Source organism: Lynx rufus, unplaced genomic scaffold, assembly GCF_022079265.1.
Source record: "Lynx rufus isolate CCGP_SWC_20201006 ecotype Redwood Valley unplaced genomic scaffold, mLynRuf1.p SCAF_3, whole genome shotgun sequence".
NCBI classification, from domain to species: Eukaryota; Metazoa; Chordata; class Mammalia; order Carnivora; family Felidae; genus Lynx; species Lynx rufus.
In genome coordinates this window covers 68,315,481-68,603,838 of record NW_025814845.1, presented here as the reverse complement: position 1 = coordinate 68,603,838, position 288,358 = coordinate 68,315,481, and the positions used below count along the sequence as shown (strand labels likewise).

The following is a 288,358-nucleotide window of genomic DNA, read 5'->3' as shown; positions in this document are numbered from 1 at the left end:
GCCTTTCCTTTTACTCAGTCACTTTCTGTGACAGCACCCTGTTTTAATTCCTTTATAGCACTCATATCATTATCTGCAATTATTTATTTGCTCACTTGTTTGTCTGTGATATTTCTCTGTGGTGTCTCTATTGTCTGTAATAGTACCTATCCATAGTAGCCACTCTATCAGTATTTGTTTAATGAATGAGTGTATTACCTTAAAAATTGTTGAAAAGGTGCCACTTTTGAAGAGAGTGGTCAGAGGGTTTGATTTTTGCTGTTTTCTCCATATAATATAATTATAATTATAATAATATATATTATATATATAAATAATATATAATAAATATGATTATTAAATAATTAATTTAAATAATCCCTACACTCAACGTGGGGCTTGAACTCACGATCTAAAGATTAAGAGTCGCATGCTCTTCTGACTGAGCCAGCCAGGCACCCCTTCCTATATATGCTTTGACACACATTTTTTTGGGTATATTGGGTATAATTTACTACATCATAAACTGCACGTATTTGAAGTAAGTGTGATGGGTTTTGACACCTGTGGGATGATCATCACAATCGAGATAAAGAACATTTTCATCCCCTCAAGAGTTTTCTTGTGCCCCATGTATTCCATCCCTTTTCAGTGGTCTTCTCTCAACCTCAGCACTGCTCCACCCTCCACTCCCCTGTGCAGTGACTGATCTAGCTGCTTGCTGGCACCATAGGTTAATTTGTGTGTTTTTTTTTAATGTTTATTTATTTTTAAGAGAGAGAGAGAGTGCGTGAGAGTGCACACACACCTGAGCAGGGGAAGGGCAGAGAAAGAGGGGGACAGAGGATCTGAAGCAGGCTCCGCACTGACAGCAGAGAGCCTAAAGTGGGCCTTGAACTCATGAACCATGAGATCATGACCTGAGCCAAAGTTGGATGCTTAACCAACTGAGCCACCCCGGTGCCCTGATTAATTTGTGTTTTTGAGAGTTTTATATAAACGGAGTCATACAATATATACTTTTTTTTTGGTCTGGCTTCTTTTGCTCAGCATAATTATTTGAGATTCATGCATGTTGCTGTGTATGTGTTCCTTTTTATTGCTGAGTAGCATTCTGTTGCACAGATATCCTACGCTTTGTTTATCCATAAACTTGTTGATACGTTTCTAGTTCTTTTTTTTTTTTTCCTGTTTATTTATTTTTGAGAGACAGAGAGAGAGAGACAGAGAGAGAGAGAGAGAGACAGAGCATGAGCAGGGGAGAGGGAGAGAGAGACACAGAATCCGAAGCAGGCTCCGTGTCTGAGCTGTCAGCACAGAGCCTGACGCGGGGCTCAAACCGACGAACTGTGAGATCATGATCTGAGCTGAAGTCAGACGCTTAACCTACTGAGCTACCCAGGTGCCGTGATAAGTTTCTAGTTCTGAGTGCTTACAAATAAAGCTGTTGTGAGCATTGTATGGGCATGTCCTTTCATTTATTTTGAAGTAATAAATCAAGGAGAGGAACAGTTGGTTGCATCGTTGTATGGCAAGTACATGTTTAACTCAGCCCATTTTCGGATCCCTATTTTAGTGTTGAAGGAATTAGGGGGCTAGGTGAAGGATTAGTAACTTCCCCAAGGTGACATAGCTTTAAAGGAGGTGAAACTGAGATGGAATTCTAGATCCATGTGAATTCAAAATCTAAACTTTTCCAGAAGACTATGCTTGGTCCACCTTTGGCCTGGCTGCCTGTGTGGCCTATCGAAAAAGCAAATATTGGAGAATATGGCTCGTATGAGACAAGTAGGTCCTTTACTAAAATTTGGAATGAGGATGAGGTTAGCTCAGAGGATCTCTATGAAGAGTGATTTTTGCCTCTCCTGCCCCTCAGGGCATTTGGCGATGTCTGTAAACGTTTCTGACTATCCTAACTGTAGGGTATCACGAAGGCATCTAATGGGTAAAGTCCAGGGATGCTGCTAAATAGCCTGCAATATACAGGACGTCCCTCACGACAAAGAGATTTCCAGCCCCAAATGTCAAGAGTGTCAAGGCTGAGAGACCCTGATTTAGCTGACTGGTTTAAGTTACTCAGGACACATTGGTAAAACAGAAGGTTGGGTCCAACTGCATGGCTGAGAATCCTGAGGTGGGGTATTTCCCCAAAAGAAATGCAGACCATGACAGGAGGCGAATGAACACAGGGCAGCAATCAACAGATGTCTCCAGTCCTGTGGCTATTTACACTCACTCACACTCTTTTTTTCCATATTATAAAACTCACTAATTTCTCAAAATCATATCCACTTACTGCCATAGCCCCAAGTCCAGGGTTTCAGTTGTCTTTAGTCTGGATCTTGCAACCAGTGGCCAAATAATACACCATTAACCCTAACACAGTCGGTATAGTGTGATAGAAAACAGGGTAATATATATAATGAAAAGGTTTGGTCCTTTAGTCTTGCAGATGGTTTGGGCCAAGACATGAGATTCCTCCTTTGGTATTTGGGGAAGATGGCAGAGGGGTTGCTGAAACTATTCAGACTTCACTGAGCCATCAGCCTGCCGTTATGGACCTTAAGATGAAATTCAATTACAATTTTCTTTTGCTTCATTGAGGAAAAAAAGGGGAAGCAACAAGACAATAGAGGCATTGATAGGGAAGTTTACAGAGGTTTTCACTGTACCTCAGAACTGATACAACCTATAAGAAGAACCTAGTGATCTTGGTGCACTTTAATTGCACTTATGGGTATAATGTATCAGTCTTAATTGATCCCTAGGGTAGAAAAAGTTGCCAATGTACCAGGAGTCTCAGGCTCTATTTTGGAATTTTCTACCTTCCATTCATGTCTCCTTTCAGTTTCAATCCCTCTCCTCTTCAAATCCTTCACCTCCACTCTAAGGACTTGTTTTGCACTTTGCAACCTTCACAGCATTGGAATGTAGGTGTAATCTTTTTCAGGGACATCAATTGCAGGTGTCGGGTTTTTTTCTTGCATCAGATTAACTCTCCGTCAAAGCAACGCCTTTCAAGTTCCAGAAGCAGACTTCCTCTCTCATTGTTTTAGAGATTGCTCACTATGTGACTATTTACTGAGGAATTTAGCCTCCTGCTTTCACCACATATGTAGAACAGGTAAGGTAAGTATAACTGGAACCTAACATACAGACATTTACTGGGTGCACCACCTCCTTCCCCAGGAGCTCTGTTGTGTCAAAACACAAATATTCCCAGGAGAATGAATGTCAGAATTCTAGCATTGCAGTTTAACGATATCGAAATTGCTTTAGGAGCCCCTGGTTGGCTCAGTAGGTTAAGCATCCAACTTTGGCTCAGGTCATGATCTCGTGGTTTGTGAGTTCGAACCCCACGTCAGGCTCTGTGCTGACAGCTCGGAGCCTGGAGCCTGCTTCGGATTCTGTGTCTCCCTCTTTCTCTGCACTCCCCTGCTCATGCTCTGTCTCTCTCTGTCTCTCAAAAATAAATGTGTTAAAAAAAATTGCTTTATGTGAATAGTAGAAAAAGCTGACATAATTTCTTTTGAGATAAAAGGAGGGTTATTTCCTAATAATGATCTTCTTCATCATGAAATCACATGACAAATGTATATATATATATATATATATATATATAAATTATAAAATATATTAATATACATCAATTAAAATTATATAATATATATATAAAATTCTTTTTCTTTTCCCTTCATGGCTTTTTTAGTATTTGAAAGAAATTTCTAAGCTGTAATAACAAAAGATTTTGGAAACTAAATCAGAAAATTGGAAGCAGGAGGAAAGGAGAATTTATTTTTTGATACTGACATTGTTATTTTTCTGGGTTAGATGCAACAGATGTTATTAATAATAATAACCAACACACTAGCTAATATTTATTGAGCACTTAAAATGTTCCAGGCATAGTAGCTAGAAAATGTCAGATCAAAAAGCTGGAAGTTTGGACCAGATGCTTGCAGTTAATCCCTGGTTTTCCTATGAAATGCTTGAGCTCCACAGCACCCTTTATTTTGATTAATTTTGGCTAGAGTACTAGGTGCATGTCCTCTGGCTTAGCGATGGAGGGTGGAGAAAAAACACTTCTGAGCCTTTCAAGCCGTGGCTTTAGGGTTTAACCTCTGTTGAGAGTATATTAAGAAGGGATAAATGGCCATTTTCATCATTACTGAAAAATGTCTGACTTTCCCTGGTCCCACCCTTCTTTTCTGGCAGTGGCTGGTTTATGTGGTCAAGGATCTGTTTTGCTTATGCATTCTTTTTTTTTGGGGGGGGGCACTATAAAGTAGCTTATAACCCACAGGGAATATTAAGAAATATTCTTTGAATATAGGATCATGAATGTTTGAATTGGGTAGCTCCTTCAAAATGAAAGAGTTATTCAGACATGTAAATTAGGATATTACCCTTTTCAGCATGGATATTATTCTTTCATAATATCAGTTAACACATATTTACTGTGCACCTGTTGCAGCATCTGATAAGGCACGTGAGTTAAGGGTTTAGGAAGATGACTAATAGTGACCAGTATGTGCAATATAGTTTGAGTGGGAAGAATAATATTTTATATAAGTGGAACTCATGAACTTCTGAACTTTAATTATTTCATCTATTTTTCATGTATAGTATGGACCCTAGATTCAACTCTCATGATCTGCCTTAGCATTTATTAGCTTAGCCCATGCAGGTTGTTTAACCTCTAAGTTTCTCTCCACTCATAGGTAAATGAGGGTAATAATAGTATCTAAATGACAGGGTTGTTGGGAGGATTAAATGAGATATGTGTAGGGGAGGAAAGACTTTTTTTTTTTCTCTCCTCATGTTGGACTCCCCAGCTGGGGCCCTGTAAATCAGACTGAAAAGACAGATTAACAAGAGAAAAACAAGTTTATTAACATGTGAATTGCAAATACACATGGGAGCACTCAGAAATGAGTATCTCAAAGAGGTATTAGAACTTGGGATTTTATAGCATCTTAAAAGAATAATAGAGAAGTGACAAGACAAAAAAAAAGGATTTTGAGCCTGTAGGGATGGCAAATTGTGGGAAGACAAATACTGGGTAACTAATAGTAGATAAGGGCTAGCTAGTTCTAGCACGGTTTGTGATGTAGATTCTTCTGATGCGGATTTCTCTGGGCTGATGAGGGTCTAGAGTTGTCTCTGGTGTTAACTTCTGTCCTTCCTGGTGGAGAGGGGAAGGGGATACATTTACAAATTTCTGTCCTGTTTTTAGGCATATAGAGGGATGGCAGGGAGCTGTTCTGGTATCTGCTTCTTCTCAGTTGCCTTCTGCTTAAAATAATCCTTATCCAAAGTGGCATATTTTGGAGTGGCACATTCGACTACCCTTTATATATAAGGGATCTATCACAGGACCCGGTACATAGGGAAGACTCAATAAATGGTAGTTGTTTCTACTGTTATTATCATAGAAAATCAGTATCAGTAATTTGTGGTAATGGCTGACAAATCCCATTAATTTTATTTATTACAACTTGTAGATTTTCTTCTCATAATTCTAGGGTTTCAGTCTATGAAAATTTATGGTTATAATCTTAATAACATTTGATCTGATGAGCTGAGGCCAGAAAAGGGTGTTGGGAAAAGGACCACAAATACTATTATAAATAGCATACCACCTGTGCAGGTAAACAGGCCTTTCCAGTTGGTTCCAGGTGCTTCATTTTCCCTTCTGGTTATTTTATTCTGAAGGTGGAGCAGGTGCTGTTTCAGGCTAAACACTTTGTCAGTCCATTTGTCTGTGTCCTGACTTGGCCCATTAATTCTTCTCACGCCCTTACATTCCATTTTATGCAGGTATCTCTTACCTGGAAGCTTTGGTATTTGTAAGCCTCCCTTATAAAAACCTAAGAACAAAGACAATGATTGAATCATCTCAATAGTCTGGCTCCTCGTGGAGTCATCAGACTGTTATCAACTTTTAGGAGCTGCTTGAAATAACCACAACTTCCTCCATCTCTGTTCCTTTTTCTTCAGCTCCTTTTTTCTTGGTTATAAAACAATAACGCACAGCCATTTCAAATATATTACATGATACAAAAAATATAAAGAAGAAAAAAGTCATCCATAATCCTACGTACAGAAGCAATCACTGAAAATTTTGGAGTCAAATTTGTTCTCTTTATGTGTTTATTATTTTAACATGGCTGGGAGCATTATATCTATACCTATTTTTATTTCATTTTGTTTTTTTGCTTAACCTTCTAACATAAATATTTCTCATTGTCAAAATGTTTACACTTTAAGTAATTGCATAATATATCACTGTATAATAATTTACTTAAATTAGTCTCACTTTGGGAATTTAAATCTCCAGTTTTCTGCTTTTATAAATAATAATGGTATTATAAATAAGAATGTGTTTATAAATAACAATTCTATTATAAATAGAAACATCTGCCACCAAGTAATTAGTAAATTTTTTGCCAGTATTGCAGCCTATTTTTTTATCTTTTAAGATAAGCACTTTATTTATTATTTTATTGTTTTTTTAATGTTTATTTATTTATTTTGAGAGAGAGAGAGTGTGTGAGCAGGGGACGGGCAAAGACAGAGGGAGAGAGACAATCCCAAGCAGGTTCCATGCTGCCAGCAAGGCTGGATCCCACGTACTGTGAGATCATGACCTGCAGCTGAAACCAAGAGTTAGATGCCCAATCAACTGAGCCACCCAGGTCTCCTTATTTTTTATTAATTAATTATTTAATCAATTAATTTATTTATTGAGAGTGTGGGGGAAGGGCAGAGAGAGAGGGAGAGAAAGAATACCAAGCAGGCTCCATGCAGTCAGTGCAGAACCCCATGTGGGGCTCGAACTCATTAACCATGAAATCATGACCTGAGCTGAAATCAAGAGTAGGATCCTCAACTGACTGAGCCACCCAGGCACCCCTGTTTATTTTTCATTTTATAGAGAGTGCATGAGGAGGAGAGAGGGGCAGAGAGAGAGAGAGAGAGAGACCAAGAGAGAGAGAGAATCCCAAGCAGGCTCCATGCTCAGCATAGGACCTGACACAGGGCTGGATCCCATGACCCCAGGGATCATGACCTGAGCTGAAATCAAGAGTCAGATGCTCAATGACTGAGCCACCCAGGCACACCACCACTTATTTATTAAGACAGCGTTTTAGACTTACAGAGACAAAGGCTATTTAGTACATAATGCGGGACTTTTTCCTGAAAGATTATATAAATTTTCAATCCTACTTGCAGTATATGAGAATATATTTTCACTCAACTCTTATCAACAAGGACATTCACCTTAAAATTGTTTTCTTAGTGATAGGCAACACATAGTATCTTATTTTAATGTACTTAAAAAAGTTATTTGTGTTATTGATATCTCTGGTTGTTGACTATCGTTTTGTGAATTTTCTGTTCAAATACCCACCTGTTTTTTTTCTGCAGTGTGGTAGCATTTTTTTTTTTAATTTTTTTTTCAACGTTTATTTATTTTTGGGACAGAGAGAGACAGAGCATGAACGGGGGAGGGGCAGAGAGAGAGGGAGACACAGAATCGGAAACAGGCTCCAGGCTCTGAGCCATCAGCCCAGAGCCCGACGCGGGGCTCGAACTCACGGACCGCGAGATCGTGACCTGGCTGAAGTCAGACGCTCAACCGACTGCGCCACCCAGGCGCCCCAATGTGGTAGCATTTTTATTTTTGAGGTTTGGTTTCTAAAAAAAATATATAGAATTAGGTTTTTTACCTTGTGTCATATAACAGTGTATTTTTTTTTGCTGCCAATTTCTTTTTAATTTTGGATTAAATAATTAATTTGGATTAAGTTAGTAATAAATAATTTAGATCAAAAACATAATTTCCTTTTGTTTTGGATATATCACATGAGTTTACCTAAACTCTTGGAACCTATAGGATTTTTCCCCCCTTAAAAAAAAAAAAAAGCTCTAGGGGCACCTGGGTGTCTCAGTCGTTTAAGCATCCGACTTCAGCTCAGGTCATGATCTCATGATCCATGGGTTCAAAACCCATGTCAGACTCTGTGCTGACAGCTCAGAGCCTGGAGCCTGCTTCAGATTTTGTGTCTCCCTCTCTCTCTGCCCTTCCCCCATTCACGTTCTGTCTGTCTCTCTCTCTCTCTAAAGAATAAACATTTAAAAGAAAAAGCTCTATTGCCCCACACGGGGCTTGAACTCACAACCCCAAGATCAAGAGTCACATGCTCTGCCAACTGAGCCAACTAGGTACCCTGGAACCTGTAGGATTTTTTATGTCCTTCAAGCATCTAGAAATTTCTCCTTGTACTAATTTTCAGAGTTCGGTAAACAGTTCCTCAGCCACATTTAATTACCTTTCTTTTTGGCACTTTCCCTTTAGCCTTTACATTCCCAGACAGAAAAGGCTGAGCTTTTCAGATGGTTTTCCTGAAGAATATCTTTCACCTCTAACTCTATTTGCAGAGAACAGAAATGCATGAAATATTTCCTGTGATTTGTACAACTGGATCTCAAAATTAAGATGCATATATTTTGCACATAGTCAGATGCATTTTAAGTTTGTGAGCATATGAAACAAATTTAGAGATTAGGGATTAGTTGGTTTATTTCTCCATCTTTATGCCAAATTGTGGTGTTTTATCCCTGAACTATGTTTAACTGATTGTCAGTCTTTTCAGAATGATCATGCTATCAACTACTTTCATTGCTTCCCATCAATGTGTTCCAGGGAAATGAGGACAAGCTAAGGATTAGACTAGGATTTAAATTCTACTGTTACAATTTACTTGTCTAATAACCTTTGACAAATTATATGACCCTAGTAGGCCTTTGTTTTCTTATCTGTGAAGTGGAAATGATAGTAGTTACCTCTTAATTTTTTTTTTAATGTTTATTCTTGAGACAGAGACGGAGCATGAACAGGGGAGGGGCAGAGAGAGAGGCAGACACAGAATCTGAAACGGGCTCCAAGTTCTGAGCTGTCAGCACAGAGCCTGATGCGGGGCTCCAACCCACGATCTGTGAGGTCATGACCTGAGCCGAAACTGGACGCTTAACCGACTGAGCCACCCAGGCGCCCCCCTTTTTTTTTAATTTTTATTTTTTTAATATAGTAGTTACCTCTTAGAACAGATGTAAAGATTGAATGGGATTTCATGAACTACCTCACTAGCTTAGGGTATAAATTTGGTCATGCCTTTTAAAAATTTCTAGTCACGGGGTGCCTGGGTGGGTCAGTCGGTTAAGCGTCCGACTTCGGCTCAGGTCACGATCTGATGGTCCGTGAGTTCGAGCCCCGCGTCGGGCTCTGGGCTGATGGCCCAGAGCCTGGAGCCTGCTTCTGATTCTGTCTCCCTCTCTCTGCCCCTCCCCCGTTCATGCTCTGTCTCTCTCTGTCTCAAAAATAAATAAACGTTAAAAAAAAATAAAAAAAAAACATTTAAAAATAAAAATTTCTAGTCACTTGAATCCCTACATGCCAATAAATTTAGAATCCCCTATTTAAAAATCTCCTTTTAGATATTGACAAGAACTCCAGGTGCTTACTCTTTCAAAGGAGTCTCCTTCTCCTTTGGGAGACAAATTGGGAAAAGCCTGGCATTCATTGATAGGCCCTGGTTTTAGCTACTGCTGTTTTGTTGGGACCTTTTGAATGAACTGGTTCCACCCAATTCATGGCTCTTACCCATTGCCACCACGCCCCTTTTAGTCCAGATCCTTGCATACAGCATGGTGGTGCTGAACTTGGCCTCTCAAGGTTACTTCTTTTCAGGTTATATCTACATACTCAAACATTGTGTCCTGTGTCATCCTGTGACAGCTGTACCAGGGTGACTTGATCCAGAGGAAATCGTTACCAGTCCAGACACCCCTTGCTTTCATGGTGGGCAGTTGGACTTTAGTATCTTTTCCTAAGAGTGGACCTCAGTTGGAACCATCCTAATTCATTTGAGAGATTCTGATAACACTGCATTTCAAAAAGTAAGTGTCCAAGGTCACCTTCCAATTTAGAAGTTTCCTAACATCCACTATGAAAACATAGCCCCCTTCTCCCCAGCTCTCAGGGCTAAGTACCAACCAAATCACAAAAGTTCCTATCACATTGTCCTTGATGTTGAGTGGCTTATTAAACTCAAATTTGTATAATTAAGAAGGGCCATTTGATTGATTCCAGGAACAAAGAAGATGTACCGAAAGCCCTTTTGACATTACCCAGACAGAAATAATGTGATACCTTCTCTCACTAAAGTAAAAAAGAAAAAAAAAAAAAGTTCTGCTTTACCAGGCGCACACATATGTGTAAAGGACCTAGCATGGCCTGTTACATAGTAGGTGCTCAGAAATGTTTGTTGTCTCCCTCCTCCATTCTTCTTCAGCTTGACCGCATCTCTGCTTTCCAGAGACCTAACCCAATTCCTAAGTGTCCATTTCTCTGCCCAGCTCTGCATCAGTCAGCACAGGTGGTTCTGGGTTGTCTTCCGGCAGGCTTACCAAGCTTGGTGTACATGTAGGCTTCTTCTTGGGCAGGAATCAAGAGTTGGTGGCAGCAGGCCCTCGTGCTGACTTCGGATGGCCTCCAGCAAGGTTTTAACTTCAGAGCTGCTTTTAAGGTATCTTTGCCTGAGCCAGTTTACACTTTCTTCAAAGAGTTAGATTTTATTTTTACATTTGTATTTAACTTGTATTTTTATGTAGTAAACAGGCTCAGAGCATTTTGTCATGGAAAATACTTTGCTAGTCCAAAAATAAACAATGCATAGCTAATACACCTCTTAAGACAGGTAGAGGTGTTTTATAAAGTGTGCCTTGTTGCCAACCTTTGCCACATAAATAAACTTTCTGCTTTCTGTGAGAAAGGGCGTGGCATCTGCTCTTTTGTAGGTTTAGTTTCATGGAACCATATTTTCCTGTCTGGTTTTGCCAATGAAATGTGCATCTGTGTGGTTAAGAAACACAGAAGGGCCCCTGGGCCATTGCGGTCAGAAACTGGCCTCGGACTTTGTCTCCAGCCTTCATGACAAACTCTTAACTACATTCTTTTGCAGAATTCCCAGACCTCACCACGAGGGCCAGGGGTGTGGCATCTGAAAGCCGACTCTGTTCTCCAAAGGAAAGTGACAGCTTCCTTGAATTATTTTGGGTACAGAATTTTTCCACATTTGATGAAACAAATCAGGTGCTTAGTACCATATTATTCTTACAAGTGTTTAATTATTGGCTTTAGAGACAAATTCTAGTAGAAATAGAAAGAAGAGAAACTGAAACTAATTCTGAAGCACTCCTGAAAATATCCTTAGTCCCTCTCGACATTTCCATAACTGATCTTTCGCTTTAATATTTTCGATAGAGTTTTTTTGCTAGTGCTATGGGGAGTGGCTTTTGGCTTAGTGCCTTTGTTTTTTCCAGTTAGATTTCCCCTCTGCAAAACATTGCATCCTGGTTCTTTGAAATCCCATTGAATTTGGAGAAATTATGTCTTGGCATTCAACCTATTTTCCTGGAACATAGCGTGATGCTGACGACACAGCCCAGTCACTCCACTTGACAATAAATTTGCTTGTCTCATTTCGCTTGAATATTCAGTGGTGAGTAAGAACAGAAGTGGAAAGCCTTACTTACCAGTTTATTATATGTTTCATGCCCATGATAATTACTTTTATAATGCCACTCATGAATACATTGATCAGATTAGGATGAATCACCTGGCTGGCCAATAGCTATTGGAATGACTCTCCATGCATGACTTGGTTGTGTTATTACAAAACGTGGAAGAATAGACCTGCCTAGCTGTTGCGGCAGATGTTCATTTGTCATGCTGTCTTAAGGAGATGAAGAGATGAGAGCAAACTGTTCCAGCAGCTCAGCCTGCCCTGCTAACAGTTCGGAGGAGGAGTTGCCCGTGGGACTGGAGGTACATGGGAACCTGGAACTTGTTTTCACAGTGGTGACGGCTGTGATGATGGGCCTGCTCATGTTCTCCTTGGGATGCTCTGTGGAGTTCCGGAAGCTATGGTCGCACATCAGGAGACCCTGGGGCATTGCTGTAGGATTGCTCTGCCAGTTTGGCCTCATGCCTCTTACGGCCTATCTCCTGGCCATCAGCTTCTCTCTGAAGCCAGCCCAAGCCGTTGCTGTTCTCGTCATGGGGTGCTGCCCAGGGGGAACCATCTCAAACATTTTCACCTTCTGGGTCGATGGAGATATGGATCTCAGGTAAGTTACACTAGGGAAACCCAGAAGCCTTCCCCCTGATAGCACTGAAACGTTCATGTTCAAAACCCTACCAATCTTTAGGTAGAGATTATGGAGTTCAGTCCTGCAAGGAGTTTCCTTTCTGAGCTTAAAATGTACTTTGCTGTGATTGTCTTCTGTTTCACTGGCAACTGTCTCTCTGAGTAGTGGGGTTGGTTCATATGTCATAGGAGAAGCAGGTCTCCGCCTCACCCTGTGGCCCTTCCTAGGCATGAACTCATTCTCACCCACACTGGTAGCTTCCACAGTCCTGGCTCACAGTCTCCCAAGACGTAGGCCGAGAATCCCAGGAAGCTAATGATGGGTTTGTTTGGTAGCTGGAGTGGTGGTGGTAGTAGTGGTGGCAGAACCAGAATGAGACCCTCCATGCTTTCATCAGGTGTTACATTTGAGTCTACTTTAAGAAACAAATCTTTAGGGGGACTGGATAAAGGATCTTTAAGGGTATATGATAGACATATCTTGTTTTAAGTGCAGGGGGATGGCCTAATGAGTTGACTTGGAGAGTAACATACAGAGTTTTAGGACTAAGAATGTTATCTTTTTTTTTAATGTTTATTTATTTTGAGAGAGAGAGAGAGAGAGAGCTAGTGTGCATGCCTGAGTGGGGGAGGGGCATAGAGAGAGGGAGAGAGCGAGAATCCCAAGCAGGGTTCATGCTCAGCACAGAGCCTTACGTGAGGCTTGAACCCACTGCTGTGAGATCATGACCTGAGCTGAAATCAAGAGTTGGATGCGTAACTGACTGAGCCACCCAGGTGTCCCTAAAAATGTTCTTTCTTGTTGCTTTGCAGACTAAACATTCATCACTAGAATCTAATTCCTTTCATGTAAGTCAGGGACCTTATTTCCAATTATGGTGTAAATAAATGCCCTTGGGAGACATTAGGCTTTATCATCGATTTACACTTTAATGAGGATGAATTAATCACATATCTTTGGGAGTACATGTTTTGGTGCTGAAAAAGAACATTTGAAGAAAGAGTAGAGAAGTCATAATCAGAAAGATAAAAGCAAAAAAAAAAAACAAACAAACCAAACAAACAAAAAAACAAAAAAAAACCCAGTGGTGTTTCTAGATTCTTTGCTTCCTTATTAACAAACTGTTTCACCTCCTGCCCAGGGGAAGAATGACTTATAAATGTAAATCTTTGTTCAATGTGTGTGCCATTTAGTTGAGATTTATTATGCGATGCACGGAATGAATCAGAGGTGCTGATGGTGCTGGGAGTTCACTTTAGTGAATCAGCTGCAGCTCTGGGTTTCTAGTTCCCTGCATGTGTTGAATGCTTAGCACATGAACATATTTCACCTGTAAATGTTAAGGGGCTCATGCCATGCAGAGAAATTAATCTTCATATGGTAACGTTTTTAGTTACCTACTTACCAGGGACTTGAAAAGAATCACGAATTCAAAACAATGCATTAATTTGCATTGTGGTTTCAAATTCAATAAACTTGATCATTAATGTAATAATTGGAAGATGATAAATATTCTTTCCACAGAGTCTACCTATCAGCGATAAATGCAGGACCTATCTGCTTTTGGAAAGAGAAAGGAAATGTTACTTACTGAATTTGTTGAGGGGCATGAGGTAGATGCTTTCATGTACTCTCTCTTCTTTCTTGGTTCCCATAATAACCTTGTAAGTGACCTTTTATTTTTCTGAATGTTACAGCTGAGAAAATTGTGACTCAGATTGGCTAAGGAGGTTGCCAAGTGCTGCAGCTGAGCATAGAAGAAGGCAGATTTGAAGTCACATCTGTTTCTCATCAGTCTGCCATTTAGGCACATTCTTCCATGAATTTATTAACACAACTCGGTCTTCTGTTCTGAGTAGGAGCATAAATCTTAAACCAGTGTTCTCAAACACTTCTGCTCTGGGAAAGAGAACATTTATTAACTTCATCTTTTCTTAGCCAACATTATAATAAAAGCACCAGTGAGTAGGAAGTCTATAAAAGATAAAACTCATTTTGCTTCCCTTTGCCAACTCTATACCTAATTAGCTTTTCATTTAGTCAAATTATTTAACCTATAAGCCTCATCTCCCCATTTCTAAAATGGGGTTAAAATGACCTATTCCCCACATGACTGTATTTTAAGGAGGAAATATACATGCAGGATGCCAGGTACATGCAGTAATTATTAACTATCCCCCCCACCCCTGCCTTTTAAATTGATTCTGAGTCTCACAAACAAAACAAAAAATAAGCAAAATACAACCTGTAAGAAATGAAATTTTAGAATGGTGACTAAATATTACATTTTCAAAAGCTTATAGATATGAGAATAAAATCTTAACTCTCAATAAAAATTGCAAGTCGGAGAAAATTCAGTATTATTGAGTGAAACGATATCGAAGTTCACTACATTTCTTCCCACTTGATTATCAACAAAAATAACTTCTAGGCCAAAAAAATAAAAATAAAGGAGACAGTGCTTGATTGGAATTCTGTTTTCATGCTGGATAAAATTCATGAAGAATTATAACAATAACTTTATTTCACAAATGAGGAAATTGCGGTTTAGCTCTCTGCAGATCTCACATATTTCTCATGCCTTAATTCTGTGCTTCATTCAATCTACCTGTAGTTCTCATGTGTTTGTTCACCCCAAGCAGGGCATTTCAGAATCAACACGTATGAGCCAGTTTCTGCATTCTGTGTATCTGAAGATAATGCCGATCACTGTCCCAGGCATCTGGGCTCAGCATCTAAGCAGTCCCCTGTGGCTCTTTTCAGTCTTCACCTCATTCACTCAATCCGATGTCTAGACCTGTCGCCCATCCTCTTGCTGGTTATTCACAGCCAGTGCTTCCTGTTTATCTCCAAGGCCATTTCCTCAGGGCAGGCCCTCATACTTTCTTTCTTGGCCAATGGAAGTATCTTCACAGATACTTCTCTACCATGGTTTTGTAGTAAGTGGATGAGGCTGGCTCTGGGGTCAGACCATTTATATTTAAATCCTGACTTGCGACCTCTTTCCTGTAGCTGGAAATCCTAACACTTCCCTATGGTATTGTAAAGAGAAAATGAACATGTTAGGCATTTAAAGGCTTCTCAGCACCTAGTAACTTAGGTAGCAACTAAGCCAGGTCTACCCTACTTCTTTGGGTTTATTTCCCAATAAGCACAATGGTCTATAGTCGAAATGGACTATTCACTATTCTCTGAATATACCCCGCACTTTCCCACCTTTCCTTTGCCCATGTTGTTCCCACAGCCTGAAAAGCCAATTCTGTCCCTTCTAGTCATAACATTATCCTTCATTATAACTGTTCTAGAAAGCTACTGGCTGGTATGTATGGGGAGTCTAAAAAATTATCCTATTCCTTGACTGAGCTCAGCAAACCTTGGCTGGGTTCTTCTACATGTCTGGGGACTAGATAAATGTAGATTGGTCTTGGATGGCCTCATCTGGGACAGCTGGGCTCTCTTCCACATGGTCTCTCATCTCCTGCAGGCTAGCTTAGACCCAATCATATGTCAGAGGCAGGGTTCTGAAAAAGAGGAAGCATATAAGGTCTCTTGATGTCTGGGCTGGAAACCAGTTCATCATTACTTTCCACCACATTCCATTGGCCATTTCCAGATTCAAGGAATGGAGAAGTAGATTCTGCCTCTTGAAGGATGAGCTGCAAAGTCACACTGCAGAGGGCATGGCTAAGAATGGGGTGAAGAATTGGGGACATATTTGCAACCTACTGTCCTAAAGATGGACAGGATTCTTGCCTTTGAGGGTAGGACATGAAAACTAAGATCTAGCATTACAGGGTAGTAGTGAAGTCCACTCTGGAGCCAGGAAGTAGAACTGTCACTTGCTAACTGTCATCTTGGCGGATTATATAAGTTCTTTATGCTTCAGTTTCCTCACTTCTACAATAGGGGGAAGCATAATCTACCTCATGGATTGTTGTGAAGGTTGAATGAATTAATATATATAAAGTACTTAGAATCTCACCAGGCACAAAATACTGCCTGAGTTATTGTATGAGGCAGATAAAAGAGCACTGTGTCAGGGTCTGTGTTTTAGTCTCTGCCCAAGGAGCTGTGTGACTTTGAGCAATTTACCTCTCTGGACCTCAGTTTCCTCTTTTGTAAAGTCAATGGGTTAGACTCTCTGAGGTCCTTTTTAAAGAGTATACAGTACATAAAAATCTACCATTTTCACCATTTTTAAGTGTGCAGTTCAGTGGCCTTAGTACACTGTTGTACAGTCACTAACACCCATCCCCATATCGTTTTCATCTTCCCAAATTGAAACTCTGTACCCACTAAACAATAACTCTCCTTTCCCTTCGGACCTGTCAACCACGATTCTGTCTCTGTGAATTTGACTAAGTATCTCGTACAAGTGAAATCATAAAACTTTTGTCCTTTTGTATCTGGGCTACTTCACTTAGTATAATGTCTTCAGAGTGCATCCATGTTGTATCACATGTCAGAATTTTCTCTCTTTTTTAAGGTTGTATATCATATGCATATAGCGCTTGTAGTCATCCGTTCATCTGTTGATGGACACGTCCGTCATTTCCATCTTTTGGCTGTTGTGAATAATGCTGCTATGTGTGCAATGCGTGGAAATCTGTCAGAGTCCCTGCATTCAATTCTTTTGGATATAAACCAGAAGTGGATCTGAGATCTTTTTAAGTATTTTGTACAACAGGAAAAGATAAGCAAGTTATAAGGTCTCTGTGTCCCCCTCCCTCCACCCCAGTTTTTAATGTTTCTCCTTAAACTATTTGACAGAGATGGCTCCCCAATCTGTCCCCATAGCGTCAAGTATGCAATTCTTATCATCTGTAGGAGGGAGTTTTAATAGCTCATCTCCTAATCCACCTCACCCAATAGGTCTGTAATCTCCTTGAGGGCTTCTTCAGCTTTGCATACTCAGTGCCAGCCTGATGGTGGTAGGCGCTCCAGCAACATTGAGTGAATGACTGAAGGAAAGTTTCTAATTGCCTGTGTGTGTTATAAAAACCCCGCTTGAAATGCAATCAGTTTATTGGTGCAACTCAGGACAGCTGCCACAGTCTTTAGTTTGACAACTTTTGATATACAAGGTCCATACTTACCTGAGGATGTAGTTGTGTCGTGAACTGCAGAGAAAGGATTCTGACCGAGGGTGGTGGTGGAGCCTGAGGGCTTCAGTGGCCAATTTTGACCTTTGACCTTTAAAGTAGCTCTTGGTCCTTTAGCAGACATCTGGCAAATAGAACTTCAGATTCTTCAGGTCAGTCTGACATGGCCTGGTGGAGAGCCAGAGATCATCTTAAGAGACAGAACTTAGATTGAATCCACGTGACTTCATGCAAGTTTTGGTAACTCTCTGTACCTTAGTTTCCTTGCCTATGAAATGGAAACACTATGGGGTGCCTGGGTGGTTCAGTTGGTTAAGCGTCTGACTTCAGCTCAGGTCATGATCTCCTAAGTCGTAGGGGTGAGCCCCACATCAGGCTCTGTGCTGACAGCTTGGAACCTGGAGCCTGCCTCAGATTCTGTGTCTCTTTCTCTCTCTGCCTTCCCCTGCTCATGCTCTGTCTATGTCTGTCTCTCTGTCTCTCTCAAAAATGAGTAAAACATTTAAAAAAATTAAAAAAAAAAAAGAAACACTACCTACATATATGGTTATTGTATAGATGAAAAGATAAAATATATCTAAAAGCATGAGGTATAACACTTAGCAGGTAGTGTTGAATAAATGCTAGTTATTGTTTTTTTAATTTTTTAATGTTTATTTATTTGTGTGTGAAAGAGAGAGAGACGGTGTGAGCGGGGAAGGAGCAGAGAGTGAGAGACACAGAATCGGAAGCAGGCTCCAGGCTCTGAGCTGTTAGCACAGAGCCAGACACAGGGCTCAAACTCACAAACTGCGAGATCATGACCTGAGCTGAAGTCGGACGCCTTACCAACTGAGCCACCCAGGCGCCCCAATAAATGCTAGTTATTGTTATTGAGAAGCAGCAGACAGGAGTAACATTTATATCTGGGAATGGAAAACCTGGCCTTTAACTCTTCCAGGACTGGCTCTGTTCACCTGATATGATAGCATACCCCCTGTCTGTCTGCTTAGCCAGGTGGTTTTTACTTTTTTTTCTAGTGGAGAAGCAAGTGTGTGCTGTCATAGTTTTGAGTGTCAGAGTTCCTAATTTTATTAGTTTGATACTAAAAGATCATTTGAATAATTTAAACCCAATAGCAAAATGGTATACTTACACACATTGCATTTTAATATAATGCATATATAGATAATCTACTTATTTTAAGAGAGGTGCAGGATTTACCTGTTTGTCCAGACTTGCTGAAGCAGTCTCATGATTTTCTGTAATAGCTTGGGGATGGTGATGCCATTCTTCTCAGTGCAAGTGGAATCTTGTTTTATTGCAGTCAGCTTTGGCCAACAATTTTCCTATATGTGAACAGCCAAGAGACCCAGTTAGCTATATCCTCCATTTATGCCACACTGGAATTTCATGGCAATAAAACCAAAGGTGTGACTTTGCACTGCACTCACACACATTCACTGTTTACAGTTCTGCGGGTGTTTCTAACAGCTGGCAGAGCACCATCTGCCAAACACCACGGGCTTGGACAGTCGTGTAAAGGATGAAAGCAGAAACCTATGTAATCGAGGATATAGAATCAGTCTGCTAGAAATCTCACATTTGCGTCCCACAGTCATGAATCTTACCTTTCTGCTGTTCGTGCCAAAGCAACTCAGTGGAAACATGCTGTGCAATTTCTCCAGAAGTTCAAGATCAGAGTGACGTAATGTGGAATTTCTCCCAGGACTTAGTATGAAGAGTCAAGGAATGTAGCATTATTGTAGGCTAAGAGTTTGGAAACGCTTCCCAAACACCTTCTTCGTGGACAGGGGTTTGAGAACTGTGGCAAACTGCTTTTCTTCCTTTACCTGTTCCTCTAGTTAGGAAGAAGTCTTTGCTCAAAGTAAACATTCTTTTTCTTTTTTTTTTAAAGTTGTTTTTGAGAGAGAGAGAGAAGGGGGGGAGGGAGGGAGAAAACCAGTTGGGGAGAGGCAGAGAGAGAGGGGGACAGAGGATCTGAAGCAAGCTCTGTGCTGACAGCAGAGAGCCTGATGTGGGGCTCTAACTCACGACCCATGAGATCATGAGCTGAACCAAAATCAAGAGTCTGACTCTTAACCGACTGAGCCACCCAGGCACCCCAAAGTAAACATTCTTAATAGGACAGATTACTTAAATTAATTTATTTTTTTGAAGATTTTAAACATATTTATTTTAGAGAGAGAGAGAGAGAAAACATGAGCCGGGGAGGGGCAGAGCGGACCGAGGATCTGGAGTGGGCTCTGTGCTGACGGCAGAGGGTCTGATGGGGGCTCGAACTCACACACCATGAGATCATAACCTGAGCCGAAGTCAGAAGCTTAACCGACTGAGCCACCCAGGTGCCCCAGGATAAAATAATTTTAAACTTCATAAAGAATAACATATGTACAAGAACTGCTATGACAAGTTTGAAAAAAACTTATGTGGAAGTATTTGCTCTATCACATGTGAAAACTCACTATGAAAACACCGTGTTTAAAAGTCTAGTATTTGATTAGAGTACATTTTGAGTACATTTTGGCATGTAACACATAATGAAGTTGGGACTTCAATTTAGTGGAAAATTATTTAGTGAATTAGATTAACATACTTGCCCCTCTTTATAGAAGACAATAGATTAGCCTCTGATCTTCTACCATATAAAATATAAATTTTAGATGAGCTAAAAATATAAATACAAAATATCAACCTATAAAGAAGTAAAAAGTGGGGACGACATTCGAATACCCTCAGGAGAGGAGGTCTTTAACAAGACAAGAAACTCAGAAGCCATTAAAAAAAGGGACACACGTGGGGGCGTCTGGGTGGCTCAGTCGTTTGAGCGTCCGACTTCGGCTCAGGTCATGATCTCACAGTCCGTGAGTTCGAGCCCAGCGTCAGGCTCTGCTGACAGCTCAGAGCCTGGAACCCGTTTCAGATTCTGTGTCTCCCTCTCTCTCTGCCCCTCCCCCGCTCATGCTGTCTCTCTCTCTCTCTCTCTCTCTCTCTGTCAAAAATAAAACATTAAAAAAAATGGACACATGAGAATATCTCAGTGTTCATTATTTATTATGGCAAAATCCATCAGTGTCGTCAAAACCATGCAATAAGCTCTCTGAAGCTATTTGATTACGCATGATCATACATACTCTAATTTTAAAGGAGCTCCTACAAGTAAAGAAGAAAAAGTCAGACAAGCAAGGCTGCTTGGGAGAGGACATCCAAAAGGTCAGGGACTATGACAGAAAGCACAAGCACATAGACAGTATAACAAGATATCAGTGAGATGCATTTTTCAATGTTCTCATGAGAATTAAAAGGGATTGATCATATTCAGTGTGGGAAAGATTGTGAAATGTAACAATCTTTTTGTGAAATAATATGGCAGTATCTATTAAAAGTAAAAAACAAACCTTTGATAAAGCAATTCCACTTTGAGGAATCTACAGAAAAAAAGAATTATTTCAAGGGAAATACATACAAGAATGTTTATCATCACTTTGTTTATAATGGAAAAACACTCAAAGCAATTTATTCATCATTAATGAAGTGATTGAAGAAATTATGACATATTTAGATCATGGTGTACTCTTCATTCTTTAAGCGAATGAGTTTAAGCTTCATGTATTGTCCTGAAGGGATACCTATGATTAAGTGGATTAAAAAAAGCAACCAAGCTACAGAGTAAGGTGTATTGTGTGATTGCTTCAAAGAGAAACAAACAAAGAAAAAGCCTCTATTCATTGAATAAGCAGCAATAAAATAGGACTGCATAAAAGAAAATCTTAGAAGACTAAAAAGAAAATAGAAGATTAAAAGAAATAAGAGGAGAAGGGAAATATATAATCACTTGTGAGTTACCTAAGTCTGGATTTCTGAAAAGGACTCCAATCAGCTAAATATTTGCTCCTCAAAATGTTTTTCACATTTGAACTTGGGAAAGCATGGTTTTAGTTATTTTTTAATAGAAAATTTCTGTTCCTGGATTACGGTTGGGATGTTTACCATTGCAATTCAGTGTAAAGGGATCATTTCACTAAGATTTGCAACGTTCACTTGCAGATATGTGACATATGAGGAAGAGCAGAGAGAACATTGTTCTAACACCAGTGTTTTGATACATTGGTTCATTCTTTGATTTATACATTTATTTGGTATTTAATGAGCTCCTCCAAGATGCTATAGCATGAGACTGCCAGATCCTATGGGTGTGGAGGTCAATATAGTCCTTGCCCTTAAGCAACTCAGAGCTGATAAGTGTACCACACATTGATAGGTAAACAAGCACTTATGTAAGGTACAGTATGTGAGATAATGCAAATAAAAATGTCTACAGGGCAATGGGAGCTGTTCCTCAAGGATGAATGTTCTAAGTGCAGAGAGGTACACAGCAGCCCTGAGGAAGGAAAAGAAAGCCCAAGGCCAGCCAGGGTTGGGCAGAAGATGCTTTAGATAACCCCATGCCGGTGTATGCATTATACTAGATTTACAACAAAGCCTCTCAATGTAAAATATGATACAAAAAAATCCTGAATCACCAGATTGATAGCAGTCTCCCACTGCTATCACTGTGGGAGATATACAGTCTCCCACAAAGGTGGAAGGGACATTTGTTTATTTTTTTACTGTGGGAAATGGCAAATATATATAAAAGTGGAAAGAATAGTGAACCCTCTGGTATACTTCACCCAGCTTTAGCAATTATTAACTTATGATCCATCTCATTTCATTTCTATCCCCACTTACCTAATGGATTTTTTTTGAGGCCACGTATTATTTTGACTGCGTATACGTATTTTAATCCACGTATTATTTTGACTGCGAATATTTTAGTATTTGTCTTTGATAGATTGCAAAATATGGCCACAGATTCCTTCCAGTCTTGTATGCACCTTCCTTTGTAATGTGATAAGGTTCGTCCTCCCATCCAGACAGGGGCACCTATTCCCCATCCCTTGAATCTGGGCTGGTCTGGTGACTTATTTTGACTAATACAATGACACAGAAGTGATGCCCTATTGCTTCCAAACTGAAGCTTCAAGGGGCTTTACAGTTTCCACTTCTACTCTCCTGGAACACTATTGCCAGAGATTGCCAGGTAGAAAAGGTATACTGAATACATATATAATAACCTTGGGCACGTGTCTTTTCATAGTTTTGATAGTACATTCTAGGGATAGATTCCCATAACCTATAGCATTGTTGGGCTAAAGGGTAAACCCATGTGTAATTTATCTATATCGTCAAAGTATCTCATTTTGCAAGTTCATCAGCAATGAATGAGAGTGCAGAGGAGTATTTTTAATATCCTTGAAACAGAGCGGTTGGTGCTTTGCCAAGAGTATAAACACTCTGGTAGAAAATGTCAAAATAATCATAGATGGTTTGTAGGCAAGGTAATTAGATGGAAACATTGGTGATCTGTATTTTGAGGAAGAACGATGGTGACTTGAAGGCCTGATGAAGTGCTGGAGGACCCTTGTTATCCCTGCAGAAGACCTTAGCCCTGCAGAGGGTCTCCTTCTCCTTGGTGGGCTGGGAGGTGGTTCACCTCCCCGTCTCTTGGCCATTTGGGCCAGGGACACAGATTGGACATATACCCTGCACAAAGTGGTCTGCTGTGAGAACTCAAACAATGAATATTAAGAAGTTTCCAGACTCTGGACCTGGATTTGAGGTGGATAAACTCTTGTTTTCCCGCGAGTTGTGTTATGCGATGCTCCATTTGCCTCACCTCATTGAATAGAGCAGCGTTAACAGTGTCTAGAAGCAGTTTGTGCATGTTTAGACAGATTGTGTAATTTTCCCCATCAGTTAGAAAATATTTTGTTGGCCTGAAGGATCTCTCATTTCCATTTACCCATTTCCTTTTGATTTATTCTTCCACTGGTTCTGTCATCCAGACAGGGACAAAAGGCAGCTTGGGTTTGGGAGCTGGGGGTGGAGGTGAGTGGAGGAAAGGATGGTTCTGGGGTAGAGGCACAAAACACTGGGGAAGGTTGGATGGTCCTAAGTGGACTTCTTGGGTTTTCATCCTTTTTGATCTACTTTTGGCTTTTAGCCTACATTTGAAGTCTCTCCTTTCTCAGCTTTAATCGAATGTAATCTCCTAGCTCTCCACTCGCTTCTCTGTCTTTCTTTACATGCACGGTGGCCCCTCTCTGGCCCCAGTCCAAAGCAGGAGAGCTCTTTCCACGGCTCTGCTCCCCATGCCCCTGGTCCCATTATGCATGCTTTACCCCTTGCACTGAAGCTATGCATTTTAATGTGTGACTAAGTCCTGTTCTCCAATTAAGAAATGTAGAGACTTGGAAAACAAGTCTTTATTAGTCAGAAAAAATAGAAACAACATATTATAAATTGATGAAGCGATAACATTTGATAGGATGCAATAAAAGTACAGTAGTCAAGATACAGAGTCTTTAAAGGTTCTAAACTGATGGATTTTTACTCTAGATATTATGTATTTGCAAATCTTCCAGACCCGCAGCACTAACTTTGTTATCTTTTTCATTTGGAGATAATCTCAATAATGACAGAGATAAACAAACCCAGTAGTCTATCAGAAATCATCCCAGCTTTGTTCAACAAAGACCAAAACTCTGTTCTGATCATTCACCTTTGTTTTCCTGGTGAAGTTGTGTGGCTTGGTTATTGTCAGGCTGTTTGGATTTGGTTCATTCAGCTCTTGCACCTACATTTCACTTCCCAAGATGGCCGGATTTGTGTGTCTAGTGATGACAGCAGCTGCGGTCCTGAGTTTTCCTTTGCCTACCTGGGATATTTCTGGTGGATGTTCTGTTGTCATCCCTAACTTAACATGTCCTCTCAGATGCTAAGTGACCACTTATTCTGTCAATCACACCACCATTTTGAAGTCTAGAAATCTTACTTTATCACTCTACTTCAATTCCTATCTATAATCATGGGGTTATACAATATTAGAATTCAAAGAGAATTTTTTGAGAGAGAGAGAGAGAGAGAGAGGGAGAGAGGGAGAAGAGAGTGAGCAAGGGAAAGGGGCAGAGGGGGAGAGAGAGAGAGAAAATCCTAAGCAGGCTCTTGGCTCAATGTGGAGCTCGACCCCATGACCCTGGGATGATGACCTGAGCCCAAATCAAGAGTTGGATGCTCAGCTGACTAAGCCATGAAAGTGCCCCAAAGAGAACTTTTAATTTAGTCTAGCATCCCATATCAATTCTTTTTTGCTATGGTTTTGTAACTTCGCTGGCTCTGTCCAGCTTGCTCTGAGGATCTGTGCTGTGGGGGTCCCTTCTCTATCCAATGGGAAACTTAGGGCATGTGGTATTTGGATACCCTCTTCTGACAGATATTTATAGCACTTCACACTGGGCAAACACTTAGCCTTGTGGCAAAATTGCCCTATTCCCATCTCCCAGTAGCAAAATTAGACAAAGACATTACAGGAACATAAAACTACACACTAATATCCCTCATGAATATTTGTGCAAAAATTTTTAACAGAATGCCTTCATATATTGATGGCAGAGCATAAAATGGTGCAGCTGCTTTGAAAATGGCATTTCCTCAAAAAATTAAACTACGATCCAGCAATTCTGCTCCTGGTATACACCTTAGAGAATTGAATTCATATGTCTGCACAAAACATTGTGCACAAATATTCATAGCTGCATTATTCATAATAGCCAAAAAGAGGGAACACCTCAAATGTTTATCAGTTAGTGGATGGGCAGAAATAATGTGGTCTATCCATACAATGGAATATGATTCAGTCATAAAAAGGAAATGGTGTACTGATACATGCTAAAATGTGGATGAAGCTCAAAAACATTATGCTAAGTGAAAGAAGCCAGACACACCAAAAAGACCACATATTCTATGATTGTATTCATATGAAATGTCCAGAATGGGAAATCCTATAAAGACAGAAAGTGGAATACTGGTTGCCAGTGGCTAGGAGAAGAGAATGAGGGTGGGGTTCCTTTTTTGGGATGATGAAAAAAGTATAGAAATATATAATGTTTTTGCACAATCTTGTGAATGTACTGAAAACACTTTAAAAATAATGGATTTTATGGTCTATGAATTATATCTCAATAGAAAAAACTCTATAAAGAAAAAAACCCTTTAGGACCTGGCAGAACATTTAGAACAAGTAGATTCTTAAGTAAATAGGAGTTAATTGATGAACGTCAAATACTGCTGGAAATCTGTTTCTGGGCCACATATGAAGTCATTTGTTGAATAACAAGATAGGAGTGAGCTTCAAGTAATTCACCCCATGTGATCTCTAAGGTATGCTCTGGGAGTTGCTTTTGGTCAGGACTTCATCATTCCAAACTCTTCCTCTTATGCATCCTTTTATTTTCACTTTCAGCATCACTATGACGACCTGTTCCACTGTGGCTGCCCTGGGAATGATGCCGCTCTGCCTGTATCTCTACACCTTGTCCTGGAATCTTGAGCAGAATCTCACCATTCCATATCAGAATATAGGTCTGTACTGGGCTTGTGAAATGGAACAGTAATAGTAATGGTGATGGTAATACTAATAGCCATTGTTTATTATGTGCCTCCTTTATGTGGATTTTAAAATAAACTACTCGGGGGCGCCTGGGTGGCGCAGTCGGTTGAGCGTCCGACTTCAGCCAGGTCACGATCTCGCGGTCCGTGAGTTCGAGCCCCGCGTCGGGCTCTGGGCTGATGGCTCGGAGCCTGGAGCCTGTTTCCGATTCTGTGTCTCCCTCTCTCTCTGCCCCTTGCCCATTCATGCTCTGTCTCTCTCTGTCCCAAAAATAAATAAACGTTGAAAAAAAAAATTAAAAAAAAAAAATAAAATAAACTACTCGGATAGTGAGCCTGGGTGGCTCAGTCAGTTGAGTGTCCAACTCTAAAAAAAATAAAAAAAAAATTTTAGGGATGCCTGGGTTGCTCAGTTGGTTAAGCGGCCGACTTTGGCTCAGGTCATGATTATGTGGTCTGTGAGTTCCAGCCCCGCGTCGCGCTCTGTGCTGACAGCTCAGAGCCTGGAGCCTCTTTCAGATTCTGTGTCTCCCTCTCTCTGACCCTCCCCTGTTCATGCTCTGTCTCTCCATGTCTCAAAAATAAATAAAACGTTAAAAAAATTAAAAAAAAATTTTAAACTTAAATCCAAGTTATATAACATATAGTATAATAATAATTTCAGGAATAAAATTTAGTGATTCATCACTTATGACACCCAGTGCTCATCCCAACAAGTGTCCTCCTTAATGTCCCTCACCCCTTTCGCCCTTCCTCCCACCCAACACTGTCCATCCAACAACCTTCAGTTTGTTCTCTGTATTTAAGAGTCTCTTATGGTTTATCTCTCTCTCTGTTTTTATGTTATTTTTGCTTCCCTTCCTTATGTTCATCTGTTTTGTATCTTAAATTCCACATATGAGTCAAATCATATGATATCTGTCTTTCCTTGACTGACTTATTTCACTTAGCATAACACACTCTAGTTCTATCCACATTGTTGTAAATGGCAAGATTTCATTCTTTTTGATCACCAAGTAATATTCCACTGTATGTATATACCACATCTTCTTTATCCATTCATCAGTTGGTGGACATTTGGGCTCTTTCCATACTTTGGCTATTGTCAATAGTGCTGCTATAAACTTTGGGGTGTATGTACCCCTTCAAAACAGCACTCCTGCATCCTGTGGATAAATACCTAGTGGTGCAATTGCTGGGTCCTAGGGTAGTTTATTTTTAACTTTTTGAGGAACCTCCATACTGTTTTCCAGAGTGGCTGCACCAGTTTGTATTCCTACCAGAAGTGCAAAAGAGATCCTCTTTCTCCACATGCTTGCCAACATCTGTTGTTAATGTTAGCCATTCTGACAGGTGTGAGGTGATATCTCATTGTCATTTTGATTTGTATCTCACTGATGAGGAGTGATGTTGAGCATTTTTTCATGTGTCTTTTAGCCATCTGGATGTCTTTGGAAAAGAAGACATGTCTTTTGCCCATTTCTTCACTGGATTATTTGTGGGGTTTTTTTTGGTGTTGAGTTTGGTAAGTTCTTTATAGATTTTGGATACTAACCCTTTATCTGATATGTCACTTGCAAATATCTTCTCCCTTTCTGTCAGTTGCCTTTTAGTTTTGCGGATTGTTTCCTTTGCTGTGCAGAAGTTTTTATCTTGATGATGTCCCAATAGTTCATTTTTGCTTTTGTTTCCCTTGCCTCTGGAGACATGTCAAGTAAGAAGTTGCTGCAGCTGAGGTCAAAGAGGTTGTTGCCTGTTTTCTCTTCTAGGATTTTGATGGCTTCCTGTCTTACATGTATGTCTTTCATCCATTTTGAGTTTATTTTTGTGTATGGTGTAAGAAAGTGGTCCAGGTTCATTCTTCTGCATGTCGCTGTCCAGTTTGCCCAACACCATTTGCTGAAGAGACTGTCTTTTTTCCATTGGATATTCTTTCCTGCTTTGCCAAAGATTGGTTGGCCATATGATTGTGGATCCAATTCTGGGTTCTCTATCCTGTTCCATTGATTTATGTGTCTGTTCTTGTGCCCGTATCATATTGTCTTGATTACAGCTTGGTAGTATAGCTTGAAGTCTGGCATTGTGATGCCTCCAGCTTTGGTTTTCTTTTTCAGGATTGCTTGGGCTATTTGGGGTATTTTCTGGTTCCATACAAATTTTAGGATTATTTGTTCTAGTTTTGTGAAGAATGCTGGTGTTATTTTGACAGGGATTACATTGAATATGTAGATTGCTTTGGGTAGTATCGACATTTTAACAATATTTGTTCTTCCAAGCCATGAGAATGGATGTTTTTCCATTTTTTTGTGTATCTTCTTCAATTTCTTTCATAAGTTTCTATAGTTTTCAGTGTATAGATTTTTCACCTCTTTGGTTACGCTTATTCCTAGGTATTTTTGGTGCAATTGTAAATGGGATTGATTCCTTGATTTCTCTTTCTGCTGCTTCATTATTGATGTATAGAAATGCAACCAATTTCTGTACATTGATTTTATATCCTGCGATGTTGCTGAATTCATGTATCTGTTCTAGTAATTTTCTGATGGAGTCTTTTGGATTTTCCACATCGAGTATCCTGTCACCTGTGAAGAGTAAAAGTTTGACTTTCTCCTTCTGACTTGGATGCCTTTTATTTCTTTGTGTTGTCTGATTGCTTAGGCTAGGACTTCCAACACTATGTTGAATAACAGAGATGTCCATGAGAGTGGACATCCTTGTCATGTTCCTGAGCATCTAACTCTTGATTTCAGCTCAGGTCATGATCCCAGCATTGTGGGATTGAGCCTTGCACTGGGCTCCGTGCTGAATGTGGAGCCTGCTTAAGATTCTCTCTCTCTCCCTCCGTTCCTCTTCTCCATTCATTTTCTTTCTCTCTCTAAAAAAATAAAAAATAAAAAATAAACAATCTAATTCTTTAAATAACACTTCCACATTGATTCTATTAGTAGTTCCATTTCCTAGATTTGTAGGATGATAGAAGTTAATTAACTTCGCTAAGAATGTGCAGCTGGTCAGCAAAGAACTGAAATTCTGACTTGGGAATATGACTGCAAAGCCAAGCTCTTAACACTGCAAGAGTTCATTTTTGCAAATAAAGAAAGAGAACTTGTTTATTAAAAACAAAAACAAAAACAAAAACACCATATATAATTCACTGTAATGCCATTGGTTAACTGGATCACAGTGGGTCTAATGAGACTTTAGTTCCTACAGTTCCACCTTTCACATGGCCTGTGAATCTTGATATCTTTACCGATCCCGCATGAATGATTCCTATTGATTATTAGAGAGCATATTCACAGGTCACAACTGTATCCATATCTCTTCCATATCTGCTTTCCTCATTGTCATTTCTCATTAAACTCTGCCCTTTCCCTAGAGATCTCAGTTTACTTACTAGGCTTAGAAGGAAACCTTGGTAAAATGATATGGCTATTCTCGTTTGCTCAGAGTTTTTGGAGAATTGGCAGAAATTATGATTCTTAAAAGTCTAAAGTGTTAATCTGGAGTCTCTAGTCATCACTTGGAGGGCTTTACAAACCATGACCCAATAGCTGAAAAACATGTGCTAATGACAGCTGGAGCCCATTAAATTTGTAAAATTTGAGTGAAATCCTAGTTTAGGAAATTGTGATTTTATGCACAACTTATTCTGATCAGTAAATTAACATATTCTGTTTTGATAATATATTCTAAAAGGCACTTGTAAACAATTAAAACCCAACATATTATGAGCAACTCATGTAACTTTGGAGCCAGTATTGCAGGCATTTGGCCAGATTTGGAAAACAGCACTGGAAAAGGTTAGTGTGTGGATCCTGCTGGCAAGTGGGCCTCTGCTCTCCTGAGCCTGCCTTCAATGCCTTTACTCACTTGTGTTAATTAAAAGGCATTTTTTTCCTACCCACCTTTAGGTTACCTGGCCACACTTGCAGAATATGAGAAATTCTTTGGTATGTGTAACAGATGCTGTTTTTTATATCTGCAATAGGTATTCTTTACTTTGCGAAACAAATGGCCCATTGGCTTCACATAGGGAAGTAATAGCTGTGGTCGTAGAGAGGTGACCTCATGCATAGCAACCAAAGAATTTTGCCGAGTCTGCCTGTCTTCTAATGTTTACATTTCTGGTTGTCTCTAAAATTCCATGTGATTATCAGGGGGATTTTGAGAGAGAAATGATGGAACAAGAATGGTGGCATTCAGTGGTAACATATACCCTTCAAAGACTATCTTCCAAAGATTTTTTTCTTTCTTTATATTTGGAGGTGGATGCAGAAATGAAATGCAGCCTAAAATTTTTTTAATGTTTATTTATTTTTGAGAGAGAGAGGGAGAGAGAGATAGAGTGTAAGCAGGAGAGGAACAGAGAGAGAGAGGGAGATACAGAATCCAAAGCAAGCTCCAGACTCCGAGCTGTCAGCACAGAGCCCAGTGTGGGGCCTGAACCCATGAACCATGAGATCATGATCTGAGCCAAAGTGGGATGCTTAACCAACTGAGCCACCCATGCACCCCTAAAATGAAGCTTTAATTAAAGCCTATATCTAATTGAACTAGAAATTGTTGAGGACTGGACAGTCAAGGTAAGAGGAGATATCATCTGATGGATTTTTCTTCTCCCCAGGAATCACCCTTGTGTGCCTGACCATCCCTGTGGCCTTTGGTGTCTATGTGAATTATAGGTGGCCCAAGCAATCCAAAATCATTCTCAAGGTAAGCAGCTCCACATGGCAGTTAATGTATCCTTAGACTTAGACACTGGAAAGACAGATGTAGACAATGACTGTAACAGACTGGCCAGTCAGATACAACCCCACACCCAGCAATTTTTGTTTTTTTGTTTTTTTTGTATTTTTGTTTTTAAACTTAATTTTATTTTAGAGGCAGTCTGGGGGGAGAGGGGCAGAGGGAGAGAGAGAGAGAGAGGGAGAGAGAATCCCAAGCAGGCTCCAGTTCAACGTGGAGCCTGATGCAGGGCTTGATCCCATGACCCTGGGATCATGACCTGAGCTGAAACCAGGAGTAGGATGCTCAACTGACTGAGCCACCCAGGCGCCCCAGTTCTGCTTTTTTTTGATCTAACCTCCATATTTCCTCCACTCTTCTCAGCCATCCTCTGTCATTCCCATAGGCCCATACACTGAGGTTTATGGACACAGTCAAGAATGGGACTTTTGCTTTAGTGACAGGAAAGCCAAGGCCTATGTGTGGCCAGAGAGAACCAGAGCCCATCTATTCACAAGATTCCACATGAGTGCTCTCGAGGTGAAAGCTGCTCAGGTGTGCATGCAATAGAGCCCTGGTGTTGAAGAGTATTGGCTGCTTTCATGAAAAAGTAGGGCTGTTTTTCAGAAGCATTCCTGGGGAAGCTTCAATGTTGTAGTCTCTACACATGAACAACTGCTGTGGCTGCTGACCACATGAAAAGCTGTCAGAATGAAATGCAGAATTCATTGAAGAGTCTGGTCATGGAATGATGGTAACTGGAAACTCCTACCTCCTCTTGACTTTCCAACATTGGCTTTTGTTTGCTGGAGAAACAAGCAAATGTCCTTGTTTTAAAAATATCTCTGAAATGACTTTTAAAAATATCTAAAAATGACTTTTAAATCTCGAGGCATTCTCAACAAAGGTGTCAATATCCTAGGGTGTTTTCAGTGTTTACAATTATGTATCATTTTAGAAGATGTGAGATTCCATTATGTGCCGCTTTATGAAGATTTTTAAAATGCTTTACTTATATTTTACATGTATAAAGAAATAAACATTTGGGGCTAACTGAAGGTTCAACAAATACATCTCAGGTCATATTAGTTTGGGGTTTATGGTTTGGTTCAGTGTAAGTTCCTGCTGTCTGGCTCCCCCTGACGGAGTGCTGCCCCTCCACTTGTCTGCACAAATGGGTGCTGCTTTCTCACTTTGGCACAAGACTGAACAGCTCTCACTGTTCCTCCAGTGAGATCAAGAGCGGGAAGAGGGGTTGACAAACAGACAAATCAATTGAGCACAGAGAACTGGAGGAAGGCTTAAATGTTGTACATTTCGACTGCGTGTCAGTGGGTGACTTTGTTATTTCAGTAGGAGAAAATTTCCAATGTGGCCATGTATGGTTATAATTTTATTTACAAAATAAGAGGACAGAGTATAACAGTGGGAACCTCTTACTTTTCAAATACTCTATTTTTGATGAAGTACTGTCAAGTACTCTATTTTATTAGTACTTTTTAGGTACTGTAATAAAAAACCCTACAATTTTGGTGTTTCCAGATCCTCTATTAGTCCCTCAGTGTCAATGGAGAAATAAGATAAATTTCCTGTAGTCACTTATATTATCTGTAAAGAGCAGATCTAAAACCCCTTTCTTTTGCCTGTTTTATAGGATTTTTGGCAGAAAAAAATTTAATAATAAGCATAAATATTCTAGAGCTCCTTGGTAAAAAACTAGAATAATCTAATCATTATTTTGATATATTTTCATTGTTTGTTCTTGGTCCTCTTTTAATTTTAGATCTGATACATTTTCTGAAAAAATTGCTGTTGGTGAATTTTTAAACTTTGAGATCCTTTTTTGATAGAAAGATGGAGAGGGATTTTGACAACTGTAGGTCTTCTTGTGTGTTCTGGCATCTTCCCATTAAGCAGGGGCCCAGTCTGTCTTTGTATTTGACCAGTAAAAATAAACCCAGAGAACATCTCTGGTGCGTTGGGTTATTTTTATTTTGTTCTGCTCCCCCATGACCACCTTCCTCCACGTCTTGAATCATTTCAAATCCAGACTGAGGCTATAACTAGGTTATAGTTTATGGTCTACATGGAATGGGAGCTTGTCAAAATCCCAATTTTCTCCAAACATTCTACGTCTGGCTTTCTCTCCATCTGATCTAAAACTCAAACTATTGGAAATTCTTTTTTGTTGAACAACAAAAGTAATAACAGTATTCATTTGGGAGAGGGAAGAGGTATGTGTTAGTACCTCTATTCCAGTAATATTAGCCCAGATTATCTAGTAAAGAATGGGTAGATTTTATTTGGAGGAGAGAAGAACAGGGATGAAAGCAGTAGGAATCCATTGGTAGTTGAAGAAGTGATAGGAAGAGAGTGGCAGACGGCCAGGCAGGACAAATCTTAGACAAGAGGGTACCAGTGAGGGATCTAGGAAGTGTGTGTAGGGATGGTGGAGGCTTATTGTTACATTTTGCTTATTTCACAAATTTGTCCTATCCTTGAAAAACTCCACTCCCCAATCCTTCTGGCAAAATCTACTTCCAGGGAAAAAATACTAATCTTAAAATAAGACTTGGAATCGTGTTGAGCCCCATGAATTTCCAGTTTAGCCAAATCAGTTGACCACCTTGGAACTTAGGTTTCTTTTCTATAAAATGACATTGGATTTGGTGGTAAGTCCTGTCTTTGTTCCAAAACTTCTAGGTTCCCAGCTTTTTATTTTTATTTATTTTTTGAAGTTTATTTATTTTTAAGAGAGAAAGAGAGACAGACAGACAGACAGACAGACAGAGCATGAGTGGGGGAGGGGCAGAAAAAGAGGGTAAAACAGAATCCGAAGCAGGCTCCAGGCTCTGAGCTGTCAGCACAGAGCCCAAGGTGACCTGAGCCAATGTTGGATGCTTAACCAACTGATCCACCCAGGCGCCCCAGTTCCCAGCTTTTTAGAAGCAGTGATGGACTTTGCATCATAGAGCTGAGAGAACATGATGTTTACATGTACTTATTTTATTGGTTTGCTTTAGATTGGGGCCATTGTTGGTGGGGTCCTCCTTTTGGTGGTCGCAGTTGCTGGTGTGGTGTTGGCAAAAGGATCTTGGAATTCAGACATCACTCTTCTGACCATCAGTTTCATCTTCCCTTTGATTGGCCATGTCACGGGCTTTCTGCTGGCACTTCTTACCCACCAATCTTGGCAGAGGTACAGTGAAATTATCCGTACACTTTTTTTGAGGAAGTTAAAGTAAACACACTGCCACTGGCAGGCTTTGCTGTCTGGCTATGTCAGGAGACATTAAGAGTCTTGACTTACAAGGTGGATGGAACAGGATGACTCCTCATAAAGAGAGTGAAAAGATCACAGTACTTCTTGCGTAAATGAGAGCAAAGGCTGGAGTGATGGGAAATTGTAATCTGTGAAATTAGGATTGGGGTGTTAACACCACATGTTGAAATCTGGACACATTTCTCTTCTTATCCTAGTAATTAGATAGGGGTGAGATGGTTTCATTAAATATAGAGATCATTCTAGGGCATGAGCAAAATTCGAGATTAAGCATTTATCCATTGTGCCAAATTCTGTAAAAGTGCTAATTATAAGGGGCAAGAGGAGGAAGGGCAAACTGGAGATATAAGATGGGAATGTATCTGATACATTGTCATTACAAGCTGGGGCATATAATTTATAAATATTGTAATATATTAAAAATGATAATACTCCATGTTGTTATGTCTGGAGATGAGTTGTTGGAGGGAATGTAAATTGGTATAAACTCTCTGGAAGGCAGCTTAGTCATATCAATAGCCTTATAAATATTTATAGCTGTTCACTCAGTGATTTTACTTCTAGAAATCTGTCTTGAATCTAGGACTGTCAGATAAGCACACGAAAATTGATGTGCAAGGATGTTAATTGCAGTTTTATTTATAAATATAAAAAATAGAAACAATTTAAATATCTGACAATAGGGAGATATTTAATTCATGAGGTATCTATGTGATGGACTATGATGCATCAATTTTAATGCTTCTGGGAAATACTTAAAAGATAAATTTAAAAGAGAATAGGAAACAGTATGCATTTTGATTCCCACCTTGTAGAAGAAAGCAGAAGAATTTTATGTATGGAAAAATACTGGAAGAAATATACCATATGCTAAGAGTGTTTAATTTTGAGTAGTAGGATTAAGAGTAATTTTTGTTTCTTAATATTTTCTTGGTATATTTCCTGAGTTTTTCAATGAGTATGTACTATCTCTAAAGTCAGAAAAGAATTATTGAAGAAACGTGAGCTATGTAGTTGAACTTCGAAGGTGGAGTTTGGGAAATTAAAATGCTTAAAAGATTGAGCTAAGTCAAAGAGAATAGAAAGTGGTGTGTGTTTTGATGTTTATTTTGTAGAAGAAATCTGTTTCTAGTCTACTTGGGGAGCATTTAGGATTATCCCAGGTACTGAGTGAGGCCCTGCTTATGGTATCTCATTTACTTCTTACTATGAGCCTGAGAAGTAGTTACTATTAGTACCCTCATTCTACAGATGAGCAAATCCTTCAAGACGTTAAGGAACTTGACTAAGTTCGTAGAGGCAGAATGTGGTGGAGTTAGGATTTGACCTGGAGTTTGTTTGCAAAGCCAATAATTAGGAACACAGGCTGTTGAGTGGTTGAAATATAATCAGATCTGGAGAGAAAGTATTCCTATTGCAAAGTGTAGTTAACAATCTTGTTTTCTCCATACTTGATGGCTTGAGAAAGATCAGGATGGAGACACTGCATTTGCCTTGTGAATGGTCCAGATGTGAGGTCCACCTTTGCAGCTTAATGATATCAGGTAATTGACAGGGGTCTGAAAGGAGTGAGAGTGGTCTAAAGAAAGCATAGCAAGCAAGAGAGTAAATAGAAATAAAATAAGAGCGGTAGAGCTTGCTCTGTACCAATGTTTTCATGCCCACATTACCTTCTCCTTGTTACCTCCCTATTCCAAACCCACTTGCATAGAGATGCTGGTTTGTATCCTTTAAAAAAATTTTTTTTAATGTTTATTCATTTTTGAGAGACAGAGAGAGACAGAGCATGAGTGGGGAAGGGACAGAGAGAGGGAGACACAGAATCCGAGGCAGTTTCCAGGCTCTGAACCATCAGCACAGAGCCTGACACGGGGCTCGAACTCACAGACTGCAAGATCATGACCTGAGCTAAAGTCGGTCACTCAACCAACTGAGCCACCCAGGCACCCCATATATTCTGAAACACCTCTTTTCCCTCTTCACTTCCATCTATAGAAACCTGCAGATCCCCTTTATAAATTACAGACAGACAAATCAGTTAACCCAGCCCCTGAGGTCCTGCTTATGTCTTCCTTTTGCTTTCTCCTGGTTTTTATTTTTCAAGTGAGGTTTATTGAATTTTTTTTCCAATTAGGAAACCAATAAAATACAGAAAAATAGAAAGTAGGAAAAGAACGTGTTCCTAAACTCTTTCACCAAAGAGTTTTAGACATTTGGTTTTAGACATTTGGTTTCCACTTAGGGTTTTTGTGTTTACCTTCAAGTGTTGTTGAGCTTATACTTTTTCCTACCTATTTCATCTTTCCATTCTCATCTCCAACTCTGCACTCCACACAGATTGGCTTACAGCATATGCACTGCTTCCTGGTAGGTGCAGGTCATACCTGTCCCTGGATCTTTAATTTCAGTCACTGTCCCATATGAAATGCCTCTCCCACCCTCACCCTTTCATTCCCCTCTGCCTCTGTGAAGCCTTCTCTAACCATATATGCCACTTCTATGAATTTCTATAGCATCTCCCTGACCCTCCATCATATTTTGTCTTGTGTTGTTACTGGGCCTTTCCTGTGTGTATATCATGTCTTTCCACCCTGATTCCTAGGGTGGGGTTCCTGGGATCCTGCTCCAAAGAGTCTCTTGGAGAGAAGACCACCTACAGAATAGGCACATTCAGCACATTATTATGAAACAAGTGGATGTTTTTGGGGGCAGAGAGACAAGGAGAGAGAGAATCCCAAGCAGGCTCTGCACTGTCAGCTCCGAGCCAGAAGAAGGGCTCGAGTTCACGAACTGTAAGATCATGACCTGAGCCCAAATCAAGAGCTGGAGGCTTAACCAACTGAGCCACCCAGGCGCCCTGCGAGTAAACAGTTTTAGTGGCCTAAGCTCATAGCTTACATTTATTGCTATATATATGAGAAAAATTTAAGAAGAGTCCTAATTCTGGTATGTAACTCTTGAAAAATTCTTTCATTGGTAGATGCAGGACGATTTCCTTAGAAACTGGAGCTCAGAATATTCAGATGTGCGTCACCATGCTCCAGTTATCTTTCACTGCCAAGCAGTTGGTCCAGATGCTTAGCTTCCCACTGGCCTATGGACTCTTCCAGCTGTTGGATGGATTTCTCATTGTTGCAGGTGAGTAGAGCCTCCACTGTGTAGATGTGATTGAAAATTGTCAACCCAAGCCACACACTTCTTTTTCAATCTGAACATGCATGTGCAACTCTTGTGATACATTTTTAGCCTGACATTTCTGGAGAAAATAAAGAGCACAAACAAGATCCTTTGCTTTCACAGAAAAACATTAAAAACATGTGATAGTGAGCTTATAATTACAAACAAATATGCTTCATAAAAGACAATGCACTATTAGAACTTAGATTCTAGGACTTGATAAGTCTCCATGAGCAATAATTTATCTTCAAAATGACATTTGTTCTATTTCATCAAGAGTCATGAGGTCTTCCAAATGCCAAGTTATTTCACAATGCTTCTGTGAGCAAGAATTGTTCTGAACGGCTGTGAAATATTTTTCAACTATGAAATATAATACATACACAGACATTGAAATACATATTTGCATACATATACATCATATGTATCTATCCATACAGCCAAATATACATCATTTTAGAGTCCGTAATTAGGTAGGTTCACAGAAAGTAAATTAAAAAAGACATAGATATGTACATACACACACATATTTTAATCTTGGGACATTGAAAATTTTCACTGTTATCAGGGAATAGGTTCTGTGTAAGATTACTGGTATAACTGATTATATACTGATTGCTAATATAACAATCAATGTAAGGAATACTTGGGGTTGAATTTTACCAAAAAATAAGATAAATCTTAGCAGAATAAATCTCCCTGGTCTTAGATCCAAGTTTTAATTCCTTCTCCTTGGTGAGATTGTGAGGGAAGGAACATGTCTGGCTCATTCCCAGGTATCTTCCAGCACCCAGATGAGCATCTGACTCACAGGAAGCATTCCACAGGTGTTGCTAACTGACTGACTGACTGAATGGATGAGGCATCAATGACCTGATGAATATTTCAATCACAAATGGTCCATTCCAGATAAAAATAGCCATTTTGATACATCAAATGATTTTCTTCCATTGTTTCCTCTTTTTTTTAATTGAGGTATTATTGACATACAATATATTAGTTTCAGGTATACAACATGATGATTCAAATTTGTATATATTATGAAATGATCACCACAGTAAGTCCATTTAACATCTGCCCCATACATAGAGTTTTTTTCCCTTGTGATGAGAACTTGTAAGATTTACTCTGTCAGCAACTTTCAGCTACACAATAGCATTATCAACTATAGTCACCTATTGTACATTGCATCTCTATGTCTTATGTATTTTATAACTGGAAGTTTTTACCTTTTGACTCCCTTCACTGATATCCCCCACCCTGCTACCCCCCCACCCCTGCCTCTGGCTCATGCCTATCTCCGTGAGCTTGGTTTTGGCATGCTATATTTCCATTTTTGTTTGTCTTGGGTATTTTATTTCACTTCTGATTTCTTTGTTGACCCACTGGTTGTTCAGTAGCATGTTGTTTAGTGTCCACATATTTGTGAATTTTCCAGTCTTCTTGCAGTTACTTTCTAGTTTCATGCCACTGTGGTCAGAAAAGATATCAGATATGATTTCAATCTTAAATTTATTAAGACTTGTTTTGTGGCCTAACATATGATCTGTCCTGGACTGTTCTATCTACTCTTGAGAAGAATATGTATTCTGTTGCTTTTGGATGGAATGTTCTGTATATGTCTGTTGATATCATCTGGTTTAATGTGTCATTTAAGGCCAATGTTTTCTTATTTGATTTTTTCTCTGGACATTCTAACCATTTATGTGAGTGGGTGTCAAAGTCCCATATTATTATTATATTGCTGATAATTTCTCTCTTTCAGTCTGTTAATATTTGCTTTATATATTTAGGTGCTTCTATGTTGTGTGCATATATATTTATAAATGTTATCTCCTCTTGTTGGATTGACCCCTTCGTCACTATTTAATGTCCTTGTCTGTCTTTACAGTTGTTGTTTTAAAGTTTATTTTATCTGATATGAGTATAGCTACTTCAGCTTTCTTTTGTTTTCTGTTTGCATGAAACATGTTTCTCCATCCCTTCACTTTCACTCTGTGTGTATCGTTACATCTGAAGTGAGTCTCTTGTAGGCAGCATAGAGATGGGTCTTGTTTTTTTTTTTTTATAGTTTTTTTATGTTTTAAATGTTTTAAATATGTTTTTAATGTTTGTTTAAATGTTTGTTTATTTATTTATTTATTTATTTTTAATGTTTATTTATTTTTGAGAGAGACTGAGGAAAGGGCAGAGAGAGAAAGACAGGGATCCAAAGTGGGGTCCATGCTGACAACAGAGAGCCTGATGTGGGGCTTGAACTCATGAACCCGCAAAATCATGACCCGAGCTGAAGTTGGATGCTTAACCAACTGAGCCACCCAGGTGCCCTGGATCTTGTTTTTCAATCCATTCAGCCACTCTGTGTCTTTTTTTGGAGAATTTAGTCCATTTACATTTAAAGTAATTATTAATAGGCATGTACTTACTGACATTGACATTCATTGTTTTCTAGCTGTTTTATATTTCCTCTCTGTTCCTTTCTTCTTTTGTTCTCTTCCTTTGTGGTTTGATGGCTTTTTTCAGTGGTGTACTTAGACTCCTTTCTCATCTTTTGTGTATATGCTAAAGGTTTCTTGTTGGTGGTTACCATGAGGCTTACATTTAACAACTTGTATTTATAATGGTCTAGAGATGCCTGGGTGGCTCAGTTGGTTAACCGTCTGACTTTGGCTCAGATCGTGATCTCGCTGTTCATGAGTTCAACCCCTGTCGGGCTCTGTGTTGACAGCTAGGAGTCTGGAGCCTGCTTCCAATTCTGTGTCTCCCTCTCTCTCTGCCCCTCCCCTGCTTGTGCTCTGTCTCTCTCTCTCAAAAATAAATTTTCAAAAAGAAAAAAGTCTATTTTAAGTTGATAACAACCTAAGTTTGAACACATTCAAAGGCCATACATTTTTATCCCCCTTCATGTTTTATGTTTCTGATGTCACGTTACATTTTTTTAATTTTGTATATTTCTTAACTAATTATTGTGGCTATAATTATATTTACTACTTTTGTCATTTAACCTTCATACTAACTTTATAAGTGATTAATTCACTACCTTTCTATATATTTACCTTTACCAGTGAGATCTATACTTTCATATATATTTTTGTTACTAGTTAGCACCCTATCTTTTCAGCTTAAAAAAGTCCCTTTAACATTAGTTGTAAGTGTTGATGAACTCTTTTTAGCTTTTGCTTGTTTGGAAACTCTTTATTTCACCTCTGCTTCTGAATTATAAGTTTGTTGAGTAGGGTGTTCCCGGTTGGGAGTTTTTTGTTTTTTGTTTTTTTTTTTCTAGCACTTTGAATGTATCATGCCACTCCTTCTGGTCTGCAAAGTTTCTGCTGAAAAATCTGCCAACCCTCAGAGGGGGTTCCTCTATGTGTAACAAGTTGTTTTCTCTTGCCACCTTTATGATTCTTTCCTTGTCTTTAACTTTAGACATTTTAATTATAATGTGTCTTGGTATAGCTCTCTTTGAGTTTGTCTTATTTGAAATTCTCTTTCTGGACCTGGATGTCTGTTTCTCTTCCTGCCTCTCAGTCTGATGCTGTAAAATGAAGAAATGAATCTCTTCCACATAAAGTTCTGGGCACTTTTCAAAGGGCTGCTTCTGGGCTGGGCCCTGGGGCAGGTGAGTCGGCATACAGTTCCTCCATTCAGCACAGCCCTGTGGTTCTCATGGGTACCAGACCTGTTGGTCTTAAAAGCCAGATGTTTTGGGAGCTCATCTCTCAGGTGACTGTCTTAAAAGTTGGGGTACCTGATGTTGGGTATGAGTCCTTTGTTCCTGAGGGAGAAGCTCCATGTGTTGAGTTCCCTCCTGATTTTGGTGGCCCTGTCTGGGGTGGGGCTTCTGGGGGGGGGTGGGTTCTGGGTGGGGTTTCTGACAAGATTATAACTTGGCCTTTCCTACTCATTCCCATGTGGTTTCTCTCTCATTTGTCTGATGCAGTGGGGTTGTTTTGACAGTGTTTGGGCTTTTTCCCAGAGGCATTTAGCATGTCTATGGGAGGAGGTGAGTTCAGAATCTACTTATGTTGCCTCCTTGAACCAGAACCCCGTTTCCATCTCTTTTCCTTTCTTTTTCTCCTTCTTTTTCCTGTGTATTTTCACATATATGGCCCAAAGCAAACACAGCCCCAAAGTATTGACAAGTACACAATATCACTACATTATAGTGTTTGCTAAGTGATGTTTTAGTACTTGTATGTTTTAACACCTAGCATACAAGATGTACAAGAGGAGATTGAAGAATGAACACAGAAAAAAGAACACACGTTGTGAAGAAGGCTGCCATAACAAGAAATCCACTTCTCCCAAAGAGACTGGTGCTTTTTTGGAGGTGAATGAGGAAGTCACCATAACTTCTGGGCCATCAATGCCGATGGATCTCCATGCAACCCTTGAGCCAACTGGCCACATCTCTTCTGGTACTTAGTAAGGGTTGCTGGCCTGACTGGTCTCCGTCTTCCTCAGTGGCCAGTAAAGACAGTGCAGAACTGATGTTTGGATCTCATTGGCAGGGCCTATGGGAATATTGGATATTTATATTTTCATGTGGTTTGTGAACTGTCATAGGATCCATTTTTGAGAATGTATTCTGCCTATTTCCGGGAGTCTTTTGGGGGTTTGCACAATATATTTACTAGCTGCGGCTGTGTGTTCTTGTCTTCCCACGTAGTGAAGAGTAACACTGTTATGCAAAGTCATCCTGGATCTTAATTTTCCTGAGACATAGGACTCTGTGGAGGAGATTTCACTGCCTGCTGTAGGGAAAGAACAGAGTCTGGACCCACTTGATTTTTGGACAGGTTCTTTGGAGAACTGGAGAGGAAGCATACAGTTCCCATAAAAAATGAGGCCATTTCTCAAATAATAATAATTTTTTTTAGGGCTTGGAAATCTTTTTTGGACTGTAGATGCAAAATAAGTTTAGAGGGAATTTAACGACCACTTGTGGTTAAAATGTGAATGCCCCATATTTTCAGTCCCTAATGATAGGCACAATATATAAACACTTTTTGCTTATATATCATTTTAAGAAACATTCCATAGATTGAGATCATTCCATATGTACTATTTCATAAATCAATGATGCATTACGGAGCATCTTTACATGTCAGTCATTGTTGACCTACCTCATTCTTTAGAACCGTGGCTTCATAGAAGTGTTCCATTGCATGGAAGTACTGTAATTTATTTAACCATTCCTTATTTGTGGACATTTAGATAGCTTTCAACCCGCTGGTATTCTAATGCTGCTACGAACACCTGTACTGCTGTGCGAGCGTTTTTGGAGGATTACTTCCTATGACTTGAACAGCCAGGCCAGGTGCATATTAAGATATTGGTCAGGCTGCTCTCTGGTGATGTAAGAAGTGACTGAGTGGGCCTGGCTTTCCCATGGTTGCACCAGTCTAAAGAATGATCAGTTCTGATTTGTGAAAATATCTCATTTACAATTGCGTTTAAAAAATGATAAGCGAATTAGAGTATTTTCCATGATCACTTGCCTATTCAGGTCCTTTGCCTGCCTTACTATTATAATTTTTCCTTTTTGATTGATAACATTGTAGCACATCATGGATAGTGACACCTTGTCCTATTATGTCAACATTTTGCCTACTTTTAATCTTTTAGCTTTTGTTTTTCTATGTCTTTTGCTGTATGGAAGTTTTATATTTTTTTATATATTTAGTTTATTAGTCTATTGAAAAATGTTTTTTTGACCCTGATATCTGTCAAATGTTCTATTTTTGTGTGGATTGTGAATTATGATAGTATTTCTTTTTGAGAATGTATTTAGCCCCTTTGCAAGGTGTTCTATTTGGGGGTTTGTACCTGTATTTACCATCTGCTGTGTGTGCTGTCTGGGAGTAGGTAAAACCCTTCTTCCTCTATTCTGACATTATTAAAAATATTTCCCAAATATTTTTCTATTACTTGTATGAGCTAAACATGTTTATTCCATTTTGAATTTACGTTTTTGTATGGTGTGTTAAGAATCTACATTTTTTTTATGACTAACTGCTCCAACATCATATATTGAACCATTCATCTTTTCTCCACTGATTCGAAATGCCACCTTTCTCACATAATTTCCTATATAATGTGTGTTTGTTGGGGCTGTATTTAGTTCCATTTTTCTCTGTCTATTCTTATTTGTAAGGTTTGAAATGTGTGAGAAAGTGTATCGTCTGAGATTTAGTGCTTGGCAATTTTATTTTGTAAGCATTCCCCAGAGCCTGTAGGTTAATATAATGATAACGATTATTAAGGTATTCTCATGACAATTAAGAACATCTTTAAAAAAATTTTTTTTAAACCTTTATTTATTTTTGAGACAGAAAGAGACAGAGCACAAGTCGGGGAGGGGCAGAGAGAGAGGGAGACACAGAATCTACAGCAGGCTCCAGGCTCTGAGCTGTCAGCACAGAGCCCGATGCGGGGCTCAAACTCACAGACCATGAGACCATGACCTGAGGCCACGTCAGATGCTCAACCGACTGAGCCACCGAGGTGCCCTAAGAACATTTTTGTGGTAGTACAGAAAGAGCCTCAGTAAGTGTCACAGGTATATTTATACGGAAAAGAACTATGCAGACTGTGACATGTTTGTTAATTCTCAACTGCTGCTTTACTACGTGAGGATTTCCATTTATCCACCTGATAAATGTTTAGGTGTTGAGAAGCTAGTCTGGGCTGTGTACAGGCACTTGGGAAATGGGGGCAGTAACGAGGCAGGAAGGTTTCCTGCTGGCATGGTTCACACTTTAGTGGGACTAGATCCCTGCAATGAACACAGTCAGTGGAGTTGGGCATTCACAGAGATTCCCTGTCCTAAAACGAGCATTAACATGAATTTTAAAGAATCCATAGACAATGAATTTGTCAATTGTTTCTCTACCTAGGCACCTAACACAAAGTGGTGAAATCCAATGCTCTGTTCCAAAAGCATTAAGTACGTGGTCAGTATTTACAGTAGTCAGGACTGGTATGGGGATAAGACCACCAAAAGCCATCACTTAAGACAGACATGACACAAATCAACGTAAGAGTCTGAAAGTAGTCCCATCAGAAGACTGCCATCTCCAGAAACGGTTTGTAAACGTGTCACTGAGAACTGGAAACGGTCATGTTGTCCTGGAGGCTAGTTATCTTTAGCATGAAGAATGTAACTAAAAAAAATAAATAAATAAATAAAAATAAAAAAAGTCTCTGAATAAATTGTATTCTAACTGATTTAATTATTTAACTGATTTAAATAATTATGGGTTCATGAAAGCCAGTGCCTATATAAAGCTCAGCAGTGGGGCCAGAGAACTATGCCAAGCAGAATGAGTCCAGCTCTATGTCCTGAAAAGAGCCGCTGGATACTTGAGGCAGCACAGCACAGTGGGAAGCACATGGCTTTGCCAGGGCCACTTGCTTTGTTCCACTTAAAAAGCTAGGACGCCTTGGGAGTAGTGGGATGAAGTCAGTCCAACTTCACATTGAATTCCAGCTCTGTTATTTGGGCAACATCGGGCCTGTGACGGTCCCTCTGAACTTCAGTTTCCTCTCTTGAAAAGGGTGGTAACATTCAACCCTAAACACCTTGAAAATACCTGGTTTAATACATGGGAAGTGCTCAGTGAGTGTTGTGAACCTTTCCCTTCCTTGTGCAGTCATAATTCATCCTGGAGTACAAAGGGTAGTTTGGCCTAACACAGTTCAATGGGTCATATCTTAGCCTCTAGGCAACCTTCTGACCAGCCTTTGTGTGCACTTTGCCCACCTGGAGGAGCCCAACCTGAACGATCACTTATTCTGCTGGATAGAGCTAAGCTAAAAAACTGGCAACATGACTTATCAGCAGGCATCCTGAGATTTGCTTAGCATGATCTCTAGAATATACTGAATTTTGCATGAATGGATAGGTTTCTAAACCCATGAAGCTGGAGACTACTTTAAAAAAAATGTTTATTGGGGCACCTGGGTGGTTCTGTCGGTTAAGCATCCAGCTTCGGCTCAGGTCATGGTCTCACAGTTCATGGGTTCGAGCCCCACATTATGCTGACAACTCAGAGCCTAGAGCCTGCTTCAGATTCTGTGTCTTCCCTCTCTCTCTCTCTGCCGCCCTCTACCCGCACCCCCCCCCCCCCACAGCTAGTACTCTGTCTCTCAAAAATGAATAAATGTTAAAAAAAATAGTATGTCTTTAAAAATGTTTATTTATTGATGGGGGAGGGGCAGAGAGAGAATTGCAAGCAGGCTGCATGTTGTCAGTGCAGAGCTCGATGCAGGGCTCGATCCCACAAACCATGAGAACATGACCAGAGCCAAAATCAAGAGTCGGATGCTTAACCAAGTGAGCCGCCCAGTCCCCCCTGAAGATCACTTTCAAATACTTCTGGTCTGTGAATTTTCAACAGCTATAAATTCAGATACCTCTGGGGTCAGGAAGATCTTAGAAGATGGACACCATGTTAGCTACTAAGGAATGGTGGAAACTGGGAGAACTGGAAAGGCACACACTACTACCATATAGGTATTGTTTCCTTTGTCCTTCTTAACAGAACCAAGATTTTGTTCAGGGAAGCGATATGTAGCTAAAAATAGCTTTCTTGAAGTTGGAGATGGTCATGCGACACAGTTCTTGCTAATAAGATAGGAGTGAAGTCTGCTTGTGATTTCTGGAAAGTTTTGCTTTCTTGCTGTAGGGACGGATGGACTCTTTCTCCTTGTCAATACTATTTTGTTCCTAGAATATGGATAAAATAGCTGGAGCTGAAGCAGCCATTTCCAGACAGCGAAGCAAAGGTCAGGATAACTATGTATCTCTTGGCATTCTTGAACTATAGAATCAATGCCAGCAACTGCCTACTTTTGAATTTTTAAGTTAATTTTTAATGTTTATTTATTTATTTTGAGAGAGACAGAGAGTGAGCAGGGCAGGGGCAGAGAATCCCAAGCAGGCTCTGTGCTGTTAGCACAGAGCCCAATGCGGGGCTTGAACTCACGAACTGTGAGATCGTGACGTGAGCTGAAACCAAGAGTCAGACACTCAATTGAACTACCCAGGAAGCCCTTGAATTTGTTTTCTTAAGGAAAGAAATCTCTGATTTGTAGAAGCTTGTTTGGCTAGCTTTTGACAACTTGCAGTCAAATGTAATTCCAAGTTAATCTGTTACAATTTACATTGACTTTAAAATATTATGCAGGGTGGGGCGCCTGGGTGGTGCAGTCAGTTAAGCGTCCGACTTCAGCCAGGCCACGATCTCGTGGTCCGTGAGTTCGAGCCCCGCGTCGGGCTCTGGGCTGATGGCTCAGAGCCTGGAGCCTGTTTCCGATTCTGTGTCTCCTTCTCTCTCTGCCCCTCCCCTGTTCATGCTCTGTCTCTCTCTGTCCCAAAAATAAATAAATGTTGAAAAAAAATTAAAAAAAGTATTATGCAGGTCAATGCATAATTTGTCACATTTATCTCCACCATAATAAAGTACCTTAAATATTTCTGAATTAATGTAAAATGGAAACACATTCTTTCACTGTCAAGGCATCTATCACCAGAGGATAGCTTTGGTGAACTGTTCTTTTAATTTCTTGAATCTATCAGATTGCACTTAGATAACTAATCACTAAAAAAATTTTTTTTTCATTATTTATTTTTGAGAGACAGAGCACAAGTGGAGGAGGGGCAGAGAGAGGGAGACACAGAATCTGAAGCAGGCTCCAGGCCGTGAGCTGTTATAGCACAGAGCCCAATGCGGGGCTCAAACTCACAAACCATGAGATCATGACCTGAGTCAAAGTCAGATGCTTAACCGACTGAGCCACCCAGACACCCTGATAACTTGTCATTTTAAAAGCAAGAGATCAAGCAGGCTATCTGGAACCATAGATGTGAACACCTGATTTTTTCTCAACAGCCATTTTTCTCCTTTGAATGTAATTGAGAAATACTTTTATTAATGACATTTACCAAAGCTGTGATTTGGGGATAAATGCATTTTTGTTTTCACAAGTTTATTCATTCTGATAGCCCAAGAGGGGGAGGGGCAGAGAGAGAGAAGGAGAGAGAGAATCCCAAGCAGGCTCCACACTGCCAGCAGAGAGCCCGATGTAGGGCTCACACCCACGAAGCTGTGAGATCATGACCTGAGCTGAAACTGAGAGACGGATGCTTAACCCACTGAGCCACCCGAGTGCCCCAGATAAGTGCTGTTTCTAATCTTGCAATGCTTAAGACTATACTTAAGATACGATTCTTTTCACAAAATTTAAAAAAATTTTAGTTTTTCTTATTTTAGAGAGAGAGGGAGAAGGCGTGAACAGGGGAGGGACAAAGGGAGAGAGAGAATCTTAAGCAGGCTCCGTGCTCAGCACAGTCTGATGTAGGGCTTGATCTCAGACCCTGGGATCGCGACAGGAGCTGAAATCGAGAATTGGATGTTTAACCGACTGAGTGACCCAGGTGGCCCAAGATACCATTCTTCTACAACATACTTTAGTTTTATACACAGATTCCATCACAATCTGTGCTTCCCCTTCTGTAGCATAGAGTTATCATGGGGAACAGCTGTTCGGCCAACTCGTTTCCCAGCTTCCTAGTACTCAGGGGCAGTGTTTGGCCAGTTCTGGCTGAGGGAATGAGAGGCAATGTTGTACCTTGCTTCCAGGCTGCCCAGCTCCTAAAATCCCCCACAGGTGGTCCTCTATGCTCTTTCCCCTTTCTGGCTGGGGGAATGGAGACAATTCCCAGGATGACCTTGGAAGTTGTGTGACTGCAGAACCTCTGTCAACCTGGGTTCCTGCACACTGGAGAGAGCCATCTTGCTTAGCTGTTTACCTGCCCAGCACTGTTAAGGAAATGAGAAGCAAGCTTCTATTATGTTTGAGCCATTATGTTCTGGTGTATATTTTATAGTGCTTAGGTACCTAATGTGTGTTAAGAGCCAAGTGGTGTTTATTCATTCGATATTTGAGTGCCTTCATGTGCCACTCTGGCTCTGTGGCATTGCCATGCTTTCTAACCAGAGTGGCCCTAGCAAAGGTCTCCTTCCATTCTATGGCAGTGGGAGCCAGGGCCCAGATGAGAGCAGTAACATGTTTACTATAATGAAGTTTCCATTCAGGGGTTGTAAACTGAAACCACATTTTCTTGCCACAGTTTCCATTTCCTAGCTACATTCTTTCCAGAAAAGGATCCTTCTTCAGCTTTCCGCTCTCCCATCTCTGTTGACTTCAGATGATAGCTAATCATCTCCAGCTGTACTGCCTCCCAGAGCCCTGCTGGCCTGGTTTCCTGTGCTTATGACAGGAAAACAAGGGCTCAGGATTCCAACTCACTCAGAACAGAGGTTTCCAAATATCTTTTAAAGCAATAGAACCCTTTTCTCCCAAATGAGTCTTCAGCTACAATGCAATCTACAAAACCTGTTCTTTTTTTTTTTTAATTTAAATTTTATTATTTATTTTGAGGGAGAAAGACAGGTAGAGAGAAAGTGCACAGAGGAGGCAGAGAGAGAGAGAGAGAGAGAGAGAGAGAGAGAGAGAGAATCCCAAGCAGGCTCCATGTTGTCAGCGCAGAGCCCGATGTGGGGCTCAATCTCACGAACTGTGAGATCATGACCTGAGACAAAACCAAGAGTCCGAAACTCCACTGACTGAGCCACCCAGGTGCCCCTATAAAAACTGCTCTGAGGTAGGAATGGTGGCGTGGATGCTTCTGTTGCCAGATTTGTAACTACTTCCGACCAGGTGGGGAGTCAACTGTATCACTGTGGCCCTCTGTGCAGACCCTGGTGTCTTCTGCCTTCAAACAGCCTCAGATACTCAGGATTAGTTTCCATCCAATCGTTGCACTTGGGTGAGATCAGAAATTCAAGTTGCCTAGTTCAGAACTGGTTAGTCCCATGAGGATGAACTGAGCAGTGTCCCAGGTTTCGAGATGTCATCACTCACAGCTGAATGGAAAACTGCTGACAGAATTAGGACTGAGGGACGCCCAGCGGTCGGTACTGAGAATCAGAAGCAGTCTTTTGAGGCAGATCTCTTTCCCTTCAGGCAGAACCAAATATAACCTCCCAGGAAATGTGATATTGTTTTCCTTGATTACCCCTTGTCAGCTTAGATATTCTGAGTTTTACCACAATTAGAACTTGAAAGTATTCTGATTTATGTATGAGGCACAGTAAGCTGGCACCACTCACGGCGAGGCGGAAGGAAGGGAGACTGAGTGTCTTAGCTACAGTCGGTCAGGACACGGACCCTCACGTCAGACCCTGATGAAGATCCTGCAGGGTTTCTAACACCACTCTTGGTCCCTGGGGCCGGCACGCCTGGGGCCAAGTTGGGGAGATGGGAAGTTGGGGTCCAGAAGTTCTTGTCTCCCCAGTGCCTGGGTGTTAAGAAATAACACACTGAAAATGTTGAATTTGTCCGCACACACTTTGGCTTGCTCATATTTTTAAGATGTATTTTTATTTACAGAGTGAGATGAAGCATAACAGATAATGCAGTTACAAATGTATCTGATAACTCCATTTTCATGAAAAAGTATATAAATATATTATAGGAAATTCTATATAGTAAACATCAGAAACTGATACAGTAAACATTTGCTACGTTTTTCTATTCCAATATTACTGTCATTTAAAGCTTAAATACTGGTTTCAAGTATCTCCTATAAAATAACTCTATTAAAATACTGGAAAAGAATTTTGCTATCAACAAGATTGGTGCATTAAAAATAGACTTGGTGTGTGTGTCTTTGTAACAATGTCAACTATAATCAAAGGCTGCCTTAATCATCGCTAAGATCTGCATTGTTCAGTTAGTGCTAAAAAATTTTAAATTATCATCACAGGTTGAAGTAGCTGTAAAAATACAGCATTTCACCATTGTTGTTGTGAAGAATGCCCCTCTAAGGTAGAGGAGAATAAGCATAATAATGTTGTATGGACTTGCGGCCCTGTGATCATTATTTTAAACAGGGAGCAGGAAAATCTGTTGGAGGTCGGGGGGAGAGATGAAGAAGCATCCAGAAGGCTGATCTTTTCCTGTTATTTCAGAAGCTGTGGCTGTTCTGTTTGCTCTTCTTTAGCCTGAAGACGCGTCAGAACATAAAGGATGACCTGATAGCAGAAAATATACTGATCCTATGGCCAAAAGAGAGAAAAAAAAAAGAGACAGATTCTAGATTTATAATGTGAAATAGATACGTCATGAGTAATTTTGGAAATATGGAGAATTTTGTTACAGTTACTATTAAGACGCAGGACATAGAGTTGTGCAGTATCATAAAAATTATAAGAAGCTGAAACTGGATGGACAAAACGAGGAGGGGAAAAGCCTTGGGGGTGGAAATATCCCAGAGTCCCAACCGAAATTGTCTGTGGTACTCCACTTTTATGTTTTGTGTTTTGGTAATATTTATGATTTGCTTTTATAAGGGAAAAATAAGCTTCCTACAGAATTTCCTGTAGAGTTTATTGAGCTCATCTTGATGTTCTGAAATGTCAAAACCCGAGACACCATACAAAATAATTTTCTTTAAATATCTGGAACAAAAGAATATGGAAATCAAAGAATCAAAGTCTTTCAAAATTAACTTTTTTTTTTTTTTTGGTGAAATTACTCTCTGTTTAGTTGATGGTGCAGTGATCTGAGTTTTCTTGTTATACAAAGAATTAATTCACGATATACTAAATGGAAAGCAATAAAACAACTACAGTTGAAACTCATTCAAAGCAGTCATGCCTGTGCACTTGTTTGGACTAAAGAATGTAAGAACGTTCCCTAAAATGTTGACAATTCTGGAGAGTAGGAATACAAGTAACCCTTTCGTTTCCTTTTTGCTTATCTGTATTTTGACTTTCCCACATTTTGCACAAGTTCATCTTTGACTTTCTCGCACGCCAGAAACAAACCGTTAGCAAACCTACTTCCCATGATGCCCCTTCCCCCTATATCCACCTGTATCCACCACTCCAGTCTGCGCCACACCTGCCACCTAATGGACCTACCTGCTTCTAACCCTGCAGCCTCCTCCCCAAATCCCGTATTGTTTTAGCACAGTAGCCAGAGAGGACCTTTAAAATGTGACTCAGATCAGGTCAGTCCACATCCCTCAGAAGAAAGCCCAGGCTCTGCTCCTGTCACTTCCCTTTTCCACCTCAGCCACACCAGCCATAGCCATGTTTAAACACACAAGACCTGCTCCTGCCTCAGATCTCCACATGGGTGGTTCTGTCTGCCTGAAATGCTCTTACTGTCAGACAGCCAATGACCCGCACTGCCCTTCCTTCAGATCTTGGCTCCAGTGTCACTTTCTCAGTGCTGCCACCCTATTGAAAGTACCTCTCCCAGCCTGCCACCATGCTTCCTCTTTGCCCTGATCTATTTTTTTTCCCCTCTAAAGTACTTATTGCTTTCAAAGATCTTAGATAACTTAGTGTGCCTGATATCTGTCTTCCTCCTCACCACCCCATGAGAAGATCTTTGCTATTCTAGCAGGGATCTTTGTGTCATTCACAGATGTGCTCCAAGTACCTAGAAGCATGCCTGGTCCACAGCAGACACTCAGTAAATAACTGTCTGTTGAATGAATGAATTTCCTGGGTATAAAGAACTTATTCAGATCAGTAGGTTCTCTTTACCTAAAAAATGTGTATCAGCTTAATATTTAGGAGATTTAACTTGAATTAAAAGTGTACATGAATGGAAGGCAGGCAAACTTTAATTTTGAAGATAGTCATAAACTTTTATATTCTTCAGGACGAAGAGAAATGTGAACTTACAGACATATAAAAAGCTTCCATATCCCTCCCCACAATACAAACAATAAGAATAGTGGAACTGCTCAGAACAGACAGATAATCTACATAATGCAGTTCTTGGAAAGATACAAGTCTGTAGGTCAGTGGGTGATATAAGCCATGGTTTGTTATCATGGTTTGAAATGAACATGATCAAAACAGGAGATACAGATCCACACATTCACTCTCCCCCAAGAGTGCCTCATCCAAGCTAAGCAACTCCAGCCTGCCTTCTGGCCTTCTGCTCAGTGCTGCTGAATCCATTCCCTCTCGGGGAATTTCTGTAGCAAGAATGTTACCTTTAACATCTTTAAGTTGGGAACGGGGAAAGAATGCCACTAATTATATGCTATTTGGTACCATCCCCAATTGTTGCCCCAACATGCCCCCCTGTTCTTTGCAGTGCAGATGCACTCATTTTTAAAAAACTAAAAAAAAAAAAAAGTATTTTTATTAAAAATATTTAATGTTTACTTATTTTTAAGAGATGGAGAGAGACAGAACATGAGTGGGGGTGGGGCAGAGAGAGAGGGAGACACAGAATCCGAAGCAGGTTCCAGGCTCTGAGATGTTATCACAGAGCCCGACATGGGGTTTGAACCCACGAGCTGTGAGATCATGACCTGAGCTGAAGTTGGATGCTTAACCAATTGAGCCACCAGGCGCCCCTTTTCTTACTTTTTAGAGACGGGGGGGGGGGGGGGGGGGGGGGGAGGGGGGGCAGATGGGGAGGGAGGGAGGAGAGGGGGAGAGAGTGAGAGCGAGAGCGAGAAGCCCAAGCAGCCTCCATGTTCAGCATGGAACCAGATGCAGGGCTCGATCCCACAACCCTGGGATCTCAACCCAAGAAGAATCAAGAGTTGGATGCTCAACCGACTAAGCCACCCAGGCACTCCCTTTTTCTTCATTTTTTAAAAAAATAAAAGGCAAAATTTAAATATTTTCCTTTTTTTCTGAATTAGTCCTCATGCTTAAAGAAAAAAAAAACAGTCCCTCACTACCACAGATGTTTGGTTTTAAGGAATAATGTGAAGGCCCATTAAGAAGAGAAATGGTTTAACCAGAACTCTGAAAAGATCCGAATCCTCACGAAAATCCTAATTAGAAGACACCAAGACTCACCTCTGTCTGAACCATCCCATGTCTTTGCAGTCTCATGCAGCGCACGAGGTCAGAGATGTCAAACTGCCAAAGGAAACGGCTATCCGTTAGAGAAAGTGTCACCGAATCTGAACCCCAAAGGTTCACAGAGGAAGGACTTCTATAGATTTCTATATCTCATTCTCCTTCCCCTTATAGCAGCTTTGGGAAATTGTTCCAGACAAAATAAGTCAATGGACTAACTCTGCCATCATTTCATAATTTTATTTATGTTCTTTGTAAGAATTAGGGGAAGTTGTTTTATTTGAAAGTCCCAAACAGAAATTGTCTTCCCTCTGGAATTTGACTTATTTCTAATATCACCATTTATTTTATTAAAAAAAATTTTTTTTGAGTTTATTTATTTATTTTTGAGAGAGAGTGAGAGAGAGCACAAATGAGGAAGGGACAGAGAGAGCGAGAGAGGGAGACACAGAATCTGAAGCAGGCTCCAGGCTCTCAGCTGTCAGCACAGAGCCTGATGCGGGGCTTGAATTCACAAACCGTGAGATCATGACCTGAGTCAAAATCCGATGCTTAAACTGACTGAGCCACTCAGGTGCCCCCTCATATCACCCTTAAAAAAACACAAGGCAAGCTATTTTTCCTGCAGTTTGCTTTTCAGAATGAAATTCCTGATCTTTTTATTTTCACTGATGTTAGCAGTTTGAAACAAGGGAGAAATAGACTGTTTTGTTCCACTTAAATCATTAATAGTAGATACAATACTGTGTGAAGAGCAAGACAGAACTGCTTTTAACCAAAATTCTTTAAGACATGATGATTTTAATTGCTTATATACAGTAAGATGTTCTAACATTGTAAGTAAGGTTTATACTAATTTAATTTTAATAAGATTGTAATCAGTAATTTTGTTTACTGAGTAATTTTTTTAAAGTAGAAGTAATTGTTTAGTGACTAGCATCAATTTGTATAGTAACAAAGTATACATTTTCCACCTATAGGTAACAGTAACAAAAAAAGAATATGTCTTTTTTTAAAAAATTGTTTTTTTAATGTTTATTTTTGAGAGAGAGAGAGAGAGAGAGAGAGAGAGAGTAGGGGAGGGGCAGAGAGAGTGGGAGACACAGAATCTGAAGCAGGCTCCAGGCTCTGAGCTGTCAGCACAGACCCTGACGCAGGGCTCAAACTCATGAACCTGAGTCAAAGTTGGATGCTTAACCAACTGAGCCACTCAGGCGCCCCAATATACTTTCTTTTGTGCATATATATATATATACATATATATGTGTGTGTATATATATATATATATATATATATATATATATATAAAGTAAGCTCGAACTCAATGTGAGGCTTGAACTTAGGACCCCAAGATAAAGAGTTGCTTGCTCTACCAACTGAACCAGCCCCAGTGCTTCAATATTTCTATTCCTAAGTGTGATGGTGACACTGGCTTTATCTTATACAAGCCTACAGACTATAAAGAGTAACATGCAATAGTGCATAAGGGACTTTTGAGCACAGTTAAAACCAGTAAAACAAACATAAATTTGGGGCACCTGGGTGGCTCAGTCAGCTGAGCGACCTTCAGCTCAGGTCATGATCTCATGAATCATGAGTTCAAGCCCTGTACCGGGCTCACTGCTGGCAGCCTGTCAGTGCTAGGCCCGCTTCAGATCCTCTGTCCCTCTCTCTCTGCCCCTCCCCTGCTTGCGCTCTCCCAAAAAATAAATAAAAAATAAAAACAACAATAACAACAACAAAACAAAAAATCAAATATAAATTTGAAGTATTATTTCTTCTTGATTATGATCTGGGTAGTTTTGAACAACATTTACTAAATTATAATTTGATGAAGTAAGAAAATTGAGAGATTTATAGAAACTGCTAAATAAAAAATTCCAAGATTATAGCACACTATTAAAAATTAGATTTTACCATTAGTTCTGGTCAAATGCTAGTTCAGCCTATAACTTTTTTTTTTTTTTTCAGAGAGAGACAGAGTGAGCACAAGTGAGGAAAGGGCAGAGGGAGAAAGAGAAAGAGAAAGAGAGAGAGAGAGAGAGAGAGAGAGAGAGAGAGAGAGAATCTTAAGTAGGCTCCACACCCAGTGCAGAGCCTGACGTGGGGCTTGATCTCATGACTCTAAAATCATGACCATGAGACCTGAGCTGAAATCAAGAGTCAGATGCTTAACAAACTGAGCCACTCAGATGGCCCTAAGTTCAGCCTATATCTTGTACTCACGTCAAGATCTTGACTGATTAATCCTAAAACCACATCTATGCATATCAGGGTCCCTGAACGTCCAATGCCAGCACTGCAGTGTGTGATGATTGGGCCCGATTTGTGAATGTGTCTCATGTAAGAGATAAAAGTGAGCAAGTCATCTGGCTGAGAAGGTGTATCGTGGTCTGGCCAGGCAGTGAAATTCAGATGAGAAATATGTCGCATCTCTCCTGTCTGAAATTGTACAACAAAAGAAAATAGATAAAGGCATACAGTTATTGTTCACACGTAAGTTTTAATTCTTAATAATATACTGTTCTTTCAAATTTTGACTTGCCCATTGGATTGGATGAAAGGAAAGGTGAAAGAGACAAAAAGACTCTATCAAACAACACATAGAGGGTCTTTATCAAGGAGGTTGCTAAATCCACATTTTAAATACTGGTAAAAACTACTTTTTGGAAATCCTAAAAGCAAATTACATTTTGATGTGAATAACAACCTTTTCTAAATGACTGCACTTTTAACTCACTCTGCATAAAAGCCAAAGTCATTGCAATGGCTTAATTGCCTTACAAAATTTGGCCCAGCTACTCTCAGACCTAACCTGCTCCTCATGGCCACAGAGACCTCTTTGCGGCTCTTTAAAAACACTAAGGCACAGTTCAAGCCTAGGGCCTCTGCACTTGCTCTTTCTGACTGAAATCTACCCTCCCCCATCCCTATGGCTTGGTCAACTCCTTTAGGGTTTTTTCCACAGCACCATCAACATTAGTATTTCTTCATTAGCAAGTAAACTAAATATGTTGTTTATGGGGGAGTACTTGATACGTAGAGATTTTTAAAAAACTTTTACTCACTCTACTGAGAGGTTTGACCTTAAAAAAAAAAAAAAAAATTTCCAGCACATAGCTTCGAGCCATTCTGTTGTATCACTACGCAAAGGATGATAGATGGTCACCTTAAGAGTCCTGTGTTCTCATTTTCATTCTAATACAGTACATACTGGAGGAAACGGCTTGGTAGAAGTCATGAAGAGGGTCACATTTAAGTTTACATTAGATAAAAAATAATGGGTGACATTAGTGCCACTGAAATGAGAACCCAGAAGTTGCTGGCTTTCATTTAGGAATACACTGATGCTATCAAAGAAAGCATCTAGGCCTACATTCCAAATAGGAGATAAGCCTTGGGAGATGGAAAGATTTAATTTGCTTACCTGAATATCTTCTAGGGCCATTGCCCTGACGACAAAGCCCTTCAGCTGCTGCATTCTCACAAGAGCCAGCCGAAGCCTGTCACTGACCATTGTCGTTTTGCCCAGGATATTAGGCCAATAGCGCTGGCATTTGATTTTTTCCCCTTCTACTTCTTGGGTCATCATGGCTATCACTGTGGATTTTTGTTCCCAAATCATCTGCCAGAAATCTCCAACAGTTGTAGGGAGAGGTCCTTGGCAGGCAATGTAAACAAACTCTTCTTTTCCCACTGGTATCTTAATGAAGCTGGCGTTGATATATCCACCTTCATCTCCAAGAGGCACTCTTGTAGCGTCATCTGTGAATTTTCCACCACAAAACAAAGCCATCTGTATCATGCATTTTTCTTTCTTTTCCTTCCTTCCTTCCTTCCTTCCTTCCTTCCTTCCTTCCTTCCTTCCTCCCTCCCTCCCTCCCTCCCTCCCTTTCTCTCTCTCTCTTTCTTTCTTTCTTTTTCTTTCTTTCAGTTTATTTATTTTGAGAGAGAGAGAGAGCAAGACAGTGACAGAGCACACAAGTGGGGGAGTGTCAGAGAAAAAGAAAGAAGCCCAAGCAGACTTCACACTGTCAACACAGAGCTCAATGCAGAGCTTAAACTCACCAACCATGAGCTCATGACCTGAGCAGTAGTCAAGAGTCAGATGCTTAACTGACTGAGCCACTCTATTTATTTTTTAAAGAATTTGTTCTATTTCTTTTTTTTCAAGGTTTTAAAATTATTTGAAGAGAGATAGACTGTGTATGCTTGCAAGCTCAAGTGGGAGAGGGTCAGAAAGAGAGGAGAGAAAGAATTCCAAGCAGGCTCTATACTGTCAGCTTGGAGCCCAACACGGGCTCGATCTCATGAACCGTAAGATCATGAGTCCGACACTTAACTGACTGAGCCACCCAGGCACCCCTGTATCATGCATTTTTAAACAAGAGCCTTACAAACAGGGTCACTCAAAGATTATGAGAAATTCCTCAGAGTCATAAATGAAATCACAAACACATTTTAATAAAAGCATATTTTCAAATTATAGTGTAGCCAAATCATTTTATATTTACCCATTTCACTCATTACAAGTATATCTAAGATGTCAACTCAATGAGTTTGACAGACAATTAGATATTATTTACATAGATTTGGCTGAAAAACTGAAATTTATAAATTAATACATTTAGAACTTCTTAACAAGTTCCTAGAGAAACAAACTTAACTTTACTATTTCTTATCCATCCTTATCTTAATGATGACAATAAGACTGAATTTAATGAATGACAATGCCAAAAGATTATTTCATAAAACAAATATTAATATTATAGTGAGTTTACTAAAGTACTTATTATAATTGGCATAATTACCTCTTGCTCATCTAATTAAATTATGTTCTTTTAAATCAGCAGCCAACTATAAACACAATAAATCAAAAGGTAGCTCACTTTATTCTCCAGGTATGTAGGCTCTTGTCTTTGTCTGATGGTAATTTCATAGTCAGAATATAAATTTTCAAACCAGTGAAAGTATACGTAAGCCATCTTATCCAAGATAATTAATTTGTATGTACTTACACATCAGAAGCCATTTCTACTTAAAACATTTATAAATTTAACTGGTAATTTCTAGGATTATCAAATTATGACTTTCTTAATAGGTTTCAAAATCCTCCATCAATTTCCCTTCAATTACTTGACTTTTACATCATAACTCATGGCAATAAATCCACTCAGCAGTTTTAGATTCATGGCTTACTCCATTTGATTTTAAGATACTAGTCTGACCATTTCTTTTTCTTTTTGCCTGAAATAATTCCCACCTACTGTATACTGAACCATTACAATTTCATGTTTATTTATTTGTTTATTTAAGTTTATTTTGAGAGAGAGCATGTGTGCACATGAGTGGGGGATATGCAGAAAGAGAGGGAGAGAGAGAATCCCAAGCAGGCTCCACACTGTCAGTGCAGAGCCTGACGTGGGGCTCAATCCCACAAAGAAATAATGCCCAACTGACTGTGCCACTCAGGCACCCCTCAATTTAATTTTTAAGATGTTAAGATTCACTTTTTGCAGGAAGTTTGCCAAAATAAATTTTATGTCTTCTGTCTCGGGTTGAGAAAATTCAGCTATTATTTATTCCATGATTTGTCACTATTGGCTCCGTTACGGGTCTTTGAATTTATGACTTCCTTGAGGATAGGCTCATTGTGTCACACATGGTGGAATCCAATGTGCTAATACATAGATATGTGGCTGATCATTACTATGAGAAGTGGCTAAAGAAAACAAAAAGTTGCTAGACATTGATATTTCGGCTACAAACAGATATAATTTAAAAAATCACATGTTGATTGGTGGAATGGGTAAAATGTGGGTAAAAAGGAACTGCTTTTTTTCCTTCCTGTATCTGAAACAGTTCAAACTATAATGCAACCTGGTAGTACCACCGTTGGTACCACTGCAGCCACATGCACATATATCAGAGACGTTTCTCTACCATAAAGTGAGTGGAACAAATAGATGTTGGCATGACACATGAACTAAGAAACCACTCATCCAGAAGTTGATTTCATATTTTCAAGAAGACTTTAAAATTACTGATTTGGCATCACTGATTAATTTCTAATACTATGCTGTAAAAACTCACAAATGTCTGAAGAAATATTTAAGATTCCTCAGTGTGATTTTTAGTATATCATAGATGATTTGAAAAGGAATTCACATTCTATATCTAAATGTATTTGTTACTTATGTAAATCTCTGAATATGTGCTTGTGTGTGCGCACACACACTTATGTGAGAAATAGGTAAACTAGCATAAAAGTTTTCAATCAGTTCAAATTATATTAGACATACATTTGATTTGAAGCCAAATTGGAACTTACAGGGAAGTATATTTTTATATCGATTCTTTCTTCTGTTTTCCTTAGTTTGCCCAATTAGACACTGATCCAAAGGTTTTAATTCTTGAAGATTCTGCAAGCAAAAATGGAAATAAAGTTAAATTTGTCGAAATAAGCAGGAATTCAGTAATAATTGCAAACACGTTAAATACACAGGGTGCAAGACTGGCTACTGATCAGGGTAGACACTGAATGTTAAGAAATAGATCTGTCCTGGCAAGATAAGCAAGTCTAAAATCCCAATATTAATCTGATATTTGAAATATATTTCTGCAAATATCTTTAGCATGTTGTAGTCACTCAACTAATTTTGTGAGGCTGTACTTTGTATCTTAATTTTACATTTCAGTCTAAAAAGGTCTATAATTATATTTTAGGGAAAAAAACAACTTATAAAAACAACTTGCACTTAAAAAATGAGATGGAGCAGAATTTTTTGACAATACTGTCTGTGGGGTCATAGAATAACCTTTATGGTAGAGTTGTGGTTAGACAGTCCTATGTTTTAAAGTCAACTCTTTGTCACTTTTCATCCACTCATTAATCCATCCATCCATCCATCCATCCATCCATCCATCCATCCATTTGACAAATATATATTGAAAATGCCTACTAGATGCAGGGCACTGTAATAAGTGCTGGGAATACAGTAGTGAGAAGGAAGATATGATTCTGGTTCTCCTAGAGCTTTCAGACCATTGGGCGAAAGAGGCAGTAAAGAAGTAAACATACTGTGATATATGTGTCAAGAACTTAACAAGCTACTGTGTTAGAGAAAAATACAGATTTACTTTATAAAGGGTTGTGATGGCAGGTCTGTGGGATGGTGACATTTAAACCTTAAAGAAAGAAATCATTTCTGCAAAATGGAGGAGAGTATACCTCAACTATTGTGAGCTGGTTTCCAAATCTATTAATGGGAGTTACATTATTGTGAGTATTTAATACAAAGCATCTAGCACATTGCAGAAGCTCTCAGGAGAAGTTAGCTCCTTTCACTTCAGTGGTTATTAAAAGCTCAGGAAGTAGGCAAAGCAAGTATATGGTTTGAGAGAGATGAGCCAGGTAAACCCCAAAACCACAGGGGTGCTACACTCCTCTTTTGTCTCATGGTAAATATGGATGTTGCCAGCAAGATGACATGAGCAAGGGCACTGAACCATTGCCTCTTTGAACTGAGGGGCATATTTCTGGAGCTGTATTAAACTAGAAACTATTGCTAATGAACTACATCAACAGTGTATTAATTATGAAGTTTAGTGGATGGTTGGAATTGACACTTAACTTGAAAAAAAAAAGCCTCTTTATCACTACTATGAGGCAGGAAGGGTAATCTTTTGGGAGATTTATCAAGCTCCAAAGCAGCTAAAGAGACCTCTTTAAACCACTACTATTAGGATCCTAACTGGAAAAATTAATTTCCTGCTAGACAGGACAGGATGGTGTTTGTAGTTGGAAGTAGAGTTGTGAGGTAATGGGCCTTTTCAAAATTTCTCCTAACCTTGCATAAAACTTTGATAAAGAATCACTGGCAGAAGCCACTTACCTCCAGCTCCTTAGAAGGAATCCCTTGATCTAACAAACCTCGCAACATTCGAATGACTGATTTCAACTTGGTACCGGTGTATTTACCGGAGGGGGGCACTTTGACGATGGGGACTGCAGCAAGCTCCTCATTTGTCAGGAACGGATGATCTAACAGGAAGACAGCAGTTGATGTTTTAAAAAAAAATTCCCACATAATTGATTTAGCCAATAAGGGAATGGATTCGTGCCTGTTCTTACCTCCTCTATTTTTACCAGAGGAAGAGTCTTTAGAATTAATAAGGCAATAGAACAGGTAGGCAGATACCTACAATCAACATAGGAAAATCTTGGCCATGGCAAGGCCCTTGGCTCTTGTGTACTTACAGTTTCTAGAAGAGTTTGAATTTTTTTTTTTTTTTTTTGCTTCTCTTGACTCAGATGGCACTATTTTCTTGATGAGAATGTATCTAGTCCTCTTATTGTTTTGCACTTTAATTAGCTTCCAAGCACATGGGGAAAAGATGAAGTGGGATGCTTCAGAAATTCTTCATAATGGGACATTGCATTAGAAACACTGATGTCTCCTCTCTCTACCCTCCCTTGGTACTCAGTGCCAGTATCTCTGGCATTTGACAGTTTTATCAATACAAGTGAAACGTTGGGGTCTTCAGGAGCTTATCAAATAAGTGATATCAGTGCCTTAGAAGAGATATGTATCTAATTTAGTACCTGCACTGTGGAAACTACTCCTTTCAGAAAGCAACTGTTATCCTGGAAAAAAGTAGGAGGGAGTTCTTGCTATAGTCTGCATAAGTGTAACTTTGCAGACATACCTGTAAATTAGTTAACTAAAGCATTCTGATGAGAGTTACTACATAGATAACAATAATGCCAGGCTCTGTAGGGCATAGGAGGCTGTACAATATCTCAAGAAATGGAACATGTGGTGGGGTGAAGGCTAGTTGTAAACACAGAATTCACTCCTCGAAAGTAGTTGTAAACTTTTACAGAACTGAGCGTAAGGGCAATGGGAGCTCAAACACTGGAGATGGGCGTGGGCTACGGGATTTGACAAAAGCACCATCACGGACACTAACAGTCCACATAAATCAAAAAGGTGTTCATTCAACTACTTTAATTTCCTTTAACAACACTTCAAATTACAAAACCATGTCTTTTGTTGCATTAGTGTAACACTGCCTTCTATAAAAAAAAGAGAAATGCAACACTGAATAGAGCTTCATTTCTCTACTGGCTCAGTTATAAAGTCACAGAGGCAGTAACAGGACACAGCAATTGACTCTCGCTTTTAAAAAATGAGGTTGAGATTCAAGGGTAATAATTTTCCCTCTTTGAGCGATTCTACCTGTTTTATTATAAATTAAATGTACTCCTTGACTTCTCGTTCCAGATTGGCAAAACTGTGACTTTGTGTTTCCAGTTAACATATTTACACATTTATTTGTGTGTTTTACTTCAAGCCACTGAGAATTTTAGCCTCCAACTGTGCAAATACCTAGAGAACTAAACGCTGATGTTTGCCTATGTAATTTCATTTAATGTATAGAACGAAATAATGCACACATATAGAGAAATAGCATATCTCTGTATTCTGAAAACTGTGATTTTCAAACACTTATTTTTTTATCCATTGCTTTTGATGAAAAAAATGGCTTATAAAATGCTTGCCTTTATTGGAATCCTCAAGGTTTGTTGTTTCCATTGGCAATTCATCACTTGCCCAGGCCACTTCATTGTCACCATCAGTCTTCCTTTCTTGTGGCTTTTGAATCAAGCTATGACAACAAAACACGTTTGTAATATTTTCTTCAGTTTTGTTCCCCAAATGCATTTAACTATTATATCCCTGAGGGACACCCAAGTGGCTCAGTCGGTTAGGTGTCTGACTCTTGGTTTCAGCTCAGCTCATGATCTCATGGTTCATGGGATTGAGCCCCGCATCAGGCTCTGTGCTGACAGTGTGGAGCCTTCTTGGGATTCTCTCCTTCACTCTCTCTCTCTCTGTCTCTTTCTGCCCCTCTCCCACTCATGTGTGCATGCATGCTCTCTCTCTCTCTCTCAAAAAAGAATATCCTTGAACCCCTTATTTCCTGTACAATTATCAAGATATTTAAAAACAGATCGTCTGGGGGCGCCTGGGTAGCTCAGTCGGTTAAGCATCTGACTTTGGCTCAGGTCATGATCTTGCAGTTTGTGAGTTCGAGCCCCACGTTGGGCTCTGTGTTGAAAGGTCAGAGCCTGAAGCCTGCTTCAGATTCTGTGTCTCCCTCTCTCTCTGCCCCTCCCCTGCTCATGCTCTGTCTCTCTCTGTCTCTCAAAAATAAGTAAATGTTAAGAAAATTAAAAAAACAAAAAACCAGCTGATCTGATTTGAAAAACCCAAGCCTACAAGTCCTAAGATTTATTGGTAGATGTAAATTAAACTGAAGTACAGAATTGTTTAATATAGTCTAAAATTTATTTTCAAACAAATCCTGTCTTTGGACGTTAGATTGAAGGAGTCCCTTGGAGATAGAGAAAGTGGTTTGTTGCCCGCTTCAACACAGATAACCAATTACAACTGTGTCAGTAGAGCTCTCTGTGTCTTTTTAACAGCTACCTACTATTATTGTACCATATGGATGTATCTTAATTTATTTATAGAAGTCTCTGTTGATGCACATCTGTATTTTGCTACAAGTGGAGGCTGGAGGGACATTTCTGCATCAGGACACTCAAGTAATGTAATAAAACACAGTACAAGTTCCCATTATTCTAGGGGTACACAGTAGATGCCATCTTGCTGGTAGGGTGGATGACTAGAAAAGAGAATCCAGGCAGGACAAAAGTTTAGCAATGAGATGAAAAAGCATAATGTAAAAGGCTGAACACATTTTTACATTTTATGATATTCAGGGGGAACAAAACAGAGTACATCTGTCTGACATTAGTATAGACCATTAAAACAAGACATGTACAATGGTCCCACAACGTCAATAACGGGGCAGCAATTATGTTGCTTTTATGGTGAATGTTTTCCTCTGTTCCAGATAATTATGGGTTGCAATTAACATTTAATTTGCAAGTTCTGCATCAATGAGGTTGCTTTTGTCATGTAATAAATATATTTTGTTTGCAAGGGTATAGTTTGGAGATCCTTCCGTCAGGCATTCCCTCCTTTATCATTCCTTTGATTAGCTGCTTTAGTGTTTCATGGGTGCTTGTAGGCGTATACCCTAATTTATTTTGTGTAATTATTTTTTTACAAGTATAAATGATGTTGCAATTACATTTTTGTAGAAATGTCTTTGCACACATGTGGTAGTGGGAGCCATTTTTTAGAAATGAAATTGCTAGATTGAAGGTTATGTACTACAATTCTTTGAATCTTTGACACTCATCATTGTAAGATACACTATTATTTTGTTCACATTAAGGAAGAAATTATATTGATGGTTGTAAGGCCCTTCATTTCAGAAATGTTAAAATCAAAAAGAAAGTGTATCCAAGAATTAGTAACATGTAGATAAAATTTATATGTTAATAGTGTTTCTAACTGCCATTCAAATAAATTAGATATACTAGTTTCCCCGACCTCCTTCCTCCCCTTCCCTTGCCTAACAGGGCAGAGCTTGTATCTTTACAATTATTGGCAGCTGGCCCAGATTTTGCTAGACTTTCCTCATTGTTGGCACTTTCCCTTTTAGACTTTCTTTCATTTTTTCCCCATGGTCAAGGATACTGTTTTTTGGAGGAATGTTATAACAAATACATTGTCACATGCCACCTGAACCCTTATAACAGTATTTTAAAAACATTCTTAATATTCAGCCATAGGTCCATAATTTAGTCAACATTCTCATTTCATTGGAAAAGAATAAATTAACTTCAAAAGCAACATCTAAATGAAAATCTTCAGAACACCTTTTTTTTTTTTTTTAAAGATTTTATTTGTTAAGTAATCTCTACACTCAGGGTGGGGTTTGAACTCATGACCCTGAGATCAATAGTCACATGCTCCACCAACTGAGTCAGCCAGGTACCCCCACCTCAGAGCACTTCTAAAAAGCAATGGAATTTTTATACTTTAATTTTTTTAAATGTTTATTTATTTTTGAGAGGGAGGGAGGGAGGAAGGGAGAGAGAGAGAGAGAGAGAGAGAGAGAGAAGGAGGGGGAACGAACGTGTGGGGGAGGGGCAGAGAGAGAGAGAGGGAGACACAAAATCTGAAGCAGGCTTCAGGCTCTGAGCTGTCAGTACAGAGCCTGACATGGGGCTCGAACTCATGAACTGTGACATCATGACCTGAGCCAAAGTCAGATGCTCAACTGATGGAGCCACCCCGGTGCCCCTGTTATATACTTTAAGGGATTATTTTCTTACCTTTCACTTTTTACTTTTTCTTCATAATATTCTTCACAGCCATTCATTTTGATAGACTACAATAAAGAGAAATAAAAATTACATTAGCCCATTGTAAAAAAAAAATCAAACAATCTCAGTGTTCAATTTGTTTCTGTTACTTATTTCCTATATTTTCTGTCATGTCCATCCTCATATAACAAACACACGTATGACATTCAATTAATGTCAAACTGTGGGTAAGGCATCTTCAGTGGCCCAAGAGTTTTGCTGGTCCCACTTACTGACTGGCTTTTCATTTCTCATAAGGGATATTAATGGTACAGAGGTAAGGAGAAGACAAGATGTATAGCTGAAGTATGATTAGACATGCATATTCAGTATATATTTTTACACTACTTCAATTTTAAAATCTGAAAATGGGCTCTCTAGAAAAATCTTAGTAATTTTCAGTGTGTTAAATTATCTTGCCCTTTTATTATTAAAGTGATGGGTCCTTCTGTGGAGAACATAGACCAATCAGCTCATACTTTACCTGAGTATGGTGTCTCAGAGACCCAAATACTGCAAGTGCAGTTTGCTATAATCAGAAGATGATTTTTTTTTTTCAACGTTTATTCATTTTTGGGACACAGAGAGACAGAGCATGAACGGGGGAGGGGCAGAGAGAGAGGGAGACACAGAATCGGAAACAGGCTCCAGGCTCTGAGCCATCAGCCCAGAGCTCGACGCGGGGCTCGAACTCACGGACCGCGAGATCGTGACCTGGCTGAAGTCGGACGCTTAACCGACTGCACCACCCAGGCGCCCCGACAAGTTTCATTCTTAGATGATTAATAAATCTTACATTCCAATCTTTATTAGGACAAGTTATCTTAACAAATGGGACAGTCCTTTCGTTTCAAGACCCTGAATTATCTGGCCTCTGTTTACCTCCATAATCCATTTGCTTTTATTTGTAGCACTTTTTTTCTTTTTCTCTTATTTTAGAGAGAGAGAGAGAGCATGAGCACGAGTGGGGAGAGAGGCAGAGGGAGAGAGAGAGAAAGAATCCCAAGCAGGCTGCATGCTCAGTATGGAGCCCGATGTGGGGCTCAATCCCATGACCCTGGGATCATGACCTGAGCTGAAATCAAGAGTCGGACGTCAAACCAACTGAGCCACCCAGGCACCACTTCTTTTCTTTTTAAACTTCATAGACCTTATCACAACTTGTAATTTCATGTTTACTTGGGTGTTTATTTGATCATTCTCTTGTCCTCCTCATTAGACTATAAGCTCCACAAGGGCAGGAACCACGTCTGTTTACCACTGTGTGCCTACAAGTGCTTATGCCTGAGCCACAGAAGGTTGTCTCACTTCTTTAATAAAGATATAAAAAAATCTTTCTTTAAAAATGTGTATTCATTTTTGAGAGACAGAGAGAGACAGAACATGAGCAGGGAAGGAGCAGAGAGAGAGGGAGTCACAGAAACCGAAGTAGGCGCCAGGCTCCATGCTGTCAGCACACAGCTTGACATGGGGCTTGAAACCACGAACCGTGAGACCATAACCTGAGCTAAAGTCAGACGCCCAACCGACTGAGCCACCCAGGTGCCCCAAGATATAAATAATCTTTAATATGATCTTTCAGTTATAGACCTTTAGACTTAAGAAGTATTTATAATTAAGTTATTCTGATATGAACTTCAGTTTATTTGAGGAAAATGCAGAATTTCTATGGAGGAAGAAAAAAAATGTAGCTTGTTTTTATCCACGGATAACTAAAAGGAAGCTTCTTAGATGTTACCTGTTTCTGCAAGTTGATGATTTTAGTCTGGGTTGATTTTTTTCCAAGTAAAGTCATTTGGATTTTGTATTTCCCATCAAAAGCCTGGTCTAAGAATCTACCATGAGTGTGATACTTTTGAAAAGTATAAAGCCTTTTATAAGAGTCAAATGTTATTATTATGAAAATGGTGAGATAAAACCCAATTGGAAATAAAATATAGTGATACTACAACAATATCAATTTTCCACTATTCCTGTCAGAATGGCTAAAATGAAAAATACAAGAAACAACAGATGTTGGTGAGGATGTGGAGAAAGGGGAACCCTTTGGCACTGTTGGTGGGAATGTAACTGGTGCAGCCTCTCTGGAAAAGAGTATGGAGGTTCCTCAGAAAGTTAAAAATAGAACTATTCTATGATCCAGCAATTGCACTACTGGGTAATTAAACCCTAAGACATACAAATACTAATTTGATGGGACACATGCACCCCCATGTTTATAGCAGCATTATCTACAATAGCCAAATTATGAAAAGAGCCCAAATGTCCACTGACTGATAAATGGATAAAGAAGATATGTATGTGTACACACACACACACACACACACACACACACACACACACTGGAATATTACTCAGCCATGAAAAGGATGAAATGTTGCCATTTACAAGGATGTGGACAGAGCTACAGAGTATTAGGCCAAGTGAAATAAGTTAAAGACAAATACCATACGATTTTACTCATATGTGGAATTTAAGAAACAAAACAAACAATCATGGGGAAAAAACCAGAGAGGCAAACTAAGAAACAGACTCTTAACTATAGAGAAAAAATTCTGTGGTTTACCACAGAGGGGAGGCGGGTGGAAGAATGGGTTAAATAGGTGATGGGGATTAAGGGGCACATGTGTCATGATGAGCACTGTATGGAAGTGCTCTAAACTATACACCTGAAACTAATGTTACACTGTATGTTAACTAACTGGAATTTAAAAACTTAAAGAAAAATTTCCCACTATTTTGCAAAGTTCACCTGTGTATGGGGGAGGTTTGGGTTAAGGAGATGGCCTTCGGTCTCTCGTCTCATTCTGGATTGTAGGCTCCTTGGAAGAGAAGGCAGCTGCAGCACTGCCTCAAGGAAAAGACTTAGATTTTACCAAGGCCAGCCCATCTGAAGGTTGGTTTGTTATCCTATTGCTCAAAGAATCCAGATCCAGCAACTTGAAGAGTAGAGATATCTCCTGGGTCCAAGACCAAACTGTATCATTTGTGGTGCCCATTGTCAAATGGAAATATGGGATATCTTGTTAAAAAATTGAGAATTTCAAGATGGTGGCACAGCACATGAGGAGCTCTTCTAAGCATAGGGCTGTGTGACTACATCAGTCGAATGCCCATAAAGCCAGGATCCTACAGTCAGTCAAGCATGATTATCTTATAGGTGATGGAAAGCCACTGAAAGTTTCTATTGTTTTCTGATTAATAACCAGGATTAGAAACAACATAGGAAGTGTGCTGATGTATTTCAGCACAATGATGTCATGTCTTAGGAGGCCATGCCTTTCTTCTCTCCATCTTAGATGTTTTGAGCTAATGGGGGACATGTTTCTATCTCTCTCAGGAAAGTTGCCTGTCCAGAGGTGTAGAAAGACCAAATTCCTTGCCATGACATCTAAGTCACTTGCTCAACTCACCCCTCCCTATCTCTTCAGTCTTAGCTTTCAAGATACCACATGACACCCTACTTGCAATGATTTAGTGCCCTGAATGTCCCAGGCTGATCCAGACCTTCATGTCCTTGCTAAGCAGTTCCTCAGTATGGAATGCTCTTTCCTATTGCTTCTCACCTACCAAATACCTTTAAAATGCTAAAACTTTGGCTCAGGTCATGATCTCACGGTCCGTGGGTTCGAGCCCCACATCAGGCTTTGTGCTGACAGCTCAGAGCCTGGAGCCTGTCCCTCTTTCACTTGCGCTCTGTCTCTCTCTCTCTCAATAATAAACATTAAAAAATAAATAAATAAAATGCTAATTCTCTCGGAAGCCTTAATAACCATACACATCTACTCCTGTATAGTCCCTATTATTCCACAATTCTTTGTAACATTCTCTGTATTCCATATAAACATTTATCAGGACATGTTTTTACTATAGTTTTAAAAATTGTACTTACTTATTTACATTGTACAGCTCCCAAATTGACTACTAGACCATACAAGCAAATCGAGGACAGAAACCCTGATATACCTTCTTACCTTGTTATCCCCAGCTTAATCAGGGTCAAATGAGTTCAGCAATAGCTAAGTGAGTAGTTTTGAAACTTTAGATGATGATTTACACTATGTATATGACTGGCATTCATTCCTTCATTCATAAATAAAGCTCAGACATTGGCCTGAAGTACTTCATTAAGAGGTAGTTAAGTGTAGAGTGACAAGTTACAAGACAGTGACAAATGACCGTGTGTGATACTATACTATTTATAATATCATCATAATATCATTTATAATATCAAAAGTAGCTTAACTTTTGACTCATGAGAAAACCTTCAGGGTTAAAACCCTAAAACTTTCAGGGTTATACATACAATCCAAGTAATTTCCCTATTGGGTATTTACACAAAGAAAATGAAAACACAAATTCAATGTTTATTGAAGCATTTTTTTTTTTTTTTGGTAATTTCTGCATTCAATGTGGGGCTTGAACTCATGACCCTGAGATCAAGACTTGCGTGTTCTACCAACTGAGCCAGACAAGCACCCCTATTGCAGCCATTACTTATATCAGCCAAGATATGGAACCATTTAAGTGCCTAACAATAGATAAATAAAGAAGATATGGTATATATACATAATGGAATATCACTCAGCCATAAAAAAGAATGAGATCTTGCCATTTGTGACAACATGGATGGACCTGGAGGATATCATGCTAAGTGAAGTAAGTCAGAGAAAGACAAATACCATATGATTTCATTTAGATGTGGAATCTAAAAAATAAATAGACAAACAAAATACAGAAACAGACTCATAAATACAGAGAACAAACTGGTGGTTGGCGGGGGGGCAGGGCTGAGGGGATAGGTGAAATAAGTGAAGGGGATTAAGAGATACAAACTTTATAAAATAAATGTCATGGGACACCTGACTGGCTCAGTTGGTGGAGCATGTGACTCTTGATCTTGGGGTCATGAATTCAAACCCCATTCTGGGCATGGAGCTACCTAAAATAAATTAATTAATTATAAAAATGTCACCAAATGAAAAGTATAGCACAGGAAAGAGAATCAATAACATTGTAATAACTTTGAAGGATGACACGTGATTAACTACACTTACTGTGGTAAGCATTGCATAATGTATAGAATTGTTAAATCACTATGTTGCATAACTGAAAATAGAGCATTGTATTTCAACTACACTTCAATAATAAAAGTTAAAAAAACAAAACCAAAACAACTTCCAGGGTTGTAGAACACACTATTATGAGCCAGTTCAATAAATAATCTACAATTTGTTTAGGGTGGTCCCAAAGAAGCATACTTATGAAAAACTAAATATTTTCAGAAATTCTAGGTAACTCTTTTTTTTTTTTTTTTTTTAATTTTTTTTTTTCAACGTTTATTTATTTTTGGGACAGAGAGAGACAGAGCATGAACAGGGGAGGGGCAGAGAGAGAGGGAGACACAGAATCGGAAACAGGCTCCAGGCTCTGAGCCATCAGCCCAGAGCCTGACGCGGGGCTCGAACTCACAGAGCGCGAGATCGTGACCTGGCTGAAGTCGGACGCTTAACCGACTGCGCCACCCAGGCGCCCCTCTAGGTAACTCTTAAAACTAGTCAAATGTAGGCAACATTCTAGAAATATAAAATGAAACAGAAAACGTTTCCAGAATACTGGCTTAGTCTTCCTTTCAGCTACGAAGATTAGTCATATTTGTCTTTTTTGAATTTGTCTGCTTATGAATATAATTTCCATAGTGATTTTAACACATTTAGAGTTTGATACAAATATAACTTCTTCATGTTTTTATCTCAGTACTTTGTTTTCTCCTTTCCTGAATTTGTTTTTTCACTTTCTTTGTTTTGTTTACTATTAGTCAAAATCTCTTCTGAAGCAGATGTCCCACATATTCAAGTGTCAATTTATTAAATTTAAAGGATGGACTGTCCCAAAAGGTTTGGTCTTTAACATCTTGAATTCTCAACGTGTATATTTGCGGGATCCATCTACACTTTGGTGGTAGAACAACTTACGTGATATTTACTAATAATTGGTAGGAATATTCTCCCTCCATAAACCTTAATTTTTAGATTTGTCCTGAACAGTTTTACATCCTAATTTCTTCCAAGTGAACTTTAAAATCATTTTACCAAGCTAGTCTGCCTCTCATTAAAAAAAAGTTGAAGGGGCTCCTAGGTGGCTCAGATAGTTGTGTTGGACTCTTGATTTAGGCTCAGCATCAGGATCTCATGGTTCATGGGATTGAGCCCTGCATTGGGCTCTGCACTGACAGAGTGAGACTGCTTGGGATTCTCTCTTTTCCCCCTCTCTCTGCCCCTTACCCATCTTTATCTGCCCCATTACCCATCATTATTAACCTTACCCATTCATACTCCCCTCCTCAAGATAAATAAACATTAAAAAAAAAGTTGAAATATTTTATGGGACCATATTAATTTATGGGTAAATCTAGGGAGAAGTTAAATTTTGGGCTTTTCTATCAAGGAATAAGAAATGTTTCTCTTTAATATTTCTTCTGCTTCTTTGTAGAGTTTTAAAGTTTTCATAATATAGGTTTTGTACATTTGGGTTGAATTTATGCCTATGCTTTTATTTAACTATTGCGAATGAAATTTTATTTAATTATATTTTATAACTTGTTAAAGCATAGATTGTGTTATAGACTGAATTGTGTCCCTCGCAAGATTCACAGGTTGAAGCCCTAACCCCAAAATGACTGCTTGGAGACAGTTTTTATGGAGGTAATTAAGGCTAAATAAGATCATAAGGATGGGGCTCTAATCCAATAGGATTAGTGTCCTTATAAGAAAAGGAAGAGACACCAGGGGTGCATGAACACAGACGAATGGGCATGTGAGGACACAGTGAAAAGGTGGTCATCTGCAAGTGGAGGACAGAGGTCTCACCAGAAACCAACTCTGCTGGCACCTTGGGACTTCCAGCCTCTAGAATTGTGAGAAAATAAATTTCTGTTTCTTAAGTCTTCCAGTTTGTGGTATTTTGTTGTAGCAGCCCTAGCACACTAGGATAGGCTGCAAAGTCAAATGTCTACAGGAACCAGACAAGTAAACATAAACCTGCAAATGCCAGAGTTGGGGCAGGGGATGAGCGGTGTTGGAAAATCGGAAATGGTGGGGTTGGTGGAGGCAGAGATAAGGCCTCAGCAGAGAAAGCAAACTTTATGTAAGAAGATACATAATTCTAACAAGACATAACATCCTATAGTGTTTATCTAGCTCTTATCTTTACCTCTGTAAAGTCTTCGGGTAAAGGTGAACCATCACAGTCTGTATCTTCTGCTCTCCCTTCAGATAACTTCCCATTGGTTTTCAATGAACCTGGGGAAGAAATAAGTGGGCCAAGAGAAATTAAAATGCTTCCTAGAGGCCTCCTTCTTGCACTCCTTAGTGTACCAACTTATTCATTCTGGTTCATCTACCTGGAACACTGACATCTCCTGCTGCATTATTTTGGTTTAAAAGATTCTGGGCTTCCTCATCCACGACATCCAGCAGAGACTGAATAACTTCAGCTTCTTGAGGATCATCATAAATATCATCTTCTTGTACATTAGATTCTTGAAAAACAGTAATTTTACATGAGATTTTACTTTAAAAATATTGATTTGAGAAAGAGACGCTACATCAGGTCTTTCAAATTCCAAGCATCTACTTCGAAAGGCAGCCATGATTGGAAAAGCAGTTAGACTCATGCAAACCAGACATTTCTAGTTCTAGCACTCCTCTGGCTGCTGTGACAGAAGATCACACAAATGTAGCTTAAAAAGAACAAACCAAAATCTATGTCTGTGAATAAATCTTTCCATGAGACATCAAGAATTTAATGCTTATTTTCCTAAATTGATTCCAAATTACTAATTCATGAAAGAAACTCAAGAAGTTAGGTTACAAAAATTAAGGATGTAATAGGGTGGCCCATACATATCCAAGAAAAATTTTCTAATTAGGTTACCTGTGAATTGCTGCTTCCAAGGAATGTAAGAAACACTATCAAACAAAACCAGCCATCTTTTTAATCATCTAAAAATATTTTTAATATTAGGATACAGGCACATTTGTACAGTAATGCAATGAACAATAATTAATTTTACATTGTTCTTTTATTTCTTTGAACAACAATCTTTTCTTGTTACACTATAGAAACATGTAAGCCCAATACCTAATATTTCTTTATTACCTGAACTATTAGGACATTTAGAGTAATTGGATGACTGATTTGGAAAAACTACCTTTGGAGAGAATCAAGTCTGCTGATCCCTTCATCTGATAAGTAGAGCATTTTCCTTCAGGGCACAAAACTTCAATTATTTCTTCCCCATTAACCTAAAGTATGAAACCAGAGCAAATCATTAGTTTACTATTTTTGCTAACTTCCAGGATTAGGGAGGGACTGTAGATTGCCCCATCGTGTCCTTCTCTCCTTCTTTCTTTGTACATAATCCATTTGATATCTCTCCATGATAGATGAATGTTTCTAGGAAACATTAGCACAATGGAATGTACAAAGAGAATGGGACTTTCCATCGCCAAAAACCTCTGGAAACAGCAGATAATACAACATCAAATCAGTATTTCTATTCTAAGAATTCTCACAGTGTTTACTAATATAAATTTTGAGTTGCCAAGAGTCTATTATGTAGTATTTCCTAAGCTTATTTGAGTGCAGAAATCTCTTTTTTGAGGCATATTTTATGAGACTTGTCTTCCTTTAAATCTTTTCTAAAAGTTTTATAGGATTACTAAACTAATAAGTTGGGGGAAAGGGAAAAAAATCTTTTAAGTATTTGTGAAGCTGTGACTTGGACATAAACTCTAGTTTCACATCCTGGTCAACTGTTGGATATAAAGATTTTTAAGTCTAGTCTAAATCTCATCTCAATTTAAAAAGAATAACAATGGATTCATAACTACAAATTACTTATTGAACAGAATTTAACTTTTTTTTAAATTTTTTTTTTTTTTCAACGTTTATTTATTTTTGGGACAGAGAGAGACAGAGCATGAACGGGGGAGGGGCAGAGAGAGAGGGAGACACAGAATCGGAAACAGGCTCCAGGCTCTGAGCCATCAGCCCAGAGCCTGACGCGGGGCTCGAACTCACAGACCGCGAGATCATGACCTGGCTGAAGTCGGACGCTTAACCGACTGCGCCACCCAGGCGCCCCAGAATTTAACTTTTTAACTCAATGGTAAATTGTGAACACTTCATGGTACATGGCCTATTGAAAGAAAAATGATTTGGGTAAAAATGCAAAATTAAATGGTTAGGATAAAATGAAATAATTTTATACAAATAAAAGGTGGTTTTCTCCAAAGATTTTACTCTTTTTATCAAGATAAAAAGTAGAAATGATAGACGCAATAGAATTATTTCTTCATAAATAGTGGTTACACAATGTCCAATTTTACTGGATTGTGAAACTCCAATCTTCATGAGAAATTCGTAGCACAGACATTAGCATCAAGGACAGAGTACTGCTTGAGAGACTTCCTGAAAGACTTTAACTCCAACAAAAAATGTTTGCAACCATGAATAACCAAGGTCCTAGCTTCTGAGTGTTTTATGTTAACTTAAAAAGAAATTCTCCCCTTCTCCCTTTCAACAACATGCTGATATTTAAAAAGAAAATAAGCACCATACAACATGACTAACACTAGAAATACATGAAAATCCAGGTGTTCCAGCTCTGTGTAACTGTAGACCTTATGAATAAACAGGGAATAGTGGGTCTTGCTTTCTCTCAATCCACAAACATACCAAGACCAAGGCATTTTTATTTCTGTGCCCCAATCATTTCTGCCTAATAATTCTTCTATTGCAATATCTTTTAAAGACTTGCTGGACCAGTGAGATGAAAGGCATGGAATTTTGGCCTTCTGGTCACTAAATTTTCCTTCTATGCTAAATCCAGCTTTTGTCCAGATTTTGCTGAGATGACAGGATTTTCAGATTACTAGGAGAGCAATGCCTCAGCTCTGGAGCTTATGTGGAAAGGCATTCAAACAGTGGGGCTCAGACTGTATGGGATGTGTGTGGGATTAAACAATTCCACAAAGTGGATATCCAGCTGGGGTCATTTTAGAATGTTCATTACATGCCAAAAGAAAATCATAAAAAGAAATGTTAGCCAAACGAATGGGCATACACATAGCCTTAAAGAGAAAGCTTGAAGTGGAATTCAGCTATGTATTAAAGTAGCTTTGCTAATTCACCTCCAGATTTTTCTTTGTTAATCTTAAATGATTTAGGTTCTTACATTTTATTATGAGGTAAAGCATTTTCCATGTCCTTCTAAAAGCAAGTATGTCTATTTCTTTTGTCAGTACTGTTTTTCCTTACTAGCAGTAGGGGATTGTCATTTGAGGGTCACTGTTGACCAATATTAACTCAAAGGACCAATTCTACTCTTAATTATGTATGTTCTTCTCTTCTGGGTATCTAACACACAACCAAAAGAACTGTGAACTTTCATAAAAAGATCTAAGTATTGAAGCTATCCATTTAAGAGATTAGCTTATATAAGAGCTGAATATGTGCCAAATGATGTAGGGTTGCTCACGTAGGACCTTTACACTGTGTGCTTTATTCAGCAAGGTCTATTTAGTTCCCTAAAATATATTCCTTACATCAGTACATGTTTCTAAAAAAGGCAAATATTTAAATGCGAAATCAGTTTGGTTCAAGACACAAACAAGTTGGTTATTTAGCTAAGGCAGTATGATAGGAAGAAGGTAGCCTTTTCCTTACCTTGGAGGATGAATTACTAGGAGTGAGGGCAGGCTTGTGGCAAGGCTCCACAGTGTGGTGACCTGAAAGGAACAACACAGAGAGTAAGAGAAGAGCCAGTTGGAACCACAATAGGGACATCAAAACAGTGAAAGAAAACCCACATTTCTGTGCATGTTCTTATTTTCATTAGTGCACTAAAAGAGGTCATATTGCAAAATGATTTAAAACCAGCTACACAAAATCAAATATTATTAGAAAAGGGTTTATCCCAAGGGAAAAGCTAATTTCTTAAAAGAAAATACTATAGTCTGCACAAAAGCTCAGTTCGGTCTGGATGGTTCTAGTATCAGACACTGAATGTAAATTCTCTCAACTGAATGGGAGAGGCATCACAGGTGCTGATCTACACTAACTTCACTATTTAAGGAAAGATAGTGCGCCATTCATATCATTTCATAATGGCTATCAATTTAACACAGTAAAGTAAGTTACGGATACAACTAAACAGAACTTTTAATATATGTCTAAACCAAATGTTACTTTTAACTCTTAGCCACCAGTACAAAGATTCAATACATATTACATTAAAAATGTAATACATATTACAGTTAAAAATCATATTTAAAAATAATTTGATTCATCAAATTATATTTTTAAGAGACTTTGAAACATATAGCAGAGTTTGGAAAAGTTAAAAAAGAAAAGAACAGAAAAGAAAAAAAATGTACCGATCTGTGTACTCAAGGACTTCTATTTGAAAATGACCTAAAAATAATTCCACCTAGAAAGATGAAGGTTGACATGAAATTTTTAGACATGAATTTCTGTAATTATGTGGATGATGTTATTACAAAGAGTCAAGAATGTTTTTTAATATTATTTCCAGGAGGTATAAAACATTATCAACCTTCCAAGAAAAGTACTGAAAAAGCATACCAGTAATAAACTACTAGTTCAAAAAGTCATATTGGAATAGTTCAGAACATCATAGCTTATTATTTGTACTGTCTCCCTCCTGTTCCCCTAATTGCCCTTCACCTTGTCTCTAAGCAACCACTAGTCTACTTTCGGTCACTATGATTTCCATCTTCTTTAATTTTGAATAAATGGAATAATACAGTATAAACTCTTTTCTGTCTGACTTCTTTCACTCAGCTGTCTTATTTGGAGGGGTTATTTTGGTTATTTTGATTAGGTTGCTATGAGTACCAGACCATTTTTATTACTGAATAGTACTGTTGTTTGGATATTTTGCAATTGGTTTCTTCACTCAGCAGTTTTTGGACATTTGAGTGGTTTTTGATTTTGGCTTTCACAAAGGAAGCTGCTAAAACATTAATGTACAGGTTTTTGTGTATGGATATATGCTTTCTTTTCTCTTGGGTAAACAAAAAGGAGTGGAATGGCTGGATCATATGGGAGGCACATGCTGAACTTTTAAAAGAAATTGTCTGTTTTATAAAATGGTTGTACCATTTTATATTCCCATCACTATAAGAGAGTTCCTATTATTGATACTGATTTTCAGAACTCATAAAGGATCAGTTCTAAGGGAGTCAAGTGAGAGAACCCCATAAAGACAGTTCACTAGGCAGTTTCTACAAGGTGGGCAGGGCTTAGCTCTCTTTAGCTCTGAAACTACAAACAGGCAACAAGTAACTACCCGTAAGTCACTAGAAAAATGCTCTCCTGACTGTTCTGTGAGATAGTCCCTCTCTAACGTGAACTGGAACTATTAGAGAGAAGCTGAGATCCCTAAGGCATTCAAGAAAACTGGCGAGGAGGGGAACAAATGTACTTTAGTGTTTTGAAGATAAACTACAACTGTAGTAGTGAGATTCTTTTGGTAGATGTTACTGCCTGATAACCTAAAAGTTTAGTTATGTATGAAGTACTGAATTCACATTTCAAATACATTAATTTCAACCACATTCCCACGTCTATCATTCTTATCATGGGCATCAGAAGCTACGTTTACTGAGCCCGATTATGTGAATGAGAGCATGGAATCAGAAACCCCAGGTTTAAATTCTGGCTCTCCCATTTATTAACTCTGTGAGTTTGGGTAAATTATCAAACTTCTCTGTGTCTCAGTTTCTCCTTCTATAAACGGAGGATAATAGTAACACTATTCTCACAGGGTTGTTTTGAGGACTCATGCACTTAGAAGAATGCTTATTCTGAAGAATAAGCATTAAATTTATGTTAGCAGGGGTCGCGACCACTAATACTACAATTTCTTTTATTATGCTAGAATGTAAGACAGATACTTTGTGTATTCATTACCATGCTCCCAATGCCCAGACCAATGCCTGGCACAGAGAAGAGATTCAATAACTGAATAAATTACTATGTGACAATCATTATGATAAGCATTTCACATATTATTATTGTATTTATGCTTCATTATAACCTTATAAGATAGATAGTACAAACATTTTTATTTTACTAATAGAAAACAGAAGCTTGGATACAGATCAAGTAACTTCCTAAGGGCACACAGAACTGATAAACTCAGGTCTATCTGGCTGTAAATCCCATGGTCCATGCTGCTCAACTATTTCCTATTATGCACTGAATTTTAGAGATGCTTTTATTTAAATGTGATTTTTTGCACTTAGAGAGATCCTGAAAAGCACTCTGGAAGGGTGATAAAAACACTGTAGTGATAGTCTCCAATTTGCTTTTGGGAAAAAAAAAATAGTTATCTCTGCATAACTACTTGTGTCACAAAATGAATGTATCCTTACCGTTGGCTTTGGTTGACTGTGGGGTTGCAAGAGTGTGCCTCTTGGAACTGGGGATCACTGGATGGCCATCTCTGTGTTATAGAAAAAAGAAAAGGCAATTCCAAATTATTTAAGATGTTTGTTTAAATACCCTTCAAACCACCTGGTAACTATTGAGCCACAAGAATTTTATTCTAGATAGGCTTCAGGGGGTCTAGGCACCCGGAAGCTGTAGACAAAATATTTATCAGTTTTCATCTACCTCTTTTCTAGAGGGAGATATTCTTGACCCAAAAAAGATTAAGAATCATTTCTTTACATAATTTTTCTCTGGGTTTAGGATTAACACATTACTGTATTTCCCCTCATTTAAAACACTTGTAATATTCATGATCTAATAACTTAGTTCACTGTCATTCAGGTGATGGTTCAAAGATAACTTAGGAATTATAGATGACTAAGTTTTGTGTATCTGAAACCCTTGATACATGCTTTTAAAAAAGTTATTTAAAGTGAAAATCTAGACAATATATATACAATGTATTATATATACATATACATTATATATACACATATATACATATATACAATATATGCATATATACATATATACAATATACATATACATTATATATATATATATATATATATATATATATATATATTTTAAAGGATTATAAGAAGGATAGTACCACCCAATGTGAAAAACTGTTAAAAAGACATCACCTTGGAAACAGAGGAATGGTATGCAATCTTAACACTGCTAGTACTTGAGAGAAAAGGGAGGTTGCCTAAAGTATATAGTGCTGGGAGAAGCAATTTACCATGGGCCCTACACATCCTACATATTCTTCCTGGGTACCCCAGAAATGAAAGGCCCTGACTGCTTTTTATATAGGCCAGTTCTCAAGGCTATGTTTGTGATGAGCAAGCTTGAGGGATGAGGGAAACTCTTTCTCCAAATAAAAAGCAGGTTTTCTTACAGGCTGCCATGAAGGGGAGGGTTCCTCTTCTTCTCATGGTATTTCTCTCTGGTACTACAACCCACTGCATGTGCAGGAATCCACTAGGCCACATGTGTCATCTTCAGGAGACTTAGAAGATGTGTGGAACTTGTCCCAATACCATGCCATTGTTGCTTGTGGTTACCAAAAAAGTATTTTGTTTCTGACCCAGGAGTTTCATACCTTCTACCAGCATCCAAGAAACAATAACAGGCTGGCTTATTAGCTTGCAAGTTGGGTAAGACCACAGACCCTGTACAGTTCTTGACATACAGACAATTACCACAAATATATACCTCTCTGTTATTGCTGGCTGTGGGCTTCAAAGAGGGTAGATATATATAGTAGTGGAGAGAGCTGGAAGAAGAATGAAGGGGAAAGTAATTGTGACTAGCACCACTATATCTGTTGTGACTAAAGTGAAGAGAAAAGCAGAAGGGCAAAAGAAAGTGATTTTAGAGCTAGCATGAAGGGTACTCTACTAGTTTTGAGGCAAAAAAATTAGCTGGATCTATGGTTCACAGAGATGTTAATTTTCACAAAAATATTTTCCAGATTGAACACTTTCCTCTTCCACTCATTAACATTCAGCTACACCTATGAAAATAAATGTATTCCAATCTAATTTTTAGAAATATATGAGGTAGGGGTGCTTGGATGGCTCAGTAGGTTAAACGTCTGGCTTTTGATTTTGGTTCAGATCATCATCTTGGAGTTTATGGGATTGAGCCCCGTGTCGGGCTCCACACTAACAATGTTAGACTGGAGCCTGCTTGGGATTCTCTCTCTCTCAAAATAAATAAGTAAACTTAAAAAAAAAAAAAAAAAGAAATATATGAGGGAAACAGACTAGGGATTATATTCAAAGAAAAAAGTACACAATCAAATTTAAAGGTTTAGAAGGAACAAATGTTTATGATCAAATGATTTAATTATACATTCTATACTTTTAAAGACATACTATGTAAAACTCACCATGTATCACAGACATAAATGTAACATAAATGTGTAATTTAGAAAGTCTGGCTGTATGTACATTATGGTAGGCAAAATAATGGCCCCACAAAGGTGGCTACATCCTAATCCGCCAAACCTGTGAATATGTTACTTTACTGGGTAAAAGGGATTTTAAAGATGTAAGTTAAGGATCTAAAGATGAGGAGATTATCTTGGGTGGGACCAATGTAATCACAGAAGTCCTTATAAATGAATGAGGAAGGGAGGAGAGTCAGAGAAAGAGATGTGACAACATAAGTAGAGTGTTATGCCTGCTGGCTTTGAGGATGGAAGGGAAGCTCTGGAAGGTGGAAAAGGCAAGGAAATGGATTTTCTCCTGTAACCTCTTAAAGAAGGAATGCAACCCTGATAACGTCTTGATTTTAGCCAACTGAAATCCATTTTGGATTTTGGATCTTTTTTTTTTTTTTTCATTTTGGATTTCTGACCTCCAGAACTATAAATAAACTTATCATTTATGCCACTATATTTGTAGTAATTTGAAATTAATGCATACTTTTTTTCAATTTATTTCTATTATTAAGTGAAGGAAAAGTTGCCATTAGCATTTCTTATAATGTGAAATTGTCATGAGGTATGGTGAAAGTGACAATTCTATGCCTCATTGGCTGTAGACATGACGTTTGGGCAGAACTGACTCTGTTCCAGCTCTGGGAATGGGCCAGGACTGGCTTAGGCCAATTGATATATTCTTATTTCTTTGTCTCAATTCAAGGGATAGCCTTAATTTAGGTCTAAGGCAATCAACAGACAGTCCTTGCTTTACCATGGTTATTGGTGAGAATTGTTAGAAGATTGCTCTGGACGGTGCCATGTGTTAAGTGACAAAGCCACTTAATCATGAAGGAAACACATACACAGAAAAGAGAGTAATTGAAAACAGCAAAAAATGGAGCCATAGCCTGCATCAAATTTCACCTGATGACCACCTCATCTTTGCACTTTTAAATCCTATAAACTAGTAAGTTCCTTTTATTGTTTAAACCACTGTTGAGTTGTATTTTCTTTTACTTGCAATTGAAAACATCCTGACAAATGTGGTAACCACCCTATTATCAACTGCAAATATGTATCCAAACACTAATCCACTTAAAGTGCTCTTGGAATCTCCTATTAAGAAGTCTGTTCTAGCTTTATAAACTGCCAGTTTAGTCTGTGAGTTACTAATTCAGGAATATCTTTTTAAGATAACGTAAGTGTGATCAACAGCCTGAAACATGAGCAAACACAAAACCCACAAGTATTGCAGAGTACCTTGTTGCTTTCAGCACCACTGAAGGAAGGGACATGTCTAATGTTCTCTTAGCTTCTTCCAAGGTCATTCCTTGTGTGCTGACACCGTTCACATAGTGGATGATGTCCAATAGCTGGAGATTACCCTCAACGGCTGCAACTGACCTCGGATTGATATCACTAATATATATCACTTGATGAAGGGTGTCATGACCTCCAGATAAGGAAAAACCTTCAGGGAATAGAAAATATTGGTTTTCCTTAGTCTTAAGAGTACTTACTTTTAACCTAGCCAACAAAATCACACTGCACACAGCCTGAATGTGCATTACCCAACTCCTCTTTGTTGCATGTTAATATAATGTCAGGTAGCAAATGAGGCAGCACTGGCATCGTGGGTAATTCTAGAACTCGTCCTAGGACTAATCTGACTGTCTTGGGTGCAGCTCGGAGCAGATTCACTGCATCTGTGTGAGTCATGTTTGTCACATCTGTGTCATTAACCTACAAAAATGAGAAAGAGGCAAAATAGATTACAGTTTTGGAAAGAGAAGTTGCCATGAAAATACAGCAATCTCCCTAGCTCTACCTTAGCCAGTAAGAGAATGGTCTCTAATTTATTGCTAATTCCCTTTACTGTGGAAATCATAAGTATAATGAGCAAGTAATTACATGTGAAATAATAATGTAAAATGTCTAACAAATGCATCATTATTTTGCTAATATAGGAAATTTATCCTCATGGTAATTTAAGAAACTTTCTGTCCCTAAGACTCAAGACAGCTTATGTAATGCTTTAAGTAAGAGTAGAGGAACTTTCAAATTAAAAAGGGCACTTTCAGCATTCCCTAAACTGTTAACTATACAAAAGCCTTTATTTTTAAGAGGTGGAGAAGGAAAACGTAAACCAAGCAAAGAAATGGAGTGTTATATTAACTCAACCTTCTTGTTCTTCCTTCTCCAGCCCTGACTTGGTCTCTGGTCACATTTGCATAAATCCATTCTTTAATGTCTCACCTTTATGAGCCGGTCCCCAGGTCTTAGCCTTCCATCGCTTTTGGCTGGATCTTGAATGACATCATGAACATAACAACCAATACTCTGATTGCCTTTGGTTACTGTAAAGCCCAGGCTTCCTTTTTCTGATTTAATTAAGGTAATGAGGAGTTCTACTTCCTAGGGAAGAAAACAGCGACTCTTTAGGTTGTCTATTTTTGCCCATTGACAAACAGAGATGACTATTATTTCTACTGAATAGCAGAGGAGGAAATCAAACCTTAAAAGATTACTGATCTTAGCCAAGTGAAGCTAGGTCTATCCAATTCTAGATAGAATGTATCCCCATCTAAGAGTTGGGTTTAGAAACAACACTATGTGTTTGTCTAAAGATGGCTGAGACAAAACTTACTCATGCTTCAATTTTTGTATTTTCAAGGTAAACAAGGACACATGAATGGTTATACTTTGATGATCCTTTGATATATATTTTGAGGGGAAGGTGTAGGAAAATTCTTCATCTATTTCTGAGCAATTAAGATAGATGTCAAGAGCCACAAAAGAAAAGGTTTTCTTGTAAAAACATGAAGCCTTTAGGTGATTAGATATTACAACTTCATTTAGTTGTACAAAAAAATTTTTTTTAAAGATTTTGACTGAGGGGTGCCTGGGTAGCTCAGTCAGTTGAGCATCGATTCTTAATTTCGGCTCAGGTCGTGATCCCAGGGTTGTAGGATCAAGACTTGTGTTGGGCTCCATGCTGACTCTGGAACCTGCTTGAGATTCTCTCTCTCTCTCTCTCTCTCTCTCTCTCTCTGTCCTTCTGCCCCTCTCCCCTGCCTATGCTCTCTCTCTCTCTCTCAAATTAAAAAAAAAAAAGATTTTGAATGAGATATGAAGGTTGCTTATAGTTTACAGGGGTAATGACACACTTGTAAAGGAAATCTTGCAAAGATTTTTTTCTCTTTTTGAAAAGATTATTTTCTATTGCTGAGAATGAAACTGAAGATGTATATGTCTCACACACACACACACACACACACACACACACACACACACACTCTTCTAGGCAAACCAAGTATCTGAAGAGATTAACTCCAAAATGTTTATGATTTTTAGGTGGTGAGATTATCAGTGGTTTCAGTATTTTTTAAATCTGTTTTTTTTTAAATTTTCCAATGATAAATATTTATTACTTGGATAATAAAAACAATATTGAAAAAGGCTGACTTTCAATCAATGTAAAGGATATTATTCTTGGAGATTTGGCTTCCAAACTGAATTTAAAGATTCAGAAGTTATAGGGTTATTTGTACAATGTAAAGGATTCCATTTGGGCATATACAAAAAAGTGTGGAAGAGAAAAACTTACATTCAAATTTGATTAGAAATTAAATAGGCAACTCATCAGGATTCGGGAAATAGTAGATACTGTATTAGGTACTCTACCTATATTTCTTTTAATCCTCATCACAGTCCTAGGAGGTTACTAGCCCCATTTTATAGCCAGAACTACTAAGGCTCAGATGAATGAAGTAATTCCACAGGCATCTGCCCAATTATAGCAAGTCAGTGGTAGCGTCAGGATTTATATCCAGGTCTTTTTGTCTTTTCCCCTGATTCTCGGCAGAGAAACACAGCAGATATGTTATCTACTTACTGGACCTGGATATGAACCTACTCAAAAAGACAGCCTTTTTCCTAAAGGGAAGCTTTGTGTAACTACATCTTAACTGACAAAACATGGAATTTGTTTTTTACGTTTATTTATTTTGAGAGAGAGAGATTGCATGTGTGAAGGTGTGCGTGGAGGAAGAGCAGACAGAATCCCACGCAGGCTCCATACCGTCAGTGCAGAGACTTTCGTGGGGCTTAAACTCATAAACAATGAGATCATGACATGAGATCATGAGTTCATGACATGACATGAGTTCATGACATGAGTTCATGAAATCAACTCTTAACCAACTGAGCCATCCAGGTGCCCCAGAATTTTCTTAATACAGAGGAAACAACTCACCAGCTCAAAGTCTTCAAGGTGGTTTTCTAAGTCATTTTTCAAAGATGTCAAGCTTTCTTGTCTAGTTGGTTCAGAAATGTGATGCATATGATATTTATCCATTGAATTAGTGGAAGCAGATTCTGATTGGGGTTGATAGCTCTGCCCAAGAGTCATGTCCAGTGGTAGAGGGGAAGGAGGACTGCTACAGAGAGAAAGAAGCAAGACTATTTTCAAATACATTTCAGTGTCAATACAGTAAGTTTGTGCCACAAACAGAAAGCGCTTAACACATATTCATATCTGCTTATGATTGCATTCCTAGCTAATTTTTGCCTAACTCTGGACTATGAATTTATTTCATGTTTGCTAGATGCTAACAATACCAGTTTTTATTCTCTGTCCACATTCTTTTTTTTTTTTTAATGTTTATTTATCTTTGAGACAGAGAGATAGAGAGATAGAGAGAGAGAGAGAGCACAAACAGGGGAAGAGCAGGGAGAGAGGGAGACACAGAATCCAAAGCACACAGAGTCCAACATGGGGCTCGAACTCAAGAACTGTGAGATCATGACCTGAACCAAAGTCGGACACTTAACCGACTGAATCACCCAGGTGCCCCTGTCCAGATTCTATTTTGAAGCTCTTCAAGCTGCATAAATTAGTAAGACAGGTTAAATAGACTTTTGATTCCTAGTCATTAACTAAAGGCTGAAGCCAATATTCTCAGAAGCCTAATGTGTGTTTCAACATAATAAGAAAGAGAAGAAATAGAAAAAGAATATAAGTCTTATTCCTGTGGTTATTTTGGATGATCCAATGGGGGGGAAAACCCCCAAAACACCAAAAGAACTTGAACAAGTATGGCTGCACCTAGATATACACAAAGATGTAACCAAACAGTAAAACGTATGAATAATTGTTAGAGGTACAGATGTAGTCTTTTCCTTTTTTTGCCTCTATGCTTACCTTTTGCAAACTGCCTCCTCCCCACCAATCACTTCTCTTTATATTAGTACTCCCTATTCTCCTACCCCATCAGTATCAAAATAGGTCTCTTCTCTTTCTTGTAAGTATTATGAATTACGGTGAAATACAAACAACTTTCCCAATTACTGGTAAATATACTCAAGAGAGCAGCAAGTCTCAGGTTGAACGGCTAGACAGCTTACAGTTTTGCTAACTAAAACTGTCAGTCACAGTAACTGGATATCCAATATAGTCATCATCTGCCTGATCATTGTGAAGTTCACACAGACATATTTCATTCTTAGAGAAACGTATGTTGCTGCTCCTGTCACAAACAAGAAGCAGTTGCTTTGAGTGCTACACATAATAGTGACAGTACCTGTCATCAAGTTCTGGTTTATTAGGCATTTTCTGAGGATAGTAAAACATGGTACAAATGGTGTCTTCCTGATCGTTAGATGCTTCACGTTGGCTTTGTGCCTGTGATACCATGTTGCTCAGAGTCTGATGCAAAGCTGAACTCCAACTCATATTTGGTATCTTTGCTGGAGCTTTTACTAAGTCGTCTTCTCCACTCCCACTGCTGTCACTGTAACTGTCTCTCCTGGATGTACATTGTTTCTTGTTTTTGTCATACGTTTCGTTTTCATCTGAGCTGGTGCCTTGCTCCACACATGCTGCTTGAGAAGAGTCTTTACTGTTGTTTGGGAGAACTTGTGCTGGAGAGTGCAACGGGGTCTGTAATGGACACATTTAAAGAGATCGGGGTGTGACAACTTATATTAACGCTAGAACACTTAATTGAAAAGGAAGATGCTGAACAGCAGCACTTTCTATTAAAATATTCAATTATTTTCTGATAATAAAGGTAACCTATGCTCATTACACAGAAAAATCATATATAAATATATGTGAAAATAACAACTAATATCATATGACTTATACTTTACATCAGAATTATATATTATATCTTACTTTTTTTTTTTAAGATTTTATTTTTAAGTGTAGGGGGGAGCCAAGATGGTGGAACAGCATGGAAGATTTTATTTTTAAGTAATCACTATACCCAATGTGGGTCTCAGATTCACAACCCTGAGATCAAGACTCATATGCTCCACCAACTGAGCCAGCCAGGCACCCTTGTAGCCTACTTTGAAATTTAGGTTTCGATCATGAGTTTTTTCTGAGGTCCTTAAATATGCTTTGAAAAAAACTGCATAAAACTATGTAATGATCCCACAGATGGCTATACCTTTTATTTATTTCAGAATTCTTTTATTTTATAGAGTTGCTTCTAACTTTCTGCTACAATAGAAATCTAGAGCTTTTTTGTATGTACATTTTCACCTGAGTTTCTCATTATTTCCTTATAATTTTCTATATAATAGTACATAGGATGCTTTGAAAGGCCTTGCTAACTATTTCCAGATTGCTTTCTACAAAGATTGTATCAATTTATATACTCATTAAGAGGAGAGTTCTACTCAGTTCTTCCTATCTGGTGCCAAAAATCAATGTAGTCTCATAAAATGCTGTTTATAATACACCTTACAGAAATCATATTTTCCTATTAATATCCTACAACTACCCCTCTCCCGGACATAAAGACCAAAGTTTCTGGGGCCAGACACTGCTGCCTTTCATACCCAGAGGTCATGTTTATTGGTAATGGAACACACTATAAAGTAGACAGGACAAAAGTTGTCCTTCTTCAATTATATTAATATTATTATCCATCTATGTATGGATTCCTACCTATCAGCATGTAATTTATAAATAACCATCAAAATAGATTTTGGATCCTTTAGCTATTCCTTGACATAAGAAAGGGAAATGGACAAACATATTGCTTGCTCTGTGATTTCTAGTATTAAAAATAAGGGCAAAAACTCTCAAATAAATTTTATTTATGTATTTATTTGTTTAAAGTTTATTTATTTATTTTGAGAGAGAGCAAGCGAGCACAAGTGGGGGGAGGGGCAGACACAGACAGGGAGAGAGAGAGAATCCCAAGCAGGCTTCACATTGTCAGTGCAGAGCCTAATGCAGGGCTCAAACCCACAAACCGCAAGATCATGACCTGAGCCGAAGTTGGACGCCCAACGGACTGAGTCACCCAGGCTCCCCTCAAATCGTTTTTATTATTTAAACTAGCTCAGAATGAGAATTATGCTTCCCAGTTTGGTTCAATGAAGAAATGGACAAAAGGGCTTTGTAACCATTATTGTATTTTATTTTTAATTTATTTACTTTTTAAATTTAGGTTTATTTATTTATTTTGAGAGAGACAGAGAGAGGCGGAGTGTGTGAGCAGGGGAGGGGAGACAGACGGAGAGAGCACAAGCAGGCTCTGCAGAGCCCAATGCAGGGTTCGGACTCATGAACGCATGAGATCATGACCTGAGCCAAAATCAAGAGTCAGATGCTTAACCAACTGATCTACCCAGGCACCCCTGTAACCATGATTTGAAATCTTTTCCTATTTATGCTTAGAAAACAAACTCCTAAAATCCTAGAACTTTGTAAGTGGAAAGGAGAGAAGAGAAAGTGAATTGAATTACTTTATATTACATATGCAGAATGCACTCGGAGGTCACGTGACACACCCAAGATACTCCTAGTTAAAGAATAAAGTAGATGAAACCCAGGAGATCAATCAGTGACAAAACCATGACAGCTGAATTAATCACTCAATTGCTATTCTATAAAAATATAAATTAATTTTTCATAGTTCTCACCAAAAGAGCAGGGTCAATTTCTGGTAGCACACCAGGTGAAGGTCTACATAGAAGCAAGGATACTTCTGGGGATGTTCCCCGGAGAGCAGAGATGACTTCCTAGGGGTACCATGAATGACAAATGAAGATACAGTTAAGATAGCACTATGACATCATAATGAAAGGCTCATCCATCTCATTATTAAAAGTATTACATTCACCACCTGGGGGCTCACCTGCTGAGATAGTCCTTTCAAAGAGGCTCCATTCACTTTTAGGATAACATCTCCCACTTCAATTTTTCCACTTTCTGCTGCTGGCTGTCCAGGAAAGAGCTTTTTAACTCTTACTATGCTGGCATTCATTTGTTCAGGAATAAGACTGTCTTCTCGAGAAAAACTGAATCCTAGGCCTGAGCTATTTTTAAACAATTTAACCTCAAATGTATTCTCTGGAGAAGAAAAGACATTAAAAAAATTTAAGTATTCTTATCGTGCTGTGTACACATATGCACATACAAACGTATGTGCTTTCAGACACATTTTAAAAAGCCCATCTTCTCAGAATATTTACAGCTTTACAGGCACTTACTGCACTTTTATTCTATATTCGAATCCTATTTCACACTCTCTATCATTAAAAAAACTTAATAAACTAAGCTGCATGAACTAAGCTACTTGAACAGAAGAGAGGGTTTTGATATCTGGGTTCTGAAAATAAAATTATGCTTTAATCCCACGTGTTTTCAAAGATTATAGAATAACATTAAAAAAAAAAAGAGAAAAATCTGGGGAAGGGTAAGAATGAAGGAAGTTTGGGGACACAATGGGAGAAAGATGGTAAGAAGAGTGAAGCAAATGTTAGAGACGGGTAGGGGAAAGTAAGCTGACATTCCAGTGTTTCAGTGAGGTATAATTTAATCCAGTAAATTGATATGGCATTATAAACAAATTTCAATCAACAAAAGAAGTTGAAAGAATAATAACCAGAAAAGAATGAAGTAACATATTTAAGGAAGGAGTGATGGAAGAAATAAACAATACAAGGCAGTATAAAGAGGTAAAGTAGGTATGCTAATTTTATTTTCATAATCAGATAAAATAATACAGCCTGGGCTATTTTTTCTCCTTATTTTTGCGAGTATTTCTGAGGCACTAAACATTTGGTAATCAAATAAGGATTTAAAATAAAAGGCAAAACAATGGCTATATACCACCATCAGCATTCATAAAGTAAAGGACATTTATGCCCCTTAAAATGAGATAGATGGAAATCTCAGAATAAAGGGTATTTCTGTATTATGAACACTTAGCTTTATGAAAAGCTCAGTACTACCTCATTCTTAATTTTCTTATTTTTTTAAAAAATTTTTTTTTTCAATGTTTATTTATTTTTGACAGAGAGAGACAGAGCATGAACGGGGGAGGGGCAGAGAGAGAGGGAGACACAGAATCGGAAACAGGCTCCAGGCTCTGAGCCATCAGCCCAGAGCCCGACGCGGGGCTCGAACTCACGGACCGCGAGATCGTGACCTGGCTGAAGTCGGACGCTTAACCGACTGCGCCACCCAGGCGCCCCTTAATTTTCTTATTTTTAAAAAACTTTTATTTATGTACTTTGAGAACAAGAGCGGGTGAGGAGCAGAGAGAGAGGTAGAGAGAGAGAATCCCAGACAGACTCTGCAGGGCTCGAACTCCTGAACTGTGAGATCATGACTTGAGCTAAGATCAAGAGTCAGATGCTTAACGGACTGAGCCACACAGGTGCCCCTATTCTTAATTTCTTATTTTACTAGCAAGTAGCAGTATGTCCAAGAGCTTGCAAAGTTTGTAAGAAAGATCATGATCTGGGAACTATGAGGTGAATTTCTACCTAGGGTTAGCTTGACAAGTCCACAGAATTAAACAAAAATATAGAAAATGTTACAAGTCAAGGTTTCATATGAGTTTGAAGCCATTCTCAGCAATTATTTATAGTTATTTTTTTCCTTGAAAATTTCATTTGAATTTTATAACTATTCAAAGGACTATTAAGTGACCAAAAGTTGTTTCATGGATGACTTCATTACCTGAGGTCTTTCAGACTTTAAGAGGTGCATATATATGTCCTTAAAAAAAAATGGTATAGTGGTCCATCAGATTATTTATACTTGACAAGAGTAATTAGAGGGACTCAGGCATGAATTATATGATCCAACATACAAAAATCAAATTTTGAGTAAGTCAAGAATAAGTTAAAGGTGAGATGACAGTCTCCCAAGGCCTGACCTTCGGTGACAAAGCTGTAGTCTTTGACATGAGTCATTTTCTTCATCTTTTCTGGGGCTTGACCTTGGGCATCTGGATCTGGAAAGGTGCACTGTGGGGTGATGGGGACATGTTCTTTGGATGCTGGAGATTGTCCTTTTTCTAATAACAGATGAACCACCTGGACAAATGGAATAGCATTTCATTAACTAAGAAGAATTATAAGAAAGTAGGTAAATTTTGAGGACTTTATATGGTTCATCTTATAAAATCATTTAAAGTAACTTGTCCACCAAAATATAGATGGAGAGAAAAAAACAAACAAAAAAAACCCCACCAAAAACATAGAGGGAGGGGAAAAAACAAAAACAAAAAACAAAGCAAGGGATTGAAAATTTCACAATCAAGTTTTTCTTATTTTCTGTATAAAAAATAATTAAAAAGAAAAATCTCTCTTATAGAAATAACATAAACATGTTATAAGAAATTTGGGCACTAGAATAAAAACACCATTATACTATAATACATAGACTATTATAAATAATTTGGTAAACTTTAGAAAATAATTCAGCTTTGGGCTGAAAAATGACTAGAAGTGAAAATCACTAGATGTTTGTCCTTGTTGACAAAAAGTTAAAAAAAAATGCAAACTCCACTCTTCCTCCTGTCAGATCTGGTAATATTATGGCTAAATGTGATATAGAAAGTCAAGTTCCCTCAGTGAAAAACCTCTTGCAATAATACCTGCTTCCCAATTTGAAGGGAAAAAAAATACTAGAACGTTTACATGAATCAGGCTTGGTTTCTTGACTAATAAATTTGGAGATCTTAGTGAGACAGATATTATTCACAAATTATTTATGTTCTTGTAAGCTATCTTAAGTGGTTGGTATAATGAGCTATTTATTACCTGTCCTGTATTTCTCAGTGTTTCCACAGCTTGCTTATGGGTAGCTCCTTCCAGACTAACTCCGTTAACAGCAAGAACACGATCACCTATAAATTAGGCAGCAATTTTGAGAAAAGTAGATGATAAAATAAAGATTCTATATGCTTTCTAATATCTTGTGGTCTTGTTTTGTATTAATTTAAGGAGAGACTCGGACAAATTCTGGACAAAATTCTGTCACAGAGTTTCTTTAATATGTGTTTACTTTCTTTCCTAATTTTATGACTAATCTTAAATACAATTTAGAAGAAGATATTGTATATATTATAAAGTCAATTTATTTATTTATTTTATTTTATTTTTTTAAAAAATTTTTTAACATTTATTTATTTTTGAGACAGAGAGAGACAAAGCATGAACGGGGCAGGGGCAGAGAGAGAGGGAGACACAGAATTGGAAGCAGGCTCCAGGCTCCGAGCCGACAGCCCAGAGCCCAACGCGGGGCTCAAACTCACGGACCGCGAGATCGTGACCTGGCTGAAGTCGGAGGCTTAACCGACTGAGCCACCCAGGCGCCCCTATAAAGTCAATTTAAATAAACTGACTATAAATGTAGAGAGATTGGAGGGCACTAACCTAGTTAGCTGTTATTAAAAATGTAGATACCAGTGTTTTTACAAGAGCACTATTCGTTTCTCATTTTCTGGCAATTTGCTTCTCAGAAAGTACAAAACGTGAACTGAAACACTGTCAAGATATTTTCCGATACTAGAGATTAGGCTGGAAAGAAGAGTTTTGGAATGACATCAAGGAGTTTTTTTTAATGCTTTAGTCTTAAAAAAATTGCATGTGTTCTTCTATTATGAATATTTAAAGGTCTTTATGAATTTCCTAATTTCTACTTTATTTGTTGAAATGATAATCTTATATGCAATTCCTGTACACACACACTCTACCTTTGTGAATTCTACCATCGGACTCGGCTGCTCCCTTGGGAATAACAGCTTTCACATAAATGCCACCATGTCTGACGCTGGTATTCACACCCCCCTAAATGGAAAAAGACAAGTAAAATAACATTTTGTAATATGAGAAATTTCACACTCCATCTTTCAAATCTGAGACCTAGAAAGTGTTCAATCCATCAGCCAAAGCAGCAGTACCACATCAGCACATGCAATTAATTCGAAACCCAAGAATATTTCTAGCCAAGTTTTCCAAATGTAAAGCAGTTACATTTTAGAAAAACTCTTTACTCAGAAAACAACATGTCAGATCTTGACTGTATGAAGAATTGCTCTCCCTTTGTAAGTCTATACCATGAGTTATGAGCAAGCAGGAAGCAAAATCCATCTATGCAAAATTAGTAGAAGATGACTGTCTGAAAAAAACAGCAAATAGAATAATTTGCTTCAGATCATATCTGCTAACCTGAAACTTGCAAATCTCATGAGTCAAGAAAAACATTTTTTTTTTTTTCATTTTGAAAGGCTTTGGTAGGTAAGTTTTGTTATAATGTAGATGAGATCTAATGAGTATATTCTCCATCTTTTGTGGATATACAGCTTTTCTTCCCCTACACAACAGAAAGATAATAAAATTCTAAAGAAGTTAAGGACAAGAGGTAAAGGATTATGATATTTTTAAAAGTGCTAGAACATTAGGTTTTCTTTTTGACCTCTGTATATTAATGGTGCTGTTTCTACCATGTTTCTAAATGGCTTTTCCTACCTGACAATACCCTTCAACTGTCATAAATGATAATGTTACACTTTAGAATTAATACAAGTCTCAAGCATTTTCATCAAATAGCCTATGCTCATATTTTAACTACCTTAAAAGTACATATATTCCTTGGGAACCTCTAATTTTAATATACTAATCACATTTACAAATTAAGATATATTATGGAGAGAAAGGGCATATAAATATACATTAGAATTTATTTATCATGTGGGTTAAAATGTATTATTCCATGCTTATGCAGAAGTGTCAAATGTATGCAAAACATACTTATTAATTTTATGTTTTCTAAGTCTTGTATTCAGATTAAACATTATGAAATGTAAGGGGTTTGAGTAGATAGACTTGTCTAATTTCTTTTAAATCACAGGAAAAAGTGCTTAGCACAAAAGTTATTTTTTAAAAAGTTTTAAGATACAATTCAATTTTTAATTTTGGAAATATTTGACAGGTTTCCCTTTCGAAGCAAAATAAATTAATAAATTGGCATACAATAGGTTGCTGGAAATAGAGAAGAGAAAACATTTGAAAACCTTGTCAAACAGTACCGTGACACTTATCCCCAAGCTGTTATCATTTTTAGCCAGTTCAACCTCAAAGACATCTCCAGGTTTAGGAGGTGATGAAGGAAAAGTTTTAAAATTCATTTTGTTGGATGTATTCATTGAGGAGGAGGATTCCTTAACAAAGAAAAACAAACAAAAGGATTTCTTGTTAGAGTCAGAATGAATTACTACTGGAAGATCAATACGTGTTTTTTTAGAAAAATTAAGAAAAAGCAAGATATTAAAGGATAGAGTAAATTCAAAGATCATGAGGGCTGGAAGACATCTTAGAGATCATTTAATCCAATGCCTTCATATTTTATGGTTAAGGATATTGAGGTCTAGACATTAAAGGTCTTCCTTCAGGTCAAACAGCTAGATAAGGCAGAGGGAATCCCAGAACCCAGTTCAAACCTAGCTTTTACATAATCCTTGTCCAATGCTTTTTATGCTCCTGAATGTAGAAAGTATTTCTATTTCCTTTAAAAATCAATATATATCAAAGCAGCAGCTTTTAACTTGGACCTCTAAGATGAGTAGGCTTCATGTTTACTTTGCTTATATTTACAAATCCAATATAAACAATACCTAAGACCCATTTGTAAGGGCATTACCCTCTTGTGAGGAATGTTGGTTCCTCCATGAACAAAGAGCTTATGGGTCTTTTCTGAATCCGCTTGTGAATGTGAGTTTAAATTTATGTCATTTCTAGGAAATGAGCAATTTTGTATGTTGTTGTTCTTATTATTTTTGTACATTCAGAACTTCAGAAGAATTCAGACTATCAACAGTAAAGTCAACTGCCCATCATGTGAGCTATTTAAGAACAGAATTTTCAGATATTAAATTCTCTTATTAATAGAAATGTTAAATATGCAAGATATAAATGACTTGTAAAAAATAATCATAACCTGATTATTCATTCCTTTCTGTTATCAGGTAGCAAGTTCCCAGAATAATAGCCATTTTAGAGTTAGTATTCAAAGCTGTTAATTTGTCAGAAAGTTAGTATCAAATGCAACAGCAGTTAGTCAGTAACATAATATATACACGATTCCTCCTTTCCAGACTAATAAAAGCAGTTTAGAGTAGATTATCCTGCTCTGTAATATATTTGCTATTGTTTGCTTTATTAAATGAAAAAAACAAACACACACAAAAACAAAAAAAAACAGAGATTTAAATTAAACTATGCCTTTTTTGGTGTTTGATGATCCTGAGTGCTCGAATAAGTAGCTTCATCCATGTCTGAATCTCCACGGTCAGAGTAATCTGTTGCATCAGAAATGCCTGGGTTTTTAGTCTTGTTTCCATTACTGTCAGCGGAAGCCCTCTTTTTCTCAGTGGTTTTGGATATCACAGAAGGGGAAGGGCTGCCGTGCTGTGATTCCTGCCAGGTTCGGTCACCCGCAGGGCTGGCAAAGAAACCATTGACCTGGCTCTGGGACAAGCTGGCACTCTCAGTCCTGGAATCCTGAGAACTCAGGCTTCCTTCGCGCAGGCCCCCAGACTGCCCACAAGAGCTCTCTGAGATGTGCCTTGGGGTACCATGTGGCCAGTGGTGATCCTCAGAAGAATCTACAGTACTGTCTTGCATGTAGGAAGGTTTCTTCAGGTAGTTTTTCATGCCATTGGCAATGTGCACAGGAGTAGAAGGCACTAGAAGTCAAAAATCCATGAAGGAGAGTAACAGGTTAGTGACACACGTCTGGGCTTGCATACTTGCAGAGCGTTTCTTAATGATTGTGGGAGAATTTTACACAGGATAACATATCCACAACACCTGATCCGGGGCCTGGAACCAAAATAAGGACCCCAAAGGTGTAGCAGGTGCTTTGTGATTCCTCTGTCCCCTCTTTTGGTCATTCCTGCTACATCTCCTATAAAAATGCATATCCCCTTTGCCTTAACTTTTTATTTCCATTCTCCAAGACCTACTTCAAATGACTCTCCTCTGTGAAGACTTTTTTGATTCCCTAACTAAAATTAATTTGAATCACCCAAACTCTTTAATCCTTATTTAATGGTTATTTATTTATTTATTTTATATTGTCCTCCCAGACTGCATTTTTTGGACTCCAAATAATTATAAAGGCAACTCCAAATTCATTACATATATATATATATATATATATATATATATATATATACACACATATATATTTCTTATATATATGTATATATATACATATATATATATATATTTCTTATCAAAAACCACTTAAAGTGTATCTAAGTAAGACACAAATCATAGATTTGTATAAAAAATTACAGATGCAAATTTATAAGAAATTGAAAATTTTATGTAGCATGCAAAACCAAGGAAAATTTAAAAGAATGAGCAACTGGAAAAGGAATATTTGCAAAAATAACAAAAAATAATCAAAGGGTTAATATTCCTAATATGCAAAGAGTTTCTAAAAGGTAGTAAGAAAGATTTAAAACCCCTATGCAACAAGGGTGTGATGTGTAGACTGGAAATTCATTTTTTTGGTTAACATTTATTCAATTTTGAGAGACAGAGACAGAGTTGGGGGCGTAGGGCAGAGAGAGAGGGAGACACAGAATCTGAAGCAGACTCCAGGCTCTCAGCTATTAGCACAGAGCCTGACGTGAGACTTGAACCCACGAACTGTGAGATCGTGACCTGAACTGAAGTTGGATGCTTAACCGACTGCGCCAACCAGGTGCCCCTGTAGACTGGAAATTCAGAGTAGAATACAAATAATAAATATATAAAGCAACATTCTCATTGTTGCTCAAGGATATGCAACTTAATGCAGTTTTCTACCTGTATGGCTGACAAAAATGAGAATGACTGATAATCTCTCATACCACTGATGGTGTGAGAAGAGCCCTGTCACATCTACTTGGCTAAATATACATTGATAAAACTTGGGCAAATTGATAGCACTCTGTCGAAAATTTAAATGTGCATACTAAATACACTTTTAGGTATATAACCTCTAGAAATACGTACATTTTCCAACGGTGTGTATACAAGTATATTTGTTGAAGCAACATTTATAAAAGGATTATAGCTAACCTAGATGTACAACAGAAAAACATTAAAATTTAATACACCCATGACACGAAATGTAATGCCATATGAAAAAGGTGTATATTCATGGATGTTCAGAATATACAGTGTGCAAGTGACAAATTGATATTTAGATTATAAAAAATAATTGGATTTTTAGTTAAAAAAAGTGTGTGTGTGTCTGTGTGTGGACATGCATACAGGTACTACTTTTTTTTCAATAATGTATCTATAATATACAGAAAGTGACATAGACACCAAACAGTTTCCCTAGAAAATGGAGTAAGGAGACTTTTTACTTCATAGATTTCTGTATAAATTGGATTTATTTTAACAAACTAGTATGTATTCTATAACTTTAAAAAATTAGCAAACATAAAGAAAAATAAAACTTCCTTTTTGGTGGTTGATACTTGAGAGGGACAGTCTAAGATACATACCAGTAATGTTCTACCTTCTTTGAGTTTTATTTTAAGTTACACTACAGTATAGCTACACGTGATGGGAAGAGTAATCTAGCTTTCTGAAGAAACTGTTTCACAGAACTATATTTTAACATTATGCTTTTAACTTTTATTGAGAATGAATAGTAAAAAATAAAATAACCACATGAAAGTCTCCTGGAAAAAAAAGCTTCATTGATCTCTACACTAGGTAAAGTTTCTCTGCTAAATGCTCTCTTGGCACCTTGGAACTCCTTCCTAATGTTTATCATACTTACTATGAAACATTTATTTGCTTAGTTCAATATTTGTCTCCCCTGATAGAGTGTAAGTCTCATGAGGGTAGAGTGTCTGTGTCTTGCACACCACAGGCATTCAATAAATATTTGTTGAGGGGTGCCTGGATGGCTCAGTAGGGTACGTGTCTGACCTCAGCTCAGGTCATGATCTCACGTTCATGAGTTTGACAGCTCAGAGCCTGGAGTCTGCTTTGGATTCTGTGTCCGTCTCTCTCTGCCCCTCCCCTGCTCATGCTCTGTCTCTGTCTCTCAGAAGTAAATAAACATAAAAAAAAAATAAATATTTGTTGAACAAATGAGTGAATTTTCTATAAAATATCTATTGAAAAGAAAATTAAGATGTGAATCCCTTAATGCTTTAAATATTTAGAGGAAAAATAAGCTTCTTCTGAATCATATGCTTCTTTTGCTAAAACATGGTGAGTAAAAGAACCCAATGTTTGTTTTGTTTTGTTTGATTTGGTTTGGTTTTGGGTGCTTGAAACTCAGAAGTATGCTACAACATTTTCAAATGCAATCATCTTCCTTTGCCTAAGATGACTAGACTACAATTAGATTATAAGGCTCTTTTGGGCAGTGATGGTGTTTTCTATCTGTTGTGTTTGTTCTATCTGTTGAAAATATTACTTATATACGTACATATTTATATATATATACATATATATACACACACACATACACTATATACATACAAAGTATTTAGTGAATATAAGAAACCATAGTCAAAATAACTCATCTGTACAAAATGTAAGAAATTTTTATGTCACAACACACTGTACAAAATGTTTTTTCTATTTTATCATAATTGTCTGAAATTATGCCTAAAATTCACTATCTAAACTTGTTTCTCAGCTAATATTTAATTATTCTTTTACATATTTCTCAGTATCTTTGGGATGAAGGTAACTTGCACATAATTAGCACTTCAATGTTTTTGAAAAATACCATTAATAATGACACCTAGGTGTGCCTGGGTGGCTCAGTTGGTTAAGCATTGACTCTTGATTTCAGCTAAGGTCATAATATCACCGTTTGTGAGCTCCAGCCCCTCCTCTGGCTCTGTGCTCTCTCTCCCTCTCTCTTTCTCCCTCCTCCTCCCCAAGTCATGCACACACACACACACACACACACACACACACACACTCTCTCTCTCTCTCTCAAAATAAATGAATAAACTTAAAAAAGAAATAATGACACCTAAAATTCACATTTAAGTGCCTAATAGGTACCAGGCAATATGCTAATTCTTTACATGTATTATCTCATTTAATTTTCAAAATCTGTAAGATAGGCACTCCTATGTTCACCATTTGATATATGAGTATAGTGAGGCTTACCATGTTAAGTGATTTACTCAAGGTACACGGTGTTAAGCGGCAGAAACAGAGTCTGAGCCTAGACTTTGAGGCCATTCCCACTGTCCGGCATGTACTATATGTGTTTCTGTGTTTCTTTTTTATTTTTTTTTATTTTTTTTATTTTTCCAATTATTATTATTTTTTTTAATATATGAAATTTATTGTCAAATTGGTTTCCATACAACAGCCAGTGCTCATCCCAAAAGGTGCCCTCCTCAATACCCATCTCCCACCCTCTCCTCCCTCCTACCCCCCATCAACCCTCAGATTGTTCTCAGTTTTTAACAGTCTCTTATGCTTTGGCTCTCTCCCACTCTAACCTCTTTTTTTTTTTTTTTCCTTCCCCTCCCCCATGGGTTCCCGTTAAGTTTCTCAGGATCCACATAAGAGTGAAACCATATGGTATCTGTCTTTCTCTGTATGGCTTATTTCACTTAGCATTACACTCTCCAGTTCCATCCACGTTGCTACAAAAGGCCGTATTTCATTTTTTCTCATTGCCACGTAGTATTCCATTGTGTATATAAACCACAATTTCTTTATCCATTCATCAGTTGATGGACATTTAGGCTCTTTCCATAATTTGGCTATTGTTGAGAGTGCTGCTATGAACATTGGGGTACAGGTGCCCCTATGCATCAGTACTCCTGTATCCCTTGGATAAATTCCTATCAGTGCTATTGCTGGGTCATAGGGTAGGTCTATTTTTAATTTTCTGAGGAACCTCCACACTGCTTTCCAGAGCGGTGCACCAATTTGCATTCCCACCAACAGTGCAAGAGGGTTCCCGTTTCTCCACATCCTCTCCAGCATCTATAGTCTCCTGATTTGTTCATTTTGGCCACTCTGACTGGCGTGAGGTGATACCTGAGTGTGGTTTTGATTTGTATTTCCCTGATAAGGAGCGACGCTGAACATCTTTTCATGTGCCTGTTGGCCATCCGGATGTCTTCTTTAGAGAAGTGTCTATTCATGTTTTCTGCCCATTTCTTCACTGGGTTATTTGTTTTTCGGGTGTGGAGTTTGGTGAGCTCTTTATAGATTTTGGATACTAGCCCTTTGTCCGATATGTCATTTGCAAATATCTTTTCCCATTCCGTTGGTTGCCTTTTCGTTTTGTTGGTTGTTTCCTTTGCTGTGCAGAAGCTTTTTATCTTCATAAGGTCCCAGTAGTTCATTTTTGCTTTTAATTCCCTTGCCTTTGGGGATGTGTCAAGTAAGAAATTGCTACGGCTGAGGTCAGAGAGGTCTTTTCCTGCTTTCTCCTCTAAGGTTTTGATGGTTTCCTGTCTCACATTCAGATCCTTTATCCATTTTGAGTTTATTTTTGTGAATGGTGTGAGAAAGAGGTCTAGTTTCAATCTTCTGCATGTTGCTGTCCAGTTCTCCCAGCACCATTTGTTAAAGAGGCTGTCTTTTTTCCATTGTATGTTCTTGCCTGCTTTGTCAAAGATGAGTTGGCCATACGTTTGTGGGTCTAGTTCTGGGGTTTCTATTCTATTCCATTGGTCTATGTGTCTGTTTTTGTGCCAATACCATGCTGTCTTGATGATGACAGCTTTGTAGTAGAGGCTAAAGTCTGGGATTGTGATGCCTCCCGCTTTGGTCTTCTTCTTCAAAATTCCTTTGGCTATTCGGGGCCTCTTGTGGTTCCATATGAATTTTAGGATTGCTTGTTCTAGTTTCGAGAAGAATGCTGGTGCAATTTTGATTGGGATCGCATTGAATGTGTAGATAGCTTTGGGTAGTATTGACATTTTGACAATATTTATTTTTCCAATCCATGAGCAGGGAATGTCTTTCCATTTCTTTAAATCTTCTTCAATTACCTTCATAAGCTTTCTATAGTTTTCAGCATACAGATCTTTTACATCTTTGGTTAGATTTATTCCTAGGTATTTTATGCTTCTTGGTGCAATTGTGAATGGGATCAGTTTCTTTATTTGTCTTTCTGTGGCTTCATTGTTAGTGTATAAGAATGCAACTGATTTCTGTACATTGATTTTGTATCCTGCAACTTTGCTGAATTCATGTATCAGTTCTAGCAGACTTTTGGTGGAGTCTATCGGATTTTCCATGTATAATATCATGTTATCTGCAAAAAGTGAAAGCTTGACTTCATCTTTGCCAATTTTGATGCCTTTGATTTCCTTTTGTTGTCTGATTGCTGATGCTAGAACTTCCAGCACTATGTTAAACAACAGCGGTGAGAGTGGGCATCCCTGTCATGTTCCTGATCTCAGGGAAAAAACTCTCAGTTTTTCCCCGTTGAGGATGATGTTAGCTGTGGGCTTTTCATAAATGGCTTTTATGATCTTTAAGTATGTTCCTTCTATCCCGACTTTCTCAAGGGTTTTTATTAAGAAAGGGTGCTGGATTTTGTCAAAGGCCTTTTCTGCATCGATTGACAGGATCATATGGTTCTTCTCTTTTTTTTTGTTCATGTGATGTATCACGTTGATTGATTTGCGAATGTTGAACCAGCCCTGCATCCCAGGAATGAATCCCACTTGGTCATGGTGAATAATTCTTTTTATATGCCGTTGAATTCGATTTGCTAGTATCTTATTGAGAATTTTTGCATCCATATTCATCAGGGATATTGGCCTGTAGTTCTCTTTTTTTACTGGGTTTCTGTCTGGTTTAGGAATCAAAGTAATACTGGCTTCATAGAATGAGTCTGGAAGTTTTCCTTCCCTTTCTATTTCGTGGAATAGCTTGAGAAGGATAGGTATTATCTCTGCTTTAAACGTTTGGTAGAACTCCCCTGGGAAGCCATCTGGTCCTGGACTCTTATTTGTTGGGAGATTTTTGATAACCGATTCAATTTCTTCGCTGGTTATGGGTCTGTTCAAGCTTTCTCTTTCCTCCTGATTGAGTTTTGGAAGAGTGTGGGTGTTCAGGAATTTGTCCATTTCTTCCAGGTTGTCCAATTTGTTGGCATATAATTTTTCATAGTATTCCCTGATAATTGTTTGTATCTCTGAGGGATTGGTTGTAATAATTCCATTTTCATTCATGATCTACTTGGGTCCTCTCCCTTTTCTTTTTGAGAAGCCTGGCTAGAGGTTTGTCAATTTTGTTATTTTTTCAAAAAACCAACTCTTGGTTTCATTGATCTGCTCTACAGTTTTTTTAGATTCTATATTGTTTATTTCTGCTCTGATCTTTATTATTTCTCTTCTTCTGCTGGGTTTAGGCTGTCTTTGCTGTTCTGCTTCTATTTCCTTTAGGTGTGCTGTTAGATTTTGTATTTGGGATTTTTCTTGTTTCTTGAGATAGGCCTGGATTGCAATGTATTTTCCTCTCAGGACTGCCTTCGCTGTGTCCGAAAGCATTTGGATTGTTGTATTTTCATTTTCGTTTGTTTCCATATATTTTTTAATTTCTTCTCTAATTGCCTGGTTGACCCACTCATTCGTTAGTAGGGTGTTCTTTAACCTCCATGCTTTTGGAGGTTTTCCAGACTTTTTCCTGTGGTTGATTTCAAGCTTCATAGCATTGTGGTCTGAAAGTATGCATGGTATAATTTCAATTCTTGTAAACTTATGAAGGGCTGTTTTGTGACCCAGTATATGATCTATCTTGGAGAATGTTCCATGTGCACACGAGAAGAAAGTATATTCTGTTGCTTTGGGATGCAGAGTTCTAAATATATCTGTCAAGTCCATCTGATCCAATGTCTCATTCAGGGTCTTTGTTTCTTTATTGACCGTGTGTCTAGATGATCTATCCATTTCTGTAAGTGGGGTGTTAAAGTCCCCTGCAATTACCACATTCTTATCAATAAGGTTGCTTATGTTTTTGAGTGATTGTTTTATATATTTGGGGGCTCCGGTATTCGGTGCATAGATATTTATAATTGTTAGCTCTTCCTGATGGATAGACCCTGTAACTATTATATAATGTCCTTCTTCATCTCTTGTTACAGCCTTTAATTTAAAGTCTAGTTTGTCTGATATAAGTATGGCTACTCCAGCTTTCTTTTGGCTTCCAGTAGCATGATAAATAGTTCTCCATCCCCTCACTCTGAATCTAAAGGTGTCCTCAGGTCTAAAATGAGTCTCTTGTAGACAGCAAATAGATGGGTCTTGTTTTTTTATCCATTCTGATACCCTATGTCTTTTGGTTGGCGCATTTAATCCATTTACATTCAGTGTTATTATAGAAAGATACGGGTTTAGAGTCATTGTGATGTCTGTATGTTTTATGCTTGTAGTGATGTCTCTGGTACTTTGTCTCACAGGGTCCCCCTTAGGATCTCTTGTAGGGCTGGTTTAGTGGTGACAAATTCCTTCAGTTTTTGTTTGTTTGGGAAGACCTTTATCTCTCCTTCTATTCTAAATGACAGACTTGCTGGATAAAGGATTCTCGGCTGCATATTTTTTCTGTCTAGCACCCTGAAAATCTCGTGCCAATTCTTTCTGGCCTGCCAAGTTTCAAAAGAGAGATCAGTCACGAGTCTTATAGGTCTCCCTTTATATGTGAGGGCACGTTTACCCCTTGCTGCTTTCAGAATTTTCTCTTTATCCTTGTATTTTGCCAGTTTCACTATGATATGTCGTGCAGAAGATCGATTCAAGTTACGTCTGAAGGGAGTTCTCTGTGCCTCTTGGATTTCAATGCCTTTTTCCTTCCCCAGTTCAGGGAAGTTCTCAGCTATTATTTCTTCAAGTACCCCTTCAGCACCTTTCCCTCTCTCTTCCTCCTCTGGGATACCAATTATGCGTACATTATTTCTTTTTAGTGTATCACTTAGTTCTCTAATTTTCCCCTCATACTCCTGGATTTTTTTATCTCTTTTTCTCAGCTTCTTCTTTTTCCATAACTTTATCTTCTAGTTCACCTATTCTCTCCTCTGCCTCTTCCATCCGAGCCGTGGTGGTTTCCATTTTGTTTTGCATTTCATTTAAAGCGTTTTTCAGCTCCTCGTGACTGTTCCTTAGTCCCTTGATCTCTGTAGCAAGAGATTCTCTGCTGTCTTCTATACTGTTTTCAAGCCCAGCGATTAATTTTATGACTATTATTCTAAATTCAATTTCTGTTATATTATTTAAATCCTTTTTGATCAGTTCATTAGCTGTTGTTATTTCCTAGAGATTCTTCTGAGGGGAATTCTTCCGCTTGGTCATTTTGGATAGTCCCTGGCATGGTGAGGACCTGCAGGGCACTTCCCCTGTGCTGTGGTGTATAACTGGAGTTGGTGGGTGGGGCCGCAGTCCGACCTGATGTCTGCCCCCAGCCCACCGCTAGGGCCACAGTCAGACTGGTGTGTGCCTTCTCTTCCCCTCTCCTAGGGGCGGGATTCACTGTGGGGTGGCGTGGCCCGTCTGGGCTACTTGCACACTGCCAGGCTTGTGATGCTGGGGATCTGGCGTATTAGCTGGGGTGGGTAGGCAAGGTGCATGGGGGCAGGACGGGCAGGCTTAGCTCGCTTCTCCTTAGGTGATCCACTTCAGGAGGGGCCCTGTGGCAGCGGGAGGGAGTCAGATCCGCTGCCGGAGGTTTGGCTCCGCAGAAGCACAGAGTTGGGTGTTTGCGCGGAGCGAGCAAGTTCCCTGGCAGGAACTGGTTCTCTTTGGGATTTTGGCTGGGGGATGGGCAGGGGAGATGGCGCTGGCGAGTGCCTTTGTTCCCCACCAAACTGAGCTCTGTTGTTTGGGGGCTCAGCAGCTCTCCCTCCCTTTGTCCTCCAGCCTTCCCGCTTTCCGAGCAGAGCTGTTAACTTATGACCTCCCAGACGCTAAGTTGCGCTTGCTGTCGGAACACAGTCCGTCAGGCCCCTCCGCTTTTGCAAGCCAGACTCGGGGGCTCTGCTTGGCCGGCGAGCCGCCCCTCCGCCCTGGCTCCCTCCCGCCAGTCCATGGAGCACGCACCGCCTCGCCGCCCTTCCTACCCTCTTCCGTGGGCCTCTCATCTGCGCTTGGCTCCGGTGACTCCGTTCTGCTAATCCTCTGGCAGCTTTCTGGGTTATTTAGGCAGGTGTAGATGGAATCTAAGTGATCAGCAGGACACGCGGTGAGCCCAGCGTCCTCCTACGCCGCCATCTTCCCCGACTCCCTGTTTCTGTGTTTCTTTCTTTCTTCTTTCCTTCCTTCCTTCTGTTTCTCTCTCTTCCTTCCTTCCTTCCTCTCTCTCTTCCTTCCTTCCTTTCTTCTTTTTTTTTTTTTTTAAATTTAAGTTTATTTATTTTGAGAGACAGAGAAAGAGAGGGTAGGCAGAGAGAGAATCCCAAGCAGGCTCTGCAGCATTAGCACAGAGCCTGACGTGGGGCCTGAACCCACAAACTGTGAGATCATGACCTGAGCCAAAATCAAGAGCCAGATGCTTACCCGACTGAGCCACCCAGGTGCCCCTAGTATGTGTGCTTCTTTCACAAACGCTGCCTCACCACTTGAGCCTCCTAGCAACTCTGTGCAAGGTAGACAAGGAGAGCCAAGATCACTGTCTCCTTAAAGAAAGAAAAACCACCATGGCTCAAACTCAAGTCATCCAATCTTCATTAAGTGCCCTTTCTCCTGCAAGTTGCTAATGGCAGAAATTAAGAGACAAAATGACAAGGTCTTGTTTTTAAATTTCTAATGTTTTTGTCTTTTTACTTTATATAATCTTGTTCAGGGTGGGACTTCATAGATAACTATTATACAATTATATGAATTAGACAACGATAAAGAATTTTATTTCTGATTTGGCCTAAGACATTTACTTAAGTGACATCAATTTTGCACAACAAATCCATTTTTATGCATATATTACTAAAGATGAATGAGATAGGAAACCTTGGAAGTGATGAATGAAAAGTTACACTAATGCATAATATTAAAACAAACTAGAACTACATACATCAAATTTTCAGAAAGGAAATAAGGAACTTAAATCCAATGTATTAGGCCATGATAGTGAAGTTCTTGTGAAAAGTGAAACAGAACACACAGCTAAGAAACATCTACAGCATTACCTTTGGGTATCTTTTCTTTTGGCTGAGAGATAACAAGTGTCACATCTTCAGGTGCATTTTGCAAAATTTCAATTGCAGCATGATGGCTGACCCCCTCCAGACTCACACTATTCACAGATATCAAACGGTCTCCTGTAAAAATAGACAATCCAATATTTTCAAAACTAAAGAGAAATTCATGCTAAGTCTTAGAAATGTCGCTGCCCCCTTCTTTATTTTTGTTTTGCCTGAGTTGCACTTTCGTCATCTGTGCAAATTCATGCCTATCAGTTAAGTACATAAGAAATTATCTAATATGTAAAGTACCTGGCTTTAAGCATCCATCCAAGTCAGCTGGTCCTCCAGGGGTAATTGAACTAATAAATACACCTAGATCCAGTCTTCCCATCTTCTCCCCACCAATAATTTGAAATCCTGTGAAATAGCACATTGAAAAAAGAGTTTCACGATATTGGTGTTTTCAGTGATTAATAATCAGTCTGTCCAATACACAAAAGTGTAGAGATTCTCATATCAAATATAATAAATAGGTAACACATGTGAAACAGGACTGTTAAGTTTGGTGGAAGATTTGCTTGTGAACATTTCATCTTTCACATTTCCTGACCAGGTGGGTGGGGTGGAGGGGCTGTGGGTAGACAACCGGTGCTCAATGCCAATGCTTTGCTATATAGATACACCTTTTCTCTTTGATTCTTACAAACCTTTAAGAATCTTACAGTGACTTACCTAAGCCATACTTTGCATCTTTTTTCAGGTTCACCAAGGTGATCTCCCTTTCTGGTGAAGATACCATGCTCCATCTTTTGTGTAGAACATCTATTGGAAAAGTATAGTGTTAAGATAAACATAACATGCTCAGGCACTAAGACTGTCTGCTTGTTCCAACTTAAATGTTAACATTTAACAGATTTAATAGATTACTTGGTCACTTTAATATTGTATTTCAGGTATGATTTGATATTTTGATCTTCTTCTATTTTGATATGATTTATAGTTTACGAAAGGACTGATACTATCACCACATGGTTCAATATGTGATTAGCCTGCCACTGATATCACATTTATTCCTCATAAATGATTGCCTGTGAAATAAGTATATTACAGTTACAAATGAGTAAATAAATCTCAAGGGTTTAAATGATTTGAACAGGTTTACTCAGCTAGTACAGGCGAGAGCTGAACCTTAAACTTAGGTTTTCTGACACTGTTCCTGTTATATCACAGTTGACTTTCTGCATTTGACAGTGCTCACTATGGTAAGAATTTTCAACTAATAAGTGGTTCACATTTTTATTTATAATGAATAAAATATTCATGGTAAATTGTACAGTAAAGCAGCAACAAGAAGAAAATGGATTTACTTCTTTTTTAAAGCGTATTTATTTTTGAGAGACAGAATGAGAGAACGAGCAGAGGAGGGGCAGAGAGAGAGTGGAACAGAGGATCCGAAGTGGGCTCTTCTAGGAGAGGAGAGAGCCTGACTACAGCAGAGAGCCTGATGTGGGGCTCAAACTCATGAACCGTGAGATCATGACTTGAGCTGAAGTCAGAAGCTTAACCAATTGAGTCACCCAGGCCCCGGGATTTACTTTTTAAAATCCTGTTAATAATGACTCGGCTAGTACATTTACATTCTCAAAGGATTTTCATTTATTACTTATTTGTGAAGTAATCTCATGAATTGAATTAGGTAAAGAAATTTTAAAACATTGTTTTGCAGATGAGGAATAGTTCATGACTTGTTCAACATTACAAGTTAATATTACTCTCAGCAAAATGCCTTCAGTCAGTACTTGATAAATGCTGGTTAAATAGAGGGAATGTTAGCATCAGAACTAGAATTTACTTTTTCTTACTTCCAATGAGGGCTTTATTTACTTATTTTTTTGAGTAGGTTGATCATTCACAAATATCACCTAAATTAAGCCAATAAACATGCTACTTAATTGTCTGTTAATAAAATTACCTCATTTACTTAACAGTCTGAACATTTGAAATTGCGCACATGCACACAAACACACCACTTTCTCTAGCTCTTCCTGTTATGGGCTGAATTTTACCCCACCCCCAAATTTATATGTTGAACTCCTAAGTCCCTGTACCCCAGAACTTAACTGTGTTTGTTAAATTAAGAAAAAATTAACGTGAAGTCCTAATCCAGTATGACTGATGTCCTCATAAGAGGAAATCTGAATACTGACATGCGCACCCAGAGGGAAGACCATGTGAGGACAGAGGGAGAAGCCGGCCACTTACAAGCTAAGGAGAGAGACAGGTCTCAGAAGAAGTCAATGCTGCCAACACCTTGATCTCAGACTTCTAGCCTCCAGAACGGTGAGAAATGAATTTCTGTTGCTTTAGCCACCCAGTCTGTGAGACCTTGTCTTAGCAGCTCTAGCAAATTAATACACCTTTTTAACGTCAATTATAATTTGTTAGTTCAAAATGGTTTGTGTGTGATGTGGTGGTAGATGAAAACAACACACTCAGAAAGATATTTTTGTAAGCTAAACCCTCCAACTCATCTCTGCATGGTTCTCATACACATTGAAGCTTTTTGAAAATTACAGATTATTTGCCAACATATGAATATCTATGGATTTGAGATTATATGAATGTTATAAAATAAGTAGTAACTTTTTTACACAACATGGATTAATGCTTAAATGATGCAAATGTGATACTTCATGTTCTAGAAATAAGGCACTTTAATATCATAAGGAATAACAGCAATCATTTGCTCTCTGGAGTAAATTAACTTTATCCCTTAAACACCAAGCATTGATGCAAGTTTGCTAGCGCTCTGTAGTATACAAGTTCCTATTTCACTGTTTCTTTTTGACTAAAACTTAGTTATAGTCAATAAGAGTAGTAATTCAGTATTTCTAATTAATTTATAAGATTCCAAAAAAAAAATTCCTTTGACAATGGTGTGAAGAGCCTTTATATTAGGTGTGTATATAAACATATGTGTAAGATATAAAGATATATGTATATTTATATATATACACATACATATATAAGCATAAAGTACATGAATTAGTTAATGCCTAGCTTAATATGATCATCTAAGTACCCAAAATACTTTTATCCTAAAATAGACAAGTATCCTAATTTTCAGCTAGAGCCAAATACAAACCACAACAGAACAAAATCCATAAAATAAAATAAACACGAGAATAAGGTCAAGTTAGGTATTAAATGTAAACTTTTGTCACCATTGTAAAGACAAAGTCCATTTACTTTATGTAAATTGTTTTTGCATTTAATTATAAAACCGATCAATATTCTTAATGTCCCTAAGGGTATCTGTTAGAAGACAAACGTATTGATTCAAAGAATAAAAGTGCCATTTTCTTTTCCAATGTATGTACTAACAAGATAGGTTATTTATATTATTTATTTGACTAATAAGTGTGTGTGTGTGTGTGTGTGTGTGTGTGTAAAGATATTTCCCAGGTAAACATTAATAGAATACACACACACACAAAATAAATGTGCATTATTGTTTTACATATTTATCTCCCTAACTAGAAGAAACAGATTAAGCTCTCTGTATTCAAAGATTCACCAGTGGGATGTGAGTAATCATTCATTTGATTATTTCATCCTTAAAATGTTGACTGAACAACTTTCCTGTCAAAGTCTCTCACTAGGCAATTTGGGAAAATAAAACAAGATTTTATTTATGAAAGCTGCTGCATAGTAACTGTGAGCTGAATCAGATCAGGCTGTAAGAGCAAAGATCTAGCCTAACTGACACATAGAAATGTCAACACTGTCAGTGAAATAGCTGCATTACAAAGGCATGAATCAAGCTTCTAAGAGAGGAGAGGCTTCTTCCTGCCAGAAATAAAGACGACTTCAAGGAAACGGGGTAGGATTTTAATAAGTAGATTATGGAGCTGGTTATATAGCAACACAAGGAATTAGCAAAAGCTGAGATGGAAAGAAGGCAGAAAGGGTCCTGGAGAAATGTCATTGATCAGTCTGCCTAGAGTACAAGATTTGAGTAGGGTGGAGATAAGTATTTTTTTGGAAAGGGAAGCTTTGCTAGCCCACTCTTTTTTAACAGGGATGTCCTTCATCCGGCCCCTCATCCCACCTCACTGATATAAAGTAACTTACTAATGTGAGGAACAGAAAGAAGGAAGGATGGTGTGCTGCTGCATGTTACTAGACAATACCGTGAACATGCCCAGTTTCTATTTGTATTCTACATGCCTTCTATTCATATAGATGCTCAAATACTTTTCCACTGGTTTAACAAAAAAGATGGAAGAGGAAGTATCTGAAATATATAGTACATGACAACTCAAGTTAACTGAAAAGATATTTACAGAGTTCAATGAGGACTGAATAGAATTTATGAGTTTGAAAGTAAGGCAGCTAGATATTTCAAGACATTTCTACTTCTTCTTTTTTTATTTGAGAGAGAGAGCAAATGGGATAGAAGGGCAGAGGGAAAGAGGGAATCTTAAGCAGCCTCACAGAGCTCCATGTGGGGCTTGATTCCAGGATCTTGGGATCATGACCTGAGCTGAAATCAAGAGTTGGATGCTCAACTGACTGAGCCAGGCAGGCATCCCACAAGTACGAAGACATTTCTTGGTTATTGGTATTATTATATAAAACAAGCTTTAGGGGCGCCTGGGTGGCGCAGTCGGTTAAGCGTCCGACTTCAGCCAGGTCACGATCTCGCAGTCCGGGAGTTCGAGCCCCGCGTCAGGCTCTGGGCTGATGGCTCAGAGCCTGGAGCCTGTTTCTGATTCTGTGTCTCCCTCTCTCTCTGCCCCTCCCCCGTTCATGCTCTGTCTCTCTCTGTCCCAAAAATAAATAAACGTTGAAAAAAAAAATTTAAAACAAGCTTTAATATTGGAGAAATACATATTTTTAAGTCCTTAAAATAATTTTCTTTTCCCATTAGTATACTCTATGACCACAGCAAATTCTACAAATATTTTAAAGTTAAAAAGAGGCTCAACTCAAAATTTCCACTTCCTTAAATAATGGATGCTTGTGTCATTCCCAATGTTTACCTGGGAAATTTCTTTAGAATGATTGATAAATGTAAAATTTAGGAAGAAAAATGTATACCTTCTCTCCATCATATCTGTTCCACTGCTGCCTTTCTCATCTCTCTTAAGGTTCACGTGGACATAGTCCCCTCAAATAACTTTACATATTAACGATAGATATATCTATGAGTAAACGAAATTTCCCAGGACGAGCATATTTCTGATAATGCCAAGGTCACATAATCAATCTAAGTATGAGCCAACAAACTTTTTTTTGCAAGAAAAACTGATTTTGTTGGTTATAGATAAAGACCCTTGTCAAATATCAAGCACTTCCATGCCACTGATTCTGTGAGGAACTGGACTGTATGTAGAGGAGACTCTGGATAAATCCATCACTCACTCTAGAGAAAAAGATGCATTTCAAATCCTGGGGATGATGAATCTGTAGAACATTATTGGTATAAAAACAAAGACAGGTATTTTTCATTATTATCCTACCTAATATACTAACTGCCTCAGTGGTAGGGTAAGGAGGATAATAATGGCAATTTTGGTGTTTTATTTCTGTAAATTTGGGGCCATATAACATCTCTGGGACTTATTCAACTCAACCCACAGGATGTAAAGGCTTGGTTTGAATATACTATAAAGTTCCTTTCAGTCTCAATTTAGTTGGCTTTATTTTTTTCTTCTGGTTAATTCCTGTTATCTGTTGAATTCTTTTGTGAGCACTTTGGGCTTCAATTTTATTATAATTTTCAACTTTGTATGTATTCTAATTAAGACTTAGGTAGAAAAATCTAGCATTAGCATTACATTCTTCCTTGACATCTGACTAAACAAAGTGGGTTTTAAAATCTGTTTGTATAACATTTTATTCCTTGGAATTGAGATTGATTAGAAGGGCAATAATCAGTCCTAATATTGGGTTAAAAAGCTTATTTCAGTGTCTGTACCAAGTTACTCTGCACTTGAATGACCTACTTTACCTGAATTTTTTGTTTTTTGCATTTATTTGAGAGAGTGAGAGAGAGAGAGAGAGTGTGTGTGTGTATGTGTGTGTGTGTGGGTGAGGAGCAAGTGGGGGAGGGGCAGAGGGAGAGGGAGAAAGAATCTTAAGCAAGCTCCCCGCCCAGCTCCACCCCCATGCAGGACTCCAAATGAGATCATGACCGGAGATGAAATCAAGAGTCGGATGCTTAACCGACTAAGTCACCCAGGTACACTTTGCATGTTGTTTTTAAGAGTCCAGTGTTTGACCCCATTTTTGTGGTTTGGATAGGAAGGAAGGTAACAAGTTAAAAGTTGCTTTTCAATTATATGGGAATTCTGACTTATAGTAAAACAAGAAACACTGAAAACCAATTTTACATAATTCTTGCATCGGTTCTATATTTTCTTGTTTGGTTTTTACTCTCTTGGGAAGAAATAGAAGAAGTCTGTGTTTTCAAAGATTAACTTTTTTTTTTTTCTGAAATCACAATCAATCAGAGGATTGTAATCCTTCCCATATCTCTGTTTTATATGATTCGAAGGCTCATGCCTTTTTCCTTTATCTTCTTTTTCAAGTTTCACATTCTTTAAGGGTCTCTGAACATCATAAGAGGTTAAGATTGAATTTTATTTGTTGGTCTTTGTATTAAATGATGAATAGTTCAATATTAACTGATGCTCATTTCTAATTGTCTTCTAATAATCCTGACTAGCAAAGAAGAATACTGAAATGACAATGAGAAGTCCTCTATCTGATTCATGGACAAGTAATTTAAAATTCTTGGGACTCAGTTACCTTATTTGGAAAAATGTGTTTGCCATGCTCTGTTGAGTGAAAACTTGATTCTCAACAGAGCACTAATTCAGGGCTATGTGGGCGGATTCAAAGAGAATTTTGAAGAAAATAAGACTTGTCTGCAAGGCAACTGGTGCACACCTCCTCAGGAAGGTGGGTTGGTCATCTTCCTCATGAAGGAGCTGCCTTCATCAGTAAGCGGCACTAACCTCAGAGGATGAGGGTTCTGAAGGTTTAAGTAGAGCAATTACCCTGTACATGTTGTTCATTTGGGGTCCAGTGTAAATTCATATTCTTTTCCATCAGAACATAGGCTAAAACATTTTAGGTTCTCATCCTTTAATATATTATTGCCCAGCTTCTATCAAACCTTTACTTAGAGAAATAACCCCTACAGATGATTAGGCATTAGAGACACTCTAAAGAGTATAGTATGGGCTCTGGAAACACACTTCTTGTGTTCAAATCATGGCTCCAGCACTTGCTAGTTCTGTGAACTTCTGCACAACTCAACCTCTGTATGCTTTGGTTTCTCATTTGTGAAAAGAAAATAACATTAGCACCTGCCTCACAGGATTGTTGTGGGGATTAAATGAGGGATTAAACACTAAGTGCTTAGAACAGTATCTGGCACATGTAAGCACTCAATAACTATTAATCAAAATTTTTACCATTATGGAGATGTTAAAACTGAGTTATTTCAGGTACAGAAATATTGTAAATTCCGTCCATGTGAGACATTTAATCATCACAGAGCTACATATCAGGGTTTTAGTAACTTAAGCCAAAGTATAAATTCACTGTTTTTTTCTTTAACGATACACCCTCAGATTTTTTTGAGTATTTATACATTAAAAAAATGAGATAAAAAATCTTTCATTTGCTATGAGTATTTAAGATATTGTGTGTATTTTTACCCTTTTTTTTTTTTTAATTTTTTTTCAACGTTTTTTATTTATTTTGGGACAGAGAGAGACAGAGCATGAACGGGGGAGGGGCAGAGAGAGAGGGAGACACAGAATCGGAAACAGGCTCCAGGCTCCGAGCCATCAGCCCAGAGCCTGACGCGGGGCTCGAACTCACGGACCGCGAGATCGTGACCTGGCTGAAGTCGGACGCCCAACCGACTGCGCCACCCAGGCGCCCCGTATTTTTACCCTTTGACTCAACTTTACTTCTGAGAAAAGTTTTCCTGTGTTGAAGAATTGCTGTGGGTATGTCTATTAAAAAATGATAATTATACAAAATGGTACTTGGTTTCTGACAGTTTTAACCTACAAAAACTGCAGTTTCATAGGTTCAATCTACTCTCATACCTTCATTTTTGCCTTGGCTCTCAGGAAAATTAGAACTAAACTTAAGGGTAAGACTGAAACATTTTTGGAGAAAAGTTGTATATACACAGTAATAAAATATTCTTATACTCATGAAAGTTGTTAAAAGGATCAAGTAAGATAATGTAGATGAAGGCATTTTATAATCTATAAACTAAAACTAAAAAATAAACTAAAAAGTTTTTATAAACTAAAAAATTTGAATCCACGGGCTCAGGTCAGTACACAAAATTTCTTCCTACAACTTTGTTACTTCTTAGACTCCTTCTGAACCATAAATCTCAACACTTAATGTCTTCAAATTCTTTCCATAATATTTAGGATAAGACTCGGAGGTAGTCCCTATTTAGTTCTCAAGCATCACACTGGCCCCATGTGCCTCCATCCTGAGACCCTTGCAGTTACCTAAGTCTGTCATCCTCTCACTTGTCTCCTTGTCTGATCACACTATGACCTTGGTCTGGAATGCTTATCCACTTGCCTGCCTGGATAATTTCTCCTTTTATCTTCAGATCCAGCTCAAGCATCCTCAGTTGAAATAACTGCCTCAGTTAAAACTCTTTAATCAAAATTACCTTTCACCTGAACTACTATCTTAGCTTCCCAATTAGTGTCTGTATTTATAGTTTGCCATTTCTCTAGTTCATCAATATTAGTCTAAATCACAGGTCCCATCACATCACCATGGTGCTGAAAAATACAGCTGTCCTTTGACTCCAAGATAAGGCCTAAAATCCTCAGCATGGAGTTGAAGACTCTTCAATATTACGTCCAGGATGATCTCATTAGGTACAAGAGAAAAGATACGATGGAAATGAGGGGAAAAACATTTTATAAACCTACCATTTTCTTTTAAGGGTACTTGGGATGAAGAATTTCCAGAACTATGCAAAGTCATTCCTGTGGCATAAATTAAATTATTAGACAGTTTATAAAGTGGTCAGATACTATAGTAGTAATTTCTGATAAATTCATAAAAATCAATAAAACATTAAGGCAGAAACATTTTTTAAATTTACACTCAGAAAAATGTCTTCTGACATGGGCTTATTATTTTATGTCCAAATTAAGCATATCAGCTTGTTTTGCAGAATAAATTTAAACACAAGTGTATTGTTTCTGATAATGACATTTTGATATGTCAAATATGAAATGATGACACTGAAATGAGTTTTAAAAGCATTTGGTCAAATGTTAAAAGAAAATTCAGTAATCAGAATGAATAATCTTAATCAAAAAACAAATTCAGAAAAATATTTACTATTCTACATCTGATATGTGATGAATTTTTATGTAGAATTTTTATTTAGAATCTATAAGAGATCCCATTATATATGAATATACTTTGAAAAGTATTTTTGAAAGATTGAATTAGTGTCTTCTTAGGCTATTTTCAACATATTGAGTGACCTATAGGGTGAAATCTTGCCTTTAATCTAAAGTTTTTCACCAATTCAATTTAAATTGATGATAGTATCATCTCTGAAAGCTGTGGAAACCTACATCAATACAGTAATGTTACTTTCCAGAAATATCAACTGTCAACTATAGAGTTCTCTTTTGACTTCATTTACTCCACAGATCTTCAATCCAACTACAAATAAGAAAATATTTTTTAACTTTGTGTAATTAGGGTTAAATGGTCAAACTTTGGTCTAAGTAAGTTAACTAGTATTATTTGGTAAAACAGCAGAAGAGGGTGTCCTTGTTTCTCTTTTTTTTTTGTCTCCCCAGCTGTTTCTTATTCTGAGTAATCATTCACACTTCTGTGCTTAAATATCTACTCCTCTGAAAGATTGCAGTGCATTTCCCTTTTAAGATGCCTAAAACAACAGGAAACCTGAACTATTTATAAGGTAGTATGCATTTATACACTTCTACATTTAAATAATTAATGTGACCCAGCTAGCTGGGAGAACTGGAAAAAAACTTAAATCAACTAAGAATTTCCACCTACCAACCATAGTATATTTCATAAAATTATCTGGTTTCAGAGACAATTCCATTCATGCTAAGCTGAAAGTACCCTAAAGAAACATTTCTTTAAAAAATATAGTATGAGTGGGGTCCACTTTCACAGGTTTGTAGGGGAGAATCCAAAGGGAGGCTATCCAAAACAAAGCCATGGTACCAGGCTGTGTGGGTTCTCTCAGCAAGACTGTCATGGTTTTTCTCTGCAACCAAGAGAAAGTGAAGTAACAGTCTGTGCCATGAAGTAATCACCTGTTAAATCAGTTTTTGATTTGACTTGGTGCATTTTTAGGCAGCCTAAAATTTCATATACATGAGCAGTTTTGGCAATTAGGACAAAGAAGCAAAGATATTATCTTGGTAGCTAACATTATTTCATTCACTTCACTATGAGCATGAGGTACGGGAGAAAGAAGGTAAGCTTGTTTATGCTGACCTATAACATATGCTTGACCAGGGTCTTCAAAGGATGAGGAGTCTGATTCATGTTTCCTCCTTTCAGGACTTCTATTTAAACTTGCAACAGACTTTGAACTAAAGAGGGAAAAGGAAAGTAGGAGGGGGATGTGTCAATGTAAAAAGATATGGTGAAAATAATAAAACGTCAAAACAAAAACAAATGTATGAAATGTAGAATTTACAAAGATGTAGTTGGGTAATTATGTTCTTACTTATTAAGTTTTGTGAATCCTGCCAAAGATTCTGTATCAGATCTCGCCATCTGGTGTAATGGTTTTCCTACCAACTCCGCAATGGTTTGTGGTGGGGATTCCATGTTAACAATGACATTTTTCCGATGAGGATAGAGAGAGGCCTGACTGAGATCGTGGTATGATTTACTCATCCCTCTAGGCTTTTCCTCCCAGGAAGCTTTGTCACTCTTCTCTTTTGCACTGTTTTGCAATGGCTGGTAAAGCGACAGCTCTGAGCAGGATAACCTCTTCAGAATCTCAGCTTGAACGGACAGAGGTCGAAGGGCAAGTTTGTTCAGGGTGCTGCTGGCCAGACTGCCAGTGCTGATTGCTCGTCCCATATTAAATCCTCTAACGGACTCTGCTTGGAGGTTCAGGCTCCTAAACGAAGCTCTCTCTACAAGGAAATAGGAGGGCTTTACACGATGGAAACACCGAGTACCTTTATGAGAAGAGTTATTTCAATAAATAAAATACAGCATGCAGTTTTTTTTAATTGTTTTGATTGCCAAGGTAAGCAGTGGCTTTCCAATTGTGGCAATCAAGGATTTGAAAAAGGAGGCTAGAAGATCCTGGTTTTCAAACCATCTTTCCATCCCTGTAGCTCTTCCTACTCCATCTAACGAAACTTGTGCATCTAATACTGTCTGGGCTTTGGGCTTGCTGACTCCACATTCCCAATTTCGGGTTTCAGTTAAAAATGACAACAACATTTGGCATGGAAATGTTCAACCCTAGTAGTGTCTCTGCTAAAATATCAGCAAGCCAAGGATGGGGAGAGGGAGAGATGAAGCCTGGACGACTGACATAGTGAGATCATGCCTGAAAAAGAAGCTATGCATAGGAGAATTTTGCTCAGAGAAAAAGTTCTTGGTTATTAGATTTTTAAAAGCTTATGGCGGATTGTGGTGATAGTTGCACAAGTCTGTGAATATACTAAAAACTACTGAATTGTACACTTTAAGTGGGTGAACTATATAGGATGTGAATTATATATACCTCAATAAAATTTTACCACAAAGAAAAAAAAAGCTTTTACAGAAAATTATTTTTTTGTTATTTCATTATTATGCCAATCTCACCTTCCCCACTTCGTTGATTTTTTGTGATTTAAGTGAGGCTCAGGGGGCATGGGAAAATCAGGTATTATTTGCCTTCTTTCTTTTTTGGTTTCTTTTTATTAACATGATGAAGGAGCTGGGGTTCTCTTTATGTTTAAATTCCTTTCACTCCGAAATACACATCTAAAGTCTTGCAGAGGCTAAATTTAGAGATACTTTATAACAAGTGCTTGGTTATTCTATTTTGTGAGAGCCAATGTCATGGCAGTACTTGACCATTTGAGGCTATTAACGAAAGAGCATTGTATCACAGAATTTTAGCATCAAAATTCTTTCATGTAAATAAAGGGCCAGGAGCACAAAATTTCGCATGCTTCAGTTGTTCATGAACTAGTAATTCACATTACAATGCACCCTGTTTGGTGTCCCCATGGAAAATACCAACCCTGTGTTACACTCTATAAGGACTCTGGTTTGACCACTATGTAAAACAGCTACAACAACTTCCTTTAAAAAAATAATTGTCAAATGTTGCTAACTTAGATCTTTGGACTCTGTTTCATTTATCTTCTAATTCCTAGGAAGATTAATAATTAATATTTCACCTCAGGCCTAAACAGATAGGAAAACACTTAAGGTTTTTAATATGCATCAGAATGAAGTTTAGACAATCTCCTTGTTAACAGGAAAATTCACCGTTCTTTCTCTGACATAGGAGTGGACACCAAGTTAAAACATGAGAATAAAAATAAGATATTGGCTTAAAAATTCCCAGAATGAAATTTTTAGCTTAAAATAACAGTTTTATTAGAGCAAGTAATATTATTTATATCTATATCTATATCTATATCTATATCTATCTATTATTTTTGCTTTGAGAGCACACTGTAATCAAAGATACAAAACTGAGTCTTACACAGATTCAACTACCAGGAAATGCTTTTACACCCAACAGATTTCTTCACCCATAAGGAAAATGTACACCAAATTTTGGGAGAAATAGGGACAGTCTGTTTTGTAAACATATCAAAGCTTATGCTATTCAATTCCATTCATAGCCTACTCCTGGGTAGGACTTAAAATACTGTATATATTCATTGGATGGAAGCATAAACTATTCATTTATCTGGTCTGTCCTTAATCCTTTTCACCTAGAAAGGACTCCAATATGGACTTCCAGGATTGGAAAGGACATTGGAATGAGCCTACATCCTAATACTAATGTTTCAGATGTGAACTCAAAGGCTTGCTAGTTCCGCACTGATTCTGCAATCCACATTACCTCATCTCTGCTTGTGCTATTGTTTCAGTCCCTTGTACCCTTTTGTATTCCCTTACGCTGTCAACTTAACTGTATGCTCTTCTGGGGAGAGGGACTTCATTTATTTTTGTTATCCCACAGCACCCAGCATGATATCTTACAAGTAGTTAAGTGCTCAATAAATGATTATTAATTTCATTCTATGTATGAAGTTGATTCTATTTGATGAAAACTCATCAAATAGAAATTAAGATACCAGGGTTCCAGCCTCGTTTGGCCTTTTTGAAGTTAGGTGAGACACTATGTTGTGAACCTGTTTCCTTGTCAGTAGAAGTTTGACTTAATGGCCTCTAAGGTTCTAGCACCAACATTCTACGATGCAAAAGAAGTAACATACATTTGTTAGCCCACCAGCCTCCTACAGATAATACCAGTTGTTTTCACTTGTTTAGTACTAATAGTTAAGTAGGCAGGTAGTTACTTTTAAGCCATTTTAAGCAAAAAATAATTCTTTTGAAGGTTTAACAAAATCTAGGATAAGATGTAGATAATACTGTTTTAAAGTGCTTTAACATAGGAGTTCAAGGATACACAGCTGTTGTGTTCCTCGGTGCAAACCTGTGAGTTACACAGGGCATTCCTATTTCATGGATGAGGAAAATGAGACTCCAAGAAGTCAGTTCCTTTCATAAGGGGTCATTATACTGCTGCTATGATTACTGCTTCCATCAGTGGTAGTAGTGGTAAAACAATGTTGATGATGGTGATGATAACAATAATATTATTCAATACTTACTCTGTGTCAGGCACCTTTAAGGTGCTTACATGTATGAATTCATTTCATCTTTACAACAATCTCATGATGTAGGTATTACCATTATGATAATCACTTTACAGACAGGGAACTAAGGCAGAGAGTTTAAGTGCCTGCCCAAGGCTTCAGAGCTTGTAAGTAATGGAGTGAGGTTTGTATGCTGGCGGTCTGGCTCCACAGTTCATGCTCTTAACTCCTATACTATATTGTTTTTCAGTATAAGGAATGTGGAGGATGAAGGGCTAACTTTGTAGTTTTGTCTTCAGATTTTTTTCATTACAGCACATTATACCACATCTGTAATGGTGCAACCTTCAACTGTTCAATTTTCGTTTGTATTGAATAGAATATTAGTCCAGGCAGGAAAACTGATAGCTCTAACAAGTTTGATATTTCACTGCACTGCACTTGTAAAATATGTAAGAGCATACGATTTTTCTAGCAGAGCAAAGTAGGGAAAGAAAAGGAATAATTAGATTACATTACAGCAGTAATCACCATATTTTAGCATGCATAAAAATCATTACTGAGGAAAGCCTGTTAAAATGCAGATTCCAGAGACCCAACACCCAAATATGACGATTCACCAAGTTTCAGGTAGGTTTTTGGAATCTTCATTTTTAATAAGCATACAGCCCCTACCGTCTTGGCTCTGAAAGGCTGAGAAACATCTATACATAGGCTGCCATCACCCCAGTCTGATCCCATAGGGAACACACTTTTTGTAGGGTTTCAGGATATGAGAAAGTTTGGATACAGGATTTATAGGACTCTCTCTGCTGCACAAGGTCACCAGTGCCATTCCATTAAATTTAAAAATCAAATTCTTCAGAATATTTCACAGAAAACTATAAGAATTTACTATGCACAACTAGGTTTTGTGTAACTTTAATCTGTACATGTGGTCTTACAGAGTAAGCTTTCAATATTTCATTTCTGACAGATATTTTTTCCATAGCTGAACTAGTTCCTTCTGATGGTTCCTTTTCAAAAGGAACTGAAACCACTCTCCTGAGCATTTACACTGTGTATGGTGGTTATTGACCTCAGTCTCTGAAGAAGGACACACTCAAGTAAAACTAACACGTGGGAAATCTGCCACCCTTAACTGTTATGGTATGTCACTTCACTGTCTTGGGTGCATACTCCCCCTGCTCCCTGCCCTGTTTCCCAGTTTTTTTCCCTCACCTGGAAAGCCCTGCCATTTACCTTTAACCTACTTATTTTTGTCCTTCAAATTCCAGTTCCATTGCCACCACTGGAGTATTCTGGCCTCTGACCTCCCTCTGTTCTTACAGTGTAGATCATGTAGTCTGTATGATGTAACCTGTTATTAAAACCTTGACCCTCTATTGTGTACTATTGTTTCGTGTATGTTGGTCTTACCTTCCCAAATAGCACGTAACTTTACTATGGGTAGCGACTGTGACCCAAATGTAATACTTACATCAGTTAGCCTAATGATAAGCACAAAATAAACATTTCAACAGGTACTACCTGACAGTTTTGGGTCACTGTTTTCAAAATGAACATGAAGTTGAAATCTTGGCTTCATCTGTGGCACCTTTATAAACTTGACTTAGTCTAACTTTCATCCTCAACATGGAAATTCTTTTAAAATTTGTGGCAAAAATCAAGCACATATCCTGATCATCTGACCAAATTTGCTTGTCCTTACCCATATCTTGGGCGTCTTGGTTGCTCTGTCTCGCTCGCATCTGCAGCTGGAACTTGTGCTGGGAAGAGCACAAATGCAGCAGGTACTGGCACACCTTACTGTTGTCTGTCTGGAAGGCATGTTTTATTCCATCTGATGTGTTCTGCAAGGTGATTTTCTTTTTCTGCAATGTAATCAGGGGTATTAATAATTAGGATGTTTTCCTATCACCTTATGACTAAATTCTGTAAACAGCAATTAATAAGTAGAGATATTATTTTTATTTCCCACGAGGCAGGAGTATTCCTTGACCTGCCTCTAACATAAATATGGAAAAATATAACCCTGTTATTATTACAGATTCAGGAAATAAATGAAATTAATATTATTTGTCACTTTCAGAAATTGTAGCCTAGATCAGACAGTGTCCGGCTATTGGCAAGGGAAAAATTACCCTTAATGAGATTATTAACATTTTGAGTTTACTACAATGTTGACAAATACCAAAGCTGTTTGAAAAAGACGTCACGGAAATATGTTATTCTTGGGTAAGAAAATGAAGTTCGGCAAAAATTGATTTATTAATATATAAGAGCTGTGATTCTACCAAGAAGAATCTTGGTGGCCTGTAGGCTGGGATGGAAATTGGGAGAAGCTAACATGTGGGAATGGAGAGGCACTGGGTAACATGGCTGCTGGGATGAGAGATAAAATTAATCGATATTTAGAGTTAGAGTGATTCTTGCATTCAAATTCAGGGGAAACAGGAGAACCACCAATTAGTGTTATCTCTCATATATTTCTTGAAAAATGATGTCTCCTGCTTAAGAGGGCATCTGAAATGTTGCAACCTCTGTGGTGAGGCTTGCAGGTGATCTGTATATCTTAAAAGATTAACATTCAGCATGCCAGGGATCTAAGAATAATGTCTCTGGAGAATTGCTTATGTCCAGTTAGACTCTACTCTAGCTCTTGGTTGCTTCTACTGTGCAAATTATTTTCCCTATTCATGTCCCTTGTCTTCAAATGGAGAAGCAGGCATGGGAAAGTCAAATTTGGTAAGGCTAACAAATGACACAATAACAGAGTATTACTCAAACTTCAATCATGCAGGTGGCTTCTTCATAATTTCTGGTCTTGTTTATTCATAAATTTTAAAATTGACTTTGCTTATTTACATAAATTCATTTAAGCTTTGTATCACAGCTATAAATAGAAAACTAGTACCACTTGCCATAAATAGAGTCCAGCTATTAAAAATATGTAATCAATGCAATAAGAACAAAATGAGATCATTAAATTCTAGCTGGATGTGTTGCCAATGAAATCTCTGGGACCCTGTTCTCTCTTTGCTAAAAAAAGGAAATCAGGGAGTATTAAAGGGTAGTTAAAGACACAGTAGCACCAAATTAGTATCTTGACTATCAGTGATACACCTAGTAACTATTCAAATAGTTACAGGTTTCAAACAAATCATAAAAATAATTGATTCTAAGTGTTTACTGATAGACTGGACAAGAAATGTGCCCCAGGGAATTCAATTGTGAGAGATGAGAAGGGCAAAGGGTGACTTTTCCAGCTCCCCAGAGGCTAGTGGGGAAAAAAAAGGAGGGTTAAAAAGAGAGCTCTGTGTTGGAGAAGGAACTTTAGGATAAACAAGTTTTGCTAAACACAAGGATCAGTCTGCTTGGGAATGTGGTCTATTCTCTATTACTGGAGATCTTTAAATATGAGCTAATCACAGCCAGTTCTATATATAGCGGGGCTGGTGTGGTAGCTTGGCAAACAACAGAGAGCTATATGCTAGACAATTTATTTGATTTGTTGCCTTTTCTAAACTGGTCAAAATTAGATTTGTATTTAATTAATCTAAGGTTTCCTCCAGATATTTGTGCTGCCAGCATTTCCATTGGGAAATGTACATTATACCCTGGTAATTTCCTGGTCTTGACTATCTTGGGAACATGAGAATGTCTGGGCTTTCCTGAGAGAACACATTATTATCTGGTAATCTTAGTGTATCTCAGAGTTTCACAGAAAACCAACCAGCTAACCGTCAAGTCTAGAACTGATTTCAAAAGGTCTCTAGGGGGTTGATGGGGGGTGGGAGGGAGGGGCGGGTGGGTGATGGGTATTGAGGAGGGCACCTTTTGGGATGAGCACTGGGTGTTGTATGGAAACCAATTTGTCAATAAACTTCATAAAAAAAAAAAAAAAAAAAAAAAAAAAAAAAAGGTCTCTAGGTTGAAGATTAACCAGAGTGAGTTGGGACTTTGAGACTGGTATCCTTATAACCCTTGTACTAGTGAGACCCTATTTCATCCCAAGTATGAATTCGAGATGTCAGTGGACCTGGAATACCATTAGGAAAACAAATACCTCAACATAATTTTTGATTCATCTCTGGGGCTTCCCAATTGCATTTCAATGTTCAGATACTCCACAACAATTTCCAAAATCAAAATATGCCTTTACAGCTCACTATCTTTCATAAACATGATATTCTAAAAGTGTTATCATCACAGGAAGTATACACTAAAACTTAAATCTGCAGAAAGTCCTGGGACATTAAAAAAAAAAAAAAAGTCCTTTAGTTCATAAAATCCAATACATTTCTGGACTGCTAAGGTTCAAAAACAGTTGTTGTGATGGACCCAACATTGAGCTAGATAAAATTTACTAGGGTTAAAGTAATTATTTATTTTAAATATATTAGAGGAGCTTCTCCATGTGAGAAGTTAGTATGCTAGAATAAGTTCTGAATTAACAGAAAAGTCAACTTGGTTGTAATTTAACTAAAGTTAACTGAGCATGTAACCAGCTAGGAATGTATACTATTCTTTTAAAAATTACTTCCTGAGAAAACTAAAACCAAATAAAATCCTAATAATACTTCCTACAATTAAGAAAGGAGAGTAAATAGTATTAAAATGTATTAGCCCTACTGAATCGAAGGATGTAGAGTTTACTTAAGGAAAATCAACTAATATGTTACATTTGAAATTGACAACACCTATTTTAAAATATAATGAAAAGGGGTTAAAATGGACATACGGAAAAAGAAATCTTCTTGGTTTCCCTCCATGGAAAGCGAAGGACCAATGTGCGAACTCCATTGTGAACCTCAAACACAAGGACACCTTTAGAACAGACTCCAAGCAATATTCCAGTTTGTGACTTTTTCTCAGGGTGCACTCGATGAAAATGAACTCCATATTCTGTCAGCCTTTGACAGACCTGTGGGAACAATACCACACCATAGCAGTGCACCTTAGTAAAGGGTGGCATACAGATACAGAAGTTGTACCATCCTAGTTTAACATGGAAAGAACAGTTTTTTTCAACAAATGTGCTGAATCAAATAGATATTCACATGCAAGAAAATGAATCGTGACCCTTACTACACCCAGTATATGAAAATTAACCCCAAATGGATCACAGACCTAAATATAGCAGCTAAAGCTATAAAGCTTAGAAAATCTTTGTGGGTGTGGGTTTCACAAAGATATCTTTAATGGGACATAAAAAACATGAATCTTAGAAGGAAGAATTGGTAAACTGAAAATTTTACTCTTCAAAAGTCAATGATAAAATATAAAGGCAAGCCACCGACTAGGAGATATATATATATAAAGCAACTGCATCCAGAATATATTAAAAAAACAGGTACTTCTCAGCGATAAGGAGACACTTAACCAGATACAAAAAGGGGCAAAATATTTTATTAGACACTTCAACAAAAAAGATATATGAATGGCAAATAATGAAAAGATGCTCAACATGAAAGTAATTAGGGAAATATAAATTAAAACCACAATGATATACCATTACTTACCTATTTCAATAGTTAAAGTGTAAAGGACTGAACATACCAAGAATTTTGAGGATGCGGAACAACTAGAAATTTCACACACTGCTGGTAATACATGAAGTTGGACAACCACCTTAGAACATTTGACAGTTTCTTATAAAGTTAAACATACACTTACCATAGATCCCAGCAACCCTACTACTAGGTAGTTACTCAGAAGAAATATAAACCATATGTTCACATAAAAATGTGTATTTGAAAGTTTATAGCAGCTCTATATCCATCAACTGATGAAAGTGTAGTACAAAGGAAAACTACCCAGCAATAAAAAAAAAAAAAAAAGGAAAGAAAGAAAAGAAAAAAAACCTTACTGATACACACCATACTATGGATGAATCTCAGAAGTATTATTCTAAGTGAGAAGAGCCAGATACAGAAGACTACATAATATATAATTCTTTATATGAAATTCTAGACAAGAAAAAACTATGGTGATAGAAAGCAGATCAGTAGTTGCCAAGGGCTGCAGTGGGGGTGGGGGAAGTGGACTGACTGTAAAGGGACATGAAGACACTTTTTGGTATTGGAAATGTGTTATATCAGGGGTGGGTAAAACCTTTTCTTTGAAGGGCCAGATATGGGGCACCTGCCTGGCTCAGTCCAAAGAGCATATCATATGATTCTTGATCTCAGGGGTGTGAGTTCAACCCCATCCTGAGTGTAGAGATTACTTAAATAAATAATTAAAAAAAATATAAAGGGCCAGATAGTAAATACTTTAGGCTTTTGGGGGAGGTGTCATACGATTTCTGCTGTAACTACTCAACTCTGCTGTTGTAGTGCGAAAGCAGATAGGCAATATGGAAACAAATGAGCATGGCCAAGTTCTGAGAAAACTTTATTTACAAAATAAGCAAGCCACAGTTTGCTAATCCTTGTTCTTCATCATGATTATACAGATGGTGGTATATATATATTTCTTAAACTATATATATTTCTCAAAATTTACTGAACACTCAAAAGTTATGAATTTTATTGTATGTCAATTATGCCTCAATAAAGCATATTTGCAGAAAGATAAAAGTTTTTCAAAGGTAATGCAATATATAGCAGAAGTGTAACTTTAGAAAGGTGTATTAATGAGATTTAAAAAACCTCAGGTTAGAAGAAAGATGCTGAAGTTAAAGAGAACAGAGTAACAGTATACATTATTAGGAGTAGGGCAACCTACTGATGCATTATGCACACTACTTACACAGAGAAAGCTAATGCTCCGAAAGGTTAAACAGATTGTCCAAGTTCACACAGCTGGTTGAAACAAGAACTCAAGTGCAAGACTCTCTGACTAGAAATTCCCATACAAATTCTTACCACTGTGCTAATCTGCTTTCTACCTTTGCTAATAAAAAATGACAGAATTTGATATTTATGTCCTACAAGTATAAAAATGTAATGACCAAGGGAAAATATAACTATGTAATTTAATGCCTTTAAATGTTGACTCAAACAAAACAAACCACCTTGTCTTTCATACCATAAACTCTAGATTAAAGCTGGTGTAAGTCTGTGAGTGAAACCCTTTCATAGACACTTCTAGGGCTGGGAAACTTGGCTCCCTCCAATAAGGAGCAGCAAATGGAAGGAATACTGTTACACGCTAGGGAGGTGAACCAGGAGAATGTTCTGAAAGTTTCTCTTTTCAACAGAATACTATACTTGCTATTCTTATTGGAAGTTAACATAGTACTATCTTTCCTGATCACAAACGCACTATTTGTCTGAGGTCTCAAAGAAAGCTGGTGGCAGAACTAGAATCATAAGTCAGTTTTTTTCTGGCCCCCTTCCATTATGTGAATTATTAGATGTTAGTTGAAAGACCATTTTTAGAAGACATAATTGAGTTTTAAGCCTTTTAAGAAAAAAAAACAGTAATTCTAGAATCAATATGAACTCGAATCCTATATCCAGTCAGTCACAAAATTCAGTTGTTACTTTATAATGCTTCTTGATATGTTTATAATGTGTTTTGAGTATGGAATGGAATAAAAGCAAAGAATCCATAGCCAGATAGATATGGGTTCAAATCACTGTTTCACCCTACATACCAGCCATCGACTTGGGAACATTACATTTCCTCTTTGTGCTTCAGTTCTCTCTTTTACAAGACAACTAAAATATCATGGTTTTAGTCAGGAATAAGTGACATGAGATAATGAATAGTATCCAGTTATTGGCAAATGAGCTTTTAGATATATGCCCTCCAATATTTCTTGCTTACTTTGAAAAAGATACAAAGTTTATCATTTGTAATCTTACATACTTACCTTTAAAAATTCTAACTCTGTCTCTTTTTCAGAAGCTCCCACATAGGTATTATGTAATTTGGGTAACTCTTCTTTAACATAGGATAAATCAAGTTTCTCCATCACTCTGGGAGGCAAATAATGTTCTAGTCTAAAATAAGACACACCATGAACCTGGAAAAGAAAATTAAAAAAAAAATTTTTTTTTTAACATTTATTTATTATAGAGAGATAGAGAGAGACAGAGACACAGAGTATGAGCAGGGGAGGGGTAGAGAGAGGGGGAGACACAGAATCTGAAGCAGGCTCTAGGCTCTAAGCTTTCAGCACAGAGCCCGATGCGGGGCTCAAACTCACAAACTGTGAGATCATGACCTGAGCCGAAGTTGGTCACCTAACCAACTGAACCACCCAGGTGCCCCAAGAGAATGTTTTTATAAGCAATTCTGTTTGCCTTCTTTGTCCTATCTTAAAGTTCTTGCCTAAACTGAGAGGTAAGACACCAAAAAAAAAAAAAAAATTTTTTTTTTTGTTTATTTATATTTTGAGAGAGAGTGAGAAAGAGAGAGAGCAGGGAGGTGCAGAGAGTCAGAGATTGAATCTGAAGCTGGTTCTAGGCTCCGAGCTGTCAGCACAGAGCCCAACATGGAGCTCAAACTCGTGATCTGTGAGATCATGACCTGAGCCGAAGTCAGACGCCCAAAGGATGGAGCCACCCAGGCGTCCTGAGGTAAGACACTTTTATTTAGACTTCTCCCTGAGGAGTTTTAGAGGGAATGCATCAATCTTTGTCTTTCATTGTGAGGTAAAATGATTGAACTGATTAGCAAGCTTAAGGAGACAGACAACAAGGGGCAAATGTTACTACAGTCAGGGTTAATGTTATGAAGGATGCTACTTGAGTGGCAGACTCTTGCCCTTGCTTCCTCTGAGATCCACTTTTTTCTGGAATAATTGGCTGTGAACATCTGTTCTCTGCACTGTGAGCTCTGCCAGGTTCTCAGGCTATCGCTGCATGGATCCATGCGGAAGGCAGAAGACCCCTTAGATCTAGATTAGGCTGGTAACCCCTGTGCCTAGTATCTATTAATTAGAAATTGGGAGAAGATATCCTGAAACTGTGAAACAGGAAATTTTACATAGGAGGAAAAAAAAAAAAGGAAAGCTACAATGTGTGATTTTTTAAAAAAAATTTTTATGTGTATTTTTGAGAGAGAGAGACAGAGTGTGAGCAGGGGAGGGGCAGAGAGAGAGGAAGACACAGAATCGAAGCAGGCTCCAGGCACAGAGCCTGATGTGGGGCTGGAACCCACAAACTGTGAGATCATGACCTGAGCCGAAGTCAGACACTTAACCGACTGAGCCATCCAGGCGCCCCTATGCTGTATGATTTTATATACAAATGTATGCAGGGAACCTGGTCACTTTGAGGTACCAAACTAGCCTTAAAAATCTCCAGATCTAAATAGCAAACACATGAACTAGGTTCAGTTCTTAATTATGTTGAGGATAAAAGTATTAATAAAAAGGTGGCCCTGGAGAAAAGCAAATCCTACCTCTGGTTGATAATCTCCATACTCAGCCTGGAGAGCCAAGGATGCCAGCAATAAAGAAGTCTCATCATCACAGTGCACCCTTTCCTCCAAGATATCCTTTCGGAGCTGAAGATAATACTGATGACAGGTCAGAGTATGTCTAGAACAATAAATGCACGCAGAAAACATGTAAACTTTATCTTGAATCTAAGGTGGTTTTTATTATTGGCCTATAAATTTAGTTCCCAAGGTGGTTTATTATTAAGCTTTTTAAAAAAATGTTTATTTATTTATTTGGGGACAGAGAGAGAGACAGAGAGTGCATGAGCAGGTGAAGGGCAGAGAGACAGGGAGAGAGAGAATCCCAAGCAGGCTGTGCTGTGAGCATGGAGCCCAACAAGGGGCTCGATCTCATGACCATAAGATCATGACCCGAGCCAAAATCAAGAGCCAGAAGCTTAACTAACTGAGACACCCAGGTGCCCCTATTATTTAGCTTTTAAGGCACAAGAATTTAATAAACTATGTCGAAGGAAATATTCCTTTTATGATAATAACATTATCATTGGTCAGAATCAAATAATTCAGTAGAAGTAAACTAAATGGTCAAAAGACTAGGCACCAAAAAGAGAAAGACAGAAACTCTTGTGTACTCACTGTATGAGAGTAACATCATCCATGAAAAATTTAATCCGGAAAAACAAAGTAAAATTAACAGTGGCTTTGCTCTTTTTCTTTGGTTCTTCTTTCCATCCCTCTGGGGCCACTTTGGTTAATTTTAAATCAGGATCAACAAAGAAATATTCATTATCTAAAACAGAAAGAGAAAACATTCAGATATAATAAAATACTTTAATGTTTTCTTCTGATTCCGTCAGGTTTTTTTTTTTCTTTTTTATCAGACTTGCACAAGACAGTTTCACACGAGAATAAAACCGGATTTCTAAGGAGTACGGCAAGGAGCTCTGAGGCACTCCATGTGGATGGGGGCAAGATGCTAGGGCTCTGTCTTGTCAGAATGAGGGCTCTATGGGCAGACAGAACTGGATTCAACACCACTACATCATTTACTATCTGCGGGACGCTCAATAAATTATTTAACCTTTCTAGACATCAGTTTTCTTGTCTGTAAAATCAGGATAGTGCAAATTCCTGCTTTCTAGCATTGCTGTAGGGAACAAGTGACCTAACGTATATAAACCACTTGGTAAAACACGTGGCATATGGTAGGCATTCAATAAATATTAGCTATTATTTATTATTATTGAGCTTCCAACCGAAACCTAGGAGAAACAATACTCATCATTTTATTTCTATTTTTAATTCAGTTAAATATTATTGATTTTCCAAGTAAAAATTATTCAATAAAATCTGACTTGTCCAGAATGTTTAAGAAATTAATGTATTATAAATAGAAATTCTGGTTAATTATTCATGTGAATGGTGTCACCTGATTTGTCCAAAATTACAACTAGTAAAGTGACAGAACATTAGTAGGCACTAATTGAATATTTATTGGATGACTCTACCAAGTGAATTATTAGTTTTTAAGAAACAAGAATTCAAAAACTAAGTTGAAGAAAACATTTCTTTTGTGACAAAGAAGACATTATCCTGATCTTGTAGGGTTTCAGGATAATTTTATCCTTAATTGTAATTTATAGTACTCTGTTGTCTAAGCTAAGTGAAATTTTGAGGTAAATAGGAATCTAAAATATTAAAGAGTGACTTATAAATATAATGATTTATTAAAGAAGCATTTATTAAAGCCCAACTCGAAAGCAAGCAGCAGCTATGGAAATTCGAACTGATAAATGGGAATGGTTTCTTTTAAAAAAAATTTTTTTTTTAAATTAAGTTTATTTATTTTGAGAAACACAGACAGTGTGAGTGGGGGAGGGGCAGAGAGAGAGAGAGAGAGAGAGAGAGAGAGAGGGAGAGAGAGAATTCCAAGCAGGCTCTACACCATCAGTGCAGAGCAGGATGAGGGGCTCGAACCCATGAAACTGTGAGATCATGACCTGAGCCAAAACCAAGAGTTGGATGCTTAACCGAATGAGCCACCCAGGCACCCCTAAATGTTTTATTTTTTGAGAGAGAGAGTGCAAGCAGGGGAGGAGCAGAGGGGGCACCGCGGGGACAGAGGATCCAAAGCAGGTTCCATACTGATAGCAGCGAGCCCTACTGTGGGGCTTGAACTCATGAACTGTGAGATCACAACCTGAGCCGAAGCTGGATGCTCAAGACTGAGCCACCCAGGCGACCCAATAGGAGTGGTTTCTACTGAAGCTGTGCTCTGAGCTCACTGTGAATGTTTCAAAGTTCAGTGCACATAAAGCTTAAAAAATATGTAAAATGACTCATTTGCAGTCATGTACTGAAAACATTTAAAAAAGACACTGTATATTTCTTTTTGGATAGTAGGCTGAAGAAGTTGATGTGAGTGGGGATTCAGAAACAGGATCCTGCTATATATTCAAATTCAGATTAGCAGGATACTTCATTTCTAGAGTACATATGTAGGCAATTGACATATATAATGGTCCCCAAAACAGTAATTAAAATCCACTTTTGTATAGTGAGAGCTAAAGGAAAATCTTCATGGTCAGGTATAGAAGACGCTACAAGACACAGCTATTAAAATAGTGAATCTAATTAGGAGAAGGGAGTTCCTAACTCCTACTTCTCAATGCTGACATGTTCATGTAGTTAATATTTCCCAAAACAAGTTGGGCAATAACAGGTATGGAAGTCAGCTTGTTGCCAAGTTTCTATACTACACCCTGAACTTAAAATATCTTGGTACCTCTGAGGGTAGCTAAAGCAAACAAATGATGTTCCACTAAGCCAATGTGGGCCACAACCATATCAAACACATCTTTACATATAGTTTTGGTATCACAAGTCAGTTCCAGTCTCTGCCCACTCAGAAGCATTATGTTTACTTTTCTTCGGTTATCTTCATTCTTCCCTTTCTTGGTCTACAATTGAAAAAAAAAAAAAAAGGAAGGACATCTATTAAAATGAATATTATAAGAATTTTAACTGTTTTTTAAAACAGTCATTATGGAAAATACTGAGTGACACAAATTGGTTTTATTACTTACAAGGATAGATCGTGGCAAATCCAAAGATATAAAGGGTTCAATCGTCATTTTCACAAACTCGGGGCCAAAGAAATTCTGCAAATCACACAGGTAGAATGAACAGTATTTACCATTTACTCTAGTGCTTTCCTTAAAGGGAAAATAATACAATAATAATATAAACAGAAGTTCTTCCTCAGTTTCATCTTCGACAGTGATGTCAAATGTAAAGCCTTGCTTCATACTGTTTTATAAGTTTTTCTTTTTTTGGCCTTTAGATAAACTCAGATGCTCAAACACAGTGGTAGTCTTAATTACCGATGTAATACAGTTATCAAGTTCATGATAAGGATTAGGTTTAGTACTGCTAATGTGTCAAGTGATTGAACACAGTTTCATTTGTTTTAGAGAGTGATATTTAAGGTATTCTAAAACAAATCACAGTTAAAGGACAACATGTACTTTGTAATTACAAAATATACGTATCTATTCGTAATCATGTTTTTGGAACACTGTGACACTGTGTCTTTTTTCTTTTTGTCTAAATAGTGACAACTAGGGATATTAAGGCATCAGTCTTTGTCCCCAACTGCTGCCTCTAGTGAGAAAACATTGTCTCAGAAGATGGGGGAGATGGGGGAGACAAAAGTGGAGTCCACACACTGCATTTGCTGCTTTTTAATCTAGTCTTTTCCTTTACCTCTTGTATATCTAGAAGTTTTGCCAAGAGTGGATAACTGGTTGAGGAAATAACTTAAACTCTAGATGGGAGCAGGATTCAGAATAGACTGAAAGCTTATGTCCAAATGGGCAAGGGCTATCTTGAGGCCAAAGACAACAGGTGGTGTGTGTGCATGCGTGTGTGCTCGCGTTAATGCACATGCATGTGTTTGCACTAATGAAGGTTATCAGAGTTGTATTGTTTTTTTTTTTTTTTTTTTTGGTTTCTTCTTTGGTTTCATGGTGTGGGAATTCTATCCAATTAACCAAGTGTGGAACATGTGACAGATACCATTTAAGTAAAACTTTAACATTAAGTGCCTGTTAATACTCAACGAACCAATTGGTAGGCCACATTTTAAACGAGAATAGAAATAGAGCAGAAAAGATGAAAACGGTCTGCCGTGGGAAACACAGAATCTAATACAGATCAACTAAGGCAACAGTATATAAACAAGTTAAAGTGTGTCTGTACCAAAAGTAATAGAAAAAAATTAAAGGGAAAGAATACCATTTATGAATCTCTAGTGAGCCACAGTTCTGCATTAGAACTGTGCATATACACACACACACACACACACACACACATGTGTGTGTGTGTGTGTGTGCGCGCTCTTTATGCTCTATATATGCATATATATATATATATATATATATGTGTGTGTGTGTGTGTGTGTGTGTGCTCTTTATGCTTTATGCATGCCTTTAATTATTGGAGACCCAACTAAATTGTACAATATTCTGCCTAGTGCTTACTTTTGACAAAGGTATTGGTTCTAATCATAAATTGATGAGACCTCATTGAGTTTCTTCCTTTCAGCTTAAAATAAATTCAGTTATGTTTTATTAGAATCTAATAACTTTAAAATTAGACAATATCTTATAAAGTATGACCCAATTCCACATTCTAAAAATTAGCATGAGTAAGGCACAAACTGGTTTAAAAATTGACCTAAAGTCATTTAACAGCATTATTAGCAATAGAAACCAAGTCTTCGAATGTGTGGTTCAATGCAATTTTTACCCAATAGTATTTCTTCTCCTTAGAAAACTATGACAGAAATTTGAATTCTCTCAACTCTAGGGCATACAAATGTGCTTTTAAGACAATTCTTTGAAACAAGCAACAAAAAACAAAACAGAATGGGGTAACACACTTTGTGCAGAGCTAAAAAGAAAAAATTCACTCTAGATTTTATTACTTTTACTACTATTTATTTCATGTTTGAAGAGTTATTTGTGAAGAAACAATACAAAAAAAGATACTGCCTCACCTATCAAATTTATGATGATAAAAAAATGACAGTATCCAGAGTAGGTAAGAATATCGCGAAAAGGCATGATCACAGGAAGCATAAATTGGTACAAACTTTTTGAGGGGCAATTCGACAATACATATCAAATGTCCTAAAAGGTGTTGGCCTTTGACTTGGCTATTCTATTTGGAGGAAATTACCTGCAAAGATTTAGCTAAAGGGATGTTCATCAGAGCGTTGCTTACAATAGCAACAACAACAAATTAGAAATATTTTTCATGTCCAATAACTGGAAACTGATTGAAGAAATCACCGTATATGATAAAGGCACATAATGGAGTATTTTACAACCATTAACAATAATATTATAGAAGATGTTAAATGTTCAAGATATTTTACATGAGAGAATTGTTCATTTTGAGCTTATGTTTATAAAATTATATAGGACATATGTTGAAAGAAAAATATAAACTAACTGAACATTTAAAAAATCCTCCACTGATACAAGATGCAGATTTGTTCCTTTTGTCTTTGAATATTGTAATATAAAGATATGATACTTGGAGCTAATGTGGTCATCTTTTGACTACAAAATAAATTGCTATCAAAATTCTGAAAATGGCAGAGCAGAAAGGTTGAATGCACTTGATAACATTCTTGAGCTTCTGAACCAACATTTAGTTCTCTGTTCCTGATCTTGGTTTGTGGGATAATAAATTTCTTAATATTAAAAGATAATCTCCTACATTGCTGAATAAATCTAGGTGACTTTAAGGATCATGAATATACTTTTAAAATACACAGTTATTATAAATCCATTTAATGTTATTCTAAAAATGAAATCATGAAAACAGCTAAATATTTAATATCAACCAATATGATATTTAACACTAATAGATTAATATGGGATTTCAATTTCATCTACAGGCAACTTTAGGACACCTATAGAATTTAAAAAGTATTTTGCATAATATTTCCCTGTGAGACCAAGTTTATTTTTTTATTTTTTTTCCATAAATAAATTTTATTTATTTATTTATTTATTTATTTATTTATTTAATTTTATTTAATTTTATTTTTTTAAATGAAATTTATTGTCAAATTGATTTCCATACAACACCCAGTGCTCATCCCAAAAAATGCCCTCTTAAATACCCATCACCCACCCACCACTCCCTCCCACCCCCCATCAACCCTCAGTTTGTTCTCAATTTTTAAGAGCCTGTGAGACCAAGTTTAAATGCAGTAATCTGAGAATTAACTTACCCTCAGTTTTCTTTGGGTCATGGCTGTTTCAAGGGCCATTTCTCTTAAGGGATCCCTGCTGATGTCAAGCATGGAGGCTTTGATTGTGTCTCCTGGATACAGGCTCAACCGAGACTGTCTAAGGGCCATTCTGGCTTGCAGCTGCATCATTTCTTCTTCTTGCCGTTTTAGCATAATCTCTTGATTAATTAAGTTGCCTTCAAGGGGTGTTTCATATTGTCTACTATATAGAAAAGAGAAAAGGGTTGGGAAGAAAATAATTATTTTAAGTCTAATCAAGAAAAAAAAACATGTTAAGTAAGATATCAAGAATTTACACAGATTTTATTTTGTCATCTCAGAAGAATCCGTGCAGTAACATTTCAATCCTACTTTTTTAATGTATCGATATAGTATGCTGTCCCATTTTCACTGGATAGACCTATATGTTCCACCTCTTCTCTGAACATTCTAGCATCCTCTGAACACTGCTTCCACTGCGATTCTCTTCAGATGGGGCTGTTTTATTCTTAGAGTCTTGTATGTACCACTGGGCCTGGAGATGGGATAGAGATTCCCCTTAATTCTTGTATCAGCTTCCTGACCCTTGTTGACCTACAATAGCCCCCAGCCTCCCTGAAGTACATGCTATGAAATCACTCAATCCACTGCTCTGCTTTGCTGTAGATATTTATTGTCCTATTGATCAACACTCCCTTATTCATTAAAGATTTAAGTGCCTAACTCAGTCCTCTTCTCCACCAGTGCTCCTGTCATCATTTAAGGTGGTGTCACATAGACTGAGAAGTCCTCCAGCACTCTGGCCTCCTCCACTTCTGCCAGCCATCTACTTCCATGGTCATGCTGCCTATAAACAATAACTGTCTATTTCTATCCTCCAATGGCCTCTCCATATAATCCCTTCTTTTTTTGTCTTTTTTCTTTTTCTTTTTAGCTCACTACTTCGAATACCTTCTTCAAATAATTCATTGACTCCATCACTTTCTGTTATCTCTTTGCCCTTATCCTGCTTGAATTCCAAAGCCCATTATTAAAATCACCCCTTTGCAAACAATCTCAACTCTCCTGAAACTGCAGAACCATGCTGACTGATCTCATTGGGCTCTCAGCACTGCCTGGTAACTCATTTTCTTAGAGAACTATTTTATATCTTCTTCCTTCCCTTTTCTTTTCAAAGCTCAAATACTCTCTCCTTCTCTACTGATGACCTTTCCCCAGTTGTCTTGGTGAAATAAGAAGCAATCAGGAAATAACTTCCTCATCCTTCTACCACCAAACTTTCCACATCTACGTCCATGTATTCTGCCTTCTCTTCTGTTACAACGATGGATCTCCTGCACACTCACATGGGCCCAATACCTCTACTGTGCATAAAATTCCACCCCCTCTCCTACTCAAAGACTTTGCTCCTGCAATTATCCCCTCACATGCATTGTACACTATCTTATTTTCATTAGTATACAAAAATGATATACTATTTCCTACTCAGAACAGAAAATCCTCCTTTGGTTCTACAACCCCTTTTGGACTCTATCCCATTTTTTTTCCTGCTGTCTTTTAGAGTAAATCTCTTCAAATTATTTAAGCTTTATCTCTACTTCATCTGCCAGTCTCTTAGACTCAAACCAATGGTTTTAGTCCCTACTATTCCACCGAAGCTGTTCACAAAAATGACTGACCTCTGCTGTCAAAGCCAAAAGATAGTTATCAATTTTCATTTTACTTGACTTCTAAGTGCCAAAAGATATAGTTGCTTAGTCCTTCCAGTTCTTAAAACATTTCCCATTGGGAAGTCCATGCTCTTTTTATTCTCCTTCTACTTTAGTGGCTCTTCCTCCTTAGTCTCTTTTGCTGGCTCCTCCCTTGTTTATAATCTAGTGTTAGACTACAACAGCCCTCAGCCCTCCAGATTTTCCAAGTCTCCATATATACTCCATACCTACATGATCTCATCTAATTACATGGCCTTAATTACTTTATATTTTCCTATAACCCAGTCTCTCCTCTGAATTCTAATTCTATTTGCCTACGTGAGTGTTTTACTTGGATGTTAATATCCATCCTTAGGTTAATATGTCTCGAACCAGATTCTTGATATTTTTTCCCCCATGTTGAACCTTTTTTCAAACTGGTTGCTTACAACACAACTGGGAATCATTCTTGATTCCTCTATCTTGCAAATCCCATGTCCAACTGAGTAGCAAATCCTGTAGGCAGAACCTTGAAAATATCTATATCTGAGTCTTCTCTATCACCAACATACTAGTCTGTGCTGTATCCATCCAAATGTACTACTATCACTGCCTAACTGGTCTCTTGCTCTAATCTGTTCTTCACAGAACAAAACAGAGTAATCCCATTAAAATGTAAATTAGATCTAGGTTTTCAAGCCATCCAATGGCATCCCATTAAACTTAGAATAACATCTAAAGTATTCACCTAAGTTTCTGAGGTCTGACATGATTTGGGTCCTGGTTACCACCCACTCTGCCCCCTTCACTCATCCTGCTGCACCCACACTGTCCTTCCTGTATTCCTCTAATAGTCTAACATGCAACACATCTCCCATACCTCTGCTTCCTCAAGGCCTCTACTTTTGTAATTTCTTTTGTCTGGAAGGAACCCTCTGCCTCCTGATATCTGCATAGTTCACACTGTCCCTTAAAATAGTTTTCTCTTCAAATGTAACCCTTTGGAGAGGACTTCTCTAATTGCCCAACCTATGTAAAACAGAACTTGGACATCACACCCCTGCACTCTCTATCCTTTTAGCCTGCCTTCTCTTTGTTGTTTTTTTTTTTTTAATGAATTTTTTAATGAAAAAAAATTTTATTATTGGGGCACCTGGGTGGCTCAGCGGTTAAGCATTCAACTGTTGATTTCGGCAGAGGTCATGATCTCATGGTTGTGAGATGGAGTCCCACGTGTCAGGCTCATGCTGGGTGTTGGAGCCTGCTTAAAATTCTCTTTCTTCCTCCCTTTGCCCCTCCCCCGCTTGCACGTATCTGCTCTCCCTTAAACAATTTTTTAAATTATAAAAGTGTAGTTGATATACAGTGGTTTATTAGTTTCAGGTGAACAACATAGTGATGTGACAATTCTATAATATTCAATCTTACCACATTAAGTGTCATCACCATACAACATTATTACAATATTCCTAAGTATATTCCCAATGCTGTATTTTTCATTTATGTGACTTATTTATTTTATAACTGGAAGACCATACCTTTTAATCCTCTTTATCTAATCCTCCTTCATCCCTTCCCACTTTGGCAATTAACAGTTTGTTGATTAGTAAGTCTGTTTGTGTTTGTTCATTTGTTTTGATTTTTAGATTCCATATATAAGTGAAATCATATGGTATCTGTCTTTCTCTTATTTCACTCAGCATAATACCCTCTAGGTCCATCCATGTTGTTGCAAATGGCAAGATCTCATTCTCTTTTATGGCTGAGTAATATTTCATTGTGTGTGTGTGTGTATGAGAGATAGAGAGAGAGAGTGTCTGTGTTTTCTTTACCTATTCATCTACTGATGGGCACTTGGGTTGCTTCCATCTTGGCTATTATAAATAATGTTGCAATAAACATACAGGTGCATATATGTTTTTAAATTTGATATTTTAATTTTCTTTGGGTACATATCCACTAGTGGAATTATTGAATCATGTGATAGTTCCTTTTTAATTTTTTGAGGAACCTCCACACTGTTTTCCACAGTGGTTGCACCATTTTACATTTTACATTCTTAGCAACTGTGCCTGAGGATTCCTTTTTCTCTATATCCTCGCCAATGCTTGTTTCTTATCTTTTTGATTTTAGCCATTCTAACAGGTATGAGATGATATGCACTGTGGTTTTTAAATTGGATTATTTGGCTTTTTTTGGGGGGAGGGTTGAGTTGTATAATTTCTTTATATTTTAGCTATGATCCCTTATCAGATATTTTCATATAAATATTTTCTCCCATTCAATAGGTTGACTTTTCATTTTGTTTATGGTTTCCTTCTATGTGCACTCTCTATCCCCTTAGCATCATCTTTATTTTTCTTCAAAGCACCATCATTATCTGATTTTTTTTTTTTATGGTCTTGTTCATGGCTTTATCTCCAGTACCTAAAAGTTGCTAGTACATGGTAGGTTCACAGGAATCATTTCTTGAGCAAATGACAGAATATAATATTATGGCTCTCTCACTTAAGGGGGTCAAGTATAATAATAAGAATTTGAATCTAGACATTTTAACTCACACCTGTTATTTTCATCAACTATATTGGCCTTCTTGTTCAAATTATTTTATACCACAGCTACAAACAGGTAGCCAAAATGAGTAATTATCATTTAATCTCTCTCAACACAATATCTGGTTGAAGTTTCTATAAAGGCTAAAAAGTTTGAGACCAAAAAAAAAACAAAAAACCAAAACCAAAAACAACAACAACAACAAACCCAAAATAAAACAAAAATAAAGACAAAGCAAACAAAAGAACAAAACTAAGAAAATCTGGATCATTTAGGAATGAATAAACAGGTTGTTTTAAGTCAGAAAAACAGGCTACCTTGTCAAGTAAATAGGTTCAGAAGCCATGGGAATTGTACTACGTATAAACTGAACTTTGTAAGTTAACACAGAAAAAACTTAGAGATGTTCTTTGGAAAATAGCTTTGAATATCCTTTTTGGTCACTGAAAGACACTTTTGATAACTCAGAATCAAAAAATTACTCATTCTGCTGCATCTGACTCATAGTTTCCTGTTAATTTCCCCCCACCCTTTACGATACAAATCAATAGACTGCCTGGATCTGTTTTTCCATTTAATTCTAGCTAAAGGGAATGGAAATTTTTATAAAGAAGCATGCAACATGTCAAAATACAATACTATTTATAGACCTCACAAATATATGACCTAAAGAACAAAACAGGACCTCCTAATTGTGTGCCAGCATGCTAAGGATGTTATCAGAAACCTTTGTATACATTCAGAAAATTCTGTGCTTGAATAAGGAATTTAGAGTATTTTAGTTAATGTGTTTTCCTGTGGGCAGAAAAAGAGGGTGAGACTTGTCTAAAAGAAGTTGAGTTTAGCATATTACATCAAGTTTAATATATACAGACTTAACAATCTACTTCTTGAAATATTTTTTATTATGTTTTCATCTAATGGAGATGCTATGGATGTTACATGGAGTTTTTTTCTCCTCTTAAAGTATGAACTAAAAGATAGTTTATCATTAGAACACAATTTTATAAGCTAAAGTGGTCTTAAAATTAATATCCCCTAAAAATAAAATCAGTCAGAACTAAGGTTCTCTCATAATCTTTTGAGGTAACTCACCAAGAAAATTGAAATAAGGCTCACAAAATGACTTAATTTTATTTGGAGGAATATATTTTTAAATAACTAACAAATGAACTATAAAAGCAATTAATTTTTAAATCATAAGCTTAATAATTCTCCAGTTGTTATCTTTACTCATGCTTTTCATCAACCTAAAGGGCATCATACTATTAATATAAATTTTCTCCAAATTAAATACATAGATAGGAGTGACTCCCTCAATTCATCATAGAGCTTAGTGCATTTCAATATTTGCTTCTTACTGCTGTTCATCTCCAAATGCTTTTGTGTCTTTAAGAAAATGTATAATACCAAACATAAATCTTTTTGTCTCTTACCTCTTTGTTCAAAATTACTAAGTCAGGGTCTCACCACAATGGGGTCTTATTAATATAAAATGCTATTATGCAAATATAACACAGCTTTAGGTAAATGAATACTTATTAGAGCTTTCCTCAAAGTAAATAAAGTATCATGGACTATCTCAAAAAAGCGTAAGAGAGAAGAGAAAAAGACATAAATTTAATAAAAAATGGAATGCTGAAAGGAATTACTTTAGTGCAATGTAATTAATTGCTTGGATTCTAAACCCTAGATAAATTGTCTGCTTTAATCACATGGCTAGGGTTACCTGGTCTATTAATAGTTTACGGGTGTGAAACAGTGTCTACCAGAATTAATTAGCTTACGGGCAAGTTTCTGTTAATCTCCAAATGATTCTTTTGTATATGGTGGCACTTGAACTAAACAAACTGAGATATCAAATTTAAAAGAATTTGTATGGTTTATAAGTAAATTCTAAAGCAACCTTTTTATAAATTTCAAATTAATGTTTAACATTAACAATATGCTTTATTCATGTAAGGGAACTGTGCACATGTGAAAAGGATACACAACAATATATTCACTACTGGTTTGACACTTTTTGCTTTAAACAAAGTAAATCAATATACAGCTATGATACTACCACCCTAAGCCCAACACATGAATAATACCTAACACCTTATTAGAAAGTCAACCATTTCAGTATGAAAATAAACTCTAAACAGCCCAAACTGGGCTTAAAAAAAAACACAAGTTAAAAACAAAAACAAAAACAAAAAAACACAAGTTAACCTCTTGTAAGCCAGTAAATATGTAGTGAATAATTAACTTTTTACATAATAGGTTATTTAGTAGTAACCTATTCATTATTCATTCAACAAATAATACTCTCTGAAAATCTGCTTGTGGAGCCTATTCAACCTTTCAAAAGAGAAATTATTGTCTTAGAAATCAAGGTTTACTATCTTCTCACAGATGCTTAATGCCATGCCTTCTGAACTTCCTGTTAATAAATGATTTTATATTCATATTAACAATTTTAATTTCAAACACAGACTATAAATAATCAGAGCCAATTCTAATTTTAAAAGATGCAACAACTCAAACTACTACAATGTCTTTCACATAATTAAATGAATTTCCAAGAATTAAAAAGAGGAGGGAAAGGGAAAATGGAGAAAATAAAGAAAAAAGGATAATTTTCAAAAATTCTCCTTGATTCTAACAAAGAAAAAAAACCCACGTGTCACTGGAAATATATTACTATTTTTCCTATCACATACCTTGGTCTCTGTGATGGGCCTTGACCTGGGGTTTCATCCAGCCCTGGGAGACCACTGTTGGACTCAAACCTTTTTGAAGCTTCACTTTTTCGTACTAAAGAATGAAAAAAAATAACACAGGTAATAAAAATATAAAGCAACTTATTTAAAACTAAAACACTGAGCAGATACATAAGATAATTTTTACAAATTATATTCATACCACCAAATTAATGATATAATGTCATTAAACTCTTCAGAGGTAAGTTATTTTTGAAGACAGTGAATTATTTCCTATTATGAAAATGACTATATTGTTATTTGATGAAACTGCTATTAAGTTCCTATAATACTGTTAAAATGAGTAACTGGCAGCTTTTTTATAATTTTTAAATTTCATATAAAATTATTCTTTTGATACCTTATATCTTAACACTACTGAATAAGAAGAACATTCATGGATTTAAAAAAAATTTTTTTTTAACGTTTATTTATTTTTCAGACAGAGAGAGACAGAGCATGAATGGAGGAGGGTCAGAGAGAGGGAGATACAGAATCTGAAACAGGCTCCAGGCTCTGAGCTGTCAGCACAGAGCCCGACGCGGGGCTTGAACTCACGGACTGCGAGATCATGACCTGAGCCGAAGTCGTACGCTCAACTGACTGAGCCACCCAGGTGCCCCTGAAAATTCATGGATTCTTAAAAACATTTTGGTTGTTCAGATGCCTCTCACCTTGTCGGAAATCTGATTCAGAGGAAATAATAGATGGACTTTCACTGGAAGTACTAAAGATATCACTGTGGTAAGTTTTATATCTTCGAATTGGTTCTAAAAGAATTAAAAGAAAAACATTAGAAAGCAAATCCATTTCTGTTCCACACAAATCAGATATTACATTTACTCTTATGAGACTAGAACATTTTATGTATTGCTTTAAATTTACCAATTGCTGGATGATACTCAAACAACGTGATTCCAATTTTGAGGCAGGTTAGCATACTGGTTAAGAACCTGGACTCTGACACCAGACTGCCTGGGTTCGAATCTCAGCTCACTACTTGCCAGGTGTGTGACACCTTAAGAAGGTAGCTGAAGCTTCCTGTGACTCATCTTCAGCTGAAATGGGGGTATAATAATAGTGTACACCTAGTAGTGTTGTTGCGAGCATCAGATGAAGTGATATATGCAAAGCTCTTAGAACACAGTGGATGTTATATAAACATCATCATTAAGCAGTTTTTGAAAGGTCACTGTGTAATTCTCTGTGTTACATGCTATAAAGGAATAGAAAACCCAAAGATACAGTCCCAAGCTCAAATAATTTAAAATGTTTAAGGACAAAAATACTTAATTGAAGACAGGATGTTTAAATCTACCAGAATGAGATGAATAAGCATTGGGAGTGTGTGTGTGGGGGGGTGTACTTTGTGGGGTTGTGCAGTGTGTGCCCTGTATTAGGTGGGTAGGATCACATTAAAATAAAAATTCTATCTTCTAAATGTTTCTAATTCATTCCTCTTCTTCATACAGTTATAGATCACTATTCATCTCATGTCTAGACTACTTCATGTATCCTAGATTCCCTCTTCTGCAATCTTACCCATTTCATATTATGATTCACATTACAGAGAGTGAACTTTCCAGAAATAAAAATCTGGGCATATTGCTATCATCTCTTAAAGTTTCAAAATACAGTTTATAAACTCCTTAGCTTGATATTCAAAGCCTTTAACAACCTGGTCTCTGACTACATTTATAGCAGTGGCTCTTCATATTGTGAAGTCACAGATACACTTGTTAGAATTAGATGGAAACTACAAACCTCTCTCCACCCACTCCCCAAAACATACAAAAATACATTTAAATAGGGCTTTAAAAACTCAATGTAAAAAAAAAAATCGACTGAATGAGTTATCTGAATCTTTGTGGCAGATTGGAACATCTGAGCACGATGTTAATCAGTGGATAATAAGCCTGCAGATTGGGAAAGACTGAAATTGCAAATGATTGTGGGGAAAATTGATGAAAAAATGTGCTGAAGGAGACAGGAAATGGAAAAACACCCCAACATACATGGATGGTCAGTTTGGCAAGGAGGAAGAACCTTTTCTTCATAAGAGAAAGAAATGATGAACAGGGAAAGAGTGAAAATATAGAAGGAATCCAGGATACTCATATCAGAAGTTGCCTTACTCCTGGTAATGAAAAAGTGCAATTACTCCTGGGAATCAGTGGCCGGGAGCTTCAGAAGAGTAAAGAAATTCTGCTATGAAGAATTTACTGATAAGAGTCAGTAAAAACCACATGACACCCTTTATATAGCCATGAGAGTATAGATTAGGCTAGAATGCATGAATTTTATTGGAACCAATCAGAATGGTTTTGTGGCTTTTTCTTGGCAGTAGAGAAGGAAAACCATGGGAAACTCCTGGAACTGAGGGGAGACATGGGATGTATGACAGCACACAACGGAGACAAGTGAGGGATTCTTTTTTTACTAGTTTGCAAACTTGAGAACAGGAACTTTGCAGAATGAATTATTCCTGTGCTGCAAGGTGTTCACTAGAGATTTTTGAAGGAAAAAGAGATGGATAAATGAATGAAATAGTCAAATGGCATCACAGAACCAGGACGGAAATGATGTGCTGGCAGGATCGGGAGGTCATGCTGAGGCAAAACTTTAAAGAAGTGAGAGGAGTAGAAGTAAAAATGGCCGTGGGCTTGATGGAGATGAAGTTGCACATTGTTCTTGTGCCAATGTTTACCTGGAACGGTAGGCATAATATAGAAGACCCCTACTTTGTTTAGCTTTATACACACTGAAAATGAGTATTAAATAATACTATAATTAGTGGAAAGGGTTTTAGGGTTGAAAATCCAAATATTTACCAGTGCTTCAAAAAAATGATTCCATTCTACCACAAGGAAGTCTTACAGTAAATAAGATAATTTTTAAAAAACTCCTCTGGTTTAAGATAAATGTGATTTGAAAAGATTGTAGAAGACATCAAACAATGGTTTTGTTTAATTCTATTTAAATGTAATGAACATAGTTAAATGGTTACTTAAGAAGAACTGCTATTTTCAAAGGGCACTGACAAACTTTTTGTTGTATTGTTATAGAATCCCCATGTTAAACTTCTGAGGGATTTTTCCAAGGTAACTTGAACAAATTACAAACCTGGCATTGCGATGTACACAGCACAGTAAATAGAACGAACAAGGCCAAGGAGTGGACTCAAAAGTACAGAGGCAATACTGTTTTTACTTTACAAAGAAAGATATGAAGTTGCAATATGCCTACTTAGTAGATAGAGAACTTCAGTCACTTAGATGTTATGCCATACAATAACAATTTCATACCCCACATTGAATGAATTTATTGTTTTATAACTATTTCTGCCAAGTGGCTGTAGGACAGCAAATACATCTTAATTAAAATTTCCATTCTTTGGTGCTGCTTTATAATTGTTCTTATATTATTTCATGTGTCCATATTCCTTTTCCTTTTTATAATTCTTGGGTTCCTTGTGTGAGACAAATTAATACAATGTTGATTATCCCCTCCTAAAAGTATAACAACAAATCAGTTTCCCTTGATGAGGTATTGGTCTGCGAATGTTCTCAGCACCACACGTTTGGGGGAGGGTGGGCACTGTCTTATGATCCTTTATTGCTTTATAGTAATGGGGCACTAGCACTTCAGAAACATGCGATCGATGGCTAGTTTTGCAGCACTACCAGGGGATGGGAAGACTTCCTTGTTTTCTTCTAGGACTGGGGTAGAAATGGGGAGCCTATGTTAATTAGAGTGTAGGAATCTCTTTTGTAAGCTTCTCATTCTGGAATGTATCTTTTATAATGCTGCTAGCCATGTTCCTTTCATGTAATGGCATGGCCAGATTAAAGTTCCAGGCAACATTCACTACTCAGTCATGCTTATGAGAAAGGCTAGCCTTTGTAAATATAGGCTTTCTATTTCTGAATTAAATAATAAATTCAGTCATTTCAGGAATTATTATAAAATTCACTACAAACATAAATTATTACAAACATATTCTTTACCAAGAGTATATCTTGCATTGGTGTATATGGAGAGGCACATTTTGCATGCTTACAAATCACATGATCTGATAGGAACATGGCTTGACTTTCTGAGACAACCTACTTGAAGGCATCCAGTAGACACTAACTAGTTCCAGAGCAGCTTTTGTCCTCTATTCTGATCTGCAGAAGAAGGTTAATCCCTAATTATCCATGAGGTGTCCTAACATTATTGACAACTTTCTTTTTGAAGGATCCAGATACCACAGACATGTTTTCTATCTACATTTATTTTTTTTTTTTTAATTTTTTTTTTTCAATGTTTATTTATTTTTGACAGAGAGAGACAGAGCATGAACGGGGGAGGGGCAGAGAGAGAGGGAGACACAGAATCGGAAACAGGCTCCAGGCTCTGAGCCATCAGCCCAGAGCCTGACGCGGGGCTCGAACTCACGGACCGCGAGATCGTGACCTGGCTGAAGTCGGACGCTTAACCGACTGCGCCACCCAGGCGCCCCTCTATCTACATTTAAATGTATACTTTAAGCACTTTAGATTTGTCCTAGATCCCAGGAATGTGGTATTAACTGAGTGATTAAAAAAAGAAAAAAAAAAAAAACCCAGCTTTTTTATTGTGAAAACTTCTACACAGACACAAAAACAGAGAGCATAATAAATCATCACATACCCAGATCAATACAACCTGGTAATTTTTATTTTAATTAAAAAGTGTCAGACTATGTTTTTAAACAAAGAAATGCTCCTCAGTATTTATATAGTATACTACAAAGTTTTATAAATGCCAACATTCTTGAATGATGTGCAATGGACCTATTAAGAATATTCAAGACATTCAGATGGCTAACAGACACATGAAAAGATGTTCAACATCACTCATCATCAGGGAAATACAAATCAAAACTACGATGAGATACCACCTCACACTTGTCAGAATGGCTAAAATTAACAACACAAGAAACAACAGGTGTTGGTGAGGATGCAGAGAAAGAGGAACGCTCTTGCACTGTTGGTGGGAATGCAAACTGGTGCAGCCGCTCTTAGGAAGAGTATGGAGGTTCCTCAAATAACTAAAAATAGAACAATCCAGCAATTGCACTATCAGTTATTTACTTAAAGTATACAAAAATACAGATTTGAAGGGGTACATGCACCCTATCAACATATAGGGGTACATGATAGCAGCACTATCAACAATAGCCAAACTATGGAAAGAGCCCAAATGTCCACCAATTGATGAATGGATAAAGAAGATGTCATGTATACACACACACACACACACACACACACACACACACACACACAAACACACACACGTATACACACACACACACACACACGTATACACACACACACAATGGAATCTTACTCAGCCATCAAAAACAATGAAATCTTCCCATTTGCAATGATGTGGATGGAGCTAGAATGTATTATGCTAAGTGGGATAAGCCAATCAGAAAAAGACAAATACCATATGATTTTACTCATATGTGGAATTTAAGAAACAAAATAGATGACTGGGAAGGTGGGGGATGGAAAGAGGAGATAGGGAAACAAACCATGAGAGACTCTTAACAATAGTGAACAAACTTGATGGAGGGAGGTGGGTGACAGGGGGGCTACATGGGTGATGGGCATTAAGGAGGGTACTTGTGACGGGCACTGGGTGTTGTATGTAAGTAATGAATGACTGAATTCTACTGAAACCAATATTGCACTGTATGTTAACTAAAATTTAAATAAGAAAACCAAATAGGCATTTTATAAAATGCACATATGGCCACTTTCACTGAAATATATAGCAAAAGTTTAAGCCTTCACCATTATAATTGCAGAACTATATTTGGCTTTTGTGGGATAAAAATTAGATTAATTTGTTGGTTTGCAAATTTCTCAGTAAACATTTAAATGAAACCTATACTGAACAAATCAGTGTACCAGGGTCCATTTAGGGTCATGATTATTCCACATTTTACTGATTTCCTTCTCTTTGATTCCCTATGAGTACTTAGTTTTTAGATATGGAAAATGAAGTTTTAGGAAAGAACCTACATTTAGTAGAACAGTGGTGAGAGGATGAGAAGAATAGGGTCTACAGAAGGATGACTTAATGAATTAACATTTGGAGAGAGGTCTAGTTATAGAGATTCAGTAATCATACATACTCTGACAATTGAAGACATCTTTTAGTTTCTAGTACTGTTTTACCATAATTAAGAGTATACTATTTCTTGTAAGAATACAAGATATGAAAATCTGACAAATATTTTATTATTCTTTAGCTGAAATCTGATTTTTTTATTTAAAAAAGTTTTTTAATGTTTATTTATGTTTGATAGAGAGACAGAGAGAGAGCATGTGCACACAAGTGGGGGAAGGACAGAGAGACAGAGAGGGAGACACAGAATCTGAAGGCTCCAGGCTGTCAACTCAAGAGCCTGACATGGGGCTTGAACCAATGAACCATGAGATCATAACATGAGCCGAAGTTGGATGCTTAACCAACTGAGCCACTCAGCGCCCCTGTAATCTGATCCTTTAAACAAAATTCACTCCAACTCTAATATCCTATTGACTCTACTTATATAGTACCAGTGAAGAGCAGCTTTTCAATAGGCTAGAGCATTTAGCCATAAGTTCTTGACAACTAAGAGTTCCAATTTGCACCAATACTTAACACTTCAGTTAAAATTATTTTCACACTTAATACTTTAAACATATAAAGTTGTGGGACATGATCATGAACACTATACTTTTAATATTTAGGGTATTATGATTTGCATAATATTCTGAGCTTACATAAAGCTATTTCAGATGAAACATTCAAATCTATAATCTTCACATTAAAATGAACCTAAACCAGCACAAACTGTAATCTAAAAACATCATTTACAAGTGACACATATTCAAGCTCAGACATGTAACATGCAGAAAGAGAGACTCAGACAAGTGCAGCATCAGGAATTAAAGAATTATAACAATTTTTCAAACCCTGCATTTTTAAGGTTATTAGCCCTGACAAAATATTTCAGTTTTCAAATAAACAGAGAAACCAAAATAATGATACTATGTTTTCATGTATGAAATGTTTTTCTTTATGCTTTCTTTTCAAGGGAGTAATTTTCAGAGATTAAAGATTATACCTTTTATATGTTCACTGTATTCATATACCATACTACATGATCTATGAACAAACCATGTTCTAAAACCCATTGAGAGCTAGACAAAGTCAAAAATTTTTGTCAACAGGAGGAACAGAACTCATGCAAATATAAACACATGTAATTGAGGAAAGATACATAGGAGAATGCTCTGTGAACTATAAATTACTTTAGAGATGTAAAATTTGTGCAAAGCAGGAATGGTAAAAACACATTCCCTCACAGGAGACTTGTGCAATGTAGTGGCCACCAATGTAGGCTGTGGCTTGCATCTGGGTTGGCTATACCACTCCTCTAACATCCTCCAGGATCCCGTGTTATGACTTTATTGCCCATTCTAAATCTTTCAAATGAACAGTATAGAGTTCTAAAGGAATTTGATTGCCTTTACTCTTGGTTGGTCAGGTTATGACTTCTCTTGAAGTTGGATAAAACACAGGAGAAGAAGGATTTCTGCTCACTATGCATAATTCATCAGAGAATATTGTTGTATCACATATCTGAAACAGCATATGCCAAATATTTAATATTAATAACTACATTGCAATACTCAGTTTAGATTAATAAACAGTATCATGTAGGATATAGTGGTAGATACTAAGGATATAGTTATGGATTAGATTATGCCAAATTTCTGATATCTATAGGAGGAAAAGAAACAAGCTCCTTAAAACAAATAATTTCAATGAAAATGAGGCCATCATCCTAAACTGGGAAGGTGAGAGAAAGCTTCCTGAATCAGAAATGCCTGAAAGCTTTGATAGTCTTGAGGCAGAAAGCTGTATGAATAAAGGCATGGAAACGACAATTGGCAATGACAACAATTGGCTGGAGGGAGGAAGAGAGGGGAAGACAGAGAGACAGACTGAGAGACTGCACCACGTATTGGAGTGGGGTGTGAGATGGGAAATGCTAAAGGATGACACTGGAGAGACATGATCTAAGGAGCTAGAATTTTACCTTGTTCAGATGATGACAAGTTCATGGCTGAGGCAGAGAAGAAATTATTCAGATTTGTGTGGCAGGAAAATGGAAGACGTAAATGGTAGTTGAAATAGCTTAGAAAGCTATTTCCATAGTCCATGGTAGCAAGGAATTGAGAGATTGGGATGGGATGAAGAAATATTTCAGAGATTTAAATTGCTAGGTCTCAAAAATTGCTATGATACTGTTGCTACTATGATGCATCTTAAATCTTTCTTAAAACACATCAATCCATGCTTCTCAGGTATTTATGCCAAAGCCAAACTGGGTGTATGTTAATTATGTATCAGTTCAATTTAAATTAGGCCCCTAATTTCTGATAAAATAGCCTATAATTTTGTTAGACTCCAAAATCAATATTATGTTACTATGAATATAGATACTGGAAAGTTTGTATTTGTTTCACCATTCACTTTCTTTAGTGTTTTAAATGCAATTTCATTCTTTCTACTTGGATAAATCTAAAGAACGGAAGTAAATTGTCTATTCTCCTTCCCAAGTATTTCTCAAACCAAATCTTCTCTCATTTGAATACTGGTATTTTATACTGGATTAACTTTATATGAGAATGGTCTGAAGCTGTACTATTTTAATATGGCAGCCACTAGCCATATGTAGCTATGTAAATGTAAATAAAATATTCAGTTCCTCAGTTGCACTAGCCACCACAATGTAAGTGCTCAACTGTCACGTGTGGCTTGTAACTACTGAGTTGGGACTTTGTAGATATAGAACATTTCCTCCACTGAAGAAGTTCTATTGGACAATGCTGGTCTAAAATACAAATGTCTTTAAAATTTAGTCCTAGAAGTATAGCAGGCACTTTATTCTTTCTGGCTAAGATGTTGATTCCGTCTATAATAGTGTGTTCTTCAGAGATACAAAATATATTTGCATCTTGGTAGAATAATAGAGTTATCAATTCTGAAATACATGTGATATTTGACCAATATCACCTAAAATCCCTGATTATTCATATTTACTTTTGTGGAACTGATATGAGTGAAACAGAAACTGAATATTAAATTATTTTAGTTCATGAAGTAATCCAAATAACAACTCAATCATATCTTCTTTTCTTTTCAAAGGGAAATAAGGTGAAGAAATAAAAACTGAATAGTTTGGATTTTAGAGGAGAGATAATTTTTGAAAAAAATTTCTCCCTTAGAATGTGCCACTAGAAGTATCCTACATGGTGAACTGTAATATTTATAAATCCATCCCCTTGCTTTTCTAAAATGCAACTATAAAAATGTATGAACTTTCAAATTCAATCTTCTCATGAAAATGAAACATTAAGGTGCCTCAATAATAAGAACAGGCTCACATACTTTAGTGCTTACATATTCTAGTTGCACAACACAGAGTTTAAGCTGCATTCACAAGGCAGTCACAGAACAGCAAAACTAGGCTAGACCAGAGGTCACAATATTGTCTTTTAAGCAATATTTAAGGTTGATATATAGTAGATTGACTTAAAACTCCTTAAATAGGAACATTTAACCACAGTCACCTTTGAAGGACTTACTTATATCTATTCTTCATTTCCTTTTCCAGTATTTATACAGAATGTAGAGGAGTTTTAACTGTTGGAAGCAAAATGGTATTCATGGTCCCCACCCAGGAGGTGGAGTGCTGTTCATACTATACTCACAGTACTGGTTCCAAGTCAATCTCTCATAATCAGGAATGTGTTGCCAACTCACAAGGCAATGTTAGATAGGGAGTGTGTGGTAATTACAAACAAGAGAGATGGTGACAGATACTTCTATTAGAAAACATACAATTTCTCAGATATTGAGATGGAGTAATGTGGTAGAAAAAAGATATCAGGAACAAGGAAGAAGAAACAAGTAGACTAGGATAGTCCTATACTGAGGTAAAAAAGTGAAAAGAATAAAGCAAACAGGGGGATCCTGGGAAGATAGCAGCGTAGACGACACTGGGCTCACTGCACGTCCTGCTGATCACTTAGATTCCACCTACACCTGCCTAAATAACCCAGGAAACCTCCAGAAGACTAGCAGAATGGAGTCTCGGGAGCCAAGCGCAGACGAGAGGCCCACGGAAGAGGGTAGGAAGGGCGGAGATGCGGTGCGCGCTCCATGGACTGGCGGGAGGGAGACGGGGCAGAGGGGCGGCCCGCCGGCCAAGCAGAGCCCCGAGTCTGGCTGGCAAAAGCGGAGGGGCTGGATGGAGTGTGTTCTGACAGCAAGCGGGACTTAGCATCTGGGAGGTCATAAGTTAACAGCTCTGCTCAGAAAGCGGGAAGGCTGGAGGACAAAGGGAGGGAGAGTTGCTGAGCCCCGGGAGGACAGAGCTCAGTTTGGCGGGGAACAAAGGCGTTTGCCAGTGCCATCTCCCTCGCCCATCCCCCAGCCAAAATCCCAAAGGGAACCAGTTCCTGCCAGGGAACTTGCTTGCTCCGCGCAAACACCCAACTCTGTGCTTCTGTGGAGCCACCCCTCCAACAGCGGGTCTGACTCCCTCCTGCTGCCCCAGGGCCCCTCCTGAAGTGGATCACCTAAGGAGAAACGAGCTAAGTCTGCCCCTCCTGCCCCCATGCACCTTGCCTACCCACCCCAGCTAATACGCCAGATCCCCAGCACCACAAGCCTGGCAGTGTGCAAGTAGCCCAGACGGGCCACGCCACCCCACAATGAATCCCGCCCCTAGGAGAGGGGAAGAGAAGGCACACACCAGTCTGACTGTGGCCCCAGCGGTGGGCTGGGGGCAGACATCAGGTCTGACTGCGGCCCGCCCACCAATGCAAGTTATTTAAGACAGCACAGGGGAAGTGCCCCCCACTTCCGCACCACTCCAGGGACTATCCAAAATGACCAAACAGAAGAATTCCCCTCAAAAAAACGTCCAGAAAACAACAGCTAATGAACTGACCAAAAACGATTTAAACAATATAACAGAAAGTGAATTTAGAATAATAGTCATAAAATTAATCGCTGGGCTTGAAAAAAGTATAAAGGACAGCAGAGAACCTATTGCTACAGAGATCAAGGGACTAAGGAACAGCCAGGAGGAGCTAAAAAACGCTATCAATGAGCTGCAAAATAAAATGGAGACAACCACGGCTCGGATTGAAGAAGCAGAGGAGAGAATAGGTGAGTTAGAAGATAAAATTATGGAAAAAGAAGCTGAGAAAAAGAGAGATAAAAAATCCAGGAGTATGAGGGGAAAATTAGAGAACTAAGTGATGCACTAAAGAGAAATAATATACGCATAATTGGTATCCCAGAGGAGGAAGAGAGAGGGAAAGGGGCTGAAGGGGTACTTGAAGAAATAATAGCTGAGAACTTCCCTGATCTGGGGAAGGAAAAAGGCATTGAAATCCAAGAGGCACAGAGAACTCCCTTCAGACGTAACTTGAATCGATCTTCTGCACGACATATCATAGTGAAACTGGCAAAATACAAGGATAAAGAGAAAATTCTGAAAGCAGCTAGTGATAAACGTGCTCTAACTTATAAAGGGAGACCTATAAGACTCATGACTGATCTCTCTACTGAAACTTGGCAGATCTTCAATGTGATGAACAGAAAAAATAAGCAGCCAAGAATCCTTTATCCAGCAAGTCTGTCATTTAGAATAGAAGGAGAGATAAAGGTCTTCTCAAACAAACAAAAACTGAAGGAATTTGTCACCACTAAACCAGCCCTACAAGAGACCCTAAGGGGGATCCTGTGAGACAAAGTACCAGAGACATCGCTACAAGCATGAAACCTACAGACATCACAATGACTCTAAACCCATATCTTTCTATAATAACACTGAATGTAAATGGACTAAATGCTCCAACCAAAAGACATAGGGTATCAGGATGGATAAAAAAACAAGACCCATCTATTTGCTGTCTATAAGAGACTCATTTTAGAACTGAGGACACCTTCAGATTGAGAGTGAGGGGATGGAGAACTATTTATCATGCCACTGGAAGTCAAAAGAAAGCTGGAATAGCCATACTTATATCAGACAAACTAGACTTTACATTAAAGGCTGTAACAAGAGATGAAGAAGGGCATTATATAATAATCACAGGGTCTATCCATCAGGAAGAGCTAACAATTATAAATGTCTATGCACCGAATACAGGAGCCCCAAATATATAAAACAATTACTCACAAACATAAGCAACCTGATTGATAAGAATGTGGTAATTGCAGGGGACTTTAACACTCCAGTTACAGAAATGGCTAGATCATCTAGACACACGGTCAATAAAGAAACAAGGGCCCTGAATGAGACATTGGATCAGATGGACTTGACAGATATATTTAGAACTCTGCATCCCAAAGCAACAGAATATATTTTCTTCTCGAGTGCACATGGAACATTCTCCAAGACAGATCACATACTGGGTCACAAAACAGCCCTTCATAAGTATACTAGAATTAAAATCATACCATGCATACTTTCAGACCACAATGCTATGAAGCTTGAAATCAACCACAGAAAAAAGTCTGGAAAACCTCCAAAAGCATGGAGGTTAAAGAACACCCTACTAAAGAATGAATGGGTCAACCAGGCAATTAGAGAAGAAATTAAAAAATATATGGAAACAAACAAAAATGAAAATACAACAGTCCAAACGCTTTGGGATGCAGCAAAGGCAGTCCTGAGAGGAAAATACATTGCAATCCAGGCCTATCTCAAGAAATAAGAAAAATCCCAAATACAAAATCTAACAGCACACCTAAAGGAAACAGAAGCAGAACAGCAAAGACAGCCTAAACCCAGCCGAAGAAGAGAAATAATAAAGATCAGAGCAGAAATAAACAATATAGAATCTAAAAAAACTGTAGAGCAGATCAACGAAACCAAGAGTTGGTTTTTTGAAAAAAATAAACAAAATTGACAAACCTCTAGCCAGTCTTCTCAAAAAGAAAAGGGAGATGACCCAAACAGATAAAATCATGAATGAAAATGGAATTATTACAACCAATCCCTCAGAGATACAAACAATTATCAGGGAATACTATGAAAAATTATATGCCAACAAACTGGACAACCTGGAAGAAATGGACAAATTCCTAAACACCCACACGCTTCCAAAACTCAATCAGGAGGAAATAGAAAGCTTGAACAGACCCATAACCAGCGAAGAAATTGAATCAGTCATCAAAAATCTCCCAACAAATAAGAGTCCAGGACCAGATGGCTTCCCAGGGGAGTTCTACCAGACATTTAAAGCAGAGATAAAACCTATCCTTCTCAAGCTATTCCAAAAAATAGAAAGGGAAGGAAAACTTCCAGACTCATTCTATGAAGCCAGTATTACTTTGATTCCCAAACCAGACAGAGACCCAGTAAAAAAAACAGAACTACAGGCCAATATCCCTGATGAATATGGATGCAAAAATTCTCAATAAGATACTAGCAAATCGAATTCAACAGCATATAAAAAGAATTATTCACCATGATCAAGTGGGATTCATTCCTGGAATGCAGGGCTGATTCAACATTCGCAAATCAATCAACGTGATACATCACATTAATAAAAGAAAAGAGAAGAACCATATGATCCTGTCAATTGACGCAGAAAAGGCATTTGACAAAATTCAGCAACGTTTCTTAATAAAAACCCTCGAGAAAGTCGGGATAGAAGGAACATACTTAAAGATCATAAAAGCCATTTATGAAAAGCCCACAGCTAACATCATCCTCAATGGGGAAAAACTGAGAGCTTTTTCCCTGAGATCAGGAACATGACAGGGATGCCCACTCTCACTGCTGTTGTTTAACATAGTGTTGGAAGTTCTAGCATCAGCAATCAGACAACAAAAGGAAATCAAAGGCATCAAAATTGGCAAAGATGAAGTTAAGGTTTCACTTTTTGCAGATGACATGATATTATACATGGAAAATCCGATAGACTCCACCAAAAGTCTGCTAGAACGGATACATGAATTTAGTGAAGTTGCAGGATACAAAATCAATGTACAAAAATCAGTTGCATTCTTATACACTAACAATGAAGCAACAGAAAGACAAATAAAGAAACTGATCCCATTCACAATTGCACCAAGAAGCATAAAATACCTAGGAATAAATCTAACCAAAGATGTAAAAGATCTGTATGCTGAAAACTATAGAAAGCTGATGAAGGACATTGAAGAAGATATAAAGAAATGGAAAAACATTCCGTGCTCATGGATTGGAAGAATAAACATTGTCAAATGTCAATACTACCCAAAGCTATCTACACATTCAATGCAATCCCAATCAAAATTGCACCAGCATTCTTCTCGAAACTAGAACAAGCAATCCTAAAATTCATATGGAACCACAAGAGGCCCCGAATAGCCAAAGGAATTTTGAAGAAGAAGACCAAAGTGGGAGGCATCACAATCCCAGACTTTAGCCTCTACTACAAAGCTGTAATCATCAAGACAGCATGGTATTGGCACAAAAACAGACACATAGACCAATGGAATAGAATAGAAACCCCAGAACTAGACCCACAAATGTATGGCCAACTCATCTTTGACAAAGCAGGAAAGAACATCCAATGGAAAAAAGACAGTCTCTTTAACAAATGGTGCTGGGAGAACTGGACAGCAACATGCAGAAGATTGAAACTAGACCACTTTCTCACACCATTCACAGAAATAAACTCAAAATGGATAAAGGATCTGAATGTGAGACAGGAAACCATCAAAACCCTAGAGGAGAAAGCAGGAAAAGACCTCTCTGACCTCAGCCGTAGCAATTTCTTACTTGACACATCCCCAAAGGCAAGGGAATTGAAAGCAAAAATGAACTACTGGGACCTCATGAAGATAAAAAGCTTGTGCACAGCAAAGGAAACAACCAACAAAACTAAAAGGCAACCAACGGAATGGGAAAAGATATTTGCAAATGACATATCGGACAAAGGGCTAGTATCCAAAATCTATAAAGAGCTCACCAAACTTCACACCTGAAAAACAAATAATCCAGTGAAGAAATGGGCAGAAAACATGAATAGACACTTCTCTAAAGAAGACATCTGGATGGCCAACAGGCACATGAAAAGATGCTCAACGTCGCTCCTCATCAGGGAAATACAAATCAAAACCACACTCAGATATCACCTCATGCCAGTCAGAGTGGCTGGAATGAACAAATCAGGACACTATAGATGCTGGAGAGGATGTGGAGAAACGGGAACCCTCTTGCACTGTTGGTGGGAATGCAAACTGGTGGAGCCGCTCTGGAAAACAGTGTGGAGGTTCCTCAAAAAATTAAAAATAGACCTACCCTATGACCCTGCAATAGCACTGCTAGGAATTTATCCAAGGGATACAGGAGTACTGATGCATAGGGGCACTTGTACCCCAATGTTTACAGCAGCACTCTCAACGATAGCCAAACTTTGCAAAGAGCCTAAATGTCCATCAACTGATGAATGGATAAAGAAATTGTGGTTTATATACACAATGGAGTACTACGTGGCAATGAGAAAGAATGAAATATGGCCCTTTGTAGCAACGTGGATGGAACTGGAGAGTGTTATGCTAAGTGAAATAAGCCATACAGAGAAAGACAGATACCATATGGTTTCACTCTTAGGTGGTTGCTGAGAAACTTAACAGAAACCGACGGGGGAGGGGAAGGAAAAAAAAAAAAGGACGTTAGAGTGGGAGAGAGCCAAAGCATAAGAGACTCTTAAAAACTGAGAACAAACTGAGGGTTGATGGGGGGTGGGAGGGAGGGGCGGGTGGGTGATGGGTATTGAGGAGGGCACCTTTTGGGATGAGCACTGGGTGTTGTATGGAAACCAATTTGTCAATAAACTTCATAAAAAAAAAAAAAATTAAAGGATCTATCATAGAAAAAAAAAATAAAAATAACATCTTAGATACATAAAAAAAAAAAAAAAAAAACTGAGAACAAACTGAGGGTTGATGGGTGATGGGAGGGAGGGGAGGGTGGGTGATGGGTATTGAGGAGGGTACCTTTTGGGATGAGCATTGGGTGTTGTATGGAAACCAATTTGACAATAAACTTCATATATTGAAAAAAAAAAAGAATAAAGCAAACAGAGTCACATCAAATTTTAAAACTATTTTCCACAAGAGAAACCTGTTATTGTTTCTTCCTGCCCCATCCTTACTGCTTTCTGTATGTAGAGAACTATCTGAAAGATTAAGCGTTAGCTTAATGATTATAGAAACAATCTTACATTTATAATTTTTAAACTTCTACAGTTTCTTTCTTGGGGTCTTTTCTGTTCCTTTCTTGTTTTGTTTCTAAGGAAATCTGAGCATTCAATGCCAACCACAGCTTTTTAATAGTTTACTTTCTTATCTTGTCAGCTACAGGATAACTGTCTTACATCCTACTGTAGGAAAACCCTGTTAAAACACTACCACAATGGGGGCGCCTGGGTGGCTAGGTTGATTGGGTGTCTGACTTCAGCTCAGGTCATGGTCTCATGGTTTGTGGGTTCAGGCCCTGAGTCCGGCTCTGTGCTGACAGCTTGGAGCCTGGAGCCTGCTTTGGATTCTGTGACTCCCATTCTCTCTGCCCCTCCCCACTCATGCTCTGTATCTCTCTCCTTCAGATATAAATAAACATTAAAAAAATTAAAACAACAACAACAACACAAAACACTACCACAATAGTCCATGCGACACAGGAGAGAGCTCCATCTTAACCCCTATCCAGTGTGGTTTGCTGCAGAAAGAACTAAAAGTGCCTTACCTGAGCCGTTTTTTTCATTGTCCTATCTTGTTTTACTGTATTAAAAATTACATAATTTTATTAGGAAGAGACTTTATTAAGGGTTTTGTTAGGTGGTTAGTTGAATGTCCAACTTTCCTGGCAGTAATAAATTTTCCAAACAATGTATCTGAAATGTATCTGGTTTCTGCTTAAAATCAGAATGGCAGAGTGGAAAAAAATCTTATTCTGGATTTCAAGAGATCTGGATTCTAAATACAGCTCTGCTATAAATTATGAATTATGTATCTTTGGCAAACTAGTCTACTCTGGGCTTTTGAAAATGAGAGGTTTGGTTTAGATAGTATCCAGATTCCTCGCAGTACCAAATTCTGGTCTTCCCTGTGCTAGTTGGCTGATTGATGTCAGCTAAGGAGATGCCATAGAGGTGATTTGGGTAAAGGCTCCTTTCAAGAGGATGGACTAAGGAAAGGGCTATATATCTGAGGTTGGAGGAGATGACTATCTTTCCCATTAGTTCAATGAGCCTCCCTGCATGCCTAAAAGGACAAACTGAAATTTAGCAATTTCTTTTCTTGCAATTGCTCTATTAACCCAATGAATACTGAAATACATATTTTTTAAAAATTAGGAAGTAGCATGTAGTTGGAAATTCTTAGACTGGAGCTCCCAAATCTAGATGTAAATCCACAAACTCTCACAATGATGGAAACTATCATTAACTGCTTATGTGATCTTGGGTAAGTCATTAAATCTTCACAAGCTCAGGGATATTGAGCTCCAAGACCTCTTCTAATTCAAAAATTACTGATAGCCAGTAGCAACTGCCAAATTTAAAGATCACAAAAATTGTACAGAGCACTATTAATTTTTTTAAATGTTTTATTATTTTTTTTTAAAGTTTATTTATTTTGAGAGAGAGAAAGTGTGCTGTGCAAGCTGGGAAGCAGCAGAGAGAGGCAGAGAGGAAGAATCCCAAGCAGGCTCCTTGCTCCCAGCAGACAGCCCCAAGTGGGGCTCGATTCTATGAACCATGAGATCATAGCCTGAGCGGAAATCAAGAGTTGGAAGCTTAACCGACTAAGCCACCCACGTGCCCCGTTAAATGCTTCAGAACAAGAATATTTAAAAAGATAGGTGTACATTAATAATATCCACTGTTCTACTTGATTTATCACACATAAAAGGGATCTATGGAGCTTACTTTTCATGAGAATTAAATGAAATAAATGGGATTTGTATCATTTTCAATTCTTTTTTCTCCTTTGTATACTAGCTAAAATCTTTGTATAGCAATCTGCAATTGTGTTTGAACAGCTAATATAAATTATTTCACTTTTAGAAAAAAACACAGCATAAAACCAGCAAAGTATTCAACTAAGTAACTAAGAGTAATTGCTTTTGAATTATAAGCATGAAACATTCTTTTTGAAGAATATTTTTCGTCTAAAGCAAATATAATTTATTACTACTTACAAGTTACTGTATAATAATGGAGTTTTTTTAAGATGGTGTAAGCATTTCCATAATATACCAACATTTTCAAGGTGTTTTGTTTAACTTGATTATAAAATATACTCTGGGGAAAAATGTATAGATTCTTTGTGAGAACAAATGTTTTTGAAAATTTGTCAATAGCCTTTCAGAATGGAAATGGTCCTGAATCAAACAATTCAAAGCATATTTTATTTTGAAAAAGAAATCTTTTTTGTATTTCTTGTAATAAATATAAAATTCCTAAATCTGGAAGTTAGGTTTCATAACAAGTTAACATTTTTAACAAATAAGTGTCAATAACATTATATACATCATCTTTGTAGATATACATGTATATTTGGAAACAAGATGCAAACAAGTTTCTTTTACATGTGCCTGGCACACAATCCCTGATAAAAGGCTCATATGCAAACTAGGACACTGCTTAGCTTAATACTCATTTTATAGGTAATAAAAGATTACCTATTCAAACAAAATATATCAGACTACTGTAGTGAAATTTAACAGATTAAATATATTTCCATAGTGTTTAATTTCTTACTGTTTAACTCTCAAACCAAGGTTCAAGGGGTTAAAAAAAACACATTTTTCCTCAGACTTCATTAATACACATTACTATTCATTTACCAAATAATAAGTAAATATTCTTTTGAAACACACACGAGAACATTAGAAATTATGAGTTAATTTTTAATATTTGCATGTTAAGAAAATATATTTCACATGTTAAAAAACACATATATGTTAGAACTAGTCATCTATATCGGTATGTATCTCCATTATTATTTTTTTTTTTTAATTTTTTTTTTCAACGTTTATTTATTTTTGGGACAGAGAGAGACAGAGCATGAACGGGGGAAGGGCAGAGAGAGAGGGAGACACAGAATCGGAAACAGGCTCCAGGCTCTGAGCCATCAGCCCAGAGCCCGACGCGGGGCTCGAACTCCCAGACCGCGAGATCGTGACCTGGCTGAAGTCGGACGCTTAACCGACTGCGCCACCCAGGCGCCCCTCTCCATTATTTATACTCTGAGACTATCATGGTTTTATCTACTTGAATAATTAAGGGTTTCGTTGTTTTTTTTTTTTTTTTTTTTTTTGTCCATGATGGGCAAGAATTCTTCACATCAATGTCTCTATGAAGGCATGTTCATAAGAAGGTCAGGTGAAGTTTTTATTCATATGCTAGCTGTTGTGTAACATTAAATAATCATGAAGTACAACTTCTGAAAGAGGAGACCTTAAGCTATAGAAAGTGCCTATTGTTTGCTGTCATAACTCTAAAAGTTTACTCATCAGAGTTAAACAGTAAAATCATGCATAAGACACATTTCTAAGTTCTTATTTTCTATCCTTGAAAGTTTTCAGATCAAGATTATATACAACAATCTCATACCGGTGGCTAATTTTTAAAAATGCAGATATACATACATGTATATATACACATATATATTTGCAATTCCTGAATTGAAAAAAAAGAAGCAAAGCTTCTTTTATTAGAAGTAAAGTACAACATGTAGAGTATGTTCAGCCCAGGGCTATGCTTAAGCTTAAGTAACAGAACAAACCTTTAGCAAAGCACTTTAAAGGTAATCTATGAATCAAAAATATTCCACTGGAACAATGGCCTTAAACATGAATATGACGATTGATTATGCCACTACTCTTGCTAAACTAGAAGCCACCTTAAAGTGACATTTCAACTATGTCCCAAAGTTTGTCTGGGACAAACTTTGGAAGATAACATAGCTTTAATCTTCAAAAATGTAGAGGATTAGATTGGTAAGTCTAATTTTGTTTTCTCTTCCATTTATTTAAGTTAAAAATAGCCTCTATCCATATGTCTAAAACATAATTTTATTCTACTCAATATATTGAGGTTTGTGTGTGAATCAGGTATTTTGAACCAGAACTTTGTCCTGCAAATAATAAGAATTTATCATTTATAGGGGCACCTGGGTGGCTCAGTGGGTTGAGTGCCTGACTTTGGCTCAGGTCATGATCTCACAGTTCATGGGTTTGAGCCCCATGCCAGGCTTTGTGCTGATAGCACTTAGCCTGCTTCAGATTCTCTGTCTCCCTCCCTCTCTATCTGCCCCTCCCCAGTCCCTGTTCTCTCTCAAAGATAAATAAATAAACATTTTAAAAAAGGAATTTATCATTTATAAAGTTGTTTTTTATGCCCCTCATACTAACATTGTAATAATTTGATTTATTAATCACTTCACATTTATTACCTAATTCATCTATTTTGGTTAAGCACATTTTACAGATGGGGTAACTTACGTTTGGAGGGATTAAGCCCAGTCGCTGAAGTAAGGATCATGTAGCTACTGATGCAATAGATAATTCAAACCTAGGCTGTCTTTAGATCTATAAACCTAAATACTATGACTTTTAAAATATGGATTTAAAACTTCATTCTAGAGCAAACAAATTATGATCTTCAGGAGTTGTGTCCCTAAGTTTGTTTCTTGAAGCTGGGGTTTGGGAACTATTGCATTATCACCATGCCACTCTGCCTCCCTAGAGTTTCTGATTTTGATTAACTGCCTCTTATTGCCATGAACCAGTCCTTTAGGGAAGCCTCTTATGAGACAGTGCATGATAGACGGTGCTGTGGAGGATTAAAAAGAAGAAGAAAATATGGCTCCTGCCTTGAGAAGATTATAATCTTAAAAATCTACTACCCCAAATATTGTAGGGCTATAAAGTGCCCAGACTAGGATGCTTACTAGAGATGACTTTGTGGGAGCAATACAGTTCTATTACAGTTTTGGTGGAAAGGAGAACAGAAACTGACAAAGAGACTAACCTGGGTATAAAGGTTTGACAGTGGAAATAAGACTTGTGGAATGGTTTAATAACCCTTTATTTCAAAACACAATTTTAAATACTTCAATTCAATTTTCTCTCAAACACACACAAAATTACTAACCTTCTACATTCATGGCTTCTCTTAGAACCTGAAGTTTCTTTTGTCTCTCTCGGATTCGGTCCAAAGCGCTTGATATTGCTGAGGAAGTGGGCAATTCTCGAGTATGAAACATTGGATCCACTTTCTGAGGGCCAAAGATATCCAAGGCTATGCTTCCATCTGAGTATCTTGCCTCCTTTTTCCTAGGAGTAGTTGAAGTCCTCACTGTTACTGCTTCACGGAGATATTGTCGGAATCCACCGGTTTCCCCAGAAAAGTCTCTCTCATCTGTGCAAAGCAAGTCCATGGATGAAGCCCAAATCTTCTTCTTGGGAAGCACATCAATACCAGGGATAGTTTTTTTTTCTGGGCCACTAGTTTTGAACTGGTAAGGGGAACAGGTATTTTCAGAATCTTCACGTGCAGAATTATTATCTGATGAAATGTCCTTGAAATAATCTTCCTCATCTTGTGTATCTCTGATGGACAGAAATCCCATAGATTTACTAAGCCCTTTGTTAAGAAAGGTCTGATGAGAGAATGGAGACTTGTGTATGTCTAGTACATCAGAAGTAGCGCTTCTTCCTGGAATGATAAGAATCTATCATGTATGTACAGAATTTTTAGAAAATAACTGGAATGTAATCTTACTATTGACAGTGAAAGTGCTGGTAATTTTCTAAATTTCCTAATGGAGGATCAGAGATGACATGGGATGGTGCCAATAGTGAAAGTGGAAAGAGAAGTTATGTTTGTGTAACTTTTCATGGTCCAATGTTTCTTACCTAATGAAAACAAGAATGTAGTGAACTTACTTTTTTGAGCAGTGTTATTTTATGTTCAAAGGTGAATTATTTGGTTTTTAAAAATAGACTAGACAAAAGTTTCTGATACTATCCAATTTGGCAGAATATTAATTATCCATGAAATGATCTGGCACAATAATAGAAGGTAGAGTATACTCCTTTAACTTCTAAAGGTATAATTCAAACATGTATCACTTCAACATAAAGCCTTGGTCTTTTCTGGTCATTTAAGTAAATATTTTTAAAGAAGAAACAAAGAATTCTTGCTATATTCTGGATGAAAAAAGGACTGTAGCATTTAGAATCCTTAAGTATCAAAATTTTATTATAATTAGATATGTTTTCAGAAACGTTTGAAATCCAGATAATTTGATTGTTTAAATTATGTAAAAAACTTAATTTTTCCATGGCAGACCATCATGTACTAAAATAGTTTTTGTCTTAAACATAATGCATCAATATTTGTCAACTGGAATAAAGTCTTTTTATTCTTTAGTCTTTGATGTAGTTAAAAACTGGTAAGCCATTCTAATTTTTCTAAGGCACGAGTCTAAAAATGCGTTGAGACACAGCAAAAATGTCCAACCAGAAATTAATTTTTGAAATCCATAAAGTGAATAATAAAAAAGTCATATATTTATGGCTCCATTATAGAAAAAGAAATGTAGAAAAATACTTCAGAGTTACTAACCCAGTAGCCCATAAACACTGAAGATTTCCTGTGTGACCTTCTGTGATCCCTCTCTAATAACCTATTTGCTATGTACACAATATAAAATAATGACTAAAACGTTCCTAGTAATACTAAATTGCTTAGTAATTGGTCTGTATAAGTCAATTGCCTCTTCAGGGCGATAGCTATAAGCTTGAATTCCCTGACTTCAAATTTTACCTTAAAAATCTTAGAAAAGTGAATTTATTTCAGAATGGTCCACAAATAATTGCTTACTGGAGAATTAGATTCAAATACTTTGCTTTTCTTGCAACTCATGTTTCCCTGAACATGGATCTTTTTAAATGCAAATAAGTATAACATCAATATTTGGGGCATGTCATATCAAGATCACTGAGAATATACCACACCACATCTAGACATAGATTATCACAGACTCTAGCTTCTAATCTAAGATAATTTAAAACTGATAAACACATGTTTATGTTACAGTATTTTAGAGATAGATCACATTCTTAAACAAACCACATATTGAAACTCATTAATTTAGAATTTTATTAAAAATGTAGAACGGATATTCTTCAAAATTGATAGAATACATTAGATAAAAAATAAGAATTGAAAGGACTTAAGGGTCATACAACCACAGACGAACTCAACAATCTGCTTTCTTTTACCACTTAGCTACCAACAAGTAGCCAAACTTAGAGAAAATCAAACAAGTGAGTATTTTGGCAATGTCATAAATTCATAGTCAAACAAGTTGGACACTCAGCACCATGTGTTAATAGTAATTTCACTCATTCTCTACCATGCTTCACTTTTTCTCATTCTTCAATTTTCCCACCTTAATTCCCTCTTCTTTTTTCTGATGATCTTATCTCATATTCCAACCAGAAAATAGAATCTGTCAGAAGAGAGCTTTCTCACTTTTCCATGGCTAATTCTATACATCTACCCATGTCTGCCAATCTTTTCCCTTGTCTCAAAAGATGAAATCTTTTACCAGGTGAAGGCCAATTCCCAATACGTGTTCAATCCCCTCTCCTTTCATGTTATCAGAGATTTTGCTTCTTTGGTTAACCCGTCCTCCATGTTAATTAACCCCTCTTTCTATCAAGTGATTACCATTAGTACATAAACGTGCTTTAATGTCTCTATAATAAAAAGCAAACTAAACAAAACCTCTACCCTGTTACCACATTTCCCTCTTGCCACTGCTGTCTCCAATTTCTTACTTCTCATTCAGTAGTCTGACTTTAGCTAACTTCCAACTCCTCCACACCTGGGCAACTCTCCGTATGTATCACTAATGACCTCCATATTGCCAAATCCAATGATTTTATATCCATATCCTACCTACCTCTACAGCAACAAGTACCCATCAGCAACAACTGATGGTGATGACAGTCACTTAATAAAGAACAATCCTCTCTTTACAAGAGTGTTTTCTCCTACTTCTTAGACTGCTCATTCTTAGTCTTTGCTTTTTCCTCCTCTATCAGATATTCAAATGTTGGATGTCCTCAGATATCAGTTTTAGAACCCTATCTTTTCACTCTTTTCTTATATAATTTCATCTGCTAACAAGGCTTTAAGTATTATCTATATAATGATAACTCCCAAATTTAAATTCTTGGCACCAATGTCTTCTGGGAGCTCCATTCTTACATAGTTGGAACTTCTATTACTAAATCTTAGAAGCATCTCAACCTGAACATGCTGAAAACCAACTTTTTGCTTCCCACATCCAGAGATATCCATTCAACACCAATCTTTCCAGTTAGAGAAAGTGGCATCATTATCCAATTGATTGCTCAAAACAGAAATAAAGGCACCATCCTGAAATCCTTCATCATCCTTACTGCCCATATCAAATCCATCAGAAGTACTGGCTATTTAACTTCTCAAAGATAACTTACTCCATGTGATTATTTCGATTTTCACTGGCATCACCCTATTCCCAGTTAACATTACCACTTGACTAGAAAACTGCAATGGCTTCTGGCTAGGCCTCCCCCCTTCTTTCTTCATCCAACCACTCTCTATTCAGCAGTCAGAGTTATCTTCTTAAAGATAAATTCCATGATGCCACTACCTTTTTTAATAAGTCTCAAAGGCATAGTATTATACTCAAAATAAAATCGGACTCCTTTCAGGTCTGCTGTTTGAATCTTTCTTAGTCTCATCTCCACTTCTTTTATTCCATCCAGGCCACAGGTTTTCTTGTTAAGCTCTCTTCTATGTTAGGACATTTATACATATTGTTTTCTCTGCCCTGAATGGTCCAGACCTTTCTCATGATTAGTTGTTTCTTATTCTATACTTTTATTTTAAATATGACTTCTCCAGTGAGGCCTACTCTGACCACTATTGAAATAATCACCATATGTGCCATGAGTTTATTCTATCTGTAACAGGTAGATTTATCATTCTCTTTTAGGTCATTAGTATTTACTAACAATATATTAATGGGCCATGGGATCCTAAAAGCACCGTGTCTTCTCACCAGCCATATAAAATTTAAAACTAATTGCTAATAAGGTGGTTCTTGAATAACTACTGCTCTATAAATGCTAGGTTTTTGTCTTTATGCAAAGTAGTAGATATAAAAATATTTCAGTTCCTATTCATTAAAAGTCCAGAAAATTATCATTTTTAAATTCTGTGAGGTAGGACAAAATTATAATGAAAATAATCCATTTAAGAGGCGCCTGGGTGGCTCAGTCAGTTAAGCATCCGACTTCAGCTCAGGTCATGATCTCAAGGTTCATGGGTTTGAGCCCTGCATCAGCTCAGAACCTGGAGCCTGTTTCAGATTCTGTGTCTCCCTCTCTCTCTGCCCTTCCTCTGCTCATACTCTGTCTCTCTCTCTCTCTCTCAAAAATAAATAAACATTAAAAAAAATTAAAAAAATAAATAAAAGAAAGTAATCCATTTAAAAGTTTGCACTACTTTGCTGCTCTCCATCTACAAAATATGCCAAATTTAACCATGGTTCAATTTGCTCTCCATGTCTGAAAATCACATTATGATAGCCAACTTAAAGTCTCTTGACTATTACTAATAAAAGATAGTTTTGAACCATAATAATGTCTCTTCTGATAGCCAATAAAACGAAGGAATGGTGTAATAGGAAGAGGAGTGAGAAAGAAAGAAGGGATGGGGGAGGGATTGATACTCTTGAGGAAAATGGGCAAAAAATTGTGGACATGTGAAACAAGGTTCAAAGTGATATGTATATACTTGGTATGTATATGCTCTAAAGTAAAATTGTAAGAGCTATCAACCACAAAAGCATTAAAGGCAGAAACTGAGTGTAGATCATTTTTTGAAGGAGAAAAAAGAAGAGTTAGGAAAGAGATGTTTGGAGTGGTTTCTCCAGTGGGTCTATTGGCCTATGACTGCTTTTGTTTGCTTTTTAGATGAGGAAAAAAAAAAAAAAAAGACAACCTTTAGGTAGGTAACAGAGAGATGGATTTGGGCTGGTATAAACACCATTTAAAAAAAAAATTTTTTTTAATGTTTTTATTTATTTTTGCGACAGAGAGAGACAGAGCATGAGCAAGGGAGGGGCAGAGAGAGAGGGAGACACAGAATCCGAAGCAGGCTCCAGGCTCTGAGCTGTCAGCACATAGCCTGGCGTGGGGCTCGAACCCACAAACAGTGGTATCACAACCTGAGCTGAAGTCAGACGCTTAACCAACTGAGCCACCCAGGTGCCCCTAAACACACCATTTTTAAATCACATATTACTAACTGGCAGGAGTCTCAGTGCATTTTGTTATGTCAATGATACTCATTATCTTCAACTATACAACTGGGTATGTATTTGCCTGATTAACATTTCACAAGTGGATAAAATATATACAACATCAAAGAACATATCATGGTTGCCTTGAATTGCTAAAGCACTGTGGGAAAAATGTCACTAATCTGGGAACTAAAAATGAGAGTTCAAATATAGAATCTGGCCCTTTAAGTGAGGAGAAACATGGAATTCCAGACTCATTTATTAGGTGCACAAGTCTGTTAGACGAGCGAGAACCATGTACTGTTGTTAACACCAGTGCCCCTTACTTACTAACTTTATTTGAGGCTGCATAAAGTGCAATTTCTTCAACTGCTTTCCAGATATTTTTATTATATGTATTACGTATATACATATAATAGCTGGGCTATTACAATTATTTTATTTAACAGGCAGTAAACAGCACTGAAAACATTAAGTACATCTAAGAGCTGTGCTCACTACCCATTTTGATTATAGGAAGTTAATTATTTCTGAAGGCAGTGCCATTGGAACTACTCGTAAAAGCGTTCAGGTGGAAACTTCTTTAATATTTTCCCATCCTGGGAGAATTACTAGCTCCTGTCACTATATTCATAGAGCATTCTGGCCCTCTCTTAGGGCATTTCTTTCACTATATTAAAATTATCCATTATATTGGTATCTGTCATCACTCCCACTCATTTCCTCACCCCTCCCTCACTGGAACAATAACATAAGAAACCACATCTTACCTGTTTTTGTATTTCTAGTTCCTGATTAAAGACGTTCCAAAAGAATGATTGTAGAATGGATTGAATGCATAACTTCTTGAAACCTTTTAAAGCCAATTTAGGTAGCATAATCTACCAGAAAGATTACTGTCAAAACACCTGGGTTTTAATTCTAGCTTTACCAAATTCAATCCATGAGCTTGGGCAAGCCACTGAATTTCTATGTTTCTCACTTCATTTACAAAACCGTGGACATAACTTGTTATGCTTTCTTCTTAAAGAGGACAGGATAAATGAACTAACCCCTAATGAACGATTATGAGATCTTCTGAATAAGGGCAACATAAAATTCTAAATTCCTCCTCCCTTTCATTTCTGCTTTATTTTCCTCAGCATATAATTATCTACCAAGGGGGAATTTAAAAGTTCCTTTGAGAAGAAATCATGAAACCAGAAATCAAAAGATCCCCAACAAAAGTTTTAGATTGTATAATTTAAAAAAATCAAATTATTCAAAACAGGATAAATGGTGACTACAGGTGGATTTTTCATCTCTCAAAAAGGCTCCGAGTTCAGAGAGAGTTTACAGATACAATTATTTTACATACAATTATGAGCATCCAAATATAAAATGAATCCATAAACATTTTCCTTCTGGAGAATACACAGCTTGCTAAAAACTAAATGGGGAAAATAAATAAAAATAAAAGATTTTAAGAATATAAAAAGTCTTCCTAATAGAACATAGTCCATTTATTTTAGCTAAATTAAAAAAAATCTCCCTTGTAAAGTACATTGTGTTTAATTATTTTTTATATATGATTAACATCATCCTTACTTGGATACCATCATTCACCTTTCCCCTCACACAAGACTCAAAAATTCAAGTGTCCCCTAGAAGCTAAGTTCAAAATGACATTTCAGTATTAAAAGAGGCTCCCCGATTACCCATCTGTCCTCACAAGTGTGTTCAAGTACATAAAAAAAGAAACATGATATTGTCAATACGCCCAAGTTCTGAAGCACTATCATGCTGATCTGATCATGGTGTAGGTTTCCGCCTTAAGCTTGGCAGGAAACGTCTGATTTCTTTCTGCTTACTGAAGCCATTTTATCAGCACTGGCAGTATAAAATAACAAAATGGGGGCAGACAGCCCAATAGTTTAGGCCTTAAGCTTTTGTAACAGATCTGAGAGGTAAGATATGAGGAAAGACCTTTTAAGGTCATTTACTGATAGATAAAAAATGTCATTGTTGGAGCGCCTGGGTGGCGCAGTCGGTTAAGCGTCCGACTTCAGCCAGGTCACGATCTCGCGGTCCGGGAGTTCGAGCCCCGCGTCAGGCTCTGGGCTGATGGCTCAGAGCCTGGAGCCTGTTTCGGATTCTGTGTCTCCCTCTCTCTCTGCCCCTCCCCCGTTCATGCTCTGTCTCTCTCTGTCCCAAAAATAAAATAAACGTTGAAAAAAAAAAAAATTGAAAAAAAAAATGTCATTGTTAAGTTTCAATCTAACGACCAAATCACTCAGATACAGGCGTTAACCCTAAAATCGCTTACTTCTTTTAACCTAATTTTGTATCTCACTGCCCATTTTGAAATTTTCTTTACTGAAAACTGTGGCTAGGAACCTAATAAACTAAAGCTATCACTACATAAAGGTTTCAGGTTGGTTTGCATCAAAGAGAATGTTTTAGTACTGATGTAGTATAACAAGGCCCTGTGCTGCAAGTGGCCACTGACAGTTAAGAACTGGCACTGCCTGGGCACCTGGGCGGCTCAGCTGGTTAGGTGTTCGACTCTTGATTTCGGCTCAGGTCACGATCTCATGGAATTCAGCCACATATGAGGCTCTGCACTGACATTGCGGAGTCTGCTTGGGATTCTGTCTTTGCCCCCTCCCTGCCCACACTCTCCCTTTCTCTCAAAATAAATAAATAAATAAATAAATAAATAAATAAATAAATAAGCAAGCATTAAAAAAATAACAAACAAACAAACAAACACAACAACACAAAACCAAACCCTGGCACTGCCCAAAAGTAACACTGGTGTCCTAGAAGAATATTTCTTCTTCACAAGGTAATTTTTTTAATCTTAAAGTTTTTATATTAACTATATATGCTATATTAGTATATACCATTGACTATTAGCTGCTAATTGCTTGTCTGGTACTGGCTATAAGTGGTATATTATATTGATTCTATCTTTGAGATGTGGTTTTATACATTTGTTAAAGGTAATTAAGAGAGCCCTTGAGCAGTAATACTACTGTGCAAAGCAATGGCTAAGAACTGAGGAATACTCTTCCATGACACGTGATCTAAAAAAGGCTATTATTTAAGTATAAGGACCTCTAATTCTATCCAAAATGTAAACACAAACAAAATTTGGTTTATCTTGAATGATAAATTGTAATTCCTTACAAATTCTCCTGAGTATTGGTATAGAGATTTAATTCTCCAATAAAAGGATATGACTAGATATAAAATCAATGGACAGTCTAAAGATTTCTCTGTCAAAATTTTAAACTCACTACAGTCAAGCCAAAATTATCTGCATTTGGATAGTCTATGAATCATAAGCATTCTAAAGAACTGTTAGATAATAATACTGAATACCTCTTAATATTATAAAAACAAAATCACAAAAGGCATTAATAATTTGGTTTAAAGCTTTTTTTAAAGTTTATTTTGAGAGAGAGGGAGAGACAAAGTGCATGTGTGTGAGTGAGGGAGGGACAGAGAGAGAATCCCAACTAGGCTCTTCTGCACTGTCAGCGTGAGCCTGATTCAGTGGGGCTCAAACTCACAAACCATGAGATCATGACTTGAGTCAAAATCAAGAGTCAGATGCTTAACTGACTAAGCCACCCAGGCGCCCCTAAAACTTCTGATATATTTGTTTTTATAGTAAGAAAATAGTCTAATAATATGAGCCAAGATGGTGAACTACAGCTTTTTTTTTTTTTACTTTGCATACAACTTAATGTTTACACATAGATTATCTAAAACAATAAATCATAGATCTTATATATTTCTTTATGGAACCATTAAAATTGTATTACAAATGTAGTATGAAATCTAATAGTCTTATAAAACTTTTTCTCATATCCATTGAATTGACAAATATTCATTTTTCATCTACAAAAACTAGTGTGTTTAATATAATAGGTATTCTCTCTCCTTAGCATCTACATGTCCAGAAAGCTTAATTTTGTATACAGATTTATTAAAAAATATGTATAAATATGTATAAATGTAAATGACAATAAAATAACCTTCTATTTAAAGTATGTTTTAGAGTAGATATAGATTCAGCTCAAACTATCAACACTAAAATAGTATGTAATAATTACTGTCTGTAACAATAAGACTCTGAGTGATTGAAAGTAATACAATCTAAACTATGTTAACACTTAAGTCTTTAAATATGGCATGATGATCTTTTTTGTTTTCTATAGAATATATGATGGACAGGGATAAAATGGGGGGCTTATATATATAGGAACATTTCTTTTTTTTTTTTAAGGAAAAAAATACTTAAAAATTAACAATTAATAATATAACATTATAGTTACTAACTCAACAAATAAACAAGAAAACCAACTTCAATTCTATAACATGGCCATTTAATGATAGTAGGAGATGATAGAAGGGAATTCCAGAAAAAGATTGGAGAAAGAAAGGAATGAGAAATAAGGAAGAAGAGAGAGAAACGGAGAGTGAGGGAAGGAGAGAGAGGGATGGGGGAAAGGGAGGAGAAACCAGAAAGATGATAAATAAGAGAAAGAAAAATCATTTCTTTTAAATCTAACATTCACTTATTAAAGTGCTCACTATGTCTTCTTGAAAAAGACTCTTCCAGCTTGCCATTGACATTTAACTATAATTTTCTATTATTATTCAGCTCTAAAACAGGAGACTGACTGAAAAGTTGATGGATTAACAAAATGCTGCTCTTCTTGGCACCAAAGTTCACGCTATATCAATATCTCAAGTTGTAGTATAGTGTTAAAATAAAGGGAAATATTTTTACCTACAAGAAGAAGGTAAAAATATTTCCCTTTATTTTAACACTATACTACATTATACTATATAGTGTATATATATACACACACATATATATATACACACATATAGTCTGCCTTCTGTTTTTTTGACCCATGCATAAATAATATATGTGTTAGAAAAGTAACCTTATGTAACCAGAAATAAATTGATTATATTGATGATATGAAAGCAAAGGTACTTTTTCAAAAAAGTAGTCCTTATTCCATAAGTAAAACAGAAGTACCAAAACAGCCACTTAACTAACTAAACCATTACAGAATCACTCCATCAGAAATGATTTTATTGCTTTTCCTTGATTTCTCAAGATAAGCAGTACACTTGCTGAGGGGCACATTTTTCCTTCTCAATATAAGAGTTCTGAATTCTGTAAAACATTTGGTTCAGATAATCAAGTGGCTATATTTAGGTTTCACAATGAGACTTTTTTCATAGGCTTTAACTAAGACAGCTGTGCCTGATTATCTGATTAAATTAAAAAGTTAAACATCTTAGCTTTTTAATCTATTATCAATTAGAATGTTTTATTAGAATATATTTAAGCAATATTTACATTTACTTTGCACAGCCCCAAGATTTAAGACAATAAAATGCTTCACCTATAAAATATTTTTCATGTTTAGATTATCATAATTGTCAATATTGCTTGAGAAATAGAGAACAAAGATAATCAGCAAAAACAAAAGTTCATCTCATAAATAAGCCAAGCTTGAAATTTAACACAAAAATAAATTTTCATGTAAACATTAATTTTTTCTGCTTTCATTTTACATGTTTGGGATTTGTAATCGTTTTCTTAAAAAAGTGATTATATAGGACCCATAATTATCCAATGCTGTTTGTAACAGCAAAACCACTTTTCATTAGTTTTTATTTCCTAAGTATCTTATAACCTAAAACAGTATTTGATAACTGCAAGTCATAAAATTAGTTGGTAATGAAATTGACTTAGGGGGTTGTGATTCCGATTAAAATAAGAAATAGAATAGAAAACAGTGTAGTAGGGGCGACTGGCTGGCTCAGTTGGGAGAGGGTGGGACTTTTGATCTCAGGGTTGTGAGTTCAAGTCCCAGTTTGGGTGTAGAGATTACTTAAAAAAATAAAATTAAATCTTAAAAAAAAAGAAACAAAGAAACAAAATAGAGTGCAGTAAAAGTAATGTTGCTTTCTGAAACTTTGTTTCAATAGTGTTCATGTGCTTATTTCACCTTGCTTTAAAATGCATTTTTGGGGCTCCTGGGTGGCTCAGTTGGTTAAGCATCCAACTCTTGGTTTTGATTCAGGTCTTGATCTCACAGTTTATGAATTCGAACCCCGTACGGTCTCGGCTGACAGCACGGAGCCTGCTTGGAATTCTCTCTCTCCCTCTCTCTCTCTGCCTCTCCCCTGCTCTCTCACGCTCTCTCTCTCAAAAAAAATTTATTTTTAATATAAAATTCCATGATAAAGTAAATAAATTATATTATTGCTATAATAACAATATTGGAAAGGAAATGATTTACTATGGGAGTCCTGGCTGTCTTAGTAATGTTTTCTGCATAATTTTAAAGGATTTATATATTAATATAGTTACTGTTCTTGTCGGTTCCCTGCCTCCACTTTGCATACTTATATTCTTTTCTGTTTTTTTTAAATGTTTATTTAATTTTGAGAGAAAGAGAGAGGGCCACCCAGGCGCCCCTGCATGCATGTATTCTAATTATGGTCACAATTATCAGATTTCCAAGTCAGGTAAATATGATTTCATAAAAGAAACAATGAAATAAGGTTAAAGCTCAAAAGTTTCCCATTAATATATTCTTACCTGTTGGTAATCCTTTTCCTCTCAATCGGTCTCGAATAGCCTGGCTTCGATCAGGCTTTTGTTCACTGTTACGGGAAAGTTGATCTGTCTGTACACAGATAATCAAAAATCAAGTTTGACAAAACAACCTGCCTTTTGTTTTCATGGTAATTGTCTACAGAATGACATTAGTTAGACAATTTTTGGAGTAAAACATTAACTAAAGACACTCAACACTTACTATTGTTAATTTGTATTCCTTCAACAGGATTTATGTAGCTCAGTTCTGGCCAATTACTCTTCAGGAAATGAAAGGCAAGGCAGAGTTATAGAAGAAAGCCAAACTGAAGTAGTTAAAATGAGTTCCATCTGAAAACAGTAAACTTGAAGAGTTTTTTTTTTTTCCTGATAATTACATTACTCTCTCAAGTTAGATTATAATTTTAAAATCATATTAATTCTGGTAGAATAAATTTTCTCCTGATTTAACTATGCATTGAGGGTACTGACTTAAATTATTTTCAAAAGTAATTTACCAGATTTTTCCTGCAAGAAATTACATTTGAGAAATGCTTTAAACTAAATGACATATTGAGGGATGACAAATTTAAATCAATGCTCTTTTAAATCTCCTTTATAATAAAATGTTTAAGTAGTCTTAAGCTTTAATAACTTTAACTAAGGGTACTCCTTTGAAATAAAGCATGTTATTTTCTTCCTCCCTGGCTCCTTGAAGCTTGGTTGCCATCATGAACGACACAGTTAGCTATCCGGACTGGGAAGTTCATAACCAACTGAGTACTTGAGCGGAAACAAATGGTTATTGATGTTCTTCATCCCCAAAAGGCAACAGTACCTAAGAAATTTGGGGAAAACTAGCCAAAATGTACAAGACGACACCAGACACCATCTTTGTATTTGGATTCAGAACTCATTCGGGTGGTGGTAAGACAACTGGCTTTGGCATGATTTATGATTCCTTGGATTATGCAAAGAAAAGTGAACCCAAACAAAGAGATGGCCTGTTTGAGAAGAAAAAGACCTCAAGAAAACAGTGAAAGGAACACAAGAACAGAATGAAGAAAGTCAAGGCGACAGTGCAAAAGCCAATTATTGGTGTTGACAAAAAGAAATGAAGTATCTAGCAGTGAACAGGAGACTGGACAACAGAAGGAATGAAAAGATTCTGCAGTGACTGTGGTGATTGTGCAGATTTCTTATGAGAAGATTAATAAAGTAAGAACTTTAAAAAATTGATAAAATAAAATAAAGCCTATCATAGGGGGAGATGGGTGGGCGGATGGGTGAAATAGGTAAAGGGGATTAAGAGTACACTTATCATGATGAGCAACTGAGCACTGAGTAATGATGTATAGAATTGTTGAATCACTATATTGTATACCTGAAACTAATATAACACTGTATGTTAACTATACTGGAATTAAAAAAAAAATAAATGAAAAACGTATTGGTGGGAAAAAAAAGCATATTACCTTTAAAAAATAAATAAAACTGTATCAATTTAGATCAAATTCCACATAATTAGGGATGAAAAATTAGAACACTAGGTTTATTTAGATGATCAATTAGAGTAAAAACTCCAAGAAAAAGGAGAGATAATGATGAAGAGAAATTATTTAAATCTGGCACCAGGGGAATGCATACATATTTGTTTACACACATACACACACACAGATTTTAATATTGCTCCATTAGTGAAACCTGTTTGCATATGGATTATAAATCCAGGGGCACCTGGATGGCTCAGTCCGTTAAGCATCTGACTTCAGCTCAGGTCAGGATCTCATGGTTCATGAGTTCAAGCCCTGCGTCAGGCTCTGTGCTGACAGCTCAGAGCCTGGAGCCTGCTTCAGGTTCTGTGTCTCCCTCTCTCTCTCTGCCCCTCCCTTGCTCTCTCTCTCTCTCTCTCAAAAATAAGTAAACATTAAAAAACAAAACGGTAGCTGTTGGGAGTTCTGTCCAGTGATACTAGCAAGAGCAATGGAACGATGACTGGAACGTTGTTATTTCTTCTTAGTAGAAATTTGCCTCTGGAAAGGCAGGCTCCCTATATATGAACTCTAATTGCCCCTTCTATTCTTCTCTCCTACTAACCAATCCCACAACACTCCCCATACAGACTTAATACTGTTCCTCAAACATACCCTCTTCTTTCCTACTTCACAGCATTTATCTAGGTTTACTTCCCTCTGCCTAGATTACTTTCTATCTAGACTTTTGGATCTAGTTCAAAGTGCTATTTTTCAATGCAGTCATAATTTGTATCCTTTCCCCTCAAACCTTCAAACGGTATGTTGCTTTCCATACCGTTCTCTGCATTTTATAATTAAGCAAATGGTCTTTAAATAAGAGCTCTTAGAAGGTAGAACAAACATTTTATTCAAATTTATATATATCTGCAGTATCTAGCACGTTTCATATGTAGATGAGCAATATATAGTTACTGCAATAAACTGACCTAAATACTAAATGTAAAGAGATAGACATCTTTTATCTAACATGGGAAACTATTAGAAGGATAAGAGAATTTAATGGAGGAATATTTCTTCATGGAAAGGGGAAGAAAAAGTATTTTCAACAATTTTATTGTATCAAAAAAATAGCAAGACAAGTCTTAGAGGAGGTGTGGTATAACAGAAAGATCCCTGGACTAATAGGAAACATATATCCCATAAGCTGTGTGAATCTCAATTTCCTTATTTATAAAGTGAGTTAGTACAGATCAATACTTCTCAAAGGGAGCTTTACAGATCATTAGTATTATGGGAAAAATCTATAAAAAAAAAAGACACAAATAAGTTTGGGAAATGTTTCACCTATATGTAGGCATATCATTCTTGAAGGTAATACAGTCTAGTGTATTAAAGGTTCTGAGAAGTTCTGCAGTGAAAATATATTTTAATTTCTCTTAAATATTAGATTTTCCTCAAAATTATTTGATCACAAAGGAATTTTTATTTATTTAATTAAAAAATGGTTATTTGAGAGCGAGAGAGAGAGAGAGCACAAGTTGGGGAGGGACAGAGAGAGAAGGAGGAGAGAATTCCAAGCAGGTTCCACACTGTCAGTGCAGAGTCCGATGTGGAGCTCAGTGCCACTAATCCTAAGATCAAGACCTAGCCAATATCAAGAGTCAGATGCTTAACTGACTGAGCCACGCAGGCATCCCCACACAGGAATTTTTAAAAACAAAACTATATTTGAAAATATTTAGGAAACTTTGGTCTGGATAGAGGGCTTTCATAGATTTTTAGTAGTTTTACCTGTTTGTTTTTTTTTAAGTCACGTGCAGGAATATAAACAAATAAATCAATTAAAATTGGAGGCAACTCTAGTTAAGGAGGGGAAATCAGCAGCCAAGAATCGCATTCACTCAGTCTCTACTACTTGTATTCCTTTCACTGCAGAGGTACCAAGGCTGCATGGGGTACAGTTTACAAACCATTTGCCCGGAAGAATCTATGAGCCTGTTTCTTGTTAACTGGCAAACTGCATGGAATTTGGATAGACCCCTGCCAGCCATACAACATCCTGGTTAAGATGACAGAGCTGAACTCCTAGGGAAGAAGTAAGAAGCCATCATAACACTGTGTGACAGTAGCAAATTGTGGTCCACATGAAGGAGAAGGACTTCACTTGAAAGGGTAAGAGCAGATGAAGTTTGGATCTAAACAGATATCAGAAACCAAGGGAAACTAGGCAAATGGGATAGAATGTAGCTCAAGAAACGCACAGGTGGGACGATAAATACCGTGTGTGTTATTTTGGGGATTCTTCACATCTGAGACAAGAAAGAGAATGGGAGAGTCCAGGTCTTGGGGCAATCTAGCAGAGATACAAGCATGTATCACCCCTGCCCATCAGGTGACAGTGTCCCCAGAGGGTGGAGAGGATTTCAGGAATAGCCTTGTCCAGACAAGTAAGCGGCCAAGAAAGAGGTTACAGAGCAACAGAAAGTGCGTTATTAATGTGAAAACCCATTTTGTATGTCAGTGCGTTTTTCATAATAGACAGAACCACTTGCTGAGGATGTAAGAAAGGACGCAAGAGCAGATGATTTCAGCTCTAACATGCTGTGACTCTATAGTACTTGTTGGAATACAGTTCCAAAAAAAAAAAAAGACTAATTCTTATGAAATCTAGGAGACTAAGTCATTGACTGGGCTTCTAAATTTTAAGTGCCATTTCAAATAAACCATTGACATTAGAACAAGAAATTTACTCTCCTGTCCTCATCTTCATTGAGAAAATGCCACCAATATTATCTTTAAAGAAAATCCTGTGATACTCTGCTAAATTTTAAAATATGACTATCTGCATCAGTCGGAACTGTGGCTTACCCCAGAAAGATTTCCCAGAACCAGTTTGACCAACTGTTTCACGTAGGAAAATGAAGGTGCACAGTTGCTATTCCTAATGTGGGCGCTGCAAGCATCCAGGACAGTTCGGACAGAAACTCGAGCATATATAACATCTTCGCACATTCCAAGCAGTATGCTGTTGAGGTGATCTCCAAGCTTGATAGGCTAATGTAAAGAAAGAAAAGGCCACTTTCAGAAGTGTGGGTAAATCTTATCTAACAAAGTCAAGCCATTTCAGGAGTCATAGGAACCACACCAAACACATTTCAAATACTCGGAAGAAATGAGCTCCTTATCTAGCAGTATGTACATTTTAGTGTATTTTATCTTTTCATAATCCAAAAAAATTATTAGCAGAAGATGGTTAACACACATCTCCCAAGACAGGAAGTATTACAGAAAAACACTTTTTTGGGGGTAGGGGGGCTAAGGGGGTAGGGTGTAATAAAGAAATGGAATTCCTAGGTCATTCAAATATTTTGGTAAGCAGTTATGTGAGTGTGTGTGTACATTTTGGGTGAATAAATGATTTCCTAACAATTGATAAAATGTAACATATTCATTATATATGAAATATAATTTGATACTCTCATGATAACTTAGATTTCAAATACTGCAATGACTCAAGTCATTTAAATATCAGTTCTCATTATGCCGGTGAATCAGAGAAACTGGAATGTAAGATTTTTTAATTAGTTGACATGATTTGTAGAACATTATATCCACATATCCAATAAGCATACAAAAAACGCAAATTAAAACCACAAAAAGAAGCCACTACATGACTAAACAGAATGGGTAGAAAGAAGACTGATAATATTGATAAGGAGAAAAGCACTGTTGGTGGGAGTTTAAACTGGTACATCCACTTTGGTTGAAACATGCTTTCCCTGTGACCCTTCCTTTCCGCTTCTCATCCATTTGTATATTATGTCATCCTTTAGATCTCACCTTAGATGCAGTGTCCTTTAATAAACACATCCTAACCCTCTAAATCTAGTTAAAGGCTCTGACTCTGGTGTTCCATGGCACCCTCCAGTTCCCTACCACAGCATTCATGCATTGTTATAACTGGTTATTTAATGCCTGGACTCATTGATATACTCCACAGGCACGGGCCATTCTATTCCTACTATCTAGTACAGTGTCTGACACAAGACGGGGCTTCAACTTTTGAATTGGTATTGAATACTTGCAAAATGACTATGATTTCTGATAGCAAAATACTAGTGAAAGTTTATACACTTCCTCTCCAATTTATACATTATTGATACTGACTTAATTTTCAGTTATCTGAAGAGTATAAAGTGTTAGTCATAGGCTGTGATCACATTTTGCACGTATGTTAAGTTGTATAATATATGATACCAATATATCCAGTAATAATTTAACTTTTTCACTTCTATTTATCAAGTTGAAACTGAGGGTTTTTCATGATACAAAATGAGACTGAACCAAGTTGAAGCCATCATCCATCTTTCACGGATCTTAGGATATCTGGATTTTAGAATAAAAGCCTAAAATGCCTGTTACTTCTTAATTTAATTAAAACAAACTCTTACACCTAGTTATTTTTCTTTTCGACTTCTAAATGCCTAAAATAAAACCTAATTATGTATGTTAAATCTTTGCTCTGATGAAATATAGTTATCTTTTTTTTTTTTTTTTTTTTTAAGTAGGCTTCATGCCCAGCATGGAGCCCATTGCAGACATCAGTGCAGGACTTGAACTCATGACCTTGGGATTAAGACCTGAGCTGAGATCAAAAGTCACATGCTAAGGGGCGCCTGGGTGGCGCAGTCGGTTAAGCGTCCGACTTCAGCCAGGTCACGATCTCGCGGTCCGGGAGTTCGAGCCCCGCGTCGGGCTCTGGGCTGATGGCTCAGAGCCTGGAGCCTGTTTCCGATTCTGTGTCTCCCTCTCTCTCTGCCCCTCCCCCATTCATGCTCTGTCTCTCTCTGTCCCAAAAATAAATAAACGTTGGAAAAAAAAAAAATTTAAAAAAGTCACATGCTAAATTCACTGAGCCACCTAGACAGTCTGAAATAAGTTATTTTTATAGTTTCAGTTACTATTTGTTATTATGTTTATATTGGGTCTTTAGGAATCAGTTATTTTAGAAAATAAGGACTAGAAACAGCCCAATGGTCACTGGAGCCTAAGACTTCAGAAAGTGTTGCTTTAATATTGGTGTTTGCTGCCATAGGCTTAGTGAAGTATACTTTTGAAGGGACAAGAAAAAAAAAGTAATGAAGTATATACTTTGAGATCTATTATTCCTATGCTTCTGCATCAAAAAAGGTTATCACTTTAGTTCAAGAATGAAATCATCGGGGCGCCTGGGTGGCGCAGTCGGTTAAGCGTCCGACTTCAGCCAGGTCACGATCTCGCGGTCCGGGAGTTCGAGCCCCGCGTCAGGCTCTGGGCTGATGGCTCAGAGCCTGGAGCCTGTTTCCGATCCTGTGTCTCCCTCTCTCTCTGCCCCTCCCCCGTTCATGCTCTGTCTCTCTCTGTCCCAAAAATAAATAAACGTTGAAAAAAAAAATTTAAAAAAAAGAATGAAATCATCAACATCTACAATCATTCTTATAAGTCATTAAATTAGAAGAAATTATGTGGACTTGCTGTAATTTTTGAAGAGGCCACTACATTTCAGAATGTAATGGTTGAAACCTGGGTAGCAACTGATACAATTCCAAGAACATTCTGAGAACAATAATTGTCTTTAGAATTTTATTATTTCCTTCTGAGAGTATGACATTATTAATGGAACAGCATAGAAATGCTGGTATGCCTGATAATATGCTGTAGAACATATATAAATACAGGGAAGAACTTTCTAAAAAGGGTGAAGTTGTACAGATGTGACAATTTGACTTACTTGGCTCTGAGGCACTTCATGATCAGCTCCCCAATACAATGTCATTCCAAGAGAATAAATATGGATCTAGGAATAGAATTTTAAAAATCATATTATGGTAAAATAAAATTTAAAACTTTAGCAAGTACTAAAAAAATTAGCAAGTACTATATATTCATGACTTTTTGTCCCAGATAAAGTATAACATGTGATTTGAGAAATTAATCATTTCATACTTTGCATAAACGTATGTAAGAACTTAAAATAGAAAATAAGACTAGAAATGATCAGAACAAATTTCCCCCTTTATTTCCTAGCCTATCATCTGTCAATAATTTTATTAGTTCTTATTTATTTTAAAGTTTCTTTATGTAAACTCACACTAATACTGTATATTTCTTTTTTTTTAAATAAAAGGTGAAAGATTTATTAGATCTGAAGAGAAAACTGAGTATTCTCCTTTCTTTTTAAAACTAAATAATCTCTATGACTAAGGTGGGGCTCAAATTCCTGAATCCAAGATCAAGAGTCACATGCTCTACAGACTGAGCCAGTCAGGCACCCCACAGATACATCTTTTAATTTTTCCCCTTTTATAAAATGTCAGAAACTTTAAAATTACTCTGCACTTGCATTTTTAATTTAACAAGAGATATAGGTGATGTCATTTTGTACATGCAGGTATTTCTCTTGACTTGGTTCTCAGAGATTATGAATAAAAGAGTAAATCATCTGTAATTTTGATACACATTGTTGAATTCTCCTACAAAGAAGTTGTAGTATTTTGCATTTCTACCAGCAACATGTAAGAGATTTTTTTTCACAAAAAATTTTTTTGTCTATAGTATGTGCTACAAAGATCTAGATTTTTGCCAATCTGAAACGGGAAAAAAAAAATCTCACTGAAAAAAATTTTTTTTAATTGAAATTTTGATTAGCATTTTTCTTACTAAGAATGGATGGGGTAGTAGATGGAGGAAGACGTTGGGTGAAAAAAGATTTTACTTGCATTGTTTGTTTGCTTCTTAAAGATTAAAAAAATAACAACACATTTTTTTGCTGATACAAGTGATCCGACAGGGAAAACTGGAAGTGCAGGAGAGAGCAAGGTTGCTGGGAGAGCACTGTTGAGTAAGTGGGAGAGGGTGGAAGGTACAGCACCAGGGAAGGAGTTGGCGGGACAGAGAAGCACAGGGTGGCTCAACTGTAGCAAGGAGGCAGAGACTGTGGGAATTTAGCTGAGTAATCTGGTAGTGAGATCCTGGGAAAAGTTTCTTCTGACTGCTTCTACTTCTTTCCTGTGAGACAGGAAGCGAGATGAAAGCGAGGACAGTTAATCCTATAAGTAATCATTTCCCATTTTTTCCTCCTGTGAAGAAATTTAGAGCTAAACTTTTAGCCCATCTCTATCAATACTGTGTAATCTTACTATGCGTATTTAAAAAAAAAAAATTTTAGCGTTTATTCATTTTTGAGAGACACAGAGGGACACAGTGTGAGCAGTGGAGGGCCAGAGAGAGAGGGAGACACAGAATCCAAAGCAGGCTCCAGGCTCTGAGCTGTCAGCACAGAGCCCGACGTGGGGCTCAAAGCCAAGAACCACGAGATCATGACCTGAGCCGAAGTCGGGTGCTTAACTGACTGGGCCACCCAGGCGCTCCTTACTATGTGTATTTTTTTTCACCAATCTTATTCCAACATCATCTTATTTTCTTGTCTTTATTTTTACTTTGCTCTTATTTTCTCATTTTTATTTTTTAATTCTGGAAACTGTGTCAAATCCTCTTTAGAAATAGGTGAGGTATGCACAAATAAAACTGGCTCTTTATAACCTCACAGCACTTTAACCTACTCTAACTTTGCCTCCTAATTTATTCCAAATCACAGATTAGAAAAGTTGTTCCTCTTTTCAAATATTTTCATAGCTCCCATCTTAAAAAAAAAATCCCAATTTTTATAATGATAAACAAGAGTCAGTCTGACTTGCCTCCATTTCCATTTTCTAGACAGATTTATAAGTTTTCCTCTGTAATACTCCTCCACCGATTACAACCTAAACACTTCAGCACTACGAAATAATTTTCTGCTGGCAAAATAAAACCTCTCAATTTTTCTTGAGCAGTTCTTTCTACCAAGAATTTTTTTCCATCTGTCAATAAAATTCCTACATATTACTGATGGTCGAGAGATGTATGCCATATAAATTTTCCCAAACAGGATAAAGCATTCTCTCTTGCACGTACAGATATATTTCATTTGCATCTCTAATAAAACAGTTAACTAATACTGCCTGTAATATAATTAAGATGTGTCCATGTTTGTCTTCCTGGAGGAAGAGTTTTTTACATAGCTTAGTATATCTCTCAACTACTAACACAGAACTTGTACACAGTAGATATTCAATTCACACCTGCTGGACTTAATTAAATGTACATTAAGTTCAAGATAGCATAGTGCAGGCTATTGGCATATTTCAGTTTCGGTTCCTTTTCAAAGAACCTCATATGTGAATCCCACATATATGAAAAATACTTCATGGCTTTAGCATAAAAAACTAGTTACATATTCAAATATATTTCTTTTAACACGTTAATATTGATTTGTGATTCTGAGATAGTACTCTAAGATTATTTATTATATTTACTTCTCAATATGCAAATGAGTTACTATATATTTTTATAAATGACTATATAAAGTTAGTAGCACAATTATTAAAATTAGGTTATAAAACTGTATACCTGCTGATCATCTATGTATATATTATAATGATTGATTTTATGTATCAACCTGACTGGACCACAGGATGCCTAGATAGTTGTTTAAATATTTTGGGAATTTTTGTGAGAGTTTTTTGGATAATATGAACACTTAATTAAGTAGACTGAGTAAAGTAGATTGCTTTTCTATTGTGGGTGGGCCTCATCCAATCATCTGAAGGCTGAACAGAATAAAATGGTTTACCCGTTCCTGAGGAATAGAAAATATCTTTCTGTGAGACTGTCTTTGAACTAGGACATAAGCTTAAAAAAAATTTTTTTTTTTTTGAGTGACAGAGAGAGTGAGAGCGAGAAAGCGTACATGAGTGGGGGAGAGGCAGAGAGAGAGGGAGACTGAGAATCCCAAGCAGGCTCTGGCTGTCAGCATAGAGCCCGACATGGGGCTAGATCCCAGAAATCGTGAGATCATGACCTGAGTGGAAATCAAGAATTGGATGCTTAACCAACTGAGCCACCCAGGTGCTCAGCTTTTTTCTTGCCTTTGGACTTGAACATCAGCTCTTCTGGGTCTCAGGCCTGCTGGCTTTCAGACTGGAACTTACCATCAGTTATCCTAGTTTTCAGGCCTTTGGCATTGGAAAGGACAAGGATGGCTAGGCTTGGGAACTGGACTTGAGAAATTCAGGCAATTAAGTGGATATGTGAAAAGGGAAGAGTCAGAGATAAAGATACAAAGAAAACGTGCATGGACAGGAGGGCACTTGAGTGAGCTAGTTAATATAACTGATGGGGAACAAAAATGTGTTTTTATCTTTACAGTTAGTTATAATGGGCTGGAATGTAAACTCTATCAGTGGAAAGACTTTGTCCTATTCACTACTCTATCCCAGGACCTTGAATAACACTTGACATATAATAGAGATAGATAATATTTAGTGGGTGCTTACTCTCTGCTGAGTACTGTTTTAAGTACTATTTTATTTAACTTTCTAATAACACTATGAAGCAAGTACTATCATCGTCTCTTTATATATAAGTCACCTGAGGCATAGAACAGTAAGCAAGTTGCATGTGGTCACACATCTTTCAAGTGACAAAGCCAGAAATTTTACTCAGAACCCAAATTTGATAAATATTTGTTGAAAAATAAAATGGGATAATAATGAAACAGTCATCACTGAGAAGGCTCAAAGAATACCCTCTACCTCTACATCCATTCTGTAAAGAGGAGCTGGAAAGTCTTCAAAGCTTTGGCTCACTGACCCTAAGACACTGGGTAAGATACTACAGTCTGATATGCAGATCCCTCCCACCCAGTGATCTCTCTGAAGAAATAAGAACTGCTTTATATGTGCTACATAGCTCCTTTTAGCAAAACCCCTTGAGATTTTGTGGCTCTCTATTTAATAGCAATAAAGCATAAATATCTTTGGGTGAAAAAAAAATCCTTAATTGTTTCTGCTCACTCAACAAATTCTGAGCATCTCCTAAGAGGCAGATATGGAGTGCAGCAATGGTTCTCCAACTTTATCACAGATCAGAATCATCTGGTAAAACACAGATAAGGGTCCTACCTCTGTGGTCTCTGATTTAGTAAATTTGGTGTGGGGTCTGAAAACTTGCTTTTCTTTTAAAAAAAAAATTTAAAGAATGTTTTATTTATTTTTGAGCATGAGAGTGTGAGTGGGGGAGAGACAGAGAGGGAGAGGGGAACAGAAGATCTACAGCGGGCTCTGTGCTGATAGCAGCAAGACTGATGCGGGGCTCAAACTCACAAACTGTGAGAGTATGACCCGAGCTGATGTCTGTTGCTCAACCAACTGAGCCACCCAGGTGCCCCTGAAAACTTGCTTTTCTAACAAGTTCCCATATGATGCTGATGCTGATGGCTGGGAGACAACACTTTGAGAACCACCAGCATAGAGCAGAGGCGATATAATAATGAGTATTATAATAATGAGACAGGGTCCCTTCCATCTCAAACCTTCTACTTCAGTAACCAAGACAAGATAATGTGGTGTACAAGAGAGTACAATTAGTGTAAGAGAAAACTTTAGATTTACAGGAAAAGTTAGCCAGACAATGAGGAGATGAGGCAAGAGCTGAGATGGTGTGAAAGAGTATTCGAGGCTGGAGGAAAGGAATGCGCAAAGACTAAGAAGAAAGAAAGCACTTAGCACATCCAAGACATTGAAGTAAATCCAGAATGGTTGAGTCATAAAGCTTGAGATAAAGACTGCTCAGAGAGAAGGCTGGTGCAGTGTACCCTCAAAGACCATGGTAAGGAGTCTAAAGTTTCTTCAAGTGAAATGCAGATCTAAACATTTTTTTAATGTTTATTTATTTTTGAGATGGAGAAAGACAGACAGAGACAGAGAGAGAGAGAGAGAGAGAGAGAGAGGCAGAAAGAAAGGGAGAGAGGATCCAAAGTGGGCTCTGCACTGACAGCAGAGAGCCCAACGCAGGGCTCGAACCCACGAACTGCAAGATCATGACCTGAGCCAAAGTTGGATGCTTAACCGACTGAGCCACTCAGGCGCCCCAAGAATGTGAATAATTTTAAGCAGCAAAGGGACAATATCAAATACGAGTTTTCAAAAATGCACTGGCTAGTTTAAAGAATGAACTGGCCAGGGGCAAGACTGGAGGCAGGGAGATTATTAGAAAGTATTTGCAGCACTGGTCATTCATGATGGACTGGACAAAGTAGAGGCACTGAGGACTAACGGAAATAGATGGATGTGAGAGACACTGAAGAATTAGAATCAATAGGAATTAATCACTGACTAGATTTAGGAACGAGGGCCTGAAGTGAATGAAAAGTTAAGAATGACATCTTAAGAGTCTTTCTTGCAAACTGGGGAAACGATGGCCCATTTATTTACAGGGAGCACACAAAAGAGGAGAAAGCTTCCAGTGTGTGAAAAGATATTTAGTTTCAGATCTAGTGAGTCTGAGATGCCTGTGGGACATTCTGGTGAATATATCTAACATGTGGCTGTATATTTAAATTAAAGAGCTTTGTGTTAAAGATATATAAACTTGAGGGGTGCCTGGGTGGCTCAGTTGGTTGGGTGTTCGATATTGGCTCGGGTCATGATCTTGCAGTTTGTGGGTTCAAGACCTGCATCAGGCTCTATGCTGACAGCTCAGAGCCTGGAGCCTGCTTCAGATTCTGTGTCTCCCACTCTCTCTGCCCCTCCCCTGCTCATGCTCTGTCTCTGAAAAAATGAATAAGCATTAAAAAAAAAAAAGATACATAAGTTTGGGAGCTAGCAGCAGATAGTCATGGATGTTTAGCCTTTAAAAAAGAGGAAACCAATTTGACAATAAATTGCATATAAAAAAATAAATAAAAATAAACAAGAATCTGATAAAAGCCAAGAGCCCTCTATCCAGAAAAATACATGTATTCATATTTTCTTGGCATATAATTAAAAAAATTTTAATGGCCTCCTGAATCCACTTCTTTGACTTTGAAGGGTATCATGGGTTAGGATCCCAAAATATAAAACAATTGTAAAAATTTACTTGGTCATAACTCTTCTTTTCTTTCTGTACTTCCTGGGAGGGGGTACCTCCCCCCCACCCCCAATTATTTTGAAATCTCAAATCAGCAGGTTGGCATTTTCTAGTTTTAAAATTAACCTGTTCCCCTCACCCATTACCTTCTACATCTCACCACACTTTAGATATTTGAGAAGTACATTCAGCTAGTTTCTGATAGATACTACTATCTTAACCTATCTGCCAACTTAGTTTACTCTAAGCTATTGTAGGGCTTGAAACATTAGTTTATATACACTACAGACCATGAGTATCTGGAGGAGACCCACTCATTATAGACTGGCCTCAGGAATCTGCTGAAATGGGATATTTCAGGGTCTATTTTGGTCTCCTGTGTCTCTCTTTCATGGTTTAAGTTTCCATCATAAGAATTATTCAAGTATATAAGACCCTATATACTAAAAGACTAATATGATGAAACTATATTACCTGACAAGAGTACCACATAATGCCATTAGCTCTGAATAACATATTATCAGAGATTAGTTTATTAGGTAGTGGAACATGGTATATTGAGGTGATGATACTTTAAAAAGAACTAAATTTAGGGGCGCCTGGGTGGCTCAGTCGGTTGAGCGTCTGACTTCAGCTCAGGTCATGATCTCACACTCCGTGAGTTCGAGCCCCACGCCGGGCTCTGTGCTGACAGGTCAGAGCCTGGAGCCCGCTTCCGATTCTGTGTCTCCCTCTGTCTCTGCCCCTCCCCCACTCATGCTCTGTCTCTCTCTGCCTCAAAAATAAATAAAAACAGTAAAAAAAAATAAAAAGAACTAAATTTGTATAGAGCTCTGTACCTATCACAACCATAGCATTTGACTCTTTAAAAAAAATTGTGGTACAAAATATAACATTAAATTTACCATTTTAATAATTTTTAAGTGTACAGTTCAGCAGTGTTAGCATATTCACTTTGTTGTATGCCAGATCTCTAAAAGTTTTTTATCTTGCAAAACTGAAACTCTGTGTATACTAAACATAAATTCCTCCTTCAGCCACTCACCAGCCTTGGGTAACTACATTTCTACTTTCTGTTTCTAAGGTCTGACTAGTTTATATATGTAACATGAGTATAATCAGAGAGTATTTGTCTTTTTGTGATTGGCTTATTTGTTTAGCATAATGTCCAAAGGGTCACCCATGTTGCAGCATGTGACAGGATTTCCTTCTTTTTAAAGGCTGCATAATACTCCATTGGATGTATATGCCACATTTTTTTTTAAATGTTCATCTTTGAGAGAGAGACAGAGCGTGAGTGGTGGAGGGGAAGAGACAGGGGGAGACATGGAATCTGAAGCAGGCTCCAGGCTCTGAGCTGTCAGCAGAATCCGATGTGGGTCTTGAACTCATGAACCGCAAGATCATGACCTGAATCGAAGATGGATGCTTAAACGACTGAGTTACCCCTGCCACATTTACCCGTGCCACATTTTCTTTATCCATTCATCCATCAATGGACATTTGAGTTGCTTCAACTTCTTGGGTATTAAGAATACAGCTGCAATAAACATGGGTATGCAAATATCTCTTCAAGATCTTGCTTTGAATTCTTTTGGATATGTACCTAGAGGTGAGATTATTGGATTACACAGTAATCACACAGGAAACTCTGTACTGTTTTCCATATTGGTTGCATCATTTTACATTCCTAAAAACAGTGCACAAAGGTTCCAATTTCTCTGCATCCTTGATTAACACTATTTTCTGTTCTTTTGATAGCTGCCATCCTAGTAGGTGTGAGGTAGACATCTCCACAACCCCAATATTTAAAGTTTTCAATCTAATTGTGTTACTGCATATTGGACTCTGGTACTAGACAGTCCTGGAGTTTCTTCTTTAGTGATCTGCATAGTGCCTGTCATATAATAAGTATACTTATCAAATTTATGGGTGAATGAATAAACAAATGAGAAGGAGGGGAGAAAGGATGCATTAATAAGATTTAATATGGAGTAAGTATAGTATAATGGGGGTAAAGATATTCGGTCTTCTTTTTTTTTAAAGATTTAATTAATTAATTAATTAAATTTTTGATGTTTATTTATTTTGAGAGAGAGAGTGAGAGCACGTGCATGGGCAGGGGGAGGGGCAGAGACAGAGAAGAGAGAGAATTCCAAGCAAGTTCTGTGCTGTCAGTGCAGAGCTCAATGCTAGCTCAATCCCACAAACTGTGAGATCATGACCTGAGCTGAAATCAAGATTTGGATGCTTAACCTACTGAGCCATCCAGGCACTCCTAAAGATTTTATTTTTAAGTAATCTCTACCAAATGTGGGGCTCGAACTTACAACCCCAAGATCAAAAGTCACACAGTCCACCAACTGAGCCAGCCAGGCGCCCCTGGTCTTTTTTGACAAGTTCAGTTGAAGCTTCTGCTAAGGTTGGAAAAGCAAATTTCCAGTATTGTTCTTATAAAGATGACCCTTGATTTTCAAGAAGAACAGAGATGATAGGGGCCACAATTCCTGATATTTAGATTACAAATTAGTGGCAATAAACACTTAAACTAAGATTCCTTTAGTTTATCAGGGATATAGTACAAATCCCTGGAGTATATCAATATTCTTGAAGACAAATCACAACAAGAATTTGTCTCAGGTTCCAATCCCATCAAATTGATTTCAAAAGAACTGCCAAATTAAGCACAGCATGTACCATGCAAGCAGGAAGTGAACAATTACCAGTAAGACAGAAAAGCCAGAGGATCAAAAATCTTAGTGTGACCTGTATAAACCTGTCGAGTTTTTAAAGAGGCATGTTATCTTGAAAAGTAAAACTTTAAGGCAAATAAATGAAAGTGCCTATTTATAGAGCTGGTAGTTGAGGTAAATTTTTTCATACAGCTGTACATATACAGTTTACAAAACAAGTTCCACTGAGTGAAGAAAACATTTTTATGCATCAAGATCTTACCAAATACTCATTGTTATTCACAATACTGTGCTAGGCATCGAGTATTATTTTAAAAAACATTGATATATTATATACTATCAATAGCAAGAATGTATTGCATACTAGTTAATGACATATCCTTAACTCATAAAAGTTGTGAAATGCAGTTACCGTCCTCTTTTTCAGTACACCCCTGCCCCATTAAAATCATAATACTAGAATAGTGCTTTTTAATTTTAATTTTCACACCACAATGTGAAATTAGTAAGTTTCCATGAATTTATTGGCCATTAGTGGTCAAATAAATGTAATTCCTTTTGCTCCACTCCCCAAAAAGAATACTAGAATATAAGACTACTCCTCTGACCTTTGCTTTATACTTATATTGCAAACAGGAATGGGATCAAAAAACTTGTCTTTGATTTTCTTCATACTTAGAATTGCACTGGAGCTTTTAAGGCATGAGGTAAACAGAAGTTCCCATTAGATTCACAAATAAATCAACTTTACTTTACCACAGTAATGGCAACAATACCACACCCATCCCATCTCAGCTCTGGCTCCTAAAACTTAGTCTAGTTAACAGGCAGGCTTCAATCACTTTCTCAACCATGTGCTCTAACAATTGAACCTAAACACAAGGCAGTTTACTTGTTTGGGTATCCTGACATCACAGGGCAAAATGGGAAAGCCTTACGCAAATTAGAAAGGCACTTGTGCACCTAAAAGTTTTACTAAGCACTTTTTTCTTCTATTGTGGATTTTAAATGCCTTCCAGAAAGAATTCATAAACCACTGTGCAAAACTTTTCATAATTTGAAAAAACCCTATTATAATTCAGTAGAAGTTTTCAAAACTAAGACATCCATGGCTTTACTCTATTGCAGAGGTCACCAGATCCACTTGAGAGACTGATAAAGTTATGGACACCCTTCTCTGAACGTGCTCAAACATGCAAAACTTAGTTTGCCATTTCACTGGTTTGTAGATATCCTGGAGTTCAATTAAGATCTAGAGATATCAAGTGTTAAATAATTTGCACACACACTATGCCTATTTCCAATGTTCTAATTACCTTCTATCTTTTAAAAGTTTATTATTAAATGAACCACACACACAGAATGTACAGAATGAATGCCTGCTATTTAAATAATAACAGTAAATAACTATATATATGCTATCCAGCTTAATAAAACACACTACCAGTACATTTGAATACTCTCATGATCTATAACAATGACCAACACTCCCAAAATTCTTAAGCAGTTCATGGTGTAGATAAACTGGGTAGATAAACCTGGATTTTCTACCAATTCTATTTAGTCTTCTTTTAGAAACACAATGGCTCAAATCAAGATGCCTTCTTCTAGCTTAATCAATACACATGTGTGCACGCACACACACATACACAAATACACACACTTTCTCCTCCTCTTTCCTTCTCTCTCTCCCTCTCTGAAAAGGGAAACATTCACTGACAGTGATAGGATGGAAGGATAAATTAGTACAATTCCTTTTACATGGAAATTAGGCAATGTATATCAAAATTTTAAATGCACAAACTTTTTGGGGCGCCTGGGTGGCTCAGTCGGTTGAGCGGCCGACTTCAGCTCAGGTCATGATCTCGCGGCTTGTGAGCTCAAGCCCCGCGTCGGGCTCTGTGCTGACAGCTTGCAGCCTGGAGCCTGTTTCGGATTCTGTGTCTCCCTCTCTGTCTGTCCCTAACCCACTTGCATTCTGTCTCTCTCTCAAAAATAAATACACATTAAAAAAAAAATGCACAAACTTTTAGGTTTTACTACCAGGAAATTATTATGTTAGTTTTTACACTTATGTGGAATAATGTAAGGGAAATAATATTCATACCCAGTTCTTAATTCTCCAGAGTTCCATATCTAAATTATCACAACCTGTATGTGTGTGTGTGTGTGTGTGTATATATATATATATATATATATATATATATATATATATATAAATTTTTTCATAGCCTTGACAATGAAATGAGATCTTCTGATGTCAATGCTATTGCCATCCTCAGATTGGATATTTCCATCATGAACTTTTCCTTCTTAATTGTTCCATCAAATGAATTGTCAAACTGTGAAATTTGCTTCCATTGTATCCCTTTCATCCATGCCTTTACATTCCCAAGGCATCACATGATTTTCAGCTCTTTCCCCAGATTATTAAAAGTCCCTTATTAGATTTCTACACAATTCCTATACATTTTGTTATGTGTGTATAGATGTGTGTAGTATAGACTTTGTATATTGTATATATTCCTATATAATACAATCCCTATATGATCTTTCATCTTATTAGTTATCCACACTTTTGTCAAACTTCCCCTCTAAAATCACAAGTCACATCATAATCACTCTCCTAAAAATATGCCTCAGAAGCAAGTCTCAAGTACTGGTATTCAAAGTCTTCTTTATTCTGATTTAATAGTCTCCTTCTCTTTAACCACAGGCTTCCAGGTACCTAATGCTCTAGCCTAGCTAGTCTAACCAAACATTCCCTTATCATAGTGGACAATTTTTTATCTCTTATCATTGCATATACCAACAACCTTGAGTGGAACGTTCACATCTACTTATTTTTACTTTTCTAAATTCTACTCATTCTTCATAGCCCAACACAAATGCTACCTTTCCTGTGATATCATTCTAAGCTAAAAATTAACTGCTCCTCTTCCAACATTCTAAAATAGTCTACCCCTGTATATTTATTTTAATCCATATATTACAGGTTGTTCTATATACATTGATCAGGATCAATTCTCTAGTTATTTTTGCATCTTCCTCACAAATACAGTGCTTTAAAAATTTTTTTTTTTTCAACGTTTATTTATTTTTGGGACAGAGAGAGACAGAGCATGAATGGGGGAGGGGCAGAGAGAGAGGGAGACACAGAATCGGAAACAGGCTCCAGGCTCTGAGCCATCAGCCCAGAGCCTGACGCGGGGCTCGAACTCACGGACCGCGAGATCGTGACCTGGCTGAAGTCGGACGCTCAACCGACTGCGCCACCCAGGCGCCCCACAAATACAGTGCTTTAAACACAGCAGGCATTTAGTATTTTTAAGCATGACATAATAATGGCTCACCTTACTAATAAAAAATATTGTTTCTTAGATCCACAAATTTTTATAAAACTATTCTCACACAAAATAAATACGCACTTCTTGGAATACATGATCATTTAAAATTCAGTGGCTCTTTTTCAGAGGGTGGGGGGCGGGTATCCCAGGGTCTTTTACTTTTCCTACCCCCACCCAAAATAAAAAAACAAAACCAAGCTAAAAACACTTAACAGTTACCTTTTCAACATCCGAGAGAGAAGTTAGTGATTGATTTTGAAGAACTTCTGGTGCGGTGAATGCGCGAAGATCCTGATCGGAAATATTTTCATCTGTAAAGGACACACTACCAGATGGCAGCAACAGCAGAGACCATGGAGAAATGATGAAACCAAGGGCAGCAGGATCAGCTACGCTTACTGGTTTGTAACCACATAGAATAAAAAGAAAAAAAAAAAACTGCTTAAAATTATAATCAAAGTATAGATCATTTAAATGACTATCCCAGCCTATGCATATTGTGTCCAAGTGCAGTGGCAAACACCAAATCAATATGCTACAAACAGAGTGGGTTTCACGTATCTGCTGCTACCAGCATTACCAGCAACACCACCTTGGTTGGACTTAATCTCTTAAAACTTAGATGGTAAACCTTAGAAAGTAGAAATACAGATTTTCACTGTCAGTCATGAGAATGACACGTGGTTCAAAAACTTTACCGCAGTGATACAAATGTGCACAAGGATCAAGTAGTTCTTAAACTTTGGGGGGGGGATCATGGATTCTTTTGAGGATCTGGTGAAAAGTATGGTCTCTTTTTCATGGGAATGGATAAAAAATATAAAACTGTACACAAAAGAGATTCATGGATCTCCTTATAGCCCTTTTATGGACCCTATGCTAAGTAAGATTTCCTGATTTAGACTATAGTGTTGTCAAACATAAAAAATAATTTCTTTGACCATTCATCAGATTTGGAATTAGCAAAGTCTCAACTATATGAAAGTCTCTTGTTTTGTATCAAAATATGTATTTGTCTGAATTCTAATTTTTGTTTTGTTTGTGTTTGTTCATTTCACTAGAACTTCAGGCAGCTTCTGTACTACCAAATGTGATCATTGGGGTCTCTAACAATTTTTTGTTTCAATGCTTGCCTGTGTGGTGCCTAAGAGCTCATGTGTAAAAGCATTAAAAAAAAAAAATTCCTTAGGGGCACCTGGGTGGCTCAGTCAGTTGGGCGTCTGATTCTTGGTTTTGGCTTAGGTCATGATCCCAGGATCTTGGGATCAAGCCTCGCATCGGGCTCCACACTGAGTGGGGAGCCTGCTTAAGATTCTCTCTCTCTCTCTCTCTCTCTCTCTCTCTCTCTCTGCCTACCCCCCCCCCCCCCGCTTACACTCTTTCTCTCTCCAAAATAAAGAAAAAAATTAAAAAATCTTTTGAAAAAAATAATTCCTTAGATTTTAGCAGGCCTTCTTCGAAAAGTAAAGGTATACATTAGGCTCAACAAAATATACTTATTAGAGGGAATTTTATTTTGTCCTCCCATTTCAAAAGGAATTTAATATAAGTTTTAAGGTAACTGCTATGTGAACTGGATCACAGACTCAAGAAACTGCTATAAAGTCACAAAAGACCTGTGACTGCCAATGCCGCTATTATGCAATCTGAACAGGTTGTACTGATATCTAAGTCAAATCATAAGAAATTGCCAGAGTTTATGGCACAGTTTGTTAAACATCCTATAGTACCTATTCTTTCCTGAAAACAACTTTTATTAGAACTGAATCATCCATACTTTCTGACTTTTAAACCTCTACCTATGGTCAAGATTCTGACCAGAATAAAATGAAATAAAAAGTAAACTATTAAAATTCATTCCTTTTTTGAAGACTAAAAGGACAACTATATGTTCTCCTGCATTTTTCATGAATCTGAAACATGTCTTTAATAACTGTGTCAAGGGAGAAAAGTGTGTTTGAATGTATCCTTTGATCAGTCAGCACATCTTACGTTGCACCAAAGCTGAGTTACAGACCAATGATCCTTACAGTCCTACCCAATCACATATCAGACCGCTAAAAACATGGCTCACAATTCTTAAGGTAACGTATGTTTTAATGAATCATTGCAGCTGGTAAACCTAGGTATATTGTTGTCTTTCACAGCCACTTTACACATTTTCTGTTAAATGCTTCTTCTTGGGTATTTCATGCACAAATATTACACAATCAAACTAAAGAGAACTCAAACAAGGAAGAACAATATTTTCTTTGCCAAATGATGCTGTCCGAAATACTGGTATTTCCCATGTCACAGATATTTATAAAACAGTCCACAACCAATTCCTTTCAAATTAGCAATAAAAGGGAACAAACACTAGGAGACCAGTAAGGAAGGCAATTCACTAATATCTGATATGAGATACTGATGGCCTAGAACCATCTTAGTAACAGTAGGGGTGGTGGAGAACCTGTTAAAACCTGAATGTATTTTAAAGGGAGTGACAACAGAATTTCCTGACAAACTGGATGTGAAGCAAGAGGAAGAGAAGAATCAGGATGACTCCTAGATTTTGGTCTTAGTAATGGGAAAGATGGAGGGTCATCAACTGAGGTAGAGGAGATACAGGATGGCACAGGTTGCTGAGGTAGGGCTTGCAAGATGGTGGTTGGAATGGGATCTGCTACATTTAGTATCTACTAGATCTGTATCACGTAGGCAGCTGGATTTGGAACTGGGAAAAAGGTCTGAACTGGACATACATTTGGGGAGTCACTGGCCTACTAGACAGTATTTAACGTCTTGTGATTGGGTAAACTCACCAAAAAATTTGTTTGAGATAGAAATCAAGGACAAGGATTGTACCCTGGGGTACTTCAACATTAAGACTAACTGCCCCTTGTCAGTCTTTTTTTCTACAGGTTGTTCTTCTCTTGGGCATCTGTGCAAGCATGGTATTGTAATCTCCCTCTCACACTTCTTTCACTCATCACTCCCAATCTCCACCTCACTATTTTAAATAATTCTTTTTGTTAGTCTTTCCAAACAGCTGCCCAGTTTCTAATCCTAAAGCTAAGAGAAGAAGCTGGGATTCTAACTCTCGTATCTAATTCCTGTCAGCCTTATTTGGGGGATAGAATTATGATTTCTAGTATATCTATTACCACTTGAATTTGTAAATAATTGGACATCACAGCTAACTCAAGAGGCATAAATGCCACTCGGAAATCTAAAGGCTATGTTCTGTCCTGCCATACTGGATACTGGTGTCCACTTAGACCCAAAAGAGTTTGCTACTCTCCTCCTCATCTCAGGCCACAGACTAACCCTATCCTTGACAGGGTAGCACAGTATAGAAACTGTAAAAGGTGAAAGCAATCCATAATCGCTTAACAGTCTGAAATTAAGAGATTTATTTATGAGCACAACCAAGGTCAGCAAAACTACTGTTACTCTGGCAAGAACTTTATCTTTCAAATTGTACTTTGTACAACAGGTTTGTGTTTATGTAAAGTATGCCATTATTATAAACACTATTCACATTTAAACATAATCTTCTCAACATGACAAGTCATTTGCTCAAGAGTCCACAGTATTACAGACAGAAAGCATGAGGTATCTGAGAAAAAAGAATACAAAGGGAGTATTAGAGGCAGCATAATTACTCTAACTACAATGAAGAAAGAATTATTTCTTTGTTTTATATGTGGCTGTTTAATATGAGTAAGATTTGACCATGGTTAAGGGGGAGATTCCAAAGAAAAGAAACAGCCAAAGTAAAGACACGTGGCCAGGAAATTATTAAGTTTGTACAAGGAACAGCAAGAACTTTGGGCAGAGAAATGGTAGAGAGCAGTGAGAAACAGAATTACTAAGGTTGGTCATATTTTTGCTTGTTAGAAAACACACACACATAAAGGAATGACACGGATTATTTTCATTGTTTTCAAATGTGTTTTTTAAATGTCTTGTAATAAAACTAAAGCAGCTGCAACAACACACTGCATTGTTGTCAAATACCCAAAACATACACACATGCAAACCCACAAGTGAGGAGAGGTAGGGTACTGGTTCAAATGAGTGTAATTCACTGTCCTGGTCTAACTACAAGGAAAGAATTTAAAGCAAATGCATTCAGAATCCTTCACAGAATGCTAACAAAAGAATATTTAAAAATGGAATTCCAGAAGCTTGTAATTTGATGTCCTACAATGTTTTAGTTGTGTGATGATTATCCTCAAGAATGCTATTATTATGAAACAGTAAATCTGATGTGAACTGATTCCAGGAGTCAAATGATTCTATTTATAGATTTTTACCAACATTCCACAGAAAAAGTTGCTTAAACAGAATTTCAAGCAGCTAGAGGCAAAGTTAGAAATAAGCAAAAATCTGATATGCAAAGAAGCATCTTACTTAGAGCTTCTTTCTGACGTTCCCTTAAACTAAGACCCATATCCACACTTTTTTTTCCTCCTGAGGGAGCTTACTTTCTATTGTCCCCTTCATTTTATTTTTCAGCCTTTCAATTATGGCATTAAGAGGGAAATGATCATAACTGGTAACACAAACGATAACAGGACTAAATAAAAGTATCAGGAAATCATCTAAAGACTTAGAACAACAACATCATTTTGACCTGAAAAATCCCTTTTCCTATTTAAATATATATACAGAAATTGTAGTCCTACTTCCAAATGTTCTGTTAGAGTGATTGGCAAAAATCTATGCAGAGGTCACTGTTCCAAACTCCGAAGAATTTCACGAACTCATTCTATAAAACAGAATTCTCTAAAAAATTCAGTTCATATGTGCATACAAATATAGACATTGTTAGATAAATCATCTGGTATAACAATGCACAAACAGAAAAAAATAATTGGTTTAGAATGTTTCAACATTTTCTCGATTAGTAAAACTTTGTGATAAATTATTTAAGATTTACTGGAAATTACAGTCTATCTTATAGATCAATTCCCAATTAAAATTTGATACCTCATAAATTTTGTTACTACTTTTTTAAAACTTCAGTTTTTATTTAAAAAAATTTTTATTTTTTTTTAATTTTTTTTTAAATTTTTTTTTTCAACGTTTATTTATTTTTGACAGAGAGAGACAGAGCATGAACGGGGGAGGGGCAGAGAGAGAGGGAGACACAGAATCGGAAACAGGCTCCAGGCTCTGAGCCATCAGCCCAGAGCCTGACGCGGGGCTCAAACTCACGGACCGCGAGATCGTGACCTGGCTGAAGTCGGACGCTTAACCGACTGCGCCACCCAGGCGCCCCTAAAAAAATTTTTTTTTAATGTTTATTTATTTTTGAGAGAGACAGAAACAGAATGTGAATAGGTTAGGGGCAGAGAGAGAGAGGGAAACACAGAAGCAGAAGTAGGCTCCAGGCTCTGAGCTGTCAGAACAGAGCCTGACGCGGGGCTCGAACTCTCACGAGCTGTGAGATCATGACCTGAGCCAAAGTCGGACGCTAAACCGACTGAGCCACCCAGGCGCCCCAAAACTTCAGTTTTTCTAATATGAATCAGAATAGAACAGCAATCCTGTTTTGAACAAATTGTGTAAATAATGGGAATTAAGACATCTATATAGTGTACATTAATAATGATAGTGTCTTCAAAGACATTAATGTTTACATCACGTATATTTTCTTTTAATAAATGCCTACAAAGCTTTGGTCCTCAAGAATTTATATTCTGGTGCAATAGGTCCCAGACTTTGCTAATCATCAAAATCTCTAAACTCAACCAGGAGACTTAGAAACACACCAGACAGCTGTAAGCTTCATTTCATTCCTTTTAGTATCTGACTGTTAATTTAGGATGTAGTCTTATTTAAGAGCAGAAGTATGGTATAATGGTTAGGAGTTTAGACTGAAGCCGGAATCCCTAGGTTAATATCTTAGGTTTGACCTTTACAGCTTATACTGTGATCTTAAATAAGTTTCCTAGCCTCTCTGTGCCTCGACTTCTTCAGGTAGGTAAGGTTGTTGTGAGGATTCATGGAAAAAGCTCTTAGAACTGTTCCTGGCACACAGAAAGTACAATACAAAAGTAGTAGCTGTTATGCTCACGTTGGCAGCACATACACAAAAGTGGTAGCTGTTATTATTTAATAAGTCTTTTCTCTGAAGATATCAGATGTAGACAGTACATCTAATAAAAAGACACTATTTAAAGTTCATCTCAGGGTGCCTCAGTGGCTCAGTCAGTTGAGCGTCTGACTTCGGCTCAGGTCATGATCTCATGGTTCGTGGGTTCGAGCCCTGCGTTAGGCTCTGCGCTGACAGCTCAGACCTGGACTCTGCTTCAGATTCTGTGTTTCCCTCGCTCTCTGCCCCTCCCTTGCTCACACCGTTCCGCTCTCTCAAAAACAAATAAACATTAAAAAAATTTTTTTAAGTTCATCTTCTACCACCTATTAGCTTTTTTTTTTCTCCAAAGGAAGAAGGTGCCTGTATTAGAAGTACTGTAAATTTCAGAAAAATAGAAAATATTAGATTTTTAGGAATTTTTTGGCATCTCTTACCTAGAAGTCATAAGAAATAGAGATGATTTAAAGTACAAGGTATCATACAATATTATTTTTTTCTTTAGTTCCTTGGGGGAATCTACCTTCTATAATGTTTTATTTATTACATGGTATTCCTAGTTAGCATAGACCTCAAATTTAGGAAACCTAGTTTAAAACTTTATAATCAGGGGCACCTGGGTGGCTCAGTCGATTGAGCGACCAACTTCAGCTCAGGTCATGATCTCACAACTCTTGAGTTTGAACCCCGCATCAGGCTCTGTGCTGACAGCTCATAGGCTGGAGCCTGCTTCTGCTTCTGTGTCTCCCTCTCTCTCTGTCCCTAATCCACTTGCATTCTGTCTCTGTCTCTCTCAAAAATAAATAAACATTAAAAAAATTTTTTAAACCCAAATTTATAATCAATACACATTGTACTTCCTGAGTAAACTACTCATGTGAAATTGATTGCCTTAAGGTATGACATGGATTATTAGATGATGTTAATTTGAATGTACACATATCAACTATGGTATCAGCATACAGTTTTAAAAATTTTTATTTGTAACAGAATTTTATAGCATGCCAATAAAATGAAATTATGCAGACAGGCCCTCTAATTGATGTATTTTTATGAGTTTTTTTTCATTAGAAGAGGAAAAAAAAAGACATTTTTATTTCTTAATGATGACACTTACTCACACAAGTACACACATTCGTTTTTCGTTTTTGCTTTTAAACACTAAACACATGTAAGCCACCTATCCAAACCACAACCACTGGAATCTTGGTAGGGCATCTGATCAATTAGACTTCTAGTAGTTTTGTTTTGTTATGTACGTGCAAGATTCTTGAGGTAATTCCAAATCATGCATCTTGTTAACAAAACACCAGTGATATCTGATTTTAACAAAGGTGGTATGTAGAGAATCTATTAGTAAAACTAAATTGGTTACGATTATTAAAGGCAACAGGGCATATATGGCTAGACAATATGTATAGAAGGAAACTGGTCTTAAGAATTTGCCCTCTTCTTCAGCAAATTTCCAGGCCACCTGATCCAAACAGCATGAAAGAAATAGTAGCAGTTTCTATCACATCTTCTTTCATTCTTTATTCTGAGGAAGCTGCCCACTTCATTCTTTTCATATGTTAAGTTCCTACTTTTTCATTTTTCTTTGGTGTTTACTTTTTCCACCAACTTTCTTTATGCTCATCAATAAAACCTGCATACCCAGGGTGCCTGGGTGGCTCAGTTGGCTGAGATTCTGACTTTTGATTTTGGTTCAGGTCATGATCCCAGGGTTGTGGGATTGAGCACCAAGTTGGGCTCTGCACTGACAGTGTGGAGCCTATTTGGAATTCTCTCTCTCTCTCTCTCTCTCTCTCTGTCTCCCTCCCTCCCTCCGTCCCTCCCTTGCCTGCATGCTCTCTCAAAAACTTTTAAAAAATTAAAAACAAAAACAAAAAAGCCCCTGCAAATCCAAAAATTATATGTCAAAATACTGAAAAAAATGCTTTTGTAACACTGTTTTTACACATTTTTTTCTAGAATGTAAGTGATTTAAGGATATGAACTATGAATTTCTTAGCGATCAAGTATAATGCTATCATAATAATACAATCGTGATACTTGAAAAAAATGAACTTGTTTACAATTCCAACTCTATACTACAGGTCCACAATCTTTTAAAGGTGTCCTTCTGCCCTGTTCTGTTATGACCATAATTTATCAATTTACATTTTGCTGGTCACCAAAAAAAGGTTATTTTGGAGCTTCATTATGAAAAAAAAATCCTCCAAAAAAACTAAAGTTTTCTTTGGAACTTTAAATTATTTACTGAGAGATTACTCTGGATCTTTATTTTATTCTCCAATCTTTATTATTTTCAGTTATTTTTTCCAACTATGATCCAAAGGAAGTGTCAGTTTTGTTAATTGGAATATTGAAACAAAGTCAAATTTACGAAGTATCTGCCTTAGGAGGGTTGGGGTAATTAAGAAAGTACACAAGCCTCCTGTCTCCTAAGTCACAGGATTTTGGTGTGGATTCTGGAGACAGGGCACAGGATTCTACACAGTATTTTCTAAAAGCTTCCTGGGGATTCGGATAACCATACCAGTTGATCCGACACACATATGAGAACTACTGCCCTTAACAGAGTCAGTAAAATGGTATCATGGCTCAATCAACCTGCTTCTTGTGCTTGCCTCATTTTTATGTCAACTAACTGATAGTAAGAACATCATGAGAGGAGTATGTATACCTTTATATTCTACCCTAATGCTTAAATTTTTTTTTCCGCTTTATGCCACAAGTGAGGTAGAGATATGGCAAATCAGAAAGTGTTACCAAGTAACTATTTTATCCAAATTATAATAAAGTCATTTTGTGTTAGAAAGGCAGAATGGCTGTCATAAATAACTTTAGATTGGAAGTGAGACCTAAATAGTTCTTTTCTATTTATGAGGAAGAAGCTGAATAAATGGCATCAAACTGAAGATCTCACTGTGCATTTAGAAAGAAATTGCCTTACCCACCTAATAAAGTTAACTTTTGTTTTTTTCTTTCTTGTTCCCAAAGTAAAGCAAACTACAAATGAACTTCTTATGCATTGTTTCTTCTGCAACACTTTCTAAATTTTTTTTTTTTCCCAACGTTTTTATTTATTTTTGGGACAGAGAGAGACAGAGCATGAACGGGGGAGGGGCAGAGAGAGAGGGAGACACAGAATCGGAAACAGGCTCCAGGCTCTGAGCCATCAGCCCAGAGCCTGACGCGGGGCTCAAACTCACGGACCGCGAGATCGTGACCTGGCTGAAGTCGGACGCTTAACCGACTGCGCCACCCAGGCGCCCCTCTGCAACACTTTCTAGAAACGCAGGATCTGTGTTGTATCTCCTTAAGCCTTGTGGTGAGCACTCTGATCCCCTACCCTGTCTGATATATGCATGTGTCATTAAGCATACAGCTTGTACCTACAAAAGATCCTGGGACTAATAGCAATTTTTATTTCCTGAAGGAGGGTCCAAACGGCAAGAGCAGCACTATTTCCTACATATGTAATCTTTCACGCTGTAGACTTCTTAAAGACAAATTTGCTTGAAAATGGTTTCTTTCTTAAAACACATCAATCGGGGCCGCCTGGGTGGCTTAGTCAGTTGAGCGTCCAACTTCGGCTTAGGTCATGATCTCAAGGTCTGTGAGTTCGAGCCCCGCGTCGGGCTCTGTGCCGACAGCTCGGAGCCTGGAGACTGTTTTGGATTCTGTGTCTCCCTCTCTCTCTGACCCTCCCCCATTCATGCTCTGTCTCTGTCTCAAAAAATTAATAAACGTTAAAAAATTTTTTAAGAAATACATCAATCGTATCTTATTTCACCATTCCATTCAAGCAGTTGCAAAAATGTGCATCTTGAATGGTAAAGTCTATTTAAAGCCTTGATTATATTGCTCGCTGAACAATTTTGGAACCAAGTGCTAATCTTCTTGAAGCAGTGGCATTTCTACTGCCACCCAGCAACTTCATGACAGTCTCTGTAGATCACACAGTAGCTGCATTATATTTTGCCAAATTAAAGTATAACGGAGGGAATTAGCAACAGAAATGAATTTTATAGTAAAGGCCATTATAAGATAGCAGGTTTTACTTTTTCTCCCCCCAACACAAAGTTCCAAGTTCCTAAAAAACATCTTCTTCTACTCCGGCTATCTGCATAAAACCAGGGGAAAAAAGATTACACATTTTCAAGAATGAACTCAGCAACTTGTAATTGCTTTCGAGGACTTGTAATTTATACAAAGACTGGAAAACTAATAATATCAAGGGTGACTAGCATTTATTTTATCTCTGGAGAACTGGATGAAAAGGTCAATGAAGATTACTGCATATTTTCGGTTTCTAGAAGAAGGAAATATATAGTTTTCCAGAGAGAAACTGGCTTTAATTATGATGACATGATTCCACATAACCATGATCTGAAGCTATTTATGAAAAATATTTTTGTATTTACTAATGCCATTCTCTGCTGCTCCTCAGATATAACCTCCCTATTTATATTTTCAAGAACTTTTCCTTCTCAAAGAGAAAAGGGAAAAGGAGGCATGTTTGAATGGTAAACAGTTCCATTTCCAAAAGGAAACATTTCTTGTGGAAATGTAAAGAATGACTGATACACATCACCCTGAGAAGGTAAAAATCTTAACCTGTTACTAAATGATACAAGACATAAAGCCCCTTTTTAATTTCTATATTTGAGTACAGGAATAGAGAATTAATTGTAGAATGCTTTCTTTAAAAAGCTTAGTTACAGAATGTTAAATCTCAAATGTTGACTAAAAGAAATCAGATAGAAAAGAGTTTAACTTACATTGTATGATTCTATTTGTATGATGTTTAAATTCAGGCAAAATCTATCTATGTAACATGCTATAATAATGATTACTCTTGGTAACCAAGAATTATCTAGGAAAAGAAATAAACCCATACTTACATGCCCAATTAATATACAACAAAGAAGGCAAGAATATAATAATTGGGAAAAGACTCTCCTCAACAAATGGTGCTGGGATAACTGGACAGCTACATGCAAAAGAAGAAACCTTTCTTACACCATACACAAAAATAAATTCAAAATGGATTGAGACCTGAACCATAAAAATCCTAGAGAGAACACAGGGAAAAATTTCTTTGACATAGCTGTAGCAACATTTTTCTAAGTATATTTTCTAAGGTAAGGGAAACAAAAGTAAAAATAAACTCTTGGGACTACATCAAAATAAAAAGGTTTTGCATAGAAAAGGAAGCCATCAACAAATAAAAAGCCAACCTGCTGAAAAGAAGATATTTGCAAATGATATAACCAATAACAAGTTAATATCCAAAATATAAAAAGAAATTATACAACTCAACACCAAAAAAACCCAAACAATCTTATTACAAAATGGACAGACGACCTGAAAAGACATTTTCTAAATACAGATGGCCAACACATAAATGAAAACATGGTCAACATCACTAACCAGCAGGGAAATGCAAATCAAAATTACAGCAAGATACCATCTTGCACCTGTCAGAATGGTTAAAAAATACAAGAAATAACAAGCGTTGGGATGATGTGGAGAAAAGGAACCCCCCCACGCATTACTGGTGGAAATATAAATTGGTGCAGCCACTGTGGAGAATAGTATGGAGGTTCCTCAAAATATTAAAAATAGAAACACTATATGATCCAGTAATTCCACTACTGGGTACTTAGCTAAAGAAAATGAACACACTAATTCAAAAAGATACAGGCACTCCTCTGTCTACTGTAGCATTATTTATAATAACCAAGATACGGAAGTAACATAAGTGACCACTGATAGACAAATGGATAAGGAAATGTGGTGCGCGCGCACACACACACACACCCCAGAATATTACCCAGCCACAAAACGGATGAGATCTTGCCATTAGTGACAACATGACCTAGAGGGTATTATGCTAAGTGAAATATGTCAGAAAAAGAAAGACACATACCATATCACTTCAGTCATATATGAAAACTAAAAAACAAATAAAGAAACAAAAAATCAGAATCAGATCTATAAATACAGAGAATAAACTGATGCCTGCCAGAGGGAGGGAGGTGGAGGGTGGGCAAATTAGTGATGGGAAGTGGGAAATACAGGCTTCCAATTATGGAATGAGTAAGTCATGGGAATAAAAAGCACAGTATACTTAATAACATTGTAAGAGTGTTGTATGGCAACAGGTGGTAGCTACATTTGTGTTGAGCATAGCATAACATATCGAGAAGTTGAATCACCATGCTATATACCTGAAACTAATATAATATTGTATGTTAACTACACTCAAAAAGAAAGGGCTGCGGCGCCTGGGCGGCTCAGTCGGTTAAGCATCCCCCTTCTGCTCAGGTCGTGATCTCCTGGTTGGTGGGTTTGAGCCCCGCATTGGACTCTGCTGTCCACTGGAACCTGGAGCCTGCTTTGGATTCTGTGTCTTCCTCTCTGCCCCTCCCCTGCACATGATCCTTCTCTCTCTCAAAAATAAATAAACATTATAAAAAAATAATTGACTAGGAAAGAATGAGGGAGACGTTATCAGGTCCTGGAAATGTTCTATATCTTGATCTGGGTGGTTGTTACATGGGTGTGTACTTTCATAAAATTCATCAGGCTGTACAATTAACAATAATGTTCTTGTGAAGCCGATTAAGAGGTGCAAACATCCAGTTACAAAAAAGAAAAAGAATAGCTCTCTTTACTATATATATTATACCTCAATATATATTTTTTTAAATCCTGTAACTATAAAATTTAAACAATATATATGGTGAGTAAAATCGTATTTATCAGCCTAGGATGAGGCTAGAAAGCATGATCTGTAGCAACTTTCCTTCATAAATGTATGACTTTAAGCGTTTTTTTTTTTAATGTTTGTTTATTTTTGAGAGAGAGGGAGAGAGACAAACAGAGACAGAGAGAGTGCGCGCGAGAAGAGTGGGGGAGGGGCAGAGAGGGAGACAGAATACAAAGCAGGCTCCAGGCTCTGAGCTGTCAGCACAGAACCTGACGTGGGGCTCAAACTCACGGACCACAAGATCATTACCTGAGCCCAAGTCGGAGGCTCAACCTACTGAGCCACCCAGGCACCCTGTATGACTTTAAGTTTATAAAATAGTCTGTCACATCTAGAGCCAAAAAAATTTCAAATCAAAACAGTGTATTGACTGTGTATTTTCTGGGGGTGGGGGGTGGTTACACTTGTTAAGAAAGGGACATTATTCATTTTAAGAATGCTAGATATTAATTTCATGTTTTATAGTTTGTTTCCAGGGAGAAAATGGGGTAATGTTGTCTGGCTCCAACACATTTAACTTGAAGGACCTGTTCATTGTGGCTTTAAAAAGGCAAGGCAAGATGTAGCTTGTCAAGACAACTGATACACCCTGTTAATCAAGAAAATTATGATTGTAGATAATTAGGAATGTAATATAAAGAGACTAGTTAGGATTTGGTCTTTTAAAAGCTGCACAGACTATACAAAGATTTACTCAAAGGCTTTTAATCCATAAGAACTTTCTATATTTCCTGCAAAGGTTTACAAAACCAGGAAATCAGTTTGAAGTTCAGTGCTTTGTCTCCCTTCTCATGCATGAGGTTCTACCATATTGGAAGTTTTACATTCTTTTTGTTTTGTGATTATCCTTCAAAATCTTAAGGATATTTGATTATGCAAGGTCTAAAAATGGTCAATAAACCTACCATTCTCATAAGTCAAACTCTTAAACTGTTTTGCCTTCTATCATCTATCCTAGTCTAAATGTCATTATTTTATTGACAATTTTGAATTTGACATCATTATTATTCATGTTTTAATATAGCCAATGCCTATTTAGAGTTACTGTCAAGTTAATGAATTATTCTGCTTATCATTCCTTCTGGAAGTGTTCTTCTTCCTTTTGGGCTACATTGCCTTCTTCCTGAGATACATCTTTTAATAGTTTCCTCAGTGATGTTTTGTTGATGGTAAATATTCAGTTTTTATGTGAAAATGCTTTTGTTTTGACCTGTTTCTTCAACTACAGTTTAGGAGGACATTAAATTCTATCTGCACATTCTAGTACAGTAGCCATTAGCCACATACGGCTTTAAAGAAGTAGAAATATGATTAGCATAACCGAGGAACTAAATTTTACATTATATTTAAATTTTAAAATGAATATTTAATCATTTACCGGGAAACTTTAAAAAGTATGCTTGCAGGGCCCCTGGGTGGCTCCCTTACTTAAGCATCCAACTCTTGATTTAGGCTCAGGTCATGATCTCACAGTCGTGAAGTCAGACCTATGTTGGGCTCTCTGATGACAATGCTGAGCCTGCATGGGATTTTCTCTCTCTGCCCCTCCCCTATTTTCTCTCTCTCAAAAGTAAATAAATTTCAAACAAACAAATAAAAGTATGCTCACAACAACTTGAGTATACAAATTTTTTTTATCATTGTATAAAACCTAAATATTTTGGATGAAATTTAGAGTCTGAATTCAGATGGGCTGTGAGTGTAAAATAGATTTTACATTAGTATAAAAAAGTGTATATCTTATTAATATTTTTATATTGGTTACATATTAGAACAGTTTAATATATTGGATAAAACAAAATATATTAAAATTAACTTCATCTATTTCTTTTTTAACCTTTTAAAATGTGGCTCCTAGATAATTTTAAATTATATATATGACATATTGTATTGCCATTGGACATTGTTGCTCTAGGTTATTACTCTTCAATGATTTTCCGTTTTACTATTTTTAAAATAATTATAACACATTCTCATAGCAGTTTTAATATCTTACCAAATTCTGATTTATTGTTGCTGCTATATAGTCTGCTATTAGCCTGTTTTTTCTTTGTAAATAATCCATCTTTCCTTTTCTGATGGCTTTAAAAATCTTCTCTTTATCTATTGTGTTCTTTATGTCCAAGCCCACAAATCTAGGTATGGATATATTTTTATTTTGACTATGATTTAAACTTCTAGAATATAGATTTATGTATTTAATCAACTCTGAAAAATTCTCTACTACTATATTTTCATTTATTGTTCTCTTTCTCATTTTCTCTAGAGCTTTCTTTAGGAACTCATATTAGAGGTAGGTTGGACCTTCTCATTCAATCTTCCGTGAACCTTAACTCCCTTGTATTTTTAAATTCAGGTGAACTCCTCAGTTCTATGTCCATATTACTAATTTCCTCTTTACAAAGAAAAAAGAATCTGTGTCAACTGCTGTTAAAGATCTCCTATGAGGTTATAAATTTAGGATCTATTTATTTAATTTCTAGATGTTTTATTTAACTTTTTTTCATCCTACTTGTGTTAATTTGCTAAGGCTACCATTACAAACATCAGAGCCTGAGTAACTTCAATTAATGAATTTTCTCACAATTCTGGAGTCTAGAAATCTAAGAGCATGGTGCCAATAGGGCTGGTTTCTGGTTAAGGCCTCTATCTTTGGCTTGTTAGTGGCCATCTTCTCCTTGTGTCCTCACATAGTCTTTGCCCTGTGTGTGTATGTCCTAATTTCTTCTTCTTATAAAGGCATCAGTCATATTGGAGTAGAGACCATTCAAATAACCTCATTTTAACTTAATTAACCTTTTTAAAGACCCACCTCCATATACAATCATACTGTGAGGTATTGGGGGATAGGACTTCAATATATGACTCTTGAGAAAACAAAATACAGCCTGTAGCACTACCTATTTTTAAAATTTTCAGTGTCTTGAACTTTGTTTTTCCCCTCATATCTTTAATCATTTTAATATATTAAACTTAATATACCAATTTATATATACATATTAGATGATTCTATTCTTAGAGTTAGATGATATTAATTAAAAAAAAATTTTTTTTAACGTTCATTTATTCTTGAGACAGAGAGTGACAGAGCATGAACAGGGGAGGGGCAGAGAGAGAGGGAGACACAGAATCTGAAACAGGCTCCAGGCTCTCAGCTGTCAGCACAGAGCCCGACACGGGGCTCGAACTCACGGACCGTGAGATCATGACCTGAGCCGAAGTCGGACGCTTAACCGACCAAGCCACCCAGGCGCCCCGATGATATTAATTTTTTAAGGTGGGGAATCTACTTCTGCTGTTTGCTCAATGAAGAGAAAAATAAACCAAGGCAGTCAGAGTCAGCATTCGACTGGAAAAGATTTTTTATTTTTTTTTAATTAACATTTTTTTTTGAGAGATAGAGAGGCGAGCAGGGGGGAGGGGCAGAAACAGAGACAGAGAGAGAGAGAGAGCGCGCGCGCGCTAGAGAAAGAGAAAATCTTAAGCAGGCTCCATGCTTCTTAGCAAGGAGCTCAACGTGGGACTTGATCTCATGACTGTGAGATCATGACCTGAGCAGAAATCAAGAGTTAGCTACTTAACTGACTGAGCCACCCAGGTGCCCCAGAAAAGATTTTCTTTTAAAAACACAGAGTTTCAAATGAATAAGAAAAAAAGGCAAGTTCTAAATTTAAAAATAATGGTTACAGAATGTTTGATATATTTTTAAAGTAGCTTTATTAAGCATAATTGACACACAATAACTGCATATACTGAAAGACTACACTTTGATGTTCTGATACGAATATATCTGTGAAACTATTATCACAATCAAGATAATAAACTTATCTATCACCCCTGAAAAATTTCCTCACAAACTTTGTAATTCCTGCATCCTATCCCTTCTTGTACCTCTCATCCCCAAGTAACTACTTATCTCCTTTATCATTATAGTTTTCATATTTTAGAATTTTAGATTAGCACCATACAGTACAGTTTTCTATGGTCTGACTTCCTTCACTCAGCATAATTATTTTGAAATTAATCCGCATGGCTGCATGTATCAATAGTTTACCCCCTTTCCTTGCTGTATAGTGTTTATTACATGGACATACCACAGTTTGTTTATCCATTCACCTGTTGATAGAATTTGGTTTGTTTCCAGATTTTGCCTACTGCAAATAAAGCTAAGATGAACATACACATGCAAGTCTTTGGATGGAGGTAGGTTTTAATTTTTGGGGGGTAAGTGCTTAGAAATATACATGATAAGTATATATTTAACTTTTAAAGAAATTGTTAAGAGCATCCAAAATGTGAAATTATATCATTTTATATCTCCACTAATGGTAAATGAAAGCTCCAGTTCCCCCAACTCCTTGCCAATTCCTGGTATGGCCAACCTTTTAATTTTAAGCACTCCAATAGATGTGTAGTAATATCTCTTTGTGGCTTTAATCTTATTACTTTTCTGATGACTAATGATACTGAGATTTGTGTATTTCCTGGAGACTAATAAATTTCAAATTATTTGAAATCTGAAATCTGTATATCTTCTTTGGCGAACTATTCAAATCTTTTGACCCATTTTGGGGGGGTCATGTTCTTCTTACTACTGAGTTTTAAAATTCTTTATATATTCTGGATACAAACCTTTTATCACTTATATCATTTACAAACATATTCTCCCAGCCTGTGACTTCTGTTATTTTCTTAATAATGTGTTAAGAGTAGATGTTTTAATTCTGGACTGCATTTTATCTATTTTCTCTTATGAATCATGCATTTGGTATCATTTCTAAAAAGTCTTTGTGACCCAAGGTCACAGTTATGGTCCCCAAACTTCTGTAATTTTAAGTTTTATGATTAGATCTATGATCCATGTTTAAATTAATTTTGTCTGTAGCATGAGGTAAGAATAAAATTTAATGGATATCCAGTGGTTATAGCACCATTCATGAATCATACTTTGTATCTTTGTCTAAAAACAAGCGTATGAATATGGGTCTCTTCATAGACTCCATAATATCCCATTGATTGCTGTAATTTAGAAGTCTTAAAATCAGGTAATGTGAGTTTCCAAAATGTTCTTTTTTCAATGTTGTTTTGGCCATTCTAAGTCCATTAAATTTCTATATGGATTTAGAATCAACTCACCAATCTTAACAAAAAATGCTCGCTGGGACTCAACTGAATCTATAGACTTGACAATTCAAAGAATTTTGACAATATTGAGTTTTTAAATCTATGAACACAGCATAGCTCTCCATTTATTTAGATATTCCTTAATTTCTCTCAACATCGTTTTTGTTTTCATTATATAGGTCTTCACATCTTTTATTCCTAATGGTTTCATATTTTTTTACTTCACAACTTATACTTTACTTTTTTTTTTTGATTATCTGTTTTTATTTTAATCCCAGTTAGTTAACATACAGTGTTCTACTAGTCTCTGGTGTACAACATAGTGATTCAACAATTCCACATATCACCCTGTGCTCATCACACCAAGTGTACCCCTTAAATTTCATCACCTATTTAACTTATTTTCCCACCCTCCTCCCGTCTGGTAGCTATCAGTTTTTTCTCCATAATCAAGAGTCTGTTACTTGATTTGTCTCTCTTTTTTTCTTCCCTTTGCACATTTGTTTTGTTTCTTAAATTCCACATATGAGTAAAATGGTATGGCATTTGTCTTTCTCTGACTGATTTATTTTGCTTAGCATTATACTCTCTAGCTCCATCCATGTTGTTGCAAATGTCAAATTTTCATCCTTTTTATGGCTTAATAACATCCCATTGCTATATACACCACTTCTTCTTTATCCATTCATCAATCAATGGACACTTGGGCTACTTCCATATCTTGGCTATTATAAATAATGTTGCTATAAACATAAGAGTGCATGTATTCCCTCTGAATTTACCGTTTTTGTATTCTTTGGGTAAATACACAATAGTTCAATTGCTGGATCATAGGCTACTTCTATCTTCAACTTATTGAAGAACCTGTATACTGTTTTCCACAGTGGCTGCACCAGTTTGCATTCCCACCAACAGTGCACGGGTGTTCCTTTTTTCTCCACACCCTCACCAACAACTGTGTTTCTTGGGTTGTTGATTTTAGTAATTCTAACAGGTGTGAAGTGATACCTCATTGTAGTTTTGATTTGCATTTCCCTGATGGTAAGTGATGATGAACATATTTTCATGTGTCTGTTGGTCATCTGTAGGTCTTCCCTGAAGAAATATCTACTCATGTCTTCTGCCCATTTTTTAATTGAGTTATTTGTTTTTTGGGTGTGAGGTGTATAAGTTCTTTATATATTTTGGATACTAACACTTTATCATATATGTCATTTGCAAAAAATTCTCCCATTCCATAGGATGCCATTTAGTATTACTGATGGCTTCCTTTGCTGTGCAGACGCTTTTTATTTTGATGTAGTACCAATGGTTTATTTTTGCTTTTGTTCCCTTTGCCTTAGTAGACACATCCAGAAAAATGTTGCTATGACTGATGTCAAAAAGGTTACTGCCTGCACTCTCCTCTAGAATTTTAATGGTTTCCTGTCTCACATTTAGGTCTTTAATCCATTTTGACCTTACTTTTGTGTATGGTGTAAGAAAATGGACTAGTTTCTTGCTTTTGCATTTGCTGCCCCGTTTTCCCAACATCATTTTTTAAACAGGGTCTTTTTCCTGTTGGGTATTATTTCCTGCTTTGTTGAAGATTAATGGACCATATAGTTGTGGGTTTATTCCTAGGTTTCTACTCTGTTCCATTGATCTATGTGTCTACTTTGGTGTCAGTGCCATACTGTTTTTTTACTACAACTTTATAATATAACTTGAAGTCTGGGATTGTCATGCCTCAGCTTTGCTTTTCTTTTTTAAGATTGCTTTCATTATTCAGGGGTCTTCCATGGTTCCACACAAGTTGTTCCAGTTCTGTAAAAAACACTGCTGGAACTTTGACAGGAATTCCATTAAGTGTGTAGACTGCTTTGGGTATTGTAGACATTTTAACAATATTCTTCCAATCCATGAAAATGGAATGTCTTTCCATTTCCTTGTGTCATTTCATTGTGTCATTTCCTTGTGTTTCTTTCATCAGTATTTAATAGTTTTCAGAGTACAGGTCTTTTACCTCTTTGGTTAGGTACATTCCTAGGTATCTTATTTTTTATGCAATTGTAAATGGCATTGCTTTCTTAATTTCTCTTTCTGCTGCTTTATTACTGGTGTATAGAAATGTGAGAGATTTCTGTACATTGCTTTTGTTTCCTTCAACTTTGTTGAATTCATTTATCAGATCAAGCAGTTTTTTTGGTGGAGTCTTTAAGATTTTCTATATATAGTATCATGTCATCTACAAATAGTGAAAAAGCTTCTTCCTTACCCATTTGGATTCCTTTTGTTTTTGTTGTCTCATTGCTGTGGCGAGGACTTCCAGGACTGCTGAATAAAAATGGTGAGCATAAACATCCTTGTCTTATTCCTGACCTGAGCGGAAAAGCTTTCAGTTTTTCCCCATTAAGGATGATGTTAGTTGTGGGTTTTTCATATTTGGTCTTTATTATGTGGAGGTATAGGTCCTTCTAAACCTAATTTGCTGAGTTATCATGAATGGATATTATACTTTATCAAATGCTTTTTCTACATCTACTGAAATGATCATGTCTTTTGTCCTTTTTCTTTTTTTTTTTTAATTTTTTTTTCAACGTTTATTTATTTTTGGGACAGAGAGAGACAGAGCATGAACGGGGGAGGGGCAGAGAGAGAGGGAGACACAGAATTGGAAACAGGCTCCAGGCTCTGAGCCATCAGCCCAGAGCCCGACGCGGGGCTCGAACTCACGGACCGCGAGATCGTGACCTGGCTGAAGTCGGACGCTTAACCGACTGCGCCACCCAGGCGCCCCTTTTGTCCTTTTTCTTATTGATGTGATGTATCACACTGATTGATTTGTGAATATTGAACCACCCTTGCATCCCAGGAATAAATCCCACTTGATTGTGGTTAATGATTTTTTAAAATCTATTGTTGGATTTGGCTTGCTAGTATTTTACTGAAGATTTTTGCATCTCTGTTCATCAGAGTATTGGCTTGTAGTCCTCTTCCTCCACCCCGCCCCTGCCCCATGGTGTCTTTATCTGGTTTTGGTATCAGGGTATTGCTGGCCTTATAGAATAATTTGGAAGTTTTCCTTACCCTTCTATTTTTGGAATAGTTTGAAAATAGATATGAACTCTTCTGTAGATGTTTGGTAGAATTCACCTGAGATGCAGTTTGGTTCTGGACTTTTGTTTGGGAGTTTTTGATTATTTCTTTCCTTCCACTGGTTTTAGTCCCCCAGCCCCCTGCCAGCACCTTTAGGTGCAAGGTTGTTATTTGAGATTTTTCTTGCTTCTTGAGGTAGACCTGTATTGCTATAAACTTCCCTCTTAGAACTGCTTTTGCTGCATCCCACAGGTGTTGGACCATTGTGTTTTCATTTTCATTTGTTACCATGTGCTTTTTTTAATTTCTTCTTTTAATTCCTAGTTCACTCATTCATTGTTGAGTAGCATGTTATTTAACCTCCATGTATTTGTGAGCTTCACATATTTTTCTTGTGGTTGACTTCTAGTTTTATAGCATTGTGGTCATAAAATATGCATGGCATGATTTCTATCTTGAATTTGTTGAGGCTGGCTTTGTGGGCTAATACATGATCTATTCTGGAGACTGTTCCATATGCACATGAAAAGAACATTGTATTCTGCTTTTTTTAGGATGAAATGTTCTGAATATATCTGTTAAACCGATCTGATCCAGTGTATCATGCAAAGCCATTGTTTCCTTCTTGATGTTCTGTTTAGATGGTCTGTCCACTGATTTAAGTAGGGTGTTAAAGTCACCTACTATTATTATCAGTTAGTTCCTTTATGTTTGTTATTAACTGTTCCATGTATTTGTGTGCTCCTATATTGGATTAATATTTACAATTATGATATCTTTTTGTTGGATTGTCCCCTTTATTATTATACATAGTGTCCTTCTTTGCTTCTTGTTACAGTCTTTGTTTTAAAGTATATTTTGTCCAATATATGTATTAGTACTCCAGCCTTATTTTGACATCCATGTGCATGATAGGTATTTCTTCATCCCCTCATTTCAATCTGCCGCTGTATTTATGTCTAAAATGAGTCTCTTATAGGCAGCATACAGATGGGTCTTGTTTTTTTTTAATCCATTCTGTCACTCTATGTCTTCTGATTGTAACATTTACTCTGGCTACATTCAACGTAATTATTGATAGATATGTATTTATTGCCATCTTATTACTTGTTTGCGATTGTTTCCAAAGATTTTCTCTGATCCTTTATTGTCTTTCTCTCATGTTTAGTAGATTTTCTTTAGTGATATATTTGAATTTCTTTCTCTTTATTCTTTGCAGATTAGGGGGTTTTGATATATGGTTACCATTAGGTTTGTATATAACCTCTTTTGCACACAGCAGTCTATATTAAGTTGATGGTTGTTTAAGTTGCAATCCATTCCTTACTCCTCTCCTTCCAACATGTTTAGGTATATGTTCTCATATTTTACATCCTTTTATTTTGTGAGTTCCTTGACTGATTTTTCACAGAAATATTCATTTTTACTGCTTTTATGTTTCACACCTTATCCTGTCACTTCTGGTCTCTTGATTTAAAGAGTCCCCTTTACTACTTCTTCCAGGGCTGGCTTAGTGGTCATGAACTCCTTTAGTTTCTGTTTGTCTAGGAAACTCTGTAGCTCTACTTCTATTCCGAATGATAATCATATTGGATAGAGTATTCTTGGCTGCAGAGTTTTACTATTAAGCACTTTAATTTTGTTTTAAATATTTATTTATTTTTGAGACAGAGACAGAGCATGAATGGGGGAGGGTCAGAGAGAGAGGAAGACCCAGAATCCAAAGCAGACTCCAGGCTCTGAGCTGTCAGCACAGAGTCCAACGCGGGACTCGAACTCACAAACTGTGAGATCATGACCTGAACCGAAGTCAGAGGCCCAACCGACTGAGCCACCCAGAACTTTAAATATATTATGCAACTCCCTTCTGGCTCATAAAGTTTTTGCTGAAAAATCTCCTGCTGGCCTTCTGGGGTTTCCCTTTTAAGTTACTGTTTTCTTTTGTCTTGCTGCCTTTAGAATTTTTTATTACCATACTTTGACAATTTAATTACAATATGTCTTGGTGTGGGCCTGCTTTTGTTGATTTTGATGGGAATTCTCTGTGCCTTCTGGATCTGAACATCTGCTTCCTTCCCCAGATTAAAGAAGTTACAGCTATTATTTCTTCAAATAAATTTTCTGCCCTATTTTCTGTCTTTTCTTCTTCTGGGACTCCTATAATAAGAATGGTATTACAGTTGATGGAATCACTGAGTTCCTTAAGTCTATTCTTGTTTTGTATAATTCTTTTTCCTCTCTTTTGTTCAGTTCCATTACTTTCCATTACTCTCTTCTAGGTCTCTAATTCATTCCTCTACTCTTCCAGCCTGCTGTTCATTCCATCAAGCATGTTTCTCATCTCATTTATTGAGCCCTTTATCTATACTATGTTATTCCTTATCTCTGTGTCAAGAAAGAGTGTCTTCCACTCTTTTCTCAATTCCAGTGAGTATCCTTATGATCCATTATTTTAAATTCTCTATCATGCATGTTACTTTTATGTTTTGCTTAGGTCTCTGGCCATTGCCTTGTCCTGTTCTTTCATTTGGGATATATTTTCTGTCTTCTCATTTTGTGTAAGTCTGTGCCTGTTTCTCTATGTTAGGAAAAGTCAGGTATGTCTCCTGTTCTTGAGGATAATGGCCTTATAAAGAAGAGGTCCTGGAGTGCCCTGCCATGTAATGTCTCATGTTTCCCAAGGCCTGGCTCTTCTGGGACTATTTCCAATGTAGGCAGCATGTACTCTCATGTTTTGTCCTGGACACTTTGTCCTTCAGGCCAGTTGTCTGCAGAGGCTTTCTTTGAATGCTGTGGGCATGTTTGGTCTCTGGTCTGAATGTGGTACATTGTAACCAGATGTGCTCTTGTCTGTTTGTGAAATAAAACCTGTTGCCACCATGGCAGGAACTGAGGCTCTGCAAAACTCTTGTGTGGGGAAATGTGGTATTGGCTGGGGTTTGGGCCAGTGTTCTGGGAGAACGGGCCCACTGTGCTGGGACTAAGGCCAATGTGACTGGGAGCGGTGGTTCCACCAGAGCATAGGGTGGGGGTTGGCTCAGTGTGAACAAGTTAGATAGTGAATGTTGGCCCTGAGCTCTTCCTGCAGCTGGCCTTGTGCTTATGCCTAGTGCCAGGGGCACAAAATGGTGCCAGTCAGTTCCTTTTTTCTCAGAGGGGTCTCTCCCTAAATGCAGTCTCTCTGGGACACACTCCAAAATGAGTAAATAACCTCCCCAATGTGTGCCTCAGGTGCTCTTCAGATCATTGTTTTCCATGTTATATATTTGTAGGCTGTTTGCCTACCTTCTCTCCAAGAGCAGCCCCAATATTGCTCAAGCTCTCTCAGAGCCAAGCCAGTGATGTTTAAAAGTCCAGGCTTTATACCCCACTGGTTGCAAGAACTCATGAAATTCAGGCTCTTTTCCTTTCCAAGCCAATTGCTATGAGGATTTGTTTTCCCTGTGTGCTCCCCTCTGTGCTGGACTGTTTCTCACTCTTCTCTGCAACTATGGCTCCCTTCCCAGTGCAGCAGCCAATCTGTCTGTCTCCCAAGTAATGTCTCCACACTTCCTACTTTCTTTGATGTGGCTTTTTCTCTACCTTTAGCTGTGGAGTTTGTTCTGCCAGTCTTCAGGGCAATTTCTGGGATATTTAGGATGATTTGATAGTTATCTAGTTGTATCCATGAGATGAGGTGAGCCTACAGTCCTATTCTGCCCAATTTCTGATTGTTCATTGCTACTATGTAAAGATACAATTCATTTTTGTATATTAATCTTGTGTCCTGTAACTTACTAAAGTCACTTATTAGTTCTAATGCATTTCTTTTTTGGTAGATCTATCAGATTTTCTCTGTAGATAACCATGTTGTTTTCAAATAAATATAGTTTTACCTCTTTCTAATCCAGATACCTTCCATTTCTTTTCTTGCTTTATTGCATTGGTTAGAACATTGAGCACAATGTTCAGTATAAGTAATGATAGCAGACACCCTTGACTTATAATCTCAGGGGGGGAGAATTCATTGTTTCACCATTAAGTATGATCTTAGTGATAGGTTTTTTGTAGATTCCCTTATCAAGTTGAAGTAGTTCTTTTCTATTTCCAGTTGGCAGAGAGGTTTTTTTGTTTTGTTTTGTTTTTTGTTTTTTTTTTAATCAGGAATGGATGTTAGATTTTATTAAATTTTTTTCCTGCATCTACTGAGATGAATATGTGGTTTTGCTTCTATAGTTTATAAATATGGTGAATTACACTGATTGATTTGTGAATGGTTAGCCAGTCTTGTATTTTTGGGATCTACTTGGTCATGATATATTAACATTTTTATATATTATTGGACTCAATTTGTTAAAATTTTGTTAAAAAGTTTTGCTTCTACATTCATGAGATATATTAGTCTACAGTTTTATTTCCTCTAATGGCTTTATCCGATTCTGAAATTAATGTTGACCTCACAGAATTAGTTGGAAAGTATTTGATCTTCTTCAATTTTCTTCAAGTGTTTGATATAAAATTATTATTATTTCTTTTATAACTTCTTAGAATTCTCTAGTGGAGCAATGTGGACCTGGGGTTTTCTTTGTGGAACATTTAAAAATATACATCCATTCATCTTCATAGATATAGGGCAATCCAGGTTATCTACTTTTCTTGAATGGGCTTTGGTAGTTTTTGTCTTTTAAGGTGTCCATTTTGTTTTTTTAATTAAATACAGAAAATATATTTTATTCATCTCTGTCTCTCCAATACCAAACACAATAGTTTGATGAGTGAATTTTGTTAAATGAAAGTATGGAAAAATTGACTTCTATGCTCAAAAGTAATCTTCGTAAAAATTCATCTGTGTTGATTTTTGTGAGTACACAAAGGCCATCCTCATTATAAACAATTCAATACAAAAAAATTTAATTAGGAAGTAAAAATCCAAAGTTCCCCAATTTTTTGTTTTTCAATGTCTAAAGGTAATATATATTTAGAAGAATTTTTTTTACTTTAAAAAACAGGATCACATTATGGAGCCAAGTTTTGAACCTGTTCCCTTCTTCCCCTTTAAACATATATCTAGCTCTCATTTAGTACACATCCAGATTCTCTCTCCTTCTTAAAGGATACATAGTAATCTCTCATTTGGCAGTACCATAATATAATCATACTCCTACTGATGGACATTTAGATTATTTTTAATTTTGTGATATAACATACAGTGATATAATGATATCTTTGCATTTTGCATTCTTGTGCGAGTATTTTAAAGTTAATGTTGTATGAAAGCAATATGCATACACAAATTAATAAATCAAATATCTTTAGAAGGCTGATTAGTAGTCATTTGCTTCATTTTCATTGCCCTTCCTATACCCTCCAAAGAATTGTTAAACCTCTCTGAAAATGATTAATAGTTCTTTTTCCCTGAAAGACATCTTAATGGAGGCTTCTTTTCTCCTGCTGTTTAAATTAGACATGTTCTAGGATTTTTGAACAGCTATCAGCCCAGGATTTACTTTCACTTCTCGGCTGTGCATATATCATGCACCTTCAACCCAGGGTCTTCCATTTTTGTTTATTTGTTTGTTCCTTTGTTTTGTAATATCTTCTTTAAAAAATGGTGTATAGAAGGTACATTTTTTGAGACACTGTATGTTTGCAAATGTCTTTATTTGATACTTACATTTGATTGATGATTTGGCTTGGAAAGAATGCTTCCTCAGTAATTTGAAGACATCACTCCATTGTGATATGGCATTCAATGTTGCTATGGATCTATCCAATACCATTGTGATTTTTTCTTTTCAAATTGTTATTTAATTTCTAGTTAGTTAGCATACAGTGCATTATTGGTTTGAGTAATCACTTACACACAACACCCAGTGCTCATTAAAAGTACCCTCCTTAATATCCACTACCCATCCAGCCCTTCTCCCACTCATCTCCCTCCATCAACCCTCAGTTTGTTCTCCAACATAACTGTCTCTTATGGTTTGTTTCCCTCTCTCTTTTTTCCTCCCTTCCCATATGTTCTTCTGTTTTGTTTCTTAAATTCCACCCATTAATGAAATCATTGGTGTTTGTCTTTCTGTGACTTATTTACCTCAGTGTAATACACACCAGCTCCATCCACTTCTTACAAATGGCTAGATTTCATTCTTTCTGATGACTGAGTAATATTTCATTGTACATATATACATCTTCTTTATCTATAAGGTGTGCATTTCAATTCCAGCACTGAATTTCAATTTCCATTTCAATTTTTTCAATACCTTTGGTCATAACTTTCCCTTATTATTCTTTTAAAATGTGTAGAATCTGAAGTGATGCCACTTTTGTCATCTAATATTATTTCTCTAAACATCCTGTTGATATGCTCATAGGAAAGTTATCAATTTTAAAACTTTACTGTCATGTATACATGAATTAATTTTATGGCTTTAAATAGGTACTGCTCACAATGACTTATTTTAAAATAGTTATATTATTTCTGCTCTGCCAATATTCTTACAAGTCATTTAAACTGGGCCTTATTTCATTATCTCTAAAAATGATTAGGTGAAATGGGTTAAGATCTTTCCAGCTCAAAGAGTTTGATTCCATAAATTAAAAAACATATGTATGTGTGGTTCTAACTTTATATGTTTCTGGTATGTTATTTTTCATTTTTAGTAGCAAGAAAATTTCCCTGAAAGTATTTATTCATGAAAGCAATTCCACAGAACAACAACAAAAAATAACAAACCTAATATTTCACTTAATTTTGATAATAAAATAATAGGCAATTCTCTAATAAGACTTTTTTAAAAAGGTATTCCAAAACTCTAATTTTTAAACACTTTTCAATAAGAACAGAGAAGTTTATTTGATATTTGTCCCAGATATCTGTTGTAATGTATTTTCACTCATGCATATAATAAGCAAGTGTTTACATGAAATAGAGCCAAAGGAGTCTATATGCCCTGCTCTCTGCAACTTTATTCAGATTTGTTTCCCAAAAAGAATATGAAATATAACATAGTCTTCTTAATTTTCTAAGGATACTTGCTGGTAACTCTTTGAATGTTTTTATTTAGACAGTGAATGTTTGTTTTTTAGCACTTTATCAAAATGCTTTATTTTATTATCTTTGTAACTAATTTACTAATTTCACTAATTATTACTTAATAAATAGGGAACCAGAAATGACTACATATAAAGGGATTTATATCCTTGATTCATAAAGGAAGATTGTCTCTTTTCCTCTGATTAGTCATGAAGCAGCAACTTTAGCAACAACCAATCATCCACCCTAATACTTCGAAATCCCTTAGATTCAAAACATCTGGTTTCTTCAAAGAGCAACAGTTCCATAACTAAGAATAAAAAATCACAGTCTTGGGGAACTAATAAAATTGTAAACTAAATTTTCCAAGGCAGCAATAATTTCAGTTCTAAAGATTATCTAGAATGCACATGAGAATGGAATTGTTTTTTCATTATCTAGGACCACTGAGTCTCGCATGAGTTCATCCATGATGTAAAAGCTAAAATCTTAAACGTGTATCTATTTTCTGGCATTAGCTATGCCTCCCAATCAATTTATAAAGTGGACTGAGAAGCACACAAGTAGAAAGCCATAGTATGGAAGGACCCTTAATGAAATTCTTCCAGAACTTTCATTTCACTGGCCACATTTAATTTCCTAATTAAAAAATAGCAAAAAGGGGCGCCTGGGTGGCGCAGTCGGTTAAGCGTTCGACTTCAGCCAGGTCACGATCTCGCGGTCCGGGAGTTCGAGCCCCGCATCAGGCTCTGGGCTGATGGCTCAGAGCCTGGAGCCTGTTTCCGATTCTGTGTCTCCCTCTCTCTCTGCCCCTCCCCCGTTCATGCTCTGTCTCTCTCTGTCCCAAAAATAAATAAATGTTGAAAAAAAAAATTAAAAAAAAAATAGCAAAAAAAGTATAAAATCTAGCTGTCTACTATTTATAAGTGATACCTAAATTGCAATACAGACAGTCTGAAAATAAAGAAGGAAAAAAGATATACTAGGTAAATGGTGCGGAAAAGGAAGATGTAGCAATATTAAGAGCAGACCAGATAGAATTTCAGTCAATAAGTAGTAAAAAGGGGAAAAAAAGCCTTATTTTATATTGATAAAATATTCAGTCCATTTAAATTAGTCATTAGCCATTATATGTACCATACAAAATAACATGAAAACACATGTTGGCAGTAGTAAGAAGATAGGCATAGACATTACTATAATGGGAGATTTTAACTATTTCTATGAATTTGACAGATTAAGTATAAAAAGTAATTATGGGAGGGGCGCCTGGGTAGCTCAGTCAGTTAAGTGTCCGACTTCAGCTCAGGTCTCATGGTTTGTGGGTTCAAGCCCCACGTTGGGCTCTGTGCTGACAGCTCGGAGCCTGGAGCCTGCTTCAGATTCTGTGTGTGTGTCTCTCTCTCTCTGCCCATCCCCTGCTCATGCTCTGTCTCTCTCTCAAAAATAAATAAATGTAAAAAAAAAATTTTTTTTAAGTAATTATGGGAGCGCCTGGGTGTCTGAGTCAGTTAAGTGGCCGACTCTTGACTTTGGCTCAGGTCATGATCTCACGGTTTGTGAGTCTGAGCCCTGTGTCAGGCTCTGCGCTGACAGCATGGAGTCTGCTTAAGATTCTGTCTCCTTCTCTCTCTGCCCCTCCCGGGCTTGCGTGGGCGCACACTCTGTCTCTCTCAAAATAAATAAAAATAAACTCAAACAGAAAAAAGTTAACTATGGTTACAGAAAAAATTTAAAAGCATGAATATTAACCAACTTAATTTGTATCCTAGAAATAGAAAATATATATTCTTTTCAAATTCCCACAGAATATTTTTACAAAATAGACCATATGCAAGGCCACAAAAAAAATCTCAAAAAATTTTAAGAAATAGTCAACATAGATTGCACATTATAATAATAAAGTTTTACATTTTTCCTTCTCTGAAGAGAAACTCATTTACATATGGTGTCTTTCAATAAGGTCATGCTTAGATATCGTTATTCTTGAATAACAGCCACAAAAATTTTGTTTTAAAAAAGCAAAAGACTTAAATTGCTAAGAGGCTCAAAAAGATGAAGAAACAACATTTTCTTGATTTGTGTTCAATAATCCCCCAGCAGAAATGTTTATTTCCAGCCTTGTATTCATAAGAATGCAAACTTGCACTTACATACTGAAAATGACATAGGAGCAATATACAAGTTCAAGAAGAAAAACCGCCAAAAGAGCCAAAACTAAGGTTTACGTAATAGACACAGAAAGATAAAACCGAGAAAATACATTTTAGAAAAACAAACTTCTTAAAGACCATTGTATTTTACTTGCTTCCACCCTCCACCATTCTTAGTTTTATATTCATAAGGGTGTCTAATAGAAAACCAAGACCAACACCATTCATTCACAAAATAAGCAAACTAATAATTATTATATTTCAATTTGTTATAACAGGTGATGAACTTGTGCCAAAAAGACATTGTGCTATCAAAACGAGGAATGAAAAACTACAGAGATTTCAGATACACTAAGTCAAATAAGCATAAATTTCCTCCAAAGAAGTACAAATTTCCCAGTTGGCAAATATAATAGTTGGCAATTCCCAGACTGCCAAAGAAGCCAAATGCAATTTCTATTACTGATGTTACCCTGTGAATTGAACTGAAGGCCCTATGGTAACCAGCCCCCACTGAACAGTGTTTAAAATATAACTGCCTCACAATTAATTTTATAACACATCCAGTAAGTCTCTTCTGTGTAATGTGCCAATATGTTATGCAATAATTGTATCTTAATTACAAGTACTTTATATTCAGACATTAAAACCTTTATTAACATTTCAAAATTTGAAAGAAGAAAACTCCTTAAGCATTCACAGTGTGGAAGGTGCTTTATATTGCATGAATCATGGACAGGGCAGTGATCCTGCCATTACTATAATAAAAAAAGGTATTATCTCTCCTTCCTTTGAACATCTGTAGTACTTATCATCCCAATCACTCATTTGGCACAGTTTTGAAGTAGTAAACTCTTCACATGCATCTGTCTGATCTGAATGAATCCTTAAGGCAATAGTCTCATCCTCTGTTTATTGGGATCTTCCATGCAAGTAAGAGGATCTACCTCACAAGCAAGAACTGTTTCTTAAATATTAAATTGACTTTTGTTAATTAACTAAGGAATGTCACCAACATACCCTTCCTTCAACAGCATCTATGGAGCATGGTTACCGCTCTATATTCCAGAGTGTCTATACTTCCAAATTTTCCCCAAAATTAAAATGAAGCAAACAAAACAACAAGGTCTACTTAACATAGCTAGATTTTAGGTAAGCGGCATTAGAGAAAATGAATAAATTTTCTTTAGATTAATCCTAACTCTAATCAAAGATCTTCAAACATCTAGGTTCTAGCAGAATTAGGTGGGCCGTAACACTATTTTAAATCCCTGTCCCAGGGTTAGAAAATAATAGCAACAATAACAAAGCTTTACCATCTGTCCCCAAAATTCTTCCTTTCTTCTCTAGACCTTCCTACACTCAATCAGCGGTTACCCCTACACCTTCCAAAAGGTTCCCATGGCTCATGTCTTTAGCAATTCCACTGTATAATGACTCAAATTTTAACACACGTTTTAGAATATCCTTAAGGACTTGTTAAACACAAATTGCTGGGCTCTACCCCTAGAGTTTCTTATTCAGTAGGTCTAGTGTGGGTCTGCATTATTTGCATTTCTAACCAGCTTCAGGTGATGCCGATGCTCCTCATCCAGAGACCATACTTTGAGAATTGCTATACACTCAAATCTGCCCCCATTTCTCTAATGTTTACTGTGCCTGATTATATCATGCAAATCAATTTTAAAGTTTAATTCTTCTTTTAGATGAAGCTTGGTATCTTTACTATTCTAAATAGGAGTTGGCCATGTGGAGTGAATGGATGGCAAACACCATTTTCAAAGTCTTCACGTGGAGACTTTCAGTATAGTATTAAATGTGTTTGGACAAAGAGTGACTCCCTAACTTTTCTAGCTGCAAAATGCTACACAGTCATTTGGACCAGGTGACTGTCTCTACAGGGAAGCAACAAACTAGTTAGTTATTCGGTCCACATTAACCCAATTTAGAGTTACAGGGATGCACATATTATCCCCTTTGCCAGGAACCTTTCCCCCTCCTTCTCATATGGTTAACTTGTTTTCTTTCAGATCTTAGCTCAGAGATGACTTATTCATGGAACCTTCCTTTTCTTCCCCATGACCAGATCAAACCTATTACGGGTTTTCATAGAGTCACTGAATCCCCTCCTTTGTAGCCGTTGTCATGGTTCCATTTTTCACATTTGTTTATATAAGTATTTTACTAATAGTTATTTTCTACACTGGATTACAAGCTCCAGACAGGGAATGTTTTTGGTTTTGATCACCATTATACTTTCAGCACCTAGCACAGTATCAGGGACATAGAAGATGTTCTCAGATATTGAAGCTCGGATATCTGAGCTTTTTTTAGCTCAAAGAAAGATAAGGGGAAGTATTCCTTCTATACTTTGCCCTTTTCAGCTACCTGATTAAAAAAAAAAACAAACAGAAAAACAAACAAACAAACAAAAACCCCAGAAAAACAAAAAAAACTTACCTTTTCTGAATAATTCTTGGAGACTTTCAGCACTTTGATTTAATACAGCCCATATTTCTTCCTCCTGCAGAGGTCCACCCCGAACCTCCAGGGCCTCAGCTAGTGACACGTGCATATTACCTAAGAAACAAAGGAAACAGAAGGGGTACATATCATCAACTTGCACTGCATTTGTAGTGGTGAAAATTCTACATCAGTGATGAGAGACTGAGGTTCCTATCTACCTAATTTCTCAATATGGCCTTTAATCTAAACATAATCCTACAGCTTAAACCCATGGAGGATAAAAGAATTAGAGGGAAAAAAATCTGAAAATAACTACTTGCCCTAGCCCAACAGGATCAGCTTCAGAGCCTGAACTGGAAAATAGGTGGTGACTATTTCATGGCAGAAGAGAGAGACTTGAAGGTACCAGGAGGCACCAAAGTGTGGATGATTAAATCAGAGCAGAACTGAAGGCCTTTCAGATTATACTTCCAGGCTTCATCCTATCCATCCCAGGTAAAAAAGAGTAAAGAAGAGCTCCTACAGCCATGGTGCATGAAGCAGAAATAAGATGGAACACATTTCTTCTACTCACTAATTGATTTCTACATCTTCAATATATACAGTATAACTATAAAATTTTTCACTGATGGACTTAACTACTTCCAGACCCAACTTTGCTGCCAACTTACCATTTGCCCCTGGAAAGACCATTTCACCTCTAACCACAGTTTTCTATCCGTGACATGGGAGTAATAATAATAGTAACAACATTGCCATTTTGGGGTGGCTATGGCAGGGAAAAGGGTTATTCTTGTAAACATGCTTTGTAATCTAACTCTGTAGAGGCTGAATTAATAAAAAATCAGGAGGTTGACTCTGTGGTGACATTTTTGTAGGGACAATCTTTTTCAATGGCATTAAATTAAGTGGGTGATAATATTAATAAATTTTAAGGTTTTCTACGGTGTTCAATAATTCTATTTTCGTTATGAAGGCAGGGGGTGGGGGGAGTCGATATCATCTATATAAAGTGTCCTACATTGACATTCATTGAAAAGAACATTATTCCTTACAATGATCACTAAGATTTCTATCCAAACTAACCAATTTGAGCATAATGTGTATCTACTGGTAGGTAGAAGCAGATGGGTTTAGCAAAGAAGCTAGAGGGAGTGAAAAATGTTAAATTCTTATTTTCTGTAATTATAACCATTAAATTTTAAAATTAACCAACAAAAAACAGCTGTTTTAGAGAAAAGTTGATTTTGTTTACTCAACTAACAAGAATAGCTAATATTTCCTTTTAAATTACATTTATGATACTTTAACCCAGAGTGAAAAAAAAGCAACTCCAGCTACAAATGAGGTCAGCCTTGTCCTGTTACTTTTCTTTTCAAATATTTACTATAGCATTTTATGCTTAGAGTCTACCTTGAGGGGTGTGTACTTAAGTGCAACAATGTGGTAGTTAAAAGGGAAGACAGAAGATACTGCTTAGAAAAAGCCAAAGTCATTTTTACTTAGCTTGTATAGAAGTGATTATTTATTCAAACACCTCTTCCCCCAAAAAACTCTCAGTTTCATATTCACTTTATTAAATGGCAGCGTATTTATTTTTTAAAAAATAATAAGCTTCATTCCTTTCTAAGAGATAGGAGTTATTATCTTCTACGTAAAATACTGTATTGAATTGGAAGTTTCAACAGATGCGTCAAGATACTATTAGGAATCAGATACCCAACAAGATTTGTGAGTAAGTCAACCCTGCAGCAAATTTCCAAAGTAATATGTCTGAGAACTGGTTAGATAGCTCTAAAGCCTACACATAATATATAGAGTACAGAGAACATTACATATGAGGAATTTCTTTGAAGATAGTTGTACTGATTTTCATGTTTCCCTCAAAGTAGAAGGGATGCAGGAAGGTGCCTTTGTTTAACATCTAGCCAGCAAAAGAGGCCTCAATGGAACCCCCAGGAGCGCTTCCCCGGTGTTAGGGAGTTCACCAAAAGGAGGACACCATAGACTGGTGCCTGATACTTCAGGAATCTACAGGTTTTGGCTGTCACTCTGAGACAGCAGCCAGAGAGGAGAGAGCATACAAGACTCAGAGTGAGGAAGCATGCTGTATTTGGGGTGGGGTATAAACAGCTTGGAGCTAACAAAATTCTACCCAGATGAAAATGTTATGAAATTTAGGTTGTGGCAATGGTTGCACAACTCTGTACCTATACTAAAAACCACTGAAGGTAAATTTTAAAAGGGTAAATTTTATGGTATGTCAATTATATCTCAGTAAAGCTGTCTAAAAAAAGTAATCCTACTCAGAGTACCTCCTGTGGTTCCCAGAGTACCATCAGGAGGGGAAAGGTGGGAGAGGGGTAGGAGGGATGAACAGGAAGGATGAGGGGGTAGGAAGACAGGAGAAGGAGAAGGAAGCAGAAGAAGAATTAGGTACTGGCTAGTAGAAGGGATCATATTTTGAAGTGTCACAGAAAGTACAGCTCCAGTGAAGGTCTCTGAAGAACACACTAAAGTACATATAAGAGAAACAGTTAGCCTTAAGCACATATCAAGTTCAAAATGAGTTACAAGTCAGGCAAAAAAAATTATTTGCCTCTCTATCTTTCTTCCTTCCCCCAGTTTAAATCCTAATTGGGTCAGATAAAGCAACTTGCAAGTGGGTGAGGAGATAAGTAACAAAAGAAGAAGCTAAGCACAATGCCTCCGCCTATAGCTAATTGTAGCTATGGGAAGGAATAGCTTTGAATGAAGACTGAAGTGTTGATTAATATACTAACTAGGCATTTTTAATGATGGAATTGACCTTGTATTTTCAACTTGAGTGACTGTAGTTCTTAAGTGACTGTAAGGAGAGAATTATGGACCTGAATTTCTACATAGAGGCAAGAGAAGAACTTCCCTCATGAAAGGAAGGAAGGAAGGAAGGAGACAAAATAAGTTGCTTATGATTATACCTTATGCATTCCATTGTAAAGCAAATGATCTGTATCATATACAAAGTTCTAAAACTTAAGATACAGGTTTATACTTAGTTTTAAAGAAATTGGTTTTTAAAACATAATTATTTTCTTCAATAATGGCCAAACTATGGAGAGAGCCCTAAAGTCCATTGACTAATGAAATGAAAAAGAAGATGTGGTGTTTATATATATATACACACACACACACAATATGGAATAGTACTCAGCCATCAAAAAGAATGAAATCTTGCCATTTGCAATGATGTGGATGGAGCTAGTATGTATTAGGCTAAGCAAAATAAGTCAATCAGAGAAAGACAAATACCATACAATTTCACTCATATGTGGAACTTAAGAAACAAAACAGATGAACATATGGGAAAGGCGGGGCTAGAAGAGAGAGAAACAAACCACAAGAGACTCTTAATGATAGAGAACAAACTACAGGTTGATGGAGGAAGGTGGTGGGAGATGGGCTAGATGGGTGATGGGCACTAAGGAAGGCATATGCTGTGATGAGCACTGGGTATTGTATGTAAGTGATGAATCACTGAATTCTACTCCTGGAACCAATATTGTACTGTATGTTAACTAACTAGAATTTAAATTTAAAAAAAAAGAAAGAAAATCACCATAATAAATATATAATTACTTCCTATAAGAAAATGAAAAAGTAAAAGTAACTTCTGAACACAACAGAATTTTTCAGTGCTTGATTTGTCTTATAAAGATTACTGATTATACTTCTGTTGTTTGACTCAATCAGGCTGAATTATATATTAGTCTCCTGTTAATTTTTATTAGAAAGTATTTGTCTATTCAGTGAAGTAGGATCTCTATGCATCTCTAGCTGGAACTCATTAGAACTTCAAAACATAGAAGGAACATTATTTTTGAAAGCAATATTATATAGCTAACAAAATAGATTTGATATTTTTAATTTACAGCTTGCTAGAAAAAAAGCTTAAGAGTTTTTAAAACTGCCTCGCCCCTCAAATCATCCAATCTCAAAACTTAATGTATTGCTAAAACAGCTTTCTAAAAATCAAACAACACTATAATTTAAAATTATCTACCATCACCATGTTTGACAATTGCCATCATTATCCTTATCAGTTTTCTCTATTTTTATTCACCTTTACTATGGCTTTCCATATCACTATCTCTGAAAGAAGACAAGGGAGGGGCACCTGGGTGGCTCAGTCGGTTAAGCAACTGACTTCGGCTCAGGTCATGATCTCACAATTTGCGGGTTTGAGCCCCGCATCAGGCTCTGTGCTGATAGCTTGGAGCCTGGAGCCTGCTTCGGATTCTGTGTCTCCCTCTCTTTCTGCCCCTCCCCCACTTGTGCTCTGTCTCTGTCTCTGTCTCTCTCTCAAAAATAAAATAAAAAATGTAAAAAAAATTTTTGAAAGAAGACAAGGGAATGAAAGAAATGCAGAAGTAGAAGAAGAATGCAAATAAAAAATAAATAAAAAGTGGAAAAGTGGAGGAAAAAAAGCTTGAAGTCAACCAATAGATGAAGGAAACAATTTATCATGAAAATTCTTAAAAGTGTATTAACTTCAGTTGTTTCCTTTAGACACAGTACTAGACAACTTGGGGTATAGATGTATGACTGGCATTATTTTACCATCAAAGAGGTTCTGTTTTACAATTAACATAGCTGTATTATTTACTTGTTTCCTTGAATGTGGTAGGCTACATGATAATGAAGGTTAAGGGAAGATTTTCAAATAAGAAAAATTAATTATATTACATAACCAGAATCTTTGTGTTTTTGGTTAACACAAATATTAGGTCATGACCTTAAAACTGTGCCCAGTCAGAAAAGCCACAGAAGGATTCTAACAGATGTCATTTTAATCCTGAGGGATTTGTGGCACTCAAAAATAGGAAGCATAGAAAAGTGTTTCCAAAAAGATTGAAATAGTAAACAGATTAACTGAATCCAATCAAGTCATGTAACAATCCGTCTGGGGTTAGACTAATGAATTAGGTTTGTTTAAATTGATTCTAAGGAAATAGGGCTACAAGATTACCCTATTTTAAGAACAAAACAACTATAAAATAGAGCTCTGTGTGTGCCACTACAGAGCTCTTTGTGTGGGCAAAGATCTACTCACCATCCTAGCTAAGGACTTCATTGGCCATTAAGACACAATAACGAGAGGCACCTGTGTGGCTTAGTCAGTTAAGCATCTAACTCTTGATTTCAGCTCAGGTCATGATCTCACAGTTCATGGGATCGAGCCCTGTGACGAGCTCTGTGCTGACAGTGCAGAGCCTGCTTGGGATTCTCTCTGTCTCTCCCTCTCTCTGCCCTTCCCCTGCTCACTCAAGCTCTCCCTCAAAATAAATACATAAACATAAAGAAAAGAAAAGAAAAGAAAAGAAAAGAAAAGAAAAGAAAAGAAAAGAAAAGAAAAGAAATCATAATGAGTTGAGAAGGCAACCTCCAAAATTATAAGTATCTTTTGATCCAAAAGATTCACAATGAAGTTTATAAAAAGTTTAAGAGATGCAAGCCCATATAATAGTATTTTTTTTTAAATTAAAGAATCTGTACATATTTGGTATTTTAGGTATTTCTAATATTTAGGAGAAATAGGTCAATTAGAATAATAGATCTGGTCTTTGATATCAATTTAAATAATGTAATTGAGAAAATGAGTTCAGACTTGTATTTTAAAATGTATCAAATACCACTGGAACATATAAAAGAAATTAATCTTAGCATACTTGTAAGTTTTCATTCATCAGATTTATTTAAATAATCAGGAAGATGATTTTTTTGTCAGACAACTGAAATACTTAAAATTTTTTTATTTAATATTTAATATTTAAAAATATTAAGCTTAAAATTTTTAAAAAAGTTTAATTAACAAAGTTTTAAAATTATATACCCAATTAAATAACTCCTTGAAAGTGACTTAAATTTTTCTACAATAAAGTAATTAAATTGACCTTAGAAGCTTAAGAACTAGGTTTTAGAATTTTTAATTTAATAAAAATTTAAAAATAATTTTAATAATCTTTTTTGCATACAATAATACCCCAGAGGCCATTTTTTCAAAGTTAGGAAAAAAAACCAATTAACTCAGAAAATCATCCTGGGTTACATAAAGTTTTCTTAAATACAATATCAAATGTTTGATCCTTAGAAGAAAAAAAATGATAAATTAGAATCTATCAAAATTGAAACCTCTACTTCTTGAAAAGAACTGCTAAAAGAATGGGGGAAAAAAGCCACAAATTAAAGGGAAATATTTGCAGATCACATAGCTGATAAAAGATTTTTATTCAGAATATATAAAGCATTGTCAAAAGTCAATAATGGGAAGCAATCCCACTTAAAAAAAATAGGCAAGATATTTGAATACACACTTTGTCAATGAAAATATCCGGATGGCAAATAAGCATATGAAAAGATACTCAACATCATTAGTCATTAGGAAAATGAAAATTAGAACAATGAGACATTGTTACATAGTTATCAGAATGGCTAAAATGAAAAAGACTGTCCATACTAAGTATTGACAAAGATGACAAGGAACTAGAACAATGGCTAGTGAGAATGTAAAATGGTACCCTTTGGAAAAATATTTGGTGAAAGTTTCTTAAAAAATTAAATTTAAGTCAACCATATGGTCTAGTCATTCCACTCCAAGGTATTTACCCAATAGAAATTAAACCACATATGTATATGAAGTCTTATATGCAAATCTTCATTGCAGCTTTATTTGTAAAAGCCAAAACCTGGAAACAAGCAAATGTCTATCAACAAGTAAATGGATAAACAAATTTAGTGTATTTCCACAATGGATTATTAATCAGCAATAAAGAGGAATGAACTGTTATTGATACATGCAACAACATGAATCTCGAAATAATCATGTTGCATAAAGGAAGCTAGACAAAAAAAGTATATAATTTATGATTACACATGTAAAAAATTATAGAAAATGCAAACTAATTTATAGTTAGAGAAAATAGTTTAGTTGCCTGAGGATGGCCTTGCTCTTTGGAGAAGCATGTGGTAGTGATTATTAAGGGACATGAGAAAATGTCTGGAGATGATGGATATGTTCATTACCTTTACTGTGATGATGAGTTTTACAGATGCATCTGTATTTCATAACTTACCAAATTGTGTCCTTTATATGTATAGTTTTTTATACATATGTCAATTATGCCTCAACAATGCTGTTTACAAGAGAAAAAACAAACTAAACGTGACAAAAGTGAGACAGCACTGCCTTTCTTTGTCCCATGAAGCTGTCTGAATGTTTTTTTATTGTCAGAAAAAAACAAGCCCCAACTTTAGGTAACACATGCTTTGATAAAACAAAAACCAAAAGAGATGTGTTTTCTAAAAGGAAACTTCTCCTATTTAAAAAAAAAAAAAAAAAAAAAAAAAAGCTGTAAGGCTAACGAAACCAAATTCTATGACTAAAGTCTAAGATCTTCCCTCCTCAAACAGCCAAAGCGTATCTAAGATGCCACTTAGATGTTATTGAAATTAGAATTAGTGGGGCGCCTGGGTGGCGCAGTCGGTTAAGCGTCCGGCTTCAGCCAGGTCACGATCTCGCGGTCCGTGAGTTCGAGCCCCGCGTCGGGCTCTGGGCTGATGGCTCAGAGCCTGGAGCCTGTTTCCGATTCTGTGTCTCCCTCTCTCTCTGCCCCTCCCCCGTTCATGCTCTGTCTCTCTGTCCCAAAAATAAATAAAAACGTTGAAAAAAAAATTAAAAAAAAAAATTAGAATTAGTGAACTGATAACACAATTGTTTTAAAAATCCATTACTCAAGATAGCAATCCGTTGTTTTTCTCTTAACTTTTAATTTCCTAAGCATTTAAATCCAAAATGATAACTACAATAGTTAGAGGACATGTTAAATCATGTGAAAGTATTTCTTTTATCTATTAATCTAGAATGGTCAACACCAAGACCGATATATAAGAAGTGGAAACAATAAAAGCACTATTATAACTCTAGAAGACTAAAAGCTAATTAAAAAAATACATTACTATTTCTTTCTATTAGGGTGTAGGTATAGATAGATCAGGTAGTAGAGAAAAAGCATTATTGCCTAATATAGTTAGGAAAGACTGAGGAAGAATTGGGATTTTAAGGAGAAAAAGATAAAACTCAGTGAAATTTTAATTGGATGTTGCCTCAAGATAGAAAACAGCATGTGTCTAAACATTTTTATTGAAGTTGGAGTAGTGCTTAATATTTGTCAACTTTTCCATTACATTTTTCCAGTGAGAGAAGAGAAACTAAAACAAACACAAGTCTAAATTGCCTTTCTGGGCCTCTGGTTCATGTCAGCCACTTATCTAAATAGAAATCATATATGCCTGTTCCCTGCTTTCAGACGACAGCTTCAAAAAACAAGAAGAAAAACTGTGGAATTCTTCACTCTCTATATGTCATTTAAACTTAGGAGAGAAGTAAAATGGAAGGAAAAATCCCTAATTTCAACGTTACATTTCTTCTCACCAACTGAGAGTTACCAACAGAAAGTAATGTAGTGGTAGAATTTCAGTTTTGAGCAGTGCCTTTCTATATCACCCCTCCTCCCCACCTACTGACTCTTGATAAGATCATTGCTTTAGAGTATTTGCTAGTCTTCTTCAAGAAATGTCGACTTAAAGCGTATCAGAATGGTCAGCCATTAAAGGAAACCAATATGTATGAAGCATAAAAGACCAAGAAAAAAAATAATACTTGTCCTTTATATTGTAATAAACAAATTACTTTGGTAGGCAGAACTTTGAGATTGCCCTCAATATTCCTTTCATGTTATGACTGCCTATGTAGGGGACACACAGCAAAGACCAAAGGGTGGCCTCTAGGAATGGACAGTGTACTCCACCCAACAACCAGAGAGAAAATGGTCCTACAATCACAAGGAACTGAATTCTAACAATAACCAATGAGTTTCACATAGGACTCTGAGCCTCAAATGATACTGTAGTCTCAGCTGACACCTTAATTTCAGTCTGGTGATAGCTTGAAAAGGGGAACCAGCTAATCTGTACCCAGACTCCTGACCAAAGAAATGTAAAATCATAAATTTGTGCTGCTTTAAGCTGCAAAATTTTAAGCTGGTAATCTGTTACACAGCAACAGGAAACTAACACAGATTGTGGTACCTGGATGTGGGATGCTGCATTAACAATAAAAATGTGAGAGTGGCTTTGGAATTAGATATTGGGCAGAAACTACAAGAATTTTCAGAAGTGTGATAGGGAAAGCCTAACTTAAATTGAATAGATTTTTAATAAACATTTGGATCTTAATCTGGATGCTGCTGGTGAGGACTCAGAAGGAAATGAGGGGCATGTTATAGGCACACCTCACAGATACTACAGGTTCGGTTCCAGACCACCATGGATAAAGCGAATATTATAATAAAGTAAGTCAAATGAAATTTTTGGTTTTCCAGTGCAGATCAAAGTTATGTTTACACTGTAGCCTATTAAGTGTACAATAGCATTATATCTAAAAAAAACCCTTAACTTAAAAATTTTATTGCTTAAAAAAATGCTAACTACCATCTGAACTTTCAGTGAGTTGTAATCTTTTTGCTGGTAGAGAGTCTTGTCTTGATAATAATGGCTGCTGAGTGATCAAGGGGGTGGTTGCTAAAGGTTGGGGTGACTGTGGCAGTTTCTCAAAATAAGACAACAGTGAAATTTGCCACATTGATGGACTCTTTTTTTCACAAATAATTTCTCTGTGCATGGATTGCTGTTTGATAGCACTGTAGAACTTTAAAAACTGGAGTCAATCCTCTCAAAACCTGTTGCTGCTTTATCAACTACATTTATGTAATATTCTAAATCCTTTGTTATCATTTTGACAATCTTCACAGCATCTTCACCAGTAGATTCTATCTCAAGGAACCACTTTCTTTGCTTATCCATAAGAAGCAACTCCCCATCATGAGATTGCAACCATTCAGTCACACCCAGGCTCCACTTACAATTCTAGTTCTCTTGCTATTCCCAGTACAATTGCAGTTACTTCCTCCACTTGTACTCCTCAAAGTCATCCATTAGGGTTGGAATCAACTTCTCCCAAACTACTATTAATGTTGATGTTTTGACCTTTTCCCATGAATCATGTATGTTTTTAATGCTATCTAGAAAGGTCAATACTTTCCAGAAGGTTTTCAACGTATTTTCCCAGATCCATCAGAGGAATCACTATCTATGGCAGCTATAAGCTTTACAAAATGTATTTCTTAAATAATAAGACTTGAAAGTCATAATCACTCCTTGGCTAATGGGCTGCAGAATGGGTGTTGTGTCAGCAGTCATGAAAACAACATTAATCTTGTACATCTCCATCAGAGCTCTTGGGTGACCAGGTGCACTGTCAATGAGCAGTGATATTTTGAAAGGAATCTTTTTTCCTGAGCAAGTAGGTCTCAACAGAGGGCTTAAACACTCAGTAAACCATATTGTAAACAGATTTGCTATCATCCAGGTTTTGTTGTTTCATTGAAAGTACAGGCAGATTAGATTTCTAATTTTTAAGGGTACTAGGATTTTCAGAATGGTCAGTGAGCACTGGCTTCAACTTAAAGTCACCAGCTGCCTTAGGCCTCTAACAAGAGAGTCAGCCTGTCCTTTGAAGCTTTGAAGTCAGGCATTGACTATTCCTCTCTAGCTATGAAAATCCTAGATGGCATCTTCTTCCAATAGAAGTCTGTTTTGTCTACATTGAAAATCCATTTAGTGAAACCACCTTTAGTAATCTTAGCTAGATCTTCTAGATAACTTGTTGCAGCTTCTACATTAGCACTTGCTGCTTCACTTTGCACTTTAAGTTATAGGGATGGCTTCCTTTCTTAAACCTCATGAACCTCTACTAGCTTCCAACTTTCTTCTTCAGACTCCTCACCACTCTTAGCCTTCAGAGAATTGAAGAGAATTGGGGCTGTGCTGTGGATTAGGCTTTGGCTTTAGGGAATGCTGTGTGACTGGTTTGATCTTCTATCTAGGCGACTAAAACTTTCTCCATATCAGAAATGAGGCTGTTTCACTTTCTTATCATTCCTGTGTTCCCTAGAGCAGCACTTTTGATTTCCTTCAAGAACTTTTCCTTTGCATTTTACAACCTGGTTAAGTGTCTGGCACAAGAGACTTAGCTTTTGGCCTATCTTGGCTTTTGACATTCCTTCTTCACTCAGCTTAATCACTTTTAGCTTTTGATTTAAAGCAAGAGACATGGGACTCTTCCTTTCACTTGGACACTTAAAGGCCACTGTAGGGTTATGAATTATCCTAATTTCAATATTGTTGTATCTCAGGGAATAGAGAGCCCTGAGGAGAGGGAGAGAGATGGGGTAACAGCCAGTTGGTAAAGCAGCCAGAGTACATGCAACATTTTTCGATCCACCATCTTACACTGGCACATTTGTGGCACCCCAAAGCAATTACAATAGTAACATCAAAGATTATCAATCGCAGATCACCATAACAAAATAACTTAAGATGTGATATACTACAAGAATTACACAAAGACACAAAGTGAGCAAATGCTGTTTGAAAAATGGCACCAAAACACTGGCTTGAGGCAAGGTTGCCACAAACCTTCAATTTGTAGAAAATGCAGTATCTGCAAAGTGCAATAAAGTGAAGTACAACAAAATGGGATATGCCTGTATTGGAAACTGGAATAAGGGGAATCCTTGTTATGTAGGAGCAAAAAGCTTAGCAACATTATGTCCTATAGTTATATGGAAAGCAGATCTTATCAGTGACACAGCTGGATATATGGCTAAGGAGATTTCCAAGTGATGTGTTGAAGGCACTGTCTGGTTCACTTTGGCTCTTTATAGTAAAATGCAAGGGGAAAGTGACAAATTGAGGAAATAGCTATTAAGGAGTCAGGAAACAGGACTAGATGATGAAAATGCCCAGCCTCTCCAGATAGCAAAAGATTTAAAAATCAGAAATGGCTGCCAAAAACACACTACAGCAAAAGATAACCTTCTGGTAAAATTTCAGAAAGATCAAAGGCCAAAGAATTTAGTGCACAAAGGACACTTTCAATGTTTTAAGGGTCTCTGGTAAACTTTAGAGTTGTCTATTAGCCATCTCAGCAAGAGGCAAAGACACAAAAAGATTATTTCATTTCTTGAAAACATTGCAAGTGTAGCTTTTGTCTAATGCAGTGAATCCCTGAAAAATCCACTCAAAACCCAGAGTTTGAGAAAAGTGTTTCAGCATAAACACTGCCAGCTTGAACTAAAAGGAAACAGAAGGAATAGAAAATGGAAAAAGGTTGCTGGGCTCATCCCAAAGGCCACTGGTGAAACGGAGGCTGATAAAACTAAGCAGTTGCAAACATATGCTACCTTCCTAGAAAAGGAAGACTGTTCCAGAAGCTGGAACCAAGACTGAAAGGACAGGGTTGAGAGCCATGAAGGGCAGTTCCCAGGCCTTGAAACCTAACCAAAACCCTGTTGGAGTCTGCCAACATGGATTTCAGAACTGTTATGGACCAGTGACTCCTTTTTTAACCTATTCTACCCTTGCCTGTTTTTTTTTTAATGTATAAAAATTAAAAAAAAATTATTATAGAGAGTGAGAAGGGGAGAGGGGCAGAGGGAGATGGAGAGAGAATCTTAAGCAGGCTCCATGCTTAGCATGGAGCCTGATGTGGGGCTCAATCCCACGACCCTGGGATCATGACCTGAGCTGAAATCAAGAGTCAGATGTTCAACCGAATGAGGCACCCAGGGGCCCCTGCCCTTGCCTGTTATGAACCATAATGTCTACAATAATTACCCCATGCCCCTACCACCATTTTATGTTGGGATACTCTTTAATTTTTACAGGTTCACAGAGAGATGATACACAGGAGCCTCATCTACATCCAATTTAGATGATTTAAATAAAGTTTTAGACTTTGAGGTGATGCTTCAATAGGATGAGAACACTGGGAACCACACGAACAGGTAGATTTTGCTTCTTTGTGTGTATGGGGTGGGGGGACATGAATACTTGGAGCCCAGAAAGCAGACTGTTGTAGGCAGAATTCTGAGGTGTTGTCTAAGATTCCTGCCCCTCTGATATACCAGATGTGTATAATCTCCTCCTCCCCTTGAGTGTGGGTGGAACCTATCAGTATCAAAGGACAGTCTCTCAGTTGACTGGGTTATGTTAAAGAAGACTCTGTTGAAGCAGATGGTAGGGAGATTCAAAGGCAGGGAAATTTCTCCTGCTGACTATGATGAAGGAAAAAAATCATGTTCTGAATTGCCTGTGGAAGGGGCCATATGGCAAGGACACAAGAGTAACACTGATGAGCTAAGAGTAGACCCTAGCTGACAGCCAGCAAGTAGACATGACCTTTTGATCTACAGCTGCAAGGAACTGAATCCTGCCAATATCCAGTGAGCTTGGAAGAAGACTCCAAGCCTCAAATAAGATTTTATCCCTGGCAAACACCTTGATTTCAGCCTGATGTGATCCTGAACAGAGGACCCAGTTAACTTGCACTTGGACTCCTGACCCACAGAAACTGTAGGATTATAAACATGTGTTGCTTGAAGCTACTAATCTTGTGCTAATTTGTTATACAGCAAGAGAAAACTAATACAACCAGGGTATAGATTTTGAAAAAAAATGTAACACAGCAAGCCCTCTTACTACACTTCTGAGTTTTTCTGGATGCTGTTTTTAGACCACTGAAAAGAAATCTTACAAGACAGGGAACATTCTAAGTAAATTAATCATTGTCTTTCTCGAGCTTCAAGACCTCAAGCTTCTTACAAACCTATCACTTCATGTTTTAATTGGCAAAGCGATTTGCACTGAGGTGGCTTTTATAATATTTGGTTTGGGATGTAGTGTTAGATGATCCAGAAAGGTTGATCAAAGCTCACTCTACTCCAAAGTGAAGTACTAACATAAACAAGGCAGTGACAGCCCATTAAAGAGATTGCTGCCACTTTTCTGATTTTCCACCATTTAGCATTCTCATGACCAAGCAGCATGTACCTTTATGATCTAACTGATAAGCAAGAAGCTGGCTATTAGAAGTATTAAAAGCAGAAGGTAACAAACATTACTTATTCAGCAACTACTAGAATACTGAAGGTGAAAGTGAGGTCTATCTTCTTCCCTTGTCTTTTCTTACAAAGCTACAATATCTAAAAGTTTTGGGTAAGTTTATATGCTGGTCAAGTAAAGTAGCAGGAGTCATTCTATATTAATGTGTATAAAATCAACTTTGATTCTAGAGAAAATAAATGAAAAGAGTAAGCCCAAACAACCCCACAAGCCACAAAAGAAGCATAATAAACCTACTGAGTAGTTGCAACAATAATTTCCAGTTATTGGAACAATACTCCAGTAGTTCCAACAATAATCTCAACTGCATATTGAGATTAATATTAAGCTGGTCAATTTTTTGACCATAGATGGTCAAAATTTTACTTAAACTACTCTGTTCTAATAATGATTTTGATATTACCAATTTCCATTTTGAAATGTGTTATACAACATTTCAATCTTAAAAATAACTAATTTTGGGGGCACCTGGGTGGCTCAGTTGGTTGAACGTCCAACATTGGCTCAGGTCATGATCTCAGAGTTTATGAGTTCAAGCCCTGCATCAGGCTTGCTGCTGTCGGCACAGAGCCTGTTTTGGATCTTCTGTTCCCCTCTCTCTCTGTCCCTCCCTGGCTCACACTCACATTCTCAAAAATAAATAAGTTAAATTTTTAAAAAAAAGTTAAGAAAAAATATTTAAAAATAACTAATTTTTGTATCTAATAAATAATTCAAGAAATCTAAAACTCAAATCTAAAACACTAAGCAATGACACAGAAATATTCATATTGAATACTGTTTTTCATTATATCATTTTCAAACTACTTCACATAATTGTGACAACTAAATTAGATTATTGCTTATAGCTTAAATAGTAGCATGACTTGCAAGAACTCATGAATTTAATTTCAAACCATGTGGTTTGGGCTTCTCATTCTGTTGCAATCCAACTAACTCTATAAAATGTGTTTCTCAAGGTATAGTTTTTATATCTACAATTTTAATTTTAATTAACTACACAGTTCTCTTGTGTAACTGCCATAAATAAAAATGACTAATATGCAAAACAATGGAGACCTTTTTACATAAGATAAAGGAATTCTGGCTTATAGACAAGTGACAAAATCACTCTGGATCAATTATTCAAATTTACTGTTAACATATGACAGAATAGCACTGGAATAATATGCTCCACTACAATTCACTTGTCAGAATTCTGGCTTAATTTCTGATTACATCACATCATCCCTTCTAACTCTAACGAATGACACTCAGGGTCAGAATTTGTACTCATATAATCTCCATCCGTTCCCCTAAAGCTAGTGTTCTCTATATCCAGTTCTTATTGGAGAATGCACCTGCTATCAAGACTTCACCTAATCACCTTATGGCAGATTATTCCTAAATCTCACTCCAGCCTTGAGATAGCCTTGTTCCAAATACTAGATTTTCAATTTTTAACTATGTATTGTCCATTTTTTTCTTCAATACTGTTCTCTGGTATAAAATTCAATAAATCTAAAGCCTAAAACAACCTTTTCCTCCAAATTAGCTCCTCTAACTGTTCCAAAGAGATTAATGGGACTACTATTAATGGGACTACTATTGACTTGCTTTCTTCACTCCAAATTATTTTGTGAGTCATTCATGTGCATTTGGGTTACTTATTCACTTTTACTACCGATTAGGTTTCCATTGTTGGAATCTAGGAATCTAGATTGTTTTCAGTTTTTTACTAACAAAAATAATGTTGCTATGAACATTTTGCATACATGATAATTGAATAGAAATTCTGGGTCATATAGTACGCATAGCCTGGACACCTGGATAAAGCGAAATTTCTTTCCAAGGTGGTTACACCAACCTATACTCCATCAAGTAGCATAAAAGACCTTGCTGTGTCAAATGCCAGTAGTAGGTATTGATAGGGTTGATATCAAACCAGTAAGTATGAAACCATATTATAGTTTTAATTTACATTTTTGTAATTACTAATGAGGTTGAACATTAACCTTCTACGTTTGGTTACTATTTCAGTTTGCTAGGGTTGCCATCACAGGTGCCACCAACGGGGTAGCTTCAACACTAGAAATTTATTTTCTCACAATTCTGGAAGCTAGAAGTCTAAAATCAAAGTGTCGGCACAGTTGCTTTCTTCTGAGGACTCTCTCCTCAGCTTGTAGATGGACGTCCTCTCCCTCTGTTTTCCCACGATCTTTTGTCTGTCCCAATCGCCTCTTCTCATAAGGACAGGATTGGGGCCACCCTGAACCCAGTTATAACTTAATTACATCTTAAAGACTCTATCTCCAAATCCAGTTACATTCCGAGGCATTAGACATTAGGGATTTAATATATGAATTTGGTGAGGACACACTTTAACCTTTAGCAACCATCATTATAAGTATAATATACTTATATCTAGGTTTCCTGAGTTATCTACTAAAGTCTCACTACAAAAGATTAATTTTGTATAAACTACATCTCATCTACTTCACCTCTAAATTAGCAATTCTAAAGCAGAGTTGTCATCAGATCTTTATCTCCCTCATAAACCTCAACTAAGGCCATACTGATTACTAAATAAACTCCAAACTTATCCATAAATGAACTCACTACTTAAATATTAATCGACTACCTCTTACATAGTAAGTTATATGCTGAGTTCTGAAATAAAAAAATTAAATAAGGCATGAAACCTGATATTAAACAAACAAACTCAGTATCTGTGAATGAGACAATAAATCAATGATAGCAACACACGGTGTTAAATGTTATAATGGCTTAAAGTACCATGGGATTCCAAAACGCTTTAATTAGACCAGAAAGAGCATAGAAACAATTCTGAGATTGGAGTGGGGAGGGTGACTTTTGAATCATTCTGGAGGAATAAACAGGAAGAAGGTAAATGGAGAAGATATCAAGGGGTCAGAGTTAAGGTCTTCCAGGCAAAGGAAACAACGTATGTGAAAAGAAAGATATAAAACAGTAGTATGTTTTCAAATTCTGCAGATTATCTAAAGAAGGGGGGGGGCAAGAAATGAGGCTATAGCAGTCAATAGGAATCAGATCATAAAAGTGTTTTTTTTTTTTTTTAAAGTAATCTCTACACCCAGATCAAGAGTCACATACTCCACTGAATCAGCCAGCCAGGCACTGCTAAAAGGTGTTTTTGTGATTTGCAAAACAGTTTAAAATTTTATACTGAAACCTATGGGGAAGCATTGACAAACTTCAGAGTGAGGCATACAATGATTTATTTTGAATTTTTAAAGGCTCATTAGTTTTCTTAGTGTGAAACTAATAGAGGTCTTGCAGATTTGGAAATGATCAATAGGTAGCAACAGACAAAATCAAGGGTAAAGTGTCTCAGGAGGAGCATATAAAGAAAAAGAGCCAAATATAAAGACCTAGAGGAGAATAGCACATAAAAGAGGAGAAAAAAGAGCCTACTAAGGTAACTGCAAAGAAACAGCCAGAAAAATATGAAGAAAACGGGATGATTGTTGTTAGAGAGGATGAAAGAGAAGTTTCAAACAAGAGATTTGTAGAACAAAGATTAAAAATGTGGATCTTTGTGTCAGTTTGTCTAGGTTCAAATCACCAGCTCTGTAATTTGGGGCCAATTAACATCTCTAGGCTCAGTTTTTTTTCTCAAAACAAATTATTAACAGTTCCTATCTCATAAGAAGCCAGCAAGAATTAAACAAGATGTATATGAAGTTCTTACACAATAATTGTTATTAATCATCATCAGTCTCAAATAACAGAGAAGTCATACAATATAAGAGCATATGGATTCGCCTATCTGGATGTCATAGGTAACATTATCAAAAGAAGTTTTAGTCACGTAGGACAGAAAACAAATTGATGCGAGGCAGGAAGCAAACAAAAAGACTTTTTTAATGTTTATTTTTGAGAGAGAGAGAGAGAGAGAGAGAGGAAGAGAGAGAGAGAGAGAGAGAGAGAGAGAGACAGAATCTGAAGCAGGCTCCAGGCCTTGAGCTGGGAGCACAGAGCACAGAGCCTGATGTGGGGCTCTAACTCATGAAACTGTGACATCAAGACCTGAGCCAAAGTCAGATGCTTAACTGATTGAGCCACCCAGGCACCCCAGAAGCAAACAGAATCTTAAGGGTTGACTACTTCCTAGAAGCTTGGTTGGTAACTGAAGGAGTAAAATTAGGATGACAAATTTCAAGGTGAGGGTTAGATGATCTTTCCTTTGATTTTTAGTATGTAAGAAGCTTTGTGTTTACATGCTGAGGGAAAGAGCCAGTAAAGAGGTTGAAGGTACAGGAGGAAGTGGGCAACCAAAAGGCAAGGGTAATTACCTTTCAGATGCTTCATCAAGTCCACTGAAGTCAAGAGAAAGAAACATGTGTGCAGATGGAAATAAACTGGATGGAAGACTTCTTGCCTAAATGTCTCATGGGCTCAGTGAAGCAGTCCTTGTGATTTACTTCAAAATGCTTAGTACTCAAGTCCATTTGTAACCATACTGCAAAGATTGACTTTCTTTCAGAATGTACTCAGGAAACTGTAGTTCTGCAGGTAATTCCCATACACAGTAATGTTAGTATCACTGCACTAACCATCTCTGGATAAAGCTTTAACACTCAATTCCAATAACTCCTATGACCATCTTGATACTAATTCTAAAAGGGGAGTAGTCAATGTCAGACATTCTTTTTATGACTCAGAAATCAGCCTGGTGAGTACTTCCTTACCATACATCCTTGATTTCTAGCAATTGGAGGCTCTTGAATTAAATCATGAATAAAAGACTATTTTAGTGATACCCCTTCAGTGTAGAAAACTAACCAAAGCAAAGGGACTGCTGGAATTGTAGCATGGAGCTATGAAATCATATGTTATCTCCTAGTGACAATACTGGCCCTGGGTGTTCTCTTTCTTGGCTGCCCCCAGAACTAGAGTCAGATCTTCGGCTTTACCTGGTTGCACTTAGCAGCCAATGAATAAAAACAGAGAAGCCAAAGCTTTGCTTGGTGGATATGATAAAAGAACAAGAGTTGAGAGCTGTAAGGAGTTATTGAAGGGATGGACCGTGGAATCCAGGCTAGATGAAAATAAAACTTCAAGAGAGTCAAGTAGATTAGGAAAAAGACTAGGATGAGCCATTACCAGATTACTTAACCATTCATTCATGTAAATATTTATTAAAGCTCTATTGTGAGCTAGGCATTGGTAGGTGATGGGTTTTTATTAATTCAATCAACAAATACTGAGTACTCACTATAAGCTAAATACTCTTTTAAGCACTAAAGATATAGCACTGAACAAACCAGACAAAAATACTGGGCCCCCTAGAATTTACATTCTATTAGAAAAGAGAGACAATAAATAAGGAAATAAAATATATGTTTATTAATGCCATAGAGGAAAATAACTCAAGGAGGGCTAATGATTACCAGAGAGGTTAAAAGGTATACATTTAAAAAAAAAAAAAAGTCAAAAGCTTGTCATTTGAGCGAAGAACTGAGGGAAGTTAAGATATTAAGCCATGCAGATATCTAGAAAAGAACATTCTGGGCAGAATGAAACATCCTGAGGCAGGAGGATTTCCCAGGAATACCAAGGAGAATGAAAGGAAGAAAAAATACAAGATAAACTATGGAGGATCTTCTACATCAGAGAAAAAAGCACTGATAATATACACTGAAATGGAAAGCTCACCAGAAGGTTTTCAGTTAAAATGTGATCTGACCACTCTGGCTGCTGCTGGGAGAATATACAGAAGTGCAAGGGTAGAAGCAAAAAGACAATTAGCAGGCTGTGGCAATAATCCCGGCAAGGAACTACAATGCCTTGACCCAAAATGGTAGCTGGGGGAAGATGGGAATTAATCAGATTCTGGAACTATTTTGAAGGAAGGCCAAAAGGATTTGCTGATATGGATGCTCTTTGCCCTGAGATATTGGTAGGATGGAGTTACCATTTTTTTTTTAATTTTTTTTTCAACTTTTATTTATTTTTGGGACAGAGAGAGACAGAGCATGAACGGGGGAGGGGCAGAGAGAGAGGGAGACACAGAATCGGAAACAGGCTCCAGGCTCTGAGCCATCAGTCCAGAGCCTGACGCGGGGCTCGAACTCACGGACCGCGAGATCGTGATCTGGCTGAAGTCGGATGCTTAACCGACTGCGCCACCCAGGCGCCCCTAGTTACCATTAACTAAGATGGAAAAGATGTTTGAGGAACTGGTTGGGAAGAAGCTTCAGAGCTCACTTTTGTACGTGTTAAGTTTGTGATGCTGATTAGACATTCAGGTGAAGATGCCAAGTAAATAGCTGGATATGAGTGTGATGTTTATGGGAAAAGTCTGGGATAAAAATATAGATTTAGATTATTTTCAGCATATACTTGGCATTTGAAAGCCCTGAATCTCAAGGATGGAGGAATGAAGACTAATAAGAAAAGAACACTGAGTATGAATGGCCTTACTTCAAGCACACTTCTTTTAGAGATCCCAGTGGTCTAAGATGTGTGGTTCTTTTTTTTTTAAGTTTATTTATTTATTTTGAGAGAGAGAGAGAGAGTACGCATGCAAACAGGGGTGGAGCAGAGAGAGAAGGAGAGAGAGAATCCCAAGCAGGCTCTGCGTTACCAATGCAGAGCCCTACGCGGGGCTCCAACTCATGAACTGCAAGATCATGACCTGAGCCAAAATCAAGATTCAGATGCGTAACCAACTGAACCACCCAGATGCCTCTGGGTTTTGGTTTCTTTTAATTGTAATTGTTCAAATCAGGATCAAACAAGGTCTGTACACTATATAGATATTTTAATCTAAAACATAATCCCTTAGTTATTTTATGCCAATGATTTGTTGAACACAAATTGATTATACTTTTAAAGTCCAATTTTTTTTCTCTCTCATTTTAAGCTCTAGACTCCCATCATTAGAAACAGATGAATTACAGTCACAGCAAACAGGTAAGGTTTTTCTAGTCTTCATTTGTTCACTTTAAAAAGATTTTATGTATTTATTTAGTTATTACCCAAGACTCTCCATAGCCTGCATTATGAATTCTGCAATTCTCTCTCAAAACTACAGTATCTGTTTTTGAAGTTAGTCTTTACTAGCATTAGCTAAAAAAAAAAAAGAAAAGAAAAGAAAAGAAAAAAAAATCCAAGCTAAAATAAATGATAAAAAAATAACACTTATAATTTATGTTCAGACTGGTCTACAGGTATGGAATAGGGCAACTGCCATAGTTCTCATACTGTACCTGTCTAAAGATAAATTCAACTGAATTTTATTATGCTGTGAGGTTATTACCCAATGTGCAATTCAGAAGGAAGAAAATAAAATGACCTAATAACAGGGTTGCAATATTAACTCAAATGACCTTTCAGAGGCAAAGCAAAAATTTTACAAAAGAATAGTGTTTCTCTTAGATTCTGTTATGAATTCCATTATAAATGATAAACTACAGAACTTATTAAGGTCAATTAAAATGTATTAAGAGGGGCACCTGGATGGCTAGTCGATACAGCACATGACTCTTGATGTCGGGTTTGTTAAGTTTGAGCCCCATATTGGGTGTAGAGATTCCTTAAAAAAAAAAATAAAATGTTATATATATATAAAGAACAGAACTCCTAGCACATCTGACATTGCTGGTTGGATTATAATTATTGAATGTTTGTTAAAAGAGGGAGGAAGAAAAGAAGAAGAGAGGGATGGGGAGAAAGGAGATGGGTGACAAAGGAACATTAAAAGAATCAGAAAGAAAAAAAAAAAGTCTAGCTTCCCTCTATCTCTTATGTATATTTGTATACAGGTTCCCAACCATTTATGTGAAACTCCGGACCAACTGTGCTTTAGTAATGAGAGTTTCTCGGATTTCAGAAAACTAACGCAGTGTTTATACTGTGTACTATGAAACATTTCCAGCAAAGGTGTGGATCAGCAACCAGTAACCCAATACATTCACATTTCTATAGCAAACTTACTAATATTCACACTAAGTAGGATAAATAAAAACTATAAATAGTCTTAGGTCAAGTCAGCTTTTGTCACCAACAAAGCTCAGGTCAAGTCTGCCTTCAAATAAGTTACAAAAATGTTTCTGCTTTTTCTAGAATTGCAGATAAGGGATTGTGGACATCTATTTCATTAAAGAGGCTCACTAGATTTCTAAGAAATTCTATTACCTTAGGGAGCACTTTGACATAATGCTAAGGACTTGAGGGTGGAATTGAACCCAATTAAAATTTATATGGTAAAGTCAAGATTATATTTAAGGACTATTTTGAAAGTAGAGATTAAAATTAAATTAAAATTAAATTAAATTAAAATTAAAAATTTGAAAGTAGAGATTAAAATTAAATTAAAATTAAATTAAAATTAAAAAAAATTCTGTTGCCTATTGTGAATGTAAGAGTTTTTGATCCTCTAATTGTTAAAGTGATCACATTCCTAACAAAGAACTTTCTGTTTACATTCATAGTTTGCAGTGTGAACTCCACATGTATAGCCCAGGCTGGGTTTTGTCTGCCTTCTGAGGATAAGGAATTCAGTAAGCCAGCGAGAAACTGGAAGTACAGGGTCCAGTCAGAGGTAGTCGGTAGTCTACATGACAGAGAGTTACACTGCATATGTGTGCTTTAGGGATATACAGGAGAGGCTTCCAGAGACAATAAATATGTAAACAAAAGAGGGAAATCTTCAATGGTAATTAATTAGTTGTAAAAACTCAGGTAATTAGAGGGAAGCAGAGCTGGGGCTACAAAGTAATAATAGTTATTTGACCTTTATTTCTAAACTCGCTTCCAAAGCAGAGACTTTATCAGTTTGAGAAGATCTAAGGGTATCTACAGATGGCTAGGTCTCCAGTAATCTGGGTTGTAGAAACAAGACTTAAACACTGGCATCTGATTAATGAGCACAGTGGTGAGTTAATTATGTTCTATGTTCATTACTTCTGGAGAATGTGACTCAGTTTATATGAACATTATGGTTCAAAGAATATGATGCTTAAATATTGTTATTTATATTATATCATATGTGATATTCATGACATCATAGCCTAAATGGATGGAAACTTTCCAAATCACCAAGTTGTACTATATAAATATTTCATGTATCTAAATGGATGAAATATTTGGGCATGTTCTCAACTTTTAGTCCCTCTAGGAACAGTTCCATTTTCATTTTTAAAGTTATCAGGGCACTACCCACACCACAAGAGAACATTCCACACAGGGCTCAAGACGCATAGTTTTCTTTTTTCTCTTTAAAGTTCTTTATTTCCAAACATTTCATTTGAAACCATGCTTTGATTAAAGAGACTTCATTTTGTGAATGGTTTCTCTAAGAACACGCACTAAATTATTGACACTGTTTTAAAATGAAGTGTGTTCTTCTCTTCAGTCCCATTGTAAGAACTTCACAAGCTATAGAATATATTTTTCTCCCTGATGCCAAACTGCAACCAAACCAAACCAAACAAACAAAACAAGGAAGGTTTGACTTTTGAATTGAGCTAATGGGCAAACTGAGTATAGTTAACAGGAGATATAGCTCTATACAGTTCTGTTCAATAACACAGGAAAATATTGTCTTATCTCAACAATTCCATGAGGTAGGTACTATGACGATGTTACAAATGAGGAGCTGAGGTGCAGAGATTAAATAATTGGCCCAAGATTATACAGCTAGTAAATTGTGGAGCTGGGATGTGTAGTCAAGCACTGTGGATTTCTTCACCTGAAAATGGGGATTGCTGAGTTAGTACATGCAATTTGAACATGTGCCTAGCACAAAGTAATTGCTTAATAAATGTTAGCTATTATTGTTAAAAATTAGATTACTGTGGGGCGCCTGGGTGGCTCAGTTGGTTAAGCATCCAAATTCGGTTTCAGCTTAGGTCATGATCTCATTGTTTGTGACTTTGAGCCCCACGTGGGACTCCCTGCTGCCTGTGCAGAGCCTGTTTGGGATCCTCTCTTTCTCCCTTTCTCTCTGCCCCTCTACCCACATGATCTCTCTCTCAAATAAATAAACTTAAAAAAAAGTCCAAATCTCAAATTATTAAAAAAAAATAGATTATTGAGATCTCAGGGAAGAAATTAAAAAAAAAAACCTGGATTTTTCAGTCTTTCTGACAGGTCACAGACGATAATTTGATAAAGAAAAGGAGAATGTAGGCTACATTATTACAAGCAAAATAGCCTAAGATGAGCTTAATACAGTTGAAGAAAGAAAATTCAAGCTCTTTGATCTTTTAAATATTTAATACAATGGTAAATCTTAAAGAAGAAAAAGGCACAGCTGGTCATTGTAGTAATCAAACATGCTGAAACTGAATTAAAATACAGATAGTTCTGGAAGCCTTCCATATCCTGAGGCCTTTCACTTCTTAGGAGGAGTGGAAAGGAGGCAGTGGAGAAGAGACCCAAATACAACTCCTATCACTATATTTCCATATTTCTAAATGTCTTTCCTGCGTCTCGATTATTACATTTGGCTTGTGGTTGGGCTTTTCTAAGAGTAATACTTATAAATAAAGAAAGAATTTCTGTAGCTAAATTTTAGAAAACTGAATTCCATAATAAGCAAGTTACTCTGTTTTTAATTGTTTCAATACTTCTGATCAGGTCATGCAAAAAGTCCCAGTTTAGTGCTAGTTTGTTTTACTTGCTAATCTCCCTTTTAACAAATAGAGACATGTCCTGAGCTTGAAGCCTTGCTGCACAGGCAAGCCATCCTATCATAGCTGACATTTCATAACATTATTATGTTTTCAGATATCATAATGGTATTGACTTTTGCACTTACCTACCATTAATGGGACATTTTACTGGTTTTCCACTTTAGGAAATAATATTGATCTAAGATTTCCTTTTTAAAGAAATTCAAGCATGAAAATGAGATATTTTAAAAATATTAAGTAAATGGCATTAGGATATAGCAAAGATTATAGTATAATGGCAGTACTCAAACAAATAAAGAAAGTATGGGAAATACAAGCTATAGAAAATTCTATTCTTAAGGGAAAAGAGATGAAGATGATTCATTAATGGGCTCACTAACATTTAATGGCTATTTGTGTAGGGGAAGAGAGCAAAAGCATTCTAGAACCTCTTTCTCCAAATTTCATGACCCATAACTATACATCAGAATCTCATGTCTGCATAGACAACACTGCTGATTTAATGAAACATACTATACCTAAATTAAACATTCCAATTAGATCATGTGTTTACATATTTTTTATATTTTCTAATTTAACAAAAGAAACAGCATTTTTACATAAATGAATTCATAACTTGCTCCTCTTTCAGTGGGTCTAATTTCAGGCTATCTAATTTCACCATTACTGAGAGAATTGGGGGTGAGAAGGCACACAGAGTAAGATTTCAATGTACTGAATTTTCCCTGTTGTGTAGCTAAAAGGTAATTCTTCCTAATTCCCTCTTTGTCTGAGGCAAAGAGTAAGAAATGGGACAGGAAGCACTTGAAAATAATTCCTTCATATTTAGTATTCCATTATAATTCCCTCCTTTCTAATTATGCCACATGAGCTATATATCTGGATTGTCTCCCCCAAAATTAAAAATTAATTGGGATTCAGCATACAATGAATACATGGTCAAGGCTTGGAGTATCTTAAATTGTTTTAATGCTTTCACAAATTTTTTGAAACTATATATTATGTATACTTTGAACTTTCACTGATGTTAAATATTGTTTAAAATAGTAATAATTTAATGGGATTTTAAAAAATAAAAACTGAAGCACTGGGGTGCCTGGGTGCCTCAGTCAGTTAAGCGTCCAACTTTGGCTTAGGTCATCATCTTGCAGTCCGTGAGTTCGAGCCCTGCGTCAGGCTGTGTTGACAGCTCAGAGCATGGAGTCTGGTTCAGATTCTGTGTCTCCCTCTTTCTCTGTCCTTCCCTTGCTCACGTTCTGTCTCTCTCTCAAAAATAAAGATTAAAAAAAAAATTAAAAAACCTTTTAAAAAAAACCCTGAAGCACTAATAAACTTGATATGTATTAAATCTTCCAATCCATATCCTTGTTTCCTGTAGCACATCCCATTTCTGGTCCCCTTCATACCTAATGCTTCTGAATCCTAGGTTTGTCCAGGGTTCTGTGGGACAAGATGAGTCCATTCTTTTCTATCCCATTCTGTTTATTTTCTGCACTTGATTTCTTCCACTTTGATTCTTCAAATACCTTTCCTCCTTATGATCACTTAAAATTTTTGAAACTTTGGGGCGCCTGAGTGGCTGAGTCGGTTGAGTGTCCAACTTCAGCTCAGGTCATGATCTCATGGGTTAGTGAGCTGGAGTCCCCCATCGGGTTCTGTGCTGACAGTGCAGATCCTGCTTGGGATTATCTCTCTCCCTCTCTCTCTGCCCCTCCCCTCCCTCTTAAAATAAATAAATAAATTTTAAAAAATATATATACGTGTGTGTGTATACACACACACACACACACATATATATATATATATATGTATATATATATATATATATAATCTTTGAAACTTCTACAGATGGTCCCCGTCAGTTCACTTTTCTTTTTATAATTGCAGCATTTTAATTTAATTACTTAAAAATGTCTCCAACTTTATTGATATATAACTCAATATCTTCTTTATCCATTCTTTTTTATTCATTCATCTGTGGACAGACACTTAGGTTGTTTCATTGTCTAAGCTATTGTGAATATGCTGAAATGAATATGGGAGTGCAGATATCTCATCAAGATTCTGTTTTCACTTCCTTTGGATATATACCCAGAGTGGGATGGCTGGATAATACACTAGGTCTACTTTTAATTTTCTGAGAAACCTCCATACTGTTTTCCATAGTGACTATACCAATTTATAATCCCACCAATGGTGCACAAGGGCTCCCTTTTGAACACACCCTGGCCAATACTTGTTTTTTGGTTTTTTTTTTTTGATGGTTCACTTTTTTTATTGTGTTTGTAGCATTTTAATTTCTTTACTATCATTTAAGCAAAGACTTAGGAAATTAAGCTAATATGTTCAATCTACTTAAATTGGAAGTTTGAACACTTTTCTGATGTAGTTAACACACTAAACAATTATATCCTCATTTATAGATCAAAGTACATAGTATATAGACAGACTCAATTATTGTAGGGCAAATAATAAACAGAAAAATCAGTAATTTAATAGTAAGTTCCTTGTTGCCAAATTTAATCTTCATTGTATACTCAAATCTCTGCATGAGGCATATCATTTCTCAATTTCAAACCTGAATTTCTCAAATTCAAGTACTAAACTTCTTTGCCATTTTGAAATGGACTGAACCATTTATTCAAGCCTCAAAATTTAGAATCACCTAACTTTTATCTTCCTCTCATATCCAACATCCAATCTGTTAGAAAATACTATTAGCTCTTATTTCAAAATACGTCTTAAATCTATCTGACAAGTCTCATGACCTCTATTGCTACCCTATAGTCTTGGCTACTATACATTGTCTAGAATGGTACTGTCTAAACTTTCTGTGATGATGGTATGTCCTGTATTTGTGCTGTCCAGTATGATGAAGTTACTAGCCACATGTGCCTACTGAACCCTTGAAATATGGCTAATGCAAGAGAACTGAATTTTTACATTTTACTTAATTTTATTTGTTTTAAATGATTACATATAACTTGTAGTTACTGTATGGACACTGAAAGTCTAGAAGACTGTAACAGTGGGGCTAGAATGGGTCTCTTTGCTTCCTCTCTTACCCTCATGTAACTTATTCCCAATATAGTAGCTATAAGTGATCTTGTTTAAATGTAGATCTAATCATGTCATTCCTCTGCTTCATGGTTTCCCACCACACTAAGAAATAAATCTCAGAACTCTACTTAGATTTATAGCTCCCTGCATAATTTTTCTCCAGGCTACCTCTCCACCTCACCTATTCTCTTACCTTCAGTCCTGACATATACAGTTCTAGCCACGGTGACTCAAGCCCTTGCATTTGTCCACAAGGCTCCTGTCTCAAATATCTACAAGGCTGAGCATCCTCACTTTATTTAGTCCTTGATCAATTACCTCACAGAAAGGCATTCCTTGAGCACTCAATCTAAAATAAGAGCATTACCTCCTCTTTCTCATATCCTTATCTAATTATATAATACTTCACAGCATTTACAATACCTGACCATATATTATAGATTTAATCTTTATTGAATGCCTATCACAGCAAAATATAAAACTCCTGAGGACAGAGATTTTGTCCCTGTTGTTAACTGGTGTATCTCAAATATCCAGGACAGTATCTGACACACAACAGATTCTCAATATTTATTGAATGACTGAATAAACTTAAATCTCATTAACCCTCTCTCAGTCTCACATTTATTCAACAAATGTTTATTCAGTGCTTGTTATTTATAAGGCACTGCATCAGATAATGTGGAGAATTCAAACTGAAAGCAACCTAGATGTTGTAAATTGGATCACCTCTGGAAAAATCTTAAAGATTCTTAAATATTAAAATGCTGATTCTATGACTTTAATTGGAATAAGTTGGGATTGTTTCTCATGAGGATGAGAGTAAGAGTATAGAGCACATCTCTCCTCTAATATTACATCTGCCATCTGGAAGGAGTAGTCTTTTTTACAGTATACCTAACAATATAGATGTGACTGATGAGTTAACATTAAATAGTTTTCAGTTCAACACATACACTTTCTAACAATACAGAAAAACTCTTGAGGGAATATCCTGAAGTGGTCAAGCAGAGGGAAATAACTACATGTAGGGGATGACATATTTTCCTATATTAGGTGAGTGGGGTGGCCTCTGGTAACCTTTAACATGTTTTCCAAGTCCAACATTATACTGTCTGTAAAATGCTATAATGAGTGCAAGTTAATGTATCAGTCATTTTCTGACAAGTTGCTTCTTGCTTGCTACAAGTAATAAGTCACAAAGCTGACCACAAGGAATAAAAATGAGAATCAAAACAGAGTTATAACACACAAATAGTCTACTGAATAATTACGAATACTTTGTACTAGAGGCACCTGAGTGGCTCAGTTAAGTGTTTGACTAATTTCTGCTCAGATCATGATCCCACCCGTCATGGGATCCAGCCCCATGTTGGGCTCTGCGCTGAATGTGGAGCCTGCTTGGGATTCTCTCTGCCCCTCCCCTCAAAATAAATAAATAAGCTTAAAAAAAAAAGAATATTTTGTCCCTGTATTATAGAAATATACCCAACTAACAGGTTGAATCATATGAAATCAACATTATTTGACCATTTTTATTGTTCAACTTAAAAACAACTTGCCAGATCTTATTACCGTAGTCACAATGTTATTTGTACATCAGCACTATTAGAGTCAGTCATAATTTAACAGTACTTGATTAAGAAAAACAAAATGAATTCAATAGCAAATGCCTTCTTCTAAAATTTCACTTAGACCAACAAAAAAGAAGTCTTTGGTTCCAATCAGTAGACCATAGAGAGTTGGTCTTAAAATCTACAACTAATAGGTCAATCAATTCTTAAGATCTTTAAAGAACAGCTAAAACAAATTGTGTACTCAAATATATGTTAGTACTAAACATGTAGTTTGGTAGCGGATTCAAACTTGTTAGTGAATAATCAGAACCTGGATGACAATATCTTACTTTCATTAGTAATTACATCTTGGGTAATCAGTGCAATTATATTCATACCATGTTTTTTCTTCACTCAAAAACGAGGCATAATTTTTAAGCCTGTTCATTTATGAAGGGTATTTCAGCATTCTTAAACCTAAATCTCCATTTTAGTAGCCTAATGTTACAGATATTTCCAAAATCAGCAATCCTTACTGCAACTAGTACCACTCACTTAATACTGAGATTTTTGGATAAGCAAGTTTTATTTTCTCCACTACAGGACTATTCTGTTTAAATCCATGGCCAACACAGAACAACCTTCATATCAGGAAATGAATTCTGATGCCTTTTGATTGTGAAAGCCCAAGGTGATTAAATTTATCTGATAATTCCAATGGATTTTTTTACTTGAGTCAAGTATTTAATTGACCATGACAAAAGTATTCTGTCAAAGGCAAAGGAAATACTTAGAAGTCAAACTAAAGATAATGACTTCACTGAGAAATGATGAAATACTTGTGATAAATAAGGTGATCTTTTTGAAGAATAGTATCTTATCATCTTGGAAAATCAATCATATAAGCATAGACAAAAACTCATATGAAAATAAAATTGTGATATTATAATACAGAAAATTTCCTTTAAACTAATGAATCAGCCTTAGGAGCAAGTCATGGTGGGGTTACTTTGTTTTGCTCATAAATGGGAGTAATCTACAATTTTGCTGTCCTGTTCAGCTTATCGATAAATTTTTTGTTTTAAACAATGTCTACAAATCTGTCTTACACATTAGAATACAACAAAAACTTCCTAAATAGCTGAAAATTTGCTACGACGATCTGTCATACTAAAAGTAAGTGGTCATGGTACTTATTTTTCCTAGCCAATGTATCTTAGTGCCTCACCCTTAAAAATATTAGAACTGACCATTATGAATTAAAAAAATATTCAGCATCTTAACAGACATTCTCTCCCAAGTGCTCTTCTTTCTTGTTAGCAGAATCTGTCTGCCACTACAGAAGCTGGAAATTCTAGATACTTCCCAGCCTTCTGTAGTCAGGACACAGATAACAACCTAACCTAGCTAATGGTACTGAAACACAATCTAGTAAGAGGGAAACCAGGAAGGATTTTTATTCCTAATAAAAAGATACATGAGAGAAAATGTCTTTATTCTTTGTCTAGCTATGCATAAAAAGTTAACATAGCAGGCTGGCTGGCGAAGTTGGCCTTTGGCTGGGGTCTGGGAACTTGGATTATGAGAGGGTTCCCACCATTCCCATAACTCAGAAGAGTGCCTCATTGTGTCTAAACTGTGCAAACAATGTGGTTTATGCTGAATACCTGCTTTCCTTCTGGGAGTCTGGAATTTTGTACATGCTATGCAGAGAATACCCACCTGAATAGCCCCAATAAACACTTGAGCACTGTCTAATGAGTTTCCCTGGTAGACAATATTTAACATGTGTTGTAACAACTTGTTGCTGAGGGAATAAGCACTCCTGTGTGACTCCACTGGGAATCTTGGAAGTAGGCTCCTGGTTTTCTCTGGCCTTTATCCCACTGCCTTTTTCCCTTTGTTGATTTTGTTTAGTACCCTTTTGCTGTGACAAATCTTTTGTGTTGAGTCCCATGAGTTCTCCCAGCAAATCATGGAACCTGGGTTGGTCTTGGAGACCCTCAAAACACTCGCCAGTAGGGTGTCTAAAGGCAGTATCTGGAACATTAGCAGCCATATTTACAGCAACTACTAGATGATAAGCCTCAAGGACTCAAGAAAATATTAAGAAAAAGAGTGGGGGGAAAAAGGAAGCAGGAGCAAGCTACAAACCTTACGAAACGCATGATTGAGCTGCTGAATAAACTTTGAACTGCCCTACCTCCAGACTTATGTTTAACATTTCAAAAATAAGACATTAGCATTTGCAATGAAAACAATCCTTACAAGTACTTTTCCAAGCTTTCTAAAAAAGTGATCATATAAAAGATAGGGTTAAAGACCTTACTCTTTGAATATTTTAAATTTTAGATTAATTTCTCTAGAAAAGCAAGAAAACAAAAGAAACAGTTGGAAAACTTTTCTAGTTCATGACATCTCTTTAAATAGTAATATTTAAAGTTGGAAAGTGCCTAAGTTTCAGTAGATTATTCAAAGCATTGTCCATTTCATCTAAGTTACTGAATTTATTGGCATAAAATCGTTGATAATATTCCTTTATGATTCTTTTAATAAATGCGGAAGCTGTTGTGATGTCACCTCTGTCATTCTTGATACTGGTAATTAAGAGTCTTTTCTTTTTCCTGATCAGTTGGGCTAGAGGTTTATACATGTAATAGCTCTTCTCAAGGAAGAAACTTCAGGTTTCAATAATTTTCTGTTTTTTTTGTTTTCTTTTTGATTTCTCCTCTGATCTTTGTTCTTTCTTCTACTTACTTTTCTGCTACTTAACTACTTAGCTCCTTTATCTAGGTGAAAGCTGGTTTGAGACTTTTTTTTCTATTATTGGTACTTAGTGCTATAAAATTTCCCTTAGGTCTTGCTTCAGGAATTACACCCCACACATTCTGACATATCATGTTGTCATTTGTATACAAACAATGTACTTTCTCATTTCTTCTTTTTTCGCCATGGATTTTTTTAGAAGTGTTACTTAGTTTTCAAATACTTGAGGATTTTCCAGAGATGCTTTGTATGACTTGATTACATTTAAATGCAATAAAACTTCTTTTATGATCCAGAATAAGAACTAACTTGGTGAATATACTGTGTGCACTAGAAGAGAATGTATATTCTGCCATTGTTGGGTGAAGCGTTTTATAAATGTTAGTTACGTCATGTTAGTTGATTGCGTTGTTAAAGTATTATATGTTATTGATTTTCTACTTGTTCTGGCAGCTATTGAGGGAAACACTGAAATCTCCCAACTATAATTGTAGATTTTTCAACATCTTCTCACAGTTGTTTTGCTTTGTGTATTTTGGAGTTCTGTTATTAGGTGCATAAATGTTTAGACTTGTTATATCTGCTAGATATATTGATCTCACCGCCATTATGAAGCAGCATTTTTTTTTTTAACCTGGTAAAATTCTTTGTCCTCAGATAAACTTTGTCCAATATTAATATAGCCAGTTTTCTTTTTTTAAAAAAACTGTTTTTAATTAATATAGCCAGTTTTAGTCAAAATGGTACATCTTTTCTTGCATGTAGTTGGCTCGGGATTATTTAATCCAATCTGACAAGTTCTGGCATTTAATTGGGGTTTTAAGTAATTTACATTCAACGTGATTACTAATACAGTTAGGTTTATCATTTTGTTATTTTTTGGATCTTCCCTTCTGCCTGAAGGACTTCAACATTTCTTGTAGTTCAGCTCTGTTGGTGATGAATTCTTTCAGCTATTATATCTCTAAAAAAGTCTTTATTTCACCTATTCTTGAATGATTTTCATTGGGTAGAGATTTAGGTTGACAGTTTCTTTCAGTAAAGATATTGCTGTACAATAAAGTTCTTCAGTAAAAAATGTTGATGTTCTTGTTTGTAAGGTTTCTGACCAGAAATATACTGCCATCCTTATCTTTGTTCTTCATATGGAATGTGTCTTTTTTTCTTTGGCTGCCTTTAAGATTTTCTTTTTATCACAATTTGAATATGATGTGCCTTGGTACAATCTTCATGTTTTCTATGCTAGGGTTCATTGAGATTCTGAATCTGAGTGTCTACAGCTTTCATTAAACTTGGAAAAGTTTAAGCCATTACTTATTAAAAAATTTTTTTTTCCCAGCAGGCTTTCTTTCTCTTCTCCTTTAGGGACTCAAATTTAATGTTTATTAGGTCACTTGAAGTATCCCACAATTCATTGATGTTCTGTTCATTTTTTTAAATTATTTTCCTTTCTTTGTGTGCTCCATTTTGAATCATTTATACTGGTATGTCTTCAAACTCACTAATCTTTCCTTCAGTAAAATTAATCTGCCATTAAGCCCATCCCATGTATTTTTCATCTCAGACATTATAGTCTTCATCTTTAGAAGTTCATTGTGTTCCTACTTAACTTTTACACATATGGAATACAGTTACAACTATTATAAAGCTATTTTAATACATTTATCTACTAATCCTAACCTCTGTATCAGTTCTTGGGCAGTTTGACTGATTTATCTTCTCATTATGGGTCTTATTTTTTTACTTCTTTGCATGCCTGGAAATTTTTCATTGGATACCACATACTGTGAATGTTACCTTGTTGGATGCTGGATACGTTTATAAGTAAACAATAAAATCTTGGGACGCCTGGGTGGTTCAGCCTGTTAAGCAGCTGAGTCTTGATTTCAGCTCAGTTCATGATCTCATGGTTGGTGGGATCAAGCACTGTGTCAGGCTCTGCACTGACAGCATGAAGCCTGCTTGGGATTCTCTCTCTCTCCTCTCTCTGTCCCTCCCTCTTCCTCATAGTAAATAAATAAAAAAAAAAGCATTTAAAATCTTGAGTTTGGGGGTGCCTGGATGGCTCAGATCATGATCTCATGGTCTGTGAGTTAGAGCCCCACGTTGGGCTCTGTGCTGACAGCTCAGAGCCTAGAGTCTGCTTTGGATTCTGTGTCTCCCTCTCTCTCTGCCCCTCCCCCACTCATGCTCTGTCTCTCTCTCTGTCAAAAACAAATAAACATTAAAAAAAATCTTGAGTTTGCTCAGGAATGAAGTTAAAATACTTGAAAACTTGAAGTTTGATCCTTTTGGGTCTAGCTTTTAAGTAAGATTTGTTAGTCTGGTCCAGAGCAATGCTCAGTCTAGGTCTAATTATTACTCCCTATTGGAACAAGATTCTTTTGTGCACTCCACCTAGTGCCCCATGAATCCTGAGGTTTTCCCTTCTGGTTTGTGTATTCCTGGCCCTGCTGGACTACACAAGTACTGTTTCCTCTAATTCTTTTGTGTGGTTCTTGTCTGCTCAGGAAGGTTCCTCATATGCCTGTGCTTATTGAGTACTTGGCTAATACTTGAAGGGGTAGATCTCTGTAGATCTTCAGGGTTCTCTCTGTGCTGTTGTTCCCTCTCCAGTACTCTGTTAACTCTAGCTGCCTCAGTCTTTCTAGACTTTCAGCAACATCTCCTGAATGCAGGGAGTCTACCATTCTCTACTTGGCTTCCATATCTTGCACCACAGCCCAGAAACTCTCTCAAGGTAGTAAGCTGAGAAATCATAGCCTCCCCTTATTTCCATCTCTCAGGCATATCACTATTTGATCTCCAGTGTCTTGAAAATTGCTGTTTCACATATTCTGTCCATTTTTTAATTGTCATGGTCAAGACGGTAAATCCCATCCCTGTTATTCCTTCTTGGCTATAAGGGTTAGTTTCACTAGCTTATTATGTTTATTTCTCCGTACTGAACCACTGTAAATGGCATCTCAGTTCAATAATCCCTGATGGATTGGGGTCAAATCTTACATGGTTATGAGGCCGACTCTTTAGATTGTTTCTGTGTGGGTCTTTTCTCTAACTGCCTTAAAGGCAGTCATTCTTCTGTTTAAAAAGCACATTTCAAAGAAATAGTACTAAGCCTAAGGAATTTTAATGCTATGGGGAAGAATGTCTAGAAGTTTGTGCAGCTAAGTAAGTCACAAAGTGATTTTCATTCTACAGAGTTTCTATAAGAAGGATATTTCTTCTTTTATAACTTTTGCAAATGAAAAGAACATTCATGGGAGGAGCAGGGAAATACTGAATACCAAGTAGGAGGAGGCAGGAAAAAGGAAGAATAGCAGGCCTTGAGAGAGGGTTGAAAATAAAACTTTTCTAAGAAAAATCACAGAAACCAAAAATCTGATACATTTGCACATCAGACATTATCTTCTATATATTTTACAAAATAGTCTTTTGTTCTTTTCTTACTTCCTACACAAAAACCAATGTTTACTTACTTAATATGCTAAGGTGAAATATTAGTAAAAGCAGATAGCTGGAAGCATTATTATTATCCCTTAAATGTCAAAACAAAATATGGCAAGTTCACGCAAGTGTAAGGTACTTAATTCCTACAGCATAGGTTTTATGCCAGTGGTCCATGGACTTTCTTTAGCCTGCAGACATGTTGTATTTGGCCTATAAAGTAATGGTCATATCAAATTTACACAAGTGTTATTTGTAGCCAATATTTATAAATTGGAAAATTTCACAAATTGGAGAGACTTCATACAAAAATCTTGGGGAAAGAGATATGGTAGCACTCAAGGTGGGGAGCAGATGTCCCTTTTAGCTAGAGTCTGAGCCCTTTAGTTTACTACAGTGTCCATCACTCACTACCGTTTCCCCCCGCCCCCAACTACCCCCAGCACTTGTATAATCATATCCTAACAAATTAACCCATTCTTTTTAACTTAGAAAACAAACATATAAAAGCATCACTAAAATATCTTTTTATTTTTATTTTTATTTTATTTTTTTGAAGGGGAGATGTGATTCCTAGAAAGATACATTGAAAAGAGTACTTATTTTCTACCAATTGTAGGAAAACTGCATCTGGGGAGCATTTTTAAACTATAGATTCCTGCGGAGTCTAGGAAGTATCCCAAAATGTTTATTTTTAACAGATTCATTGATAATTCAAATATAGCTCACATCTAGAAACCACAATCCACCTTACCTTTTGCCAATGTTTTAAAAGGTACACATAAAAGGAAGCATAATTACAAAGAACTAAAACAATGTTACTAGAAAATTATGCTCTGGCATACTTTTCCTCCCAATGCACTCTACTTAAGCAGAAAAAAAAAAAAGTCTGAACTTTAGGTACACTTTAGGTACACAATAAAAGTAATTCTGTATTTAGTTTTCAGTATTCATGCTTCAACCAAGAAAACTAGAAAAGAAAGCATGTTTAAAAAAGAATGCTATACATCAAATTTCTATACACCAAAAATCTCTATATTGGAATTTCTCTGCACCTCAGTGCTTTATAAGAAGAGAACTGAAATAGGGTCTAAGTTCCCCTTCCAACTGTAAAAGGATCCAACTTCAGCTATACCCAATCTTTGTCAACCTCAGCTAAAAAATTTCTTTCAACTTAAATAAAACAGTATAATTAGAGATAAGTCATTCATGTTTGCTATTACCGTAACATATTTTTAACTGGTAATAAAAGAATGGGAATTAACAGGCCAAAAGTATGAGAAATGTTGACTGATAACATAACTTGAGAGAAAAAAAGAAAAGCAAAAAAAAAAATGAAGACACACTATTTAATATATAAAAAAGGAAAACTTTATTTGTATAAATTCTTTTCAAGAAATGTGTACCATATTGAAATGGTACATGTTTCACATTAAGAAAGACTAAAACAGTTTGGCACATCACTCAGTGTTTCCTCCTGGCTTTGGAGACACTACTGAAAATGAAGAACACAGCAGAGCACCCCAGGGAAGGCACCTGGAGATAGGAATAGAAAGCTGACTTCTCTTCAATCTTTGTACCTTTAAATCTTATACAATATATATGTTTTATCTATTCTGAAAATTAAGAAAGCAAACTTTATCTGCGATAATAATTAAAGTCTAGACAACTCAACCCCTTCATAGGGCAACAAAACTGTTTACTTAACAAAAGAACTACATGATCACCGAAACTAATTGTGTGAGAACAGTATACAACTTTTACGTGCCAAAAAAAAAAAAAAAAGAAAGAAAGAAAACAAAAGTATGTGAAGGCAATTAAGGGAAAAGGTTAGTAAGTGATTTTAATTTTATATCACAAAATACTTTAAAATTCTACATCTCTAAATAAGAATAATCGTCAGCCAATAATATTGTGAATTAATTTTAAAACCACATGATAAACTAAACCTTTTTGGAGTTCTCCTATCAGATATTTTTTACACTGCCACATACAAAGCATGCAGGCCTACTGAAAGAGCTGATTCAAAGGAGAAGAAAAGAAACTTTGTTAGCAGTCACCAACAGTTTGGGACTCTGTAAATAACAGTTGTCAACAAATCAAAGAACAATTTTTAAATGCACTAAGAATGGAATGGCAAGTTGGTCAAAGAATTCTTAATGACCATACCTTAATAAGATCATTACTTCTAACCCTGAACTAAGTTATAAATGATTCTCACTATTAAAATGTAAACATGGGGAGGCTGCGTGGCTCAGTAGGTTAAGCGTCTGACTCCTGATTTTGGCTCAGGTCATGATCTCATGGTTCGTGAGATCAAGCCCCATATGGGGCTCTGCAATGACAGTGTGAAGCCTGCTTGGGATTCTCTCCCACTCTCTCTCTCTCTGCCTTGCCCTGCATGCACGCACTCTCTCTCTCTCTCAAAATAAATAAGTAGACGTTTTTAAAAAATGAAAACAGGCTTAAGGGAGCAGACTGAAGAGATTCATAATGCTGGCTCTCCCACTTAACCACCTATATTACTTTAGGCAAATGTCTATCTCTGCTTCCTTACCTATAAAAATGAAAATAACAATAGTATCTATTTTAAGGTTGCTTTAAGGAATTAAATTTCTACTACATTAAACAGTACACTTAATAAGTGTGTATTATCTTTATTAAATAAATATTCTTGTAAAACAATAACCCAGCCTCAAATACATTTACTAGTTGTCTGAAGTATTGGCTAAGAGAACTCAATGCATTATAATAAGCCTCTTCCATATTTAAAAGAAAAATCTTCAGGTAAAATATAATCTGTTTCTCAACAGAACATTTCTATATGTTATAAGCTCCTCACAACCTAATCTTTGAACTCCTAAAACAGGTTGGTTTTCCCTTACATATCACCATTTGGAGGATTTTTGTTTCTTTCTGGTCTTTTCTAGAATTAAAATTTTCATATTTGTATTCTTTTTGTATTCACCCAAAGAATACGAAACTACTAATTTAAAGGGATACATGCATACTGATGTTTACAGCTGGATTATCTACAATAGCCAAATTATAGACAGAGCAATAGCCCAGTGTCCAATGACTGATAAGAAGATGTGATACATACAAACACACAGGAATATTACTCAGCCATAAAAAAGAATGAAATCTTGCCATCTGCAACAACATGGATGGAGCTAGAGAGTATAATCCTAAGCAAAATAAGTCACAGAAAGACAAATACCATTTGATTTCACTCACATGTGGAGTTTAAAAGAAAAACTAGCAAAGGGGGGAAAAAAGAGGAAGAAAGGCTAATCAAGAAACTTTTGTTTGGTTTTGAAAGTGAGAGAGCAAAGCAGGGCAGGTGCAGAGGAAGAGAGAATCTCAAGCAGGCTCCATGCCCAGTGCAGAGCCCGATGTAGGGCTCAATCTCACAAATGTGAGATCATGACCTGAGCCAAAATCGAGAGTTGGACACCTAACTGACTGAGCCACCCAGGCGGGCGCCAGACGCTTAATTACAGAGAACAATGTGATGGTTACCAGAGGGGAGGTTGATGGGGAGATGTGTTAAATAGGTGATAGGGATTAAGGAGTGCACTTGTGATGAGCACTGGATGTTGTATGGAAGTTTAGAATCACTGTGTTGTACACCTGAAAATAACACAACACAGTATGCTAATTGGAATTTAAATTAAAACTTTAAAAAATACTAAAATAAATAAAACCATCTATATCTCAGAAAAAGAGGTTTTATTTTAGACCAACCTATTAAAGATTATATTAAATGCATTTTAAAACAATTTTTAATAATTTTAAATACACAAAGACTAAAAAAATAGACTAATTTTTCATTTTTTTTAATATATGAAATTTATTGTCAAATTGGTTTCCATACAACACCCAGTGCTCATCCCAAAAGATGCCCTCTTCAATGCGCATCACCTACCCTCCCACCCTCCCACCCCCCATCAACCCTCAGTTTGTTCTCAGTTTTTGAGAGTCTCTTAATGCTTTGGTTCTCTCCCACTCTAACCTCTTTTTTTTTTTTTTCCTTCCCCTTCCCCATGGGTTTCTGTTAAGTTTCTCAGCATCCACATAAGAGTGAAAACATATGGTATCTGTCTTTCTCTGTATGTATGGCTTATTTCACTTAGCATCACACTGTCCAGTTCCATCCACGTTGCTACAAAGGGTCATATTTCATTCTTTCTCATTGCCACGTAGTACTCCATTGTGTATATAAACCACAATTTCTTTATCCATTCATCAGTTGATGGACATTTAGGCTCTTTGCAAAGTTTGGCTATCGTTGAGAGTGCTGCTGTAAACATTGGGGTACAAGTGCCCCTATGCATCAGTACTCCTGTATCCCTTGGGTAAATTCCTAGCAGTGCTACTGCTGGGTCATAGGGTAGGTCTATTTTTAATTTTTTGAGGAACCTCCACACTGTTTTCCAGAGCGGCTGCACCAGTTTGCATTCCCACCAACAGTGCAAGAGGGTTCCCGTTTCTCCACATCCTCTCCAGCATCTATAGTGTCCTGATTTGTTCATTTTCGCCACTCTGACTGGCGTGAGGTGATATCTGAGTGTGGTTTTGATTTGTATTTCCCTGATGAGGAGCGACGTTGAGCATCTTTTCATGTATCTGTTGGCCATCCGGATGTCTTCTTTAGAGAAGTGTCTATTCATGTTTTCTGCCCATTTCTTCACTGGATTATTTGTTTTTTGGGTGTGGAGTTTGGTGAGCTCTTTATAGATTTTGGATACTAGCCCTTTGTCCGATATGTCATTTCCAAATATCTTTTCCCATTCCGTTGGTTGCCTTTTAGTTTTGTTGATTGTTTCCTTTGCTGTGCAGAAGCTTTTTATCTTCATGAGGTCCCAATAGTTCATTTTTGCTTTTAATTCCCTTGCCTTTGGGGATGTATCAAGTAAGAAATTGCTGCGGCTGAGGTCAGAGAGGTCTTTTCCTGCTTTCTTCTCTAGGGTTTTGATGGTTTCCTGTCTCACATACAGGTCCTTTATCCATTTTGAGTTTATTTTTGTGAATGGTGTCAGAAAGTGGTCTAGTTTCATTCTTCTGCATGTTGCTGTCCAGTTCTCCCAGCACCATTTGTTAAAGAGACTGTCTTTTTCTCCATTGGATATTGTTTCCTGCTTTGTCAAAAATTAGTTGGCCATACTTTTGTGGGTCTAGTTCTGGGGTTTCTATTCTATTCCATTGGTCTATGTGTCTGTTTTTGTGCCAATACCATGCTGCCTTGATGATTACAGCTTTGTAGTAGAGGCTAAAGTCTGGGATTGTGATGCCTCCTGCTTTGGTCTTCTTCTTCAAAATTACTTTGGCTATTTGGGGCCTCTTGTGGTTCCATATGAATTTTAGGATTGCTTGTTCTAGCTTTGTCATTCTTTTCATTTAATGAGCAATGCATATTCTCTCAATGATGTAAGAAAAAAAGTTTTCATAAAAAATAAAGCAAAACAAAAATTATAGCCATACTTATGATTTACTAAGTTTTATCTTTTTTCTATCTAACATATTTCTATGTTATAAACAACCTCTTACCAACCTCATTTTTGATGATCACAAAATTCCATTGTAAGGATTTAGAATACCTCATTCCTCCTCTGTAAGCTACTTATGTTGTTTCCAATTTTATAACATTACAAATAATGCTGTGATGAGCGTGTAAGCAGTTTTTAAAGATTTTCAAAAGGATGCTTTATTATCTTTACATAACAGTTGATAGGAACTTGATGCTATGAAGACCACAGGTTAGAAGGAGACCTTCAGGGGAAAAAAGCTGAAAGGAAAATATACTACCATTGCAAGAACAGTTATTGAAAAGCTCACAATTTCATAAATTTAGATTCCAACACAGACTGTGGAGTTTTCTATACATTTTCTATGCAAACTGAGATAATTTTTTTGCCCCTTCTTGATATTGCTCATTTTAAAAGATTCTATTCACATGAGAAGCTATGGTTAAGATCACTAACTTTGGAGTCAGACACAGATTCAAATCCCTGCTCCACTACCAACAAGCTGTGTGACCTATGACAGCTCATTAAAGCCTTAGTTTTCTCATCTATAACATAAGAATAATAGCACACATTTCATGGGATTATAGTCAAAATAAATAATATTCTATGTGTCAAATTCTTAAAGTTGTGCCTAGCACATAGTAAATACACACACAAACAGCATCTTGTCATTTAAACATTTTTAATGTTCAATGTTTAGGTGGTTTCAAAGACATCATAAATATATATGTGTGTGGTTTGTGTATCAATTATTGGCTTAATCTCTAGATTATGATGGCACAGATGCATATCTACATACTGCTAAATTATATAGTTAGTTTTAAAAATATTGTTCAGTCTAAAAAGCTAATTGTCAAAAAGAGAGATAGGAGGTGGCTCAGTTGGTTGGGCGTCCAACTGTGGCTTGGGTCATGATCTCACGGTTCATAGGTTCGAGCCCCACATCGGCTCTGTGCTGACAGCTCAGAGCCTGAAGCCTGTTTCAGATTCTGTGTCTTGCTCTTTCTCTGCCCCTTCCCTCACTCTCTCTTTCTCTCAAAAAATAAAATAAAACATTTAAAAAATAAAAAAAAATAAAGATATGAAAAATTTTGTAATGTCTGTCATTAGGGTAATAAAGAGGATTTAAATAATTTTTTAAAGATTAAATAATAGTTTTAACGGCATCATAAGAAATGAATTTCACTGTTTATATCATACGTTATTGAAACTATTTCTCTTAAGACAGAATAAATTCTTGATTAAGATTTTTTCACATAACTAAAGGTCAAATATACTTACAAGGATGCTAAGCGAACTAGCATCTAGTGAACTAATTTATAAGCTAGAGTAATATTAATTCTAGCTTTTTTTTCCCTTAGAACTATTTGGTAGTTTATAAAAAGCACAGAAAAGGAAAAGGCGGCAGCCACCACTATGTACACTTTATTAATCAAGGCAATGACAATTAATCCTTTAAATGATTTGGCCAGCTAAGACACTATTTTTAGAGGCCTACACCAAATTTTGCTATTACTTAACAATCAACTAGGTGACTTTAGGCAATCAACCAACTATTTGGAAATAGCCAAGAGTTTTAGTAATATGTTGTTTCAGAAATTAAAGAATAAAGTTCTGAGTTGGTAAAATACTAAATACATTTTTGAATTGCATTCCCTACATCACACTTGATATAGCAGATAAAACATTTACTTGTATTGAAAATGGAAAGAAGAGTCTATTGCTAAACTTTTTAGGGTTTGATATCTGCCAATGATAATGCTAACTTCTAAGAAGAGGATTAAAAAATCTCTTATAGCCAAAGCAATCTGCAGACATTTCTAAATAATTTTAAGTTTTGAATCCTATTGGTAACTATCATCATAATAATTAAGTATACAAGCTGACAGGAAAGTCACACCAGTGGCAAAAAAAATAATCCAACTATTATAGCAGAATACTAAACAACAGAAATGGATTCTTATTTAAACACTTTTTCTGAATTTATAGCTGAGATAGTTCATTTTAAATATAATCCCCAATCTTAGATTTAGCAAATCAAGCAGTAACTAGTCTACATAGCACTTTCAATTGAAAATTACACGTTACAGAGTTAATATCCTTTGTCAGCTTATTTGGTTAAAGTGGCAGATAGCAAATGATAAATACCTTCCAATCAATCAATAGTTGACTCATTGAGCAAGCCCAGTAAGAGCTGATAAAAAATTACTTCCCATTTGACCCAATCTTCCCAGCCTCGGTGAGGTTTCCTCATTATTCTAAGTCTCATATTCTAGTTGAACATCACAGACTACATTAATACCTATCATTACTTTCCATTTTCTGCAGATTTAGCCCATCACTGTTCAAATTATTCAACTGTAAACTGATAAGACCTATAAGTCCTTTATTAATCTCCCATCACTTTCCTAACCGTGATTTCTAACCTTTACCTCTCTCCTCAAATCTCCAATTCTTCACCACTCCCCAAATCATACTTAAAAACAGGTAACCTTGCCTCTGACAGCACTTCCTGAAGATAACAGCGTTAAGTGTGAAACCTCCTACACAACCTTATTTTCATTTCTATTCATCAATAGGCCCACATCTATCTTCATAGCCTTCCCTTCAATCTTACAGAAAAATCGCTCTCCTTATGACTAATGCTAACAATTCTACCTAGGGCTCATTCCTTCCCATCTAGAGGAAATTACTGTTTCACCCTTTCTGGTATTTTAAATCACTTAATCTTACAGAATCTGTTCTTTTACCATCTTCAATCCTGCAACTAAATTTTTTTCTTACCTATGAAATCTCTTATATCATCCAAATCTCATCTGTTTTGCCACCAAATGCTATCCTCCATTTTAATTTCCTTGCTATTCCCTCCCCTTCTTATCAGTATAGTAAAATGCTTCTTTTGAAGGTAATAATATTCAGCTGATCATACCATTCTTTTTCTTTTGCTTTTCTCCAGTCATCTTTCTTTGGATCCCTGTGGCATCTGGCACTATTAGTCACGTACTCCCTTGACAGACTCCCCTAATGCACTTTTCTTCAACATTACACTTTCCTAGCTCTTTTACTCTTTAGACACTTCCTTCCCCAGCCCCATACTTTCCTCACTTTCACATGCCATCTTCAGCACTTTTTAAACATTTCCTCTCTCTTGAATTCACTCACTCAAATCTTCTATTTTGTTGATTCACAATCCTCATTCCCAGACACCTATCTACTAACGTCTTCCAACCAGCTCAGGCTCTGGCCCCCAAGTGAACCCTGAGTGAATCATGCCACACTTTCTTCCTTAAAACTTTTATTGCACTTATTCAGTGTTTTATAATATAATGGTTTCCTACATACATTTTTTTAATGTAGATTTTAGGTATTTTGGTAAGAACCATTTTCCTTTTATTTTTCAGTATTTCTCAAAAATACAGAAAAAAATTCTGAACACAGAGTAAATACTTGACAACTGTATAATTCGTTTAGACAAGAAACAAAAGACATTCAAGACAAAAATAAATTTATACTACTTATAAAACATTTCTAACCCCCTCCTAAAAAAAACTAAGCTCTAATTGTTACTATTTTAACAACAGTCAGATAATCCTGTGGATATTCTTTTCTACCAACTTCCAAATTTTCCACATATTCAAAGGGATATGGCAGATTTGCCCATTTTATTTCCTTTAAAATATTAACTATTTTTGTCTTAACATGACCTATATGTAGCTACCATGTCTAAAAAGATCAGACATAAAAACCAATCTGATACCCAAGACATAGTCAATGACATAATCAAGACAATGTATATTAGAGAGGCTAAAATTTGGGTGATAAAGAGATAAACTATGTTTTTGTCTAATGATTATTCATCATACGTCTGGCTGCTATTTCCTCCAATATATACACAGCTGAAGAGGGAAGTGAAAGGTAAAGAATTTTTGTAAAGTGAATCAGTGGGCAATAACCTGTATGTGCAATAACTCAGGAAGAAATGCACAAAACCTTATGAGATAGATATTACTATTTCCATTTTATGGATCAGATCCAAGATTAAATGTCTTATCCAAAACAACTCTAATTACTAAAAGAGCTAAATACAAACCAAAGACTATCTAAATTTAAATTATGTGCTCTTTCTACTACACTATACCACCTAATTCATGTCTGGATGTGAATAAATAAATGACACTAGCTATAGTTTTCACAAAAGCTGAACACTTAAAAATGAATATAAATACATTAATTTTGTTTTGCTAAAGATTAACAATAACTCAATTTAAAATTTCAATGGTAGGTCAAATATTGATTTTTAAAAGTCGTATGAATGAAGACATATTATCACAAGGAATTAAATATCAAACAATACAAAGTATAAAAGTACCAAATAATCTTAATGGCCATGATCCAGCCTGCACAGACAGTAAATAGAGTTTCTTAAATATCCTCTGGGTCAAGGCACTTTAATTAGCATTATTTATGTGTTAGATATCAACCTGTAAGTCAATAAAACAAAGTCCCCATCCATCCCCCCACAAAAGCTAGCATATGGTCTATAATTTATCTATGTAAACTTCAGCGAAATTCCACTAAACTGGAAACAAATGGACATCAGATGTTGGGAACTCTGGCAAGAACAATAATCGAATCCCCAATATCTAGTTTCCTTAATTAGTTTTGGAATAGCCAAGTATCCGGCAAAAAACTTGAATCCCCAGCTTCCCTTACAAGTAGGGGTGGCCAATATAAACAGAAGCCACTGGGTAGGGCTTTCAAGAAAACTTTTGAAAGAATCTGACTCATCTGGAAGGCACACCTTTTTTTGCCATTTCTTCTGTATTCTGTCTGCCTGGAAACACAGTGCATTTTGAGTAGAATGCTGGCAGTCATTTTGTGACCACAGGCCATCTTGAGATGAAAGCCATGCACCAAGGAGGTGGAGAAGAAAAAAGATGTCTGGGTTCACTGCCATGTCTTGAAAGTGCCATACTTACCCTGGAATATTATGGCTGGATTTCGTGATATGTTAGAGAAAAGTAAGTCCCGCCCTTCTTTAGGCCATCCTACACTGTACACTGTATTCAGGTCTCTTGTACTAGCAATGCAATGAAACTTCTAATTAGAAAAAACAGAACAAGTAATTCATTGCAGTGGTCTTGGATAGGACAAACACAAAGAATACCTCAGGCAGCATTTTTCCCAAATCAGTGCCTCTATTATGAGTGATGCTAAGACATGTACTATAAATTCTGTAGTTATTGCCAAATAAATGAAAAATTACACATATGACATCATCTGGGAGAGTCATAAGGTATATCAGTATATTAAAAGTTCTAAAAGCGTTCACAGGATTAGTGGGGAAGTATGCCCACAAACACATTCTAAAGAATTTTAGGTTATGCTACACAACACTCCCAGAGGACACACAAGATTTGTGAATATTAGGTAATAACTGTTTGTGAGACTGTGAACATGTACATTTAACTATACTAGAATTTATATATCTGAGAGTGTTATCTTTGAAAATAGATATTTTGGAAAGATACATACACTTGTCCTCAAACATAATGATATCAGAAACATTTTTGGGACTCTCTTTTCTAATTATGCTTTGAGCCATATTTTAAAAATCACTCCTTATTTTATAAGCATTTTTCATTTTAATTCAAATTATCCTCCTTACATGCTCACCTTTCTAAAATAAGAATAAATCTATTATTAAACTGAATCAAAATACTCTTAAAGAGATGTGCCACTAAAAAGGAGATTCAAAGAAACATGCCATAGTTTTAGGGGCACCTGGGTGGCTCAGCTGGTTAAGCGTCTGACTTCAGCTCAGGTCATGATTTCAGGGTTCAAGGGTTTGAGCCCTGCATCTGGCTCTCTGCTGACAGCGCAGAGCCCACTTTGGATCCTTGGTCTCCCTCTCACTCTGCCCCTTCCCCACTTGCTCATGCACTCTCTCAAAAATACATAAACATTAAAAAAAAATGTTAAAAACAACACACTATACACTTTAAAAGTAACTCAAAATAGGAGATATATTGTTCTAAAAATGAGTAGTTTGAGAGGAATGACATTTATAAGTTCCACTAACTGTAAAAATCAGGCACACGTTATATATACCAACGAGCCCAAACAATGAGTGGACGAAACATGCAGTCCAAGGAACAAAGTAGGGCCATAAAATTTGAAACAAAAAAGCATATTTAAGTTCACGTATTACCTTTACCCAGTGCTAAAAAAAGAAAAAAAAAAAACAACCAAAAAACAAACCGATAAATCAAAAGTATATCACAAATAATAATAGCTAATATTTACTAAATACTTAGTATGCAATGGGCACTGCTCTAAGTGCTTACATGTGCGAACTCATTTAGTCCTTACAACAATCCCATGAAAGCGGTCTGATCATCATCCTCATTTTGCAGATGAGGAAACTAAAGGACAATAAGGTTAAGAAACTTACACAGGGGTGCCTGGGTGCCTCAGTTGGTTAAGCATCTGACTGGGGATTTCGGCTAAGGTCATGATTTCACGGTTTGTGAGTTCGAGCCCCGTGTCTGTTTCTGTGCTGACAGCACAGAGCCTGCTTGGGATTCTCTCTCTACCTCTATCTCTGCCCCTCCCCTGCTCGTGCTCCCTCTCACTCTTTCAAAATAAATAAAGTTAAAAAAAAATTTTAATTAAAAAAAAAACTTACACAAACTAAATCATAGTCAGAAATCAAACCCCAAGCAGTCTAGCTCCAGAGTCTATGCTATACCATGCTATTCTGTCTCTCTAAATCAAGCAGAAGTGGTCAACATCATGCACAGTAGCATCTAAAAACAATTCATATATACTTAAATAGGTATACATGTGTCTATGGGATTTTATAAGGCAATTTTACATGTCATTTAATTTTATCTTCACAGCTGTTCTATGTCAGTATATCCTGTCACTAGATGGACTCAGTGGCATGAATTCGAGTAATTAAAGCTATGTGGCCAGAGACTACTCCATTTATCTGCTGTCTTAGAAATGTGTCCTTTCTGTGTACCACCAGTGCCTTGCAGAGGGTCTGGCAGAAAATAGGAATTCAATACATATTTACTGAATAAAGAACAATTAAAAAGGGAGCTGGGCATCCCATCTGAATGTGGTCAGATTGGTCCAGATTCATCAATACTGGTACTAGAAAAACACTCAGCTAGCTTGGCTCACCAAAAGTGATTCTTTAGTATCCATTTAGATAGAAGAACAGTATTACTCATTTTTCTTTTTTTTTTTTTTTGTATTACTCATTTTTCAATTAAATCTTAGTATCTCAATACAATCTTAAAATCCCTTTGAAGTTAGAAGTCTTGGTGTACTAACATAAACACTGAGAAAGATTCAGATAAAATCTTACTTTAAAGACATAGCTCAGTTTGGTCTTCAGTTACACAATGAGTATGATATATTATGTGACCACATTAAAATATTTTTTTTTACTTAAAAATTAAAGGAAATTCCTAGTAAATTTTAATAATGGAGAAGAGTCTAGATTTCTCATTGTAACTTGAAGAACTATATCATATGAGTGTTGGAGAATATGTCCAGTTGAATTATAACTAAAGTAACAGTATTGCTGGGTACTGTGTAATAACACATTTCCAATTTGCTATTCATTTGTATACACGTCAAAGTAGAGCCAGAATTTTGAAGTTCTGATTGAACTCAACTGAATGGTACATACCTACAATACAGTTTTTACCTAGCTTAGATTTGAAAACTGAACATTCTTGAACTAAAGTTTCTATTATATTTATTATATATACATATATTTTTAATTTTCAGGGTTTTGTTTTGTATTCTGTTTTAACAAAACATCTATTCAAGCTTTCATGGAGTGTAGCTATAATTCAATTTAGCCTTGGTAAATTTCACACAGCACTTAGAAAACTGAAATACATTATATTTGAATCATTGCCTGAAGCTCATTCCTTAAACTAAGTATAGACACTAACATCAGAATTAAATTAAAACAGATTGTGTGAAGGATGAATTAATACTATGCTCAAATAATTCCATAAAATTACACCTCAGCACAAGAATATGAAAGACATTGAGAATAAATCAAAACCTTACAATAAGGGAAATTTCTGTACCAAAATACTTATTATTTATTTTTACTTCAAAACTGAATTACGTTATATTCTCCAGAAGATATATCCGATTGCCCTAAGACCTAAAATATTCATCTCCTCATAGTTTATATGTTTAGTTTAAAAATTATACTTCTCTAGAAAAAGTGCATAAGTTGGCACAAAAACAGACACACAGACCAATGGAATAGAATAGAAACCCCAGAACTAGACCCACAAACATATGGCCAACTCATCTTTGACAAAGCAGGAAAGAACATCCAATGGAAAAAAGACAGCCTCTTTAACAAATGGTGCTGGGAGAACTGGACAGCAACATGCAGAAGGTTGAAACTAGACCACTTTCTCACACCATTTACAAAAATAAACTCAAAATGGATAAAGGACCTAAATGTGAGACAGGAAACCATCAGAACCTTAGAGGAGAAAGCAGGAAAAGACCTCTCTGACCTCAGCCGTAGCAATCTCTTACTCGACACATCCCCAAAGGCAAGGGAATTAAAAGCAAAAGTGAATTACTGGGACCTTATGAAGATAAAAAGCTTCTGCACAGCAAAGGAAACAACCAACAAAACTAAAAGGCAACCAACGGAATGGGAAAAGATATTTGCAAATGACATATCGGACAAAGGGCTAGTATCTAAAATCTATAAAGAGCTCACCAAACTCCACACCCGAAAAACAAATAACCCAGTGAAGAAATGGGCAGAAAACATGAATAGACACTTCTCTAAAGAAGACATCCAGATGGCCAACAGGCACATGAAAAGATGTTCAGCGTCGCTCCTTATCAGGGAAATACAAATCAAAACCACACTCAGATATCACCTCACGCCAGTCAGAGTGGCCAAAATGAACAAATCAGGAGACTATAGATGCTGGAGAGGATGTGGAGAAACGGGAACCCTCTTGCACTGTTGGTGGGAATGCAAATTGGTGCAGCCGCTCTGGAAAGCAGTGTGGAGGTTCCTCAGAAAATTAAAAATAGACCTACCCTATGACCCAGCAATAGCACTGCTAGGAATCTACCCAAGGGATACAGGAGTACTGATGCATAGGGGCCCTTGTACCCCAATGTTCATAGCAGCACTCTCAACAATAGCCAAATTATGGAAAGAGCCTAAATGTCCATCAACTGATGAATGGATAAAGAAATTGTGGTTTATATACACAATGGAATACTACGTGGCAATGAGAAAAAATGAAATCTGGCCTTTTGTAGCAACGTGGATGGAACTGGAGAGTGTGATGCTAAGTGAAATAAGCCATACAGAGAAAGACAGATACCATATGGTTTCACTCTTATGTGGATCCTGAGAAACTTAACAGGAACCCATGGGGGAGGGGAAGGAAAAAAAAAAAAAAAAAAAAAAAAAAGGACGTTAGAGTGGGAGAGAGCCAAAGCATAAGAGACTGTTAAAAACTGAGAACAAACTGAGGGTTGATGGGGGGTGGGAGGGAGGGGCGGGTGGGTGATGGGTATTGAGGAGGGCACCTTATGGGATGAGCACTGGGTGTTGTATGGAAACCAATTTGTCAATAAACTTCATATAAAAAAAAAAAAAAGAAAAAGTGCATAAGTAATACTTAGCAGTACTGACAAAAACTAAATTTCTTAAAAAGGCTCCCTTATTTAAAAAAAATTCCCAGGCTTTATCTTTCTTCCAAAAAAAAAACAAAAAAACAAAAAAAGAAGCAGAAAAAAAACACCAACTTTGAATATTTCTACCACATTCTCAGGTTATATAGTCACTGTAACCTTAATTTAAGGTATTCAACAAGAATGTTTCATTTTTGTTCCACGGGCTACATTAGAACTAAGGGGAAAGGCACCTTGGTGGCTCAGTGAGTTAAGCAACAGACTTTGGCTCAGGTCAAGATCTTGGTTCGTGAGATCAAGCCCCATATTGGGCTCTCTGCTATCAGCGCAGAGTCCATTTCAGATCATCTGTTGCTCCAACTCTCTCCCACCCTCTCTGGCTCCTGCTTTCTTTCTCTCAAAAATGAACATAAAAAAAAAAAAAAAGATCTAATATTAAAATGATATTGTATACAAAATATTCCACCAGGCATCCTTTCAACAAAATAACTCTCAATGTTCTGGATGCAACTTGTCTGATCTGAGTAGGTAAAAAAGCATGTGTTTATAAAAAAACAAAAGTACCATCTACCTGCAGGAGAAAAAAAAAAAAGAATACTTTTAATTGAAAATAATTTGGGGGCACCTGGGTGGCTCAGGTTAAGTGTCTAACTTTGGCTCAGGTCATTATCTTGCAGTTCATGAGTTCCAGCCCCGCATGGGGCTTTGTGCCGACAGTTTGGAGCCTGGAGCCTGCTTCAGATTCTGTGTCTCCCTCTCTCTCTGCCCCTCCCCTGCTTGTGCTCTGTCTCTGTCTCTGTCTCTCTCTCAAAAATAAACAAACATTAAAAAAAAAAAAAAAACTTAAAAAAAAAGAAAGAAAATAATTTGATTCCTTGTCTACTTACACACTAAAGCAATAAAGAAAACTGATTTTTTTTTTTTTTAGATGTATTAAGGAGGCGGGGAGGACAGGTGAGATGGAACATTACTGTTTCTTCTAAGCTGCCCATCGGTAGTTAACAAGTGGCAAACACCATTAAAATTCATGACACAGTGTTAGCTTCCAATCACCTCAAATAGTTTAAGAACTTCATTTTTGTTGAAGGGGATGCTTTCCCTTATGGGAAAAACATAAAATCTCTCATGCCTCTGTATGTTCATGTTGAAACTAATATGATGGTTTTCTGTTGGAAAATTCAATCATATCATATGACAACTAAGGGTCTCCATATCTAAAAGAGAAAAAGAAACCTTCACCAAGGATTTGAAAATCCTTGAATCAAATTCCAACACTTCAGGTGAAATGATGGACTTTATTTTCAGATTTGAAACTGTTGTAGTACACAAGGGCAATTAAGCCACTGGTTTGATCCAGGACTTACTGATACAAATAATACACACAAGGACACTAAAGTTCCACCCCTCAGTTAACTTTGGAAAGGAAACTCTTACAACTAGGTATAGCAGACTGAGAAGAGACGTAATATAAGCATCAAACGTGCAGTATTTCTCCTTATTAGAAAAAAAGTGTCAAAAATAACATATTTAAAATGATAAATCTGAAGGAAATGACTATATTTATATACACACCCATTTCAGATGATGAGAAATAGAATATAAATTTGAAAATCTCTAGGTAGTGTGCATCAAACTATACTACAATAAAAATTAAAAATTTTTAAAACCTTCAGGTAACACAGAATTTTGTGATTACAGAAATGTCCTGTATCTGAGCTGTCCAATATAGTGGCTTCTAGCCACAAGTGACTACTGAGCACTGAAAATGTGACTAGTGGGAATGAGAAATTGAATCTTAAGTTGCATCTAATTAAATTAAATTTAGTGATACATGGCTGGGACTACTACATCGGACAGTGAAGCACTAAGGAAGTAGAGGGACTTGTACCTTAAACTCTGATTCAAATAGTATAAATCCTGTAGATAGACATATACACAGATGTTTCTGAAACATAAGTGTTTTGGGTTTGTTTTGTTTTGTTTTTTTGTTTTTACTTTTCTGATTTATAAAGAGGAAAGGACTATGCCACACAACATAAAAACATTGTTTCATTTGTGGGAATCAAATTTTCTATACTCACCTTCTAGGGAGGACTAGAATATTGGTTCACAAATTGGCTCCATGTTGTAATTTTTTAGTAAACTTCCAAAAATATGGATGCCTGGGTCTCATCTCCCCAGGCTCTGGTTTAATTGGTCTGGGTGGAGTCCTGGACATAAAAAATGTTTTAAGCTACCCAGGAGATTCTAACATGCAGCCAGAGTTGAGAATTACTAAACTAGAAAGAAAATGAGAAATTATTTATTATGCATAGATGCAATATGCGACTGAAGACATTTCTTTGCTGGTAGGCAAAGAGGGCAGCCTTTAACAACCCAGATGCAGGTCAAAACACCTGGGGGCTAAATATGAGCTTAACATTCTAAACATTCATAAATGATTTGGGTTTTACAATCATAAATTTTTGTGATTACTGAATGTTATTCAATTATGTAAAAGAGATTAGAAAGGAAGGAAATAAACTAAATATTGAGTATCAACTTGCCCTCGCCACTTTTGTGTATATTATTAATTTCATCCTCAACATATGCTGGGAGGTAGATATTAATTTATTTACAGATGTGGAAGGTAAATTTAAAGATATTCTCTAGGATTTGGACACGTTTATCAAACAGTAAAGTCCACACTCTATATATTACAGTAGAGGGTGCTCTCTGAGGAAGTTTGTTGCAGTAAATTTTCACACTGGAATCAAACAAAAGAAAAGAAAAAGAAAAAGCAGCATTCAGTGGTAGAGCAAAGGAGAAGGCAAACACACTTAAACAGGTACTTAAACCAGTCCCTGTTCCCGCATTATCTAAGTATCTGATAGCAAACCCTGGGGAAAACAGCTTTGCCGATGCTTCAAACCTATACCAGCCTCTACACTAGACCTTTTAGGACTTGCTGCCTCTTATCCTAAGAACTTAAAACAACTGATCTCCTACTGTCTCATAAGCTATTAGCTATAGTCACACATTCTTTGGACAGGATAGAACAAGACGCTTATGCACAGCGCCTGACACTAAACAGGAATAAGATAGGGGTTTTAAAGAGTTTTTCATTTTATTTTTTCATTTTTATTATTTCATTTCATTTTAAAGACTTTTAAAAGGCTGTAATCCTTTTTTCCTCCACTCCAAGATTACAGGAACTCCTCACAGAGCAGTTTACAGACCACAGTTTTGATATGATCATATTTACAGTGAGTAAGGAACTCTTATTTTATCCTAGGTCATTGAAAGTCTTACATTAATTTACTCATTAAAACAATGTTTTAAAAACTCGGTTCCTGAGTTGTTCAATGCATCTTAATTTTCTTTTTCTTTTTTTTTTATTAAAAAAATATTTATTATTGACAGAGAAAGACAGAACATGAGCAAGGTAAGGGCAGAGAGAGAGACACAGAATCCGAAGCAGGCTCCAGCTCTAAGCTGTCAGCACAGAGCCCCACGCAGGGCTTGAACTCACAAACCACAAGACAATGAACTGAGCTGAAGTTGGATGTTTGACTGAGCTACCCGGGCGCTCCCTCAATTTTCAAATTAAGGCAGAAAACTTCTCAGAGGAAAAAAAAAAAAAAAGAAGGTAAATCCAGAACAGAGGTCCTCACCCTTCCCAACAGCACTAATCCTTCTATCCAAAGACTCAAGATCTTTCTTCCGTTTTCAGGCCCCTACCTTGTAAAGTGACATTAACTCAAATGAGTCACATTTGGTTACATCAGAGGCCAGAAAGGAGAATACCTTCAACTCACTGTTCTAATTAATGGCACAGACTTCTTCCAAAGCCTGTTCCAAAATAAGAATATGTTGACAGGATTAACTCCTAAATGCACTGGCTTGGTGTATGGCAGTGTTTCTTTTCCATTTCAAATGGTATTAATTACTACTTAATTATACCACAAAACATGTTTCATAATTTATTTAAAAATTACAAACTCTGTCAAAGAGAAAACAGCAGCAGTAGCTTAATCCCCAGCAACCTTTCTCCCCAGTATGTTTAAGGCTGGGTAAGAAGATGAGCTAGAAAAAAATATACTCAATTGATACAAGAGAAGCTACAAGACTCCCCCATCCAGTCCTTATCCTATTAAAAGTGGAATAAAGCAAGGATTTGACCTGTTTTTTTTTTTTAATAAAGGATACATAAACTCCATTCATTTAAAGAATGACACCTATCTACCCAGAAACAACTGATTAGCCAATTCTCACACTCATTCCCGGCATTTGAGGCACGCCTCCAGAAAAAGATAATGTAAGTTCTACAACTTTTGACCCCAATCATAGTGTCAAAATTCATCCTTTAAATTGACATTGGTTTTAACAGTTTGTGTATGTGTGTGTGTTACTTGTGACATGAAAAGTTACTTATAAATATTTTTGGATGCTAGTAATCACCCTCCAAAAACTAAGTAGGCTTTACATGCAAGTAAAAATTTTGGTGGGGCAAATGTCAATTCAAAAGACAAACGTACACAATGGTAAAAGAAATAATTCTCTAATTGTAAAAGTGAAAGTCACTACAAATTAAACCCTTTTCTTAATAACTAACCATAGATACTTTTCTAGTTTTAATTCCAGCTTCCATCCTACCCTCTCCCCCACGCATACAAAGCCTCTAGGACATCAAAGTCAGAACACAACGTTATTATAAAAAAGTACAATAAATTTAGGGTTGGTTAATAAAGCAGTTAGTTCGCCTCTGTATGAACTCACTGAATCAATACAAGCAAAAACTGAATAAAAATGCTAATGATATTAAAAGGAGAAATAATGTTTATCAAAGCACCACCCAGAAGCCACCAGTGAGCAGGTAGCAAGTTTTCACTTTGATCCTGCCAACCCGGTCATCACAAATTTGGGGAAATACCAACACTTGTTTCATAATACAGCAACTTTTCTAAATTTTCCCAACGTTTAGTAAAACTCTGTAGATGTAAATTTTAAAATCTTGCTAATTAGTTACCAGCGCCCTTCATCCCACAGATCAGGTGTCCTACATTTTGTTTAGGTCCCCGCCTTGAAAACAAACCCGATTGCCCCATTTTCTGAGAGGTAAACTCCGCTCCAGGCAGCTCCCTATGAAGTCACCGCGTTTGTTGTTTCAAAGATGCAATTAAACGAACATGACACAAGGCCGTCGAAGAGATTAGTTGGAAGTGTGTGGAGGTGTCAATCACATACGTGTAAAGCAAATGAAAACTGCATTGCTACAACTCTATTTTAGTGGTAATAGTTCTCTCCATTCCCCCTTCTCCAGTATATTCACAATTAAACTTTTTAAGAACTTTCTCGACTTTCGCAAACTTTAGCTTTCCAGCTTTTTGTACTAAGTATCATGTAATGAGCAAAGGCCGGGTAAGTGGCGGGGCAGGGGGGGGGCGGGGGGCGGTATTTAACTGGGACACGGAGAGAAAAGCAATAAAAGAGCTTGCATCAGGCAGTGTCTCTCCCTCTGCCCCCTCTTCCCCCCTTCCCACCCCTTCTTCTCTAAGCCCTTACATATACACATTCTTCTGGGCGGCCTCTAACCACACCATGTCCACAGTCATTTACAGAAATTAGAAACAGACTCCGGGATCCCTTCCCACAGCACGCACAGAGCAGAGCTGTACTAGCAGGATGGGGCGATGTCACTCCCTACTACCCCACAACCTATTCTTACGCCCCCTCTGGGGTTTCATTCCCAGGAATCCGGCCGAGAAGGTGGATCTAGAGAATTCACAGTGAAACTTCGCCTCCTCCTTCCCCACGCCAGCCACCCCACCACGAAGACCAAAGCAAACTTCCTTTCCCAGCTGGGCAACATAAGAGTTGATTGCAGGGGCAAGAGCAGAAGCCGAGAGAGGAGGAGGACAGGGAGCGTGGTGTACTTTGTTCTGCACTTCTGCATATCCCCAGCAGAGCCCAGGGCTGCTCTCGTCCTTACCCGCTCGTCCGGAGACCCGGTCCTGCTACTGGAGCGCGGGGCGAGGGCTGAGGGGACGCAGCGTTGGGGCGGGCCGCCGGCAGCCGCCTGGGGCGCCGAGAGCCACCACCTCTTCTCCGCCAAACGGCTGCGGGCGTGGGCCGAAGTAGCTGAAGAAGGAGCCTGGGGAGGGGGCGAAGAGGAGCAGCATCTCCTCCTCCTCCACGCCTCGGAAACACCCCTCCGGCGGCGACCCCGACCGACCGCCTGACCCCCGAGTGCTGGCGCACCCTCTCTGCGCTCCTGTCCTGTGCGCGCCTCCTAGAGCTTCGCCAAAATCCTCCGGCGGGGGGCGGCTCAACGCCTGCAGCCGGCTCCGAGCGTTGCCGAGACGGCTGAGGCAGATCGGGGAGCTAGGGAGTGCTGCGCGCCAGCAAGCCGGTCTCCAGGGGCCGCGACCATGGTGTATGACCCTCGCCGCGCCGCGGCCGCCGGAGCTACTAGCACAGCTCGGGCTCCACCTCGGGCAGCCGGCACGGCCCCGCCCCCGTCCCTGTCACTCAAGCCTTTTCCCGGGCTCTAGGAGCACCGTCGATCCGCGACCCTGCGCTCCCCTCCGCCTCATTGGCCTGCCAGGCATCCAGCCCCGCCCCCCTCCCCAGGGACGAGGTCGCCGGGGAGACCAGCGCCCCGGTTCCCCTGACAACCGGTGCCTGGGGCCTGGCTTTTAGCGTTCTGGCTAACCAGAAGCTCAGGTTGATAGCCGGGCGGCCAAGTCCCTAGCCCCTGCACGGTGGACTCCTACTTTTAGACCAAGCCGAAAACGCCGCCAACCGCCCCCGCGCTTCCAACTTCAGAAACAGAACTTTATGGCCCTGGGGAGTGTGAGGGGAGAGTGAAAAATGTCTAACTGCTTGCTCTTTCCCTGTGAATCGAAGTGACCCCTCCCCCACCTTGCCCTCCCTTGCTTCCAGCCTTGTTTCCATACTCTCACCGGGCGGATTTGGGCTTTGAAAGGGTGAGGAGAAGAGGGGAGAGAGAGAAAGGAAGGGCTGGGCTCTGCCAGCTCCCTGCAGCAATATAGCAACTTGGAAATGGCGGGGTCAATGAAAACAGCTCGGTGAGTTTTCCCACAGTTGTAAAGTGATCTTCAAAGGTGTGCTGGCAGCGCTGCGTCAACCCACATGCCCTCGGGAAAACTCAAATACTCATATTTTGGGGGGGAAAGTATGTAAATTCTTATGTTAAAATTCCTCTGAAACTAAGATAATCCTAAAGTTAAAAAAATTAAAAGGTTTAACGTAATCGAATAAAATAGAGAATATCCAATTTTCTATGTAGGACCACACATTGCGACTTGGCAAAGTAGATGTCCTAGCAGCAATTCCCCTCCTGCAAACAGATTTGGATTTCAACAATCAAGAAGGAAGTCTTGCTGAATTCAAGAGCAAACAGTATCTTGTCATTTGAGTTTCAAAAGTTTGGGTTAATTCTCGGAGGTATAAGGGTAACCTGGGCCACTCCGGGAAGGGCACCTGGGGGTAAATGTAGTCCTGGACTGACAGCATTGAGCCCTAGGTGAATCTAAACTTCTTGGTTGGCTCCAAAATGGAGAGATCTGAGGCGAAATTAAAACTGCAGTCCTAGGCTCCCTAACCCCTGAGGCTGCTGTACATGTATGATGAATGAGGGAATTAATAGTAATGATTTACCTCTGGCGAGCACTCGAGTTTTCATTATCTCATTTACTAAATGAATAACTGTGATGTATGTGTTCAAATATGCCTTGCAAGTATGCACTGAATGTAATTACTCACAGTGCTAAACACAATGGAAAATGCACAGCGAAATTTTGAGATAAGGTCCTTGCCCTCAAGGAGCTAACCACAGAGCCTAAGAAAAGTAGCATTCTTGAAACAAATTGAGATTAGGGCTAGAATGTGCAGCTAAACTGAGTACAGGAGCAGATGAAAGAAAGTCTGTGGTAGGTAGAATGGACTCGATCAGTCACATTAAGGAGCAGGGGAATTTAAACTGGGTTTTGAAGGGTACCTAGTGGGATGAATGAAGCACAGAAGAGGAAACAGAAAATTGAGGGAAACAACGTAAAACCAAAGTGCAACAGCAGGAATAGAGTGGTGAAAGTAGATAATAGTAGAATAATAGAGAAGACCAGCCCAGTCAAACTGGAGACAGAAGTGAAGGATTGAAGTCCTTTCCCTAGTCCTTCCCCCATTTTCTGATATAGGATTTTTTTTTTTTAAGTATTCTGGTTGATGTATCAGGGTGGTAAGGTAGAATATCTGCCTCTATTTGCCATTGAAAGAAAGCAAATGCAAATTCAAGTCAGAAGGAAAGTGTAAAGAGTAGAGTGTTGGAAATTTTCACAAAAGTAGACAAACCACAGTGTTGTGAGCATTTTTTTTTCCATTAAGGCCATTTCAGGTGGTTGCCCTCAAGGCCTTTTCACCAGTAATCCCTCTGTTTTGTATAAGCTAAAAGGCTGGTTTTAAAATAAATGGCTGTGATACCAAAACCTGATAATACAAAAGAGAAATCTACAAATTAGTCTTCTTTTGGATATAATGGAAAATGAAAATACATACCTAAAATACAATTAGAACCCAGAACTATGTCACAAATGCTATGGCAAAATTAAGAGGCATTATGTATCTGTATGAATGTTTCAACTGATAATGAAAAGTATTTTGTAAAATCTAGCATCATTCCTTAAAAACTTTTAAAGAATTTAAAATAGATAATTTAACAATATGTATTTTATACCAAAGCCAGAAACTTGCTTTATAATGAAACATTGTAATTATTCCCATTGAAGTCAGAAACAAGGATATGATAGCCAATCCAATGAGACATGGAATAGAAATACAAAATTAAATACTGAAAGTAGATTAGGATTGTCATTTGTTTGCAAATTATATGAAAACTCCATAGATCAATTGAAAAACTTTTAAAATGAGTTAAGGTAACCAGTTATAAAAATTAATATACAAAATCAACAGCTTTCCCATGTACAAACCCTAACTAGTTAGAACATACAATATAAAAAGTATCCTATTTATAATAACCACAATTAAATAGCTAAAAATGAATACCAAAAGAAATTAATAAAATTTACTTTAAAAATGATGGCCTTATGACACAAAAATGTTTGAATAAAGAAGAGATATACTTTTAGGTTAAATACCAAGACTCAAACATCATATAATTATAATATCTTCTACAAGTAATCTACATACCTAGTACAATTTTAACCAAATGTGTAACAATACTTTTGGGAATTTGAGAAAATACTTTCAAAATTCATTTGCAATATTAACCTTTTAGAAATAACCAATGATTATGGCACAAGAACAGACACTCAGATCAATGGAACAGAATAGAGAACCCAGAAATGGACCCACAAACGTATGGCCAACTAATCTTTGACAAAGGAGGAACGAATATCCAATGGAATAAAGACAGTCTCTTCAGCAAGTGGTGCTGGGAGAACTGGACAGCAACATGCGGAAGAATGAACCTGGACCACTTTCTTACACCGTACACAAAAATAAGCTGAAAATGGATGAAAGACCTAAATGTAAGACAGGAATCCATCAGAATCCTCGAGGAGAAAGCAGGCAAAAACGTCTTTGATCTTGGCCGCAGCCACTTCTT

The 288,358-nt window shown here is 37.1% G+C and overlaps 2 protein-coding genes across 5 annotated transcripts; one reads left to right on the top strand and one right to left on the bottom strand.

The window, feature by feature from the left end:
- Positions 1-11,797: 11,797 nt before the first annotated feature.
- Positions 11,798-41,401, top strand: SLC10A6 (solute carrier family 10 member 6). The gene is made up of 6 exons (XM_047090618.1): positions 11,798-12,174; positions 25,642-25,760; positions 30,415-30,503; positions 33,539-33,714; positions 36,779-36,936; positions 41,187-41,401. Exons 1-6 carry the CDS (start codon positions 11,798-11,800, stop codon positions 41,399-41,401), a joined length of 1,134 nt encoding a protein of 377 aa, XP_046946574.1.
- An 8,456-nt stretch (positions 41,402-49,857) lies between these two features.
- Positions 49,858-228,046, bottom strand: PTPN13 (protein tyrosine phosphatase non-receptor type 13). 4 transcript variants are annotated; one of them, XM_047091577.1, is made up of 47 exons: positions 227,932-228,046; positions 195,455-195,633; positions 182,978-183,043; positions 180,076-180,261; positions 175,736-175,823; positions 163,905-164,468; positions 143,316-143,411; positions 142,603-142,696; positions 135,654-135,876; positions 132,433-132,507; positions 132,132-132,306; positions 129,983-130,136; positions 129,347-129,485; positions 127,812-127,964; positions 124,731-124,913; positions 121,698-121,860; positions 116,863-117,280; positions 116,628-116,725; positions 115,064-115,120; positions 106,803-106,892; positions 106,380-106,487; positions 106,074-106,205; positions 95,171-95,634; positions 93,964-94,110; positions 92,644-92,737; positions 91,709-91,794; positions 90,820-90,979; positions 88,789-89,003; positions 88,574-88,672; positions 86,215-86,573; positions 84,888-85,068; positions 82,889-83,047; positions 82,204-82,375; positions 81,893-82,103; positions 78,639-78,709; positions 75,907-75,968; positions 73,388-73,481; positions 72,578-72,715; positions 72,388-72,476; positions 65,146-65,201; positions 62,452-62,558; positions 60,782-60,930; positions 59,218-59,308; positions 56,314-56,651; positions 55,113-55,328; positions 52,884-52,946; positions 49,858-50,102 (listed from the first exon to the last, which is right to left on the bottom strand). In XM_047091577.1, the coding sequence occupies exons 1-47, from the start codon at positions 228,044-228,046 to the stop codon at positions 50,007-50,009; spliced, it is 7,473 nt and encodes a 2,490-aa protein (XP_046947533.1). In that variant the 3' UTR covers positions 49,858-50,006. The 4 variants fall into 4 exon arrangements, with proteins under 4 accessions (XP_046947533.1, XP_046947534.1, XP_046947535.1 ...); XM_047091578.1 differs by having other exon boundaries at positions 93,979-94,110; XM_047091579.1 differs by lacking the exon at positions 115,064-115,120 and having other exon boundaries at positions 93,979-94,110.
- Positions 228,047-288,358: the final 60,312 nt, after the last annotated feature.

What these genes read in the sequence shown, in the direction of transcription:
- SLC10A6 (XM_047090618.1), top strand. Translation starts at nt 11,798, where the DNA reads ATGAGAGCAAACTGTTCCAGCAGCTCAGCCTGCCCTGCTAACAGTTCG. An exon ending in ACCCACCAATCTTGGCAGAG is followed by an intron (nt 33,715 to 36,778) that starts GTACAGTGAAAT and finishes TTTCATTGGTAG; the next exon opens with ATGCAGGACGATTTCCTTAG. An exon ending in TGGATTTCTCATTGTTGCAG is followed by an intron (nt 36,937 to 41,186) that starts GTGAGTAGAGCC and finishes TTTAACACCTAG; the next exon opens with CATACAAGATGTACAAGAGG.
- PTPN13 (XM_047091577.1), bottom strand. Translation starts at nt 228,046, where the DNA reads ATGCACGTGTCACTAGCTGAGGCCCTGGAGGTTCGGGGTGGACCTCTG. An exon ending in ATCATCAAACACCAAAAAAG is followed by an intron (nt 94,111 to 95,170) that starts GCATAGTTTAAT and finishes TTCTTTGTTAAG; the next exon opens with GAATCCTCCTCCTCAATGAA. An exon ending in ACAGTCAACCAAAGCCAACG is followed by an intron (nt 75,969 to 78,638) that starts GTAAGGATACAT and finishes TGTTCCTTTCAG; the next exon opens with GTCACCACACTGTGGAGCCT.